Genomic DNA, 220,105 nt, shown 5'->3' with positions numbered 1-220,105 from the left:
TTTCTGAGTAGTTTATTGAAGATTAGAGTCTCACAGACTTGCCAATGCTGGGGCAGGTCTTCGAACTATGCTCCTCAGATCTCAGTTTCCTGAGTAGCTAGGATTACAGGCCACTGTAATCCCCACTGGGGGGCCACTAGCACCCCACTTGGCTGACTAATTAAATCCTGACAGGGGGACACTTTACCATTGTATGCCTCTTTGATAGCCACTGATTGCTTATATGTACCAAATCCTAAGAAACAACCTGAGCTCAGGGTGTACAGGCATTAAAAATGTTAACAATACTCCTTTGTTCACTCCTTTCCCAAGCTCTATTATGTTTGGCTAGGGCTTGTTGACTGAGGAGGGCACCTATTTAGAAGTCAGGTTGGAATTGGCAATGGCACATTGTCAAACAGGAATGTTACTAATGACTCTCAAATGATCACTGCAGAAGTAGCTGTTTCCCCATGTTTCTGAGAAATGAGCTTCTACTATAAAATAACTTCTTCAGTGAGGCTTTTAGTTTTTTTTTTTTAACCCAAGATCTTCCTGGCAGTGTTCATGATTTCAAGTCTTGAAAGTCTTGAAGCTATCAAAGGTGTTATTCTTTTAGAAAGTTTTTGTTTTTTTGGCCAGGCCCAGTGGCCTACAACTGTAATGCCTGTGACTTGGGAGTCAGATATGAGGATTAAAGGCCAGCCTGGTCAAAGCACAAGTTAGGCATTGTGGTTTGTGTTTGTAATCCCAACTACGAGGGAGCTATTGGTAGGAAGATTGAAGTCAAAGACTTACCTGGACAACAAACCGGCAAGAGCTACGAGTGGAGCCTAGTGGTAGAGTGCTCACCTAGCATGCACGAAGCCCTGGTTTGATTCCTTGGCACCACATACACAGAAAAAGCCAGAAATGGCACTGTGGCTCAAGTGGTAGAGTGCTAGTCTTGAGCAAAATGTGTCCGAGGACAGTGCCCAGGACTGGCAAAGAAAAAAAAAAAAGCCCAACAAGTCCTTACCTGAAAAATAACTGAAACAAAAAGTACTGGGAGCATGGCTCAAATGGTAGAGCCAGGCTCTGAGCCCTGAGTTCAAACTGTGTTATTGCCAACAAGATTGGATGGGACTTGTAAATACCCATAGGGATAATTTTTTTTTTTGCCAGTCCTGGGCTTGAGCTCAGGGCTGGAGCACTGTCCTTGGGCTTTCTCAAGGCTAGAGCTCTACCACTTGAGCCTCAGCACCATTTCCGGCTTTTTTTTTTTCCTATGTACATGGTACCGAGGAATTGAACCTGGGTCTTTGTGAATGCTAGGCAAGCACTCTACTACTAGGCTAAACTCCCAGCCCAGAGGTTTTTTTTTTTTTAATGACATGCCTTCTGGCTTAAAGTAATATTTTTAATTTCTATTTTCCAAGCATCCTTGAAATGACCCAGGGCCTATTACATGCTAGGCAAAAATAAGATTTTTTTTTGTTTTTTAAATATGACATCTTTGACATCCTTAAGGTCTGTACTGCTTTATGTTTTTCTGAGGAAAGTCATATCTTCCTGATCCACAACAATTAAATAAATACTGCAGAAGGGTAATGTATGAACTAAGGCTGAACTAATCATTAGTTATAAGCAAAGATCTGTCTGCATTTCAGAACTTTTTTTTTTTTTTTTTTTGTGCTGGTCCTGAGGCTTGAACTGTCACTGAGCTTTTTTGCTCAAGGGAATGTCAAGGGATAGCATGAGACACACCCCTACTAATGGCTTTTTTTTCTTTTTAATTGGAGATAAGAGGCACATTTTCCTGCCCAGGCTGGCTTTGAACCCTAATATTCAGAGCTCAGCCTTCTGTGTAGTTAGGAATATGCATGTGAGTCACTGGCACTTGGCTGTTTCAGAACTTTAAAAACATAACAAAACAAACATTTGTTGCTGTTTCGTTATTATTGGGTCTTGAACTCAGGTCCTCTAGCTCTTGTTTATGGCTGGTGTACTACTTGAGTGAAACCTACAGTCTTATCTTTTTGCTGGTTAGAGATGGAGTCTCAATGACTTTCCTGCCAGGCTGGCTTCTCACCATGATCCTCAGATCTCAGCCTCCTCAGTAGCTGAGATTACAGGTATGAGGTGCTGGATCCTGGCTTTTTAAAAATTTTTATACAAAAAATTGTCCTCTTTACTAGTATAAAGATAGAGATATTACGGATGATATAGATGAAAACTGATACAAAAATGATAGAAAAACTGATACAAAATGATAGAATATTCCAGGGAGTTATTTTGTCTAAATCAGTGATTATATGAGTCATTTTTATCTTGTTTTAATAGGTAAATTACTTTGAAGAAGGCTCTGGGTTAAACTTGCCCACAAAGTCCATGTGTTTACTTCACACTTAACTTTGTTTTTTTGTTTTTTTTTTCCTAAAATTGATCACCAAGGATAGAAACCCAATTTGGAAAACCAGTTTTAACTCCAGGCGCTGGAGGGCCATGGCTCAAGTGGTACAGAGCCTTCCTAGACCTAAGCCCAAACTCTCATAGGACCAAAACAAACACTAGATAGCTCTTTTTATTCCCAGTGACTTGGGAATGCAGAAGATTAACTGTATGTTTTCAGTTGCTTTGCCAAGGTGACAACTTTTACTATCATGCTTTTTAGGGAGAGTATATTCTTTCTTCTTGTTCCCTAAAATTATATCTTAATTTTATGCTAATTGATAAATATATATATATATATTTTTTTTTTTTGCCAGTCCTGGGCTTGAGCTCAGGGCCTGAGCACTGTCCTTGGACTTTCTCAAGGCTAGAGCTCTACCACTTGAGCCTCAGCACCACTTCCGGCTTTTTTCTATGTATGTGGTACCGAGGAATCGAACCCGGGTCTTCATGCATGCTAGGCACGCACTTTAACCACTAGGCCAAACTCCCGGCCCAAATATTTGATATTTTTGAAGCAGGAATATATTTTTCTTTCCCAGAGTATGGGGTTCCTCATTGTTATCTATTCTAGTTTTATAGTTACTTGTAAGAAATATTTTTTATCTGCCTAGAACATGGGCCCCACAAACTAATACATACTGTGTGTTTGTATGTGGTATTGGTCCTGGGGCTTGAACGCATGCCTGAATGCTATCCTTGAGCTTTTGTGCTCGAGGCTAATAGTGTTCTTACTACTTGAACCACAGCTCCATTTCTGGCTTTTTGGTGGTTAACTGAAGATAACGGGGGTCGTGGATTTTCTTGCCTGGGCTGGTTCTGAACAGCAATTTGCAGATTTCAGCCTCTTAGCTAAGTAAGGAGACTGGGTCAACAATGCTTCCCCTAGCTAATTAGCCTTGCATCTCCTGATTGTTTCACTAGATGGTTTGCTTTTCTATTAGGTTTAAGTGTCTTCAACTGGTTTGCTTTGCTCATGTATAACACTTTTCTTGGGTTTGATTCCACACACCTTACATGTTTTTGGCTTACATAAACTTTGTGCTAGCTGTATTCAGGGTTGCTGGTCGTTGAGACAAGAGACCACCAGCAATTCTCAGGCTCTCCAATAAAAACTCCTAATTTAGCCTTTTAAGTGGTGGCTTCTCTGTTTCTTGCAACTCAGTTTCCTGACAACGTTAGTAGCTAATATTATAGGTAAGAGGTACTAGTGTCTGGCTAAGTGATTTTTCCATATGATAACTTTACCAAGAGGGACAGCTCAACTCACATGTTTGATACTGTTGGCTTTGGAACATAAATGGTGTGAAAAACCGACTGTGTTGCATATACTGCCTCTGGGATACAATAATGGTATAAGATGTTTATTCCTAGGGTATTTCCCATGTTTAGCTTTCAATTAGAAACAAGCACCAAAAAATCCAGTTTCATTCTGTCTACTGAAAATACTCATACAGCAAATGCTCCAGGTTGGCAAGATTTATTCTGAAATTGAAGTTCAAAAATGGTGTGTATTAAAATCCACGGCCATTTCTATGTCTGCTGAAGGTTTTCATCGATTGGGCTCCTGATCTCTTCTGCATGAAGACGCCAGGTGACACAAGGCCCATGGATTAAAATACTTATTATGTTCCTCCCATTGGGTCCGCCTCCTGTTGGGTCCACTTCTCCACAGGACTAAAGATTTAGTGTTGTTCAGACACAAAGAGCATGGAAACCCATCTGTCGCCTATGAGTTAGCGCTATATTTTATATTGTGTACATGAGGAAAGTATGTGGAGTCCCCCAACATAGTTTGCTTGTCATTTCTCGTCTGCAAGGGAGGCTCTGGGTTGAATATCTGAGGTCCGAAGAATTTTTCTTCACCAAACCCATTCTCTCCAGAGAAGGCTGGCAATCTTCAGGTCTGACTGACATCAGAGTCAAGAGCACTCCACAGCCCCTCACTCGCCCCCCTCACCACAAGAGCAGCGATTCTCAGTAAATAGTGCACCAATTGCTGCCATCACTCGGCATGAGCCCTCCAGTGATGAGCAAAATCAGATCCACAAACCACCAGATCCCAAGTCCTCCAAGTGTGAGCAGTTTGCCGACTGCTGTGCCAGTGTGTCCCAAACAGAAACGATCCACTCCGAAACATCCCAGGAAGAAGGAGTAGAGTAAAGTGGTAATGAAGTAGTGGCCAGTGTACCTGAACAAAAACGGAGGAACAAGAAGTTGTTTTGCTACATACATGATTCACTTCAAGATTAATGAATTTGACACAAGGCCTCTTGTCCTCTGTTCCTACTCAGTTTGTTAGGGTTTGTCAAGTGGGGCTGCTAGGGGAGACAAAAAAAAAAAAAAGAGATTCATGAAAAAATGCATTTATTATCATCATGAGTCTTAGAAAAAGGAGGCATGATCTACTCTGAAGTGACACATGAGAGGGAAACCAGAATGGTCAGAAGAGAGGAGCAAGGGAAAGGTTTGGACCATTCCTTTTACTGGAGTCTCTCCAGAAACAAAGGGCAGGGCAGGGGAACGGTGTAGGATGGGGAAATCTGAATAAGTTCAGCAAGTTCTCGGCAGCAGGGGAGGTGCCAGTGGCCTGGCCCTGGAATGATTAAGGAACAGAATATAGACCAGAGAAAGGGAGTGTAGCTCTAGATTGGATTATGTATCTGCCCAGGACTTGCTTTTGGCTAAGCCTTTGTTCTTTGACCAGTCTTGGGAAGTAGAAATTGTCCTCCATGGGAAGACAAGTAGAGTTTTTGTTTTTGTGCAGCTTCTGGGGGTTGGAACTCATGGCTTAGGTGCTATCCCTGACCTATTGTGCTCAAGGCTGCTGCTCTACCACTTGAGCCACAGCTTGATCTCTGGCTTTTTGCTAGTTAATTAGACATAAGAATCTTACAGATTTTCTTGCTAGGGCTAGCTTCAAACTATAGCCCTCAGATCTTAGCCTCCTGAGTAGCTAGAATTACAGATGTGAGTTGTTGGTTGTAGGACTTGAACTCTGGGCCTGGGCATTGTCTCTGAACTCTTAAGCTCAAGGCTACCACCCTACCCCTTGAGCCACTTTGGGTTTTCTGGTGGTTAATTGGAGATAAGAGTCTCTTAGACTTTAGTGCTGGCTTTGAACTGAGATCCTCAGATCTCAACCTCCTGAGTAGCTAAGATTACAGGTGTGAGGATGACCGTGAGGAGTCTGCACTTTTCATAGGAAAATCTTTATTACTGCAATACTAAGACAAGTTGCCCTGGATTTATGCCTATCTGGAATCTTGAGGCTAGTTTCTGATACAACTCCTTTCAGAATCGGGGTCAGACACAGTGCTCGGAGGCACTTAGCTGTTTAGGAGTGGGGGTGGGGGAGGGGATGATATTAAGGAGCCTGGTCTGAATTCACACCCTGCATTGCAAACATCTCTATCAATGGATTTGCAAGTCATTGTCACCTTCTTATGCATTTTTTTTTTTTTTTTTTTTGCTGGTCCTAGGCTTTGAAGTTTGGGCCTGGGCATTGCCCCTAGCTCCTTTTGCTCAAGTCTAGCACTCACCAAACTTGAGCTACAACATCATTTCTGGCCTCTTCTGTGATCAATTGGCGAGAGGAGTCACATGGATTTTCCTGTCTAGGCTGGCTTCGAACTGTGATCCTCAGATCTCAACCTCCTGAGTAGCTAGGATTACTGGCCTAAGGCACCAGTACCTGGCTTGTTGTTGTTGTTTGTTTTGAGTCAGGTTCTTGCTATCTAACCTAGGCTGGCATAAAACTTGCAGTTTTTCTGTAAACTGGCTTACAAACACTAGCTCATCACATTCCCACATTCCTCTTTAACATCTGAAAAGAAAAAAAACAAACAGTAGAAAATGACAAGAAACTAGATTTGTCTCTATTCAAGTACCAGCTTTCCCTTCCAAAGTGGCACTAACTTTGGGCCAGGAGTGTAGCTCAGAGGGAGAGCACAGGCTTAGCATGTTTGAGATGTTAGGTTTGGTTCAACACCGTTGCCACCACCAATAGCTAGAAAGGTAACACTTACTTTATACAGGGCTTATTTTCCCGGAGGAATGTCCTAGGACTGGCACACTCAATTCCATCTAGAGCCCGGCACTGCACGGAGGTGTGTTCCACATCGTTGTAGGCCTGACCTCCGAACTGTGGGATATAATCACCAAAACCAAAACAAGCTCACCGAAGCACACAGCACAAAGGTCTATCTTCCTCACTATTCTAATTATTCTAAGGAATAACTGCGGTTAAGCTATGTTCAAAAACATGAGACTGCCAGGTACTGGTGGCTCACCTGTAATCCTAGCTACTCAAGTGGCTGAGATCTGAGGATCCCAATTCAAAGTCAGCCTGGCCAGGAGAGTTCATGAGACTTTTATAATTAACCACCAAAAAGCTGAAAGGGCAGCTGTGGCTGGTACAGCACCAGTCTTGAGTGAAAAAGCTAAGGGACAGTGCCCAGGTCCTTTCCCACAACCAAAAAAAAGAATAGGATTCGGTGACATACTTTAAATGACTTTAGATCAGTTCATTCTAAATGTATGTTTTTAAATAAAAATTTTCTCCATGACTGGTTTCCATTTAGAAGAGACAGATACAATGCTGTAACTTACTCTCTCTCTCTCTCTCTCTCTCTCTCTCTCTCTCTCTCTCTCTCTCTCTCTCTCTCTCTTCTCTTTCTTTCTTTCTTTCACCAGTCTTGGGCTTGAGCTCAGGGCCTGAGCACTATCCTTGGACTTTCTCAAGGCTAGAGCTCTACCACTTGAGCCTCAGCACCAGTTCTGGATTTTTTTTTTCTATGTATGTGACATCGAGGAATTGAACCCGGGTCTTTGTGCATGCTAGGCAAGCACTCTACCTCTAGGCCAAACTCCCAGCTCCAATGCTGTAACTTTCTTATTTGGAAAGAAAAAAGAACATGAAGAGCATTTGAGAATGGATATGTATGTAGAAAGCCAATGTGTATCTGAGGTCTGCTTTATATCTATTAATGTTAGCATATTAGAAAAATAACTGAGAATGTCATCTGAATTAGGGTTTTTTAGGTCACAAATGTACGATTATTAGATACCCTAGTGTTTTAAATTCCAGCCAAATTATTCAGATCTGGGGCTCTCATCCTTAGCGGAACTGCATGCTAACAGAAACTTCAGCTGTATATTTCTTTTTTTTTTTCTTTACATACAATCACTGGCATTTAGATTTTAGAACATAATCAAATTAGACTGAGGGTATATATGTCATAGATACATATTAATCTATGTAATAAAACATTATGTCTATAGAGTCATAAGTTTTTATGTCTATGTAGTTGTGTTTATATTTCCAGTACCATGTCCATAGCATTGGGTATACAACTATTGAGTCCTCGCTCTTGTACTGTTTGGATCTAGTAGCCATGTATATTTTGTTTTGTTTTTTCTTTTTTTATTGGTGGTAGCAGGGCTTACTCAGGGTTTGCTCCATTTGTGTTCTATCACTAGAGCCAAGCTTCCAGCCTTGGTTTAATTAATAAATTAATTATTTTTTGGGGCCAGTCCCGGGCTTGAGCTCAGGGCCTGAGCACTGTCCTTGGACTTTCTCAAGGCTAGAGCTCTACCACTTGGGTCTCAGCACCACTTCTGGCTTTTTTCTGTATATGTGGTACAGAGGAATCGAACCCAGTCTTTGTGCATGCTAGGCAAGCACTCTACCACTAGGCCAAACTCCCCGCCAATTAATTAATTTTTAAATAGTTATACAAGGGGTTTCAATTCTACATGTCAGGTTATAAGAATAGTGCATGATCAGTGCTCTCCTCCATCCCATCCCTATGCTCAAGTTATTTAGTTCCATTTTCACAACAATATGTACAGCTTTATGAATGTACAGTGAATATAATGATGGTATTTCCTCATCCTTCCTCCCTCTTTATGTGCCTCTTTTTCTTGACAACTTCCCCTCTCCCATAAAAACTGTTTTGAAAATTATTTACTTTTTGGCTAATAATTTTGAAGATGGAGCCTCACAACTTTTTTTTTTGGTGCTAGTCCTGGGACTTGAGCTTTTTTGCTTAAGGCTGGCACTCGATCACTTGAACCACAGCTTTCTGACTTTTATTAGATAAGAGTCTCATGGACTTTGCTGCCCAGGATAGCTTCGAATCATAGTCCTCAGTCTGCCTCCTTAGCGCAGTAGGCATCATGTCAGTCTCACAATCCTTAGATGTCAGCTTTCTGAGCTAGCTAGATTACAAGCATGAGCCCCTGGCACCTGGAAGAGTTCTATTTATGAACTGGATATAAAGCCCAATCCTCTGGATCTCATCCTCTTGAGTAGCCTTGGCATGAGCCAGTGTCCTTCTCACAACTAGACAGGTCCTACTGATACTTTGTGTCTTACTACTATTTTTGTGTTCTCCATGGCAAATAATGACGTTACTTTCTCATACCTCCTGAGAACTGTTCTACTTAAGGAGTTATGTGCAAGGGAGAGTTTGAGAACCTCAACAGGGAAACTTAAGCTTTTAATTAAATAGGCAAAAGTAAGTTATCCCTACCATATTTATCAAGTTTGTTTTTTACAAATAATTATGAATAAAATTTCAATGGGTTAAATATTTCTTTATATATGATTCCATTCACGTAGGATGGCTCTTTTTTGTCCCAGTTGGCCTTGGACACAGTCCTTTTACTTATGTAGCTGAGAACACAGAGGCATGTCGTCATGACTGCTTATTGATTGAGATGTGGGATCTTGTTAACTTTTTGCATGGGTTGGCTTTGAACCTTAGCCCTCTCAATCCTTCCCTGAGTTGTTGTGACTATACACACAGACACTGTGCCAGGCTAAGAGTTGCCTTTTTGTCCTTGCTACTGTCATGTTTATTTCTGTATCTGATTTAGTACAAAAAAATGTTTCTCTGTAGTTCTCTTGACATCTAGAAAATTTGTGTTATCATTTAGTGAGAGAAGATAAATAAAATTTGTGGTTTTAAAAGTTTAGTGGGACATGTACACATAGCTTTAAGGAAAATTAGTAGGTCTGAAGGACTTTTTTCTCATTTCAAGAGGCCACTGGAACATGTTTAACAAGTGAAAAATAAAAGGTCCCCAGCAAGAGAATCTTTGTCCCAAATGTTATGAAACTTCCCATTTCATCATTAGTGTTTGAAAGCATATATCTCTTTTGTTCTTTCAGGCAAGGGCATGGCTCAAAGAATAGGTGACATTTTAACTTCAAATCTGTCAATCTCAATGGAACTAAAGATGGATTGATCTTTGAACCTGGATGGTTTTGATACAGAAATTGCTCCTTCATGAGAAAACCAAATTTGTTGTACAGCCTAACCATGATGGAGATTTCTATAACAGTTATTTAGATGGATTTCTACTATAATGTACACTCTCACCGTTTTTTTTTTTTTTTGTTTTTTGAAACAACATCCAGACAGTACTACTTCTCTAGGGAAAAGTTTGTGCAAGAAAACACTCACCTTGAGACAACCATGACCAAGTTCCGTGGATGCAGTTATATTTCCAACATGGTCCACTGGGTCATCGCATTTTATAAATTCATCAGGTCTGTAAATCACAGTAAGATTGCAATCACCAGCATCCTTGTACATAATCAAAATAGGAAAGGGACATTTCCTCTTTTTCTTTCTTTCTTTTTTTTTTTTTTTGCCAGTCCCAGGGCTTGAGCTCGGGGCCTGAGCACTGTCCAAGGAATCGAACTGGGGTCTTTGTGCATGCCAGGCAAGCACTCTACCACTAGGCCAAATTACGTGCCACAAGGGACAATTCTTTGCTAAGTCTTCAGGGGATGGATTCCACCCTGTAGGCCCCATTCCAAACCGAAGGTGGTGGTAAAACACAGGGTCTCCCTGGTGACTCTTTTGTTGGAGGTGTTTTAGTCCTGTTTCTACATAATCTGCTTCAAGGCTTCCTCTCCCTGCTAGGCAAACAACAGTCTGTGGGGAGACATTTAAGTCAAAATCGACTCAGTTCTTCTTCTTCTTTTTTTTTTAATTTCTCAAATACCTTTTCTCATTGGTCCAAAAAGAACTGTTAAAAATGGCTTTGTTCTGCAACAGTGAGGATATTGATTTTTTTAAAAAAGCGACTGGGGACAGAGACAAGTCATTTCTCCATTTGTTTCTTGGTACCGGTGGATTATTATTTGGTTAAAGGATGCAGAAGAAGCAATGTACAACCTGGCATGCTGCTTCTTTCAGAGTCCTTCCTAAGTACTCGTCTTTCGGGACCCCAACGATCTGCCACCCACACACGAGGCTATCCCTGGATGAGGGTGAGGGTCCTGTCATAATCAGGTGTTCAGGTGGCTTTGGTCTACGAAAAGGGAGCCTGTCCCCTCCCCCGCCTTCCCACACCAGCCACACACCCCTGGTCCAGTCTCCCCCCTGGGCCCGCCTCGACGCCCGGATAGCTTACAGGTAGGAGCAGAGGATGACTGGAGAGTGGGGGTCGCCATATTCCCAGCTGGGCGTCCCAGCGGAACCCTCCGGGTGGGCAGCGGATGTGAGCTCCAGCTCGGCCGTAGCATTGTACGAGTGGCTCCGGGAGACACAATGCAGCAGCAGCAGATTCCCCAGCAACAAAGCCGCCTGGCCACACAGAAGCAAGTAACTCAGCGGGCAGCCACCCAGCACCATCCTCCCGGACGAACGCAGGCCGGCACCGCCGACCCAAGCCCAGACAGGTCAGGCCTTTCCGCGTAGTTTAGTGCCCTGTCGCCAAACACCCAATGAGGCGCACAGTGAGACGCTCCGCCCACCCGTTGTAACCAATCAAAAGACCCCTAGCAGGAGGAGGGGGCGGGACTGCGCAACGATTTTGCTTTTCAATGCCTTTTCTGGGTCTTATACTCCGCCTTTTGCTCCGAGAGTTTTGTCCAATCGCGTCCCTCTACCCCGCGAGTAGGCGTGCCCAGAGAGCCGAGGGGGCGGGGCCCACGGGGGTGGGCGGGGCCTCGCGATGCGGATTTCAGCGGCGGGCTCGGAGCTCCCATTCTCCCGCCGAGGACTGGAATTTTTTTCCCTACGTCAGCAAAGGGAAGGCGATGTTGGAAGCTAAGGCCGGGTTGCGTCAGTGTCGTGCGCGTGCTCCGTCCTGCCCTGGGGCCCCGGAGGGGTTGCAAAATGATGGGAGAGGCGGAGGCTGAGGCGACGGATCGCTAAGTGGACCGCGCGGGCTGTTTCGCGATGGGGTCGGGCGCGGGCTCGCCCCCTGGGAGCCGCCTTCTCCGCGGGCTGCTGTTGTGGGGCCTGGTGGGCCCGGTGCTCGCTGGGGAGCGCCCAGGTGCGTGTCCGCCTTCCCGGTCCTTCGGGATGGCTGGTTCCCAGGGTCGGGGCGCTCGGAGGGGGACCACGGCGGGGGGCTGGTCCCGGGGAGGCGCAGCCACCGTCCGCGTGTGCCCGCCGTGGCGGGCCCGGCGCCTGGAGCGCCCCCAGCCCCTTCGGGAACGCCCGTGGTCTGGGTCCGCTCCCTTCCTCTCCTGCTTGCGGAGCCTTGGGCGCCGCACCCCATCCCGGTCTGGAGCGGAGCGGGGAGCCCGCGCTCTCCGCGCCTCTGGGGGGGACCTGCCCCGGGGCTGCGGGCGAAGGGGGCGTCACTGGGTAAGAAAGCCGGACGTGGAACTTTTGCTTCGGGGTATAAATTGGGATTTTTTTTCTTTTTTTGACGTTGGTTGTGTTAGGAAGAGTCACTGGTCACACAGCTAAATCAAGTAAGGGAAAGCGGGCGCGTTTTTCCTAGGCCATTTTTGTCGGAAATGAAGTGTTACATTTCTAGAGCTGCCGTAATATAGCCACGGGTCCCGCCGGGCGCTTGTCGTCTTTACATCCAGGCAACTAATCCCTACTCTGGATTATGCCTTAGAATTAAATTATGTGTGGGAAATCAACCGGTTTCTTTTTGAACCATCCTATGAATATGTATGATATTTATATTAGTGTTGCCCAGGTATAATGGAGGCAAATTATCACCATTCTTTTTTTTTTTTCCTTCTGGAAATAAGTTATTTATTGTGAATTTTCTGTTGAGCTATTCAGAATATGGCTACGTTGTGTATCAGAGATGTGAACCGAGAGACCCTCACGATATTATTTTCCTTTATTTCTTACTTTTGGCTTCTAAAAATTAAATCACCAGTTTGACCTGGTGTTGAAAAATTGGAGTTTTAAAATATTTAAAATTTGAATAGCTTTCTCTTTTAAAATGTTTTTTGGTTAAGAGTATTTTTTCTGTGGTGGTGTTCTAGTTATCAATATTTAAAGTAGCTTGTATACAGTCTATGAGTTTTAGTAATGCATGAGTCTGAGTGTAAACAAACATCAGACTGTATTTTTAGTTCATGAATATTTTATCATATTACTGCTGTGTAGAGAAACGGAATGTCTTTATGATCTTCAGTGGTGGCTTCACCTGCTTTTGGCGAGTCCTGCTCTTAAGGGGTGATCTGCTCCTTCACAATGTGGCTAGCATTTAGGGATCTCCCATAAACCCAACCGTTTAGTGCTGTGAAAGGGTGAGAAGGTGATCAAACGTGTACAGTGTATCTCAGGGATGTAGGACAGATTTTTATAGAGACAGTGATATTTGAACCCAGCTAATGGGGTGAAAATTTCAACTGAAAGGTTAGTAAAGCATTGTAGGCCAAAAAAAAAAGTTTTTACAAGAATGGGTGTATGGGGGAAGTGAAAGAAATGACGTGTTACAAATGATGAGAATGCCAGTGGGGCTTTAGATATGGAAGGCAAAGGCAAAACTAAGGTACCAGGTGGGGAGAACTTCCAGTGTCAAGATAAGGGGTTCAGATTTTATCCTATAGGAAGTTCTTTGGTCTAGGAGGGTGGCCGTCAGATTTTCAGTGAGAATACTTAATAGACAAAGAGCATAGACTCTAGGAGGGAGAGATTAGAATGGGGGAGGAGAGGACTGGAGGCTGAAACCAGCTAGGAGGTGTTGCCTGTCAGTGTGCAGTGGTGTGCTGTTTTTGGGGAATGCTCTTCTAGAATCAGCTAAGTTCTTGGAATACAGGATGTTTAAAAACATGTACTGAGACTTCTTCCAATAATGAAAGAGGAACTGGAGGACTCAGAAAGGCCACACATGAATTAGTCACACTGGGAACTCAGTAGGTTTTGGTGGGATTTTTTTTTCCCCAGATAATTCCCAGTTTTAATCCTCATAGTTTGTTTCACATATGCAGATTGGAGAAGCAGATTGGTAATTTTTTTTGTTTTGTGTATTTAAAAAATTTTTAATTTTTAATTGTTATTATAAAGATGATGTACAGAGGGCTTATACTTACGTAAGTCAAGTCATGAGTATATTTCTTTTTGGCCAGTACTTTCTAGTCCCTCCCTGTCTCCCAGTTTTTTCTTTCCATCCCCACCTACAAGTTGTAGAGTTCATTTTCAACATAGTAGACGCTATGAGTACCACTGCTGCATTTGTTCAGCCTTTGTCCTTCCCAAAGACAAAAAAGAACAAACAAGACAAAAGGAAAAGAAAGCAAGAGCAACAAAGCACCAACTTCATGTTTTCATTTTCTGGAGTTCATTTTGATAAATGTTATTTTTATGATTAGAGGCACATAGGCATTGGGCAATTGTGTTCCTCCCCTCAGAGTATTTGCCTTTGGTCTCACTATGTGTGAATGCCTAGAGTTCTGTATAGTTTATCATGGCTGAATATATTTTAAATCAAGCTTCTGTATATGAGAGAAAACAATCTGTCTCTCTGATCTTGGCTTACCTCACTTAACATCTATCGAGGTCCATCAATTTCTCTGAAAATGACATAACATTTTTCTTTCTTTGTATAAAATTCCATGTAGTATAGGTACCACATTTTTTGAAACCACTCTGTTGTAGGGCATCTGGGCTGTTTCTGTAACTTGGTTATTGTGAATAGTGCAGCAGTGAACATGGATGTGCAAATGTTTTTATGCTATACTAGCTTGTGATATTCCAGAGAGATGCCCAGGCGTGGTGTGGATTGGTTGTTGGGAAGGTCTGTATTTAGTTTTTTGAGGAACCTCCAGATTGCTGTCCAGAGTGGCTGTACTAGTTTATATTCCCACCAATAAGGCAGTTCCTTTCCCCCCATATCTCCACCAGCATTTGTTTTTCAAATTTATGTTGTTGGCTGATCTGGAGTGAAATGGAATCACAGAGTTGTTTTGATTTGTATTTCTGTTATGGCCAGCAGGTGAGCATTTCCTCATATTTTTTTTTTTTGCCATTCTTATTTCTTCTGAGAAATCTCTCCCTTAGCTCCTTTTTTGGGGGACAGGATTTTTACACCCATTTGTAACACTGTGTCATGAAGAAATGCTTGTGTCCAATTTCTGAACAGTTGTCTTAAGTAGTTAATAAAACAACAAATGAGCCAGCAAAGATAACTTGTATTTTTGTGAAAAACTATAAGAGGCTTAGATATGAAATCTGTTGCTTTTTTTTCTCCCTTAAGTCAATAAGTAGGATGCAACAGATTTAGAAATTTTCTTTTAGAAACTTTAGCATTCTAGAGAAAATGAGTTTGAAAGTTAATTCATGGTGAATAATTGTAAAATGAAGTATGATGTAAGAACTAGGTCCACACTAATCTCATTATTAGATGCTTGTGTACATACACACACATTCATATATATCTATATATCAGTCTCTTTGTCTTTCCTGCCAAGGCTAGATTTGACCTGCTGTCCTCAGACCTTCTGGAGTAGCTAGTAGCTAGTTTGAGGCACTTTTTTTTTTGTGGTTCATGGGGCTTGAACTCTGGGCCTGTCCCTGAGCTCTTCAGTTGAAGAGTATTGCCCTACTCCTGGGCCTGGGTGTTGTCCCTGAGCTCTTTAGCTCAAGGTTACCACTGAGGCACATCTTTTCAGAGTGACTGAGAGAGCCTGAGACATGTACTTAATTCAGTTTTCAAGTAGGCAGTTATGTTTGAATTTCTTTTATAATAATTGGGATACTACTGACACCAGTAATAATAAGTCCAAAAATGGGATCCTGGACAACCATGTTATATTGTAGGCCAAACCTGAGGAATACCTTTTTCCCTTTGTCACAGTTTTCTTATGAGATTCCCACACCTCATCCTGGCTTAGCTCACTCCTTTAGTAGCTTGTGGGAGGTCCCCAGGCAAGTAGATTTCCACAGAACCTGCACCTGCTTAGTCTCCTAGCCCATAAGATCCTGCTGGGAACACACATGGCAACTTCCAGACATGCTTGGAGAAGAGGGCTAAGTATGGCTGTTTAGCCCAAAGTATGTGTGGGATCTGTGCTATGGTGGAAAATTGAGGCAATGTTGCTCGTAAAAAGCAAAGCTCACTTTAGGTTGTCAATGATAGTAACCACCAACAGAACTACGGGTGAATAACTGTTTAGATGAGAAGAGAATGATTGTATCCTGAATGTATTTTTTTTTTAATTGAATGTTTACTGTACCTGTTCAGGAAACACATGCTGACTAAGATATTTGCCTTGGCCTCAGCAAGTGAAACTTGCTAGTGAAACTTCAATCCTTAAGAACTTTTTTGTTGTTGTTCCAGTCCCAAGGTTTGAATTCAGTCCTTGGTTACTGTCGCTGAGCTTTTGTGCTTAAGGCTAGTACTCTCCCACTTGAGCCACGGCTCCACTCTTAGCTTTTTGGCTGTTAGTTGGAGCTAAGAGCCATATAGACTTTTCTGCTTGGGCTGCCTTTGAACCATAATCTTCAGATATCTATCTCCTGAGTAGCTAGAATTACATGTATGAACCACCAGTGCCCAGCAGAATATGAAATCTTTGTGTGTGTTTATGTACGTGTGTTGGTCCTAGGGCTTGAGCTTAGGGCCTCAGTGCTGTCCCTCTTCTTTTTTGTTGAAGGCTAGTGCCCTACCACTTGAGCTATAGCTCCACTTCTGGCTATTTGGTGGTTAATTGGAGATAAGAGTTTGAGAATTTCCTACCAAGGTTGGCTTTAACCCACAGTCCTCTTATCTCACCTTCCTAAGTAACTAGGATTACAGAAAGGGAGCCACTGGTGTCTGGCAACACAGTATTGTCTCAATGTGACACTTCAAAACAGCAACAGATGCATTTGCCATTTAAATGTAAAGACCTGCGTATTAAAAAGGTTAGCCCTCAAAACATGGAATGTTGTAGAACATAGCAATAAAAATGACAATTATAAGTGTGTTTGAAGGAGGTTATTGATATGTGATATGTAATTATTTTGGATTGGCCCTGTGAAAAGAGTAAAAATATGTGGTCCTAAATAATAGCTCTTTATGGACGTAGTTACAATAATTTCTCTATATGCAGTACTTTGGACCTCAGAATGACCTCATTCAGCCAGAATGTACAGCCCAGGTTTGTCTTCCCCAGTAAGGTGCTATTTATTTAGATAATAAGCAGGAAGGAAAGGAGTAATGCTGGCGGTTTGGCAGTCACATTTGTTTGCTTTGCAATTAGGTAGAATTCCTTTAATTTATAAACTTTTACTGTAGTTACTGTTATTAAAAAATGCATAGACTTCTTCCAAAGCACAGTCCATTAAAAGAACTAAGGCCTTAGAAGAAAAAAAAGGGGTCAAACTAGCACCTTTTCCTTTCCCTGTTTCATGTTTCAACTTTTATTTTTATCTTTACTCCATGTTTTCTGGTGATCTTTCAGATCACTAGGTCACAACTTTGGTAGTATGTTTATTCTTTCAAATTCTAATAGAGTAGTTTGTATTCTCCATAGAGCTGATTGTTGCTTTAATTATGAATTGTCTTTCACCTATGTTTTTAAGCTGGGGCAATTTGCCCACAGAAAGTGTGTGGAAGATACTTTTAGTTGTTGTCCCTGGTGAGTGGAGGCTTGGGTTGTACAGGATACCCCCAAATACTTTCCAGCTCTAAGTGTCAACAGCATGACGGTGAAAGCTTTATGTAAATGATGTTTATGTACTTGTAGCATAGGAAAAATGTTTGGTTCTAGTGGGAGAGTGAAATTAAATAAAAAGGACAAGGGGAATGTGGGAAAATGTGTACCGGATGTGAACAGGAGAACAGAAAAAATGAATCTAAACCTAGAGATAAGAAAGGAATTTTGGGGAAAAAAAGTAGGAAGGAGATTTCTCATACCATTAGTGTATATTATTTTTAACTGGCATTCCCCCAATTTGCACATATTAGGATGTTTGAGAACTTTTTCAGGCATGGTTTTAATTCAGAATGTAAATCCTCTGATGTTTTGAAAGAAGTCAGAGTGAGAGTAACACCTTACATAAAGAAGTTAATTTTAGTGTAGCTGTAGTTTTGAAAGTTTTTTTTGAGAGTAAGTGACTAATTTGTAGCATATTTGTTTTCAAATAGGAATTGCTTTTTAGGCTGTTAAAGAAGGAAAGAGACTTGTATCTTATATTCTTGCATCTGGCTTTTATTCTTCTAACACTGGATTAAAAAACATCTGATAGAGACCTGAAACTTGGCTGGAATGTAGGTGTGTGACCTTATAAAGTCACTTAACCTATTTCAGAATGAGAGCTATTTTAAATATGCCTGCCCCAGAGAACTAGAGCTGTTGCTTTGTTTTCCTTAGGCATTTATTTTTTCCTGGGGTGATTTTTGAGTTGTAATGAAAATGTTTCCGTTTAGCTGCCTATAGAGTATCGAGTATCCTCTAGTGAAACAGTTGTCTGTGTCTATTCCCATATATATGCTTCTGCTTCTTTTATACATCCTTTTAATTTAATGAACTGTCAAGATAGGAAGTTGCAAAAAAGTTTACAGGTTATGCAAAGGTCTGTACAGTAAGTTTATTTTTATCACATGGAGTTTGTGATCTGTTAATCACATTGTCAGCTGCACCTTCCAGACTGCGTGTCCTAGTAGTTGAATAGGTTTCTGTGATCCAAAAGGAAATTCTTGAAGATAATATTTAAACCTGTGTCTTTAGGAATTTGAGGAAACTGAAGGACACTGAAAGGTTTATTTTGAGTGAGGATATAGTCCTAAACTTCAGTTAGTTTAGGATTAGTATTTCTGACAAGTGACTGGTATTTATTGAGATTTCTTTTGAAATGGTTCCCATTGAAGAATGTCTGGATAATATCTGATTGTGATATACCATAAATTTGCCTTGAATCAGCTCTGAGATTGGTGTGTGTGTGTGTGTGTGTGTGTGTGTGAGAGAGAGAGAGAGAGAGAAAGAGAGAGAGAGAGAGAGAGAGAGAGAGAGAGAGAGAGAGAGAGAGAGAGAGAGAGACCATTCCTAATTTTTAAATTAATTAATTTTTTTTTGGTACTGAGACTTAGATTTAGGACCTTAAGTTTGCTAGTTTTGCTTACTCATGCTGGCACCCTATGACTTGGGCCCTATCTCCATTCTGGCTCACAATCTGCTCAGGCTGGCTTTGAACTTTGATCCTTCCTCTAGATCTCAGCCTCCTGACTAGCTAGGATTGCTGGTGTGAGGTATGGGTGTTTGACTTAATTTCTAATGTTTTTAATGTGTTAATATGAAACTACAGTATGATCTGCATATGTGGTTGAAGGATAGAGTTGAAAGTTGTTAAGATAATTTTTACTAGATCTGATATAATGTGTATTTTCCTGTTTGGAGTGTGTGTGTGTGGTGGGGGAGGGGTCCTGGGGCTTCAACTCAGGGTTTGGGTGCTGTCCCTGAGTTTTTTTGCTCAAGGCTAATTCTGTACCACTTGAGCCACAGCTCCACTTATGTTTTTTGGCGATTAACTGAAGATAAGAGTCTTATAGACTTTCTTACTTGGACTGGCTTTGAACTGTGATCCTCAGATCCTAGATACTTCTGAGTACCTAGGATTTAGGTGTGAGCCACTGGAGTCCAGCCTGTTTGTGTCTTTAAAATTACAAACTAGATACGATTGTACACATTTTAATACACATAGTTATCTTGGGAAAAGTTTCATGTAAATATCTCATCTTAATCTGTGTTGAAAAAAATATTAAGAGACATAGGCAATTATTGAGTGAATATATATACAGATTAGACCAAAGGAGGAAAGAAAACAGGTGAAAAGTATCCTAGTAGTCCAGATGTGAGGTTGGTGAGTAATTCAGTACCAGAGGGCCTTCTGGTACAGGTTCCTGAATACAAAAAGGTGACACAGAAAGGACTTTTTAGAAGAGACAAGAAACAGTCTTTTAAAAAAAAGATTGTGCTATTTTTTTTTTTATTGAGACAACACTTTCATCACTCTTAATTTCAAAAGTAATTCAAATGGCAAATGACCACTCATTATATTGAACAAGAAGTGTAGCAACTGTATGTCTTTCTTCATTCCTTCCTGGTTTTGCTCCATTCTAGTAACTACTCTTAACAATTTAGTGAATTTATTTGTGCTACCTACTTTTTTATTTGGTACATTTTGTAGTCACATTCCATGTTATATAAGTATAGTATCTCATAACTGATGTGGAACGACATAAAGTAAAAAGTAAGTTTTTCCCTCACCCCATTAGAAATAATTATTATAGAAGTTGTCAAACATATAAAAAAGAGTAGTGAACTTTTATTTACTTGTTTCAATTTTTACTTATTTTACATATATTATTAAGCATTTCTAGATTATTATTTATTATTTATTTATTTTGTCTGTGATGGGACTTGAACTCTGGGCCTGGGTGCTGTCCTTGAGCTCTTCAGCTCAAGGTTACTGCCCTACCCCTTGAGCCATAGCACCACTTCTGGTTTTCTGGTAAATAATTGGAGATAAGAGTCTTAGTGGCTTTAGTTGCTGGGCTGGCTTTGAACTGTGATCCTCAGATCTTAGCCTCCTGAGTAGCTAGAATTACAGGTGTGAGCCACTATATCTGGCTACTTTATATTATTTTGTCACTGAATATTCAGAATGAATCTTCTAGATTAGACAGACAACCTTACCACAATGGACTTTTTGTACTTAAAAATTGATAATAATTATTCAGAATCATTAAATAGCTACTCAATGTCAAAATTTCCTTGATTATCCCAGGATTTTTTGTTTTGTTTTGTTTTGTTTTTTCCTTAGTTGAGGCATTTTAATGGTTCTAAATAGATTCATAGCTTTCCTTATCTTATAAAGTGTCTTGATTTATTAGAGTTTTAAATAACTAGTATTGCTTTGCTAGAGAAATTGAGTGTTTCTGTTCACTCAGTCTTTCAGTTTGTGCTTGTCTTTTTTTAATTTAGCATAATTTATTTAGGAAAATAGGACAGAATAGTGAGAATTCAAAAAGGGAAAGAGAGGAGGCATGGTTCACGTAGTAGAACACCAACCAGTGAGCTAAAGTGAGTGTCAGATACCAAATTCAAGCCTCAGTCTGGGATAAAAAAATAAAGTAATAAAAAGGGAAAGAGGAATAAATCCTGACAGGTAGAGGGTGAGAGTTTAAGAGCGTCCTTGCCATTCATAATCTTCCTCAGACTGAATGTGGCTTGGTGGTCTTTAGAAGGTGACCATCTATTTCAATGAAATAATTGTTTGAGTGGCTGCATTCCTATAATCCCAGTACCTGGGAGGTGGAAGATGGAGGATTGTGAGTTGGGGTTGTATAGTCAGATCTTGTCTAAGCAAAACAAACCAAAAAGGATTGTTATGTCATTGGTTCAGATGTTGGAAGAGCGGGAGATTGTCACACGTCCAGACTGAATCTATTCTGGACTCCAATTTGTTTATCTTCTTGGGGATTTGTTTAGGGTAGTGACTTTGGAATCCAAATCCTGCTTGATATGAAACAGGGTTGGAACTGGGAGCAAGACTTCTTTGAATGCTTAGTTGCTGATAAATTTGTATGAAGCTTTTGTTTTATAAGTTTATGTAAGAAATTTCATTTGAGGCATTTGTGGCATTGAGCCCATCAAATGTGAAAAGCAGCTTTCGCATCCACTCATTTAGTATATGAGAGTGCCATTTCAGCAGAGGTCATTAGTACTGCATATGGTGGGAAATAAGAAATGAGTCTTAAACTCTATCATGCTTCCCAGATAGCTCACCAAGTAGTCCCCTCATCTGCCATTTTCCTTCTTTCTTCCTTTCTTTCCCTCCCCCCTTCACCTCTTTATTCTCTTTGTCCTCCTCCTTCGTCTTCCCCTTTCCTCATCTTTCCTGTCTTCCTCCTTTATTATTCTGTTTTTTATATCTTAAGGTTTCTTTCTTTAAAAAAATAATAAATTATAATTTGGTGCTTTTCTCCTGAGACTGCCCTCTTTTGGTCACTGTGTATGGGTATCTTGAGTTTTGTTTGCTTTGTCATGTCTCCTTACATTTTAAATCTAACACTTGCTGACCATGTGTCAGCACCTCTGTATATGTCCATTAAAATAACATACAAAGTGAAAATAACCCAGAGAAAAGGCAACAAAGGACCTCTTCTTAATTTATCCTGTTGTTTTTTTAGATAACTCTTTTTTTTTTTTTTTTTTGGTGGGTATTGGAGCTTGAACTTGGCTTAAGTGTTGTCCCTCAGCTCTTCAGCTCAAGGCTACCTCCCTACCCTTGAGCCAAGCCTCACTTCCCCTTTTCTTGAGGTTAATTGGAGATAAGAGTCTCAGGTCCTTTTGTGCCTGGGCTGGCTTTGAACCTTAATCCTCAGATCTCAGTCACCTGAATAGCTAGGATTATAGGTGTGAGTCACTGAGCCCGGCTGACTCTGTAAGCTTTACCTCATATGTGGTACAAACATGTGCACTTATGAAGGAAGGTGGGAGGAGGGCACAGAATCAGTGCAAAACAGGTGAAAAAGTATAACAGTGGGTCCAGCCGCTGCACTAGACACCAGTGAAAGCAACTCAAGAGCAGTGACGGGAGGGAGGGAATGGGAGAGAAAGAGGGAACAACTGATACTAACCAACAGGAAAGAAATAGACATATCACTGATCAGGAAGAAATAATTCATCATTAATGTTTGAAGAGTTAATCTTTTTGCTTATGTAAAATTTGAGGTCTTTGTAGTTTTCATTATTCATAAGCTTTGTAGATCAGAATGACGATTCTTATCTGTGCGAGTGTTAAAATTATTATGTGATGATATATTGGTATATAACTATGCCACAGAACTATGAAATATATGTAATCACTCAATCTCAATAAATAAATAAAAAAGACAAAATTAATTAATTTGTCTCAATCTTGTAGCTGGAACTCAGTGCCTGGGCACTGTCTCTGAGCTTTTTTGCTCAAGACTGATGCTTTACCACTTGAGTCAGAGCTCCCCCTTCTGTTTTTCTGGTGTTTAGAGATAAGGGTCTCATGGACTTTTTTTATCTGGGCTGCCTTCAAACCAGGATCTTTAGATCTCAGCCTCTTAAGCCAGTTGTGCAAAGAAATTTCAATTCAATATGTCACTTTAGGAATGCAATCATCTTGATTAGTGTCAGCCCTCCATTATTCCCTCTCACCCCCACCTATCCCAACCCTACTCATCCCTTCAAGTTACCTATGTTATTTTCTTATACATAGAGTATTGACTGTATTTACCCAGCTTTCTTCTCTACTAGTCCTTCCCTTAAACCATGCTGCTCTCCAGTCAAGATATGTTTCAGCTTCTTGGTATTCATTTATTATACCGTTCAACATTCAGAGTTTACCCTGTGGAAATCTATCCCTGTATATACTATACTTTAGTCACCCTGAACATGTATATATTTATGGGCCTTGTATATGTTAATGTTTTAGATCTCACTTTCATATATAGAGAAAACATTCACTCATTGTCTCTGAGTCTGACTTCACTCAGCATAATTTTTTTCCACATCCATCTATTTTCCTGCAAATGGCAATATTATTTTCTCTGTTAAATAAACAAAATATCTATCTATCTATCTATCTATCTATCTATCTATCTATCTGTCACTCTTTTTTTTTTTTTTTTTTTTTGCCAGTCCTGAGGCTTGAACTCAGGGCCTGAGCACTTTCCTTGGTCTTTCCTCAAGGCTAGAGTTCTACCACTTGAGCCACAGCACTATTTCTGGCTTTTTTTTTTTCCCCCTACCTGGGTCTTCTTCCTGAGCACTGTCCTTGGGCTTTCTCAAAGCTAGAGCTCTACCACTTGAGCCACAGCACCATTTTTGGCTTTTTTTTTTTTTTCTATGTATGTGGTACCAAGGAATTGAACCTGGGTCTTGTGCATGCTGGGCAAGCACTCTACCACTAAGCCACACTCCCGGCCCCCATCAATCACATTTTCTTGATCCATTTGTTTGTTGCAGGGCATCTGGGCTATGGTGAATAATGTGGCAAAGAACCTGGGTGTTAAAGAAAGTGATTTATTGTATTCTTACTTGTAATCTTTGTATACATGTTCAAGAATATGATCACTGAATCTTAGTTTTCTGAGGAGTCTCCAAACTGCCTCTCATAGTAGCTATTAATTTACATTTATGCCAGTAGTGTATTTTGGGTCTCTTCTTTCCTACACCCTCACCAGCATTTGTTGTTTTTTCTTTTTTTTGCTGGTCCTGGGGTTTGAACTCCGCCTGGGCTCTATCTCTGAGCTTGTTTTTCAAGACAAACACTCTACTGCTTGAGTCACAGTGCCACTTCTGGCTTTTTTGAGTTGTTTATTGGAGATAAGAGTCTCACAAACCCTACTGCCTGGGTTGGCTTTGAACTGTGTTCCTTAGATCTTAGCTTCTTGAGTAGCTAGGATCATAAGCATGAACTTATTGACATAAGCAGGAGCTTCCTGAGTAGAATTCCAGGAGCTCAGAAAATAGATAAGAAAGTTGACAAATGAGATTGCTTTAACCTAAAAAGCTTTTGCACAAAGGATGCAAAAGTAAAAAGACAGTTTACAGAATAGGAAAAGATCTTTGCTGGCTTTATGTCTGACAAGGGTCTAATAACTAGTTTATATAAGGAGCTCAAAAAACGAGACCCCCAGAGATTCAGTCACCCTACTAATAAATAGGGAAGAGAGCTGAATAGGTATTTCTCAGGACAAAAAGTACAAGTACAATAAACATAAATAGTAATAAATACATGAAGAAATGCTCAACATCCCCAGTTGTAAAGGAATTATAAATCAGAATAACATAGATTTCATTTTACTTAAGTCTTTTTTTTTTCTTTTTTAAATTTAGGAAAAGGGCTAGGGCATGTAGCCACAAAATGTTTGAAAATAATTGCTAAGCACATACAGTTTAGATATAGACTTTTTTTTAAAAAAGGAAATATTTCTCTGCATACTTACCGAGGACATTGCTATTTTAATGCGGAACTATTTGTGTTGCATATATATTTTAATATGGGAATGTCAAATGATTTTGTTTTTCAGTGATTTCAACATTCAGGTTCTGATTTCCATTATATTTTGGTACCATGTGGTTTTTCAGGGTCACTTTGTTTATCATATTTGTTATTCCCTCTGCTGTAGGCTTTCAACAGACCTCACATCTTTCTTCTTATGAAATTATAACTCCTTGGAGATTAACTAGAGAAAGAAGAGAAGCCCCAAGGCCCTATTCAAAACAGGTATGTTCTCTCTTGAGAACTATCTATGTATTAAAATTTTCCTTTGTGTCTTTTCTTAACCAAAGTGATATTTTTAGCTGTGATTGGTTCACCAAATAATTGGTAATTAGTACATGTCCATATGGTACTGACATGCATTGGACATTAGTCTAGTAAAAGTGACACATTAAGCCTTAGTATTTTTTTTAATATTAAAGTATGTTTATTTTTATGACATATTTTTACACCAAGCACTTGAATCAAAAGTTCATCTCTAGATTTAATATACTTCCTGTATGTAATTGTATCTAATCATTATCTGAAAACTCATGCCAAACTAAGTCAGCTAGGGAATAAATAAGTAACTGTAAATTATAAACCGCAGGAGCAGGGTCATGTATGATCAGTTATGTTGCCACCTTGTTTTAGTCTTGATTCACATTTGTCCCCATCACATAGACATCCATTTTGAGTTAGTGTAGATAGTAGAGGCTAACAACATAAAGCTTTGTTGTCTTAAAGGAAATTCAGTTTAATACAAAGACCTTCAAGAAGAAAAGTCAGGACTCTTGTGTTTCTTTGGTGAAGCAAAGGTCTGGAAAATAAAGAGGATGTGTTTCTGTTGTCCATGGAAGACATGATCAATAATGACATTACCAGTAAAAGACTTCTTATGTTAGCTACTAAATATCAGGACAAAGTTTTAGCCAGCATTTCAAAAAAGAAAACATTAAGAGTAATAGCTGTCCAGGAAATGAAAACAAGAGGGTTTTATTGTTTGTTTGTCTTTGGGTTTTTTTTTTTGTTGTTGTTGTGGTTTGTTTAAAAAAAAAAAAAGGGATTAGGAGAGTGGCCTACTGGTACAGTGCTTGCCTAGCACACATGAAGACCTGGGTTTGATTCCTTGCTACCACATACACAGAAAAAGCCAGAAGTAGTGCTGTAGAGTGCTAGCCTTGAGAAAGCTCAAGAATAATGCCGAGGCCCTGAGTTCAAGCCCCAGGACTGGCAAAAACCAAAAAGAAGTTCTATAAATACAAGCATGATCGGGCTTTCCCTTTCATAAATAATCTTTGAAGTGCTAAAAGGGCTAAGATTCTTTTCTGTAGTGAAGTTTTAGGTGTGCCCAGATCATCTACTGATGGACCTTCTTGAAGTATTCTTTGGAAGCTGCTTGACCTGGCTTGATTGTAGGAGAATCTGGTGTCCATTTTACTGGGAAGATTTCTCCATACATTTCCACAAACTGGAATCTTTCACCAAGCGGAGGGTCTCTTTCCACACTCTGGCCCACTGGCAGGTCATTGACACTCAGATGCTTGATGACTCCATTGGGGTCAATTCTGAAGAGACCTCTGACTGCAAGACCGGGACCTTCCAACAGCACACCCTGGAACTCTTATTTAGTTAAATCTGACAGGAGTGCGAGGTTGATGTGGCCCAAGCCTCCATTCTTCCTTGCTGTATTGAGCCAGGCATGATGGCTAAAGTGGGAAACTGCCATGACCTCACAGATCCCCTCATGAACCTCATTGGCTTTGTCACTAAAAGGAACAATTTCTGCAGCACACACAAAGATAAAATCTAAAGGATAGAAGGAAAACACCAAGTATTTCCCCTTGAAGTCATATGTAGCAAAAGAGGAACTAGTGCTAAAGGTGAATTATGCCTGAGTAGAGCCAGACCAGAGCAGAGCCAGTGTGTTTGGCAACATGTTCTAGATGGTGCTGGCATGTCAGGCATCTGAGGCCCAAGACAAAGTCCCAATAGCAGCTACCATCATCAGATGCAGGGGGGTCGTCAGTACCACATCACCCCCTTTTTTTAAAAAGACAAAATGATAAACTCAAAACATAATAGGATGAAATAAATAGAATAGATTTTGAATTTTTAGCTGACTGACAGTGGTCACAGTGATTTTACTACAGTAAGGATAGGAATTTGAGGCCTACCTGGACTATGTATTGATTGAAACCTCATCTCGCGAGACTACTCCCATTTAAAAAGTGTGAACTTCACTCCATTTACAATAGAATAGTTTATATTCCATCTTCATGGATTTTGGAGAACAGTGAAATGTTAATGCCTGTGTTTCCTATCTGGGACTGTATAACTAAAATGAAGCTTGATTTCCACATTAGAAGCTTCTTGTATTGTTGATAGGAATATATAATTAACCAATACATGTTAACCAATACATAAAATTGCTTTTTTGGCTATCTTCTTTCTCTCTCTGTCTCTTTTTTTGATAGTTCTAATGATTTGACTCATAGTCTTTCTCTGCTAGGCAAGTTCTCTACCACCTGAGCCATGGTCTCTCGTCCTGTTTTCTTTTATTGTTTATTTCAAAATAATATACTTAGTTCAGTTTCCAGGACCTGTAACTGTTTAGGAGTATAATTTAATGTCATTATTAAATTTTACACTAACAGATGGAAGATAACATTTAGCATATTACCTGTGCATCTACCACTTTTGAGGCAAAATTATATTTTGCCTCAAAATATAATTAAGCCCTATTTGCTTCAGTTTTCTTCTTTCCCCCATAAAATGGTAGACTTTTTAGCACTAGGCCTAGGTTTTCTACTTTCTTGTGTCTCTGATTGTATTTTTATCAATATGGTACACATAGAGTCTTGTGATAATAACAAGCCATTTAGGTTTTGGTAAGTATTTGAAGAAATGGTATATTGAGTTATATTTTGTTCACTCAGCATACAAGTATAATTTATTTGTTCAAAAATTATTTTGGAGGGTGTGCCATATGTACGGTAGGTATATTCTCTCTATTAATAAACAAATAAATAACTATATTTAGGCATTGAGTTATGGCAGTGAACCAAACAGACACATATCCTTGCCTTTATGGAACTTTCAGTCTAGTGATGGGAGAGACAGTAGACAAATGATACATATTACTTATGATAGCAATAATTACCATGGAGAAAACTAAAGGGGGAAGTGGTAAAAAGGGTGAGGATCGCATTGTTTTGTAGAATGGGTAATGCCTCCCTGAGAAGATGACCCTAGAGTGAAGACCAGAGGGAGTGTTGTAATTTAAATCGTGAATGCTTGCTCAAGCCTTTGTGGTAAAGGCTTGGTTTTTTTTTTTTTTTTTTGCCAGTCCTGGGCTTGAGCTCAGGGCCTGAGCCCTATCCTTGGACTTTCTCAAGGCTAGAGCTCTACCACTTGAGCCTCAGCACCACATCCGGCTTTTTGCTATGTATGTGGTACCGAGGAATCGAACCCGGGTCTTCATGCATGCTAGGCAAGCACTTTAACCACTAGGCCAGACTCCCGGCCCAAGGCTTGGTTTTGATGGCAGTGATGTTAGTGAAAGGCAGTTAGGTCTTTGTGGGTTTGCCCTTGAGGGGATATTGGAGCATGATATTCTTTCTTTCCATAGACTCCACAACGAGACAGTCTAGTGACCTCTGAAATCTTGAGCCACATTTCCTCCTTCAAGTAGATTCTCTTAGGAATTTTGTGGAAAGCTAGTTTCAGAGGAAGAGAGTCAGGCATCCATGCAGGAATTTGGAGGCTGAATATAGTACCACAAAAGAATTCTCATTCTCTCATATTTCTCAGGGGAGATGGCCTTGGACCAATGACTGGCTGAGATAAGGAGGGTTTAGGGAAGGTAGATGTGGTATCATGGAAGGAGCTTGGGTTTTGGGTGAGTCAGTGAAGCCTGAGGTAGATAACAGAGTCCTCATTCTCTGACAGGGTGTGGAGATAAAGTACTAAGATTTTTAGGAGAATTCTTTGAGTGCACTAGGAGAGGCAGCTCCAACATTTTTAACTTAGAGTCTAGATATCTTAGGGACAATGAAATAGATGTTTCTGAGAGTGTTATTTATTATCTCTTTGCCTTTCTTTTTCTATTAAAGAGGAGAGGCAAAGTTGACTCCTGGTTCTAGAGATCACAGTATGCACTTCCTACTGATGAGGTGGTGAGTTGCTGGGTGGTCATCAGCATTTCACTGTGATAAAATGCCTGGGATAATTAAGTTATAAAGAGAAAGGATTATTTTAGTTTACAGATAGAGATTCTAGCACATCATTAATTGGCCCTGTGGTTTGGAGCAAGGGCAGCACATGATGGTAGCAATATGATAGAGTTAAATTCCTCACCTGGAGGAAAGGGCAGAGTCCTACAGTCCCCTCCAGGTGCTTAGCCCCCAGATTCGGGGTTCAAAGTTCATAACACCTCACAGTAGTATTCTCCTTGTGGCGAAGACTTTACACATGGACATTTGCAGAATACCCAGGGTCCAAACTGCAGTACTGGGGAAGTGATTTTAGACGTGTCTGAGAGAAGAAGGTCCTGTGAACCTGAAGATGTGAAGTATAGGTCACCTTAAAAAATTATTTATTTAAGAAGATACACCAGGCCTCCTTGGCACAGGTCGAAACTTTCTTAATAAGGACCAACAATCACAACAAATCAGAGAAAGGCTGGATAAGTGGGACTGCATTAAACTGCAGAGCTTTTGTATGGCAAAGGACGTAGCTAGCAAATTAATTAGGAAGCCTACAGAGTAGGAGAAGATCTTCACCAACCAAACAACGGACAAAGGCCTCATATCTAAAATATATCAACAGCTCAAAAAATTGAATCACTCCAAAACTAATCTCCAAAGTAACAACCATCCCATTAAAAGATGGGCCAAAGACTTAATTAAAGAGAGTCTTCTCTGAAGAAGAAACAAAAATGGCCTATAGACACATGAAGAAATGCTCAATATCTCTGGTCATAAAAGAAATGCAAATCACAACATCTGATTCCACCTCACTCCAGTTAGAATGGCCAGGATCAAGAAAACTAATAACAACAGATGCTGGAAAGGATGTGGCCAGGAGGGATCACTACTACACTGTTGGTGGGAGTGCAACCTTGTTCAACCACTGTGGAAAACAATATGACAGTTCCTCAAAAGACTAAACATAGAGCTCCCCTATAACCCAGCAATTCCACTACTAGGCATTTACCCAATTGTCCAGAAACAAGGACATACTAAATCTACTAGCACAACGATGTTCATTACAGCACTATTTACTATAGCAAAGATATGGAACCAACCCAGATGCCCCTTAGTTGATGAGTGGATCAACAAGATGTGGTATTTATACACAATGAAATTCTTTGCGGCTGTCAGAAAGAATGACATCGCCCTATTTGTTAGGAAATGGAAAGACTTAAAATCATATTAAGTGAAGTAAGCTAGACTCAAAGGAACTTAGGCTCAATGGTTTCCCTCATTTGTCATAATCAGTAGAAACCTAGGGCTCTCCTAGCAGAGACTTGCAATAGAGCAAAACCTAGATACATAAGGCCATATAGTATGACGCTAAATGAAAGGACCTCTAGGATATAGAAACAAAAGCCATATAATGAGTGATGTCCTTAATGTACTATGTTATCTCTCATGTCTTTTGCTGTCCCTTGGTTATCTCATATTGTTACAGTATCTCACTTTTTTATCTGATATATTGGATATATTTGTATTTGGTTATTTGAAATTGGATAGGGAAGGGGGAAAACAAGATGAAGAGTGGGGGTGAGGAGGAGGGAAATGGGGACTAAGACATGAGAAAAGGTATCAATGTATGTGAATTCATGCACCTTCTATCTGGCAAATAGAATGTAACCCTTCTATTAATTACAATAAAAATATATGAAAAATACTTATTTTTGCTGGTACCTGGCTTGAACTCAGGGCCTTATGTTCTTGCTTGTTTTCTTTCTTTTTTTTTTCTACTGAAGCTGGGGGTCTAACAGTTGAGCCATGCCTCTAGCCAGCTTTTTGCTGGTTAATTTGGAGATGGAGGATTATAGACTTTTCTAGACTTTTTTAAGGCCTGGTCTGGCCTTGAACCACGATCTTCTAATCTCAGCATCCCAAGTAGGTAGGGTTATAGGTATGAGCTGTTGATGCCAGACAGGTTCTTTTATTTTTCTTGTCTCTGAAATGTCTTTATATATATTTGTATATTATCATATTTATTTATTTTTATTGAGTAGTTGTTCAAAAGAGCTTCAATTCTAGAAGTTAGGTTATGAGTAAAATCAGTGTCTTCAGTTTTTGGGGGTGCTGTTACTAAGGGCTTGAACTTTGGGCCTGTATACTGTCCCTGAACTTTTCTGCTCAAGGTTAGTACTCCAACACCTGAGTGATAGCTCCGCTTCTGGGGCTAACCGGAGATAAGAGCCTCATGGACTTTCCCTGCCTGAGCTGGCTTTGAACCTTTCCTTAGATCTCAGCCTCTTTAATAGCTAGGATTTCAGACATGAGCCACTAGCGATGCCTTCAATTTTAAGACACTTTATGGACTATTAGTAAAGAAACAAAAGTGCTATCAGTAGCTTGTTTTGACTTTGTATCAAGTGCATTCATTCCAGAGATGCTAGTATGACGGTACAGGTATAGTTTAGAATTGAGGAAATTAGGTAAGCCATGAAGAGATATAAAGCCACAAAACCACATGAATGTCTTCTCTACTTACAACTTGGAGTAATCTCTTGAAACCAAGGTTATTTTTTTTTTTAATAAAAGGAAGAACTACTTTGTAGTGTAGCTAATACATGGATGAGCTTAAAAATCATTCAAGATGAACTCGGCACGGTGGCTCACTCCTGTAATCCTAGCTACTCAGGAGGCTGAGATTTGAGGATTGCAGTTCAAAGCCAGCCTAGACACGAAAGTTTCTGAGACTCTTATTTCCAATTAACCACCAACAAACTGGAAGCGGGGCTCTGGCTCAGAACAACACCCAGGCCTAGAACCCACAAAAAAAAAAAGGAAAAATCAAAAAGTAAAAATAAAAAGTATATTCCTGGCATGGTAGCTTACATTTGTAATCAGGAGGCAGCTGAACCTGGGAGGACCTCACAGTTTGTGAGATCTCTTGTCAATCAATAGCTGGGCAGAGTGACACACACCTGTCACCCTAGCATGGGAGGCTGAGATCAGGAGGATTATAGTTCCAGGCCTAGCTGAGCAGAAAAATCAGTGACCAGCACCTCAGTGGAAGATGCTGGGCGCGGTGGTGCATGAATATGATTCCAGTGATGATGGGAAATCAGATAGGCAGATAATGTTCTCGGGCCTGGGCCTGGGCACAAACAAGAGTGTATGTCAAAAATAACCAGTACAGTAGAGCTTCTGCATAGCAAGCTAAGGACTCTGAGTTCAAACCCCAGTACTAAAAAGAAAAAGATAAAACGTTATATAAATAATTTCAGTCAACACTAAGTTATTCAAGGTTATTCCTGTGTCTTATAAAATCACATGTTGTTGAAAAGCAATTTATAAGGTGGTATTTTATTGTTGTTCTTTTTCCTTCTCTGTGTATTTAGGTATCTTATGTCATTCAGGCTGGAGGAAAAGAGCACATTATTCACTTGGAAAGGAACATGTAAGGAATTTCATTTTCTTTGGCTTTTCAATACCATTGTTTTTCATTGATTTCATCTACTACGTAGAAATAGTACATTGTGACCTCAGCCAGAGGCCACCATTCATGTCACTGCAGTGACTTGTAAGAAGAATCAGAGTAGAAGGAAAGCAAAGCATCTCCTGGTTATTCTGTTCATATTCACCACTTAGATGCAGCAGTGATGTGTGTGTGTGTGTGTGCATGCGTGTGCACGTGCGCGTGGGGGGGAGGGAGACACTGTAGTACTGGACATGGTCAACTTATTGAAAGGGCACAAGACAAAGAATATGGTACTTGGGGCAAAAAGCTAAGGAAGTCACCGAAGAGTTGGAAAATTGCCATGCGCAACTTGTGCATCCTTTCCTAGTTTCATGCACTGCTTTGCTTTCAGACCACCGACTTTTGTGTGTGTGTCAGCAATGGGGCTTGAACTCATGATATTGTGTTCTCGCTTGGCATTTTTACTCAAGGCTGGTGCTCTACCAGTTGAATCCCATCTCCACTTCTGGCTTTTTGTTGGTTACTTGGAGATAAAAGTCTCACAGACCTTTATGCCTGGGCCGGCTTCCAGCCTCTATTCTGATTCCAGCTTCCTGGCTAGCTAGGATTACATAGGTGAGCCACTAGTGCCTGGTTCCACCGATCTTTGATATGTGTGAGCAGCCCAGTTTTACTGGTATCATTTATGCCCTGCTGCTCATATAGCTAAATCTGGGCTGTGTAATCTATGCAACTGGATGAAAACCATCAGTGTACTCATCTTTAAACCGTGTAGACAAATTGGCCCTAGGTTGTTTCTTTGGGACTTCTGCACTCTCAGTAGCACATTATAAACCACTGAGCACTTTGTATTCTTGATTTGGCTACAGGTCTGAAAGTAAGCTTGGAGGCGCTCAGTCTTTTTTTTTTTCCTAGTCCTGGGGCTTGAACTCAGGTCCTAGGTGCCCTGAGCCTCTTTGTTCTACATCCAGCTTTTTCTGAGTAGTTTATTGAAGGTAAAAGTCTCATGGACTTTTCTGCCCACGTTAATTATGGACCATGATCTTCAGTTTTCAGCCTCTTGAGTAGTTAGGATTAAAGGAGTGAGCCTCCTGTGCTCAGCTAAGTAGCCCAGTCTTGTTGGGATTGAAGCCCCTGTGTGCTATGCACTACTGGGCCCCTGCACAAGGAACCTAGAATCATTGTTTCCATCAAAAGTTGACCAAAGCATCTTCTTAATACTCAGGAGGCAAATGTTTCTTGTTTATATTGCTCTTTTCTAAGAGGGTATAGGTCTATATTTTTCTTCTATTAATATGCTGTATTGTCAATAGCCTGTAAGTTGTATCAGAAAAAGAAAATCAACTAAGCAACCAGCATTTTCTGCCTTTACAACAAATCATAGCTTAACATTAGTCATGAGTAAGTAATGCAGACTACTTTAACTTCTGAAGCCTCTTCAGATTCTTTTAATAAAAATTGACTTCTCCTTCCCGCTCCCTCACCCCAACATACACATAGAGTTGAGGACCCAACTCAGGGTCTTTCACTTGTCAGGCAAGTGCTCTTCCATTGCGTGAAATCTCCACTCCATAGAAATTGATTTTTAAGGGAGTTGCTGGTGATTTACATATGTAATCCAAACTAGTCAGGAGGCTGTGATCTGAGGTTTGAGGTGCAAAGCCAGCACCTGCTGGAAAGTCTGGGAAACACTTACCTCCAATTACTAGCAGAAGTAGAGTTGTGGCTTAAGTCTTGAGTAGAGAAAGCCAAGTGAAAGCACAAGGTCTGAGGAACAAAAGGTTTTTTTTTGTTGTTGTTGTTTTTAAATTTAATTTATGTATTGTAAAGGTGATGTACAGAGGGGTTACAGTTATATAAGTAAGAAGTGTACATTTGTTGTTGAACATTTGTTATCCCCTCCAAAACAAGGTTTTTATTCTTTAAATATAAGTTTATTTATTTCTGCTTCTGTCTTCTGGGAAGTATGTCTTATGAATTATGTCCTTGGCTGCTGATACTTAAAATGAATTTAAAGGACCTGTTTTATTCCCCTTCCAGAGATCTTTTACCTAAAGATTTTGTAGTTTATACCTACAATGAGGAAGGCACTCTCATCTCTGACCATCCCAATATTCAGGTAATATATTTTCCCCTTGATCTCTCAGCAAAATTTTTGAAAACAATTGCAATTTTAAGGTGAATTCTAGTCAAGCACCGAAGCCATTATATTACATAAGAATTTATACAGACTAAAACTACAGTGCCAGAGAGTTCTCCAACTGCTATTTGTGAGGAACTGTTTTTATCAGGCCAGGAAAATAACCTTCTTTCTAATGATACTCTCTGCTGGTTTGATATGTTTGAAAATAGAAATTTTTAATTTTTTGATTGAAAGTTAATATTCCTGAAAGTACTTCGTACTTCTTTGTTAAGCAGTTACTTTGTCCTTGTGGTAAGGCACACGCTTGTTTGCTGTTATGTAGACTAATGTTCTAATGTTTTGCTGTAGTAATTCTTTCCTAAAGAGGTGTGGTCCTTGTTTTCTTTGCATCAGGTGACAGTACTCTCAGGGACAGAACTGGCCTGGATACTAAAAAAACAAAAACAATTGGCAGATGCTGACTTGGTTTTGTGTTAACAACCTGGAGCCTAAACATTTGTTGAGGAAGAGGGTTTTATACAGTCTTTTTGGACAGTTGGGTATTATACATTTATTTTCTTTTGCAATAGAAATAGAAAAAGATGACATTGAATGTATGCTTTTTTTTCCCCTTCTGACTTCGTAAGTACTTTTGCTAGGTTGAGTGGTTTATATTAGCTATGCATGTTTGTAGTTTTCTTTTTTTTTAATATTTTTTATTGTAATTAATAAAAGGGTTACATGATATTTGCCAGATAGAAGGTGCATTAATTCACATACATTGATACCCTTTCACATGTCTTGGTACCCATTACCCTCCCTCCCACCCCTCCACCCGTCTTGGTTTCCCTCCTTCCCTATCAAATTTCAAAAAACCAAATACAAATATTGTAGTTTTCTTTAAGTAAATAGGAGTTAAAAATCTTAATTTTGAATCGTCAGATCTAAAAATGTGGAAAAGTTGACCTTGCCTTCTTATTTTCTGGTTAGTATCAGATTCCTGTATCTTAGTGCACTGTTTATCTGTTGTTTAGTAGGAAATTTGTAGAGGAGATTAAATTTACATTGTAACATACACCAGATAAAAGCAATCCATCCATCTTTTCATGTACCGAAGATTCCCATGGCTGAAAGCCAAGGACAACATTATTTATGTCCCTGAAGTAAAGCTCTTGAACAATATTTTTTTTCCCCTTTGCAGAGATTTCTTGGCATGCCTTTTGGTACATACCCTATTTGAGCTTAAAGTCTGGCTTAGTGTTTATTTGCTGATGAAGTTATATTAAAAATGAGAGTAGAAATTACTTTTTTGTGGAGTTATTGAAAAGTTTAAATAAATAAGCTAATACTTGCAGGATACTTGGAAGTGTCAGCCTGACAGTTTTCAATTAAAATATAATTATTTGTTGTTATGTAGTTAAAATTGTTCTAATAGATTTCAAGTATGTAGAAACTTACTTAACAAAGTTTTATAGAATTGTTATGGTTTTCTGATTACTTTAAAAATAACAACCAAGACTCAGGAAGTCCTTCAGTTATTTAACATTGTCTGGGTATGTACAAGTGGGGTTGCAGATCTGAACTACAGAGTAAAGCTTTGATCCTAGCATTTCTTTGCATGACATGACCAAGACTGGATTGCCAGATGTTTCAATGATATGAACTTTTGCCCATGTGAAGCAATTGATTTATACAGAACATTTCAGTGGTTTCCCTTAGGATCTAGTTTCTTGAAGTTAAAGTCTTTATAAACTTGCCTTTTAAACTTCCATCAGAAGTGGCTTTTACAAGACCACTTTTTATAAGACATAGTTTTAGAAAAATCACTTAGTGATTAAAACTCTAGATTGACTATGTTTTAGGATTTTGGGATATCTGGCAAATTTCTTTTTTTTTTTTTTTTGCCAGTCCTGGGCTTGAGCTCAGGGCCTGAGCACTGTCCTTGGACTTTCACAAGGTTAGAGCTCTACCACTTGAGCCTCAGCACCACTTCCGGCTTTTTTTCTATGTATGTGGTACCGAGGAATCGAACCCGGGTCTTCATGCATGCTAGGCAAGCACTTTAACCACTAGGCCAAACTCCCGGCCCCCTGGCAGATTTCTTAACTGTATCCTCCAGTAAATTGATGCTTTTCATTTCCTCTGAGGCTGTATTGGTTGTCCACGCTCCCTAGAGACCTGTGGTGTCTAGGCTGATGTGTAAAAGTTTTACATTCTTTGTCTCGCACTAGCCAAAGGTTTTCACTTACAGTGTGTGGTTCAAAATTGTGTGTGCTAGGTGGATCTTTATTGTCATCTTGCAATTTAATTTAATTTAATTTTATAAACTTACACAATAGGGTTTAGAACTAGGCATACAAATGAAAGGAAAATTTGAAGATTTGTTAGGCTAAACTGACATAATAGGAGAAAAGGCATACAGATTTACTAATGTGCAAAGATAAAAGTCACAGCATGGAGGAAAGTACAGACATTGATTACACTAGCCCAACACTATTTAAAATGGAAGGTATCCCTTTTAATAGAGAAGAAAGGGAGATGTCGGGGAACAGGAAATTATTTCTGAGGAAAGGAACATAGGATGACATGAGACAAAGTCTGTTAGGCCCGCAGAACAGATGGTGGTTTGTAAATGTTTGTCTCTGGATTGAAAGTAGGATGCAGTGGTGTGTGACACAAGTCTGCTCAGTATGTTGACAGACTTCAATCTGTCTTCCTCCTGTAGTGAGTTCAGTCTTTTCTGGTTAATGAAATTTCAGAAATACTAAATGCAATTGTGTGTGTGTGTGTGTGTGTGTTGGCAGATTTGGTCAGCCAGGTAAGATAACTGAAACGGAAATAAACCGAACGCTGGAAATAATTAATAAAATCAAGGTATTAAAAAGTACCATCAAGTTGTCGGATTAAAGGATCACCCATTGTTGTTCTCAGTGTGACTCATGCATGCTGTGTCCATTCCTGAGACCTGTTGCTAGTTGACAGGGTCAACACTAGTCTTTGTTTGGTTGTAGAGGTGGTTTTGGGTTTCTCTTCTGTTAAGTTGCTAGGTTTTTTTGTTGTTGTAGTTTTGTTTTTTTGCCAGTCCTGGGCCTTCTACTCAGGGCCTGAGCACTGTCCTTGGGCTTTTTCCTTAAAGCTAGCACTTTGCCACTTGAGCCACTGCACCTCTTCTGGCTTTTTCTATGTATCTGGTACTGAGGAATTGAACCCCGGTCTTTGTGCATGCTAGGCAAGCACTCTACCACTAGGCCAAACTCCAGGCCCCTGCTTTTTTTTTTGTTATCATTTTATCTTTTCAATCAATCAGATACCTTGAGACTACAACTGTGCTAATATCCTTCAAACTTTTTTTTTTTTTTTTTTGCCAGGCCTGGGCTTGAGCTCAGGGCCTGAGCACTGTCCTTGGACTTTCTCAAGGCTAGAGCTCTACCACTTGAGCCTCAGCACTACTTCTGGCTTTTTTCTATGTATGTGGTACTGAGGAATGGAACCTCGGTCTTCATGCATGCTAGGCAAGCACTTTAACCACTAGGCCAAACTCCCGGCCCCATATCCTTCAAACTTTTAACCCCTAGTGGTTGCACTTAACATGTACCTAAAACAATTGTTCTTGTCAATTGTTTGTCAAATGATGGCTTTCTGATTTTATTGCTGTTTCAATATTCACTGGTGTTGTCCTCAAAGAATGACTTTGTATTGGTGTAGATTCAGGGATTCTTGGTTCTGAGTGAGACTGAAAAATCTTTTCATGAATATAAGAGCATTTACAGATCTTCATTTTCTAATTTTCTACAGGGATTGTAATCTTTCCTTCCAATATTTCTGAGTTCTTCATGTTTAGGGATATTAACCCTTTACCATGTAAGTTGCTAATGTTTTCTTCTAGTCTCTCAATTGTCTTGACTTTTCTTAGGTGTTATTTTTTTCTATGTAGAGTCTTAAAAATGCTTTTATATAGCAAAAATTATCCATCTTTTAGTTTTTCTCTGTTGTTGTATGTATGCATATGTGTGTTTGTGTGTATATGTATATGGATGTGTGTGTGTATTTGCTATAGGGTTTTGCAGTACAGCTCAGACTCAAGACCTTTTGGTTTCAGCCTCCTGAATGATGGGATTCCCCATGGTGCCTAGATTTTTGAGTGATAGGCAAAAAGTCTTTCTCTATATCCATATTAAAAAGGAATTCCCCGTATTTTTTCTAGATCTTGTGCTTTCATTTTTGTGTTTAGATATTTGATCTACTTGGAATTTGTTTCTATGTGAATTATTGATCCAATTTTTACTATTTACATGCATCTAGGCAGCATTCATTAAAAAGTATGTCTTTGTTCCAATAATTTGAAATGCCACCCTACCAACATAAAGTTCAATATGCAGTTTGGTCTGCTCTAAGATTTCACTTCTGTCCAGTGTTGAGTTTCTCTCTAACTACACCAATACCATTCTGTTTTGTGAATCAAGGCTTGATATATGCCTAGATGACTAATGTTCTTACTTCTTGACTTTTCAATTTTTAATTAATTAGTTAAGTTCTAGTACTGGGTCTTGAATACTGAGCCTAGTAGCTGTCCCTTAGCTTTTTTTGCTCAAGGCTGGCACTTGAATGACACCTCTACTTTTGGCTGTTTTGGGCTGGTTAATCAGACTCTTGCTCAAACTGGCTTTGAACCTTAGATCTCAGCCTTCTGAAAGCTAGGCTTACAGTTGTGTGCCACTGGCATTGAGCTGACTTTTTTCTATTTTGGTGTTTTGCAGTTGTTTTAAAGATGAGAGAATCTTATTAGGTATTAAAGAGTTTGGTGCTATTATGTAATTTCTATGCTGTACTTCTACTTGCTTAGAATTCAGGGTGAAGACTCAAGTATTTGAAAATGGCTGGATTTGTAATTAATAGAAGTTTAATCAATACAGCCATAGGAAGAAAAAAAAAACATCTGATTAAACTTTTCCCATCATGCTGAATCTTCTCCTTTCTGGGCCTTATTAGCTTCTCCAAGGTCTTTTCTTGGATCATCTGTCTATGGCTTTAGTGCCCTCTTGCATTGATTGATAGTGTTTTAAAATGTCAATCATGACCTAGTACAGTCCTGTTCTGTCTCTGGGCTGAAAGGTCAGTGGGGTAGAACTGTTTTTATGTAGTATCTTTTGGAATCCTGAGTATTTATGGACTTATTGGGTGATGGTGCACAGATAGTCTGAGGAGTGTTAGGTGGTATCATGGGGTAACAATACTCTCAGCAAAAGTTGTTTTTCTTTTTTTTTTCCAGTCCTGAGTTTGAGCTCAGGGCCTGAGCACTGTCCTTGGAGTTTCTCAAGGCCAGAGCTCTACCACTTGAGCCTCAGCACCAGTTCCGGATTTTTTTTTTCTATGTATGTGGTACCAAGGAATTGAACCCAGGCCTTCGTGGATGCTAGGCAAGCACTCAACCACTAGGCCAAACTCCCAGCCCAGCCAAAGTTTTTTGTATATATATTTCTTGTTTTGTTTTTGTTGGTAGTGGGACTTGAACTCTGGGCCTGGGTGTTGTCCCTGAGCTCTTCAGCCCTACCTCTTAAGCCACAGTGCTACTTCCTGTATATATAGTTCTTATTAGATTTGCAGTGGTTTTCAACAATGCCCCAGTATTAGAACATAATATACTGTTTTTCATTCAGAATCATTGTCATTATCGGGGCTACGTGGAGGGCGTTTACAACTCATCTGTTGCTCTTAGTGACTGTTTTGGACTCAGGTAAGGAATTTTCTGTATCTCTTGTTTGTTTTCTTTCTTTTTTTTAATTGTCGGGATAATGTATAGAAGGGTTACAGTTACATTCGTTGAAGTGCATTACTTTTTGCATATTGATACCCCTTCTCATGTTCCTGTTTCCTCCCCTGCCTCCTCCCAATCATCTTGTCTTCCTCCCTTCCCTTCCCTATTTCAAATAAACAAATAAATGTATATAGAATATACCAGATAACAAAGTCAGATGTAGTAACAACGTTAGATTAATCATAAGAGCAAAAAAAGAGAAGAGAAATAACAGTACATTTAGAACAACAATCACACAAGCTAAACCTCTTGTTTCCATATCCTTGTTTGCTTTCTTTCCATTTCTTAACCCTTTTTCGAAAGTTTCAGTCTCCAAATCTAATCACTCTGTAGATTTAACAACATTCTAGTTTGATGTTACAAGCGATGCTTCAGAAATTGGTATGTTTGTCTGGGAAAATCTGATAGTAAATTTCAGTAGGTAAAGGGGAAATTCTCTTTTGAGATCATGAAATAGTTTTGCTATTTAAAGTAACTTTACAAGTTCATTAGCACTTTGTTTATGAATTTTTATCTTTATGGTTTCACTTAAGTCTTGCAATCACTGAAACAAATCATATTATCATGTATATGATAATATAACATTTATTTTATCAAATAAATGTTTTAGTTTTGTTCGAGTTGCTTAACTGAAGACCTAACAATCTAGCACTGTGCCTGTTAGCTGATTGCATACTTGATTAAAGAAACAAGTATTACTCTAATTCTCAAATAAGCTATGTAAAATGGGTCTAATATACATAAATAACTATGTACACTAGGTGCTGGTGGCTCACACCTGTAATCCTAGCTACTCAGGAGGCTGAGATCTGAGGATCTCGGTTCAAAGCCAGCCCTGTCACAAAAGTCCATGAGACTCTTACCTCCAACTAACCACCAGAAAGCCGGAAATGGAGCAGTGGCTTAAGTGGTAGAGCATTAGCCTTGAGCCGAAGAGCTCAGGGACAGAGCCCAGACCCTCCCCCCCCAAAAAAATTTATATATAAGATGACTGAATAGCCACTGTGTACCATACAATGTGCTAAGTACTTTATGTATATTGAATAAGTTATTTGTCAAAATGGTGTTCACAGAATGTATACTAAGGCAAGGGTTAAAAGGCTTTTGGGGAGCCAGGTGCTGGTAATTTGCATTTGTAATTCTAGCTGCTCAGGAGTTGAGATCTCAGGATCACAGTTCAAAGCCAGAGTGGACAAAAAGTCTATGAGAATCTTATCTCCACTGCCAGCCTTGCAGAAAAAGAAAAGCAAGAATGGAAGGCCTTGAATGCAAGCTCTAGTACTGGTACTAATTACTAACCCTCTCTCCCCTCACCCCCCCCCCCCCAAAAAAAAGAAAAAGACTTTCTAAGAGTTCCTCAACTAGTGGAAAACACAGCTAGCTCAGGCCTGGCTCAAGGTAGTGCCTTCTACTGGATAGCAATAGCTCAGAGAGATTTAGTAACTTTCAGGCACTGGGGCTGGTTAGCCACAGTTTCAGGCTTTAAATCCAGGTACAACTGGCTCTAATACTTCCTTTGTCATTCTTCATCTGTTATTTTTACTTATATGTGTACAACATGAGGACTTGAATTCAAGTGTTCTGATTCCTTCTCTATTCCTTTCTTCCCCTTAAAAATGGCATATTCACCTTCAGAGGATTGCTGCATTTAGGGAATTCAAGTTATGGCATTGAACCCCTGCACAACAGCTCACACTTTGAACACTTGGTTTACCGAATGGATGACGTCCAGCAAGAGCCTTTGAAGTGTGGTGTTCCTCACCAGGAGACTCAGGAGACCAGGGAGCATGAGGAGGAAGAGCAGCCCAGCTTGACTCAACTACTTCGGGTAAGGGAACAATGTCATCCTTCCTGGCTGTGACTAAGGCTCCTAACTTATTCATTAAACCAGTCCTTAATTGATTGTTTAAATTTTTTTTAGACTATGTGTCAGGCAGTGTGATAGGAACCAAACCTGAGGACTGTTTTAATTCTGTAAATTTTGGAAATTGGGGTAAAAATCTTTAAATATTAAATAGATATTGCATTTAGCATTGCCACGTAATATTCCATTAGGTTTTATTTAGATAGCTATTTCATAAAGGAAAGTGCTGATTCATGGAGCTATAGATAAGAAGACAGAGGCGGGGGGAGGGGAGAGAAATGGCTGATTTTCTTGGGTTTAGGATATTACTTGTCCCACATGTCTTCTAAAGCCACACATATGTCTCTGTTTTTGACTCTTGTTGAGGACTCCCTGAGTTCTTTTTTTTTTTTTTTTGCCAGTCCTGGGGACTGAACTCTCAGGGCCTGAGCACTGTCCTTTGGCTTTCTCAAGACTAGAGCTCTACCACTTGAGCCACAACACCACTTCCAGTTTTTTCTACATATGTGGTACTGAGGAATTGAACCCAGGTGTTCATGCATGCTAGGCAAGCACTCTACCACTAGGCCAAACTCCAGGCCCATCCTTGAGTTATCTTAATGTGAGTCTTTTAGGCTGAAATAGTTCCAGGACTAGATTCATGTTAGCTGTGAGGAACATTCTTTTTTAAAAACAAAATTAAATTTTTATTATCTTTAATTGTACATAGGGGTTACCATTTAACAAGTCATTTTATAAGTAAAATTTTGATTGATGTCATCCCATTCATCCTCTCCCTTCCCTCCCACCCAAGCCCTTTGTAGTTTTATTGGCTATGCATTGAATTAGGACTGCATTTTTTCTTCCCTCTTCCTCTCTTCATTGACCCCCTCCCTTGGACAACCCCTCCTCCCCCACTTCGGAAGTGCTACTTTTCTGGTATTAATTTGTTGACCTGTGAGTTGATTTTTCTAAGGAATTGCACCTTTTGGACTCTCCCCTGCATATTTCATACATTAGTTAAAACACTTGGGAGTTGGACTGGTAGTTTTGGCTAGTGGTAGAGTGCTTGCCTAGCATGCATGAAGACCTGGGTTTGATTCCCTCAGTACCACATACATAGAAAAAGCCAGAAGTGGTGCTGTGGTTCAAGTGGTAGAGCTCTAGCCTTGAGAAAACCTCAAGCCCCAGGACTGGTAAAAAACAAAACTTGTGTACAGTTGGGTACAACTCTGTATGTGTTTACTTAATACATTTATAAATTAGTTCTAGCTTCCATATATTAGAGAGAACATGTACCTTTGTCTCTCTGGGTCTGGCTGACTTCACTTAATATGTTTTTTACCCAGGTTTGCCCATTTCTTTGTAAAGATATAATGTCATTTTTTTCTACTGGATGAATAAAATTCTATTACATATATATGTGTATATATATAATGGCCATATGTAATATATATGTATTATATAATGGCATATGTATGGCAATTTCTTGACCCATTTCTCCATTGAAAGGCATGTGGGCTGTTTCCATATCTTGGCTATGGTGAATAGTGCAGCAGTGAACATGGTGGTGCAAGTAGCTTTACTGTACCCTAGTTTGTAATCTTTTGGATAAATGCCCAATGGTGGTATTGCTGGATCATGGGGTAGTTTTATATCTAGTTTTTTTGTTGTTGTTGGGTTTTTTGTTTTTTGTTTTTGAATCTCCAAACTGCTTCCCAGAGAAGTTGAAATTTACATTCTCACCAACAATGTGTTAGGGTTTCTTTTCCTCTACATCTGTGCTAGGATCTGTTTGAATTCCTGATGATGGCCATTCTAAATGGGGTGAGGTGGCATCTCATTGTGCTGGTACTGGGGCTTGCTTGGACTCATGGCCTCATTAACTAACATCATTTTTGCTCATGGCTGGTACTCTACCACTTGAGTCACAGCTTCCCTTCCAGCTTTTTATTTGGAGGTAAGAATCACATGGAGTTTTGTCGGGGTCTTTCGTCCCTGGTCCTCCTCTACTAGTAGGGGGACGGGGAAAACACACCCCGACCAGGCCAAGCCGCGAGAGGAAGGGGCCCAGTGTCCTCCCGCACCCAGCCTTCTTACCCCAGAGCACGAACAGAGACGCCATGCAGCTTCATCAAGGCAGGATGATCTGTCTCTCTTTATTCCCTAAATCCCTCCTCCTTATATTGGGTGAGGGAGCTATCAGGATACAAGATGGACAGGACAAAGAGATCCACGTGTTTTATCCCTACTACAAGCCTCAGCAGAAAGTTATTAGACATGGCGTTACTCGGCCCCCAACAGATTTTTGTGTTGGAATTGGCTTAAAAGCTTGATTCTAGGTCTCAGCCTCCTGAGATTTAGGATTATAGTCAAGAGCCCCCAGTGCCCTTTTGACTTTGATTTTATTTATGTAAAATAAAATAGTTTAATCTTATTTTGGGGAGACATGATTGAAGGTTTGATCATTATATATGCAATTGCATATTGACTTACATTGTGTGTGTTTTGACAGAGAAGAAGAGCTGTCCTGCCACAGACCCGATATGTGGAGCTGTTCATTGTCGTAGACAAGGAAAGGGTAGGAAATGTGACTGTTCTTGTTCATGAAAAGTGAGCGCTCTATAAAGGAACTTGAAGTATGATAAATGTGAATTGATTTTTAAGTGAAATTTTAAAAAGGCTCCTTCCTTCCTTCCTTCCTCCCTCCCTCCCTCCCTTCCTCCCTTCCCACCTTCCTCTCTTTCTCTCCTTTGTCTCCTTCTCTCTCCTCTTTCTCTTTGTCTTCCTCTTTCTTTCACTAGAGATTGAGCTGAGAACCTCATGTTTCTTTTACTGCTTGAGCCAGCCACGCTCTAGTCCTTTTGCTTTTTGTTTTTCAGATAAGATTTCATACTTTTTCTTGGTCAGCTTTGAACTATAATCTTCTTTCCTATATCTCTCAAGTGGTTGGGATTACAAGTGTGTTCTATTGTGTGTGGCTTCTTTTTGAGATAAGGTTTTGAGACAACTTTTTTCTTTTTTGGGGGGGTGAAGGGGTGCCTTGAATGTAGGGCCTTGGTGCTGTCCCTGAGCTGCTTTGCTCAAGGCTTGTACTCTTATCACCTGAGCCACAGATCCAATTCTGATAGTTAATTGGAGATGAGTCTTATGGATTCTCCTGCTTGGGCTGACTTTGAACTGGGATCCTCAGAGCTCAGCCTTCTGCGTAGCTAGGATGACAGGAGTTAGCAATTGGTGCCTGGCTCAGGTCTTGGTAACTTTTGCCTGGACCATTATCCTTTCAAATTTTTTTTTTTTGCCAGTCCTGAGCCTTGAACTCAGGGCCTGGGCACTGTCTTTGGGCTTTTCTCAAGGCTAGAGCTCTACTACTTGAGCCACAGCACCATTTCTGGCTTTTTTTCTATGTATGTATTACCAAGGAATCGAACCTGGGTCTTCGAGCATGCTAGGCAAGCATGCTACCATTAGGCCAAACTCCTGGCCCCGTCCTTTCAGTTTTTAACCTCTCAGGTAACTGGGATTGTAGCTGTTTGCCACCATGCTCACTTCTCCCTATTCTCTGAAGTGATTAGTTTATGCAGAATTTTTCAAGAAGCTGCGCTACTTGTGGGTTAGTGTCTTGAGAACTTTTCATGCTACTTGAATGGGTTGTGATTATAAACCAAGAAAACCAAATGTTGTCTTTTTGCCTAATGCAATTGTTTGGGTTAATGGAATTTCAGCTAAACTGTGTTTTGCTTTAAGATGTAAGAAAACATTTGGGGTCTGGCATACTTTAGTTAACAGTGATATTAACATCAAGACATAGGATAAAACAATGATAGATTTTCCTTTTTACTTAAGAAATTGAGAAATTGCTTTCCTTAACTGAGAGAAATAATGTCTCTTTAGTCAGATACAAGATTTATATATGCTATATATGTTTTAAAAATGTTTTGGTTGGTTTTTACTTCAAAATTTGTTATTTATAAAACTTAGGATTGACATCTCTTCTTTTAAGAGCTTCAGATAATTAAAAAAAATATCATCTGGGAAATGACAAGGCCCAGCAAGAGACAGAATTGCACTCAAGTTTGTTCATTATAGATTCATTATCTTCAAGCAGTACAAGGCAAAACACAGGAGGTGATATGGGAAGTTTGAACTCTGTCCCAATTAGTGGCTGAAAACTTTCTGTAAAATGTTTTGGACAAGTGACAAAGAGGAAGATTTTAACTGTTTTTCTCTATTGTTCTCTTAAGTAGATTTGTTATAGGATGTAGGAAATGGTTCATAGTTAGAAAGGGTTTCATTTCTATTTTTTGTCTTAGGAGAATAATGCCTACCTGATAAATCATACAGGGCAATATCATAGAAGAGATATCATAGAATAGAATGACAAATTCTATTCTTTCAAATGAAGTTAACCAGATCTCAGAAAAAAGAACTGGTCTATCTATCTTATAAATCTATCTATTTATTTATTTATCTGTCCATAATACACACACACACACAACACACACACACACACACACACACACACACACACACACACACACACACAGGCGCGTGCGCTTTGGTTCTGGGGCTTGAATTCAGGTCCTGGGTGCTGTCCCTGTACTTTTTGTTTTTTTTGCTTAAAGCTAGCACCCTACCACTTGACCTATAGCTCTCTACTTTTGACTTTCTGGTGGTTAATTTGAGATAATGGCTCTAGAACTTTCTTGCCCAGACTTGCTCTGAACCTCAACCTTCAGATCTCAACCTCTTGAGTAGCTAGGATTATAGGCATGAGGCACTGGCACCCAGCTGATATGATCAACCTTTTATGTATCTATGTTTCCAGTCACATAAAATTTTTTATTTAGTGATTTTTGATTAATTTGTCATTATTACTTTAGCCCAGGGATTAGAAATGGTTTATTGGTAATGTCAGTCTAAAAAAGTGAAAGGATTAAGAAATACATTAAATTCTTTTGTTTTATAATTTAATAATCTTAATAATCTGTAATTTTATAAAATGCTTGAAAACATTTTGCATTAAAAGAAATAAAAAAAGAACATTAGGATGGAAGCACATTTAAATTATACTCATTAGAAGAAAATTGCCTGTTAATCTTTTATTGATTGATTTATTTATTTGTGGGTCATGGGGCTTGAACTTGGTCTAGGTGCTGTCCCTGAGCTCTTCACCACAACCCTACCCTAGGCCTGGGTGTTGTCCTTGGGCCCTTCAGCTCAAGGCTACCACCCTACCCTTGAGCCAAGCCCTACATCCCATTTCATAGAGGTTAATTGAGATAAGAGTCTCAGGCCTTTTGTGCCCGGGCTGGCTTTGAACCTTGGTCCTCAGATCTCAGCCTCTTTAGTAGCTAGGATTACAGGCCTGAGCCTCTGCACCTGGCTCTTTCATTCTTATTTATCACTAACATGTGTCTTTTTACATTTATTGATTTGAAATATTGTTAATTGTCTAAACACCTCAATTTTCAGTTCAGAGTTAGTGTTTTTGATCTCATTGTCAAGGATTAGATGTTTATTGTTTCATCCTTTGCTTTCCTTTTCCAGTACGACATGATGGGAAGAAATCAGACTGCTGTGAGGGAGGAGATGATTCGCTTAGCAAACTACCTGGATAGTGTAAGCTTTTTTTCTTCTACTTTCCTCTCAATCTCAGAGCAGAATTTAAAAATTGACTTTTATGGAGACGAAGTCACTACTGAGATCTCTAGCTTGTTTGTTAACTATTTTTTATGTTTGAAAGTACAAGTATAGCTTTGGAAAAGAACAGGAAATTTCATATTAGTATATGAGTTACCTTGGAGTATATAGGCTAAGGTACTTCATTGTCTATGCAAAGGTTTTAGAGTTTTGGTTGAGAAAATCTTACTAGGAGTAAGGCTATCTCCTATTCTGAAACTATGAGACAGAGTTAATTTTGTATGTGTGTATATTTGTGTGTGAGAGTGGGGGTGGGAGGGAGAGAAAGAGATATTTTTATCTATGTGAAATGGATATGTTCTACCATCCTTTATCTGAAAACTTGGAGGTACCTGTGATTAGAAATATAGATGAGAATTTATGGTTCACTATGTATTACATAACACCTCCAACAGGATAATGAAGTAGCACTTTGTAATCAAACTCAAGGGCTTATTCTTTAGTAAAATGTGGGAATTTTTCCATTAAGTATGCGTGTTGCTCAGCTTCCGGCACTAAGCAGTATTTAGCTAATGAAATGATAAAGAGAAGCACTTTGTTTTGGTTCACAGTTTGGGAGGTTTTAATTCTTGATTCATTGGCCCTATTGTTTGGGGCGTGGAAGGAGTACATGGTGAAACAAATCCATTAACCTCATGGTCAGGAAGTAAAAGAGAGGAAGAAGGAGTGGGGGTCCCTCAGTTTCCTTCAAGGGCATGCAGTGTGATGACCTGAGGACCTCTACTAAGTGTCAGCGCTGAAAGCTTCCACCATACCCTAATAGTGGTACTTTGGGGCCAAACCCAAGGGAGTTGTTGGGAGCGCATTCTAGATGCAAACTATGAACTGGGGTTCTGACTGTTTACTTGCATTTCTTAGGGCAAGTGGGATGAAATTTACCTCCAAACCTTTAGTTTCTAGAGACTGTCATATTCCAGAGTGGGAGATTTTTAAAAAAAGGAATCATTTCATGGGTAAGGATACTGTTGAGAAGTTAAAAATCTCACTGCACTAAAGGAAAGACTTTTAAATAGAATAAATCTTAGGGTGTGTGTGTGTGTGCGCGTGCATGCATGTATGTATGTGTGTATGCTAGTACTAGGGCTTATTTAGGGTCTGGATACTGTCCTTAGTTTTTTGCTCAAGGTTGGCACTCTGCCACTTGTGTCCTAGTTCTACAACCTTAACTATTTGGTGCTTAGTTGGAGATTAAAGGCTCAGACTTTCCCACCCAATCTGGCTTTGAACCATGATCCTAAGATCTCAGCCTCTTGAGTAGTTAGGAGCCACTAATGCTTGGCTGTGAATTGTTTCTAATTTTAGTAGTTATGTTATTTGATTCATTTACAATGTTTTTTTTTCATGTTCTTTAATGTGTTCTATTTCTCTTCTTAGATGTATATTATGTTAAATATTCGAATTGTGCTAGTTGGACTGGAGATTTGGACAAATAGAAACCTGATCAGTGTTACTGGAGGTGCTGGTGACGTGTTGGGGAACTTTGTGCAGTGGAGGGAGAAGTTTCTCATTACACGCCGGAGACATGACAGTGCCCAATTAGTGCTGTAAGTACTATGAATGAAATGGCCAGGAAAAGGACTTTTCACCAGTTTACTTGTATCGGAATGAAAAACTCTTAAGGTCTGGGGGCTTTTGTTTATGTGAGGAAATTGTAGCTTGTGCTTAGGGTGGAATGTGACTTTGAGATAATGAACCCTTTCTTCTGGGTTGAATTTCTCCTTACTTTTGGCCTCTATCCTTCCTCTTTCTTGAGGGTGCTCCTCATTTTGGTGTAATGCATTTTTTTTTTTTTTTTGCCAGTCCTGGGCTTGAGCTCAGGGCCTGAGCACTGTCCTTGGACTTTCTCAAGGTTAGAGCTCTACCACTTGAGCCTCAGCACCACCCGGCTTTTTTCTATGTATGTGGTACCAAGGAATCGAACTTGGGTCTTCGTGCATGCTAGGCAAGCACTTTAACCGCTAGGCCAAACTCCTGGCCCGGTGTAATGCATTTTTGAGTTGCTTTTTTCAAAAGTTCTAAAAGTGACCTCTTGCGTGTCTGAAAATTTGTTTTTGTTATCTTAGAACAGGATTTAAAGATCATCTTAATTTGTGCTCTGATTATCTGCCATCTCAGAGGTGTGCATTCTAGTTTGTTTCTGTATCTTTATTATTTGGCTAAGTATAGAACTCTAGGTATGCCCCCTCATTTCTTCATATTCTGAATGCACTGAAAAGCATCTCTGATTTCCTGGTTTTTTGCATGTAGCCTCTCTACTTTTCATCATTCGTCACCCGTGGAAATTTGGTTCTTAGATTGTTTTGGGGGTGGGGGTTTTGTTGATTCTGCAGCTTGAAGTCAGAGCCTGGGAGTTGTCTCTTTGCTTTTTGATTTAAGTCTGGCAGTGTATCATTTGAACCACAGCTATACTTTTACCTTTCTCTTGGTTAATTGGAGATAAGAGTCCATATCATGGTGTTTCTTGCCTTAGCAGGCTTAAATCATGATCCTCAGATTTCAACCTTTTGAGTAGCTAGAATTACAGATGCGAGCTACTTGCACCCCAAATTTCTATCCCTTTAGGTTTAACATCACTTATTGACTATTCTCAGTGGGTAATTTCATTATAGGAACCAATGTCCTTCAGTTTTAGGGATTTTTCTTGTGTATAGCTGATTTTATTTCAGCTGTTGGATTTTTTGTATTGCTCCTTGGAATTTATTCCTATTAATTTGATTTCTTTTGCTATTTTTCTTTTGTGAATATGGATTGATTTAAAGCAAAGCATTGAAAAATGCCTAAATAGGCGTTCCTATCAGCATAACTACAGAGGCTTGGTTCTAATATGGTTGAATAATTTTCAGTGAAGTTGTACATGTGAGTATTGCAAAAAGAAGTCCTTGGTTCATAGAAGACAAAGAGGGGCAGGCATTTATTATGCCTTTTTCAATGACCCCCTGCCAGTCTGTCTTTCCTTTCCCCTTTTGTCTCTGTCAGTCTCACTATAGACAGGTCTCAGATGTTTGGATGATCCTGTCATTTGTAAAAGCTTTATGCACACGTTGGCTCTTGAGCACTATAGGGTTTGCTCTAGGATGTTCTGATTACGATGTTTCTTTGGCAGTTCCTTTACATCCAAGCTAGTCAGATGCTCTGGAGGAGGATTTGTCTGTTCTCTTTATTGGTATTTATTTATCCCTAGGTATTGGGAGTTAGCAATGATCATAATACTGAATATGGAGTTCATAGTCTTTGGAAGAGATTGGCCATGAACAGTACTCATAAGTGTTGGTAGTTTCTTAAATGGTGATAAATGGTGAGGGAAAAATAAAACAGTTGTGTGTAAATATAAAAGTATTGGAGGATTGAGGTTGAAGTTTGATGTAACCTGGCAGGGCACATCTCACTGAAATGACTTTTGTATAAAGATCTGAAGGAGGCCAGTGGATAGTCTTGTGGAAGAGAGTTCCAGGCAAAGGGATGAGGTTCCAGATAGTTGTGGCTTGGGCATGTGTGGGAACCATGGTCATTTCTGTTATGACAGAGCCTTGTAGCTTCCTTATGAACGTGTCATTGTATTTACTCTCTCCTCACTGAATTTGTTGAGTAAGTAGTTGGACTTCATTTTCAAAAAGGTTTTTTTTCCACAAGGTAATCCTTCAAACAAACCAACAAACCAACGAAAACAAACAAAAAACCGAAGTCTTGACTTTGTGTCTAAGGGTTATGATTTGGCTTGGGATTTTTTTTTTTGCACAGTCCAGGGCTTGAGTGATGTCCTTGGGTTTTCTCAAGGCTAGAACCCTACCACTTGAGCCACAGCACCCTTCCAACTTTTTCTATGTATGTGGTACCGAGGAATTGAACTCAGGTCTTCATACATGCTAGGCAAGTACTCTACCACTAGGCCAAACTCCCGGCCCCCCATTTTTTTTTTTAAATGGAGTCATAATGTTAATCCTACTTTCTGGGATCCTAAAAAGGAGAAAAGGCAGAACTGTGCTATGCTTTTAAAGTTCTATCCTCTTTGCTCTTTTTCTTCTAATTTTTGTTGGTTTTTTTTCAGTGCAAGTGTTCTCACAGAAACAGGACTAAGTGTTTTTGTTCTTTTTTTCCCCCCAAGTGCACTGCATAACTTTTGTCTTTTCATTTAGAAAGAAAGGCTTTGGTGGGACTGCAGGAATGGCGTTTGTGGGGACTGTGTGTTCAAGGAGCCACGCAGGCGGGATTAATGTGGTAGGTATTCTTTACACTTAGCTTTGGATGTATGCATTAGGACAGTCTCAGCATTCATTGACTCTACTTCTGACCCATGTTTCAAACAATATTTTGAATATATGAGGGACACAGTAGAAATGGGAGATATATTCCTATACTCTGGATCAGGTTTTCTAATATTTATTATGTGTTTATTAGTCTCTTTTTGTGTATGAGGAAATTGGGCCCATTGCAGATAATTAAAATGAAATCAGTTGTTTTTTTTCCCCATAAACCACAAAGACTAATCTGTTGGTGTTAAAGTGGCTCATCTGTTGCTTAAAGAATCTATCTAGAGTGGGACTCCAGAAACTGAGATCTGAGGACCGAGGTTTAAAGCCAGCCCAGGCACTGAAGTCTGTGAGACTCTTATCTCCAACTAACCACTGGAAAACTGGAAGTGGCACTGTGGCTCAGGTGGTAGAGCAGTAGCCTTGAGCTGAAGAGCTCAGGGATAACACCCATGTCCAAGTTCAAGCCCCATGACTGACCAGCCCCCCCCCCAAACAACAAACAAAAACAACCCCCCCAAAGAAATCCATCCTCAAGTGGGGCACCAGTGGCTCACACCTGTAATTCTGGCTGTTCAGGAGGCTGAGATATGAGGATCAAGGTTCAAAGCTAGCCTTGGCAGCAAAGTCTGCGAGACTCATTTCCAATTAACCACCAGAAAACTGAAAGTGGCACTGTGGCTCAAGTAGTAGAGTGCTAGCCTTGAGCTGCAGAGCTCAGGGCCAGCACCCAGGCCCAGAGTTCAAGCCCCACGACTGACCCCCCCCAAAAAAATATATGTTTTCATTATCAGTATATGAATCGTATCCATTGTATTAGACTGGAATGCTCAAAGCCCATTGCTGGATGCCTGGTTTATCATAGAGGCTATCAACTTCACTGTGGATGCATTTGTTTTTGTGAAAAAAGTAAAGAAACATCCCCTCTTCATTCCTGAATTTATCAATACCTTCCTTTATTTGGACAGTTTGGACAAATCACTGTGGAAACATTTGCATCCATAGTTGCTCATGAATTGGGCCATAACCTGGGGATGAATCATGATGATGGGAGAGATTGCTTCTGTGGAGCAAAGAGCTGTATCATGAATTCTGGAGCATCGTGAGTAACTGAGTTTTTTCTTCCTCTTCTTCTTCCTCTTCCTCCTCTTCCTCCTCCTCCTCCTCCTCCTCCTCCTGTTCTTCTTCCTCCTCTCCCCCTCCTCTTCCCCTCCCCCTCTCCCCCTCCCCCTCTCCTCCCCTCCTCCTCTCCCCCTCCTCCTCTCTCCCTTCCTCTCCTCTCCCTCTCCCTCTCCCTCTTCCTTTCCCTCTCTCACCCTCTTCCTCTCCCTCCCCGTCCTCTTTCCACTCCTCCTCTCCCCTCCTCCTCTCCCCCTTCTACTTCCACTTCTCCCTCCTTTGTGTGTGTGTGTGTGTGTGTGTGTGTGTGTGTGTGTGTGTGTGTGTGTGTGTGTGTGTGCGCGCATGTGTATGTGTGTGTGTATGGGTGGGTGTGTATGTGTGTGCGCACGCGCATGCCTGTGTGCATGCGTGCATGTTCGTATTAGTACTGGGGCCTGATCTCAGGGCCTGGGCTGTGCGTTGACCCTTGGTGGTATCTCACAAAGCTGCTCCCCTACAACTAGAGCCACAGGTTCACTTTTAGCTTTTTGGTGGCTAATTGGAGATAAGACTCTCATAAATTTCCTTGTCAGAGCTGGCTTCAAACCTTGATCCTCAGATCTTAGCCTCCTGGATAGCTAGGATTACAAGTGTGAACCACCAGCACCCAAACAGTTCTTTATTCTTAATGTTGTCTTGCATAACAGTGTTTCTGAGGGATACTCATGTTTTCTAGATTCTGTGAAAGATACCAATGAGGAATTTGTTTTGTAGTTTAATAATCTCAAAAAGCTCTAAGAAAGATTTATATAGACATATATATGTAGGTATACTCTTCTGAAAACCAGTTGAAAGGATAACAGAATATAGGAACATGGCAAACTTAACTGCTTGTGTCAGTGTAGACTGGGCTAGATTGACAACTGAACAAAGGATTTCCTTACAAACAAATCTGGGAACATATTGCATTACCACCTTCAGCAAAGAGAAGACCTGACATTTTCCTTTTAACTCTTATCAACATAAATGCAGAAAATAGTACAGAGAAGAGGAAAGGAGTAGTGGACATTTATGAAGCCATTTTTATGACGACACTATTGGGGGCATTTAAGTGGCATCAACTCATTCATTGCACAATCTAAGGAGTTGTAAGGACTTTGTCCATTATGGTTAAGAAAATACTTCCAAATTCCTGACTAAATTTGCACTGAGGAAGTCTGGGACCAGAGCCTATAAGCTGATGCCAAGTTCTTCTAAAGATGATTACAATAGAGGGTATAAGGATGGTTGGGCTCTTTTCTGACTTAGCTTCATTGTGATATAGTGTTCTTTCATAATTTAGTAGCCTAAGCACTGGGTTTGTGGAGTAAACTTGGTTAAAATCAGATGCCTTCTGTGGGAATATCAGTGGCCCCAAAGTTTACTCCTTTCCTTCCCCCTACCCTCTTGAAGCCTAGGGTAATGGACATTCAGCTACTCAGTCCTTTAGGTAAGTGTCCAGAGGAATTTCTGGCAAATACTTTAACAGGCTTTACACTGTTTTCCATCAATTACTAAGCTCCAAAATAGACAGGAAGGAATTCGAATGGTGCTTATGAAAAAGAACCTTTCATATATAAGAAAAGTCCTATGTTTGTAAAAGAGTTCCTGTTGGGAGGGGAAATAAATTTAGTATTTTTCTTGGTGGGCAGTGAAGTTGAGGAAGGCAAGAATTCAGAAGGAGAAATTGTAATGAGCCACAGAAAGATTAAAGTGGAAAGAAGAGCGCTAGAGTTGAGGAGACTCTGTGGAATAAAATAAAGTGGAATGTGAAAGTTTGAGAGGTTTAGGGGTGGTGGTATCCTTCCTGAAACCTTGAGCTGACTCTGTGGGGAGAGAGACTCAAGAAAGAAAGTGACCAGGGATAGTGGAGTTTGTCAGGCCAGTGTGCAGGGATCTCCTTCAATTCCAGGCTATTGCTATCGGAATAGTAATAGTGAAAATATGTTTTCAGATTACCCCCAGAGTAATCTGAATGAGTAATAATGAGTAATCACATAATGAGTAATAACGTAAACAATGAGTTCTAAGCGACAATTGGTATATTTTTTAAAAATCCTATCCTGGTAGGTAAGTTTTCCCTCATTGTCTTATCTGTTTTTGGTATAGTTTTAGGAACCTACCCATAAGGGAAAAAAGGGAAGAAATATTCTGAATCATAAACATTGAAGTCTAGATAAGTAGAGGGTAGAAATATTTCTGAAGTTAGTCAAGCCAAGTATGGAGAAAGATCATTTTTTCTTCTTTCTTTCTGGGCCAGCCAGGACTGCCCATTGTTGCCTCAAACTCTGCTGCAGGCCAAATTAGGGTGTGTTCGGTAATTTCCATCTGCTCTGATTTTGATAGGATTCTCAGAACTCTGGTTAACTTTATGGTGACTAAAACAGACCCTTTTTTTTTTGGTTTTTGGATATATGTCTCTAGGCTCAACCCTTCTACATTGTTTATGAGAAAATGTGTTCCAACTACTATTGAATCTTATTTCAAAAGTAACCTTTAGGAGTAAGAGACTTGTGGGCTGTGATTAAGGACTTAAGTATAGAGTAACACAACTCTTATAGCTATTGTTTAGTTACTGTTCTTAGTTTAAACATTGTCTGGGCAGGCACTGTACGAATCACAACCAACAACAGGAAATAAATAATTACAAACCTTTGTTTAAGTGGATGTTTCCTTTGTTGATCAAAGAATGACTCTATACTAGGAGCTCAATGTTTTTACTTGAGGTCTAATAGTCTGACAGTATTCTTATCTTTCCTAAACCCTCATCTCACTCAGTCTTCCCTGTAGTATCTTTAGGGCTTCTTCCTTCTGCCATCTCAGCACCATAGCCTTGGAGATAGCTTTGATTTCTAGGCTTCCTTCCTGCTTACTCATTGTGATTCATTTCCCTGTGACTAGGTTTCAGGAAGAGCTCCCTTGCTTTCTTCTTGCGAACTTGGCCTCCAAAGGGAACTTGTTAGCAGAAGTTTAGTCATTTTTCTTATAAGCAATTTCGATTCTCCTCAGTGCCCATTCCAAGGCCCCCATTTCCCCAGTAGCCACATTTTTATTGTAACCTAGTCCAAACTTTGTTCACTGCATTTCCCCTCCCTCCCTCTCTCCCTTACTTCCCTTTAACATTTTCTCTAAGTGTGCTGCAGATGCTTCTTCTGCTTCAGGGCAGACCTATAATCTGATTTAATATGATTGGAAGGTCAGCATGTGTGAAGTGCCTGCTTCACTCTTTGATATCCTTTTAAAAGTGTAGTCACTCGATTCCTCAGTCCCACATATATAGAAAAAAAAAGCTGGAAGTGGTGCTGAGGCTCAAGTGGTAGAGCTCTAACCTTGAGAAAGTCCAAGGACAGTGCTCAGGCCCTGAGCTCAAGCCCAGGACTGGTCAAAAATAAAAAAAAGTGTACTCACCACACCATCACTCAGCCATTATCCTCACTCCCTCACTTTTCCCCTCCAGCACTGACCTCCTCTAATACTTCAGCTAATCTACTTATTTACCTTCCTAATTGACTCCATTCATTGGAACACACTGACCTCTGGGCAGGAACTCTCTGTCCACTGTGCCCAGGGCTTTACCCTGTGCACCAGGGAGAGTGTCTTATACAAACTGATGATGGATGACAGATTGCATAAAATTGCTTTTTCTGCAATGTCCTTTAGAATAGCAAGAAAAAGCCAGGCATAGTGGCTCATGCCTGTAATCTCAAGTACAGGCTTTAGAGGATTGTTCCAGGCCAGCCTAGTTAGGAAACTAGCAAAACCCCATCTCTACCAATAGACATAGTGGTTTGTACCTGTTTTTCTTTTTTTAAATATATTTTTATTGTAATTAATAGAAGGGTTACATTATATTCGCCAGATAGAAGGTGCATTACTTCACAGACATTGATACCCTTTCTCATGTCTTGGTCCCCATTTCCCTCCCCACCACCCCCATCCCTCATCTTGATTTCTTCCCTTCCCTATCCTACTTCAAATAACCAAATACGCATATATCCAATATATCACATAACCAGGTGAAATACTGTAACAATATGAGATAACCAAGGGACAGCAAAAGACATGAGAGATAACATAGTACATTAAGGACAACAATCACTCATTATATGGCTTTTGTTTCTATATCCTGGAGGTCCTTTCATTTAGCGTCATACTATATGGCCTTACGTATCTAGGTTTTGCTCTATTGCAAGTCTCTGCTAGGAGAGCCCTAGGTTTCTACTGATTATGACAAATGAGAGAAACCATTGAGCCTATGTTCCTTTGAGTCTGGCTTACTTCACTTTATATAATTTTTTTCTAAGTGTTTCCATTTCCTTACACATGGGATGATGTCATTCTTTCTGACAGCAGCATAGAATTTCATTGTGTATAAATACCACATCTTGTTGATCCACTCATCTACTGAGGGGCATCTGGGTTGGTTCCATATCTTTGCTATGGTAAATAGTGCTGCAATGAACATCGTTGTTGTACCTGGTTTTTCTACTAATAGGGGAAGCTATAGGTTGGAGCAACCTAGCTGTAAGTTGGCTAAACCAACAGACATTGAGGGTGGGGCTCAAATGGTATAGCACTTGCCTCCCAAGGACAAGGGCTTCAGTTCAAATCCTAGTACTGCCAGAAAAAAGAAAAAAAGAAAAAGTATTAAGAATACTAACTCAACTGTATTATTGTCACAAAACTTATGGTAGATCTTTTCTTCCCGTAAGTCAGAATTTTGTCTTTTTGTGTTCTTTTGTCATAACAGTTGATTGCTCATATTGTTTCTTCTTTAATTCTCTGCTAGTCATTCCATTAAAAACATCCATTATCTCATATCCAACTGTTGTCAAAAGTAGTAAACAGGGCTGGGAGTTTGGCCTAGTGGTAGAGTGCTTGCTTAGCATGCATGAAGACCTGGGTTCTATTCCTTGGTACCACAGACATAGAAAAAGTCAGAAGTGGTGCCATGGCTCAAGTGGTACAGCTCTAGCCTTGAGAAAGCCCAAGGACAGTACTCAGGTCCTGAGTTCAAGCCCCAGGACTGGCCAAAAAAAAAAATAGTACCAATACCAAATATTCTAGGTATATTGCTCTCTTATTCCACTTGTCTAGAGCTAGGACTGTTACTTTCCTGGAGGCTTGTCAGCAAACAAGAGTGCCATGTGTTGACTCAGGTCAAGAGTCTCACCAAGAGGACCTGTTTCATAGTTGTTGGGATCTTTAGAACACCCAATTGTAGATAGAGCCCCTTCTCAAGAACTTTTAAGTGACATGCAGTTCCCTCCTAGCTCTCCTACCACCATGACTCAAACTGATAGGAATAAGATTCTTGCAGGGCACCAAATTCCCCAGGGGTGAGGGAAGAGGGGATAGTGTGTGATTTGTAGGTGTGTGTATATCAATTAAATTGTCATTATTATTTATACTTCTGATGTACAATATGAAAATCCTTTTGTTTCCACCTCCCAGGTGGATTATAAGCATATACCACTATGCCTGACATAACATGATGGTTTTATATATGATAAAAGGGTTACTGTTGTCTGTTAGATGAGCATATACATCACCCTGCATATTTGCCCTTTTTTTCTTTTGTGCAAGAGAATCTAAAATGTACTCTTTTACATTTTCTTTTCCTTTTGCCAGTCCTGGGTTTGGACTCAGGACCTGAACACTGTCCTTGGGCATTCTTCAAGGCTAGTACTCTACCACTTGAGCCACAGTACCACTTCTGGCTTTTTCTGTGTATGTGGTACCTAGAAACCGAATCCTGGTCTTTATGCATGCTAGACAAGCACTCTACCACTAGGCCACATTCCTGACCCTCTAAAATGTACTCTTTTAGCAAGAAAATTCAGTATAATAGTAACCCTAGTCCTCATATTGTACATTAGATCCTGAGATTTGTTTATTTTATTTAGGTGTATACAGTATATCTTCAACCTGTATTTTCTCATTTCCTCCACTCTTAACCATAATTGCTGCCTCATATTCGTCGTGTCACTTTTTAAAAGGTTTTATCTTTAAGATGATGAAATGTTTTTCTTTTTGTGTTTTATTTCACTTACTAAAACATCCTCCAAGTCCATTCCTGTGGCAATGGTTGGGGCTCCTTTTAGAAGACTGAATAAAATTCCATTATATATGTGTGTGTATGTACATATGTGTGTATATCTAATATAATGGAAACCACAACACACCCACATACACACATACACACATACACACACACCATCTTCCCATTGGTGGACACTGAGATCCTTTCCATGTCTTGATAATTGTGATTAATGCTGAACAGGAGAACACAGAAGCCTTTGTGTGTGAGGTGTTGATTCATTTCTGTTGGGTCTGTGTCAGAGGAGAGATTGCTAAGTCATACATAGTTCTGTTGTTAATTTCTTTAGAAGTTTCAGTCTCACTGTTTGCCACACTGGCTGTGCTAGTCTGCATTCCCAACAGAATATAGTATTCTCTATCTTCATACCCTTGCTCAGTCTTATCCTTTTCTTGATAAGATAGAACTGAACAAGTGTGGGTTTGTTTTGTATTTCCCTGTTGATTATGGTATTGGGTAAAGAGATGACTTAAAATTTTTTTTTCAAAATGAGTCAGGTATCAGTGGCTCATGCCTGTAATCCTAGCTCTTCAAGATCATGGTTCAAAACCAGGCCAGATAGAAAAGTCCATGAGATATAGTCTCTAGTATAACCAGCAAAAAGCCAGACTGGAGACATGACTCAAGTTGGAGCTCCACTGAGCAAGTAAGCTGAGTTATGAGGCCTTGAGTTTAAATGTCAGTGTATTTAGTATCTCTGTCTCTTTTTCTCTCACACACATACACTATTCAAAATTTGCAATCTCCATAACAAAATCTTTTTGAAAATATTTATTGTAGTGGTTCCAGGAACTTTAGCAGTTGCAGTGCTGATGACTTTGAGAAGTTAACTTTAAATAAAGGAGGAAACTGCCTTCTTAATATACCAAAGCCGGATGAAGCCTATAGTGCCCCATCCTGTGGCAACAAATTGGTGGACCCTGGTGAAGAATGTGACTGTGGCTCACCAAAGGTGAGTTGTAGTTTTTATTTTTGCTTTAGGAAATTATCATGGGATTTGCAAAAATAAAATGGTTGGTTTGGGACAATTCTGGCATAGCAGCTCATGGAAGCTTGAGCCGCAAGGAGGGGATTATTGTTTTGTCTGAGTGGATGTGCTCCTGGAATTTTTCAGCTTCTCAGAATATAGCTGTAATGGTGCCATCTGTTTGGAGACCCAAAGAAAAATGTAGCATCCTATTCTATTTATTTTATGTATCTGACAAATGTGGAGTAGTTTATGTCTTTTGTAACTAGTTTATGTCAGCACATTGTACTTAAGGACACTGTATTGTATTATATGCAAATGATAAAAATCTTTTAAAAGGCCAAACAGTATTCTGTGGTGTGGGTGTGTATTTCCTATTCTTTATTCATTCATCTCTCATTGAGCATTGTAGGTAGTTTGTGAATAACACTGCAATTAAGCAAGAAAACAGATGTCTGTTTGAGATTCTAATTTTGTTATAGATAAATAGCAGATATGGGATTTCTGCATCATATGGTAGTTAGGTTTTAATTTTTTTGAGGAGCCTCGCTACTGTTCCTCAAGTGGCATTTTGCATTCTCACCCAGAGTGTTCAAAGGTTCCCATTTCTCCACATCCTTGCCAGCACATATGTCTTGGCTTTATGACTTTGCTTTTTACTGTTGTTTAGAGCAGTATTAACAGATGTGAAAAAGCAAGATCAGTTGTGCTTTAGATTGATATTTTAGTTGATATTTCCGTGATCACTGCTAATACTGAACATTTTTTCATACACCTGGTAGTTATTTGTGTGACTTCCACGGATAAATGTCTGCTAGCATATTTTAAAATGGAGTTACTAGTGCATTTATTTTCTGATAGGATTAAAAAAAAAAATACCTTAACTGGGAGTTTGGCCTAGTGAAACACAAAGCCCTGGAGTTAATTCCTTGGTACCACATACAGAGAAAAAGCCAGAAGTAGTGCTGTGGCTCAAATGGTAGAGTGGTAGCCTTGAGGTAGCTCAAGGACAGTGCCCAGGCCCTGTGTTCAAGACCCAGGACAGATCAAAACAAAACAAAAATAAAATTTTAACAGTCAACCCTTTTTAGGTATATGGTCTGAAAATATTTTCTCCTTTTGCTGTACAGAAACTTTATGTTGTTACAGTTTCACTGGCCTATTTTTGCTTATGCTTGTGATCTTCATTTTAACTTTCAGAACTATTGCAAAGACTAGTAAGTATCATGGAGTCTTCACTCTATGTCTTTCTTTTCCCTAGATGTTTTACTGTTTTAGGTCTACATTTCATTGTTGGTGTGTGTGTGTGTGTGTGTGTGTGTGTGTGTGTGTGTGTGTGTGTGAGGGGGGGGGGAGGAGAGCAAACTTATACACGTGTATACCCTCGCACCTTCCCCAGAATTAAATGTAGGTTCTGGGGTTTGAACTTAGAGCCTGGGTGCTGCTCCTGATCATTTTTTTTCTTTTTTTTTCCTGAAGATAGCAATCTATCACTTGAGCCACAGCTCTGCTTCCAGCTTTTTGGTAGTTTATTGGAAATGAGAATCTCATTGACTTTCCTGAGTGGGCTGTTTTCAAACCATGCCCCTCAGATGTCATCCCCCTGAATAGCTAGGATTACAATCATGAGCCACTGGAGCTGGGCTCAAATTCTTCAATCCATTTTCACCTTATTTTTGTGTGTCATTTTTGTATGTATGGTAAAAAAAAAATAAGGTTTCATTTCCATTCTGTTCTGTTTCTTCTTTATTTTATTATTTATTTTTTTGTGGGTCATGGGGCTTGAACTTGGCCTGGACACTGTCCCTGAGCTCTTCAGCTCAAAGCTAATGTGGTACCCTTGAGCCAAGCCTCACTTCCGATTTTGCAGCTGGTTAACTGGAGATAAGAGTCTCAGGTCCTTTTGTGCCCAGGCTGGCTGTGAACCTTGATCCTCAGATCTTAGCCTCCTGAGTAGCTAGGATTGCAGGTGTGAGCCACCAGGCCCGGCTAGTTGGATGGTTTTTATCCCACCACTTAATGAATTTAATTTATGCACTATTGGCAGTTGTGAAATGATTTAAAATGGTCTTTTAATCCTAAATGAACTTTCTATACACATTTTCTTTCTCAGTTCTCTATTCTTTTACAAAACTGTGTCTGTCTTGCTGAGCATTTTTGAACAACAAAATTACTATCTTTATCAAAGTATAATTAAATATGCCAATAAAAACTCAATGTTTACTTAGAGAAAACCTTAATTTCTAAGAATATTAGAAGGAGGAGAGATCCTCTAACCTCAGTTTCAAGCATCTCCAAATCAAGCAGAGAAGGGAAAGCAAAGATAAACAGATTTAGCAGAAGCTGGAGAAGGAGGTGGGTTAAAGGATGGAGGCACTGATGGAAAAGTGGCAGCTGTGGCTGCCTGATTTTTCAGGAAGAAGCCAGTTTTCTGTTCCTGTGTAAGATTCCTGAGAGAAGTTACCATAAAAGAGGGAAAGTTTATTTTGGCTCAGGATTTAGAGGTTTCATTCCAAACTTATTTGGCTGTATTGCCTTTGGCATGAGATGAGGATGAATATCCAGAAGCCTGTTGCAGAGGAGGCTAGTAATCTTTTTTATACATATATTTTTTATTGTAATTAATAGAAGGGTTACATTCTATTCACCAGATAGAGGGTTCATTACTTCACATACATCGATACCCTTTCTCATGTCTTGGTCCCCATTTCCTTCACCCCATCCCGCCCCTCATCTTGTTTTCCCCCCTTCCTTAACCGATTTCAAATGACCAAATACACATATATCCAATATATCAGATAACCAGCTGAAATACTGTAACAATATGAGATAACCAAGGGACAGCAAAAGACATGAGAGATAACATAGTACATTAAGGACAACAATCACTCATTATATGGCTTTTGTTTCTATATCCTGGAGGTCCTTTCATTTAGCGTCATACTATATGGCCTTATGTATCTAGGTTTTGCTCTATTGTAAATCTCTGCTAGGAGAGCCCAAGGTTTCTACTGATTATGACAAATGAGGCAAACCATTGAGCCTATGTTCCTTTGAGTCTGGCTTACTTCACTTTATATGATTTTTTCTAAGTGTTTCCATTTCCTTATAAATGGGCCAATGTCGTTCTTTCTGACAGCAGCATAGAATTCCATTTGTATAAATACCACATCTTGTTGATCCACTCATCAACTGAGGGGCATCTGGGTTGGTTCCATATCTTTGCTATGGTAAATAGTGCTGCAATGAACATTGTTGTGCTAGTGGCTTTAGTGTGTCCTTGTTTCTGGACTAGTGGGTAAATGCCAAGTAGTGGAATTGCTGGGTCATAGGGGAGCTCTTTTGAGGAACTGCCATATTGCTTTCCATACTGGTTGAATGAGTTTTCACTCCCACCAACAGTGTAGTAGTGATCCCTCCTGGCCACATCCCAGCTAGTATCTGTTGTTATTGGATGTCTTGATCATGGCCATTCTAACTGGAGTGAGGTGGAATCTTAAGAGTTGTTTTGATTTGCATTTCTTTTCTGGCCAGAGATGTCGAGCATTTCTTCATGTGTCTATAGGCCATTCTTATTTCTTCTTCAGAGAAGACTCTCTTTAATTAAGTCTTTGGCCCATCTTTTAATGGGATGGTTGTTTCTTTGGATATTAGTTTGGGAGTGATTCAGTTTTTTAGCTGTTGATATAGTTTAGATATGAGGCCTTTGTCTGTTGTATGGTTAGTTAAGATCTTCTCCCACTCTGTAGGCTTTCTAGTTAATTTGCTAGCTATGTCCTTTGCCATACAGAATCTCTGTAGTTTAATGCAGTCCTACTTACCCAGACTTTCTCTGATTTGTTTCTGGGTCCTTATTAAGAAGTTTTGACCTGTGCCAAGGAGACCTACTGTATTTCCTCTTCCTTCTTATAAAGTTTTCAGTGTATGGGCTTTTATCTCAAGGTCTTTGATTCATTTGGAGTTAATCCTGGTGCAGGGTGACAAAGAAGGTTCCAACTTCAGTTGTCTGCAGGTGCTTAACCAGTTCTGCCAGCACCACTTGTTGAAGAGGCTGTCTTTCTTCCATTTTATTTTATTTTTTGCTCCCTTATCAAAGATTAGGTGGCCACAGGTCTGTGAGTTAATATCTGGGTCCTCAGTTCTATTCCATTGGTCTTCAGGCCTGTTCTTGTGCCAGTACCAAGCTGTTTTGGTCACTATATCTCTGTAATAGACTCTGAAGTTTGGTATTGAAATTCCTCCTTCTCTGTTCTTTCTGCTAAGAATTGTTTTTGCTATATGGGTTTTTTTTTTAAATTATTACATATGAAATTGTGGATTGAGGTTAGTAATCTTATGATGGCCAGGAAGCAGAAGGAGGGAGGGATAGGAGGTAGAAAGGGAAAGACAAGTGTGTCTGGGAATAAAATTTACCCTTTAAAATCATTCTTCTAAGCCAGGTACCTAACTACTCAAGAGGCTGAGATCTGAGGATCAAGGTTCAAAGCTAGCCTAGGCAGGAAAGTCCTTGAGACTCATCTCCAATTAACTACCAGAAAACTGTAAGTGGTACTGTGGCTCAAGTAGTAGACACTAGCCTTGAGCTGAAGAGCTTAGGGACAGCACCCAGGCCCAGAGTTCAAGCCCCATGATGGACCAAAAAGAAAAAAAAAAAAATCCACCAAATATCATTCCCCTAGTAATCTGTTTTTGTCAGCGAGGCCCCTCCTCTGAATAGCCTATTAATCAACTCTCAATCAGTAAAGCCCATTGATGAGGTCAGAGAACACATGATCAGTGAATATTGCTGCCTTAGTGGCCTAAGACATGGGCCTCCAGGGAGCATTCCAGACACAGGCCATCAGAGGTCCTGAAAGACCCCAAGTCAGAATCATAGGACTGCCATTCTAAGTTTTAGCTCATGCTTATAACCAGGTGTTTTGCTAACTAAGGAATTGGAGCCTGCGGGCCATAAAACTACTCCTTGACAATTGAATGAGAACTTCCCGTCAGTTCCCCCAGCTTGGGAAGCTCCCTAATCCTTATCTTATCTCATTCAACCACCTGATGGGTGTAAACCTGAGATTTAGCCTATTCCCGTATTTTGATTGTTACTTAGCTTACTTTTGTATTCTTTGGCTATTACCAAGTTCCAGGTAAGATCATGCTTGGAAACTATTTCTATGTTGACCAGGAGGTCATAGAATAGTTTGTAAGCATGTCTTGCTAATGCCCGTGCCTTTCATAACTGGGCAAAAACTTGTGTAAAGCCTAAACCTACCCTTTTCCCTTAGTAGTAAAAATGGATTGCAGCAAGAGCCCCTCACCCTCCAAAGCAAGAGCTCACATCTTGCTGAATACCAAGGATTGTTTCCTCATACCAAGGATTGTTTCCTCATACCAGGGGCCAGAGATGTGCAACTTAGCACAAACACTATCTAAATGGTGATTGGTCAAATTGTATGGTTTGTTCTAAAATTATTGGCTGCCTGCGTGCAGACTTTGTTGTAATGCTTTAAACTTATTGGCTAAAGAAGCGCGGGCTCTGCTGTAATGGAGTGTGTGGACCTATAAAAAACCAGCCCCAGGACAGTTCGGGGCTCTCAGCCACTGACCCGAACCTTGCGGATCTCGAGGTCACGTGTACCTGGGAGCCCGAGCATGCCCGAATAAAACCCTCTTGCTCATTGCATCCAGTGGTCCGTGTGTGCGTCCTTGGGTGCGGGTCTCCGAGGCTCTTTCAGTCCATGCATGTTACCTTTTCATGATTGTGAGGACAAGCAAAGTATCAAGTCTTATAGACAAGAGTGAAATGACTTTTTAGAGTACTAGCCTTGAGTGAAATAGTTCAGGGACAGTACCAGGCCTGAGTTCAAGCCTCTGGACCGATAAAAAAACAACCCACAAAAAGTTCCTGTATGACCGTTTGATTGTTACATATTCTTCCTCCCCCAGCTTTTGGCCAGTTCTGGGAGGCCAAAACTTTCAACTACTTGAGCCACAGTTCCAGCTTTCTGGTGATTAATTAGACATAAGACTCTTAGGGACTTTATTGCCCAGGCTGGCTTTTTTTTTTTTTTTTTTGGTGAGTCATGGAGCTTGAACTCGACCTGGGCGTTGTCCCTGAGCTCTTCACCCTACCCTTGAGCCACAGCCCCACTTCCCAGTTTCTAGAAGTCAATTGGAGATAAGAGTCTCAGTCCTTTTGTGCCTGGGCTGTCTTTGAACCTTGATCCTCAGATCTCAGCCTACACAGTAGCTAGGATTACAGGTGTGAGCCACCACACCCTGCCCAGGCTGGCTTTTTAAACCACAACCCTCAGATCTTAGCTTCCTGAGAAACTAGTGGCATGAGCCACTGGTTTATATTTTTTGGCTTTATTTCACTGTATATATAGTAACACCATTTCACAGGATTGTAAGAATATGGAATGGATTTTTGTATCTTGGTTCTTTCACTCAGCATCGTTTTTAGCACTGGATTATGTGTAGTTTGGCCAACAGTTCCTTCCCACTCCCCATCCCCATCCCATCCCCTCATTTCAAACCCCTCAAATCCATCTTTGTGATCCATTTGTGGATGACTATTTGATTGGTTTCCAGTGTGTGTGTGTGTGTGTGTGTGTGTGTGTGTGTGTGTGTGTGTTACAAGTAAAGCTCTGTGGATAGTCACCTCATAGCTTTTATGTGGCCTTAGAGTTTTATCTCTGGTGGGCAACCAACCAGGAGTGGGATGCCGTGGTTCATAGGGAGCTGAGTGTTTACGAGTGTCCCATTCTCACTGTGGAGCTGGCACTCCAGCGCAGCCAGCTCCTTACTGGGACCTCATGCCTGCATTCTGCAGCATCAGCGATCTTGCAGGTAAAGCCTCATTGTGGTTGCTCTTCCCTAGTTTTCATGCTGGTTGTGTGTTTTCATGTCTGTATTTGACATCTGTGTATCTTGTGCTGTGTCTGGTAACTTGTTTACCTCATTGTAGTAGTTTGGTTAACTGTTACTAGTTTTGAGAATATCTTCAATATTCTGACTTGAGCACATTCTGTCTACATTGTACTTTATCCTTAATTACATTATTTTTAATTTTCTATTGTTATAAACATGATATACAGTGGATACAGTTAATGTAAGTTTCTTTTTATTTTTTTTCCCTAGTCCGCAGTCTTGAACTCAAGACCTGGACACTGTCTCTGGGTTTAGCGCTACCACTTGAGCCTTAGCACTACTTCTGGTTTTTTATATTTATGTGGTACTGAGAACTCGAACCCAGGCCTTCATGAATGCTAGGCAAGCTCTCTATCACTCAGCCATGAGTACATTTCTTTTTGGACAATGTCACCCCTTTTTTTCATTCTCTCCCAGTTTTTCCCTCCCATCCCCACCACACAAGTTGTATAGTTCATTTTATCCTTTAAAAATCAGAATTTGTACATTTTTTATTAACTCTACTTGTGCTTGTATGGATTATATGTTTTATTTTTAAGCTAAAAGCTCTTTGTCTACTCTTACTGAAGTTTTATGATTTTACTTACTTTTTTATGTTACTAGGATTTGAACTCAGGGCTTTGTGCTTGCTAGGCAGGTGTTCTATGATTTAAGCCATGTTTCCAGCTTTTTTTTTTTCCCATTAGTTGTTTTTTAGGTAAGGTATTGAATTTTTGCCCACTTCTAGTCATGACCTTCCTACTTGTGCCTTCTGTGTAGCTGGGATTACAGTGTGAACAATAATGCCTGGATTGTGAGTTGAGGATTCGTCTTGCTAGCATTTTTCCTTGGCTGTCCAAAAACCCTAGTCCTTTTGAACTCTGCCTCCTGAATTTCTGGGATTATAGGTGTGTGCCACTATACCCAGCTCCAAAGTTTAGATTTTTTCATTTATGTCCACTTTTTATTTTGACTTATTTTTAGTATGTTGCAAGTTCTTATTTTACAATTTTTATTGTGAGATAGAAAAGTTCATCACTTCAGTTTGATTAATGTACATTGAATACTTGTGTTGAAATACCATACTGGCCCATAAATATGTACAATTGTGTACATACAAATATGTACAGTGATAATTAAAAAGAGAAATGAAGTTTAATACTTTTAATTAGGAAATGTTTGTAAGCAGACAGAAAGTTGGAAAAAAAATAGTCAACACTCGTGTATATATATATATATATTTTTTTTTGCCAGTCCTGGGCTGGAGCTCAGGGCCTGAGCACTGTCCTTGGACTTTCTCAAGGCTAGAGCTCTACCACTTGAGCCTCAGCACCACTTCGGCTTTTTTTTTTTCTATGTATGTGGTACCGAGGAATCGAACCCGGGTCTTCGTGCATGCTAGGCAAGCACTTTAACCACTAGGCCAAACTCCCGGCCCAACACTCGTATATTTTTTTAAGTCATTTTCTCCCAGTGATGGCATCTGAAAAGGCTGTATGTAGCACATGGTAAGAATCAGACTACTGATTCTGCGATAATAACACAGGAGAGAAGAGATTGGTTGATTAAGCCTCCAGTCTGTAGTACTCTGATAGCACTCTGATCAGACTAAGGCATGTAGGCTGACTGTTGAGACCAACATACTAGTAGCTACAGAGGCTCATCAATCTAAAAGTTTAGTTTAGGGGTTGTTTATGGAGAAGCTTCACTGATTTTAAGAAAAGAAAAAAGGACTTATTAATGAGCTCGAATAACTCATTTCTTTACTCACAGCTCTTCTCTGTTCTCAGGAGTGTGAGCTGGATCCATGCTGTGAAGCAGGCACTTGTAAGCTGAAATCATTTGCTGAATGTGCCTATGGTGACTGTTGTAGAGACTGCCGGGTAAGGAATTTCTTCCTCTTAGGAAAAAAAAGAATAGGAAAAGAAATCTCCATGAATTTTGTCCTCTTTCATTGGGATTTATGCTTCTGAGGCCAGGATTTGTGGAGATTTCAATCTCTCTGTCTCTATCTGTCTCTGCCTCTGTCTCTGCCTCTGTCTCTGCCTCTCTGTCTCTCTCTGCTTCTCTCTCTCTGTTTCTCTCTCTGTGTTTCCCTTCCTCCCTCCCTCCCCTCTCTCTCCCTTCCCTCACCCCCTCTCTTTCTCTCTCTGTGTCAGTTGTGAGGCTTGGACTCTGGGTCTGGGTGCTGTCCCTGAGCTCTTCAGCTCAAGGCTAGCACTCTACCACTTGAACCATAGTACCACTTCCAATTTTCTGGTGGTTAGTTGAAGATAGAGTCTCACGGACTTTCATGTCCGGGCTAGCTTTGAATCGTGATCCTTAGATGTCAGTCTCCTGAGTAGCTAGGATTGCTGGCATGAACCAGTGGTACCTGGCTGGTTTCTCTCTCTTGTATATTCATTCTGACTTGCTGATTTCTTCCAGCTCCATTAAAATGGAGTGATGACCTGACCAGGTGGTAGTGTATGGATTGGAAAGGTGGGTCTGTGCTTTCAATATTTAAGACATTGTGTGTGTGGGGACTACTCTCCATTCATTCTGAGGAAGCTTAGTTCCTAGGTTATTGCAGGTAGTAAGCCATCAGCATTTGTTAAGTTCTAATGACAACCAGTTATCAATACTGCTGTGATCTTTTTAGCTGAATGTAGGATCCAACGTGGATCTTAGTGATCTAGGAAGACATTCTTTTTTTTTTTTTTTTGCCAGTCCTGGGCTTGAGCTCAGGGCCTGAGCACTGTCCTTGGACTTTCTCAAGGCTAGAGCTCTACCACTTGAGCCTCAGCACCACTTCCGGCTTTTTTCTATGTATGTGGTACCAAGGAATCGAACCCAGGTCTTCATGCATGCTAGGCAAGCACTTTAACCACTAGGTCAAACTCCCGGCCTAGGAAGACATACTTTTACCAAGTGGTAGCAGAAAGAAGATAGGGAAGATAGAGCCACTGGAATAATGTTGGTTTTGGGTTATATGTAGTGGAAAGAATGGGAGCTAAGCTTTATGAAGGAAGTTCATAGGAAGGTGGAGAGTAAGGTGAATAGAAAAAAAATTAGTTAATATTGAATAAATTATGGAGCTGGGGAGGTAAAGTCAGGAGAGATGAGTAGATATGTGGACATACGTACATGCATAACAAAATCAATGGTCATGGAGAAGAAAAAAAATTAACATAGAAACAAATGTTGAAAGCAAAAAATGAAAAAAAAAACAACAAGACATAATGTTCAGCTAATGTATTAGCAGGTAACTGAGAAAGATTTAGTGAAGGAAAAGCAGAACCAGGAGAGAGTATAAGAGGAGAGTTCTCTTTGTTGATATAAGGAACTGTAGATGGAGAGTATTCGGGATGGAGGTGAAATTATGATCCAGAGAGAATACCAAAAGACAAACAATGGGCTTCAGATTGGATGCTTTTACAGAAAAGGAAGAAGAGAAACAAAGTACAAAGATTAAGTGTTAGAATATAGGAAATATAAAGGAAATGGTGTTTATCTGATTTACAGAAGAGAAAAACCATAGAGTTAGATAAATACACCAGTCAAAACACTTGAATCAATATAAGGACTAAGGCAAACAGGCTTTTATATAGCATGAATTTTTGCATTTTTCTTGTTTGTCTATATTTATATGTATTTCTAAATGTATATTTATGTTTATACATGTACATAAATACACGAGTACAAATATTTATGGGTTAATAAATAGATAAATTTTTTCTTATATATATAAATATATTAGATATATAAACTTATCATAGATTGCAAAAGACTGTTTTATATCTAGGGATGAGGGTTTTGCTTCCTGCAGAAGCAAGGCCTTTTATGTGAGAAGGGCCTTCAGAATTCAAGCTGATGGCCCATGTCTCTAATACTGACTTAGTAGTGAGTTCTCCAGGAAGTGGCACACTCCCTTTATGCATTTGTGAGTTGTGCTGCACTTGTTTGAACTGCCATAGGTTGGTGGCATATCTTTGTCTCCCTATGCAGTGGTGCGCTGTGCTCCTGTAACCTTTGGCATCCTGGCCGTCTAGCTTCTTGAATCCTAAACTTTTGCTGTTCCCTGCCAACTTTTCTGCCCTCCTTTCTCACACCTCTAAAAGTGACCTGTGGGTGTTAAGCTGTGACTGCATTTTCTCCTCCCCCCCCTCCCTCCCTCCTTTCTTTCCTTTCTTTCTTTCTTTCTTTCCTTTCTTTCCTTCCTTCCTTCCTTCCTTCCTTCCTTCCTTCCTTCCTTCCTTCCTTCCTTCCTTCCTTCCTTCCTTTCTTTCTTTCTTTCTTTCTTTCTTTCTTTCTTTCTTTCCCTGGGGCTTAAAGTCAGGGCCTGGGCAGTGTCCTTGAGCTTCCTCAAAGCTAGCAAGTACCACTTCTGGCATTATCTGTATATATGATACCAAGGAATTGAACGCAGGGCCTTCGTGCATTCTAGCCGAGCACTCTACCACTAGGCCACTTTCGACTCCATTTGACTACTTAATCCTGGGTTCCCAGAGAAACTTTTTCAAGATGGCAATTCTGTTATTCTCTAGTGGACATTCAAATGTCTTCCAGTTATTTCATGTAAGAGGAATTATTGGGCTAGAATATGCATCTTAAAAGTTTTGATCTGTGTTTTATGTCTTCAAGTATGCTAATCTATGCTTCTGACAACAGTGTTAGCAACCATCTCTAAGATATAGCATTGGTTAAGGAATAGCATTGGTTACTAGCAATTACTATAATCTGAGTTGGTATAGGAAGGTACAGTGTTCATTTTTTTTATTTACTCTGCATTTTTAGCTTATTTTTTATGTTCATTTGTCATGTTTATGAATTGTCCATTATTGACCCTTGTTCATTTTTTCCTGAGTTATTGAGTCTTATTGTTAGAATCTTTTGAAGATGTAAAAATGCTGCAGTTTAAAAATTTTAAGTAGTTGGTGGAGATGGTTCTCATCAGGAATTTTAATTTGAGTCTTTTTACCCTAGTTCCTTCCGGGAGGCTCTTTATGCCGGGGAAAATCCAGTGAGTGTGATCTTCCAGAGTACTGCAATGGTTCTTCTCAGTTCTGCCAGCCAGATGTCTTTATTCAGAATGGATATCCATGCCAGAATAACAAAGCCTACTGTTATGATGGCATGTGCCAGAACTACGATGCACAGTGCCAAGTCATTTTCGGTTCAAGTAAGATATTTACAATCGATCACTTTGATTTTATCTATTTTTCTTCCTAGTTTAAAAAAAGAAAAAGAAAGACAAATGTTATTGATGGTGTCTTTTCCCTCTCTTGCTATATCTGCCTTCTTTCTTTTCAAACAGTGATAGTCATGGTTATGTATTTTCGTGTCTAAATTTGGTTGATCTTTTTTCACTCTCATAAAATATGTACATATATTCACATAGGTATTATCGTTTTCTTGACTTTTTTGTGTGTATAATGTTGGAAATCAAATGCAGATCTTCATATATGTTATGCAAATACTCTGCTTCCCCTAGCCCTTGATATTCTTGCTTTAATCATGTGGGGTTATTTACCTGGTCTTTCATCCTTCACTCAGAATATTTTTGAAATCTATCAATATTAGCATGTATGTCAGTAGTACATTATAGTTATTGATTAGTTAAATGGACCATGATTTTGGTGTATATTTTCTTAGTGATATATGTATATATATACATATATATATAATATACAGTTAGTTTTCCCACATTTTTCTTTTTAAAGTTTAAAAAACCAGCTTATTATATAGTGTTTATTTTGAAAATTAAATCTTATTTCTACCCAGCTCCCTCATCCTTTGAGGCCACAAGTTTAATTATTATTCTTAACCTAACTTTTTTTGTTGTTATTTGCTCTATGTCTTTACATAATCTTTTGGTAATGCTGATGCTTTGATTTTTTTTTTGTCAGTGGTGAGATTTGAACTCTGGGCCTGGACACAGTCCCTGAGCTCTTCAGCTCAAGGCTACTACCCTACCTCTGGAGCCACAGCACCACTTCCGGTTTCCTAGTGGTTAATTGGAGATAAGAATCTCACAGACTTTAGTGCCCAGGCTGGCTTTGAACCTTGATCCTCAGACCTTCAGAGTAGCTAGGATTACAGGCGTGAGCCACTGCACCTGGCAGATGTTTTGATTTTTATGAGGGATGAAAATTAGTTTTCCGTCCTTTTCTGTTTTCAGCCCTCAACTCTCATCCATATCCATGTTCATTTTCATTCTGTGTCTTCCCAGCATGAATTCATTGTAGTTTTAGAGCAGTGTTGACTATCTTTGTCATTTGGTTAGTTTTGTATGTATTTACCACCCAATGTTCTGCTAATTTCAATCTGTTTGAAGGAGTTTGAATAGAGGACACCTCTCCCTTCCCCTATTGCTTTTCAGTGTTGTCTATCCTCTGAATTGATCAGAGTTCTTCAGAGAACTGAACCGATAAAATACGAATGTATGTACACATACACACGTACAGGTATAAACACACACAGATACCTCATACTCTGAACTGACTCACAAAGTTAAAGAGACTGGTAAGTACCTGAGTATCTCATTCTAGGCTGAGTTTTACTTAAAACTGAGTTTTACTTTACAACTCTTAGGTCTGGGGAAGTGGTCCCAGTTCATGAGCCAGGAAGAGCTGGTGTCTTAGCTCAGTTCCAAAGACAGAAAAGAAGCTGATGTCTCAGTTTGAATGAGACACACTCAGGAGGACAATCTGCTTTACTAACACCACTGAATTAAAGGTTAAAACATTAAAAGTTCACCTCAGCGCAAATTGCCCTACAGTCAGTCAATATGTGTTATTTTATATAATAAATAGATGAGAGGGAAGAAAATAAGGACATTTAAAACTTTTTATTGTAATGTATAGAGGGGTTACAGTTATATTTTCCAGATAGTAGGTACATCACTTCTCACATATTGATATCCCTTCTTATATTTTGATCCCCATTTCCCTTAACCTCACCTCCTCCCAATCATCTTGTTTTCCCCCCTTCCCTTTCCTATTTCAAAATAAACAAATAAATGTATATTACAATATGCCAGGTAGCAAAGTTAGACACAGTAACAATATGAGATTAACCAAAGGACACAAAAAGAGAAGAGAAATAACATAGTACATTAAGAACAACAATCATACAAGATAAACCTCTTGTTTCCATATCCTGGAGGTCCTTTCATTTAGCCTCATCCTATATGACCTTATGTATCCAGGTTTTGTGCTATTGTAATCCTCTGCTAGGAGAGTCCTAGATGTGTACTAATTATTACAAATGAGAGAAACCATTGAGCCTATGTTCCTTGGATCTGGCTTACTTCACTTAATATGACTTTTTCCAAGTCTTTCTGTTTCCTTCCAAATGGGGCGATGTCATTCTGTCTGATGGCAGCATAGAATTCCATTGTGTGAAAATAAGGACATTTTATCATCATTATATTTGTACCAAAATAAAGAGAAAATTTCATGACAATTACAGTTCTCATCCTGTAATGGTTCATGTGGCCACCTAACTATTCCATATCCCCTTTGCCTACCTTAAGTACCTCAACTCATTGTGATTTTTAACTTGGTGGAGTGACTCACCCTTCATTCATTAAAGGGTCTGGATACTTAGGGATTTTGATTTGATTGTTGTAGTTTTCCATTGATTTTTATGAAGTGGGAAAAGAAATAGTAAAAAATGTTGTAAGGGTTCTCTAGTGTTGCAGACATACTCTTTACCACATTGTAGGAAGTCAAGTTTTCCCTTAGTCTGGTAGTCAGGATCAGCTGTCCAGTCAGAGTAGTGAACTCCTTCTTTGCCTGAAATATGAGGAGCTCAACATGGTTAGATGTTTTACTTTACTTCCCAGTTTGTTGCAACTCTTACGGTAACTTCTGGTAGAAGAATAGTTCCCTTTGAAATGAAGACCTCTAAGCCAGCAGAGCATAAAGTCATGCAATAAGGAACATAGTTTTGCTGGTGGGTTACCAGGGGTGGCATGAGTTTTGCCAGTTTGGTTTTTACCCCTGGATTCCTATATGTGGATCTGTTTTGGGGAAATCAGCATAAGTATTCAGGGCATATACATTCTTCTGAAGCCCTTCAAAGTACTGCCGGTGTTCAATGGCATTTCTACCATTTTGTAAGGCAGCTACTTTGAGATCACAGGAGCAGGCTGCTAACACAGTGAATTCCATTAGCATAGCTTCATTGCCTCCCATCATTTGTTCTGAAGTGAGTTCCTTAAACTTGAACGAATCTGTTCGGAATGTCATGGTGGATAAGGAATTTAATAGATGTACAAATGCTAGTTTTGTAGGAGCTTGCATGTAGGGACTTTCAGCAAATCCATATCCAGAGTATCTATTTCAGTAAGAATGAACACTGTCTGTTCCTTGGTGGAAAGTGGAGAACAAAGCCTCCAGGTTCTTTGGGCTGATCCCTTTAGGAAATGTTACCATTTAGGTTCTCTGCTGCCATGGACTTGGCACTTAACAGTGACTGTAGCCAAGTCAGCTGTTGCTTCTGAGCTCATGAATAACCACTAACTTTCCCACTATGGGTACTTTGTTTTTGAGCCCTTTGGGCAATGAAAGGGGCGGCTAGAGAAAGAGGCTGCCTACAGTCTACAGAATGGATCATCCGATCTTGATTATTAAAACCATTGGCCACAGTCTGTCCATGGGTATATAATTACTTATCTGTCTACCTGCTCTTCCAGGCAAAGTAAAGAATCAGGTACACTTTATGGATGTCCTAGAAAATAGCTACAGTGCCATAGTGCTTGCATATTTGGAGAACTTTTGTAATTTCATCATCATTTTCTTTTTCTCCTCTGTCAACTCATGGTAGAGAATTCCCCTTGCAGTAATAGACGCTGGCTAGAAGGGAAAGAGCTGAGCAGTAGGAGTGAGGACTGTGGGCAGTTGGGCTCCTTCATATAATTGATCTGTGCCTTTGAGGCCAGCTTGTTTCTAGTCATTTCCATTTGCGTATGATACCATTTCATGTTGCATATGCCAGCTTCTTCACTTAGTAGGTCAAATGACACCCCAGTTTATGATGGGTAGCTCATGTTCAGTAGTAACTTGGGGGCCCATAACTGAATGTTTCTACTAACTGCCAAGGAGAGTAGTTATCCACAGAGGATCACAGAGCTTTGCTCTAACATCCTGAAGGTCTGTCCTGTGATTTAACTGTCAAAAACTGCTCAAGGCGCCATATAGCATTTTTACCACACTTCAAGTACTATTTGAATCAAGTAGCCTAAGTGGCAGAGCCCAAGTGGCATTCTGGACCTGTTGCAGAGCCTTGCTGTGTGCTGGGCCCCACTCCAAACTGGCAGTTGTTTTAGATCACTGGGTAAATGGTCCAGAGTAACACAGCCAAGTTGGTTAATGATGGAATATAGTCTGAGAAACGTATTTTTAAGGAGTACATCATGTACAAGTATTATAGGTGCATTACCACAAACTAAGATGACGGTGACATCACTAAGTGATATAGTATTTTTTTACTATCATTACATATGAGATCTGTTGTTGAAATATAGTTATGTGGCATGAGTGTGTATTGCCTTTAAACTCTAATGAGGCCATTAGGTGTTGGGTACTTTTCTGATTGTGGTATAGCCAGAAATAACACTTTACTATTCATCATAGAATGAATGTCTTAATATAGCTCACACTATAGAAATACCATTGAGATAAAGATTCCTAAGTGTTTCTTGAATTTATTTATTACCCTTTGCCATGCAGATGTCTTCCTGTGTTTACAATACGTACTCCTTTAATGGACTGGTATATATTTTGGGGAAGTAATCAGCAATGAGGAGTCCTAAAATTAAATTACAACCTTGGGTTGGAGTTGACATAGTCAAGAGGTAAAGCAAGGAAGGTATATAGCTGACTTTGACTGACAAAAGCACTTGCTTCTTGTCGGCCATGTAGGCAAGTGCGAGGAGATAGCCATGTATCAGAGATGTATGGATTCACTCAAGTAGTGAACCACATGTGGCACAGCATCTGCACTTTTAATCATCACCTTGGTTAAGCTTGTGATAATCCACTTTTATTTTCAAGAACCTCTCATCTTCAGCAGATAAGCAAATTGAATGGAAATGTGGTCGGAGCCACTGCCTCTGAATCTTTCCTGCCCTGATACACTCGTCTCTGCCATCCCTCCAGAAATGTGCTTTGGGGATACTATTGTACAAAATAGAAACACTGTAGTGGCTGCCTCCACTTGACTTTCCCACATAATCATCTTTACAGATCAGGGAACCAAAGCAGGGTTCTAGTAGTAGCTCCACAAGTATATTATAGTTCCACATTTGGGAGCTATGACAAAAAGCACATGTGCAAGATAGATAGGCCTGGGAAGTCATCGGGGCTACTTTGCAACAGAACCTAAAAAGAGAACTTAACTAACACTTTATTTATTATCAGCTGGGCCTCAGTGTCATTCTGGATTTGCCGTAAATCTCCCATGTTATCAAAAGGGCTGATGTTTTTTTAAAATTTATTTTTATCATTAAGAAGTTGTATAAGTTGCCATTCAACAAAATGGTATCAATAAATACAATAATACAGGTCAGTGTACTCATTCTTTTCATCATTATCCCAACCCTCATCTTTTTTTTTTTTTTTTAACCCAATGGCTAGCATCTTGATCTGATTGACCCTGTCCAAATCTTAATCTGTTTGGTGTTTCTTCAGCAATGTTCCATACCTAGGTTATTTATAAGGGACAGGAATTAATTGGTTAACAGATCTGGAGGCTGGAACACCCAAGATCAAGGTGTTAAGATTTGGTTAGGTCTCCATGCTGTATCACATGATGGAAGGCAGAAGGACATAAAATAAACAGGAGAAAAAATGTACCCTTTTTTAATGATATTAATTCTAAGAGAGTTAATGGGAAGAACCCTCAGGGCCTAATCAACTTTTAAACACCACCCCTTTTAATTCTGTTACAGTGACAATTATATTTTAACCTGACATTGGGATGGAATGAACATTCAAATTGTAGCAAGTGCTGTAACAAGGTAACAGAGTGGGCAGTGACAACAGACATTTATCTCAGTTGGGAAGCCCACTATCAAGGTTTTAGATCCATTGGTTCCTGGTGAGGACTCTTTGCCTCACTTCACTACTGTGTCCTCATAGGGTAGTAGAACAAAGAAAGAGAAATCTATTTTCTTTCTCCTCCTCCTCCTCCTCCTCCTCCTCCTCCTCCTCCTCCTCCTCCTCCTCCTCCTCCTCCTCCTCCTCCTCCTCTTCTTCTTTCCTCCTCCTCCTCCTCCTCTTCCTCCTCCTCCCCCCCTCCTCCTCCTCCCCCTCCTCCTCCCTCTTCTTCTTAATTGTTGGGGTAATGTATAAGAGGGATTACAGTTACATTTGTCAAGTAGTGGGTATAAGGTCTGCCTAGAGGAAACTCCATGCAGTTCAGGAAAGGGGGATTATTGTGTGAGGAAAGAGCAGACTCCTGCTGCCCAAGATGGAGTCAGGGGAGCAAGAAAGTTTATGGCGGGAAGTGAGAGATTATATAGGGGGAAGGGTATAGCCACATTGGAAGCGAATGTGATCTCAGAGGATGGGGAAATACCTCAGACTGGGGGGGGGGACCTCCCACTGCCCCCAGGCATGCCAGTTGTCAGGGTTACAGGTGGGAGAGAGCCAAGTCATTTCTTCTTGCGCATTGATACCCGATATCCCTTCTCATGTTTTTGTTCCCCTTTCCCTTCCCCTCCCCTTCCCAATTGTCCTGTTCCCCCCATTGTTTCCTTCCTCATTTCAAATAAATAAATAAATGTACATACAATACACCAGGTAACAAAGTCAGATACAGTAACCACATGAGATTAACCATAAGGGGAATAACAATCACAAAGATAAACCTCTTGTTTCCATATCCTAGAATTCATTTCATTTAGTCTCATCCTATATGACCATATATATGTACGTAGCTTTTGAGCTATTGTGCTCCACTGCTAGGAGTGTCCTAGGTGTGTACTAATTATTACAAATGAGAGAAACCATGGAGTCTGTGTTTCTTTGGGTCTGGCTTTCTTCACTTAATATGATTTTTTTCCCCCAAACATTTCCATTTCTTTATGAATGGGGTGATTCTTCTTTTTAACCCACTAATCTTATGATCTCATCTAACTCTTAAAAGGCTCATTTCAAAATTGCACCCCATTGGTGCTGTTGGCTCTCACTCCTGTAATCCTAGCTACTTCCGAGGCTGAGATCTCAGGATCAAGGCTCAAAGCCAGCCCTGGCACAAAAGGATCTGAGATTCTTATCTCCAGTTAACCTCTAGAAAATGGGAAGTGGGTCTGTGGCTCTTGTTAGGGTGGTAGCCTTGAGCTAAAGAACTCAGGGACCACACCCAGGCCCAGAGGTGGTAGCCTTGAGCTGAAGAGCTCAGGGACAGTACCCAGGCCGAATTCAAGCCCCATGACCCACGTAAATAAAAAAAAAATAAAATAAAAAAGGTATATGATACAAAAAAGAAAAAAAGATAAGGCTGATATTCTATTTCTTGAAGTTTGACAAATATTAATTAGCACAAGGTTATCAAGGTCCTTGAAGGTCACCTAACCAGATCTTTGTAAGGAATAGGTATGTAACAGAGTTCTAAATTCATTTTACTATCTTTTGGGCATACAAGTATCAGAATGCACATTTAGCCAAATGATATTCTTACCCCTGGTTATATATTGGTATGTATTAGTTATGCTATCCTAAGCCATCAGGGGATCCATAGATTATGCAAAATAAATTATGTGCAATACAGTTATTTTTCTCTTTGGCACTAAAATTAGCCAATCTAAAATACCTGCCAACAGTGGACTAAGTGATAGGATGATTCCCCAACGATAGAAAAGGGATGATTCCATACCAAATATTTTCCAGCAAACCTTGTGTAATGCAAAGGACAGATATGAATGACTAATCACTTTACACACAAGATTTTTATATCTTTCAACAGCAAGCAAAGAGGGAATCTGGGGCTGTGCATGATTTTCAAAAGGTAGCAGGTTGAAGAGCATGATTCCAAAAGGAAAGTGTAGAAAGCTTCCTCACATCTTTTGCAGCTGCTGTGTAATACACGTTGGAGAAACCATCATTCTTACAGTTCTGCTGTATGCATGGCTAGAGGTTTTGCTCTAATTAATGAATAAACAGAAAACACACAAAAAATTGCACCCCATTGGGGTTCCAGGCTTCAACCTAGAATTTTGGACTATTCAATCATACATAATTCCTCTGGTAACGGCCACTGACCTTTTAGGTAACTAATTGGATGTATTTTGGGGACTGCACTGGGTATTTCCTAAACAGATTGAGATTTTCCCTTCATTTAAACAATGCTGTTTCTATCTCAAATCAGGCCATGATTATTGCCTCCTTTTTGCTCTATCTCTTGTGCTTTGTTCCAGTCGCCCAACCAGACAAAGTGGTAGAGCCTTTCTAACTCCCCAAAGGGCAGCAAGTAGTAAATGCAAAAATCTCTGCTCAGTGAGCCTTGGCCAACAAACTTAGCCTAATCCACCATTATTTTTTCCACCATTTTTCCTACCCTCTTAAGATCCGTTTTCATATCTGTGCCTTGGATTTCTGTCTATGTGAATCAGAAACTCAAGTAGTTCTTTTGGAGAGTAAGGAATCATTTTTTGGAGTATGGTTCATTTCTCTCAGAGGGAGGAGGAAAGCCCCTTGCATGGAAGCTGAAAGGGTTGCAAAGAAAAATCCTGGATTTCCGATTTTTTTTCCCCCGGCCCTGGATAATAAGAAACCATAGATTTTTGAGTATGGAAATTCCATGATGATATTGCATTTCCCCAGTTCTGTGTGTAGAAGAGTTTTGAGCAGCAGGGAAAGGATGTGGATAGTTGCTTTGTAGTCATTGTGGTGAGAAGTCGTGGAGAGTTGACATGGAGGCAGGGCAGTACCTGAGTGAACTTTGGTTTAATTACACCTGGATACCTTGGGTCTCTGGTGATGGCCTGCATAGAACATATCCTTGTGTTTCCTTTGCTGGCTGCAGGTAATTGGCTGCCACTTGGGGAAAGGTTGCTTTTCAAAAAGCTAAGAGTAGATGGACACTTTGTCCCCGGTCATAGGTATTTTCATCAGTCCAGTGATTTAGTAGGGATATCTAAACCAAGCATCTACACAATGAATGAAAAGCAAGAGAGCTGAAGATTCGCTTCTCCAGCCTGATGTAGCCAGTTGTGTACCAGGGCAGACTTGACAGCCGTGAGGGGCAGATACTGATAGCAGCGCTACACCACATTGCCAGTTCTGCTGTAGTTCTTATTGAAATGTGTTTAGGACCCCAGTGCCTGGAGTCCAGGCTTTTTATGCAATCTAAACTTTCCTTTCCCTTTCCCTTTCCCTTTCCTCCCCCTTTTCCTTTCTTCCCCCTTTCCCTTTCCTCCCTTCTCTCATTCTTTTTCTTTTGAACTATTTTATGGATCAGGACAGAGACATTTTCAGAGGAGTGGAAGTCGTTCACCCAGGTGTGTGGAATGTCATAAGAACTACCTTTTATTTACAAATTATAACTTCATTTTTTCTCTTTTAAATGTTTAATGTTACAGAAGCCAAGGCTGCCCCAAGAGATTGCTTCATCGATGTGAATTCTAAAGGTGACAGATTTGGCAATTGTGGTTTCTCTGACAATGAATACAAGAAGTGTGCCACTGGGTAAGTAGAGCTGAGGCCCTGGAGGGCTGTGAGGGATGGTGATGCCAGTCACCTCCTGTTTCTTTAGACCTGCTGGCTCACTCTTCATCCAGATACCTAACTTCATACCAAACATTTTTCTACACAAGACAGGAACAAAACTAGTAAGATAATTCATCCCTTTATCTTTTGGCGCTCACAAATCTTAGTTTTAGAATCCTACTTTGTTTATCCTTGATTTATAATAAGACTGCCAACTAAATAACTTGTCATTTTCCTTTCAATAAAAGATTCAGTTAAGGACTGGGAATGGGGCTTAGTGCTTGCCTTGTTGTGGAGTACTTGTCTAGCATGAAGCACTGGGTTTGATTTCTCAGTACCACATATACAGAAAAGCCAGAAGTCATGCTGCGGCTCAAGTGTTAAATGTGTTAGCCTTGAGCAAAAATTTGGCTCCGGGACAGTGCCCAGGCCCTGAGTTCAAGCCCCAGGACTGAGGTTAAAAAAAAAAGATTCCATTAACTAAGCTTTAGGATAAAGGGTATAATAGAATTAATTCAGAATGCAATTATTCTAGCTTTATGAAATGACTTCTTTTATTTTTATAAGTAACATCTCTTCATGTAAAAAGTTTAACAATTGGGAAATTAGAAAGATGAACAGTCACCCCTTACTTGAATGCATGTGTGTTTAACCACTTTTAGTGTCTTTTCTCTCTCTTGGTGTCTGCACTGCAGATATTGCCTTTTGCATAGTGGAAATGATTCTGGAATACTGCACATGGCTTCTTCCTACTCTTCCTCCTCAGTCATCAGGCAAATTAAGCCTCCGCAGCAAGGAGAGATAGCAATGATGTCTTAAGCACGAGATACACAAGGGCATTTGTAGGTCTTCATGCTGCTTAACCTTATACAATAGTCAATGATGGTGACTATTTCTTTTTTGTTTTTTGGGGTTTTTTTGAAGAAACTTCTTTCCTTGGCTTTGTGTAGGAAGTCCTTTATCATCTCCCTGCCACACCCACACAGAGATGGTTTTTATTTACTTCTGTGGTTTCACTTGCCATTTAGGTATCATCTGTATGCCGTATCTGCCTACATAGTTTTCTGGCTTCTACCACAGGGTCTCTGCACATGAGATTCCTTCTTGGTTTGTTAGTTCTGCTCATGTCCAAATAAATCTCTGGTCAAGTAGGATTTCCCTAAGGAAGATTTCTTGCCTGACCCATGAGCTATTAAATGTAGATTGCTTACCTTCCAAATAGTTCCTAATATTCTGGCTATTTGATATTAGGTTGTAGTTTAATTCTATTCAGGAGATGCTCTGCATGGTTTTTGACTTGGGGAGTATTCTGAGATGTGCACTGTTGTCCAGGGTCAGTATTCCATGTGCACTGGAAGCACAAAGTGTATTTTTCCATGTTGGATGTACAGTTCTAGAAATGCCAACTTGATTGATTGTGTTATTCAGGTTCCCATATCTTTTGGGGAGGGCACTGTTACTAGTTAGTTCTTTCAGTTTTTAGAGAGGTGGATTAAGCTCCAGTGATCTTTGTGAATTTTCTTTTAAGTTCTGAAACTTTTGACTGCACGTGTTTTGATTTTGTTATTGATGTCGCCACATTTAAGTCTTCTTGGTGAATTGGACCTTTTATAATTGCCAAAAGTTCATCATTACCTCTTGAATAGTCTTCTGTAGTATTTGCCCCAGTGTCATTTCTTTATGCGACTACTTATCACTTTCACATCCTAAATTGTGGGACTCGAGGTGCTTAGGATAATGCCTGGGACATAATGCCTATTAAATGTTGGTTGCACGGATGAATGAATGAAGGTACAGCTAGTCTGAATTAAAAAGAGTGGGTGGAAAATTAGTACACTTGATAGAAGGAACTGAGTGGAAACTTGAGGATAAGTAGATTCAGACCAATTTGAAGGTAGCTAGATACATAGACTATATCCTTTTTTCTGTTTATTTGTCTGTTTTTGAGACATGTTCTCACTGTTCAAGCTGCTCTCAGACTTGAGAACCTGTAACCTCAGCCCCTTGAGTGCTAGGATTACAGATATGTACCACCATACCTGGCTCGTTTCTTTTATTTCTACTTTCATAGTTTTATGACTCTCTCTCTATATAAATAAATGTTTATTATATATGTTTTATATATATATTTATTTATTTTTTTGGTCATGAGGCCTGAATTCTATGTCTGGGCACTGTCCCTGAACTCTTCAGCTGAAGGATATCCACTTGATCCACAGTGCCACTTTTGGTATCTGGTGGTTAATTGGAGATAAGAGTCTCATGGAGTTTTGTTCCCGGGCTGGCTTTGAACCTCAGTCCTCAGATCTCAGCCTCCTGAGTAGCTAGGATTACAGGTGTGGGCCACTAGCACCGGCTATAATGGTATAGTTTTGTAATTACAAAAATATAGAAATTTCACTTGTATAAAGTAAGTTACTAGTGTCTCTTTTCTTGTGTCTGCTGGTACTGGGCTTAACTTTATTGCTCAAGGCTGATGCTCTTCGACTTGGGCCACACCTCTTGGAGATAAAACTCTTGTATGTGCCTGCCTGGACCAGCTTTGAATAGGGGTCTTCATTTCTCAGCCTTGTGAGTAGCAAAAATTACAAGCATGAGACACTGACACCTGTCCTGGCTCCTTTGTAACTCATTTGAGAAACATTTTATAATAGTAATATAAGGTTCATGTTCTTATATGAAAATACACTCTTTAAATTTGACTGCTTGGGTTTGAATCCTGATTTACCTACTTAACCTCCCAGAGACTTTGGATACATTATTTTGCCTACATGTTTTTTTCTTCTTTAAAAGATGGAGTGAGGGCAAGAAGTGTGGCCTAATGGTAGAGTTCTTGCCTAGAATGCAGAAAGCCCTGGGTTCAATTCCTTGGTATCACATACACACAAAAAGTCAGAAGTGGCAAGTGACAGAGCGCTTGCCTAGAACAAAAAGTATCCAAGGACAGTGCCCAGGCCCTGAGTTCATGCCCCAGGAATGGAAGGAAAAAAAAAAAAAAAAAAAAGAGATGGAGTAAGCCAGGTGCGATGGCTCATGCCTGTAATCCTAACTACTCAGGAGGCTAAGATCTGAGGATCAAGGTTCAAAGGCAGCCTGGGTACTAAAGCCCGTGAGACTATTATCTGCACTTAACCACTAGGAAACAGGAAGTGGCACTGTGGCTCAAGGGTAGGGTGGTAGCTTTGAGCTGAAGAGCTCAGGGACAGTGCCCGGGCCCAGAGTTCAAATCCTATGACTGACCAAAAAAAAAAAAAGATGGAGTGAGTTGATGGCTGTTGGTACTGAGAGAAGCACCTGCTTAGTCCTTTGATGTTTGCCATTGACAACATCATTACCATCACAGGAAATTTAAAAATCTAAAAAAATCTAAAGGAAGTAATGGCCCAGAGGTACAAATGTTTTATTTTCTTTTGTGAATCTCCTAACCATAAGCCACTTGTTCATGTTCTGCCTGTTTCTTTGTCTGAAATAGAAGACAGGATCGTTCTGTTAGCTTTTTATTAATTTGTTTATTTTTAATATATACTACATATACACAAATATATACACACACACAGATATATGTGCTGGAGGCATAACCCAAGTCCTTGTTCGTGGTAAGCACATATTTACATACTTACCACAGAGCTAAACTCACTGCCCCTTAAATTTGTTAAGTGTAGAATTTCAACATACAGAAAAGTAGGAAAAACAGCATAATGAATACGAAAATATCCCAGATATAATTTTTTTTCATGTTTTATCATTTTTGTCTTGCTTAGACAAGCCATGGCCCTGTACCTCTGATGTTTTTACTCTTCAGCTCCAGCAGCTAAGGGCATGTATTGTACCTTGTCACTCCTAGTAGAATTATCAGGTCTCAGTCTCACCAGCACCTAATCTGTTCATAGTTCCCTATCTGACTTCAATTTAACTTTCACAGCTAGCCTCTGTCCACATCAGCGATCAATCAAGGATCACACATCACATTTGATTGTCATGTCACATAGTCATTTGAAATCTAAAATATCTTCCTTTACTTTGTTTTTCTTTTTCAAGGACATTGATTGATCAGTGGGCCCTTATTTTTGTTTCCTTTGAAAATTTCCTCTCCGTGTGGCTTGACTTGGCCACTGGATTTTCTTTAGATCAGAAACTAAATCTGAAATCTTGATTTGATTTATGTCAAGTACTTTTACAAGGATGATTCAGTGCTGAATTGCATGAAGGGGCACACGGTCAGTACTGTTATTTTCTTGTTGGTGATACTTGTTGGTGTTGGTGATATAGTGAAAGGATTTTACTATTGGAAGTTTATAATATGTACTTCCGTACATGGGTTAGTTAGGTTGTACTATATATGAACGAATGCCCAGTTCTCACCAGTGCTTCAGCTCATGGATGATTCTTAACTGAAGCACTTGCTTAAATTGTATTATATTTATTATCTTTATTAATATAACAATGAGGCCTATTTTTGGCTGTTTGCATTTTAATTGTAGGAACTGCTTATTTGCAAGTAAAAGCTTTTTATATATTAAGAGATGTTACTATATAATACCAATATTTAACACCACACACTATTAATATATAATATCAGGTATTCTGAATATTAGTACTTAAATCTTTTAATATTTTAAACAATAATAAAAAAATCAAATACATTATATATTCATATATTAATATTTTCCTTCTACACTTTAAGGTGTGAACAAGACTTCATATGGAATGCTAAGTATATCATAATAATATGAATTTTGGTGTATCCAAAAGATGTTAACTGAAGTCCGTTCTGAGTGTTTCATATCTAATTTTGGCCACACATGTGATGTGGCCATTTCCTTTGTTTCTGATGAAGAAGCTGAAGCACACAAAGGCCATCTAGCAAATAAATAGCTGCACACACAAAAACTCCACAAAATTGGAACCAATGGTTAACTATTACGATAGGGTAAAGGAAAAGTAGATTTTTAATTGTAACATATTGAAGAATTAAACAGGAGTTTTAGTGATAAAAGCAAGAGCCTCAGGACTGTAAAGTAGTTTTATAAAAGCTGCTGTATATAACATTGACTTAATAGAAGTATAGCATTTAGAATTAAGGGTAAGAGAACTTCATTATTTTGCTTATCAAGCTATGCATGGTGTTCTGAGTATTATGCCTCAAGCGGCAATAAGCTGAGAAATATTAAAGGAACCTCCTTGCCACCTGGAAAATGACTGTAGGCTGTTTCCCTTGTGTAGGAAACATTTAGGAAGCATAATCATCGTCCTAAAATAGCTACCATGCAAAAGAAGGGAAAGGCTTTATTGGTGTGGTCTCATGGGACCTGTTTTGCAAAGTTACGGAGAGGTGGATTTTAACTCATTGGATAAAGTTATGATAGTCAGGATAAGAAGTTTGAGTAGGGGGGTGAGTTAGAGATATTGAGGGAAAAGTACTTGTGATGTGGTACTGGTTCATAGAGGAGAGTCAAGTGTAAGGTAGATGTTTAGATCTAATAATAGTCATTTAAATACGATATTTCCATGGGATTTTAGAAATACTTAGGGTACTTAGGAATGAGGTATATCTGTCACAACCTTAGACCTTACACAATTGTAGATAGGAAGTTGAATTGGTACACTAATGAAGTTAATGCTTTGTATCATTATATCATTAAACAAACTGTCAGCCAGGCACAGTGGAGTGCAGTCCTTCGTTTGTTATTTTATTTTGCAAAAATTGTCACCTGAGTGTGGTTTGAAGCCATGATTCGATTTGGTATTGCTTCAAGAGTCTGTGGGGGCACATTGCTTGCAAAAGAAACCATGTCTTCATGCAAGTGAGTAAATACTACCGTTAAGCTCCCTCTTTCAGCCTCTGGAGAATATTTAGGAGGAAACTTCCTTTTGCATGAAAGATGATTGTGTTTTGTATTACTATAGTATTTATTGTGTAGTCACATTTATAGAATCACCTAGTAGTAGTCCACTTTACTAGTTAGAGTCTTTTGAGCCCTAGATTGACAGTGAAAAGACATGAAGTGGGAAAAGGAGCATTCATGCCACTTGGTTCTCTACCTAATAATTTGCATCTTAATGTTCACCTCCCCATCTCCTTTCCCATCTCCTCCCCTCCCCTCCCCTCTCTTTCATGTTTAAACAGAGCTGCTATTGCTCTCAAACACTTTCACTTTGAGATTCCTTCCTTCCAGCCAAATAATGGCAATGCTGTTTACATACAAATACTTATTTATACACATTGTTTATTATATGCAATGTTATATACATTGGTGCATTCATGTTCTTTTGCTTATAGGAATGCGTTGTGTGGAAAGCTTCAGTGTGAGAATGTACATGACATGCCTGTGTTTGGAATTGTACCTTCTATTATTAAGACACCGAGTCGAGGCACCTATTGTTGGGGTGTGGATTTCCACCTGGGCTCAGATGTGCCAGATCCAGGGATGGTGAATGAAGGTACAAAATGTGATGCTGGAAAGGTAATCAAAGTATTTTATTATTTACAAAGTAAAGTGAAAATAATTTTAAAAATCATTACACAGACTAAATACCTGTTCTTTTCTGTTATAAAATACATTTTAGATTTATTTTAGAAATTGTAGACACTAAAAAGAACTCAAGAAGAAGCTTAAGAACTATAACTCTACCATGTATATTTCTTCACTATGGTCATCTAGCGTATGTTTTCTACATTGCATTTTCCTTGCTGGATATATTTCCTTCTATAATATAGTGTAAATTATTAGCCAGTTTGCTGTTGATGGGGCATTTAGCTGACTTCCAGGATTTGGCATGTTGCTGTGTGCTGTTCTACCAGAAGGGTTGCAGAGCCCTGCCCATGCTTCTTGACCATAGCTGTCTGGATCACATGTAGCCTATGTCTTGCTACCTGTGGTTCTTTCTGTATGAGGAGATGATTATTAAGAGAGTAATGAAGAATTCTTTGGACAGTGCGGTGAAGTAGGAGCTGGGCTGTGAGAGTGGTGGTAGCATTCAGTTGTGAATGAGTTATGACAGAGCAAATTGAGTTGAAGAAACAAACTCATATAGATCAGGAAGGCAGAAGGGAATGAGGGAAGGATGAAGAGAGGAAGAGAGAGAGAGAGGCAGGCTGGCAGGCAGCCCATAACATGTGTGATCTGAACAGAGGGTTTTGTGAGCTCCCTGGCTTCCTCCATCTGTTTCTTTCCTCATCGCCTCCCTGCCCTCCCTTTTCTCCTTTTCTCTTTCTTCCTTTCCTTTCTTGGTATCTGGAATTTGAACTTAGGATTAGAGTTTGTTAGGCAAGTAATTTACCTGAGCCATGCCCCCAGATCTTTTAGCTTTAGTTTGCTTTTAGATTGCATGTCATACATTTGTCAAGACTGACTTTGGACTGTTAGCTTCCTATCTATGGCCTCCTCAGAGCTGGGATTGCAGGCGTGCATGTTTCCAAAAACACAGTGCATGCTTTTGTGCTTTTGTTTGCAACTAGGTTTGACTCTTGCATTATAAATAATGCTGAGATCAATGGCATTGTACCAAAAATGAGGGATAATACCTGATAATTTTCGAGGGTTGGACTTCAATAACAGTATGTAGGCTTAAAAGGTTTTAGGTATAGTTTTTACCAAATTTCTCTTTGGAAAAGTTTTAGTTTACCTTCCTGTATATGTATTTTAAATTATCCTTACTATAGTCAATATTGCCATTTATAATTTTAAAGCTTTCATTGGTAACTTCCTCCTTACTTTCTTCCTCTTTCCCTCTGTTTCCTTTGCCTTCTTTTCTGCTTGTTGTTGGCCTCCCTGCTTGCTTGCTTTCTCTCTCTCTTTCTCTCTTTCTCTCTCTCCCCCCCCTCTCTCTTTCTCTCTTTCTCTCTCTCCCCCCCCTCTCCCTCTCTCCCCCCCTCTCTCCCTCTCCACCCCCCTTAGAATTCTCCTTCCTGTTAGTAAAGGTAGTAAATAATCAGCCTCTCTCTGCCCTTTATCTTGAGATAGCACTCCTTTGAGGCAGCCATAACCACATAAGGCAGCAAAATCTACTTAGAGTAACCTTCAAATCTGGGCAGCTGCGAAACCCCTTCTCTATAACTTAGACAGCAGCCATAAATTGTAGCCTGCCAGGATGAAGCCCCCTGGTCACATGTCCACACCAGGCTCTCTACCTCTTAAAGCTCATAGGTTATATAAGTCACCTCAGACAATAGCTGGCACTTTTCTCTTGTGAAAAGGGGGTCTTTGCTGTAAGAAGTCCCTTTGCTGGCAATAAACCTTTTCTTTGTTCTTTGTACCTGGATGTCTTTGTGGTTTTCTACTCTTCACCTTCTTTATACCTCTCATCTTCCTTTGTTCTTCTTCCTCCATCTTCCTCCCCATTTTGAGACTGAAACCCAGCACTTTGTACATCATCGACTAATGCTGTACCCCTGAGCTACCTTCCTAGCCCTCATTATACTTTTTCTTTATTAGTAGTAATACTGAAATATATATATAAATATATATATATATAATTTTTTTTCTATGTAGTATGGCTGATCTTGAGCCCATAGAGAGCAAACTGGCCCTGGATTTCTCCAAAATTTTTTTCATATATTTTTTATTGTAATTAATAATAAGGTTTCATTATATTCTCCAGATAGAAGATGTGTTACTTCACAGACATTGATACCCTTTCTTATGTCTTGGTCCCCATTTCCCTCCCCCTACTCTGGCCCCTCATCTTGTCTTCCCCCCTTCCTTATCCGATTTCAAATAACCAAATAAACATATATACAGTATATCAGATAACAAGGTAAAATGCTGTAACAATATGAGATAATCAAGGGACAGCAAAAGAGATGATAGATAACATAGTACATTAAGGACAACAATCACTCATTAAATGGCTTTTGTTTCTATATCCTGAAGGTCCTTTCATTTAGCATCATACTATATGGCCTTATGTATCTAGGTTTTGTTTTATTGTAAATCTCTGCTAGGAGGGCCCAAGGTTTCTACTGATTATGACAAATGAGGGAAACCATTGAGCCTATGTTCCTTTGAATCTGGGAAAGTTTGGATAAGTGGGACTGCATTTAACTGCAGAGCTTCTGTATGGCAAAGGATATAGCTAGCAAATTAACTAGAAAGCCTACAGAGTGGGAGAAGATCTTCACTAACCATCCAACAGACAAAGGCCTCATATCTAAAATATATCAACAGCTCAAAAAATTGACTCACTCCAAAACTAATCTCCAAAGAAACAACTATCCCATTAAAAGATGGGCCAAAGACTTAGAGAGTCTTCTTTGAAGAAGAAATAAAAATGGCCTGTAGACACATGAAGAAATGCTCGACATCTCTGGCCATGAAAGAAATGCAAATCAAAACAACTCTAATGTAATTTTTCTTGCTAAGAAAACTAGTTTGTTTATATTTTGATTGGCTATTATAGGTATCCCTCTATTCCATCCATAGCGCAATTATTTATTGAGTGCGTGGACACTGTACACACATCTCAGATATTGAGATACCTTAGTAGATTTATTGGTTATTCATACTTTCTTAGGTAATTGTAATATCCTAGGAAATGTAGAATTTAAGCAGAAAGACAAATTTTTAATAAAAGAAACAGAAGAATATCAACAGAAACGCTAAATAACAGTTGACTCTATAGGGCCAGAAGAATGATCAGTTTCTAACTGGAGCAAAAGGACCTGTAGAGAGGTTTCTAGAGAAGGAAGAAATGACATGGGGACTTGTTGGAGATATAAATGCTGATATAGTGATAAAGGTCAATTTTGCAAGTAAGGCAAGTTTTACTGGAAGGGAAAAAAAAAGGTATAGATGAGAAAGGACATAGAGATCCTAGTTAAAATCAACAGGGCTTCTGTCTTAAATGTTGGGAGGGGATACTTTCTCTCCACTATCCATGTTTTCTGTAGAACTTCTCATTATTAAAGCCACACCCATGATCTTGGTCTGCTTCTCCATATCTATGTGGGATTTTGGCCTTGATCTTGGAGTCTTCCTGCCTCAGCCTTTTGATTACTATGGTGTTTACAGACATGTACCATCATGCCTGGTCATTATTTGATTTGACCATGTGCATTTATTATTTTGGCATAAAAAAGTTCATTGAATGACTGAAAGGCAACTGGTACCCGATTCTTAGACATGTTATTTGAAGTATTGAAAATAGCATTAAGAATCATAACTAACAAAATGTATTTCTTTGCTCAGCATGTTAGTTTACTAGAAGACATGTGTTTTATGAAAATGAGTTCTTTGAGTTGGAAATTGTTTTCATGACTTTTAAGTTATCAGGTATTCCCTTTGGGTGTAGAATGAAACAGTCATGATGGATGTCAAGTACATAGTAAGGCAGATCAGTCTCTGATCTGCTACACATGGCTTTGACCAACCTTAGTGAACAAATAAATCACAAAAATCAAAGGGAATTTCCAAAGCAGTACGATTCCCCATGTACTCCTCAGGTAGCATACTTCGATAAACAGAAGCTGTCATTCAGTCCCTAGGTATCATCAGGTGTGCTTACATTCTGTAAGCTGCTGAGCATTCCCTGCCCTTAATTTAGCAAAAGTCTGCCTCTTAAAATGCTGATTGAGCCTAGATATCAGAGTAAAAGAGAAGATGCTTAATTTAAGTGATGAAGAGAGCATTTTAGGTTTGTTGACAAGTGGGATGTCTTTGGTCTAAGTTGGGTTGTGCTCAGTTAAGTACTGTACTAACTCTCTGCATCCTAAGCATGTGTGCATTTTCCTCAGCTATAGTCTTCTTGGAACCAGGTACCCTTGGATACCAAGAGTCTAATGTATGTATGTTCAATTTTTTAATGAAGACAGTGCATTTGAAAAGAATATGTATGTGTATATGTGTGTATATATATTCTTACTTATAACATGAAGTATTTAATATTTACGTGTCTACATCAATTACATTCTTATTTATTGTTCTTAATGTGTTGAAAGATTTCGAGAAAGTAATGTTAGTCTCCTTAGAGCTTCCTGTTTTTATTTATATTGAAGTTACAAAAGTTTTTGCTCTAGATATATGGATGATATATTGTGAATATTTCTTCAGTAGTTTAATTGTGGAGTATCTACTTTATTAGTTTAAGATTTCTCTTTGCTCTATTTTGAATTTACGTAAATTTTCCCTCTCTTCTCCTCTCTTCTCTTTTTTCTTTTTGTTGTTGGTACTGGGACTTGAACTCTGGACCTGGGCACTGTCCCCTGAGCTCTTTAACTCAAGGCTAGCACTCTACCACTTTGAGCCACAGCACTTCCAGTTTTCTGGTGGTTAATTGGAGATAAGAGTCTCATGGACTTTCGTGCCTGGGTTGGCTTTAAACTGTGATCCTCAGATTTCAGCCTCCTGAGTACCAAGGACTACAGATGTGAGCCACAAGTGCTCAACCTACATTTTTATTTTCTTTGTGATAATGTTTTGCCATATTTTGCCATGTTTTGTCATGGTTTTGGTGCCAGTATCAGATGTTAAGCTTAGAACCTTGTATAATGTATGGTCCTGCTTCCTCTACCACTTGAGCCATCTATCCAGTTCATACATTTTACTTTGACCTTGTTATGTTACTGGAAATTTGGTGCCCTGAACTCAGGGCCTATTCACAAATATTCACTCTTTAAAATTATATAGCTGCAGAGGCACAATGCTTGAATGCCTCTCCATATTTATATGAAATAATATATATCGAAACCAACTCCAAGATAAGGAAAGAAGAGATCTATGTTCTGATGGTTCTTGGGAGTGAAGTGGAGGAGTGGACACAGAGCTCGAGGGAAACGGATGCAGCAGTGGAGTTCACTGTACACTGATGAAAGTGAACCACATAGCTCATGGGCAGAGACAGCAGGGAGGGACTGGGAGAGAATGAGGGAACAAAAGACACAGTACAGGGCCGGAGTCTGGCCTAGTGGTAGAGTGCTTGCCTAGCATGCATGAATACCTGGGTTCGATTCGTTGGTACCACAAGCATAGAAAAAGTGGTGCTGTGGATCAAGTGGTAGAGGTGTAGCCTTGAGAAAGCCTAACGACTGTGCTCAGGCTTCCAGTTCAAGCCCCAGGACTGGCAAATAAATGAATGAATAAATGAATGAATGACAGTACAAAAAGAAATGTACTCATTACCTGACTCATGCAATTGTAATCCCTCTGTACACAGCCTTTATAGTAACAATAAAGTAAATTAAAAAAGAGAAAAGGATAAAAATCCAATAAATAATTTTTATCAATCCCCCCAAAAACAAAACCAAATGTAACTGAAGGTATCTCGGTTAGTATTGATCAGAAACTATAGTTGTGAACTTATTTGGTTACCTTTTTCTTTTATATTAACATACTTTATGCCTAAGTTGCCTTATAGATTTAAAAAAAATTTTTGGTCCAGCACTTTTCAATTTTTTTTTTCTGTTGTATGTATGGCTTGGACACTGTCCCATGAGTTTGCTCAGCCACTTGAGCCACAGCTCCATTGATAGCTTTTTAGTGGTTACTTGGAGACAAGAGTCTCACATTCTTTCTTGCCCAGGCTAGCTTTGAACTGAGATCCTCAGATCTCAGTCTCCTGAGTAGCTAGGATTGCAGGCATGAGCCACCAGTACCTAGCTTTTATAAGTTGTTAATATTATTAAACAAGCAGCAAATGGAAAGCTAATAAAACTTGAAACACCCCAGTTTGTTTTATTCTTTCAAAAATAAAAATTAAAAAATATTTTATTTGTTAAAACAAAGCCTATCTCCCAGTATGTGATTAAGGATGAATAGAGATATCTCCATGAAAAGCATAATGGGAAACAAGCCATTATCGTCTCACAAATTTCTAGAAATTCTAGTTTATGCAATGAAATGAGCCATGAAATATATATTCCTAAATATGAAAGTTGAAATTTAAAAGTATATAAGAAAAATGAGATAAATACCTACTGTTGTTTTGTACTAAGATAGTAAGGGAGGGCGGGGAGGGGGAAGACCAAACTTTCTGTTGTACATTGAGAAACACACACACACACACACACCACACACACACACACACACACACACACACACACTCTAGTTTGAGTCATATTAGAGTAGTTATCACTGAGACTCCTTGTAGTCTTGGGATTAACCATGTGGTTATTTTGGGTTCCCTATATTTCTTCTGTTTGTATTCATAGGGAATAATAGACGGTAGTTTTGTTTTGCCTTGTTTTCTCCCATCATTAGTTCTATGTCAATTCATTGATGTTTCTGCATTTTCAAAAACATAATGTTGCAACTAACCATCCCTAGAATTATTGAAAAGCATGATCCTAGGACATAATCTGTACCTTGTTCTTTTTTTCTCTTTGAATACTTCTTATTACTAAGTTCAGTTTTTATTTGCTTCACTTAGTTCTTTTCTTTTACAGATCTGTAGAAACTTTCAGTGTGTAAATGTGTCTGTACTGAATTATGACTGTGATATTCAGGAAAAGTGCCACGGACATGGGGTAGGTGGTACGTTCTTTTTCATGACAAGTGATGTTAAAGAGTGATTATTTCCAGTGAGACTTAGCTGAGAATTCCCAAGATTTCTAGATTTTTTTTTCAGATGTTGGAGTAGTTGTTGTTTGTGAATTTTTTTAATCTTAAAGATAATATGTTTGTGTTTATAAGCATTTATTCCTTTCTCTTGGCTTCCATTCTGGAGTCGATACAGAGCAGCATTCACAATTAACACAAGTGGTCTTCTGATTATTTTAAAGGTGTGTAATAGCAACAAGAACTGTCACTGTGATAACAACTGGGCGCCCCCAAATTGTGAGACAAAAGGATATGGAGGAAGTGTGGACAGTGGACCTACCTATAACGGCAAGTAACACACAGAAAATCCATGTGACTGCATAGAGGCCCATGCCGTGAGTTGGGCATCATTGTACCTTTCCCGCCCCATCAGGTAGATATTTAATGTGTTGATTCTCCCTGGAGTTTTTGTGAATGTTGCCACCATCACCTCCTACCTCCTCCACACCATTTTTCCCCCTCCAATTTCTTAACTGGACTTATGTAATAACTTCTTACCTAGGTTCCCATTTTCATATTCTTATGACCTATGTTTCACATTACATTATAGGATATTCGTGTTTTCTTTTGAGAATTCAGCTTTGATTTTGTCAGTGCCCTACTTTTAATTCAGTACTGCTCCATTGACATTAGAGTTAAATCCACAAGTCTATAACACAATGTAACTGCACTATGTGATAGTTGAACTTTCTGGTCTAACCACTGTGCCTAAGACAGACCATAGCTCCTTTGATTTCCTTTACTAGGCTACTCTTACTTCTGAACCTTAATACCTTGTTATGGTCATTCTTGGAACTAGGCTAATCGCTATTTAGACTTTAGTTTGTGCCTTGTTTCCTAATGGAAGTTTTCCTAATTGTCCAAATCTGACTGAATCTGGTCCTCATCTTTAAAGACTTTCACATGTGTAGTACAAATTTTTCTTCCCTCATAAATCATGAGCTCCTGTTTGCAGTTGCTTTCTGGTGAGAACATGTACGAGATGAAATACAAGGTGTTTGTTTAGCTTTCTCAGAATCTGCCAAGCTGTTTCCCAGAGTGGTTACAGCTATCCTACTACCTTGACTGCAGTTTCATCTTCAGCCATTTATGTTACTTGCGATTATAAATCTGAAAAATCACCATGGTCCTGGGATCTGGGGTCACCTGTAGTGTCATTGACAAATGATAAAATGAACATATTTCTACCTTTTATCCCAGGTAAAGGTTAATGCCTGTCCAAAATATAAAAAGGTCTAAGTAAATGAGAAAAAAATCTCAAAGTCCATTAGAAAATAGGTTGCATAATGATCACAATGAACAAATAATGGTTTCTTCTTTAATGTCAACAAGTTTCAACTTAATAGAATAAAAACTAACTTAGTTGGGTACCAAGAGCTCATGAAACCCTAACTATTCAGGAGTTGGAGGTCTGGAGGGTCACAGTTTGAGGCCATCTGTAGCAGAAAACCAAGATTCTTACCTCTAAAATAGCCAGCAAAAAGCTATTTTGGAGGCATGACTCAAGTGGACAGTTGGGAGCAAGCAAGCTGGATAGGAGCACAAGGCCCAGAGTTCAAGCCATAGTTTTGGCACAAAAATAAATAAATGTGAATGTAAATAAAGTTTTTTGTTTTTTTGGTGGGTCATGGGGCTTGAACTTGGCCTGGGCGCCGCCCCTGAGCCCTTCAGCTCAAGGCTACCGCCCTACCCCTGAGCCTGGGCACTGTCCCTGAGCTCTTCAGCGCAAGGCTGCTACCCTACTCTTGAGCCTAGCCCCACTTCCCGTTTTCTAGAAGTTAATTGGAGATAAGAGTCTCAGGTCCTTTAGTGCCTGGGCTGGCTTTGAACCTTGATCCTCAGATCTCAACTGCCCCCGGCTGAATGTAAATAAAGTTTAACAACAAAAGAAGAGAATGTGAAAAAAAAAGTGTTCCAAATTGTGTTTATTATATGCTATCTTTCATGTATTGAAGGGTCTACATTTACTTTGTGCTTATATTTGTGTGACGAAAAACTGTAAAATTAGATAAGAGAAATTATTGTACATCACCTAATACATCACCAGTCACCTAGTATGTGATGGGTAGGCTGAAGTAACATCTGACTGAATGACCATTAGTGTCAACTTCATCTCTCTAGAAAAGAGCACTGCCCTGAGGGATGGACTGCTCCTGTTCTTCTTCCTGATTGTGCCCCTCATTGTCTTTGCTGCTTTTCTCTTCATCAAGAGGAACGAACTCCGGAGACGCTTCTGCAGAAAGAAGAGATCCCAGACTTATGAGTACTTAGACATTTTCATATTTAATCTGTGTAAATAATTTTCATCATGACAGTAGTCCTTACCGGGAAGGTTGTGAGCCAAGTGCAGTGGCACATGCCTTAAATCCTAGCACTGGGGAGATAGAGGCCAGAGTGTGATTTTAAATCCAGCCTAGAATGCATAGAGAGATCTTATCTGGGAGAAAGGAAAAAAGGGAAGAACCAGGATATTGGTGGCTAAGTCATCTCTTACAGCAACAATGGCTAGAATTAGGGTGACTAGCTTGTACCCTTAGGGTCAGGTGAGTTTAATATTGATTTCTAATAAGAGCAAGTAGAGATTTTGGTTATGCCATTGGATAGGTTCTCTAATTTCAAAGCTTAACAAATGCTGTAACCATAAACCATGTTCTATTTCTTCTATGAATTTTTTTTGTGGATCATGGGCTTGCACTTGGCCTGAGTGCTGTCCCTGAGCTCTTCAGCTCAAGGCTACCACCCTACCTCTGAGCCAGGTCCCACTTCTAGAAGTTTTCTAGAGGTTAATTGGATAAAAGAGTCTCAGGTCCTTTGTGCCTGGACTGGCTTTGAACCTTGATCCTCAGATCTCAGCCTCCTGAGTAGCTGGGATTACAGGCGTGAGCCAAGGTGTCTGGCCCTTCTTCTATGACTTTTATTTCATATATCAGTTCTTATAAAAAAAATGGAAGCACTGGAAGTGGCACTGTGGCTCAGAGTTCAAGTAACATTTTCAGCTTTCAGTTTAACAGACACATTTTAAGAAATGAGGTGTGATAGAGGAAAGCGACAGTTCCAGTCTGTATCTACAATAGTGTGAGTAGACTGGGCCTCTTTATCATGCCTCAATTCAAATTCCATGCAGTCATTTGTTAGAAAATTATAAACTGAGGGCCGGGAGTTTGGCCTACTGATAAGAGTGCCTGCCTAGCATGCATGAAAACCCGGGTTTGATTCTTCGGTACCACATACATAGAAAAAGCCAGAAGTGGTGCAGTGGCTCAGGGTAGAACACTAGCCTTGAGGAAAGCCCAAGGACAGTGCTCAGACCCTAAGCTCAAGCCCAGGACTGGCACAAAAAAAAAAAAAGAAAAAGAAAATTACAAACTGAAACCACAAATAAAACCTTTGGAGCCTTGGTTTGCTTCCTAAAAAGAATAATAATATTACCTGTTTGCTGTTTTTTGGGGGGTAGAGAGGGAAGGGTTACTTTAAAAGTAAAATGAGGAAATGTTAACAAGTAAAGCTTGTTGCACATTGCTGCATATTCTCCTTACTTAATAATTAGCTGTTATAATAATGATTTCTAGCTATCTCTACCTGTCTAGCCTTGATTACTCATTTTTGCCTCAGTGCCCTCTTTCTCAAGTAGGACATAATTTTCTCAGAGTGTACTGATCTTACCTTCAACCTTTGAAGGATTCTAAAACAGATTTATCTTCCTGTCTTTTCTCATCCTGTCATTCTTCTGTCTGGCCACTCCCTGCAGAGAATCAGCCAGTTGGCATTCAAGTTTTAATTCCACACCTCTGTTGTCTCCCATGCCTCCTTGTTGTTTATCAACTGTCACTCTGCCTGTCTCACTGTAGCCAACCTATTTGCTAACTCTGGACTTTTCTAATTTTTAGTGACTGCTTCAAGTATTTCCTATTCAGTCTAAGAATTTGCTTTTACTTATCCTTGGTTTTAGGGAAATTTGAGGAGAAAAGTTTGTGAATATGGTCCTTATTGACTAAAAAATGTGTGAAAGCTGTTAAAAATGCCCTGTCTCCTGGTTATCACCATCACCACCATTATTATTTCGTAGTAAGGAAACCAAAGCTATTCTGTGATGTGTTCTGTAGAAAGGGCTTCATCTTAACCTCAAAGTCATTGTGTCTTTCAGGTCAGATGGTAAAAACCCAGCCAGTGTTTCTAGACAGCCAGCAGGTGCTCCTCGCCATGTTTCTCCAGTGGCTTCTTCCAGACAAGCTGTAAGTTTAAAATAAAATTTTTTTCTTCACTGGATATTATATATATATGTGTATATATATATAATTGTAACATATGTAGTACATATTAATATATCTACATATAATCTATATATCTACATCTATATCACTGGTCAAGTGCTTGCCTAGCTTGCATGAGGCTCAGGGTTCCATTCTAGTATCATTAAAAAAAGAAAAAAGATTAAAGACTGGTTGTGTAGGTGTAAATAAAACCTTCACAGGAATTTGAGAGTCTTCTGGGGAGAGGGACAAGTTAAAGGAGCAAGAGCAAAGGCCGTGGCTGGGAATGTGAGAGGAGGTTCACAATATCTCCCTTGACACAAAGATTAAGAAATGAACTGTCTTGTTCTATCACTAGCTGTTTCCACTACTGCCTCCTGTTTTCATTGCTTGGCTTTCCTGAGGCATGTTCCCAAAGCCTCCCCCCCACCCCTCCAACTGCTGAGTAACTAGAGAGTCCTAATTGTCCCTGTAATGGGATGGCAATCACCATTGCTGCAAATGTATTCCAGTTCCTGGGGTAAGGGTTTCTTCGTATTGATAAGCTTATATCAATATGCTTGAGCAATTGATACTATTTTATATGCTTTAAAACTTATTAGAGTGCTTTATTTGAGTTTTGGCACACGCGTCTGCTTTACCATTACTTTGTGATCTACCCCTTTTACATATACCTATGTGCCAACCTTTTCACTACATATCCCATAAGTGCCCCCACCGTTTCTATGCTCAGATTCCAGGGCTGCAGTACAATGAACTAGACAGGGAAGGACATTCTGCAAGTGTCTTCTCGTTCATGTTGTATGTTCTGTGACGGTTCTGGGTAGTTAGTATCCACTTGTTGTATGGTAGATCCAGTCTCAAGAACAGAGAAGCCATCCACTTAAAAGATCAAATTTGGCATCTTTATTGGCACACTAGTGGGCACAGAGGGACTGCAGTTTCAAATCCCTATTGCCCTGAATACACAATACATATTACATATTAAATTATACAACATTAAGAAATCACAGTAAGTTACAGCTGTCTGTGAGAGGTCAATGAACACAGAGACATTTTCCATCATTGTATCCAATGCTATTGGAGAGTACTGATTCAGGGCATATAGGAATTAAATCTCTGAATATTTAAATCTTTTTGAGAAATTCCAAATTGTTTTTAAAGAGTTTGTACCATAAGATGATTGTATGAGCATCACATATGATTTCTATCTATGCCAATAGTTGGTATTATCAGTCTTTTTCCTGGTTACATAGAACTGAAATGGTTAGATGTCCTTCTTCATGTTTTCATATTTATATAAGTATATATACAAAAATCCCGATACTGGAGGCTCAGGCCTGTAATCCTAGCTACTCATGAGGCCAAGAGCCGAGGATGGCAGTTCAAAACCAGCCTAGGTAAGAAAGTTTGTGAAACTCTTGTTTCCAACTAACCACCAAACAACTGGAAGTAGAAAGAGGTATGGCTCAGATGATAGAGCACCCAGGCCCGAGTGAAAAGTGAGGCCAAGTGAGAATGTAAGGCCTTAAATTTGAGAGTCCCCATCTCAACTGGAAAAGCTGGATATGTAGCTATCATCCCAGTTACCATGGGAAGAGTAAATAGCAAGTTATAGCCTGAGGTCAAACCCAGACCTGCCAAAAGAAAACAAAGCAAAACCCCAAAACTTAGAAACCCAATCTCTCTCTCTCTCTCTCTCTCTCTCTCTCTCTCTCTCTCTCTCTCTCTCTCTCTCTCTCTCTCTCTCACACACACACACACACACACACACACACACACACACACACACACACAATTTTATAATCAATGGTAAGGATTTTTTTTAAAGTAAGCAAAGCAAGCATTATTTATTTTTTGATATTAGATAGAGAATAAAACTCATGAATGCTAGGTGAGTACTGTTATTGAGCTGTATCCTGACCTCACTTAAGCTGTAATATCCCAGCCATTTTGTGGTCCTCGAGTCCCCCAGCAATAAACAGAGTCACCAGCTCTCAGTGAATGGAACTAGGAGTCAGTTTAATAGCAGTGCAGCGGCTACTCTCCACCTTCAGGCTGATCGAGAGCCCCCCTGCACCCCTGACCTTCTGTGGGGCTGAGCTTTTAAAGGAAAGCGCCACACACAGGTGGACCTGCTCACCAGGAAAACACCACATGCAGGTGGTCAAGCAGTTTAAGTATTTTTACAAATAAACAAAAACAGAATTAGACAGATAATCCTGACAGGTTACTACAAAGCAAAAGATTTTTAAATATGACCCCTACAGGTAGTCTGTCAATATAAGCATATTACTTACTGTTGTATAGAAATAACAAATAGGGGCTGGGAGTTTGACCTAGTGGTTAAAATGCTTGCCTAGCATGCATGAAGACCTGGGTTCGATTCCTCGGTACCACATACATAGAAAAAAGCCGGAAGTGGTGCTGAGGCTCAAGTGGTAGAGCTCTAGCCTTGAGAAAGTCCAAGGACAGTGCTCAGGCCCTGAGCTCAAGCCCAGGACTGGCAAAAAAAAAAAAAAAGGAATAACAAATAGGAAATCATACACAAAAATATTTGTGTCTGTGTTGTGATAGGAACTTTGATTGTTTTTTTGTTGCTTTTCTCTTTTTAGCCTGTACAGGCAAACAGATTTCCAGTACCAACCTATGCAGCCAGGCAGCCGCAGTCATTTCCATCAAGGTCAGAAATGCTATAGTTTATAGCTATAGAGTGTGTGTGTGTGTGTGTATATGTGTGTGTGTGTGTGTGTGTGTATTTATTTATTTCATCGTTGTGGGGCTTGAACTCTGGGCTTAGGTGTTGTCTCATGGACTTTAGTGCCTGGGCTGGCTTTGAACTGAGATCCTCAGATCTCTGCCTCCTGAGTAGCTAGGCTTACAGGCGTGAGCCATTGCACCCTGCTGATTTTTTTGCCAGTCCTGGTCTTGAACTCGGGGCCTAAGCACTGTCCTTGGGGTTTCTCAAGGCTGGAGCTCTACTACTTGAGCCACAGCACCACTTCTGGCTTTTTCTATATATGCGGTACTGAGGTATTGAACCTGGATCTTCGTGCATGCTAAGCAAGCACGCTACCACTGGGCTGAACTCCCAGCCCTATTGATTTTTAAATCATTCCCATTTTAAAAAAGTCAGGCTGAGCACTGGAGGCTCACACCTGTAATTCTAGCTACTTAGGAGGCTGAAATATAAGTATCATGGTTCAAAGCCAGTCTGGGCAGGAAGGTCCATGAGACTCTTATCTCCAATAAATACCCCCCCCCCAAAAAAAAAGAAAAAAACCCCAAACTGGAAGTAATGCTGTCGGCTCAAGTGGTAGAGTGCTAGCTTTGAGCCAAAGCAGCTCAGGGACAGCTCCTAGGCCTGGAGCTCAAGCCTCTGGACTGCATTTCCCCTGCCCCCCCCCCAAAAAAAATCCAGGCATAGAAAGAAAAAAAAATGAAACAAATATGTAAGACTCAGGATATCTATTTCACAGTCATCAAACATATCAAGCAATGCATTTTTTCCATATATTTTATTATAATTAATAGAAGGATTATGTTATATTCAGAAAGAAGGTGCATTACTTCACATACATTGATTGTCTTGGTCCCCATTTCCCTCCCCCCACCAAACAATGCATTTTAAAACAAGTGTGATAGTTGGTGGCTTACACCTGTAATCCTAACTACTCAGGTAGCTGAGATCCAAGGATTGCAGTTTGAAGCTAGCCTGGGCAGAAAAATCCATGAGGCTCTTATTTTCAGTTAATCACCAAAAAGACAGAAGTGGAGCTGTGAAAAAGCTGAAGGATAGCTCACAGGCACTGAGCTCAAGACCCAGTTCTGGAACCAAAAATAAATAAACAAGTATGATGATTATGTTATGTGATTAAAAGTTGATAGACAATGCCATTACAGACCTAGAAACTTAGACAAAGAATAAATGCAGGTTTTACAACTTTGAAATCCAAGAAGTATTCTAGTGTGTTATTAGAGTGGAGAATCACTCTAATAACACTGGCAAGGAAAGGTGTCCAGGAGCTAAAGTGTGAGGATTGAGAAAGACAGCTGGAGATAGAACTGCATGTTGAGTTGTCTGAGAGAATGCTTCTGAAGGGAGCTGAAAGGTCAGCTAGTTTTTTCTTTTAGTATCATTTTATTGTTATGATTAAGGTACTGTACAGAGGGGTTACCATTTCATAAGTCAGGTGAAGAGTACATTTCTTTTGGGAATATACTTCTCTTGCTCTTTCCCATTTTTTTCCGCCCGTGCCCACCCACAAGTTTGTTTTCAACACAGTGTCAACTGGGTAACACTACAGCTTTTGTTTACACTTTGTCCCTCCATTTCCGTGTCCCTTCTTTCCCTTCCAAAGAAGGAACAAGATGGAAAGAAAAGAGAAACAACAGCAAAGAAAAGAACCTCTTGCTTCCATTTGCTGTAGGCATTCTGCATATGGCTTGTTTCACACTCAGTAGAAATTTGCTGTCTGTAAGTTCTATCAGCACAGCAAAACTACTCCATCCACTTAGTATCTTTTGTCTTACAATTTGATTTTACAATCACTTGCAATAACCTTCCTACAGTATCAATTATGGAATAATGGTAATATAAGGTTGCAATTCCATTAGATTCCAAGTGGACCCATTAATCAATGAATATCTAAAATAATATAAAAATCTATGGTGCTTGTCTGCTATCAGAGAGGTTAAGAAAGGTATTAAGTAGGCTTGTACCATATTTTCTTCAGTCCATATACTGGTAACTTTTTTTTCTTTTTTCTTCTCACAGGCCACCTCCACCACATCCAAAAATATCTCAGGGAAACTTAGTTCCTGCCCGTCCGGCCCCAGCCCCTCCTTTGTATAGCTCCCTCACTTGATGGGGGGGCCCTTGTCTTTGCAGATGTCTTCAGGGAACTGAACTTTTTTTTTTTTCCTGATATTTTCTTGAAAAGCTTTTCTTCCTCTTGCAACTATGAATGAAAACAAAACACTACAAAACAACCTAGCCAAGAAAAGCAGAAACCAATCATGGAGTGGTGAAACAGAAGGAAATGCAGTGGAAACACAGGAATTCACTGGGCACTACTTTCATTTCCATCCCTCAGTGTCTTAGTCCATCTTCCATGACGTTGAAATATATATATATCATATATATCATATACATATGATATATATTTTTTTACCATGGATTAAGCAATTTGAAGGTGGTGGTGTAATGGTTCTCAAACTAAGTGTTCTATTAGTGTAAGATTTATCATCATGTGCTTAAATGTAATCCTGTATTTTTGACCATAATTATTCATGTAATTTCTGGTTGAACATGCGATAATCTGATACTTATGAAAACTGACTACTTAACTTCCAATAATAGCTAATATTTTTCATCTTGCACGGATTATTAACCATTGTACACTAAAAGCTTATCCCTTGTTTGCTACACAAATAAGTGAATATTCATTCTGTCTCCAGAACAACGCACAAGAATCACAATTAGGATGCCATCTATATTATTTTGAAAGTGATCCACTGAGAGTGTGGATTCACATATGGTTGTTGGCTTCCATGTTAATGATCTTGCAACTATAAATGACTGTTAGGAAATTTAATTTAATACTAGAATTTCTCTTATGCATCATGTTTAGGCATGGTATTGTTTTACCATAGCATTATTTTAATTAAAGTATAAGCCTTCAGGTACGAAGTATTTAATAGATCTAATCAAGATGGCTGTTGAATCACAGCTGTAATACATCAGGAGCAATGATAATACCTTCAATCAGTTGAGCTATTGTAAAACCACTTGAGAATTTCCATGAGCACTTTACGTCTAAAATCTGAATCTTCGAAGCTTGATATTAAATCATTTAGAATGTTTACATTTACTAAGGTGTGCTGGATCATGACTCTTGACTATAATATTTTCATAGAAATTAGACTGGTAAAATGAAGAGGTTTCTTAAGTACAATTTTAGTGTGGTATCTGAGTTATCTCAGCTGTGTTAAAAATGAATTTTTACTATGGAAGAAATGTTATGAGCAATGAAATTTTAAACTCTTAAAAGATTTTTCATAACCTTTCATAATAAAGTTTAATAGGTATATTAACTGAATTCATTAGTTTTTTTAAATAATATTTTGGTTTGTGTATGTATATAAATACAAATAAAACATTTACAATAAACATTTATTTGAAATTCTTATTCGTGTAAATATTCATAATCTAATAACCTTAAAACTTAACCATTTTGGGGGAAGAGATCCTAGTCAAACTTTTGCCAAATTGTGCATAGTAGCTTTATGATGAGGGAAAACAGATTAGCTTTGAAGAAAAAGGAAATTAAGTTTTCTGAAGAGAGAACATTATTTTAACAGACAAATAATATTAAAAGAATAAGCTATTCTAAAAGATGGGTTTTCATTTTGGTTTAAGTAGCTGAGTGGATTCATATATGTCTAAAACATTTCTGTCTTTCACATGTGTGGCTTTAACATTTGTAGTTGCAGTGTATGTCATTTGACAATTTGCAGTTAGTGATGTAGCAACTGTGGAACATAACACTGCCCTTGGAATTAGATGTGTCATGGGATCTTTGACTAACTAGAAAGGTTTTTTCTGAAAGTCTTTGATCTGAAGTGATTTTGCTTTAAGATACTTTCTTCATATTTTCACTTAGGTTTCTTCTTGAACTGTTCTGGGTTTTGATTTATCAGATATCAAAGTCACTTAAGATTTTCATACTTAGTGGCATACATAGCAAGAAGTTTAGCAATTTTCAAATAATCAAGGATATCATCGACCTTATTCAGAGGATTATATTTTGCCTTTCTTGGTAGTCTGGTTCTCTAAATATGAAGTTAAGTACAGTTTAGATTCTTTTTGTTTTTAAAAGCAGAAGTCAGTTTTTATCTACTATCTGGCAGGTACTATTAGGTACTGAGATATGTATAAGTCCCATATGGGACATGCTTTTTTGCCATTTGGAAGAATAATGAACCACAGTCTTGTTCATGATTCTTCTACCTCAGCCTCGTAAATGCTGGGCGTACAGTGTTCATTAGCTACAGTACCTCATATAGACTGTTCCATTAAAGAAAGAGCAAAGAAAGATAAACGAGAAATTCACTGAGAATACTTAACTGGCAAGTTGACTCATTTCTTCTAGTTACTGTGAAGCAAAGTGAAGCCAGCTTGGCTCAGCTGATATTGGGGCTGGCACTAGCTGACTAGGAGCTACAAGGTAGACGTGGTTTTTATTGCTTTGATTTTGCTCAGGCTATTCTTTTTCAGTCTGGTGTGCCCGGTTGAAATTGCAGGTATCCATAAAGTCACATCTTATTGTCACTTGGAATGTGAACCTCCCCACTAAGCATTTCCAAGATACCACAGGGCCTTTGGCTGTGTGACTGCCTCAGAGTGTGAGAAATTCATTCTTTGACATTCGAAAGGAATTTAATTATAATTAGTGCACATTGACGAAAACTAGGATGAGGCTAGGAGCAAGGAGGCTTTGAAGCCCAATAACACAAACCAATAGGAAAGACAGAAGTCAGAGGGCAGAAATACTGAACATGTGAGTACGTAGCAGATTAAGTTTAGAACACTTTAGATATAGTTCCAAGGCAGATACTTGGCTAGATTTCCTCCTGGAACAAAGGTGCTGTAATTAAATACGAATCTTCTCTCACTGCATGAATGCGTGGATATTTGTTCCACCGAGGAGTCTTTAAGATACAATGAAGAGCATGTCTTCAATCTGAAGAGAATATTGCATGAATTTTAGTCAAAGGCTGGTGAAGAACCAAATTCAAGAGAAAAATGACAGTTCATATCATATTGTGAGGGTGCAAAAAAAGCATAGCAGGCTCTCTGAAAAACTTGGAAAATTACCTCTACTTTGGTTTGTTTTTTGTCAGTCGTGGGGCTTGAACTCTGGGCCTGGGTGCTAGTGCTCTACCACTTTGAGCCACAGCAGCACTTTGGATTTTCTGGTGACTTGGAAATAATAGGACTTTCGTGCCTGGGGCTGGCTTTGAACCACAATCCTTAGATCTTAGCCTCCGGAGTAGCTAGGATTATAGGCGTGAGCCACAGCGCTTGGCATGGTCACCACCACCAGAGCTCGGTTTTAGCAACGTGTTAGATTTCCCCTTTTATCTGTGACCGTGGCAACAGAATCCAGGACCTCTGACTACCAGACTCCCCTCCCCTGAGCATATCACACTTGCTCTCTAAAAGCACCAAGAACTTGTCTGATACCGGAAAACACAGGATAAACGTGTTAGCAAAAGGAAGCCAAAGAGGACTGACTGCCTGGCCCTGTTTGTGACTGGGTTCTGGGACATTCAGAGTGGCAGTAGGCCTGTAGGCTGGGAGAGGTTTAGGTCCAGGGAAGAGCCCTGCTGGCTGCCAGGACTTGTTGCTGACACCCCCGGCTCCTCCGCGCCTCTAGAGGGCGCCGCCCGGGAGGGCTAGCGCCAACTCGGCAGTGCCGGCCAGCCTGCGCAGGCGCATCCCCACGCAGCATCATCCCTATGGCAACGGCAGCGGCTAGCAACCAGGTCAGCTCAACGGTAGCCTGGACTAGTGCCCGGCTGGGAGCAGAGGAGCCAACCACCATGTTCCTCCTGGTGTTGCAGCTGGCCTGGCTTAGCAGCGGCCTGCTAGTACCAAGTCCCGGTAAGCCGGTGGGGACGCTCCATTCCCGACGAGGGCGGAGGATGCTGTCTGCTTGTCCCCACGTCTCGGGCTGTGGCCCGACTGGGTGGCCTCTGCCTCCTGACCCCGGAGAGGCCGCCCACACAAGCCACTCCTCCCGTGCCATGCGAGTCAGGAAAGGCAAAACGTACTCCAGAAAGCACCTCCACTGAGTGGCCCGAACGCCAGCCGCTGGCTTGGCTCGACAGCCGCGCGTCGAGCTAGCCTAATGGGCGCCGGGTCTAGCCAGGGATATTGTGATGCGCACACTGGAACGTGTGCATACACCAGATTTTCTTGATCCGATCAGTGGTAAGGCATCTTAAGCCACTTCGTTTCTCTCTTCCTTTTTTGGGGGGGACCCATTGCGGGGTCTTGAACTCTGGATCTGGACGCTGTCCCTGAGCGCTTCAGCTCAAGGCTAGCGCCCTATCACTTGGGGCCACAGCACCACGTCCTGTTTTCCAGTGGTTAATTGGGGATAAGCGTCTCATAGCTCATAGACTTTCGTGCCCAGGCTGGCTCTGAACTGCGATCCTCAGATCTCAGCCTCCTGAGTAGCTAGGATTACAGGCCCCAGCCACAGCGCCGAGCTTACACTACCCACTACTGCCTATCATGAATCGTACTGCGGTAAAGACAGGCGTCTCGGTTGCATCCCGACTTCCAAGCGTGGTATTGCTTGATCATATGGCAGCTCGACTTTTTTTTTTTCTTTTTATGAGATACTCCCATACTGTTTTTCCATAGTATTTGTACTGGTTCATAGTCACACTAACAGTGTGCAGTATAAAGTTTCTTTCTCACCCGGTTTCCACCGGTGGTTTATTAGCAAAGATTTTTTTTTTTCCCCAGTCTGAAGGTCTCTTTAGTGGCGATTTCCTTTTCAGTTTAGCACAATCACAGGGTGTGTGGTGAGGGGTTTCTAGGGCTTTTTTTTGTGCTCAAGGCTAGTACTATACCACTTGAGCCATATCTCCACTGTTGGCTTTTTTTTTTCTTTTGTGGTTAAATGGGAGATAAGAGTCTCATGGACTTTCCTGCCTGTTCTGAATCACAATCCACACATCTCAGCCTCGTGAGTAGCTAGGATTGCAGGCATGAGCTATTGGTGCTGGGCTCTTGCTCATATTTATTGAGATACTTGAATGTTACTGTTGGTACCCATATATTCCTGTGTTTTCCCTATGTTTTCTGAGGTAATCTCAAAATTTGGGGTTTTACATTAAAGTATGTGGTTCACATTGTATTGATTTCAGTATAGGGTGAAAGATAGGGCTCTAGTTTCAGTATTCTACATGTGGATATCCAGTTTTCCCACAACCATTTTTTAAAGGGGCTGTTTTTCCCCCTGTTTTGACTCCATGGTCAAAAATCAACTGGCTGCAACTGGCATGCGCTAGTTTCTGAGTCTTCTTTTCCACTGACCTGTATGTCTCATTTCTTTTCTTTTTTTTTCTTTTTTGCTAGTTGTGGGGCTTGAACACAGGGCCTGAGCACTGTCCTTGGACTTTTCTCAAGGCTAGGGCTCTACCACTTGAGCCACAGCACCACTTCTAGCTTTTTTCTATGTATATGGTACCGAGGAATTGAACCTGGGTCTTCGTGCATGCTGGGCAAGCACTCTTCCACTAGGCCAAACTCCTGCCCCCTCCCTCCCCCCTTTTTAAAAAAATCCATTGCTTTATTGTTCCATTGATCTATATATCTTGAAGTTTTGCTGTGATGATTCTGCAGTACAGTTTGAAGTCAGACACTATATCTACAGCATTGATGCTTTAGCTCAGAATTGCTTATTAGAAGTCTTTTATATTCCCATTTGAATGTTCAGATTTATTTTTCTCCCGTCTCTGGAATTTTGATAGTAATTGCACTGAATATGTTGACTGATTTTGGACGTACTATATAAGTATGCTCACAATATTGATTCTGCCAATCCAGGATCATGGGCATTTTCCCAGGTTTTGGTGTTTTCCTTGACTTTATTACTCAGTGATTCACAGTTTTCCTTGTAGAGGTCTTTCACTTCTGTACTTAAATTCCCAGGTATTTTATTTTTTGAGGATATTGTAATAAGAATGTTTTCATGTTTTCTAGTCTGCTTGTGTTGGTGTTTAGAAAGGCTGCTGATAGGCACGACAAATGAGGGAGAATATGCAACCTACATTTCTTTGGGTCTGGCTTACTTCACTTACTATAATTTTTCCAAGTCTTTCCATTTCCTTATGAATGAAGCAGTATCATTCTTTCTGATGGAAGCATAGAATTTCATTGGTGTATGTATGCCACATTTTCTTGATCCCTTTGTCCACTGAGGGGCTACAAATAAAGTAATGGATAGTCATTACAATTGGGCATGATAAACAGGACTCTAGACATTCACACAGTCAGACAAAAGGAAGATATTCTTAGGAGAGGATCACAAAGGCTCAATAGCTATGTGCATATGATTCTATAAAGTGATCCTTATCAAAATGAAGTCCAAGAAGTAGAAATAAGATTTTTATTTTACTTTTGCCCTTTTTTCTATTTTTCTCCTTTTGTTGCTTCTTTATTTCTGTACCTTTTGTCTTTTATGTAAGTGTATCTGATTTGGGGAGGACACGGGGAAGTATAGAAATTGTGGGACAAAGGATAAACTAATTCAGCAGTGATACTCACTACACATTATGCTGAAAATGAACTATACAACTTGTGGGGGAAAGGGTCTTGAGAGGAAAAATCTGGGAGAAAATGAGGGAAGATGTGACACTGCTCAAAAGAAATGTACTCATCACCAGAATTACATAACTAGTTCCTCTGTACATCACCTTTACAATAAAAATAAAAATTTTGCTGGGAGATAGCTCAGTGGCAAAGCACTTTTCTAGCAAATACAACATCCTGGGTAGAATCCCCAGTACCAAAAAAGAAAAGACGAAAGAGTACAGTAAAAATTAAAATTAAAAAAGAAAAGGTGCTGATATTTGTATATTAATTTTACATCCTGCTATGTTGCGAAAAGTATCAGACCTAGGAGCTCTTTGTTGGAGCATTCTGAGTTTATAAAATATAGTTTTATAAAATATTTACAAAGGGGAACAATTTAACTTCTTCCTTTCCTATTTGAATCATTTTTATTTTATTTTGTTAGCCTTATTGCTCTATCCAGGCATCTAGCACTATATTGAATAAGAGTAGAGAGCATATACACCCTTGTTTTGTTCCTGATAGAGAAAAGATTTTCAGTTTTCCTCATGGTATAACGCTTTCTTTTTTGCTAATTTAGAAAGCAGCATAAACTTTGGGTTTATGTTAAACCCTAAGTTATGAGTTGGACATTTTGAATATGCTATCATATAGTCCTGTAGGTCATTAAATTAAAAAAAAAATAGGTTCTGGGGCCGGGAGTTTAGCCTAGTGGTAGAGTGCTTGCCTAGCATGCACGAAGACCCAGGTTCGATTCCTCGGTACCAAATACATAGAAAAAAGCTGGAAGTTGTGCTGAGGCTCAAGTGGTAGAGCTCTAGCCTTGAGAAAGTCCAAGGACAGTGCTCAGGCCCTGAGCTCAAGCCCAGGACTGGCAAAAAAAAAAAAAAATAGGTTCCACTGAGCTCAAACTAATGGGCTCTAATAGAGTTTGTTTTCCAGCATTTCCCAGCTAGTAATGATCTCCACCCCTTGAATTGTGGTTCCTTCTTTTATCTTCAAAGCCATGAATATTGGGCTTAGTCCTTTTTACATGGTTGTCTTTAGCTCCCTTATTTGCTTTCCTCTAACTCATGAGAAACTTTGTGACTAAGTGAAGTCCAAAAGACATTCCTATTTTAAGAAGAGCTGATTAGTAACTGGGCTTGCTAGGTTCTGGAGAACTAGGACTTGAATATCTTTTAGGGGTAGTGCAATGCTGAGATCGTCAGGGAACCAGGGAGAAACAAAACCCAGAGATATGATACGAAGCTGAGGCAAGATGGTGAAGGTATACTTCCACCACTGTCAATCAAAACTACAGACTTCCCAAATGCTGGTGGTGAACACCTGTAACCATAGTTACTGAAGAGACTGATATCTGGACTGATATCTGCTTCAAAGCCAGCTAGACAGGACCGACATAGTGAGACTCTTATTTCCAATTAACCAGCAAAAAGCTGGAAGTGGAGTTGTGATTCAAGTGGTAAAGTGCTTGCTAGCCTTAGCTAAAAAGGTAAAAGAGAGTGCTCAGGCCTTGAATTAGCAAGCCCCACCACACACACACACACACACACACACACACACACACACACACACACACACACACACACACACTACAAACTTGTTTCTGGTATACTTGTCTTATTGGGAAAGGAAAAGCAGTATCTCTTCCTGTCTGGGGGTGCCTATGTGCCAAAGCTAGTACTGATTCCCTCAGTAAAGACATTATATTTGGAACAATGGCTGTTATTTCAGTCATCAATTAATTGAAGACTATCCTTTGTCATTCCCTATGACTTGTTTTCCACTTCTACAGGTCAAACAAATCAAATGGGTTTATAATGGACTCATCATACTTGTGTTTTTAGTTCTGCCATCCTGAGACTCATGTGTGAATTCTGAAGGACTGTGGCTTAATTGAATGTGTTGGTGGAGGTAGAGATATTTAGGGACTTCCATATGACTTTCCCTGTTTCACAACCCTAAGTATAGTACCCAGGGAGCCAATGTGTGAATCTCACAAGCTATTGATTTTCACATCTGTTTACACCTGGGTGAATATCACAGCATCTATTTGTACATCCATGGGGGTACATTCATGTATTTGAATCGGAAGTCCTATTGACTGTGACTGGTAAGCATTCATTCTTCAAGTGTAAATGGGCATTTTAAGTGCTTGACTATCAGGTTAGAGCTAGTGCTGAATATCATACAGAAGGTCTGAGTAAATAGGGTTCTGATTTTGTAAATTCAGTCTGAATATTTTTCAGTCTTCCTTCAGTTCCTTGACATGTAGAGATGTTTGCACTATTTTAGTATTTTCTGGTTATGGTATGCATTTCTGTTATGCACTCATGGAACAATACTATGGACCGTGAATCTTTGTTTTGTTATCCTGTTAACTTGGATAGCATCTGTTTTACATAATATATGCAAGCCTTTACTTAGGTTGTCACAAGTGATTTTTTTTTTTCACAATGAGTAATGGGAAAATCTAATGTCCTGCTGTGGCTTACAACCTACTCTCCCTTTTTAAATGAATGATTATAATTATTTTAATTTTAGGAGTTTTTATTGTTTTTAATTTTATTTTATTGTAAAGGTAATACATAGAGGGGTTACAGTTACATAAGTAAGGTAATGAGTACATTTCTTTTTGAACAGTGTTATCCATTCCCTCATTTTCTCCTGCTTTCCCTCCCTAACTCCCCACCACACAAGTTGTAAAGTTCATTTCCAACCTAGTGTCCTGTGAGTATCGCTGTTGCTCACCGTTGGTCCCACTGTTTCTATGATTTCCCTTCTCTCCCCCAAGTCAGATAAATGTATATACAAGTCAAAGAGTATCGAAATCAGAAATAGCCACCATGGGAAATAAATAAGGGGAGAAAATAAAAAAAGGACAAAAGAAATAACTGCAAATATCATACACACACACACACACACACACACACACACACACACACACACAAACACACAGCACAAACAAACCCTCTTGTTTCTGCATCATGGAGATCATTTCAATTAGCATCACTTATGTGGTCATATGTACGTAGTTATTGGGCAATTGTGAACGTCTACTAGGACTATCCTAGGCATGTACTAATTATTACAAACGAGGAAATATAAGCCTAGGGTACTTTTAAGGAAATTGGTATGCCTATGCTTTTTCCTCTCTAGCTACCTTTGCCAATATTAATGTATTTGCTTGCATATCTCTAGCATCAGATTTTCATGTAGTATATAACTACAGCTCCAACAGTCGCTGCAATTTTAATTCTTGTTTAAGTTCATTTAATGCTCCATGTTTCCATGTCCTAGAGTTCATTTCATAGAGTCTCATTCTATATGACCTCTAGGATTTGAGCTATTTTAATCTTATGCTAGGAGAGTTCTAGATATATACACACATTTCATAACATGATTTTAGAAATTGTTATTCAGTATTATAACATTGAATATTCAAGGCAGACTTTTTATTACTTAATGTTCAATATGATTTTCTTTTTTGTCACATTTCCATAGGGATCTTTATTTTAGTGACTCAATAATTTCAGTAGAATATGTCTCAGATTTGCCTCATTGCTGTCTGTCATTCCTGAAATGCACTGTACTTTCTAATCCATAGCTTCAAATCATTTATTTCAGGAAGTTTCATCCCTCCCTCCCTCCCTCCCTCCCTCCCTCTCTTGTTTCCTTTTTTCCTTCCTTTTTTCCATTTCTTTCTTTCCTTCTGGTAGTTCAGGGACTTGAACTTAAGGCCTTGTGCTTGTATTGCCGGTATTCTACCATTTGAACTATACAACCAGACCTCAGAAAGGTTTTCTTGGAGAATATTGTTGATCTCTTTATTTTTTCATTGTTTTGCTTAGGAAAAGAAAATTTAGTGAAAATAGAATACCTCTTCTCTCACTGTCTTTTAAAACTGTTTTCAAAATTAAATGCTTTGTTTTCTTTTGAATAGGGAGCACCTGATGGATTTAAATGTCATCCCTACACAGGAAACCACACAAATCTTTTTTTCCTTTTCTTTTTTTAATTGTAATTAATAGAAGGGTTACAGTTATATTTACCAGATAGAATGTGCATTACTTCACACACATTGATACCCTTCTCATGTTTTTGTCCCCATTTCCCTTCCCCATCCCCTCATCTTGTTTTCCCTCTTCTCTTTCCTAGTTCAAATAAATAATCATATATACAGTATATCAGATAACAAGGTAAGATACTGTAACAATATGAGAATAACTAATGGACAACAAAAGAGATGAGAAATAACATAGTACATTAAGAACAACAATCACACATTATATGGCTCTTGCTTCCATATCCTGGAAGTCCTTTCATTTAGCCTCATCCTACATGGCCTTATGTATCTAGATTTTGAGCTATTGTAATCCTCTGCTAGGATAGTCCAAGGTTTGTACTAATTATTACAAATGAGGGAAACCATTGAGCCTCTAGGAACCACACAAATCTTTGATGGATTCTAGTTAGGTTTCAAAGAGCCAATGATACTTGCTTAAGTAAATCTTATGAATGAAATCGAATAGAATTTAAAGTAAATTCAGGATTACTAACTTTTATTTAAATTTCTTCAGATTCTCAAAATTCATTTATAGAAATCATCTTACCAGAGAAAATCGAAGGAAGTACACAAACAGAAGGAAATGTAAGAAATATTTTTCACAATTTAAATTATTATATGAAATTTCTTACTTTTATTATGCAGCTGTAAAAATACAGTAACCCCATTGTAGTATAAATATAAGTATCTAATATTGCTATTGATAAGGAATTTGGGATTTTGATAGTAAAAGCAATGTCTTAATTAAAATAGTGTGCTTTACTATTTATTATTTATACATAGTAAGTTATTTTTAGAAGTTCAAATACAAAAAATAATGGTGGAGATTTAAGTTTCTTATCTCAGTCCTATGAAGGAGATATCTAGGACATTCAAAAATAGAGAATAATATTCACCGGAATGACTAAGAATATTCTTTTTTTTTTGTCAGTGATGGGGCTTGAACTCTGGGTCTGGGTGCTGTCCCTGAACTTTTCAGCTCAAGGCTACTGCCCTACCCCTTGAGCCACAGCACCACTTCCGGTTTTCTGGTGGGTAATTGGAGGCAAGAGTCTTTTGGACAGGGCTGGCTTTTGTGACCCTCAGATCTCAGCTCTCCCTGAGTTGCTAGGATTTCAGGTATGAGCCACCAGTGCCCTGCTCTAAGAATATTGTTTAACCCAAACATCCTTTTTCACTGCTCATTCTCCCCCTCTTTTTTATTGTAATTAATAGAAGGGTTACAGTTACATTTCCCAGATAGAAGGTATATTACTTCACACCATTGATACCCCTTCTCATGTTTTTGTCCCCATTTCCCTACTCCCACACCTCCCCTCATCTTGTTATCTCTTCCCTATCCTATTTCAAATAAACAAATAAATGTATATACAGTATACCAGATAATGAGGTAAGATACTGTAACAATATGAGAATAACTAAGGGACAATAAAAGAGATGAGAAATAACATAGCACATTAAGGACAACAACCACTCATTATATAGCTCTTGTTTACATATCCTGGAGGTCCTTTCATTTAGTCTTATCCTATATGGCCTTAACTATCTAGGTTTTGAGCTATTGTAATCCTCTGCTAGGAGAGTCCAAGGTTTGTACTAATTATTACAAATGAGGGAAATGAGGGAAACCATTGAGCCTATGTTCCTTTGGGTCTGGCTTATTTCACTTAATATGAGTTTTTCCAAGTCTTTCCATTTCCTTACAAATGGGGCGATGTCGTTCTTTCTGATGACAGCATAGAATTCCATTGTGTATAAATACCACATCTTGTTGATCTAGTCAGCTACTGAGGGGCATCTGGGTTGGTTCCTTATCTTTGCTATGGTAAATAGTGTTGTAGTGAACATCATTGTGCTAGTGGATTTAGTATGTCCTTGTTTCTGGACCACTGGGTAAATAAATGCCAAGGAGTGGAATTGCTGGGTCATGGGGAGCTCTATGTTTAGTCTTTTGAGGAACCACCATACTGCTTTCCATAGTTATTGAACATTCACTGCTCATTGTTGCACCTACCAACTCTAAGACAAGAAACATTTTGTTCTATTTCTATTAGTAACAGAAGTGCCTCTTTTTCTTGATGATAGTTATTGGGGTATGATGCAATTTTAATATAGTTTTACTTTGCATTTCCCTGATGGCTAAAGATGCTGAACATTTTACTGTGACTCCCTCATCTTCAGGTGGGGATAGTTTGTCTTCCATTTGCTCTACTTTGCTAGTTTGAGTTATAATTTTTTTTTTTTGCTAATACCAGTGCTTGAACTCAGGGCCTGAGCACTGTTCTTGGGCTTTGTCAAGGCTAGTGCTTAACCACTTGAGCCACAGTACCACTTCTGGTCTTTTCTATGTGTGTGGTGCCAAGGAATCAAACTCAGGTCTTTGTGCATGTTAGGCAAGCACTCTACAACTAGGCCAAACTCACAGTCCTGAGTTGTATTTTTTTATTTCACTTGTAAAGTTTTTAATTTGGTAGACCTCTCCAGAAACAAACCAAGTAGAGTAGAAATGAGAAGGAAAAAAAAGACGGAGAGACCAGTTTTTAGGCTGGATGATGTTCGAATGAAAATGTTTTGGCACTCTCAGGACAAGGAAGGGTTTTTTCCTTGTTTTTTTAGCGATTTAGAATCTGTTCTTTTTTAAGCCTGCACGGTGGGTGGCTCATGCCTATAATCCTAGCTACTCAGGAGGCTGAGATCTGAGGATCAAGGTTCAAAGCCAGCCTGGGCACTAAAGTCCCTGAGATTCTTATCTGCAATTAACCACCAGAAAACTGGAAGTGGTGCTGTGGCTCAAGGGGTAGGGCGGTAGTCTTGAGGTCAGGGACAACACTCAGGGCCAGAGTTAAGTCTCACAACCAACAAAAGGAGAAAAAAAAAGAATCTGTTCTTTTTATTCTTCTGACTACTTTCTTCTTGCTTCTGTCCTAGGCTAGCTTACTAATTTACCCATTTCCTATTAGAGCCAATGTAGGTGAGATTTTGCTTTTGGGTCCTGGAGACACAGGGACGGCCAGCAAAGTGGCTCTGTTCATGTCTCTGTTTCTTGATGATATGATAACTACTCTGATTGGGGTGAGATGGGATCTTTTTATTTTTTATATATTTTTTACTGTAATTAATAGAAGGGTTACATTATATTCACCAGTCTTTATTTTTTTATTAAAGAATTTATTAACACTGATTTTTACATCATATTTCAAATGACATGTTTAACAAGTGTTCAAGAAGGGAATCTCTATATACAATCACTGGCACTTAGTTTTTAGAACATAATAAAATTAGGCTAAGGGTTTGTATATCATAGATACATATTAGTTTATGAAATAAAACATTATGTCTATAGAGTCAGGTTTTTATGTCTATACAGTTATGTTTATATTTCCAATACCATGTCCATAGTGGATCTTTCTTTTTAATTTGCATTTTCATTCTTTTAAAACATATTTCACTTGCACTTCTTGATGGTTAAAATGTCTATTCAGTTCATTTGGCCAGGTAATTTTGGTGTTGTTTTTTTTTTTTTTAAATTCTGTAGATCTTGATATTAGTCTTATAAAGAGAATAGCTGGCAAATACTTTTCTCCTATTCTGTAGTTGTCTCTTTACTCTGGTAATTGTTTCTTTTGTTGTACAGAAGCTTCTCTCTGTCTGTCTGTCTGTCTGTCTGTCTCTGTCTCTGTCTCTCTGTCTCTGTCTCTGTCTGTCTGTCTGTCTGTCTCTCTCTCTTTCTTTCGATCTCTCTCTCTGTGTCTCTCTTACAGTCCCAGGGCTTGAACTCAGAGCCTGAGCACTGTCCTGGGGCTTTCTCAAGGCTAGAAATCTACTACTGGAGCCACAGTACCACTTCTGGGTTTTTCTGTGTAAGTGCTATCAAGGAATTGAACGTGGGTCTTCATGCATGCTAGGTAAAGACTCTTACCAACAGGCCAAACTCCCAGCCCAGAAGCTTTTCTTTCTGTGATAAGTGCTCACACTCTATTAACTCCTGTTCTATTATTAATTTATTGTTATTATAGAGCGGATCACAGAGGCTTTGCAATTGCATGAATTAGGTAATGAGTACATTTCCTTCTATTTTTTATTCTCTCTCAGTCCCTCCCTCTTATCTCCATTCATGCATTGTGTAGTTCACTTTCCTGAGTGTCCAGGGGGCTGCCCTGTGCTGATGCCTGTGAGTTCTAACATATTCCTGGAGCTAGTTTCAGTTCTTACATAGATCTGAAGCTATTCAGATTGAGTTTTGAACAGAAGATAGGTTCAGTTTATAGCATGTCTATATGCAGCTTTCTCTGTACTAGCTGCTAATGGCTGTCTTTTCTCTAACTTGTGTTTTGGCATTTGTGTTGAGAACCACATAGCTGTGGATGTGTGGTTCATCCATTGGTAACCTATACTGTTCTTCTGGGTTACATGCCTCTGTGCCAGTACTGTTATTTTTGTTGCCATAGCTTTGTCGTGTAATTTGAAAGACATTGTGATAGCTCCAGAATTGCTCTTTACTCAGGATTACTTGGTCTATTTGGAGTATTTTATGCCTCTAAATGAATTTTTGGTTTTCTCATCTGGTCATCTTTTCATTGATGTAAATCTTTTTATTACTGATTCAATCTCATTAATCATTATTGTTATATATATATATTTTTTTGTGGGTCATGGGGCTTGAACCTGGCCTGGGCACTGTCTCTGAGCTCTTCAGCTCAAGGCTACTGCCCTACCCTCAAGCCAAGCTCTACTTTTCATTTTCTAGAGGTTAATTGGAGATAGGAGTCTCAGGTCCTTTGGTGCCGGGGCTGGCTTTGAATCTTGATCCTCAGATCTCAGCCTCCTGAGTAGCTAGGATTACAGGTGTGAGCCACCCCACCCAGCTGTTTTTTATTTCTTTGTAAGTCAGTCTTTGTACATAATTTGGACTTTGTCTTTGGACTTTGTCCCTTTATCCTACACTTTCCAGTATTCTGACATACAGATATAGTTTCTAATGATTATATTTCTGTGGTGTTGGAGGCAATGTCTCCTTTTTATTTCTGTTTTTATTTACTTATGTCTACTCTTTCTATTTAATATAACTGATGGTTTTTCAGTTTTGTCTATCTTTTCAAAAGTCTGAACTCGTTTAATCGACATTTTATATTGTTTTGCAGGGTTATTTCATTTCTACTCTGATTGTTACCATTTCTTTTTTTTCTTTTCTTTTTTTTTTTTTTTTTTTTGCCAGTCCTGGGCTTCAGCTCAGGGCCTGAGCACTGTCCTTGGACTTTCTCAAGGCTAGAGCTCTACCACTTGAGCCTCAGCACCACTTCCGGCTTTTTTCTATGTATGTGGTACACGAGGAATCGAACCCGGGTCTTCATGCATGCTAGGCAAGCACTTTAACCACTAGGCCAAACTCCCGGCCCAGATTGTTACCATTTCTTTTCTTTTATTAGTTTGGAGGTTTTTTGTTTTTGTTTCTTTTAATCTTGTAGTTCCTTGATGTACAATGGTGGATGTTTTATTTGAGGTCTTTTGTTTTTCCTAGGTAGATACTGATTGCTATAAACTTCTTTCCTTGTACTGCTTTGGCTGTAACCCAAGGGCTATAGGCTATCTGTATTCTACTGGTGTCTGTTTTTACTTTCTTATCATTCTTCCCTCCCCACTCCCCAGTAGGTATTCATTGAACCCAGGGGTTTCACTATGGTATTTCATATATATTATATTTTGCTTAGAATAACCCTCTCTATCGCTTTCTCTTCCCTTGCTCTCTCAACCACCTACTGATCAACAGCTTTTACTGAAGGGAACAAAAGCTGCTGCCTTCTGTTATCCCAAACAGAACAGGTCATATCCATCTGCTCAGATTGGCCTAGCTCAGGTTCCCTGCTTGGGTAGTTTGAAAAGGGTAATACAATTACATAAAGCGACCATTAAAAGACTTTGAGATAAGATTATTTGTCTTAATTACTCACACCCTCTGTTACTTTCTTTACTTGCTGATATTTTCTTAGCAGAATAGAATTATCCACAAGAGCTAAGCCACCAGGCTGACACTGGAATTTGTTTTTAATTGTTGCCAGTTGTTGTGCTTGAACTCTGGGGCCTGGGCACCGTCCTTGAGCTTTCTCCATTCTAGCACTCTGTCCTTGAACCACATTACCACTTCCTGCTTTTTCTGTGAATGCTAGGTAAGCATTCTACCACTAAGCCACACTTCCAACCCTTAAGCAGGAATTTATGAGAAAAATAATTCTCAAGAGGTTGACAGCAAGGTAGCAACTCTGATAGAAAAGATGGCTTTTCTCACAATTCCTACTTTGTATTTTGAAGCTATACATCTTTCATTTTTTTCCCTCTTCCCTTCTCTTACAGAGGTCTAATAGTCATGTTCTATCTCTGTGTGTGTAGTTATATGTATGTATGCACTTAACCGTAAATATAAATGCCTTTTAGGCCCACCTTCCACATATGAGTAAAAGAATGTATTTGTTTGACTCACCTTGACTTTGCTTGATTTTCTCACTTGTCTCAAAACATATTGACCTAAGAACCATTTAAAGTCCCCTTTAAAACAAGATAAGGATGCTCTAGCATCTATGTTCAATTGTTACATTTAGATTCACTTAAGAAAGTATTTTCCTATCATTTTGAATTTTAACTCATACACAATTCTTTTTGGTAGCTCCACCTTATATTTTTCCTTCATTTATTTTGCTTTTAAAAATAAACAAAAAACTTTGGAAAACATTCAGATTTACAAACTATTTAAAAAATACTACAGAATGTTCCCGTATGCAGTTTCCTGGTTCTCCCTTATGCTAAAAGGTATATTACTCAGTTGCTGCATTATTCATTAGAACTAAGAAAGTAACATGAGTCTAGTACAATTATTTGAACTGCTTTATTTAGAGTCCACGAGTTTCTCATTGATTGTACAGGGTAGTACTTTCCATGTCTCTTTGCATCTCAGTCTTTCCTTGTTTTTCATAATCTTGACAGTTTTGAAGAATATTATTGGACAGGTATTTTGTAGGATGCCACTCAATTCATCTTTGATGTTTTGGCATGGTTAGACTGAGATAATTCGGAAGATTGCCATAGAGTTGAAGGGCTGCTCTTACCACATCACACTCAGGTATGTGATACAGCTTCCTTCCAAAGACGTTCAGCTTCAGGTCTCATTTCAACCCTGTGTACGTCAGGAGCTCCCTGCTCTGTACAGACCCTTACAGTGTCCAAGTTGCCTCTTCTCTCCACAGTTTCTGGGGCTGCTCCTCTCTTTATGCATCCTTTTTGTTTTTATGTGCTTTATTTTGCCTTTGCTCAGAAGGTCTAAATTTTGCTTTCACAATGTCTTTTTTTCCCAGATTAAATCTTGTTACTCTTGTTTTCTGACTTGTAAATATTCCAGCCTTTTGTGGTTAATGTTCTAATTTGAAAATAGAAAATTTTTCTGGAGTATTGCTCATTGAAAAATATAGGAAATATAGAGGGAAGCACAGAAATGGAGGGACAAAGCGTGAACCAATGCAGCAGTGGTCCTTACTAGACACTATGTGGAAAATGTGGGTGTGGATGGGAGGGAAAAACTGGGAGAGAGTGAAGGAAGGAGTGATATGTTCAAAAAGAAATACACTCGATATCTTTCTTATGTAACGGTAACCCCTCTGTATCTCACATTTACAATAACAATAAGATATTTAAAAAAACCCACAAAAACAGGAGTAGATAATGTCATTAACATGAGTTTAGAGAAAATGGTTAAGTAATTTTTATGCCAGGTAGAGTAAGCTTCACTGGCACATCTTAGTCTAATGATTCCACCTTAGTAGAGATTATAGCAGAGAACCTGCTTTCTTCTTTCAGAAGAGTTTAAAATTTAGTTGTGTATAGACTTCTCATCCAGTATAAATTCTCAGATTGGTATAAATTCTTGATTTTCACATGTGGTCTGAGAATTTCCATGAAAATAGTGCTTTGATTTGGAGCTGTTGCCTTACTTCTTGTATTAATCTTATCTTCATTTTCTGTTTTTCTGGACCCTCTAGGAAAAGGTATCCTATATTATTCCAATACATGAGAAACCATATGTTGTACACCTGAAGAAAAGGTAAGTTTTTAATTCTTTGGCTTGGGATTAAATTTAACTATTGAAATGGTTTTCTTATTTTAGTTATCTTAGATGAAGAGATATTATCTTTTTTTCTTTTTTTGTGGGTCATGGGGCTTGAACTCATCTAGGGCACTGTCCCTGGGCTCTTCAGCTCAAGGCTACCGCCCTACCCTTGAGCCAAGGCCCACTTCCCATTTCCTAGAAGTTAATTGGAGATAAGAGTCTCAGGTCCTTTTGTGCCTGAGCTGGCTTTGAACCTTGACCCTCAGATCTCAGCCCCCCGAGTAGTTAGGATTACAGGAGTGAGTCACAGCCTGAAGAGATATTATCTCATAAATTGTATTTTTGGTCCGAATGCCTCAAGTAGTTTTCATGAATAGGGGGGGTTAGGAACTTAAAAAATAGAGCTTACTTCCTGAAGCTGTTCATTATGAAGTTAGTAGGAAGTAGCTGGAAGATGCATACATGATAGAATGTGGTTATATTTGGAAAGCACTTCATAAAAGCAGACAGATTTGTAGACTTGCTTTTGTAGGTTTCAAAAAGAATAACCTTTTGATTATCTCTCTTGTACTCAGATATTTTTTGTCTGATCGTTTTATGGTTTATTTATATAAACAAGGATCTGTAACTTCTCATTCTTCAGATATTCCGGTAAGCTTTAAAGTCTCATTCTTTTGTTTTTAAAAACTTTCTCCCCCCACATAGAATAAATGCTTTCCTAATACACAGCGATCTCAGGATCTACAGGAAACATATTTAAGGCACTTAGTGAGGTACTTTTCTGAGGTTTTGGCAGACTAGAATGATGAAGAACCTTTTACACTGCCTAGATTATGAACATTATTCTTCATTAGTGTAAATTAATTGTACAAAATGGCTTTGTTGAGGTATCTTAGCTCCATTCTTTTTTCTCCATTTCTTTTTAACAAGTTTTGGTGGTTTCATTATGCTATTTCTCTCTCTCTCTCTCTCTCTCTCTCTCTCTCTCTCTCTCTCTCTCTCTCTCTCTCTCTTTCTCTCTCTTTCCAACCCCCTCACCACTATATGTTTTTTATAATATTTAGGTCTTTTCACCCCTTCTTTCTTCTCCCTGTTCTCATTGATTTCCACCCATTCCCCCAACTAGTCTCACTTGCACAATCATGTCCAATTATGCCCTATTATTTTTGGTCCACATTCTACATATGAGTGAAAACATGTGATATTGTTTTTCTAAACCTGTTTTATCTCACCTAACATAATCTCCAGTTCCATCCATCTTCATGCAAACAACATACATTTTATCTTTTCTTTATGACTGAAGGATGTGTGTATCACATTTCCTTCATTGATTGTTGGGAACCCAGGCTTGTTAATTGTGAACAGTGTTATAAGCATGAGTGTGTAGATTTCTCTCTTGTATTTTGATTGGCATTCTTTTGGAGATATGCCCAAGTGTGATATATAAGGATAATATTTTTATTTTTAGTTCCTTGAGGAAACTCCCTATTGATTTTCATGGTGGCTGAGCAAATTTACATTCCCTATAACACATCTTCCCCACATCCTTGCCAGCATTTGTTGTTTGTTTTCTTGGTGATGGGCCAGCTGCTGGCTCTCATAGCCAGCTTGGCATCTCCTGAAGCCCCAGCGGGTGAGCCAAGGACTCACTGTTTAGTTGCTGAACTGATCCTCAGGGAAATTAAACACCTGTCACCTCAGAGGACAGGAGGGAAAGGCCACTACTGTGTCACTTCCCACGTCCCATTAACTGCTGACATCACTCAAGTCAGGCTCGCCGTTTCCACAGGACCTCACCACCTCTGTCTTAGCTCCTGTGTTGCTAGCTGATGACACCCTCCTCTGTGATTATTCCTTCTTTTCAAGACCTCTGAGTACCTCAAAACAGGAGGCCTATACTCAGATTAGTCACTGGCATTGGCCCTTTTGGACATGGGGATTGAAAGCTTACCTTCTTTGTTGCTGAGGAGGTTACTGCCCTGTCAAATCCCCACCTAAGGGTGCACAGCCCCTTGTGAGATGTGAATTGTTCTGCAGTTAGGTCAGGTAGTGTACAGACTGTCACAGAAGCTGCCTAGCTCACTTCCTGGTGGAGACTTCAGCATCCAGTTCTGCCCAGGAGACCCAGAGCTGGAGTGGCAAACCATTTCCCAATTTTTTCTTGTCCTGGGACTCCCAGATGTCCTGACTCTCCTTAATGGTTCCCCATTGTCTTCTGCTTTTACATTTCAGAATGTAGTCTGTTTTTGTTATCCAGACAATTCTCACTCTCAGAGAGAAGGCTTCTACTCTGCTACTTTGTAACTTCCTGAATACTAAGTATTTACTTCTTTATTCATGCATATTTTGTCAAGTAAGTAATATAAATTAAAGATACACAGGCACAAACGTCATTGAACCAAAGTCACAGTTGCATAACCCTTTTTTTATTGCCAGTAGGCAATAAGTTCTATTGTCTCCATCGCTCCATACTCAGAGTTTTCCTTTTTCCATTCGCTCCATCCAGAGATGTCCCAACATCATCTTTAGTTTGGATTATTGCCATAGTCTTCTTGGCCAGTCTCCCAGCTTCTGCACCATGACCTTCCTCTCATGGCATCCAGACTGATTCTGTCACTGTCTGCTCAGAACTCTCCATGAGGTTGGCCTCTTCTTGTTCACAAAGCAATCCCCTAGTCATTTTCAGTGTTTGGCATGCTTCACACTGCCTGGTTAGTTCTCTTTATCCCCCAGATGTTGTTTCTTCTAGTCTTACACCTCTATTACACTTTTTTCCAGTGCCATAGTAGTCTTGTTCTTCAGACATAAAAGCTTTAAAAACATGGGGCTAGGAGTTTGGCCTAGTGGTAGAGTGCTTGCCTAGCATTCATGAAGACTCGTTTTCAGTTCCCCAGTACCACATACATAGAAAAAGCTGGAAGTGGTGCTGTGGCACAAGTGATAGGTCACTAGCCTTGAGAAAGCCCAAAGACAGTGCTCAGGCCTCGACTTCAAGCCCCAGGTCTCGCAAAAAAAAACTTAATGCTTTTGGGATGAATTTTTTTTTAAAAGATACACACGTGCTTTCCACATTTTCTTCAAGTCTTCATGCAGAATTTCCCAATCTGTTCTTGACTAATCCACATTTTAAATTCCACTCATATCCCTGGCACTTTGTTTCCTTTATCTGTTTTGGCTTTATCCAATATGATATGCCATGTGTTTAAAACATTGACTTTGTTTCTCTTTCTAAACTGTAATGTAATCTTCATCTGAGTAGGTCTTTTGTCTTATTATTTACTGCATAAAAAGTATTTGGTACAAAGTGAGCATGCAATGAAAATTTGTTGAAACTGGTGCCAGCAGCTCATATCTGTAACCCCAGCTACTCAAGAGGCTGAAATCTGAGGATCTCAGTTTGAAGCCTACCTGAGCCAGAAAGGCTATGAGACTCCCATCTCTAATTAACCACCAGAAAAGTAGAAATGGCACTGTGGCTCAGAGGGCTATTGCACTATCCATGAATGAAAAAGGTCAGGGACACTACTTAGGCCCTGAGTTCAAGTCCCATGACTGACCCCTCCCAAAAGCTGAGATATTGTATTCAACATCTACTTTGCTTGTAATAAACAGGGCCATCATTTCCCTTTATTTTTTTCTTCTAATCCTTAGTAGTTTCCTAAAGCAGTATGTTAAGAAATCTCACATAGCACCACTGAATCCTGGAAATTGTATGATGTTTTCCCTCCCCCTCCCACAGCAACGCCTACCCCTTTACCTGCAGCTTGAGTGTCCCAAGATTAGAGACAGTTCTGGCCCTTCAAAGTTTGTTGAGTCCTGCTTTATTTCCAAGAGTATAGTTTTATTTGTGCAAACCTTCATTGTGTGTTTAGAAAGCAGAATTTAGGTATTGTTTTTATGTATAATTATTCCTTTGCTAACATTGCTGTCCAAACCGGCCCATTTTGGAAGCTTGATCTATTGGTTACTGAGAAAAATTAGGTTTTAAAATAGTTTAATATGGTTATGAATTTCTTTTTGCTTTCCTTCAATTTGGGCTTTCCATTTTTTAAAAGTTACGTTATTTAGCTTATACAGATGTGGAGATATTTGTATCCTGCTGGTAATGGCAATTCCTACATCCTCAGATGTCCCCAGTTACCTGTAGGAATGCATCTTGCCTTGCTGTCTACTCATTTAGTTAACAAAGCTTCAGTTATTCGTTGGTTTGTGTTTAGTTTTCCTAGATGAGTATATTGCTTAAATGTCTCCTTTTATCCTATTTTAAAGGAAATCTGATCCACAATTTTTATAGTTTAATTAATGACATTGATTCATATACTGGACAATAATTTTACCCAAAGGGACATGCATATTGGAAACAGGGAAAAGAATAGTAATCCCATAATAAGCCATAATCCAAAGAGAGGAAGTAAGTGAAAGTGGCAAATATAGAGAGACATTTTTCTCCTGAATTTTACTTTACTCTTCCTTGTATACATCATGTAGCCTATCATCAACCTGAAAAGGTTCTATTAAGTTTACAAGTGGGAAATCGTTTAAATCTTATGTGTCTTTTGTGGTGATTTTCTTTTTTGCCACTTTTGGAGTGTGAACTCAGGGCCTTAGCACTGTCCTTGGGCTTTCTCAAGGCTAGAGCTCTAACACTTGATCTGCAGCACTATTTCTGGCTTTTTCTGTGTATGTGGTACTGAAAAATCAAACCTAGGTCTTTGTGCATGCTAGACAAGCACTCTACTACTATCCCAAACTCTCAGCACTCAAGTCCTAAGTAACCAGTTACTTTTTCTTCTCTTTCCTAGGCTCAATGCTACTATCATGGCTACATCGAAGGATATCCAGGCTCTGTTGTCACACTCAGCACCTGCTCTGGACTGAGGTTCTTCTGTTTTTGTTACGTAACTGGCTGTGGTGTGCTCACTGTGGTTACATCATGTGCAGTTAGAGGAAGAGTCTCATGGAGAGAGCTTGCTCAATGATGCTCTCTTCTGAACACCTCTTTCCTCACTAACAAGACATTTTTATCTTCCTGGAAGGTTCATACTCCATCACATCCTTATTATTTCTTCACTGTAGAAATGACAACTGAAAGTGCTGGAGCTAGAGGAACCAATTTTAAGATGGCTTAAAGCATTTGCAAGTCCTCCATTGCATGTGTCTTTGTGTTTGGTGAAGTAAAGATAAAGAAATTTTGCTGTTTGTAAAAAAATAATCTTTACAATGAACATGAACAATTAATTTGATGCTCATATTATGTTATAATACTGCTTTTCTCCACTCTACTTAGAAAAACTATCATTTTGCCAGGAAATTCACCAGTTTTGTTTTGTGTATGATCCATTTTTTCACAAGCAAATGTTTTCATTTTTATATGGAACACTGAAATTAGCAGTGACTCCAGCAGTTACTAGTATGCAAGGAAGAGTAGTTAAATTACTAATTTTGAGTCTCACTTTTGATTTCTTATTCAAATCATGTGCCTAAACAAGATAAACAAATATCATTTCAGGGCCAGGAGTTTGGCCTAGTGGTAGAGTGCTTGCCTAGCATGCACAAAGACCTGGGTTCAATTCCTTGGTACCACATACTTAGAAAAAGCTAGAAGTGGTGCTGAGGCTCAAGTGGTAGAGTTCTATCCTTGAGAGAAAAAAATCCAAGGACAGTGCTCAGGCCCTGAGCTTACGCCCAGGACTGGCAAAAAAAAAAAAAAAAAAAAAAAAACAAAAAAACCCAAAACCCCAAAAAACCCAAATATCATTTCATGATTACATTTTTTTGTGTTATTAAAGCTATGTATCATTTTTTAAAGGCGTTATTAATCACAGAGAAATTCATCAGGATTCTTCTTCCCACCTCTACCCAAGGCTAGTACTCTGCCACTTGAGCCATAGCTTCATTTCTGGCTTTTTGGTGGTTAATTGAAGATGAGTCTCATGGACTTTTCTTTTTGAAGGATGGCTTCAAACCATGATCCTCACAGCTCAGTCTCCTGAGTAGTTAATATTAAAGGTATAAGTCACTGGTGCCTGGTAGGATTCCACTTTATTATTACTCTATTTAGTCATTGACTTGGAGAACAGGATTGCTCAATTACTCCTAGCAATTGATTAGATGATTTTTGCTGGTGTGTGTGTGTGTGTGTGTGTGTGTGTGTGTGTGTGTGTGTGTGTGTGTATGTGTATATGAGAGAGAGAGGAGAGAGAGAGAGAGAGAGAGAGAGAGAGAGAGAGAGAGAGACAGAGAGAGAGAGACAGAGAGAGAGAGAGACAGAGACAGAGAGAGACAGAGACAGAGAGAGACAGAGACAGAGAGAGACAGAGACAGAGACAGAGAGAGACAGAGAGAGAGAGAGAGAGAGAGAGAGAGAGAGAGAGAGAGAGAGAGAGAGAGAGAGAGAGAGAGAGAGAGAGAGAAGGGTTTACACTCAGGACTTTGTGCATCATAGGCAGGCACTTTCCCCTATCCCTGGTGGTCTGATTTGCGGGAGGAGCTCTGATTATTTTTAAGATAGAATCTGGTTTACTGCCTAACTTGGCCTTCAAATCTCCTGTTTGTTTCCCACTGTAGCTGAATTGAAGAATGTACCACTATACCCAGCTTTTGCTGTTGCAATGGGGATCTCATGACTATTTTAGCCCTGGCTAGCTTTGTGTCACTCTCCTTCCATCTTACCCTCTGTCAATCGGTGACGGGTTTGTGCCATTGCACCCCAATGTTGCCCAAGCTGGCCTCAAACTCACAATCTTCTTGATATCAGCTTTTCAAGTATTATAGCTAGGATTAAAGCAATAGCCACTGATACTGAGCCAAAAGGTCTTATAAATAAATGGATTAGGGAAATCATTTGTCTTTTCTGAGTTATTTATCTCTCTAAAGAGAGTTTTGAACAAGACACTAGACTCAAAATATACCGTATCGTTATTTCTTTTGGATTTTTGCCTGTTTTATGGTGTTGATTTTATTATTAAAAGTACTTAAAATTTTTATCCTCAATTTTACAGAGGAATGTTGCAATTTGAAAATGTGTCTTATGGAATTGAACCTCTGGAATCTGCAGTTGAATTTCAGCATATTCTTTATAAATTGGGGAATGAAAACAAAGAATTTGACAATTTTAATGAAAGCGACAGAAACCTGGAAGAAAATCCAGTGGACTATAGCATTTTTATAAGTAAAAGAGTAAGTGATATATTTTTATTACTGCTTTCAAAGCAAAATGCTTTAGCTGATTGTACAGTTGTAGCAAATGCCTTTTCTTTCTACTAATGTACAATTTCTTGAAAATGTGCATCGCTTTTCTTTCTTGCAATAATCTGTCACTTCTTATAACCTTCTTAATTCTTAGTTCTAATTCTGTTCTGTTATACTCTTAACCTTTTCTAAAGTGGTTCCTAGAGTGTGTGCAATATAAACTAAAAAAGTCCCCCAATACTCTTTACTTACATTTATCATTATATTCCTGGTTGTTAGTGGAGCCACCATTTACATATGTCTTCATATATGGAGACAGAAGTAACTAGCAGAATCGTCACAGGTGGCTGTAGAAACCATTGAGTATGTAAGTGCATGTGTTGGTTTATGAGTAGCTTCTGGAAAAGTGGCAGTGCTAGCTACTCCCAGAACATGATCTCCCTGTTTGCTGACAGTTTAACAAAACTTCAGCATATAGCTGAACTTTAAGAAGAACATTTTTAAAAGACGCCCTCTGTATCAAGGTAGCCAAAACCTGTGGATCACCATGTGTGGTGGAACCCAATCAGGTCCCCTCTGGATTGAGTTGTGAAGAGAAGAGTTTTCTTCCTCTTCATCTTTGTTGTTTCTTGATGGCTAGAGTATGAGCACAGAACTTATGATGCTACTCTAGGGGAAAGAGAACAGCAGAACAAGACTGGTACTGGAAGCATTTGCTGGAGGAAGCTGTGTACATTTGCATGAATTTGTAAATGAGATAGGGAGTCAGGTTATCACTATGTTATCTACTATGTTCTGGAATGACGCAGGGCCCAAATGTACTGCAGTATCTATTGGTGTCCCTGATTCATAGTGAGCTGCTTCTGTCTTGCTACTTTCATGGCTCTTATTGGTGCTGGCATTTTTTGAAATTTATTATACTGTCAGGATAATGTATAGAGGGGTACAGTTACATTTGTCACATAGTAGATGCATTACTTCTCCCACATTGATACCCCTTCTCATGTTTTTGCTCCGTTTCCCATGCCCACCCCCTCTCAATCATCTTGTTTTACCCCCTTCTCTTCCCTATTTCAAATAAACAAATAAATGGATATACAAGATGCCAGTTAACAAAGTTGGATTTAGTAACAGCATGAGATTAATGATAAGGGCAAAAAAGAGAAGAGAAATAACATCAAGAAAATAATCCCACAAGGTAAACCTCATGTTTCCATATCCTGTAGTTCCATTCATTTGGTCTCATTCTTTATGACCATATGTACACAGGGTTTGAGCTATTGTAATCCTTTGCTAGGAGAATCCTAGAAGTGTACTAATTATTACAAATGAGGGAAACCATGGAGCCCATGTTTCTTTGGGTCTGGCTTATTCCTCCTCCTTTCTGATAAGGATTGTTTTTGCTGTATGGTGTTTTTTATTATTTCCATATGAATTTTTGGATAGCTTCCTCTATTTCCTTAAAGAATGACATTGGGATATTGATGGGTCTTGAATTGAATTTGTAGATAGCCCTTGGCAGAATTGCCATTTTCACGACATTAATTCTTCCAATCCAGGAGCATGGGAGGTTTTTCACTTTCTCAGTTATGCTATAATTTTCTTTTTCAGGTTTTTAAAGTTTTCATCATTGCAAAAGGAGTTGCTTTCCTGATTGCTGCCTCACTCCTCTCGTTGTTGGCATACAGGAAAGCAGTTGATTTTTGAGGGTTAATTTTATACCCTGCTACCTGCCAAAGTTTCAAATCAGCTCAAGCAACTTGGGAGTGAGTCTGTAGGGTTCTTTAGATACAGAATCATGTCATTTGCGAAGAGGGAAAGTTTCACTTTCTCTTTCCCAATTTGGATCCCCTGTATGCTTGCTTCTTGCCTTATTGCTCTGGGTTGGAATTCTAGTACTATATTGAAGAGGAGTAGAGAGAGTGGGCATCCTTGTCTCATTCCTGATTTTTGAAGAAATGGCTTTAGCTTTTTGCCATTAAGTATAATACTAGTTGTGGGTTTATCATACACAGCCTTTATTTTTATTTTTATTTTTAATTTTTTAATTTTTTTTTGCCAGTCATGGGCTTGAGATCAGAGCCTGAGCACTGTCCTTGGATTTTCTCAAGGTTAGAGCTCTACCACTTGAGCCTCAGCACCATTTCTGGCTTTTTTCTATGGATGTGGTTCCGAGGAATCGAACCTGGGTCTTCGTGCGTGCTAGGCAAGCACTCTAGGCCAAACTCCCGGCCCCACACAGCCTTTATTATACTGAGGAATGTTCCATGGATTCCTAGTTTCTCCAGAGCTTTTAGTATAAAGGTGTGGTGGATCTTGTCAAATGCTTTTTCTGCATCTATTGTGATAATCATGTGATTCTTATCTTTGCTCCTGTTGATGTGATGAATTATAATAATGGACTTGTGTATATTGAACCAGCTTTGCTGTGATGAATCCTGGCTGATCATAGTGTATAATTTTTTTTGATGAGTTGTTGAAGATGATTGGCCAGTATTTTGAAAAGTTTTGCATCAATGTTCATCAAAGAAATGGGTCTATAGTTCAATTTCTTTGATGAGTCCTTCTCTCGTTTTGGGATGAGGGTTATGGTGGCTTCACTTTCAATTTCATTGAAGAGCTTGAGGAGTATTGGTGTGAACTCTGCTTTGAAGGCCTTATAGAATTTAGCTGTAAATCCATCAGGCCCTGGGCATTTCTTGGATGGGAGGTCTCATTTTTTATTTATTTTATTTTTTATTGTAATTAATAGAAGGGTTACATTATATTCACCAGATAGATGGTGCCTTACTTCACATAGATACCCTTTCTCATGACATGGTCTCCATTTCCCACCCCTGCCCCCCATTCATCTTGATTTCCCCCCTTTGAATGGGAGGTCTCTTATTGCCATTTCTATTTCAATACTTGAAATACATCTGTTTAGTTGGATTAGGTCTTCCTGATTTAGTGTGTGTATGTTAATATTTGCTAGAAGTTCATCCATTTCTTCTAGATTCTCAAATTTGTTGGCATAAAAGTTTGAATAGAATTCCCTTATGATGCTCTGGATCTTGGTAATTTCTGTCATGATATTTCCATTCTCATCTGTGTTTTTGTTTATTTGGATGTGCTCCTTTTTTTTGGTAAGATTTGCTAAGGGTCTGTCAATTTTGTTAATTTTTTCAAAGAATCAACTCCTTGTTTTGTTGATTCTTTCTATGGGTTTTTTTAACTCTTAATTCATTTAATTCTGCCTTAATTTTAATAATTTGTTTCCTTCTACTGGAATTGGGATTGGTTTGTTTCTCTTTTTTCCAAGAGCTTAAGATGCACCCTTAAATTGTTGGCTTGTGATTTTTCCAATTTGTTAATGTAGGCACTCAGAGCTATAAATTTTTCTCTGAGTATTGCCTCTGCTGTGTCTCAAAGGAGCTGGTATTTTATGTGTTCCTTTTTGTTAAAGACTATAAACTGTTGAATTTCTGTTCTGATCTCCTCAATGATCCACCGATGATTCAACAATGTGTTGTTCAATCTCCATGAGTTACAGGGTTTTCGTTTGTAGAGACTGTGTTCAGTTCCAGTTTGATGCCCTTGTGGTCTGAGAGAATGCAGGGCACAATTTCAGTGTTTCTGAATTTGCACAGGTTTGCTTTACGCCCTAAAATGTGGTCTATTTTAGAAAATGTTCCATGTGCTGGTGAAAAAATGCATATTTTGGTATTGCTGGATAGAATAATCTGCAGATGTCTGTTAGGTGTAGTTGGTCTCTGCAGTTGTTCAATTTTGAGTTTTTGCCTAGTTGATCTATGCAGAGGTGACAGTGGTGTGTTAAAGTCACCAACAATCACTGTGTTTAGATATATGTGTGGTTTTGGTGTAAGTGAAGTTTGAAGAAGTTGGGTGTTCCAGCATTGGGTGTGTAGACTTTTAAGATGGTTATATCCTCCTGAAGAAGAGATCCCTTTAGTAGTATGTAGTAACTTTCTTTGTCTCTTCTAACTAATTTTAGTTTGAAGTCAATTTTATCTGATATGAGGATGGCAACTCCAGCTTGTTTATAGGGGCCGTTAGCTTGATAGATTTTTATTCCAGGCTCTCATTCTCACAATATTTTTTTTTTGGCAAGATGTATCTCTTGCAGACAGCAGAAAGATGCATCTTGCTTTTTGATCCAACTAGACAGTCTATGCTGTTTAATTGGAGAGTTAAGTCCATTGATATTGAGGGTTAGGATTGAAAAATATTTACTAGTTCTTGCCATTTTTTTCAATTTCCTTAGGGTCTGTAACTTGTCAATTCTTGCTGTAATTAGCAGTATGCATTTCTCTGTCAATAACATGTTTGTGTTGATTTTCAATGTGTACAACATCTTTGACAATTTTCTGTAATGCTGATTTGGTTGATACATACTGTTTCAATTTTTCCCTTCTACGGAAGGTTTTTATTGTTCCCTCAGTTATGAATGAGAGCTTAGCTGAGTACAGTATTCTTGGTTGGTAGTTATTTGTCTTTAGGGCATGGCATATATCATTCCAAGGTCTTCTTGTTTGTAATCCTGTGCGGATTATAATGTGGCGGTGGGATGTCCTTTTCTGATCAGGTCTGTTTGGGGTTCTAAAAGCTTCTTGTATTTGGATGGGCATGTCCTTCTAGATATTTTGGAAGTTCTCTGAGTTGATGCCCTGAAATATAGTTCCAATTCTATTAACCTCCTTCTCGAGGCCCTCCTCAATACTGATTAGCCTTACATTAGGCTTCCTAATTGTACCTTGGAGCTCCTGAAGAGATCTGTCAAATTTCTTAGACTTTGTTTGAATCATTTTCTGGTGTTTCTCTATAATATCTAGATTATCTTCAACCCTGCAGATTCTCTCTTCTGCATTGTCTAACCTGCTGGCAATAATTTCTACTTTGTCCTTCATCTCCCTTCCTTCTAGTTGGTCATTTTTGATATCTTGCATCTCTTGTGTTTGATCTTGTATGGACTTCTTTACCTCTTTGATTTGATTTGAGTGCTCTATTTGAAGTCATTTAGCTCAGAAGTTTACTCTCATTGGATTTTTGTTGGAACTCATTCAACTTTCTGTTTGTGAATTCTATGAATTCCTCCATTATTTTTTGATTGGTCTCATCACATTCACATATATCCTTCATGCTTTCAAACTTTCATTGTTCATGTTTGCCAATAGCATTTGTAAAGCATTTAGAGGACTCTCCTGTAGGTTTGCCATTGACGGCTCTGTTGCCTGTTTATTTTGAGTGGGAGATGCCATACCTGGTTTGCCATTTTTCTTGAGTTCCTTGTTCTTCCCATTTGGAAATGGGAACAAGATTAATACCACACAAGATTACCATTTTAAGATAATAATCAAACTAGTGCTCTATTGCTTCCCAGACTATAGAGGTTCACAATCTTAGACTGGTATTCCCCCCCCTCTCCTTTTGTACCTGTACAAAAAAATCCAACTCCACCACTGAACACAGTTTTATGACAAAAATGAAACAAAACAAAATACAATCCAATCCCTATGAGATTTAAATCACTTTATACCTACAGTTTAATTCAACAAATATATAGTCTAGGTCAACAACAATCAACTGTAGATCAATGAACTATGGAAACTGAAGAAGGAGCAAAGACCAGAGATAGAAAGGTCTTATGAAAGACAGGAGGGGGAAATAAGAGAAGAGTAACATAGGAATGTAAGAGTAATGAAGGAAAGGGATAGAGTGAAGATAACTGACCTAAAGTAATAGAAAGGGAAAAATAAATGCATAAAAATTGAACTTAAAGACAGAAAAAATATATAAAATAGATCAATGATAAAAAAACACCACAATTATGAGCTCTTAAAGAAGAAATACTAAGATTAAAGTGGAAAGATTAAAAAACAGGGGGACTGAGTCAATAAAAATATAATCTGAAACAAGTTTGTACACAGTGAAGGAAGGATGTGTACTAATTGCTGTTGCTATATTCCTAGGAGTGAACATATCCACAACAGAAAAAAATGGGAAAAATGGATGGACAAAAAAGTGGCAAAAAAAGGAACAAGCAAAAATGAAAATAAAAATTACTAGAATTTTTTAAGTATATTTTTTATTGTATTTAATAGAAGGGTTACATGATATTTGCCAGATAGATGGTGCCTTAATTCCCACATAATGATATCCTTTCACATGTCATGGTCCCCATTTCCCTTCCCCCCTCTCCCACCGCTCATCTTGTTCCCCCCCCGTTCCCTATCCAATTTCAGATAACCAAATATAAATATATCCGATATATCAGATAACAAAGTGAGATAGTGTAACAATATGAGATAACCTAGGGACAGTAGAAGTGATGAGAGATAACATAGTACCTTAAGAACTACAATCATTCATTATATGGCTTATGTTTATATCCTATTTTAAATTACAAGTTTAACAAACAATTGTTCAAGGAGAGAATCTCTAATTACATTCTCTGGGACTTAGTCTTTAGAACTTAATCAAAATTAGGCTAACAGTTTGTATGTCATAGAAACATACCAGTTTATGAAATAAAACATTATGATTATAGATTCATAGGTTTTTTTGTCTATATAGTTATGTTTGTATTTCCATTACCATGTCCATTGCTTTGGGTATGCAGTTATTGAGTCCTCACTCTTGTACACTTTGGATTTAATAATCGCATATTAAGGATACCATGCACCTTTTGTTCCTTAGGTCTTGACTTGTCTCACTCAACATGATTCGCTCTAGATTCATCCACTTCCCTGCGAATGCCATTATTTTATTTTGTCTGTTGGCTATGTAGAATTCCATTGTGTATATATACCACATTTTCTGTATCCATTCATCTGCAGTAGGGCATCTGGATTGTTTCCATCGCCTGGCTATTGTGAATAGTGCAGAGATGAACATAGCTGAGCAGGTGTCTTTATAATATCCTGGGTCATGCTGTTCAGGATAGATGCCCAGAAGTGGTATGGTGGAATCATAGGGAAGGTCTATTTTCAGTTCTTTAAGGAACCTCCACACTGCTTTCCAGAGTGGCTGAACTAGTCTACATTCCCACCAGCAGTGCAGTAGGGTTCCTTTTTCTCCACAACCCCGCCAGCAACTGTCATTGTCTGAGTTCAAAATCTTGGCCATTCTAATTGGGGTAAGGTGGTATCTTAGGGTTGTTTTTATTTGCATTTCCTTTATGACCATAGATGATGAACATTTTCTCATATGTTTTTCTGCCATTTTAATCTCTTCTTCTGATAGGTCTCTCTTTAGTTCCTTTGCCCATTTAGTGAATGGTTTATTGGATTTTCGGGGGATTAGTTTCTTGAGTTCCTTGTAGATACTGGATATTAAGCATTTGTCAGATGTATTGTTGGTGAATATCTTTTCCCAGTTGGTCGGCTGTCTCTCTACTTTTGCAACTATGTTTTTATCTGTACAGAAACTTTTTATTTTTAGGTAGTCCCATTTATCGAGTCTCTCTGCAATCTGTTGTGACCCTGGGATTCTGTTCAGGAATCTGTTGCCTGTGCCTATGAGTTCCAGTGTCTCCCCTACATTATCATGTAGCAATTTCACGGTTTCTGGTCTGACGTTGAGGTCTTTGATCCACTTTGAGTTAATGCTTATGCATGGCGAAAGGCTAGGGTCAATTTTTAGTTTTCTGCATGTGGCTGCCCAGTTTTGCCAGCACCAATAATTGAATAGACTGTGTTTGTTCCACTGTATATCTTTGGCTCCTTTGTCAAATACAAGTTGCCTATAGGTATGTGGTTCTATTTCTGGGTCTTCTATTCTGTTCCACTGATCTTCTGGTCTGTTTTTGTGCCAGTACCAAGCAGTTTTAAAACTACTAGAATTTTAGAAATTATAATTAGGAAAAAATATTCTTCAGTCTTTGGGGGGAATCTTGTGTCTCCACTGAATGTGGGATCCAGTCTCTTTATGAAGTCTCTTATCTCTTGTGATTTGTTTTCCTCTGACTTATTTGGTTTTTCCAATCAGTTTGCTCTGCCTTATAGACTTGGGGGTCTTTGTAACTGCCCACCCAGGTTAATTTACTGGCAGGTGGATGAACTTTATGTATCCTGCAGGAGAAAGCTGTCTGTTTTAGGTAGCTTGAATGTGAATGGAGTTGTATTCTGTCTGGAGTCCCTGGTGAGCTTCAGAACTCACTCTGATCCAGCCTGGAGCCACTATTGTTCTTACCATTTCAACAGATAGTAGCCCAGGGAGGAATTGCTCCCTCCAGGGCAGGGAACCCAACACCTAGCTAAGCTGACACTGGTCAGATCCCTTTCCCCTTTTGAGAAATGGCGCTGCCAACACCACTTCTCAGGCTCCAGTTATCTGGTAGCTGGGCTCGCAGGATCTTTGCCAGTAGCCAAGATGACTCTGCTCTGGGCTGGCGGGGCTGCCTGCCCAATGCCGCTCTGTATGGAGTGAGAATGTCTTTAATGAGGTACTCACACTGCCCCTTGGTTGTCAGTTCCCTGCATCTCTCTGTAGCAGGATGAAGATTCTGCTCATAGTCACTGGTCTGTGTTGCAGGGTGGTGAGGCGCTGAGCTCTCAGGCTCCGGTGCCTTTGTCTTGGAGCAGCTGCTCTGGGGATCGGCAGCCACTGCCATCACCACCACCACCACCACCACCGCCACTGGTGTGGGCTCAAACTTTCTTTTTGAGCAGGCTGCCTGACTTTTTCCTCTCTGACTGAGATCTCTTAGCTCCTACTCGTTGTTCTTTAGCTATAAACGTTCTGCTACAGTGCTAAAACTGGTATCTTGGTGAGAGCTCAGACTCATCCTGAACCTCTGCCATCTTCCCAGAATCCTCTGGTGCTGGTATTTTGATTATAGTGTGTTGTGGATTCATTGTGTTTATTCTATTTGGAGTCTATTGAAATTCAGCTTCTTATCATTCAACAGATTTGGGACGCTTTTGCCTATTTTTCAAATATTCTTTCTTCCCTTCTCTTTGCCTCTTTGTATGGGTTATCCCATTATGCATATATTGTTATGCTTGATAGTGTTCCACAGATCTTCTGGATTCTGTGTGTGCCTCATAAGAGAAATAAATTATAGTGTTCTAGAGTACATACAGCAGGTTTGAAACTACACACACACACACACACACACACACACACACACACACACACACATTTATGCATACATACATATTTGCCAGTCCTGGGGCTTGAACTCAGGGCCTGACCACTGTCTCTTGATCAAGGTTAGCACTCTACCCACTTGAGCTACAGTGACACTTGCCACTTGTGGTCTTTTCTGTCTATGCTAGGCAAACACTCTATCACTAAGCCACATTCTCAGCCCTCTCATATATTTTTATAAAGAAGTAAAAGACAATTTCATGAATTCCAAAGGAAAAACAATATTGCACATGAAGAGAATACTCATTCTTCACTATGACTACAACATATTTATACACCAATGATAACAGTAGACCTCAGAAAATACTAGTGCATGTGGATCAAAAATAAATTCTAAAATGTTTTAATTAGCATGCTTTGATTGTTTCTTCTTTTTGATAAAGTCTGCTATTAAACCTCTAATAACATATTTGTTATTAAGGTTTTTAGCTCCACAATTTTGTTTTTATAGTTTTTGTATTTTTGATGAAAATGGTTTGGTAAGGTGGGCACCAGTCGCCCATGTTTATAATGCTCACTGCTGATGAGGCTGAGATCTGAGAATCATGTGGTAGCTCCAGGCTGTGCAGAAAAGTCCATGAGAATTTTATCTCCAGTCAACTACCAAGTACTTTGAAGTGGAGCTGTAATTCAAGTGGGAGAACACTAAGTGCCCTGAGTACATAGAGTGCCCAGGAAAACTGCCCAGGCCCCGAGTTCAAGTCCCAAACCAGCACAAAAACACCACCACCACCACCACCACCACCAACAACAACAACAAAGAACAAAACCCCAAACCTTAACACAAACAACAATAAAAAAAAACTATTTGGTAAATCATCATTTGTCTGCTTTCCTTTTCAGTTCTGTGCTTGCAATCTTCCTAAGGCCTTTGAGCATATTTTAAAGTGTGTATTATCTCTGTCCTGTATATCCAATATCTGAACTTCTTTTGGGACAGTTTCTATTTTTTCCCCAAGAGGAAAAAAATATAACTTTTTTTTTTGCTTGTTGCTGTTGAAAAAAAGGAGATTTTAGTTGGTGCATGCCAGTATTGGGGTTTGAACTCACACTCTAGCTTGGCTTTTTTTCTCAAGGTTGACACTACTTCCTCCTCTTCCTTCTTCTCCTTCTCTTCTTTCTCTTCCTCTTCCCCTTTCTCCCCCTCTCCTCCCTTCCTTCTTTCTTCTTCCATAACATACCTCTTTCCTCACTTACGGCCACTGAGGTAAACCTTTTCTTTATTATATAGTAACCTATCCTGATGGATACAAGCAGATGTTCCAAGAGCAGGAGTGATATGAAAGGTGACTCACAGTGTGATTTGGCATAACAGCAATTCTTCTGTATTTATTGATTCTAAGGACCAACCCTTATTAAAATTGAGGAGAGCCACATGTGGTGGCTCACGCCTATAATCCTAGCTACTCAGGAGGCTGAGATCTGAGGATCAAGGTTCAAAGTTAGCCCCGACTCTTACCTCTGATTAACCTCTAGAAAACCAGAAGTGGGACTGTGGCTCAAAGGGTAGGGCTGTAGCCTTGAACAGAAAAACTCAGGGACAACCCCCATATCCAGGGGTAGGGTGTGCCTTGACCTTAACAGCTCCAGAGACAATGCCCAGGCCCAGAGTTCAAGCCCCATAACTGACAATAATAATAGTAATAATGATAATAATAACAATAGCAATAATAATAATAAGTCAGGAGAAATAAACTTGCTTCCTGACAAAACCACAAAGTTACATTGTGTTTGTAAAAGCCATGTGTGTATGAAACATAATGCAAAGGATGTGAACAGTTTTTAGTCTTCTGTTAACTTTCACCCATTTCTGTTACTAAGGTGAAACATGTCTAAAAATGCTAAGTGCTTTCTTAGTTGGAAAGTTAGAAGCTATAAATCTGTAAGTGACATCCTATGATCTCATAACCAGTGTTCTTATCATTAGACTCCATGACGTAAAACTTTAAAAATATTTCTGTTGCTATTATAATGGTGATATACAGAGGGTTTACAGTTATCTTAAATCAGGTAAGTATGACAACATAAAATTCCACAGTACTACACATGAATATTTCTAATTGGAAGATTTATTAATATGTCATATAAATGCTATAATAAAAGCTTAAAGAGAGAATATGGAATAAATGCATGAAGAACAATCTTAAGCTTTATATGTTGCTTTTCTTTTTTTCTTCTAGGTCGATCCTCTGCCTCCAAACTTGGTCCCTCGGTATCTAGAGATGATTGTTGTGGTGGAAAAAGGTTTGGTATGTGTTCTGTTTTTAGATTTTTTTTTTGCATTGTAAATATATGATTATTCTCAGAGGGTACTAAAAGATTTTTGAGTTTTACCTGCCTGTTAAGTCTCATTGTACCACTACTGCCATTGTAAAAATGTGAAAACTGAAACACAAAATTGAAGTTAAGTTAGAGTACTATAAGTCATATCAGAAATGTTCTGTATGAATATTTTATTCATATGCAAATGTTTTATATGAAATAAATACTAAGATGATAATCCTACAGAAAAAAAAGATTTCTTTGCTGTCATGTTTTTAGGCCTTTTCTCACTATTATTTAAATGGTAACAATTGGTCAGTGAGATTCTTTAAGCCTGTAAGGCTTATTTTGGAGAAGTCTTAAGAAAAAAACGATATAGAGTCTAGAGAACATTTCACCCTATAAAACAGGTACTGAAAGAAAGTATTGATGGCATAGCCATATGTTGACCTACTTACATTGCTGTATGGTAAATTATACCTTAAATCAGATGTAAATCCAGTCATGAGAAAATAGAGAAGCCCACATTTTGAGAGGTTGAATTTTGGAGTCTTTCCTGTAGCACTGGGAGTCTGCAGGCTGTTAGAAAGGCTTACAGTCCCGAACAGAGCTTGCACCAAGCTTTTAAGAACAAAGGCCACATGTTGGGTGGAGACCAAGCTTCAGCAAAGCATTACACATAAACACAGCTCCTGTGGGGCTAAACAACACAATGTATCTGCATCTCAGAGCGGGGCACTCCTGGCCCTTCCCATTGAGCCACACATCCACAATTCCAAGGATGGCTTGCCTCATCTCTAGCCCTGGGAACTGGGTGGACAGACCCCACCTCTTGGCTAGGTGCCAGGATGTCTGTGAAACCAACGGCCCCTAGCACCTGTCCAGGTACGAGGATGGCTGTGATTCAGTTTCTACTTCAGCATGAGTTAGTTGTAAGAGGAAGATGTCATTGTTACATCTCCATACATATTTCTAATATATTCCATTTAATCTCAGCCACTTGTTTCTCTCCCTCTCCCTTAAAGTTTTTGATGGTGCACCTGTTTCACTCCATAGCTTACCCTGATGGAAAAAATACCTCTAGATTCTTCATGGCCATAAAAAATTTGAGGGCATCTTAAGCATCAGGATCTCAAAGAGGATAACTTTACAATTAATCACAGATGACATATTTACTTCTGACAATTAAACCAAGAAAATAACTTTCAATATGGTAATAAGTATTTGATGATCACATTTGATGGGAAATCACACAGATCTTGATCAGGGTTCATTGCCAATTCCATTCTTTGGGCTGCAGACTTTAATTCAGAGAAGGAGACATTTGGAGAAGCATAGTCCAATACTGAATTTATTAGAAGTTCTGGAAAATGAACACAAAACATTCAAAATTGAAATATGGCACTATTTGAATAAATTCCCAGAACATATTTTGAATTGTGAAAATATTTTCTTTCAAGATTACAAAGTTTTCAGAGTTGTTTTAAAAATGTAGTGTTTAGCTTGGCCCCGGTGGCTGATGGCTGTAATCCTAGCTACTCAGAAGGATGAGACCTGAGGATCACAGTTCAAAGCCAGCCTGGGCACAAAAGTCTGTGAGACTCATCTCTAATTAACCACCAGAAAAAAAAAAACCTGGAAGTGGCACTTGGCTCAAAAGGTAGAGTACCAGCCTTGAGCCGAAGAGCTCAGGGACAGTGGCCAGCTCTGAGTTCAGGCCCCACAAGAGCCAAAAAAAGTTTCTTTTTTATTGTCATCTGCACAGACACCAATTCTTCAATAAAACATTGAATTGGCTATGAAACCTAGAGACTTTTATATGCATATTACTAGATACACAGAAATGTCTGTCTCAGAATGCCAGGCAGCTTTTTGCAAGGGAGCCTATTGCTTGAGACCGAGTCTATGGGGATCTGGAGATGAGGAACCATGCTGGCTCAAGGGCCCAGGGATACCACGTCACAGTGTCTGGGTGAGAGATGGCAATGAACGATGGTGGAAGTTCTGATGTGGAGCTGCGGTGGAGAGTGCGGGTTGTGGTTCCACACTGGGGTGTACAAGTGCACTCTTGCTCTAGAAGCTCATTTTGGAAGTAGCTTTGCTCCCATGGAATGCTGAGGATTCTCTTCAGCCTGGCCATGTGTGGTGTTGCTAGACCAGACCAAGTCCAGTGGGTCATGTGGTTCCCTGACATTTTTCCCACACAGAATAGGCAGAGTGCTGTAACTCAACAACTCCAATACATTTGAAGGACTCCCCAAGGTTGACATGCTTGTTACCTCTATGGGCACTAATTGGGGGTCCTGTAGAAAGTGAAAATGTGTCTCGATCACAGACTTATGAAGTGCTTTACATCCAGGCGCAGCTCTAAGTATGCAAAGAAGGGGCTATTCTAAAGTAAATGCTGCTCTAATCCTGCAACTCCCCTTGCCCAGTTCTACACAGCAGCTACTTGTATACTGAGCGCTACAAGAGTCACCGGCTAGTTTTATTCTTTCTGAGAGGGGCTGGAGATGGAGCCCAGTGCCCTGAGTTGTGTGTAGGTCAGGTGGTGAGAAACTGCACATAAGTCCTGCCCAGCCCTGCATGAGTATTGAGAATACTTTAAGCTGTTTCATTTTGATTTTTTACTTTTCATTTTTGAATGAATATACATTTGTATTATGAAGAGACCTCACTCTGATATTTCTTTACAGAGAGTGTACTTTGAACAGATTCACATCTATACTATATTACTTTTCCTTTCTCTTTTTCCCTTTATCACACAGCTTTTGGTGGGCTTTATTATGCTGTCGCTAAGCAATGACTTAGCCACAGATGCACAAATTCCAATGTAGAAACAGAAGATGAAAAAATACATGTCAGTGTGACACCTCCCAAAGTCAACAGTCCCACAGTAATGGACTTTAAATAGCGAGACAGGTGATATCTCCAGGAATTCAACAGGAATGATCAGTGAATTTGTTATTGTCTTATTTTGAACTGTTAAATCATTTATGAGCCACAAACTTCTTATAGTTGATTCAGAGTAAATCTCTCAGGTATTATCTACCCAAATGTATCTAATTATAACATTCTGTCTTTCAGTATGATTACTTGGGCTCTGATAGACTGCTTGTAACAAATAAAGTCATCGAATTGATCAGTCTTGTAAATTCGGTAAGTATTTTCTTTTTCATGTTAAGTTTCTCTTTGTTTTAAAGATTATCATTTACATTAAGATAATGAGATGGTTTTGAATAATTAACTCAACTTCACAAATTTCATATGGGTTTGCGAAAATACCAAAATATTTTCTAGAACATTATGAAATCGCATGATGAATTTTACTTATATTTCTTCTGTTTTTAGATGTTCTCACAATTTAACGTTACTGTTGTGCTATCATCAATGGAGCTCTGGTCAGACAAAAATAAGATTTCTACAAGTGGTGAGGCAGATGAACTACTGAAAAGATTTTTAGAATGGCGAAAGTCTTATCTTTCCCTAAGACCTCATGATGTTGCATATCTATTAATGTAAGAGTAATATTTCAGTATTGCTACATAGAAAACAAAAAAATGGCTAGCATGGTGGCTCACACCTGTAATCCTAGCTACTCAGGAGGCTGACATCTGAGGATCAGGGTTCAAAGCCAGTCCGGGCACTTGAGACTCTTATCTCCAACTAACCTCTAGAGAACAGGAAGTGGGGCTTAGACCAAGGGTAGAGTGGTAGCCTTGAGCTGAAGGGCTCAAGGACAACACCCAGGACCAGGGATAAGGTGGTAGCCTTGAGCTGAAGAGCTCAGAGACAGTGCCCAGGCCAAGTTCAAGCCCCATGACCCACAAGAGAGAAGGGGATGGGGGAAGAAAACAACAACAAAATGTGATAATGATGGAATTAACTTGGGGAACTGTTATTCATTTCTGGTATCATGTGCTTTACTCAGGCCTTGGAACAGTGATCCTCTCAATCTAAGCTTTGATGCAGTTGAAATGACAGGCATGTGCCATCATATTTAGTTATTACTATAAAGTTGTCTCATGAACTTTCTGGCCAAGCTGATCTTAAATGAATGTTTACCCAATCTTATCCTCTTGAGCATGATGCTACTTCACCCATTTTCTTTAGCATTTTTTGCAGGCCCAGTGGAGATAAATTCCCTTTGCTTTTGTTTATCTGGGCATGTCTTTATATCTTTTCTCATCTCTGAAGGAAGTTTTTTGGGCATAGTATTTTTGGTGGGTAGGTTTTTCCAACTTAAACACAGTGATATCTTATGCCCTTCTCGTTATGCCCTTCTCTTAGTTCCTCCAAGTTTTCTGCTTGAAAAGTATGCAGAAAAGCAAGCTGAATACCCATACACATTGTTTCTTCTTCCTGCTTTAAGAACCACTTCTTTGATAGCACAATTTACTATGTGTTGGATTGAGTTTGTTCAATTGAATCTCGCTGATAACCTTTGACCCTTCTTATACTTGGACATTTGTGTCCTCTAAGTTTGGAATGTTTTTCTGTTATTACCTCTTTAACATTTTTGAGACCCTTTTGGATCCCATTATTGATAATATTTGTTCTTTTAATGCTATTTCAAAATGTCCACAAATATTCTGTAATCTTTTCCTTAATTGATGTGTACTTAAAAATAGACTACTTTTGAGCTTATTGGTTGCTTTTTTTGATTGCTCTATAATCAGGAACATTCTATCATGGTTTTGATTTGACTTATTGTAATTAAAGCTTGAAGATTTTTTTTCATATATTTTTTATTGTAATTAATAGAAGGGTTACATGATATTTGCTAGATAGATGGTGCATTAATTCCCATACATTGATACCCTTTCTCATGTCTTCATCTCCATTTCCCTCCCCCCCATCCCCACCCCTCATCTTGTTTTCTCCCCCTTCCCTATCCAATTTCAAATAACTAAATACAAATATATCCGATATATCAGGTAACAAAGTGAGATACTGTAACAATATGAGATAACCAAGGGACAGCAAAAGAGATGAGAGATAACATAGTACCTTAAGAACAACAATCATTCATTATATGGCTTATGTTTCTATATCCTAGAGATCCTTTCATTTAGCGTCCTACTATATGGCCTTTTGCATCAAGGTTTTGCTCTATTGCGAATCTCTTCTAGGAGAGCCCAAGGTTTCTACTGATTATGACAAATGAGGGAAACCATTGAGCCCAAGTTCCTTTGAGTCTGGCTTGCTTCACTTAATATGATTTTTTCTAAGTCTTTCCATTTCCTAACAAATGGGGCGATGTCATTCTTTCTGACAGCAGCATAGAATTCCATTGTGTACAAATACCACATCTTGTTGATCCACTCATCAACTGAGGGACATCTAGGTTGGTTCCATATCTTTGCTATGGTAAATAGTGCTGCAATGAACATTGTTGTGCTGGTGGATTTAGTATGTCTTTGTATCTGGATGATTGGGTAAATGCCAAGTAGTGGAATTGCTGGGTCATAGGGGAGCTCAATGTTTAGTCTTTTGAGGAACTGCCATACTGCTTTCCATAGTGGTTGAATGAGTTTGCACTCCCACCAACAGTGTAGTAGTGATCCCTCCTGGCCACATCCCCTCCAGCATCTGTTCTTAGATTTCTTGATCTTGGCCATTCTAACTGGAGTGAGGTGGAATCTTCGAGTTGTTTTGATTTGCATTTCTTTTCTGGCCAGAGATGTTGAGCATTTCTTCATGTGTCTATAGGCCATTTTTGTTTCTTCTTCAGAGAAGACTCTCTTTAAGTCTTTGGCCCATCTTTTAATGGGATGGTTGTTACTTTGGAGATTAGTTTTGGAGTGATTCAATTTTTTGAGCTGTTGGTATATTTTAGATATGAGGCCTTTGTCTGTTGTATGGTTGGTGAAGATCTTCTCCCACTCTGTAGGCTTCCTAAATAATTTACTAGCTATGTCCTTTGCCATACAAAAGCTCTGCAGTTTAATGCAGTCCCACTTATCCAGCCTTTCTCTGATTTGTTGTGATTCTTGGTCCTTATTAAGAAAGTTTGAACCTGTGCCAAGGAGGCCTAGTGTATCTCCTATTCCTTCTTGTAAAGTTTTCAGTGTCGGCTTTTACCTCCAGGTCTTTGATCCATTTGCAGTTAATTCTAGTACAGGATGACAAAGAAGGATCCAACTTTAGTTTTCTGCAGGTGCTTAACCAGTTCTGCCAGCACCAATTGTTTTTTTTTTCTTTTTTTTTAAATTGTAATTAGTAAAAGGGTTACATGATATTTGCCAGATAGAAGGTGCATTTATTCACATACATTGATACCCTTTCACATGTCTTGGTACCCGTTTCCCTCCCCCCCACCCCCCCCACCCGTCTTGGTTTTCCCCCCTTCCCTATCAAGTTTCAAATATCCAAATACAAATAAGTTCAATATATCAGATAACAAAGTGAGATACTATATCAATATGAGATAACCAAGGGACAGCAAAGGAGATGAGAGACAACATAGTACATTAAGGACAACAATCATTCATTATATAGCTTTTGTTTCACTATCCTGGAGGTCCTTTCAATTAGCTTCACATTATATGTCCTTATGTATCAAGAGTTTGCTCTATTGCAAATCTCTGCTAGTAGAGCCCAAGGTTTCTACTGATTATGACGAATGAGGGAAACCATTGAGCCTAAGTTCCTTTGAGTCTGGCTTACTTCACTTAATATGATTTTTTCTAAGTCTTTCCATTTCCTAACAAATGGGGCGATGTCATTCTTTCTGACAGCAGCATAGAATTCCATTGTGTACAAATACCACAACTTGTTGATCCACTCATCAACTGAGGGACATCTAGGTTGGTTCCATATCTTTGCTATGGTGAATAGTGCTGCAATGAACATTGTTGTGCTAGTGGGTTTAGTATGTCCTTGTTTCTGGGTGGTTGGGTAAATGCCAAGTAGTGGAATTGCTGGGTCATAGGGGAGTTCTATGTTTAGCCTTTTGAGGCACTGCCACACTGCTTTCCATAGTGGTTGAATGAGTTTGCACTCCCACCAACAGTGTAGTAGTGATCCCTCCTGGCCACATCCCCTCCAGCATCTGTTGTCATTCGTTTTCCTGATCTTGGCCATTCTAGCTGGAGTGAGGTGGAATCTTAGAGTTGTTTTGATTTGCATTTCTTTTATGACCAGAGATGTTGAGCATTTCGTCATGTGTCTATAGGCCATTTTTGTTTCTTCTTCAGAGAAGACTCTCTTTAAGTCTTTGGCCCATTTTTTAATGGGATGGTTGTTACTTTGGAGGTTAGTTTTGGAGTGGTTCAATTTTTTGAGTTGTTGATATATTTTAGATATGAGGCCTTTGTCCGTTGTTTGGTTGGTGAAGATCTTCTCCCACTCTGTAGGCTTCCTGGTTAGTTTACTAGCTATGTCCTTTGCCATACAAAAGCTCTGCAGTTTAATGCAGTCCCACTTATCCAGCCTTTCTCTGATTTGTTGTGATTCTTGGTCTTTATTAAGAAAGTTTCGACCTGTGCCAAGGAGGCCTAGTGTATCTCCTATTCCTTCCTGTAGAGTTTTCAGTGTGTCAGCTTTTACCTCCAGGTCTTTGATCCATTTGGAGTTAATTCTAGTGCAAGGTGACAAAGAAGGATCCAGCTTTAGTTTTCTGCAGGTGCTTAACCAGTTCTGCCAGCACAACTTGTTGAAGAGGTTGTCTTTCTTCCATTCTATTTTTTTGGCTCCCTTGTCAAAGATTAGGTGGCCATAGGTCTGTGGTTTAATATCTGGGTCCTCAGTTCTATTCCATTGGTCTTCAGGCCTGTTCCTGTGCCAGTACCAAGCTGTTTTGAGAATTATAGCTCTGTAATAGAGTCTAAAGTTTGGAATTGAAATTCCTCCAGCGCTGTTCTTTCTGCTAAGAAGTGTTTTTGCTATACGGGGTCTTTTATTATTCCATATGAAATTTTGGATTCCTCTTCTATTTCTTTAAAGAATGACATTGGGATATTGATGGGTATTGCGTTGAATTTGTACATAGCCCTTGGCAAGATTGTCATTTTCACGATATTGATTCTTCCAATCCAGGAGCATGGGAGGTTTTTCCATTTCCTCAGTTCTGCTTTAATTTCCTTTTTCAAGGTTTTAAAGTTTTCATCAAAAAGGTCCTTTACATTCTTAGTTAAGGTAATTCCTAGGTACTTTATTTTCTTTGAGGATATTGCGAAAGGAGTTGCTTTCCTAAATGTTGCCTCATTCTTCGCACTGTTGGTTTAGAGGAAGGCAGTTGATTTTTGAGGGTTAATTTTATACCCTGCTACCCTTCCGAAGTTTTGAATCAGCTCAAGGAGCTTGGGAGTAGAGTCTATAGGATTCTTTAAATACAAGATCATGTCATCTCCAAAGAGGGAAAGTTTTACTTCCTCGTTCCCTATATGGATCCCCTCTATGCTTGCTTCTTGCCTTATTGCACTGGTTGGGAATTTAATACTATGTTAAAGAGGAGTGGAGAGAGTGTGCATCCTTGTCTCGTTCCTGATTTTAGAGGGAATGGCTTTAGCTTTTTGCCATTAAGTATAATACTAGCTGTGGGTTTCTCATACACAGCCTTTATTATATTGAGGAATGTTCCATGGATTCCTAGTTTCTCCAGAGCTTTTAACATAAAGGGGGGTTGGATCTTGTCAAATGCCTTTTCCGCATCTATTGAGACAATCATGTGATTTTTGTCCCTGCTCCTGTTGATGTATTGAATTATATTAATTGATTTGCATATGTTGAACCAGCTTTGCCTCTCTGTGATGAATCCTGTTTGATCATAATGTATAATTTTTTTGATGAGTTGTTGTAGACGGTTGGCCAGTATTTTGTTGAGAAGTTTTGCATCGATTTTCATCATCATCAAAGAAATAGGTCGATAGTTCTCTTTCTTTGATGAATCTCTGTCTGGTTTAGAGATGAGGATTATACTGGCTTCATAGAATGAGTTTGGTAAAGAACCTTCATTTTCAATTTCGTTGAAGAGCTTGAGGAGTATTGGTGTGAGCTCTGCTTTGAAGACCTTATAGAATTCAGCTGTGAATCCATCTGGCCCTGGGCTTTTCTTAGGTGGAAGGTTTCTTATTGCCATTTCTATTTCGGTGCTTGAAATAGGCCTGTTTAGTTGGGTTAGTTCTTCTTGGTTCAGTGTGGGTATGTTAATATTGGCTAGGAATTCGTCCATTTCTTCTAGATTCTCAAATTTGTTGGCATAAAGGTTTGAGAAGTATTCGCTCATGAAACTCTGGATCTTGGTAATTTCTGTCGTGATATTACCATTTTCGTCTATGATTTTGTTTATTTCTATATGCTCCCTTCTTTTTTTGGTTAGATTTGCTAAGGGTTTGTCAATTTTGTTAATTCTTTCAAAGAACCAACTCCTGTTTTGTTGATTCTTTCTATACGCTTTTTTGGATTCCAATTCATTTAATTCTGGTTTGATTTTAATAATTTGCTTCCTTCTAGTGGGATTAGGGTTGGTTTGTTGGTGTTTTTCCAGGGGCTTAACGTGACACATTAAATTGTTGGTTTGCGATTTTTCCAATTTGTTATTGTAGGCACTCAACGCTACAAATTTTCCTCTGAGTACTGCCTTTGCGGTGTCCCAAAAGAGATGGTATTTTGTGTGCTCCTTTTTGTTAAATTTCATAAACTGTTGGATTTCTGTTCTGATGTCTTCGATGACCCATTGGTGATTCAACAACGTGTTGTTCAATCTCCATGAGTTACACGGTTTTCGTTGGTGGAGTTGTGTGTTCAGTTCCAATTTGATGCCCTTGTGGTCTGAGAGAGTGCAGGGAATAATTTCAGTGTTTCTGAATCTGTCCAGGTTTGTTTTATGGCCTAAAATGTGGTCTATTTTGGAAAATGTTCCATGTGCTGCTGAGAAAAATGTATATTGTGTTGTTGCTGGGTGGAATAATCTGTAGATGTCTGTTAGATCTAGTTCATCTATATAGTTGTTCAATTCTAAGGTTTCTCTTTTGAGTTTTTGCCTTGTTGATCTGTCCAAAGGTGAGAGTGGTGTGTTAAAGTCACCAACAATCAGTTTATTTCGATCTAATATTGCGTAGGGAATGAGCATGCTGAGATATGAGAGGGGACCACCAGGCCTGCATCAACATCAGCCACATTTTGAAGGTTTGAATCTTGGAGTCTTTATTAGAAGGCCAGTGACTCATCTCAAATAACAGCAACCGGCAAATACACAATGCAGGAAACAGGCCAGAGAGGACAGAAACAACAACAAAAAGCTCTGATGGAAAACTGAATCGGGACACCATGATGACTGGATGACATCCAGGAAACATGACACAGGATGGGATCAGGGAGACACGTGGCATGGCATAATGGTGCTTAAGCTGGTCCAGGCCTAAATAGGGTCAGGGCAGGGGGCAGGGTCACAGGAAGCTCTCAGTCCCAGGCCCCACTCTTCAGGGATTCAGGTACACCTCCTATTACCTGGGGGGCAGGGCTTCACCTTCCCCCCTGCCTTCATTCTCCACATGCAAAGCTTGTCATCTGCATTTCTGTGAACCAGAGCCCTCATCTGCATTCAGTGGATAGCTTATCTCACCGCTAAGCTTTTCAGCAGTGCGTAGAGAATTCCCCCCACCCAGCAAGTACACAAGGATGGCTGTAAGAAGTGATTTATGCTCAGCCTCCTCACTTCAATATTCAATATTCAATGCTTTTAATGTTTGTTTCTGGTACCTTGAGTTGTCCATTAGCTGAAATCACATTTATCTGAAAGTTAGCATATAAATAACAATGTGCATTTAAGATCATCTGTTAATTGCAGTCTTCATAATCTGGATTAGTTTACTCCTGTAAACCAGGCTGCTTTTCTGAGTTTGCAGTCACAGCTGCTATTTCATCACTAGATGGTGCTCCAAGTCTAGATTTGTTACCAGCCTGCAGTTGGTTGTATGATTTTCCATATTTCCTCTGTAGAAAATTGTTGGTGGACAAGAGGGTTTTCTTTGTGGTTGTTGTTTTCAATGTACTGTGTGAAGCTATTTCTTTTTTCTTCTTTCATTTTCCTCCTATAGTTTATCACCTGTTGTCACTGTATTTGATCTGTATTTGATTATGATAGCCTGGATATTATATATACACACACACACACGTGTGTGTGTGTGTGTGTGTGTGTGTGTGTGTGTGTGTATCTGAAGGAAGGGAAGGGGAGCAACAAAATGGTGAGAAAAAGAATAAACCAATGCAACAGCAATGCTCACAAGACAATATGTTGGAAATGAACTTTACAAATTGGGGAAGTGTTGGAAGGGAGAGAAAGTGGGAGAAAATTATGGAGAGGGTAACAATGTCCTACAAGGAAAGTACCCACTACTTTACATTTGTAACTATAACTCCCTGTACTTCACCCTGACAATAAAATTAAATTTAAAAAAAAGTGGGGGGGCAGGAGTTTGGCCAAGTGGTGGAGCGCTTGCCTAGCATGCACAAAGACCTGGATTCAATTCCTTGGTATTACATACATAGAAAAAAGTCGGAAGTGGTGCTGTGACTCAAGTGGTGAGTTCTAGCCTTGAGGAAAGCCCAAGGACAATGCGCAGGCCCTGAGCTCAATGCCCAGGACTGGCAAAAAGAAAAGAAGAGAAAACTATGGTGGGGGTGGGACTTCCTGTTCTCCTCTCGTCCTCCATGGACTTCCTTCTACCTTAGGGTGATAGGATGTATGGCCTCATCTATTTCCAAGTGAAATGGCCTTGCTACTGCTCAGTAATCCTGACACTCTATTGGGCTTCTTGTGCCTGTAGTGTGAGTGATGCCTTAGTACCTTCTACCCAGAAGAGCTGGAAACCCAGATCTTCAGGTAGTCTAAAAGGACTGGAAAAGGAATATCTCAAGGAGGCAAGGAAGTCTTCTCAGAATATCTTAGTAGAGGATAGAAATCTTAGAGAAGATTAACCTGGAATTTACTGGCATATTGAGGAGCATATGTATCTCTCTCTCTCTCTCTCTCTCTCTCTCTCTCTCTCTCTCTCTCTCTCTCTCTCTCTCTCTCTCTCTGTGTGTGTGTGGGGGGGGGGTCATAGGTTCTTGTTTGGTATTTTTCTTTGGTAGGGGAATGATGATCTGATTTCCTTTTTGTCTTTTGCTGCCATTTTTCTGACTCTCTGGATAAAGAGTGTGCATTTTATTAGGACTGTGCGCCCCTACATGATGTTTCCAGGTTTCCAGTTTCATCAGTTTCAAATGTTGGATATGTGGGGCAAAACAAAAAGCCTCTACAAATTTTCTTTACTAGAGGTTCACCTTCCAACCCCTTAGGAAACTTGAGGAAAGGATATTCAAAAAGACTCAGCAGAAGAATGTCTGTTGTTCACACAGGATCAGGATAATTTGTTATTACTCATTAAAAAGAAAAAAACATGGACAGAGTACTTGAAGAAAGGTTGCCACACTGATGAGGAAACTGATTTTTAAACCAAGGATGTTTTAAGCTTGTGTAACAACACTTAACAGAAGTTAAGATCTCAAAATACGTTTACTGGGTTCTAGAACAAGACCAAAGGTATTTCAGCCAACAAAAGAATTTATAGTGCCTCCTCATAGAATTCACAATTTCTTTTATTTTTAGTTATATTTGAATAGCTTCAATTTACATTAGAAGGACTTGCCATTTAATAAAGCAGTTTATGAATATAGTATATCTTGATTAATATCACTCCTTACAACCTCTTATCTACTGAAATTGTACTAGGCATATAAACAAGAAAAAAGTTTTACCTGTAATGAGGAGAAAAATCAAAATATACATTAACCTAGATAGCTAGAATTGGACAGCAACATCAATACAGTATTATAATCATATTCTACATGATCAAGAAGGTAGAAAAATATACGTGTAGAGATATATAAATCCAAAACGGGCCAGGAGTGTGGCCTAGTAGTAGAGTGCTTACTTAGTATGCATGAAACTCTGGGTTTGATTCCTCTGTAGAAAAAGCCAGAAGTGGTGCTGTGGCTCAAGTGGTAGATCACTAGGCTTGAAAAGCCCAAGGAAAGTGCTCAGACCCTGAGTTCAAGAACCAGGATGGGCAAAAAAAAAGCATATTTTTTAACAGTAAATTCATTGAAAACATGCTAGGTAGTATTAATAGCATTTTAGGCAAAGAATAATATTATGGATTATAAAGACATAGTAAAAATAAGCAGCAGAGGAAAAAGGAAAAAGAACTCTACCAGTATACTGCAGAACAATGTCTTGGGAATTTATGTTTCTAAAGTTGAAGGGCTTAAAGGCAGGGGAGAGCCATGATGACTGGACAGATGCTTTTAAAGCATTGCTCCAGAATTTCCAAATGGAATACAAGTTTCAGGAAACTTTACAAGTCCCCAGCTCAAGAGACACAAGAGAAAAATACTAAGGCCAATCATGATCAGATTGCTTAAAACATTTGATAATGAGAATAAGTTAAAATCAGCTGCAGATGGAGAAAGACAGTACATACAATAGAATAGGGCTAATGACCACAGAATTTTCACCTGCAACAAGGTAAGCCAGAGTACAAATGATTATCTTATTACAGTAATCTATATACAATTCTATATTCATTGAAACCAAGTTTTCCAGAAAATCATGGAAATATAGACTATTTTATAAAAGATACAAAAAATTCCACCATCTGACTTGAAATAAGTCAATTACTACAGAGGTCCCTTAGGCAGAACTAAATGATCCAAGAAGGAATGAAGAATACCAGAAATGGTAAATATGTGGAGAGCTATGCAGCAGATTTTGTTATTTAATATTTTCAAAACCAATTTATTTCATAAGGCAAAAATTAACAACTATGTAGGCTATATTAAAAACAAATAGAACAGATGACACTACGAGTATAAATGCTGAGAGGGAAAATGGAAATGTGCTGTTGAAAGGTTTACATTTGAAGATTTTATGTAAAGGGTGAATTGTGAAAACCCAAAATTTGCCATAACAAAGAAGGTACAGATGAAACGGAGTGTTGGTGGCTCCCACCTAAAATCCTAGCTACTCAGGAGGCTGAGACCTGAGGATTGTACTTAGAAGTTATCTTGGGCAGGAAAATCCCCATGAAAGTCTTATCTCTAATTAATTACTCAAAAGCCAGAAATGACGCTGTGGCTCAAAGTGGTAGAGCACTAGCCTTGAGCCAAAGGGCTCAAGGACTCCTAGCTACTCAGGAGGCTGAGATCTGAGGACTGAAGTTCAAAGCCAGCCTGGACACAAAAGGACCTAAGACTCCAAGTAACCTCTAGAAAAAATGGGAAGTGGGGTTTGGCTCAAGGGTAGGGCAGTAGCCTTGAGCTGAAGCGCTCAGGGACAGCACCCAGGCCAATTCAAGCACCATGACCCGCCCCCCTAAAAAAAAAAAAAAGAGTTTAGGGACAATGCCCGGTCCTTGAGTTCAAGTCCCACAACCAAAAAAGATGATGAGGAAGAAGGAGAAGAGGAGGAGAAGGGGAAGGAGGAGGCAGTAGTGGTGGCGGTGGATGCGGCTCGATGGTAGATCGCTTGCCTAACATGCATGAAGCCTTCGGTTCAAGTCCTTGGTACAACATCCACAGAAAAAGCTAGAAATGGCATTGTGGCTCAAGTGGCAGAGTGCTAGCCTTGAGTAAAAATAGTATCCGAGGACAGAGCGCAAGCCCTGAGTTCAAGCCCCAGGACTGGCTTAAAAAAAGTTGTAGAATCATGAAAATGACAATCTTGCCAAGGGCTATCTACAAATTCAACGCAATACCCATCAATATTCCAATGTCATTCTTTAAAGAAATAGAAGAGGAATCCAAAATTTCATATGGAATAATAAAAGACCCTGTATAGCAAAAACACTTCTTAGCAGAAAGAACAGTGCAGGAGGAATTTCAATGCCAAACTTTAGACTCTATTACAGAGCTATAATTATCAAAACAGCTTGGTACTGGCACAAGAACAGGCCTGAAGACCAATGGAAGAGAACTGAGCACCCAGATATTAAACCACAGACCTATGGCTACCTAATCTTTGACAAGGGAGCCAAAAAAATAGAATGGAAGAAAGATAGCCCCTTCAACAATTGGTGCTGGCAGAACTGGTTAAGCACCTGCAGAAAACTAAAGTTGGATCCTTCTTTGTCACCCTGTACTAGAATTAACTCCAAATGGATCAAAGACCTGAAGGTAAAAGCCGACACTGAAAACTTTACAAGAAGGAATAGGAGATACACCAGGCCTCCTTGGCACAGGTCGAAACTTTCTTAATAAGGACCAAGAATCACAACAAATCAGAGAAAGGCTGGATAAGTGGGACTGCATTAAACTGCAGAGCTTTTGTATGGCAAAGGACATAGCTAGTAAATTATTTAGGAAGCCTACAGAGTGGGAGAAGATGTTCACCAACCATACAACAGACAAAGGCCTCATATCTAAAATATACCAACAGCTCAAAAAATTGAATCACTCCAAAACTAATCTCCAAAGTAACAACCATCCCATTAAAAGATGGGCCAAAGACTTAAAGAGAGTCTTCTCTGAAGAAGAAACAAAAATGGCCTATAGACACATGAAGAAATGCTCAAAATCTCTGGTTATAAAAGAAATGCATATTAAAACAACTCGAAGATTCCACCTCACTCCAGTTAGAATGGCCAGGATCAAGAAATCTAATAACAACAGATGCTGGAGGGGATATGGCCAGGAGGGATCACTACTACACTGTTGGTGGAAGTACAAACTCGTTCATCCACTATGGAAAGCAGTATGGCAGTTCCTCAAAAGACTAAACATTGAGCTCCCCTATGACCCAGCAATTCCACTACTTGGCATTTACCCAATCATCCAGATACAAAGACATACTAAATCCACCAGCACAACAATGTTCATTGCAGCACTATTTACCATAGCAAAGATATCGAACCAACCTAGATGTCCCTCAGTTGATGAGTGGATCAATAAGATGTGGTATTTGTACACAATGGAATTCTATGCTGCTGTCAGAAAAAATGACATTGCTCCATTTGTTAGGAAATGGAAAGACTTAGAAAAAATCATATTAAGTGAAGTAAGCCAGACTCAAAGGAACATAGGCTCAATGGTTTCCCTCATTTGTCGTAATCAGTAGAAACCTTGGGCTCTCCTAGCAGAGATTTGCAATAAAGCAAAACCTTGATGCAAAAGGCCATATAGTAGGACGCTAAATGAAAGGATCTCTAGGATATAGAAACATAAGCCATATAATGAATGATTGTTGTTCTTAAGGTACTATGTTATGTCTCATCTCTTTTGCTGTCCCTTGGTTATCTCATATTGTTACAGTATCTCACTTTGTTACCTGATATATCGGATATATTTGTATTTAGTTATTTGAAATTGGATAGGGAAGGGGGGAAGACAAGATGAGGGATGGGGATGGGGGGAGGGAAATGGGGATCAAGACATGTGAAAAGGTATCAATGTATGTGAATTAATGCACCTTCTATCTGGCAAATATCATGTAACCCTTCTATTAATTACAATAAAATATATGAAAAAAAAGTTGTAGAAGAAGTTAGAGGAGATAAGATATAATTCTGATAATATATTCAATCCAAAAGAATGTAAGAAATGAGAGTCAGCAGATGCAATGCATAGCTAAAAGTTTGCAAGATGCTTGATTGAATCCCAGTATGTTAACAGTCACGTTGTATTTATGGTTAAAACAGAAGAATTTGATTGGAGAAATTGTAATATCAAATGAAAAAAAAAACCACAACAGTTTCTATATTGTTTCTGTGTAAAATCTAGATTGAAAGACAGTAAAATAATAAAAATATGTCATGTTATTAATAAGAGGGAAATCAGAGTAGTTTTATTATTATTACTTAGGAATATATTTTGTATTTATTAAGAAGCTGATTATAAGCTTTATATGAAAAGGCTAACATTTATAATAGCAGTTTTCAAGAACCATTTGTGTGGTGCACATTATCAATCAAGGCAGTGTGATATTGGGAAAAGGACTGACCAGAACTAGATTCACACTTGTAAGACCTATGGAGAAAATATATTCTTTTCAGTATTTCGTACTGAATAACTGATTATTTATCTGAAAAAACCATGAACCCCCATTAATATGGTATTGGGAAGTAGTAATAGAGTAACTAATACAAACGATGACACATCTAAGGAAATCAATGAAAAGAAATATTTGGCTGTAGACAATGAACTTTTTGTAAGTACAGCATAGAAAAATATTCACAAAATTGGAGAAATCATTAAGTTTGACTTAATCAAGCTTGTAGCCTTTTTTTTGTCAGCTGTTGAGCTTGAACTCAGCTTCCTGCTTAACTAGGATCACAAGCAGGAGTCTCCAGCACCAGGCTGAAATTTTAATTCTTTTCTCTTCTCTTTTCACATCTCTGCTGAAGTTCTGTGCCGTAGGTTTACATGATGTCAGCTACCATCTTTTCATATCTACTGTAGGAGTCTCATGAACATTTCTTATCTGGTGGTGTCAATTGCTTTAATTCTGGTTTGTTTTGGAAAGTCTTGAGCTGTCTTTCTTGTTGGTTGGCAATTTATTTCATTTTTTGATTATTTTGTGCTAGTACTGGTCATTGAACTTAGGGTGTCCATCTCTCACTTGGCTCTTGCTCATGGCTGCCCTTCTACCACTGTAGCCTTCTCCAGTTCTTTGAATAATTGTCTCATTCTCCTTTCCCTGATTAGTTTTTGCTGGGAAATCTGGTGATGGTGTAATGGAAATACCTTTACATATTAATTGATACTTATGTTGGTTGTTTTAAGATTTTCTTTTATCTTTTTTCTTTTTCCCTTATCTTTACATTCCTTTCCCTATCCATTTTTTTAAAAAAAATTATTTAATTACCTGCTGGTACCAGGGTGGACTTGAACTAAGTCCCAATCTGTTTGCTTGCCTGCTTACCGGTGGAACTCTCTCACTTGAGCTGTGCTTATTTTGGTTATTATAGAATCTCACAGACTTTTTTTTCCTTGTCTTTTCCTTTTCTTTCCCTTTGGTTGAGGGGCTTGAACTCTGGGCCTGGCCCCGTCCCTAAGCTAGCATTCTACCACTTGAGCTACAGAGGCACTTCCATTTTTCTGGTGGTTATTTGGAGATAAGAGTCTCATGGACTTTTGTGCCTGAGCTGGCTTTGGACCATGATCTTCCGATCTCAGCCTCCTGAGATTACAGCTGGGATTACAGGTGTGAGCTTCTGGTGCCTGCTAGAATCTCACAGAGTTTTCTGCCTGAATTTGAACCTCAGTCCTCTATATCTCAGCGTCTTAAGTAACTATGAATATAAGCATGAACCATCAACACTGATTCATTATCTTGATTTCATTTCCAAACACTTTATCAATGTCTCTTCCCTTGGAGTTTATTTCTGGAGAATTATTGTGTCTTCTTGGAGGCATTAGATTACCTTGCCTTGAAAATGCTATGCCTACAGCCTATATTCCTGCATTTCTATTTGCACCTCTGTCAGATCGGTTGCTGCCACCAGTTCTGTATAGTGGCTTTCACAGCGAGATTTTGTTCTGGCTGAGTGTCCTGTTGGTTGGGTCACTACAGTTGGCTTTAAAGTGTTCTCAAGATTGCCATGTTTATCTTCTTTAGTTGCAGTCAACATTGGCTATGAGTGCAAATGCTTCAGTGGTCTCACCAACAGGGGTTATGTAATTCCTCTGCCAGTTGGGGTGCAGGTTTGTTATGCAGTGACAGGATGCCCACCAAATTCTAGTGGGGGTGGTCACCTGCAGTGAGGTCACTCTGGGAGGCATTTACAAGCCTAGGTGTTGGTGACCGATGGGTCTCTGATGGCTGGGCAGAGTCTGGAGCCTTCTAAAATACGGGACAGTAGGCTTTGTAGCAGAGGTGTGGGACTTGCCAGTGCCCAAGGCCTAGAGGGATGCACATGCCATGAGTTTGCAAGGAGTTCAGGATGGGGCATGCCCAGAGCTGGCTGCCTAGCTTCCTGGGGCCTTAGGAAGAGGGGTATGTTTCCCAGGTGGCCTCCCTCGACCTTGGCAGGCTGAGTTTCTCAGGGCAGGCTGCTTTTCTAGGCAGGATGAGAATGCACATGTGCACTGTGCTTCTCCTTGAGAGCTGTGGAAGCAGGGCAGGCTGCTTCATGGGGCTCACTGTGTCCCCAAGGAGCTCGTAAGCCAGGCCATCTGCACTATCTTGGAGCTCACCCTCCCCTGACCGCCTTCACACTGCCCCAGGTGGGTTGGAGCTTCCAGATGCCATCAGTGGTGAAGGGTACAGTGTAGGTGGGCTTTTCCTCAGAGGCAGTGCTGCTGTACAAATCCCCTGCCAGCTTTTCAAAGGCCATCTTGACCCAGGATTGATCTTAACTGGACAGAGGGTTCAAGAGAGGCCGGTTACATTGCTTCTTTTCTGCAAGGTTGGTGTGTGTCTGTGCTCTGCAGTATCTTTGCCATCCTTGTCCTACTCCAGCATACTATCCAAATATTCTTCCAGAGTAGCTATGGGCTTTTTCTTTGTTTCGGATCTCCCCTTTTTTTGTGGAAACAAAGTGTACTAGGCACCTATAGTGAACCATCTCCCTGACATCAGTACATGCATTACCATTTAAGATTCATTTGAAGACACCAATTTAAGGTGGCTTATATTGAAAATCAAACCATCAGTGTCTTTATTGTGTGATTATTTATGTGGTGCCTTCACAAAGCTATGAAGTCATCCCTATGAGAAACTGTTACACATCTCTCTATAAGAGCACATCTCTCTGTAAGAGTAACTACTTAGTTATTGTGGGGGGGATACTAGAGGTTGCACTTCAGGGACTTGTGCTTACTAGGTAGCACTGTACCACTAGAGCTGTATCACCAGCCCACTTGGGGACTGGTTATTTTTGAGGTTCAGTCTTGCTTTATGCCCAAACTGGCCTGGACTATGATTCTTCCTACTTTGCTTCTCTGGGTGACTGGGAGGACAGATGTGTTTCTCCAGGAGCTGGGAGGATGGAGTCTGTCATCCAGGAGAATGCTGGCTACTGCCCCAGACACTGGTTGAAATGGAATCTCTTCAACTGTTCTGTTCTGTTTTGTTTTTGGTCTGGGATGATCTTGGAATTCAATTCCTTGAACTCTACCTCCCAGGTATCTAGATTTACAGGCTTAGGTCACTATTCCCACCAGAGAGGTCACTTCTTTATTCATCCAATCAATGACTTCTTGTCATTGTCATATCAAGAGAATGATGTCAATCAAATTGTTCAAAGAAAGGGTCTATAGCCAAATATGAGAAGAGCAAAGCTACCAGAAGTGGCTAGATATGCTTAAAAGAATTATGTTTAAGAATTTAGTTAAGAATACCTTCTGCTTGGTTAAGGTCATTTAGGAACACGATACCTGATTTTGCTTTGGGCTAGTATTTTATGAAATAGAGATATATCAGTAGGAAGTTTCATGTTTAAACTTTTGGGTAAAATTAATTGCAATTGTATGTATTTATTTTTATTTGTTTAGTTACAAGGATCATCCAAGCTATGTGGGGGCAACATTTCCTGGAAAAATATGTGTTTCTCAGTATTCTGTAGGGATTGCACTGGTAAGTAATAATTTACTCTGTAAAAATTAACATATTTAAAATGATGCAACTTGATACCATGTATTTTCTACTTGACTATATATTTTCTACAGTTTGCATTTAAAAATTTCAATTTGGTTTTTCATTGCTACTAAAATTTTGAAGTGTGTAGAAAGAAGATTATTTTAGAACAAGTACCTTATAATTAGCTGTATTTGGAAATTAAATTAGGAATAATAATTTCACAAATACAATGATGCATTCCTAAGGAAATTTCCATATTCCACGTAGATTTTTGCTCATAGAAATAAAAGTGGAGAAATCTTATTATGTTTAAAATATCTTCAAAACACAAAGGAACAAAAATTGTATTGCAAATTGCTTAAAAATTTCAGATTTCAGCTGGGAATGTGGCTTAGTGGTAGATTGCTTGCCTAGCATGCATGAAGCCCTGGGTTTGGTTCTCGGAACCATGTAAACAGAAAAAATTGAAAGTGGCGCTGTGACTCATTGTAGTAGAGCCCTAGCTTTGAGCACAGAGAGGCTCAGGGACAGAGCCCAGGCCCTGAGTTCAACCTCCAGGACTGGCAAAAAAATAAAGAAAGAAAAAAATTTCAGATTTCTCAGAAAGTTTAAAGAAAGAAAGTTTTTATGTGTACGACAATCATTTGCCATATTTACAGGTATGTTATGTATAAAAATCTATGGTATAATTAAATACATTATTGAAGATCATGTACCTCTTTGAGCCAGTTTCCTATCCTAGTAACATACTTTAAAAATAAGTTTAAGTAATGTATTTTTTAGAAAACTACGGGGCTGGGAGTTTGGCCTAGTAGCTGGGAGTGTCTGCCTCGCATGCATGAAGACCCTAGGTTTGATTCCTCGGTACCACATATCTAGAAAAGCCAGAAATGTTGCTGTGGCTCCAATGGTAGAGTGCTAGCCTTGAGGAAGGACAGTGCTCAGACCCTGAGTGCAAACCTCAGGACTGGCCAAAAAAAAACCCCTACGCAGTAATTTCTATTAATCATATAACCTGAGTAGAGATAACCACTAGCATTTTGAATAATAAACATTTTCTTTTTTTCTCCCCCTTTCTGTTGCTGTTTCTCTCTCTCTCTCTTTCACACACATATACAAACATACATACACACTATTTTCATTTAGTATTTTTTGTTGTTATTTCAAAGGTGATGTACAAAGAGGTTACAATTTCAAAATTCAGGTAATGAGTACATTTCTTCTTGGATAATGTCACCACTTCCTTTACTCTCCCAGTTTTCCCCTTTTGTCCCCACCTACAAGTTGTATAGTTCATTTTCAACATCGTGTCAACTGAGTACCACTACAGCCTTTGTTCATCCTTTCTCCCTCCATTTCCATGTCTTCCCCATTTTATCCTCTCAAAGGCAGATAAATGAACAAACAATACAAAAATGAAAGAAAACAAAAACAACAAAGAAAAATCCCTTTGTTTGCATTTTATGGAGTTCAGTTAGTAAACATTATCTTATCCAATCAGAGGCACATAAACATTCCTCCCCTAAGAATGCCCTCTTTTAGTTTCATTGTGCATGAATCCCTATAGTCCTATATAATTCAACATATCCTATTTTAGATCTAGTTTCCACATATGGGAGAAAACATGCGTCATTTGTGTCTCTGAGCTTGGCTTACCTTACTTAACAAGATTTGTTGTAGGTCCATCTATTTCCCTGAAAATAACATCATATTATCATCATTTCTAATGGCTGTGTAAAATTGTGTATATGTATCACATTTTTTTGATCCACTCATCTATTGTAGGGCATCTGGGCTGTTTCCACAACTTGACTATTGTGACTAGTGCAGTAATAAACATGGATGGACACATACTTTGCATGCTGTACTGTGGATTAAACACAAGACCTTGAGTATGAGACTACCTATTCTTTGAACCATGCCCCCCAATCTACTTGTATTTTGAGATCTCATCTTATCTCAGTAATTGGTCAACATCAATAATTCAAGCAACAAGTGCAGGCAAGGGATGTGGGGGGAAGAGACCTCTATTATACTTTGGTGGGATGTAAACCAGTACAACTATTCTGGATGGTGGTATGGAGATTTCTCAAAAAACAAACATACAACTTCCCTATGATCCAGCCATACCACTCTTGGGACTTATAACCAGAAGGTTATAAATCATGATATAGTAAATGAACATCCATGTTCATTGCGGTACTATTCACAAGAGCCAAGTTTAAAAAAAAAAAGAGCCAAGTTATGGAAACAGCCCAGTTGCTCTACAATGGAAGAGTGGATCAAGAAAATAGACATTACTCATCCATTAGAAAGACAATTATGTCATTTACAGGGAAATGGATGAACCTAGACCAAATCATGCTAAATGAAGCAAGCCAGGCCCAGAGAGACAAATGGCACATGTTTTTTCTCATTCATATATGGAACTCATCTGAACAACTAAATTACTGTTTATTAAAACATACAATAAAGTAGAAATACTTTTTTGGGGGGGAAGCATAAAGGGGACACAAATTGAGGAAAGAAGGGTAAGCAAAATCAGATCAATGGGCTGGGAGTTTGGCCTAGTGGTAGTGGGCTTGCCTAGCATGCATGAAGACCTGTGTTCAATTCCTTGGTGTAACACATACATAGAAAAGCCAGAAGTGGTTCTGTGGCTCAAGTGGTAGAGTTCTAGCTTTGAGAAAGTCCAAGGACAGTGCTCAAGCCCTGAGCTCAAGCCCTAGGAGTGGCAAAAAAAGCAGATCAATGTATACTTTGTAAAAAATGAACTGTGTAATTTGTGTGTAGGAAGGAATGGATAGAGGTAAATGGGAGAGAACAATGCAAAGGGTGAAAGTGATTAAGATGCACTATACTCATAACCTGACATGAAATGGTAACCCCTTTGTGCAAGAACATTATGACAATCTTTTTCTTCATGAAAAATAGATGATTTGTATAGTTATGATAGCTACCTGAAATCTTTATAGGTTCTCAATTGACAATGAGTGAGATTAATTTAAAATGCTCTGTCTCAATAACATTTCATAACGGTATCAGCTTTTAACCTGTCCAAAGAACCATATTTCACTTTCCTTAATATTTGATATGTAAGCAAACCATTGCACAGGACCACACAGAGGCAGACCAGAAGGAGAATTATAAGGAAGTTTATTAGAGGGGGCCATCTTGCCCATGGGAGAGGGGGAGAGAGGGAGGGAGAAGCCACATTTTGAGAAACCAACTCAGCTCTAGTGGAGAGTTCAATTGGGATGCCAGGGTGATCAGAGAAGGGCCAGACAGGACATGAATGTTGAAGACATGTGGCACTGAAGCTGCTCCAACCCTCAAGAGTTGAAATGCAGGGCAGGGCTTCCCAGAACTGTCCCCCAGTTAAAGAATTTACTGGGAGCTCGAGTTTCCAAATCCCTGCCCCTGCCTCTAGGAGTTCAGACACACCCTTTACCTGAGGGGTGAGTGGGACTTCACCTCAAAGTTTTTGGAAATTTTCCATGATGCCAAGATGGCACATGTTGAACCCTATTCTCTATTATCCACCACATGGTCAATGCTAGAGAAAACTCAAGATGTAGCCAACAACAAGCAGAATTTCCATCACAAGATAGAAATTTCCTTTTGTCCTTTCCTAGGTGGGTATTAAACAGGCCTGGCTGTCTTACAAGCAGGCAGCCATGCAAACAGGCAGAGTTTAGAGGCAGAGAGAGAAAGAGGGAGAGAATCCCACCTGTCTGAGCGCTCACAGTTCTATCAGCTATCCAGTGTCTTACGAAGGAGCCACGTCAAAGTCCAAATTTGGGGTCAAAGTTGATTGCATGAAGATTAAGATTGGGCTCAAAACGGAGTGTTTTTTTCTTAAGAATCTTGCTGCTTCCTCCCCTTGATGAGTGACCAGTGCAGCTGAAGCTAGAGTGTTGAGTGTCTTCAATGGCTTTCTGTTCAGTGAAACACAGAGGGAGCTGGCAGGAAAAACAGGCTGTGGCCTGTGATTCCTGAGTCCCTTGACCTTTAACCCTGGGTTGGTGGCTTTTGAGGTCCCCTGATAGAGTCTGGATCTTGGCGCCAAGATTTTTCTCTGTGTGGCCCTGATGCCTTCCACTGCTGAGGCCTCAGCTAACTGCAATGGTCATTCACCAAAGTTGGAGGTGCAATTCGGCCATTGTGGTAGATGGACATAAAGTGCTAAATCAGGAGAAAATTAGATTGGTGGTTCTGTGGGTGGCCCTAGAAGTGGCACAAAGTCTGGAGAGAGCTTGAAGTTCCCAGAGAGAACAGCCAAACGTCATCGAAGAAGCCTTGATCAGAGTTCAGCACCAATGTAAGAAGTTTATTGGGGGAGTGGGGAAGGGCAGGTTGCCCACAGGAGGGGGAAAGAGAGGGAAAGAGATGGCATCTGTGCTCATCCAGGTAGGTCGAGCTAGTGATGGCAGGCCACATGGGCAGAGAGACCAGGTGGGAGCTTCAAGGCAGGGTGGAGTTAAGAGCTGCCCTGGAAAGTGCAGTGGGGGGAATACTAACTAACATGACATGAATGAAAACATGATTTAGAATGAAAACATTACTTTTAGTCACTACTTAATGAAATAGCTTTCCTTTGCAATTTCTTTGTTGTTATAGTATTCCAGGGAAATGACTTTAGAGACGTTTTCAGTTACTGTCACCCAGATGCTGGGGATCAATCTGGGAATATCATACGATGACCCACAGAAATGTCACTGCTCAGAAGCTGTATGTGTGATGAGTCCAAAGGCTATGTAAGTTTAAAGACATGGTTTATTTACTGGTCATATTTTTTTCTGCTTTAAATGTAGTAAAGTTAAGATCAGTAAAGAGCTTTAACAATGTTAGCAAGTCCTAACAAATAGGTTTCTTTAGGTAGGACTGTTAGATTTTAGATTAGTTTGATTTCCGGTACACAATTTAAAATATCTAATCACAATATTTGCATGATGAATATTTACATTATTCAACATTAAATATTTTTTCATTTCTCGTATTTAAATGGGAATACTTTGCTTCAAAAGACTATGTAAAAGTAAAATGAGAAATTAAGAACATTTTATTTCAAACTCTGTATGTATGTGATAGGTTGGTGCTTGTCAATATTCACTGATGGTCCCAAAAGTGTACCAGACACATGGCAGGTAGGATTCACTCATTACTGAAGAACTATTAAAAGATTAAATTGGGCACCAGTGGCTCAGGACTATAATCCTAGCTATTCAGGAGATCTGAGGATTGTGATTCAAAGCCAGCCTAAGCAGGAAAGTCTGTGAGATTCATCTTCTTTAATCACAGACAAAGCCAGAAGTGGCTCTGTGTCTCAATTGGTAGAGTGTTTGCCTTGAGCAAAAGGACCCTAGGGACAGTGCCTTGGCCCAGAGTTTCAGTCCCAGGGCAGGCAAAAAATAAAAAATAAAAATAAATTAAAAAAAGTAAAGAATGGAGCTAAGGAGTTAAGTTTTGAAAAAATATTATTTCAAAGTTACTTTCAAGCATCACCCAAACATTAAAAACTCTTAGGTAATAAAAAATAGGATAGGGCTGTCGTGTGTCCTAGTGGCAAAGTGCTTGCCTGACACATATAAAGGCTGAGGTTCGATTCTTTGGTACCACATACACAGTAAAAGCAGGAAGTGGTACTGTAGCTCAAGTGGTAGAGTGCTAGCCTTAAGAAAGGTCAAAGACAGTGCCCAGACCCTGAATTGAAGCTCCAGGACTGGCAAAAAAAATAGAACAACCTAAAATCTATACACACAAATGTACATATATCTATATTGAAATTATAAGGATGCATATTCTATAAGCACATATACACATACATTGTATATATGTTATAAATGTGTATTATATATGTACCATACGTATTATTCAATTTGATAGGCAAATATATTAGTATATTAGTATATACATATGTTATATATAAATATTATATGTGTACATATGCATATTATCCATGTAGATAGGTAAATATATTCACATACTTATATATTTTATTTCTTTCCTATATTTCATATATGTATGCTTTTTTTTTTTTTTGCCAGTGCTGGGCTTGAGCTCAGGGCCTGAGCACTGTCCTTGGATTTTCTCAAGGCTAGAGCTCTATCACTTGAGCCTCAGCACCAATTTCAACTTTTTCCTATTTATGTGGTACCGAGGAATTGAACCCCGGTCTTCATGCTTGCTAGGCACTAGGCCAAACTCCTGGCCCCAGCATTTTTTATTTATGACATATTGACATATATCTTAGAAACATCAGAGTTATTGCTTATTGTGCATTTGGCCACTTGTTTGTTTGTTTTTTTTTTTGTCAATCATGGAACTCTCCACTTGCATGTTATCCCTGAGCTCTTCAGTTTAAGGCTAGCACTCTACCACTTTGAGTCACAGTACCACTTCCTGTTGTCTAGTGGTTAATTGGAGATAATAGTCTCACAATCTTTCATGCCTGGGCTGGCTTTGAACCTTGATCCTCAGATCTCAGCCTCCTGAGTAGCTAGGATTACAGGCATGAGCTACTGTTCCCCAGCTCTACTCATTCTTAGTATGTTTTGACAAGATGTTTTGTGTAAGTCACCTAGAGTTTAATATTAAAAGACTCTTAAGTATTTAATTGTCCTCATGTTCTAGAAGACATTAGGTTACATTCTGCTATTTGTGTGTTCTGAATTTTGCTTTAATAAAGTCATATATTCCAGTGAATTAAATTACATGGACCACTCAAAAATTTTTATGAGCACTTACAGGGAGCATTCATTGTTATGAATTAAGCTCAACATTTTGAAATTATTATTCAATTTACAGCCATGTTTCTAGAAGTACCACCCGTAACCTTATATGGATTTGTTTTTAGGCAGTCCAGTGTTCTGAAAACTTTCAGCAACTGCAGTCTGAGTGACTTTCAAACTTTCATTTCGAATATGGGTTCCAAATGTCTTCAGAACAAGCCAAAAATGCAAGTGGCTGCCCAGAGGAAATGTGGTAATGGCATAGTGGAGGCGGGAGAAAAGTGTGACTGTGGAACTGTACAGGTAAGTCTGATCATTAGGACATATTTAAGACAGATTGCTTGATTTCTTTCCTCTCTTTTGCATGAATGTTAGAGATGTAAAATAGAACCGGAGGTAACTCACCAAAATCAGGCTGAAGTGCACACAAGACAAAATCCTGTCTAGGTTTTCTAGTTTGGACTTTGAACAAGTTTAAGATGTCTAGCAAAATTTTCTCAGAGTGTGCAAAAGAGCATCTAGAATCAGCTTTTGAATTCAGGCTAAATACATGCTATTTCTAAATTTTAGCTTAACTTGGCTATATTATATATACCTTTTGAAGGTTAATCTGTTAGTTGCACAATGAAATGAACTGCAAGAAAAGGAAGCAAACAATGGTTTCCCTCATTTGTCATAATCAGTAGAAACCTTGAGCTCTCCTAGCAGAGATTTACGATAGAGCAAAGCCTAGATTATACATAGGCCATATAGTATGATGCTAAATGAAAGGACCTCCAGGATATAGAAACAAAAGCTATATAATGTGTGATTGTTGTCTTTAATGTACTATGTTATCTCTCATCTCTTTTGCTGTCCCTTGGTTATCTCATATTGTTACAGTATCTCATTTTGTTACCAGATATATTGGATATATTTGTATTTAGTTATTTGAAATTGGATAGGGAAGGGGGGAAAACAAGATGAGGGGCGGGAGTGGGGTGAGGGAAATGGGGACCCAAGACATGAGAAAGGATATCAGTTTGTGAAGTAATGCACCTTCTATCTGGTAAATATAATGTAACCCTTCTATTAATTATAATTAAAAATATATGATATATTTCATATATGCTTAATTGGTTATTTGAAATTGGTTAGGGAAGGGGGTAAATCAAGATGAGCGGGCCGGGGGGGAGAGGGGTGGGTAATGGGGACCATGACATGAGGAAAGGGTATCAATGTTTGTGAAGTAATGCACCTTCTATCTAGTGAATGCAATGTAACACTTCTATTAATTACAATAAAAATATATGGAGAAAAAATATATGCAAAAAAGAAAAGGAAGCAAAATGCATCATGTTTAAGTGTAGTATTGATGAGTTTTGACATGTATTGGTAACTATTGGTCTGATGAAGATAAGGTTTTTCATCATCCCCAAAGTTTACCTCTCTCTAGTCTTTCTCATTTCTACTCCTCTATCTGAAACTTTGGATTCTGTCAGTTTTCTATGACCCATAAAATCATTTAAATAGGGTAATACAACATACTTTCTTTTTCTCATATTGCTCCTTTTTTCCCATATATTTTTTATTGTATTTAATAGAAGGGTTACATGATATTTGCCAGATAGATGGTGCATTAATTCCCATACATTGATACCCTTTCACATGTCTTGGTCCCCATTTCCCTCCCCCCTCCACCCCTCATCTTGTTTTCCCCCGTTCCCTATCCAGTTTCAGATAACCAAATACAAATATATCCGATATATCAGGTAACAAAGTGAGATAATGTAACAATATGAGATAACCAAGGGACAGCAAAAGTGATGAGAGATAACATAGTACCTTAAGAACTACAATCATTCATTATATGGCTTATGTTTATATCATATTTTAAATTACAAGTTTAACAAACAAGTGTTCAATGAGGGAATCTCTAATTACAATCTCTGGGACATAGTATTTAGAACTTAATAAAAATTAGGCTAATGGTTTGTATGTCATAGAAACATATCAATTTATGAAATAAAACATTATGTCTATACATTCATAGATTTTTATGTCTATATAGTTATGTTTGTATTTCCATTACCATGTCCATAGCTTTGGGTATGCAGTTATTGAGTCCTCGCTCTTATACTCTTTGGATTTAATAGCCGCATATTAAGGATTACCATGCACCTTTTGTTCCTTAGGTCTTGACTTGTCTCACTCAACATGATTCGCTCTAGATTCATCCACTTCCCTGCAAATGCCATTATTTTATCTTGTCTGTTGGCTATGTAGAATTCCTTGGGTATATATACCACATTTTCTGTATCCATTCATCTGCAGTAGGGCATCTGGCTTGTTTCCATCGCCTGGCTATTGTGAATAGTGCAGAGATGAACATAGCTGAGCAGGTGTCTTTATAATATCCTGGGTCATGCTGTTCAGGATAGATGCCCAGAAGTGGTATGGTGGGATCATAGGGAAGGTCTATTTTCAGTTCTTTAAGGAACCTCCACACTGCTTTCCAGAGTGGCTGAACTAGTCTACATTCCCACCAGCAGTGTAGTAGGGTTCCTTTTTCTCCACAACCCCGCCAGCAACTGTCATTGTTTGAGTTCAAAATCTTGGCCATTCTTGTTGGGGTACGGTGGTATCTTAGGGTTGTTTTTATTTGCATTTCCTTTATGACCATAGATGATGAACATTTTCTCATATGTTTTTCTGCCATTTTAATCTCTTCTTCTGATAGGTCTCTCTTTAGTTCCCTTGCCCATTTAGTGAATGGTTTATTGGATTTTCGGGGGATTAGTTTCTTGAGTTCCTTGTAGATACTGGATATTAAGCATTTGTCAGATGTATTGTTGGTGAATATCTTTTCCCAGTTGGTCGGCTGTCTCTCTACTTTTGCAACTATGTTTTTATCTGTATCGAGTCTCTCTCCAATCTGTTGTGACCCTGGGATTCTGTTCAGGAATCTGTTGCCTGTGCCTATGAGTTCCAGTGTCTCTCCTACTTTATCATGTAGCAATTTCACGGTTTCTGGTCTGACGTTGAGGTCTTTGATCCACTTTGAGTTAATGCTTGTGCATGGCGAAAGGCTAGGGTCAATTTTTAGCTTTCTGCATGTGGCTGCCCATTTTTGCCAGCACCAATAATTGAAGAGACTGTGTTTGTTCCACTGTATATCTTTGGCTCCTTTGTCAAATACAAGTTGCCTATAGGTATGTGGTTCTATTTCTGGGTCTTCTATTCTGTTCCACTGATCTTCTGGTCTGTTATTGCGCCAGTACGAAGCAGTTTTTGTTATTCTGGCTCTGTAGTAGAGTTTGAAGTCTGGTATTGTAATACCACCAGTATTGCTCTTTTTGCCTAGAATTGTTTTGGCTGTTCTAGGTCTTTTCTTGTTCCATATGAAACTTTGGATTATATCTTCAATTTCCCTAAAGAATGTGTTTGGGATTTTGATGGGGATTGCATTGAATTTGTATATCAATTTTGGCAGTATAGCCATTTTCACTATGTTGATTCTCCCTAGTCATGAACATGGGATGTCTTTCCATTTCCCAGTGTCCTCTTTAATTTCTTTCATTAGGCTTTTATAGTTTTCATTGAATAATTCCTTTACATCTTTGGTTAAGTATATTCCTAAGTATTTTATTCTTTTGGGGGCTATTGCGAATGAGATCATTTTCTTGATTTGGCCTTCTGTTTGTGTATTGTTGGTGTACAAGAAGGCTACTGACTACTGAAGATTGATTTTGTATCCTGCCACTTTGCTAAAGTGGTTTATTAATTCTAGAAGTTTGGGAGTGGAGTTTGTTGGGTCACTCAAGTAGAGGATCATGTCATCCGCGAATAAGGATAGTTTAATTTCTTCTTTCCCTATGTGGATCCCTTTGATGTCCTTTTCTTGCCTTATTGCTCTGGCTAAGGGTTCCAGCACTATATTGAAAAGAAGTGGAGAGAGTGGGCATCCCTGTCTAGTTCCTGATTTTAAGGTGAATGGTTCCAGTTTTTCACCATTTAGTATAATACTGGCTGTAGGTTTTTCTTATATGGCTTTCACTATTTTGAGGAATGTACCTCTTATTCCTATTTTTTCTAGTGCTTTCAACATGAATGGATGTTCTATTTTGTCAAATGCCTTCTCCGCATCCAGAGAAATTATCATATGATTCTTATCCTTAACTCTATTGATATGATGTATTACATTGATTGATTTGCGAATGTTAAACCAGCCTTGCATTTGTGGGATGAAGCCTACTTGATCATTGCCGGGGCCTACCGGCAGCACATTGGGGTTCCTGAAATAGGGGGCAGGGACTGGAAAAAATAGAAGAGAGACAAACACATCGGGTCTGGGAGGTCTGCAGCCCAGGCAAAAACTGCCCCTCGTTTATTGTCAACTCCAGGCTTATATCCCTTCTTGAAACCAGGGAACTTCCAGCTGTTACATTCATATGGTAAATCTCAGGTCATTTAAACAGAATAAGGCCATAAAACAATAAGACAATAAAGCCATTGTCTGATGCAAATCAAGGTACAATTTGATTCCACTCTGGCTCCCAACATATCCCCCGTTTTTATTTTAAAAGAAACACAAGTGCAATATTTACTCTTTCCTATACCTCTAATTTATCCTGTCACATTTTCCAAAAATGACTTTGGTCCCTTCATCTAACGGGGATTGATGGGCGGAGATTCAGCTTCTGTGACTTCTTCAAGCTCACTCAGGGGCGTTGTCTCTGTGCTTGACCAGGGACCTTAAGAAGCCTAGCCTGTTTTATCAAGAGGTTGCAAGGATTAGATATCAGGAACAATAATTTACTCCAAACTAGAGATCATATTTAACATTTAACAACTGCACAAACCATCTTTGGCTACAATAGTGTAACTTACTTAGCACCCATTTGCAAAGGCTTTTTCTTGATTGTCTGGGGAACTAAATTTCTGCAACCTTAACAATGCTTCAGTTGTCAGATCTAAACAGATTAATAGAGACACAAGCCCCAGATCCACAAACTTTCCTGAATTTGTGGCTGGTGTCAAATAAAAAGTTCGCTCAATTAGGACTTTAAACTACCCACTATCACAGAAGATTAACAAGTTCCTGCCCAGTTATGAAAGGCACGGGCATTAATAAGGCATGCTTACAAACTATTCTATGACCTCCCGGCTCTGATTAATTTGAGTGGCCAAGCACAAGTGACTCTAAGATCTGACACCATCTCTGCCATCCAAGCAGAAGCTTTCGTGTCCCAGTAGTGTCTGTCCACACAGGGATAAACATGCCATTGGCATTTCACTTTGTTGGTTGCTGTACTTGAACTCGGGGCCTGGGCACTGTCCCTCAGCTCTCCAGCTCAATGCTAGCACCCTGCCACTGTGAGTCCCGAGCTTGGTGCTTGAGTGCTTCCCCCCAGCTTTTCAGCTCAGAGCTAGCACTCTACCACTTCGAGCTCCAAAGCAACTCTGTCCCAGCATCCTGCTGGCAGATTAGACACCACAGTCTCACAGGGACTTTGCTTTGCCCAGGCAGGCTCAAAGCTGCGGCTTTCAGATCAATGAGTCCTACAAAAGGCCACGTTACTCCAATTAAAGCAACAAGGTGGTCAACACAAATAGTCTCTAAGCATGAGCTTACCTAGAACTTGGTGAGGGCCAAACTTACATCTGAATGAGGATCTGCTGTCCTTCTCCATGGGCCTGCTGGAGATTGCTATAAAGTAACTTACAAGAGTAAGCTGAAATAGCAATAAAGCAACCATTTTGGTAGTCCTAATTTTCCTTGTTTCTTTTTTAGAAACAAAACTTTAGGACAACTTTACTTTTAAATTTTGTTCAGAAACCATTTCTACTTTTCTTTAAAACTTTTACACCTTTTAACTTAAACTCTTAACACTTTGGTCTTTATTTGCATTTGAAAAACCTTTAAGGCTAAAGGAATTCCCTTTGCCTCCAGGCCCCCTAGGGCCCAGGTCACTCCCTTTGCCTTTGAAGAGGCTTTTTGTTTTATTCTGCAGTTTAGATTATTACTGCCTAGAACTCCAACAACAGTTTAAAACTCAAATAACAGTTTTTCCCTAATGCAAGAATTACAAACATCAGTGCACCAAAAGTTATCATCAGACTTCCAGTGTCAGTCTGTAAGAAAAGACAGATAGGCAAAGTTTTTGACATTAATGAACAATTTTACATTTAGATCTCTAATACATGTCTCCAAACTTTAACTAAAGATAATAAATCCCAAATACCCTAATACCTCTGGGCTAAACAGGATACAATGTTTACAATGTAAACAGCTGTATGCCTAGCATACAGATTTCAGGATCTAGAAAAATATTTACCAGTTTTTCTTTAAGACAACATAATAATCCTTTGAGACATTGTAAAACATTCAAACCTAATATTTTTCTTGAAGTTTTAAGCTTAGATTTACCCAATTGCCTTTGTGTTTAAGTATGAATTTATCCATAATTTTATACAGCATGCTGGTAATTTAACCTTGAACATGTTCACTCACTCATTCACACACATTCATACTCAAAGATCATAAAGCGCGCAAAATTAATATCGGCCGTTCATTTTCCAGAAGTTTGTGTCAAGAGAGTTTTGCCAATTTTACTCTTACAGGTGAGAACCAGGTTCAAAACAAAACTTTTTGCAAGGCAACTTAGCTGGAATTTATTTTTCCAGGGCTTGTTACAACTGCAGACATGGGGGAGCGGCCATGCTAGGCCCAGAAATGTTCAAATAAATAACAAGGATGTGTGCTTGAGTACGCACAAAAAAACCATAAGGATCCATACTTAGAAATGGTACCAATTTTAAAGACAAAACTGGACAAGGAAAGATATGTAACACGAACAAGACAGAGAAGCGGAGACTTTTAAATAATCAGACATTGACATATAACAAGAAAATTGGACTCAATCAGATACACTTAACACAAAAAACATGAGCTCAGATGAATGTTTTCACCAAACAGCTATTTTTAGATTTAGACATGTCTTGCTGGTGGGACTCTCAGGTATGCCTTGTTATTGACAAGAAACCCAGAAGGGGAAGGGGGGTCAAGGCGTCCCTTGACCCAGATTACAGGCATGAGAGTGCCTAGTGTGGCACATTTTCTTTATTTATTAGTTGTGTTATTTATTCTTCTGATGTTTCATTTTCTGAACTCTGTGAATTTGGATTTTAATTGATGGTCAGAAGAATAGCTTGAAAACATTTTCTCCTACTCTCTGAACTGTCTTATCTTTCTGATAATGGCTTCTTGGATGTACAGAAATCCATGTTTTTGGCCAGTCCTGGGGCTTGAAGTCAGGGCCTGAACACTGTCTTTGGGCTTTCTCAAGGCTAGTGCTCTACCACTAGAGCCACAGCACTACTTTGATCTTTTATCTATGTATGTGGTACTGAGGAATTGAACCCAGGTCTTCATGCATTCTAGGTAAGCACTCTACCACTAGGCCAAACTCCCAGCCCTTTAATCCATTTTGAAGTGGTTTTTGTACGGAGTCAGGTACGGGGTAAGAGACAAGTGTCTAATTTCGGTTTTGTCTATGTGGCTGTCCAGTTTTCCCAGCACCATGTATTAAAGAGATTGTACTTTTTTCAGTGTCTGTGTTTGGCTCCTTGGTCAAAAATCAGATGGCTGTAATTTTGTGGGCTTACTTCTGAATCTTGGATTCCATTGCATTGGTCTCTATGTCTTGCTTTTGTGCCAGTCCTATATCCTCTTTTTCACTATGGTTTTGTTATATGGTTTGAGTCCAGGTATTGTGATACCTCAAGCACTGCTCTTCTTTCCCCTTCCGTATTAGCTTTCATGCTTTTTGTTGTTGTTAGAGGTGGATAGATAATACTAGTGTTTGAACTCAGAGTCCCATGCTTTCTAGCCAAATATTCACCATTTGGATTCTATCTCTATCCCTTTTAGCTTTAGATACTTTTCAGATAGTGTCACACTCATTTTTCCCAGACTAATCTTGGATCACATCTCTTTTATCTTCATCTCCCACATAGATGAGATTACAGAAGTGACCCACCACTCCCAGCTTGTTTGTTGAGAAAATGGGGGTCTCACTGTTTTGCTCTGTGCTTGACTCTAATTGTGGTCCCCCTGTTCTCCCTTCCAAGAAGCTGGGTTTACAGGCTTGAGCCACTAGACCTGGTTGAGTGTGATTCTTTTAAATTGTATTATTATTATTTTTGGCCTTCTCTTTTTTTGGTTCTGAGGATCGAACCCAGGATGTTGCACTTGCTGGGCAAGCACTTTGCCACTGAGCTATACATCCCAGTCCAAGTCTTTTTCTTTTGATTAGAGTACTAATTAAGTCATTAAGGGCTGGGAGTTTGGCCTAGTGGTAGAGTGCTTGCCTAGCATGCATGAAGACCCGGGTTTAATTCCTTGGTACCACATACATAGAAAAAAGCCTGAAGTGGTGCTAGCCTTGAGAAAGCCCAAGGACAGTGCTCCGGCCTGGAGTCAAGGCCCAGGGCTTGCAAAAAAAAAAAGATTCATTAAAAAGTCATGGAAAATTCATATAATTTTGTTGTTTTTGTAGTGTTTTATTCTTTCCTCGTTTTCTTATTTTCTTGCCTGGTGAGATTTATTTTTCTAATACTTCTCTAGTTGTGTTTATCTTTCTGTGCTTGTAGGATTCCTGTAGTATTCTTCTGCAGTGATGTTTTATTTACATGACTTCCTTTAGGTTTTGTTTATCATGGAAGAGTTCATTTGTGAAATACAGCTTTGGTAGAACGAGTAATCTAGATTGACTTTTTTTTTCTTTTAGGATTTAATATACTCTATTCTACCCACTCCTTGCTTTTATAGTTTCTGTTGAGAAGTCTACTCTTGGTCTGTGTGTTTTCCTTTATATATACTTGATGCTAATCTCTTTCAGCGTTCAATATTCTTTTTGTAATCAGTATATGTCATCTATTAACTATAGTATCACATGGAAATATTCCTTTCTGGTCTTTTGTTTGGTGGTCTGTAGCTTCCTATACCTGGATGACTGTCTCTTTCTCAGTACTTGGGAAACTTACTTTCTTCTTTTTTTTATTGTTGTCCGTGTTCTGTGGGTTTAGCTTGTAACTGTTAATGCTTATGATTTCTAGGTTTACTTTAATAGTATTGAAGAGGTCTAGAAGGTATTCCTATTGTTTTTAATCTTCTCTCTTTCATTTTTATCTGAATATTCAAATTAATTTTCCTTTTCTTTGAACTCTCTGGACTGCTTTTGGCAGTTTTTTTGGTTTCTTTTTTTTTTTTTTTGTCTGTGGTTCATGGGGCTTGAACTCTGGGCCTGGGTGCTGTCCCTGAGCTCTTCATCTCAAGGCTACTGCCCTTCCCTTGAGCCTAGGAATTGTCCCTGAGCTCTTCAGTTTAAGACTACTGTCCTACCTCTGAGCCACAGAGCCACTTCTTATTTTCTAGTGATTAATTGGAGTTAAGAGTCTCATTTTCTTTAGTGCCCAGGCTGGCTTTGAACCATGATCCTCAGATCTCAGTCTCCTGAGTAGCTAGGATTACATGTATGAGCCACCACATCTGGCAGTTTTTAAAAAAAATTAGGCTTTTACTGAACTTTCCATTTTCAACACTTTGATTGAATTATATATATATATATGTATATATATGTATGTTAGCTACTTCTCTATCTTACTGAATTCCTCTTTTATATTCTGTATTTATGCTTCAGGTACAATAAGCACCCAAGTCTAAAGGTGTTTCCCCATTGCATCGAAGAATGTAGTGTGTGAGAGAATAGAGTGCTGAGTTCTGTCCTGGTAGCTGGAGGGGAAGTATTTATGTATTGTGCTGCCTGACCTCAGTCAACAGTTTATCATTCTGTGAAGGAGAAAGGTGGAAAGATCACATGGTTCTTGTTACTGCCCCACAGCAAATATACATATAGTTGAAATGCAGCAGCTGGAGGCCAGTCACAACATTTTCAGAGGCCATCAAGCATTTTTAAACTAGAGAAATCAAGTGATTCATTGGTCCCAGTCTTCCTTAGAGGCCTTGAGGCTTATATTAGTGCAGCAAACACACATTGTCAGGCACAGCTCCCAAAGGCTATGCACTCTGCCAGCCATGGGCTTGGCTGTGTTTCCACAATGATCCTTAGGCAATTAAATTTTCTTCTCATCAGTGAGAGTGAAGTCACCAACAATAGTACCATTCACTGCATGAGACTGCTGATGTTTTAACTTCTCTGCAGTTCCTCAACAAGAACTTGTTTGTCTCTACTTCTTATGGCTGGAGTGTCAGGAGACCTTGAGCCATGATTGTTTCTTGTCTTCAATTCTGTAGATTTCTCAAGATGCACCTTGCCATAGCTCTCTGAGATAAAGGATTGCTCCTTCACGGCAGGCTATCTTCAGAAATAGCCTGTCTTCAGGCTATCTTCAGTCACTGCCAAACTAAACTTAAATATGGGTTTAAAGGGCTTTTAGGAAGTGAAGTGTAGGCTTATTCTTTGGCTTGAATTACTGATTTGTCACCAGAACCATCTTGCTTACCTTGACTTTGTGTTTTTGGCTTTCCCTTGCTTCAAGAAGTGAAGTTTAAGAATGATAAATTCTACCCCTACCCCACTACACTTCTCTAAGACCTTTATGGTTCTCTGCTGTCTTTCCACTCTTTTGTGATTTCTGATGCTCCTTTTCTCTTGCTGTGTCTTCAGAATGCTATCTCCTTTATTATCCCAAGTTTTCTCATCTATAGAGTTAAATGGAGGATGTCTGTAGCCTGCCACTTTACCCTGCCTCACCTCTCTGTAGTTTCTTTGGTTATAATTCATTAGTTAGAGCCTAGATAATTCCATAATAGGATTGGAGATATTCAGTATCTCTGTAAGATTTACAGTGGTGGGGGAGACTCTGGTACTTGAGGCAGATAGGCAGTAGATTGTATGGTGACCTTCTGCCTTACCAACACTACATAATCTTACCAGATGTGGCTGACATGGATGTAGAGGACTGCATAGCTATTCATTTGTCCCAAATCAGAGAGACCTCAGTTCTCTCTGTTTTCCCATAATTCCTGCCCCAACTTTGGTATGTTATGTATGTGCATATTTATGCTGGTCCTGGGGCTTAAATTATTGCCTGGGTATTGTCCTTAAGCTTGTTGTGCTCAAGGCTAGCACGTTACCACTTAAGCCACTTCGTTTTATTTTTCTTTTGTAGTTAATTGGAGGTAGGAGTCTCATAGACTTTCTTGCCAAGGCTAGCTTTGGAAGGTGATCCTCAGATCTCAGCCTCCTAAGTATCTAGCATTGCAGGTGTGAGCCACAGGCACAAAGCTTTATGTTCTCTTTTTTAATTTAATACAGTGTTTACCAACATTCGAAGAGAACTGAGTTGTGGCGGCACTTGTGTTTAATTCTTTTTAGTTGAGTTAGGAATGTATTTCAGATCTGGATTACCTGCCCTGTGTGTGTCAGACTTAGGTTGATCCCTAGCCTTATCAGTTAGGTTTTCCTTTGTGGGTATATTCCTGTAGGTTCAGGTTCCTTAGTATGTGTTCTCAGATATTATATCGCTATTGGCATTTTGTTTCATTGTGTTTAAGAAAATTGTTCAGTATTTTATTTTTGCCTATTTACTGGCATAAAGTTACTGATGCTAGATTTTTCTTTCCCACTAAATAGCTGTACAACCTGTGGTGATTCTTGCATTGGTTCCCATGTGTTCCTGATAATGGTACTTGAAGGTCTTCTTTCTTTCTCATTATCTCTTTCTAGACTTAGTTTCTTTGATTATCTCTCTTTTAGGCTTATTTTATTTTATTTTTGTCAGACCCGGGCTTGAACTCAAGGCCTGAGCATTGTCCTTTGACTTCTTCAAAAGTAGAGCTCTGCCACTTGAACCACAGAACCATTTCCAGCTTTTCTATGTATGTGGTACCAAGGAATCAAACCCAGGTCTTCCTGCATGTTAGGCAAGCTCTCTACCATGAGACCAAACGCCACCAACAGTGTAGTAGTGATCCCTCCTGGCACATCCCCACCATCCTCTGTTGCTATCAGATTTCTTGATAATGGCCATTCTAACTGGAGTCAGGTGGAATCTCAAAAGTGATATTGATTTTCATTTCTTTTATGGCCAGGGATGTCGAGCATTTTTTCATGTGTCTATAGGCCATTATTATTTACTCTTCAGAGAAATCTCTCTTTAAGTCTTTAGCCCACCTTTTAATGGGATGGTTGTTTCTTTGAGGATTTGTTTTTGAGAGACACAATTTTTTGAGCTGTAGGTATATTTTAGATATGAGGCCCTTGTCTGTTGTATGGCTAGTGAAGATCTTCTCCCAGTTTGTGGGCTGTTTAACTTGCTAGCTATGTCCTTTGCCATACAGAAGCTCTGCAGTTTAATGCAATCCCATTTGTCTAAACTTTTTTTTAAAATTTGGGTCTTTATTAAGAAAGTTTTGACCTGTGCCAAGGAGACACTTCTTTACTTCTTGTAAAGTTTTCAGGATATCTACTTTTACCTCAAGGTCTTTGATTGATTTGGAATTAATTCTGGTACAGTGACATAGAAAGATTCAACTTTAATTTTGTTTAACCAGTTCTGCCAGTACCATTTGTTGAAGAGGCTGTCTTTCTTCCATTCTGGTTTTTTTGGCTCCCTTATCAAAGATTATGTTGCCATAGGTCTGTGGGTTGATTTCTGGGTCTTCAGTTCTATTCCATTGGTCCTCAGGCCTGTTCATGTGCCAGTTCCAAGCTGTTTTGGTTACTGTAGCTCTGTAATAGAGTCTAAAATTTGCTATTGATATTCCTCCAGTGCTCTTCTTTCTGCTAAGGATTGTTTTTGCTATATGTTTTTGGTATTATTCCATATGAATTTTTGGATTGCTTCCTCTATTTCCTTAAAGAATGACATGGAAGTATTGATGGGTATTGCATTGCATTTGTAGATAGCCCTTGGCAGGATTGCCATTTTCACAACGTTAATGCTTCCAGTCGAGGAGCATGGGAGGTTTTCCACTTCATCATTTCTTCTATAATTTTATTTTTCAGGTTTTTAAAGTTTTCTTCATAAAGGTCCTCTACATTCTTAGTTAATTCCTAAGTATTTTATTTTCTTGGAGGATATTGCAAAAGGAGTTGCTTTCCTGATTTTTGCCTCATTGTTGGCATATAGGAAAGCAGTTTATTCTTTTCATTTAAAGAATTTATTAACATTGATTTTTACATCATATTTCAAATGACGTGTTTAAGAAACAAGTATTCAAGAAGGGAATCTCTATATACAATTATTGGCACTTAGATTTTAGAGCATATTTAAAATTAAGCTGAGAGTTTGTATGTCACAGATATATATTAATCTTTGTAATAAAAGATTATGTCTATAGAGTCATAACTTTTTATGTCTATGTAGTTGTGCTTATATTTCCAATACCATGTCCATAGCATTGGGTGTGCAAATTTTGAGTCATTGCTCTTGTTCTGTTTGGATCTAATAGCCACATATTAGGGATTCCATGTGCCTTTTGTTCCATTGGCCTTGACTTGTCTTACTCAACATGATTCACTCTAGATTCAACCACTTCCCTTTGAAAACCATTATTATTATTTTTTATTAAAGAATTTATTAATATTGATTTTTACCTCATATTTCAAATGACATGTTTAACAAACAAGTGTTCAAAAAGGGAATCTCTATATATAGTCACTGGCACTTAGTTTTTAGAACATAATCAAAATTAGGCTAAAGGTTTGTATATTATAGATACATATTAATTTATGGAATAAAACATTATAGAGTCATAGGTTTTTATGTCTATGTAGTTATGTTTATATTTCCAATACCATGTCCATAGCATTGGGTATGCAAATATTGAGTCCTCTTTCTTGTACTGTTTGGATCTAATAGCCACATATTAAGGATACCGTGTGCCTTTTGTTCCTTAGGTCTTGACTTGTCTCACTCAACATGATTTGCTCTAGATTGATCCACTTCCCTGCAATTGCCATTATTTTATCTTGTCTGTTGACTGCCGCTTTGGCAGAGTCTGTCTGTGACTCTGTGGGGGGCCCTTGGTGCTGTCTTGCTAGAGACTCCCAAGAGGAGGTTTGGGTTAGTCGGATGCTGCCTCCCAGACTCTCCCATACCCCCACCTGCTGTTAGAAGGCAGGGTCTCAGAACCCCTCAATCTCCAGTTTTAGTGGCTTGGGAGAGGAGGCTGTTGGTCAGGTGGGAGCAAGGATATTTCTACCCCCTTTGCTGTGGTGCTGGGTCATAGCGCCCACCCGCCTGTCAGTCTCTAGTCAATGTCCTGGAGGAGGGGGCTGTTGGGGGAAGGGACAAGATTCTGAGTTCCTTGCCCCCCTGCACTTGCCAGTCTTTTTTGGGTTGGGTGGAGGGGTCTGGGTTAAGTTCTGTGGCTTGCCACCAGCTCTGCTTTCCTGATGGGTTTGGGGGAACCCACTGGGCTACTTACTGATGGGGTTAGATGTGAGTTCCTCTGTGTTGTTGGTGGGTCGTTCGCTTCCCCTCTGGTCTTGGCTGCTGTCTGTGCTGTCAGCGCCCTGGTCTGTGTGGGTTCCTGTGTCTGGATTCTGCTGCTTGCTGGCGTTGCTAGAGTTCGGGGCTTCCAAGGCCAGCACCCTCCGTGTGGCTTTCACAGCTTGGAGCCGGCTGCAAGGTGTGGGGGAGGGGTCCTCTAGATTCGGGTTCTTTGAGAACGTTGGATATAACCTTTATCTGGATTTCTTTTCCAGTTTGTGTACTTCTCTGTTGCTTCTTGAATTTGTTGTGGATTTCTTAAGGTGGTTGACTCGTGGGATTCCCTGATTCTCTCTTTTTGTGAGAGAGAGCTAGGCTGGGTCCCTATTGTCTGGGCACCATCTTTCCACCCCAATGCCATTATTTTATCTTATCTGTTGGCTATGTAGAATTCCATTGTATATATATATACCACATTTTTTGTATCCATTCATCTGCAGTAGGGCATCTGGATTGTTTCCATTGTTTGGCTATTGTGAATAGTGCAGAGATGAAAATAGCTGAGCAGGTGTCCTTATAATATCTTGGGTTATGATGTTCAGGATAGATGCCCAGGAGTGGTATGGTGGGATTGTAGGGAAGGTCTATTTTCAGTTCTTTAAGAAACTCCCACATTGCTCTCCAGAGTGGCTGAACTTATTTACAATCCCACTAGCAGTGTAGTAGGGTTCCTTTTTCTCCACTACCCCGCCAGCAACTGTCATTGTCTGAGTTCAAAATCTTGGCCATTCTTATTGGGGTAAGGTGATATCTTAGGGTTGTTTTTATTTGCTTTTCCTTTATGACCATGGATGATGAGCATTTTCTCCTATGCTTTTCTGCCATTTTAATCTCTTCTTTTGATAAGTGTCTCTTTAGTTCCCATGCCCAGTTAGTGATTGGTTTGTTGGGTTTGGGGTGATTAGTTTCTTGAGTTCCCTGTAGGTACTGGATATTAAGCATCTGTCTGATGTATTATTGGTAAATATCTTTTCCCAGCTTGTTGGCTGTCTTTCTTGTTTAGTGGCTATGCTTTTATCTGTGTAGAAACTTTTTATTTTTAGGTAGTCCCATTTATCGAGTCTCTCTCCAATCTGTTGTGACCCTGGAATTCTGTTCAGGAAGTTTTTGCCTGTGCCTATGAGTTCCAGTGTCTCTCCAACTCTATCGTGTAACAGTTTCACGGTTTCTGGTCTGATATTGAGGTCTTTGTTCCATTTTGAGTTAATGTTTGTGCATGGTAAAAGGCTAGGATCAAGTTTTAGTTTTTTGCATGTGGCTGCCCAGTTTTGCCAGCAATAATTGAATAGGCTGTGTTTGTTCCACTGTATATTTTTTGGCTCCTTTGTCAGGTACAAGTTGACTATAGGTATATGGTTTTATTTCTGGATCTTCTATTCTGTTCCATTGATCTGATCTATATTTGTAGCAGTTGATTTTTGAGGGTTGATTTTATACTCTGCTACCTTGCCAAAGTTTCAAATTATCTCAAACAACTTGGGAGTGGAGTCTATGGGGTCATCTGCAAAGAGGGAAAGTTTCACTTCCTCCTTCCCTGTTTGGATACTTTATGTTTGCTTCTTGCCTTATTGCCCTGGCTAGGAATTCTAATACTGTATTAAAGAGGAGTGGAGAGAGTGGGCATCCTTTTCTCATTCCTGATTTCAGAGGTATGACTTTAGCTTTTGGCTCTTAAGTATAATGCTAGCTGTAAGTTTGTCATACACAGCCTTTATTATACTGAGGGATGTTGCATGGATTTCTAGTTTCTCCAGAGCTTTTAGCATAGAGTTATGTGTTGGATGTTGTCAAATGCTTTTTCTGCATCTATTGAGATAATCATGTGACTTGTCTTAGCTCCTGTTGAAGAGTACATTTCTTTTTGAACTATGGAACTTTACCGTCTCCCAGTTTTTCCCCTCCCCTCACAAGTTGTATAGTTCCTTTTTCACAGTGTCTAATAGGTAACATTGCTGTATATGTTCACCCTTTCTCCCAACCTTTCTGTGTCTCCCTTAACCTTCCAAAGGTAAATAAAACAACAAATATGACAAGAGGAAGAATCACAACAATATGAATAGCAGCAGCAGCAAAACAACAACAACAAAACTCGTTTTTTATTTCTTTGGTTCATTGTGATAAGTAGTATTTTATATAATCATATGCACATACCTGTGGAACCTTTGTGATTCTTTCCTAAGAATATCCTCCTTTAGTCTCACTGTGTGAATGCCTGGAGACCTGTATAACTTATCATGTCCCAGTGTATCCTTTTCTTTCTCCCTTCCTCCATTTGTACAGCCTGCCTTACCTCCATCCCTCTCTCCCTCCCTTCCTTCATTCCCCTTCTCTCTTTTTTCTTTCTAGTAAAACATAGTTCAGCAGGAGAGATGGAAGATAATGATGAAAGGGATCACATGGGTCAAGGGTCATTGTACTCACAATCTTAACATTTTTCATTGAACCCCCTTTGTACAACTACTTAATGATGATTTAAAAAATACTAAAGACTAGCCAGTGATGACAACACAATCATAGTTCAGCTTTATGATTCAAGTTCTGAGGAAAGAAATTTCACAAAACCAGTTTTGTAGTTGGATAACAAACAAGTGGAATATCAGTTCCTCTGTTTACCTTTATCAAAAATCTCAAGTTAGCATTTGAAAATTTTAGGGATTCTTGCATTTTTCCTGAACAGTTACCTGACCAGGTTCACAGACTTTCTCAGAAGTGAACATTTTCCTCAAATGTTTGCTATTGCCTAAAATGTTTTCTCTTGTCTTTCATTGATTGACAGCAATGCGAAGAAACTGAAAACTGCTGTACCCCTGGAAAATGTACCCTGAAGCCAGATGCAGTTTGTGACAGCAGAAATCCTAGAAATACCTGCTGTCGAAATTGTCTCGTAAGATTTCAGCTGCATTAAGGGTGGGACACATGAGAGCGCTTCTCACAATAACTCTGTCATAGCACATAACCTTTTTGTTTTTTACTTTTTGATTGAACTGAGAGCCTCGCACATTCTAGGCAAGTGCTTAGTACTTGAAGCCATGCCCTTAGCTCTTTAGTTTTTTAATTTCACTTTGATTTGAGGTAGTCTCTTCATCTTTTTGTCTTGACTACCCTTGACTTTTTCATTCTCTTGTCTCTGCCCCCTGAGTATATAGATCCCAGGCCTACCCAACTACAAATGATTTTTGGTTTTTTTTTTGTTTGTTTGTTTTTTTGTGGTGGGGAGGGAGAATTGTACATAGGTACTGGGGTTTGAACTCAAGACCTTGTGCTTGTTTGACAGGCACTCTACCACTAAAGTCACATATCTATTCCTTTTTGCTCAGATTATTTTTGAAACAGAGTCTCACTTTTTTGCCTGGACAGACCTGGAGTTTGGTTCTCTTATTTTATACTACCTACTATACCTGAGATAGCCGGTATATGTTACTATGGCCAGCTGGTTATTGGTTGAGAGGTGGTCTCTAGAACTTTTTGCCTAAGCTAGCCTTACACCTAGATCCTTGCACCTCTCATGTTTTCCAGTAACTAGGATTATATGAAACAGTGTGCCAAGCATAAAAATGAATTGAAATAAAAAATAATCAGATTTCTCAGTTTGTAAACTTCCATTAGTTGTTGGGGCCTGTTAAATGCCAGGGTTATCATGTAGGCTGGTCTTGAATTTTAGATCCTCCTGCTCCAGCCTCCTAAATGCTGGAATTATAGGTATGTGCCACTTTGCTACAATCTTTAAGCCTTGGTTGAGAGCCTATTATAGAGTTCCTTAATGTAGAATGTCTTTCTTTCACTGTATACAATAGTTATATTTTCATAAACAAAATTATTGCTATTTGCTGTGTTAAATAACTATATATAAGCAGTTTAAAGGCATGAATAAAGAATGAAATTCACTAAAAATAACATTTTTGAAATAATACAAGAAGCAAAAAATTAAACTGTAGACTTATTTTTCAAAGGTTTTTTTTTTTTACTGCTAGATCACGTTTTCACTTCTATGATGAAGAGGTTGAATCTAGTTCCTTCTTTCCAGTTTCTGTTCTTCCAGTATGTGTGTAAAGAGATTTTTTTCCTGGATGAGAAGCCCTTTGTTGAGCTGCCTACCATTGATCCCAATTGATATAATTTTGCATTTACTTTTTTTAGAATATTACCTCTGTAATATTTTAATGTCAATTAGAAACAATCAATTGAGAGTTATGATGTGGATGATCATTTAAGAATGTTGCATATGCTTGGCATCAGTGGATCAACTACTAGCTACTCAGGAAGCTCAGGTCAGAGGATTGTGATTCAGAACCATCCCAGTCAGGAAAGTCCATGAGACTCGTAACTACTAAAAAGCCAGAAGTGGAGCTGCAGTTTCATTGGTAGAATGCTAGCTGAGGCGGGGGGGGGGGGGGGGGGGGGGAGGGGGAAGCTGAGAGACAGCAGCCAAGCCTTAAATTCAGGCCCCAGAACTGACACACAGACAACCAAAGTTTGCTGCATAGGAAAAAACTCATAATTAGCTATAAAACAATCCAGGAAACCAAAGTTGGGCCCCTTCTTAAAGCTACCCTATAGTTACACTGCTTCTGTAGTTTTGGCTCTTCTCCTTATCCCCATCCTGAAAGTTATATATGCTGCATATCTTCACAGAACTGGGAGGTATCTCATACTTAGAAAGGATAGTTTGAGTTTGGAGAATTGACTAAGATATTTTCTCCCTAAAGGAATATTTTTCCAAAGCCAAGATGGATCTTCCCTCCTGTGTGCTTAAAATACAGAACTTTGGTTTCTATAACATCTGAGTTTTGTTATACTTTTTCTTGTTCATATGTCTTGTCTACATTTTTTTCTTTTTTGTGTGTGAGGGAAGTAACTGGGATTTGAATGTAAGGCTTTATACTTCTTAGGGAGGCAGTCTGTGACAACTGAAGCAGTCTTGTTTTGCTTTAGTTGTTTTTTAAATACAGTCTCAAGTTTTCTCCAGGCTTGCTTCAGACCATGGTCTGTGGGCTCCAACATGTAGAGATGGGACCACAGCTGATTGGTTAGATAAGGCCTTGATAACTATTTGCCTAGGATATCTGAACTGTGATCTTTTTGCTATCTACCTTCAGAATAGCTGGGATTACAGGTATAAGCCACTATACCCAACCTTCTTTCTTTTTATTTTTTTTGTGTGAAACACTCAATTTATTTTCAATGATTAGAATACTAGTTGATACAATATATTAATAGCTATTAATGAATCAAAAATATAAATAACACAAATGTGAAATAAACACCGATAAACACAACCATGTTAAATGTGATGTTCTATTTTTCTGTATTTCAATTCCCATTAGTATGAAAATGCAGGTGTTGAGTGTAGACCTGCCAAGAGTGATGAGTGTGACATACCTGAGTTTTGCAATGGATCTTCAGAGGCCTGTCCAGAAAACAGCTATATCATAAATGGACATATGTGCAAGAATAATCAGTTTTTTTGTTATGATGGAATTTGCCATGATCTTGATGAACGATGTGAGTCGTATTTTGGACCAGGTAAATTAAATTTTTTTCTGCTATATAAATAGTTGAGCATTTATGAATAAAAACAAATGTTATATGATTATGTATATTGTTTTATTTAATAACTTCATTATTTTTCCCTCTTTAGTAAAGTGATATTTATAGAAATTGTATGCTTTTACATGTAGGGCTTGATGTTTTGATATATTATGATACATTTATCACAAACCAATATACACATCATTTTTTTCTCGTAAAGTGTGTGTGTGTGTGTGTGTGTGTGTGTGTGTGTGTGCTTTATTTGCTCAAGAATGTGCTCTATCCCTTGAGCAAGAGCTCTACTGCCAGTTTCTCCTTTGTTGTTGTTATTGGCTAATTGGAGATAAGAGTCTCACAAACTTTTCTGCTGAGGCAGGATTTTATCCTCAGATCTCAGCCTCCTAAGTAGTTAAGACAACAGGTATGAGCCTTTGGTACCTGGCTTTAAAAAAAAAGTCTTAAGATCTTCTATGTATTGTTGACTACTTAGTCTCACTATTGTAGTTCTTATCTCCTAAATGTGCTCATTTTGGAAAACTGAAGTCCAAACTTATTGACCAATATTTTCCATTTCCCTCAGCTTTCTTCCCCAGTCTCTAAAAATCTCTATTCTACTTTTTAAATGTTAAGATTCTTCTACATACAGGTTTTAAGTCTCCACACCTGGATTTTCTTCTTAAGTAAGGCTGAATTCTATTTCACTGTATGCATTTCTGTGATATATGTATGCATCAAACCATCCATCTACATCCATCTACCCACTCACCCATCCATCCATCCATCCATCCATCCATCCATCCATCCATCCATCCATCCAACTATAAGTAAGCTTTATTACATTATAAATTTGGACATATAGATTATTTCCAAATTTTGGCTGCTGTGATCATATAATCAAGAATATTAAATATACATACCTCTCTGGTTAAAGATTTCATTTCTTGGGTTGGGAGTTTGGTCTAGTGGTAGAGTGCTTGCTTAGCATGCATGAAGACCCTGGTTCGATTCTTCGGTACCACATACATAGAAAAAACTGGAAGCGGTCCTGAGGCTCAAGTGGTAGAGTTCTAGCCTTGAGAAAGCCCAAGGATAGTGCTCAATCCCTGAGCTCAAGCCCAGGACTGGCAAAAAAAAAAAGATTTCATTTCCTTTTATACTTAGAAATAGGATTTTGAATTTTGAAGCTGTCCTGTTTTCAATTTGTTTTTGCAGAAGCTCCATACAGGCACAGTTGTCTTTCCTTACTACTGCCATATCTATAAGTTCCATAGAATCTACATATTTTATATTTCACCAGCAATGCATAAGAATAAGGTGTTTTTGCATCCTTATACATATTGGGTAGCTTGTCATTTTGATAACTCATTTCAGCAGATTTGAAGGATTAGCTCACTATGATGGTTCTTTTCATTTCTCTCATAATGATGTTGAATGTCTGTAAAATACCTTTGATGACTTTCAATTCTTTTTTTTTTTTTTGGTCATGGGGCTTGAACTCTGGCCTGGGTGCTGACCCTGAGCTCTTCAGGGCAAGGACACCACCCTACCCTTGAGCCATAGTCCCACTTCCCATTTTCTAGTGATTAATTGGAGATAAGGGTCTCTTGGCTTTGAATTGCCCAGGCTGGCTTTGAACAGAGCTCCTCCTGAGTAGCTAGGGTTACAGGCTTGCACTATGACGTCTAGTGACTTTCAATTCTTTAAGGTAATTTCTATTCAGTTTCTATTTTAAATCAGATTATTGTTATTATTATTATGGCCACTGGTTTGTATAAGTTCCCTATGCACTTAAAGTTAACCCTTTAGAGCGCACATAGTCTCACTTTTCTAGTAGGTTAGCTTTACATGGCTGATAGTTTCTTTTGCTAAGATGTTAGCTTTTAAGGAATTACCAGCCTTCATATGCAATATGGAATCCTTCTTCTTGTGCTTCCCTGTGTCAGTGGGAATGAGGGGAATGCCCACTGTGCCCAGCCACTGTACTTCCTTAGCAGCTGGAATAGCAGATCTTTATCACCACATCTATCCACTGGGTGAGATGGAGTTTATCATGAACTTTTATGCTCACTCTGGTCTCCAACCATGATCCCCTCATCTCTGCCTCCCAAACAGCTAGGATTACAGGCTGGAGCTATTTATTCTTCCCAGCTCCAAAAATTCTTTCACATTGCCTCCCCAAACCAATGAGTCATCTTCTGATTTTCTCCAGATAATCTTTTGGTATTTAGGCCCTGCATTGGCATTCCTAATCTGGGATTTCAGATTCACTTTTAATCTAAATAATGCTATCAAATCATGTATCAACCAGTGGGTGAATTCACTAGCAAGACCAAGGCCCTCATGGTTAAATCTCCCTTAGTTTTTTCATTCAACAACCGAGCACCAAACTTTCAATATATGAGCAGATATGTGATATCTATACTACATCCCCTCTTGATTGTATTCTTTTTATAAAACTCTCCAACACTGTACACTTCTATAACTTTAAATTTCTAAAATGAATGTATTGCATTTGTGCAATTGAAATGAATGATAAAAATGTAAGAAATGGTTGGACATGGTGGCTCACACCTGTAATCCTAGCTACTCAAGAAGCTGAGATCTGAGGATTGAGTTTCAAAGCCAGCTCTGGCACTAAAGACTGTGAGACTCTTATCTCCAGTTAATCACTAGAAAATGGGAAGTGGCTCTTCTGGAGCAGAAGAGCTCAGGAATAGCGTCCAGACCCACAGTTCAAGCCCCACAACTCACCAAAAAAAAAGAAAGAAAGAAAGAAAGAAAGAAAAAAGTAAGAAATAGAGAAATAACCCCAAACATTGCCTTTACTTCTTTTTCTCTCCTTATATTACTAGAAAAAAAAGTGAATTTGACAGGATCTGAGAAAAAGGCAAAGAAGACATGATGGGTGAGAGTGTGGAGCTGGTGTGAAAAGACACATCCTTAATCTGAACGTGTTTCTCACCCTGTCAGGTTCAAAAAATGCTCCATTTTCTTGCTATGAAGAAATACAAAGTCAAATAGATAGGTTTGGCCACTGTGGTTTGGCTGCTGGGAAATACAAAGGCTGTGGATGGAGGTATGCTATAGAAATACATCAATCCTTTCTTTCTTTTTTTAAAAAATTTATTGTTGGGATAGTGTATAGAGGGGTTACAGTTACATTCATCAGGTAGTAGGTGCATTACTTCTTGCACATTGATACTCCTTCTCATGCTTTTGTCCCCAGTTTCCCTTCCCTGCCCCTCCCAATCGTCTTGTTTTATACCCTTCCCTTCCCTAAATAAACAAATAAATGTATATACAATATACCAGCTAATAAAGTCAGATACAGTAACAACATGAGATTAACTGGAAGGACAAAAAAAAGAGAGAGAAGAAATAACATAGTATATTAAGAACAACTATCACACAAGATAAACCTCTTGTTTCCCTACAGTGCATTTCAATTAGTCTCATCCTATAAGATCTTAAGTACATCAGTTTTGAGCTATTGTGATCCTCTGCTAGGAGATACTTAGATGTGTACTAATTATTACAAATGAGGGAAACCATAGAGCCTGTGTTCCTTCGGTCTGGCTTACTTCACTTAATAGGATTTTATCCAAGTCATTCCATTTCCTTACGAATTGGGTGATGCCATTCTTTCTGATGACAGCATAGAATTCCATTGTGTATAAATACCACATCTTCTTGATCCATTCATCTACTGAGTGGCATCTGGGTTGGTTCCATATCTTTTCTATGGTAAATAATGCTGCAGTGAACATTGTTGTGCTAGTGGCTTTAGTATGTCCTTGTTTCTAGAAATTTGGGTAAATGCCAAGGAGTGGGATTGCTGGGTCATAGGGGAGCTCTATGTTTAGTCTTTTGAGGAATCACCATACTACTTTTAGAGTGGTTGAACCAGTTTACACTCCCACCAACAGTGTAGTAGTGATCCCTCCTGGCCACATCTCCACCAGCATCTGTTGTTATTAGATTTCTTGATAATGGCCCTTCTAACCAGAGTAAGTTGGAATCACATAATTTTGATTTTGACTCCTTTTTTATGTTCTAAAAGTTTTCTCTAACATCTCTTCATTATTATTATTATTATTATTATTATTATTTTTGGTCAGTCATGGGGCTTGAACTCTGGGCCTGGGTGCTATCCCTTAGTTCTTCAGGTCAAGACTACCACCCTACCCCTTGAGCCCACAGTGCCACTCTGGATTTCTGGTGGTTAATTAACTTTAATACCTTGGCTGGCTTTGAACCTCTATCCTCAGATCTCAGCCTCCTGAATAGTTAGGAGTACAGGAGTGAGCCACTGCCCCTGGCCTCTTAATTATTTTCTATTCATTACAATGGTTTCAAATATCATATTTACATATGAGGGAATCTCAACCCCAAATCTCTTGTCCTGACATCTTTCTTATGTTACAAGCTCAAATTTGATCCAGTGTTTTTCTGTGTGCTGTTCCTGGGAGTTGAACTCACTGCCTAAGTACTGTCTGAGAGTTTTGTGTGTTTGTTTTTTTGTTTGCTTAGGTCTAGCACTCTGCCCCTTGAGCCATAGCCCACTTACTTCCAGTTGGGTTCTTTTTCCCACTCCCCCATCTCCCTTCCTCTCCCCTCCTAAATCCCTCTCCTTCCCTCCCTCCCTCTCTCCCTTCCTTCTGTGGTTAATTGGAGATAAATCTCACCAGTCTGTTTTGTCTGAGCTTGCTTTAAACTGTAATTCTCAATCAGCCTCCTGAATAGGTAGGATTATAGGAGTGCTCAAATCAAATGCAAGCATTTGATTTCTTTATATGTGGATGATCAATTAACTACAATCTAAAATTATAATACCCTCTTAACTTTGTCTTCAAATGTAATCATTCTTGCATATAGGAATGGTATCCCCTTCCATTTTGTTGTCTAAGTTTGTTTTTTTTTCTGCATCTAAAAGGCTCTCTGATATTTTGGTTATACTTTTTTCTTTTTCATTTTTATCTTTAAGTAGTTATACAAAGGAGTTGCCATTCAACAAAGTAATACATGAATACAGTGAATCTTAATCCATGTCACTCCTTTCACTGTTTTTGTCACAATTTTGTTTAAACAAATATTTACCAATTATCTACTATGTGTCAGATATTAGACTAAATATGAGTTAAGGAAGTTGACTCATTTGTTCCTGGGATTTGCAGATTGATTAACACAGTTTTAGGTTGCCTACATTTGCTTATGCTGTACATTCTATTTAGAAATAACTCCGTCTTCCTGTTGAAAACTTTATTACTTGTAACATTTGACTCACATATAGTATATTCCCTTATGGAAATTTTCATATATTAGAACATATCCTTACCTTATCTTTCTGCAAGGATTTACTGTATAGCATTTAAAAAGGGATGTGTATCATATTTAATATCAGACTATGAGATGCTTGAAGGTACAGGTAACAAACTCATTCTGTCTTTTGGGGGAGACATATAGTGTTGGGGCAAACTGCTTATTTGACAATAAACATACAACTCACAAAGTGAATAAAAGTGTCTTTGTACTATTGAAAGACAGTTTAGATCTGTGGATTACACAATTTACAGTTTACCTTGAATGTTAACATGAACATATTGCTTTCCCTGAGTATATTACCAAAAACATTCATCAGTTGACTTTTTGTCAATGAAAGCATATTCAAAGCATTCCTAATAATGCCTATCTATCACCTGGTGTTATTCTGCTCCCAGGAATCTTGCATGTGGAAGATTAATTTGCAGTTATCCCAGTCGAAACCCCTTCATCCCTAAAGACAACACCTCGTCTGTGGTGTATGCTTATGTGCGAAATGAAATCTGTATAACTGCAACCACTGATGAAAATCGTTTACTTGAGATGGATCCTCTCCTTTCGAAAAATGGCCCTTCTTGTGATGAAGGAAGGGTAAGTGATTTGAAATGAGTTTCTTAAATCTAGTGTTCCTTTCATCAATAATTTTCACTTTAAGGTCAAAATTTAATTTGGTGGTTTTTCTGTGTAGCCTCAAGAATCTTGAAGAAATGACTGCTTGATAGCCATAGGGCAATGGTAATAAGGTACTCCTTCAGTGTTCTAGATAAAGACTCCACATATTTAAGGAGTGGAGTGAGAAGAGAGCTTTTGATTGACTTCTAGAAAACTTTCCTTCTCAGTAGTGTAATTTCTGCAGTGAGAGCCTCATTGAAATCAGGATACTTAGACTAATCTTCCAGCTTTTATTGTTTGGCCTTTTTGCAAGTTGTCTCAAGTGTCTAGATACTTAATAATGTGTGTATAAATTGGGGATAATAGAAGCATTTACAGTTGTGAAGATTGTTAGGTCACAACACATTGCACATAGTAAGAGATAACTGTAATGTGACTTAAGTTTTGAGATGTGAACTCAGGGCCCTTAGCAATCACTCTGTTACCTGAGCCACACTCCCATCTCTTTTTGCTTTATTATTTTAAGTTTTAAAATTTTTGGCCAGTCCTGGGCTTGAGCTCAGGGCCTGAGCACTGTCCTTGGGCTTTCTCAAGGCTAGAGCTCTACCACTTGAGCCTCAGCACCACTTCCGGCTTTTCTTTCTATGTGGTACTGAGGAATTGAACCCATGTCTTCATGTGTCCAATCATCCGGAGCAGGAGCACTTGGTATAGGGCTTAGAGGTCCGACCTCAGGATCAAAGGGGGCCAAAAATCCCTCCTCCTCCTGACTGGCGGGAGGGCCAACTTGCCACGACCTTGAGCACTCCTCAGTAAAGGTTTCCCCGGCTGGGTGCCCTTGGAGGCTGCCCTGGGGGCATCTCCACTGTCCCTAGGTGTCTCCTTAACTGAGCCAGGATAGAAGCAGGCCTTGAGGCCAGACAAAATCGGGTAGACCCAGAGGGGAGGATCCTCTCCCAAGTCAGTCTTCCTCCTTCTCACCAAGCGTTCCACGCGGTCCCAGGTGGTCCAGTTGTAAAGATTGGCTGCCATTAACCAGGGAGCAGCATGTGTTAAGGCCTCCCAGACCTGCTCAGCCTGGGGATCTGAGATCTCCAAACCGTGGCTTCTAAGAATAAATTTAAACGTTTTAAGCACCGGGTCCTCATTCTTGGCGTAGTATTGCCCCATCTTTTCAGGGAGACCCTTACCTCTGTAACCCGCTTGGCTCGACTCACCGACAGTTCCGCCTCTGATGAGCATTCCTTTTGTGTCCCACTTTCTGGTGCCAGAATGTTGGGGTTTTTAGCGCTTCTTGCCTCCTGATCCTCAGGAGGGGCAAGGAGAACCCGCCCGACTAAGACGAGGCTGAGAAAGGTTAGGGCCCACTGGCCGCCTTCACCCAGCCCTCCCTCTCCAGAGGGAAGACACAGACGCGCCAGGGAGAATGTCACAGCAAGACTTGTTTATTGGGAAAGTACAAAGGGCTCAAGTAAGATGCAGGAGTCTATCAGCATACAAGTGGGCAGGGCCAGGGGAGGTAGGTGCGGTCAGGGAGGGCGGCGGGGCCAACCCATGGGATCGAGGTAGCCTTATTTTACATCACAAACCACAGCCAAACCTCCCAATGAGGCCACAGGCAGGTTGGATTTCCAAAACCAGGAAGTGAGCACTGGACCACGAGGTAGGCCCTTCACCCTTGATGTGACGTGCCCCACATTCGTGCATGCTAGGCAAGCACTCTACCACTAGGGCAAACTCCCGGCCTTTATTTAATTTTTAAACTAAGGTCATGCATTTTTGTCTGGCTCAGCCTTGGATGAAGATCCTTCTGTCTGGGATTACTGGGTAGTTGGGATCGCAAGTGGGGACTCCTGTGTTGAGACGGGGGTGTGGGGATCGCTAACCTTTTGCCCAGGCTAGCTTCAAACTATGATCTTTCCAATCTCTGCCTTCTGAGTAGGGAGGATTACATGAATCACTCTTCCTGCTTAATTTAGTTCTTATTATTAGTTCTACCATTATAATTTGTTATCTGAAACAAGCCAAAACTAGGGAGTGCTAGCCTTGAGCAAAAAGTATCCAAGTACAGTGCCCAGACCCTGAGTTCAAGCCCCAAGACTGGCAATGAATAACAACAACAGCAACAACAAACAACTAATGAAACATTCATGGTGTTATGTTCTTGCCAGTTCTGATTCTGTAAGCTTATATACTTTGTTCTGGGATGTTTCTTCAATATTAGCAGAATCAGGTAAAAACAGACACTAGATTCCAGAAGGATTTCCTAGATGCACTATAATGGCTCAGGACCAAAGACAAGGTTTCACATTTGAGAAGTTGAGTAAATTTCTTTGGAAAGAGTTGTGCTATGATTAAATGTTTAAATAAAAAATTTACATTAATACCTAGTTTTTAACCTGTAATTTTTACATTTGTTATCTAGTTTTTAATCTAAAAACAAACTTAAATGTAATTTTGTCTTCTTTTTAAATAAAAATATGATTATACTCATGTAAGAAAACTAGAGCTTACAAAAATTGAGATTTCTTTCTATAGGTAATAGGGTTGAGAAGAAATCCTTAATCTTCTGATTATTATACTTTGAAATGGAAGGAATTATTTCTGGGTTTTGTTAGATCTCATAATCAAATAATATACATTCTTATTACATTTCAGTAAAATACTTTTTATGTTATTAGCCTTAGATAATGATTAGCAGTTCATATTTTATAAAAAACTGAATACAAACCATAATTATAAGAAATTTATTTTCTTTCTATGAAAAATATTTATATGTCCAATAAGTAAAGAGCATTGTTTTCACTGTGTGAATAAGTTTGTTACATTTCATGGTATTTTAATAAAACTAAGTAGTTCTTTAATTATGAATTATTTTCATTATTAGCAAACATTTCATTATAATCCCATTCCTGTTCTGAATCACTTTCATATTATTTAGTTTGCTTAATAGACTTCATATTTTAGTGAACGCAATGGATGTGTAGTGTTCCCCCATTCTTTTTGACTCACCTCTACCACATATAGTTCATACAAGAGTAGTACTTGGTACAGTTGATGAATTTTTAATTGTCCACATTACCACCTGCAGTCCATCATCCACAACTTAGCAATTAATCTCCATATTTCTAAGTATCACACTGATGAATGAAGAATTTTCATGAGAAATTTAAAAATATGTTAAATATAAATAAAAACAACTCTCATCAAAATTCAGAAAATACCACACAAGTAATACTTAGAGTGAAACTGATAGCATTGAGTTGTGATATTATGATGTGTAATTGCTAATTGCAATGACATGATTACCAACCCCCCACCCCAGATTATAAACTTGTTTGCATGTGTCTTTCTTTAGGTATGTGTAAATCATTTATGTGTAGAATCGAGACCACTTAAGGCCATAGCAGATGAATGTACAAATCGTTGTTCTGGAAATGGAGTAAGTAAGAACATGATTTCTTCAGGCACAAGTTTCTTGGATAGGCTTTTTATTTTTGATGAAACTCATTTATTTACCAGTGTTCATTAGCTTCTTTTAATGCACTGGACATATTGAAGCTGAATTGAGTAAATAAACTCAACAACTAAAAATTAATGTTAAACCACACTTTGGGTTAAATTTGAACTGATGATGACTAATGATTTGTTATTTCTTTTACTGGGCACTTTTCCAAAGTGTTAAATACCTAACCACATAAACCTGTTAACAGAAGAAAGATTCTGGTATTCATGAGTATACACAAATCATGAAGAACTTGATTTTTTCTCTCTTTTTAGATTTTTTTTTTAAAAAGCTTTAGATTCACAGCAAAATTGAGTAGAAAATTCAAGGATGTTACATAGGTCTCTTCTATTAATTTATACACAACCTCTCACAATGTTAATATTACACACAATAAGTGTCATTTTTAAAAAAAATTGATGTTAGACATTCACACATTGGTATGTTCCCAGTTCACTTGGTGTTGGACAATCTATGGCTTTTGATGTACTTAATGACATATATCCGCAATTCTCATATTTACCAAGTATTTTCATTGGTCTAAAATATCTTAATTAGACATTTATGGTCATTTTAACTTAGGGTTATTATTGATAGTGATAGTCTGATACTTGTCCTTTGGTTGGTTCCAGTAGTATTTGTTCTTCTCTTTCCCATTATGCATCTCAGGAAGTTGCTGGATAACTGAATTGAACATGTTTAATTCTCTCCTGATTTTCATTTGTTCATGTATTTTTCCCCAAGCTTTCATGACTGTGCTAATCTTGCATCCCAATCTGTGTGTAGGCTTCCCCTACACACAGTGCTATTTTAATAGTTCTGACCTTCTATAGCTTGTGGTTATATTAAAGGTTTTTTTTTAAAATGTCTATCATACTTTTTAAAGGATAACACTTTTAGTTATAGAAATCTTGATTGGTAGCCATTTACTTTCAGGACTTGAAACATGTCATTCCATGATGTCTTAAATTTTAGGATTTCTGTTTGTCTTTATAAGTAAGATGGTGTGCCCTATTGCAGCATTTCATATTTTTTTTTTGCCAGTCCTGGGCTTGAGCTCAGGGCCTGAGCACTGTCCTTGGACTTTCTCAAGGCTAGAGCTCTACCACTTGAGCCTCAGCACCACTTCTGGCTTTTTTCTATGTATGTGGTACCAAGGAATCGAACCCGGGTCTTCATGCATGCTAGGCAAGCACTTTAACCACTAGGCCAAACTCCCATCCCCATATTTTTCTTTTTTTCGCTGTTGTCTTTACATCTAACTATAATATAACATGAAGGAGTTAGTGATTGGCAGTGTCTATGTAGGGTTGTAAATGCTTCTTGTGCATCCATTTCTTCCTAAGGAAAGAAATGGAGAAATTGCTGCTGCAGTTTTACTTCATAGGTTTTTTTTTGGCTTTTTTTAAAAAAGAATTTATTAATGTTGATTTTTATATCATATTTACTTCATAGGTTTTTGATGACTTTGGTTGTATTTCAACTCCTTTTGTCCCATGGATTCTTAGATTTGTTCTGAAATTCTTGAAAGTTATGTTTTTTCTTTGTTGATCAATGGAAAAACAAGTGGATTGCCAATCCCTGATGGCCTGTCTTCAGCTCAATCAAGTGATAATGCTTTCCGCAGAGTTAATTTCTTTTCACTGAATAAATGTTGGTTTATTAGCAGTATAGAGTTTGCACAGAGCATGAATTTAATGCATGACTCTGGCCACTCCCTTCCCCCACTTTCAATCTGCAGTTACTGTTGTCTCAGCTTGAGTTTCTTTCTCTATGCTGCCCCTCCAAAGGTCTTTATGGAAGAACAGTGGTATTCTGGGAGGATGGGGGACCCCTTCAGAGTGTAGAAGAACCTGAAGCCCTGAGACAGAAATGGGCCTATCCACAAGCACACAGGCTATGGGATGGAGCTAAAAGTAGGCCACAGCTTTCCATCTTCTCAGCAGCCAAGCGAGTTAATTTTTTTTTTATTTCCAAGATTTTCATTTGTATTTTTCCAACAGGTATCTTTTTTGTTTTGGCCAGTCCTGGAGCTTGAACTGTTCTTGGGCTTTTCCTCAAGGGTATTGCTCTACCACTTGGGCCATAGCACCACTTCTGGCTTTTCTATGTATGTGGTACCATGGAACGGAACCTGGGTCTTCATGCATGCTAGGCAAGCACTCTACCACTAGACCAAACTCTCAGCCCCTGATCATTTGTATTTTTTTCAGTGTCAACTTTGTTTCTAAAGTTCTGAATTTATCTTCATTTTTTCATGTTATTCTTACAATGATATTTAGGTCCAGTGAGAAAACAGGCATTGATATGCTTTCTCATTGTCGTTAATACTGGGATTTGATCTCAGGTCCTTACACTTGCTTGAAGAGCGCTTTGTTGCTAAGCTGTGCTTCTAGACCCTTTTAGCATTGATTATTTTTGTAATAAGATTTCTTTTTTTGCCTGTGCCTAGATCACAATCTGCCTATTTTATTCCTGATGAAGATTGAGAGGCAGACATGTGGCTTCACATCCAGCTTCTTCTACTGAAATGGAGTATTGCAGACTGTTCTTCAATAGGGTGACCTTGTGTGACAGGTCACACACTATCAAGCCCAACTGTTGATTAGGAAGGGTTCTTGTCCATATGTCTGGGCTGGCCTCTATAATGTTCTGGCAATTAAGGGGGATGTGAACTCCAACAATAGAGTCACCAGCACTCAGTGAATCAAGCGAGGAGTCATTTTAACAGCACAGCTGCACTTTTGGGCTGAGAGCAGCCTTGAGCTTCAGTGAGGCTTAGTCTTTAAAGGTAGACATCCCACACAGGTGATCCTAACGACACACAGGTGGTCGTCATGTACCACACGACGTCACCTTATGAGGTCCACAGTCAATAACCACAAGGATGGGATGACACGCACGTGATCCTAACCACATGCAGGTGGTCCAGCAGGTTAAGCCTTTTTACAAAAACGAAAACAGAATTTGGCCATAATCTTCCAGATGTCTGTCTTTAAAGCAACAAAGATGGAAAGTGTGAGCTATAATTGCCAGACCCGTTTTCTATTATTTTGAAGAGTGGCAAAGTGTAGAAGTCAAGAGTATGCCCTCTAATATCAGACTTGCCTGGGTTTAAATTTTGGCTCAATTACTTACTAGTAATGCTAAATACAAATACCTCTGGTTTTTCATTTCTAGGTCCATGTATATAGCACATGATTGCCATGTGGATTTATTGAGTAATCCACATGTCTTGTAATAGATATTCACTGAGAGTAAACACAATAAAGGTGTTTGCAATTATTACTACTTAATTGTATTAGTTATAGAAGCCATGATTTTTACATGCTGTAACAAAGCTAAGTTTCTGATGCCCCTTGCATTACAACCAGCTTCTGATTAAAAAAAAAGCCAGGAGCAGTGGCTCACACTTGTAATCCTAGCTGCTCAGGAGGCTGAGATCTGAGGATTGCAATTCAAAGCCATACCTGGCACTAAAAAGTCCGTGAGACTCTTATCTCCATTTAACCACCAGAAAACTGGAAGTGGTGGTATGGTTTAAGGAGTAGGGCAGTAGCCTTGAGCTGAGTTGCTCAGAGACAGAGCCCAGGCCCAGAGTTTCAAGTCCCACAATCGAGAAAAAAACAAAGTCAAACTGAGTTATTAGCATAGCAGTGCTAGGCTAATAAATGTTTTGACAGCCAGTCAGAGGAAGGGAAAAGTGGACAAGTCATTGAACATGCAGATGGGAGGAGATGTACACAACTTCACTCTGGGAAGTGGCATTAGAAGATTTAGAATCTAAGTAGTTTGCATTATATTAAATTGTACACAAAATTTTCTCCTAAACATTTGCAGGTGTTATCTGTTCTTGAACCCCCTCCCTTCTTTCTTCTTTTCCTTCTTGCTCTTTGCTCTTCCCCCTACCTGTATCTCATTCTTTTCCCTTTCTCTGTGTGTTTTAGTCTAAAATAACAAGTGTTCACTTTGTGAGATGATCTTCCTAAATAAATCACATAAATAAAATCATTCTCGTTAATATATAAACTAAAGGGCTAGCAGTGGGGGCCTAGTGGTAGAGTGCTTGCCTAGCAGGCACGAAGCCCTAAGTTCAATTCCTTGGTACCATATACACAGAAAAAAACCTAAAAGTGGTGTTGTGGCTCAAGTGGTAGAGTGCTAGCTTGAGACAGCCCAAGCATAGTGTTCAGGCCCTTAAGTTTAAGCCCCAGGACTGGTGAAAAAAGGATAGAAAGTAAATAAGCTAGGATGTAATCCTAGCTACTCAGGAGCCTGAGATCTGAGGACTGTGGTTCAAAGCCAGCTCAGGCACTAAAGTCCCTGAGACTTACCTCCAATTAACCATCAGAAAACCAGAAGTAGCACTATGGCTCAAGTGGTAGAATACTAGCCTTGAGCTGGAGGGCTCAGGGACAGTGCCCAGGCCCAGAATTCAAGCCCCATGACTATATATATATAAACATAATTCTTTCTCATTATTTCATTTTCAAAATAAAATTATTTTAAAAATCAATCCTAGGTATGTACTAACGCAAATGAGTGCAGATGTAAGAAAGGCTTCTTACCACCAGACTGCCAAAATACAGAAAGAGCATTTCCTGTTTTTACTGGGAAAGATGGCAAGTACCTATTTATTTAAATAGCTGTTCTGTGAAATTATGAAATTGCTTATTTTTGGTAAAGTGAAGTCAGTTTTTGACACTTGACCAAAAGGCTACTAATATGATTTTAAAGAGAACTAAACTAGAATTCTCTCAAATTATGTTAACCACATATTCCCTTGAAATCTTGCTCCTTTTATTCTATAAATTTTCTATTAAAAATGTCATGTTTCGATTAGCTGGATGCCGGTGGCTCATGCCTGTAATCCTAGCTATTCAGGAAGATGAGATCTGAGGATAGTGATTCAAAGCCAGCCAGGGATGGAAAGTCTGTAAAACTCTATCTCCAGTTAACCACCAGAAAACCGGAAGTGGTATTGCGGCTTATAGTAGTAGGGTGTGAATCCTGAGCAAAAGAGCTCAGAGACAGCACCCTAGATCCAAGTTCAAGCTCCATGGCTGAAAAGAAAAAGAAAGCATGATTAAAGCTGATATTCTCCATCAGAATATTTCAACCTGCTACTTGACCTTTATGATAGATTCTGAAATGATCAGCTTCAAACAAACATTTATTCTGTGTCAGTAGTTAGTATGCTTCTATTATGTAATATATCAAATAGAAGATAATAATATACTTGTGAAGGAATTTGTAGTTCCAATGAAAGCAATTTGTAAATACTGCTTAGAAGGTAGCATTCTGTTTATTCATTATGGCTTTAGATATGTTTACTGAGTTTGCAAATATTTATTATAACTCTTAGTAGATGATGCATTCTAACTAGACACTGCGATTGGAAGTACATCAAATAGTTATCATGGAACTCAGGGACTGAGCTTAAGTTTGTATAACCTGTAGTCACAAGTGAAAGTTAGGAATCTAATCTCCAAATGTTTATTCTCATGCCCGTCTTAGTAGCATGCTCTATATAGTCATGTATACATGCATGTATTCACACACAAACATATAAATACACATAAACTCAAGGGTAAAAAGCCAATATTCTAACTAGAAATTGGACACATCATTTTACAATGAAGTTGATTTGATAATCCAATTCTTGAAACAAAGCAAAGGTGAATAGCCTTCTGACTACATTTTCCCACTTTTCATATTATTGAGGTCTTTGGGCCCATTTAAAGTATTTTAATGAGATTCAGTGGTAGTTACTATCATAGAATGTGTTACAGCTTTCGGAGCTTGGTTGCCTAAGTTCCTAGAAAGAAAACTTTTAGGTACAGTTTCAAGTATCATAGCTTTATAGTAATTTTCTAATATCTCTTGACTTTCAAAAATGTGTTGTAGTTTGAAAGTGAAATCAGCTTAATTTTTAATGTACTTTTTATTTTTAGCCACAGTGGTGAAAGGAACTTCTCCAAAAGCTGAAAAGAAGTGGCTCCTAGGGCTATACATCGGTTTACCTGCTTTCCTTTTGGCGGTCATGGTAGTTGCAGCATGGAATAACCGGAAAAAGTGGTTTTCCAAAAAAGAACAATCGCGAAGTAGCAAGTAAATTGCATTTGTGCTCCAGAGTTAAAATTGAGTAACATGTGAACCTAATAACATAAAGCAATGTCATGAGCAGTAATGACACTTTCATTTTATCAGGATGCTTACTTACGTGAATATCCTCATTAGTGAGTAAATTTGCCAAAATATAATGATTGAGGAGTGCAATATATGTAATATACCAGGGCCATTGCTGCAGAGGGGAAGAACACAAGGAAATTCGGAAGTCACAGGATTTTGGAGTGTCCCAAAGCTTCTTAAAGTGTGGACTGTGTTGTCCTTTGATATCACAATATCTCAATGGACCTCGCTGCCTCATACAGAAAAAAAATTACAAATATTCTCTAGGTGAAATTTTTAGAAGGTAAATTTCTAGTTTTTCCTCTCACATACTTTTTTTTAAAAGAGAAATAATTCTAACACAAAGGTAACACACATCTGTTTGCTCTCGGGAAATAAGTTTTTTTCCTTTTGCTTATTGGGGTCAGGAAATCAATTCTTTCCTCACCCTTTGTGCACCTCTCCTTGTGTGACCCCCTCCTGCACAGGGAGACCTGTAGCATCCATGTGCCCCCTGCAAATGCATCCCCCTTTTTCATCTAGTTTATGTGCTTTTCAGGGATGACTTTATTTTATTAGCAATTTGGAAAATAGTTACACTTTGTAATTGGTTTGAATGTGATCCCTACATATGCTTTTATTTTAGATCAATTTTTTTTGCCAGTCCTGGGGATTGAACTCAGGGCCTGGACACTGCCCTTGGACACATTTTGCTCAAGGATAGCACACTGCCACTTGAACCACAGTGCCACTTCTGGCTTTTTCTGTGTGTGTGTACCCAGGGCTTCATGCATGCTAGGTGAGCACTCTGGGCTTGGGAATGGTCCCTGAGCTTTTTAGCCTGAGGCTATTTCTCTACCAATAGAGCCACCACGCCACTTCTCAATCTTTACCTCTGTCATCACTCTTACTTACTCTCTTCCTAAAACAATTTCAAACTGTTTCTATTTTTCTGTTCTGATACATGCATATAAGGTACTTCAACCATCTTGTTTTTTGCTCTCATCTGCACTCATCCACAACAGAATCTGTTGCCATTCATTTTTTTTTTTGCCAGGGCCTGAGATCAAGGCCTGAACTCTGTCCTTGAACTTTCTCAAGGCTAGAGCTCTACCACTTGAGCCTCAGCACCACTTCTGGCTTTTTCTATGTACGTGGTACTGAGAAATCAAACCTGGGTCTTCGTGCATGCTAGGCAAGCACTCTACCAGTAGGTCAAACTCCTGGCTCCTATTCATTTTCTGTAGTGTATATCAATGAACACAAGGTTTCACTATGATATTTCACACCTGCATATATCTTACGTCACTCAGATTGGCATCATCTGTAGGTTTTAGGTTAAAAGGCATAATCAATTTTGAATACAAGTTGGGGCATGACAGAGTCAAATATTCAAGTTCAAATGTCTCACATTCAGTGTTTAGAAGTGACAAGACACAGGATGGTAATATATCTCAGTGTCAAAGCTCTTGCTGAATTTCAGACCCTGTATGTAAAAACCAGGTACTGAAAAAGAAGAAAAAGGCAAAAAGCATATCAGAGATTTCCTGATGCTTTTCTCATTGGAAAGTCTGAAACATACTCTTTGAGGATGAGTATGTGAGAAAATAAAACTAGTATTTTGTCTTTGTTCAGTGACATTGGGACATTATTTGTTAGTAAATAGTTTTATAAAAAGTAAGACTTTTTTTTTATTCATGAAATAGGTAAGTTGTTAAGTTGTTCTTTTCATTTTTTTTTATAGATCCAGATCAGAAGAGAGTACTCACACTTACACCAGCAGGTATGTGAATCAGATGTTTAATGATACATATTGAGAACTGAGAATAAATTGTTACTTCACAATTCATAAGCCCATCCTGGCTTGAGCTCAGGGCCTGAGCATTGTCCTTGGGCTTTCTCAAGGCTACAGCTCTATCACTTGAGTCACAGCACCACTTCTAGCTTTTTTCTACGTATGTAGTACGGAGGAATTGGACCCAGGGCTCCGTGCATACTAGGCAAGCACTCTACCACTAGGCCAAACTCCCAATCCTATTCACTAAATTTTTATTAGATGGCTACTTTGAAAAAGTACAAGGAATAAAATTGTTCATGTCTAATAGGATATATATGCAGTGAGAAAAGAAAAATACCTTAATGCCTGAGACTCATACCTTAATGCCAGTTACTTAGGAGACTCAGGTCAGAGAATCATGGTTCAAAGACAGCCGGAGAAAACTCTATGCCTCTAGTAAACCAGAAGTAATGTTGGATTGGCAGTAACCTTGAAGTGGTAGCACACCAGTCAATAAATAAACAAGGTGAATGAGAGCACAATTTGCTGAGTTCTAGCTCCAGTACATACACACACACCATAGAAATAAAAGACAATATACTTTGCTGAAACATTATCAAGTTTGGGCGATGTTTTAGTACAAAGTACACTGCTTGGGAAAATAAACCAATGTCTAAAATTTGATAAATTGAGATATAATTCATAAATCTAGGTGTATAAATTTTTATGCAATTTTTGGTTGAGAAGAATTAATTATATTGACTTTTTGTAAACATAATAATAAGATGTTATTTTTATGTTCAGTAAATAGCATTTTGTTCCTATTAATGCTTCTGAACTATAAATTGGGTAGCCATTCTCTTTCAAGGTAAAATATCCAAGCATTTGTTCAGTAAGAATGACTACTTTCCTATGCTTAACCTCTCTATTATGATGATGCACTTTGGAAACAAACATTAGACATATTGAACTGAAATGGTTGATTTTTTATTATGGCTGTTCTGTTATGAGTAAATTATAATGTATTGAAACATAGTAGATTTAGTTAGCTTTTCTTCACCTTGGGACATATGTCTTACATTCTTTCATCTCAGAGAATAGAGGCTAAGTCTATCTTGCTCAGAATTGTGTAACCAATATGGAGTAGAATGCTTGGCATATCTTAAGTGACCAGCACAACAAAACTGAAACACAAGTGACACAGGCAACCCTCTGTGTGTGGACAGTACACACACACACACACACACACACACACACACACACATTCATCTGTCTGTAATACTGTAACTTTCTCCATTGTTTCCTCTTTTATCCTGAAATGTTAACATAGTCACTCCTTGACTCACCTGACTAGACAGAGATGACAGCATTATCTGTGGGAAAACATACATTCTGACTCCTATAGTATAGTATAATCTGGGACATTTGGCACCATAGCCTTTGGTTTTAGTGTGCACTAGGGAAACCTTTTTAGAATGATTACTCATTTAAATTTCAACAACTCACTGGATACTATAGTTTTCACGTCATTTATTTTAGATATTATCTTTGCCTGGTACAAAGTTCATGGGAGAGTATATTGAAGCCAAATAAACCAGAGTGGCAGGATGAGTTAGTACTATTTTATTTGGATTATTATTATTATTATTATTATTATTATTATTATTATTCAAGCCCTGTGGCTTGAATTCAGGGCATAGGCATTGTCACTAGGCTTTTTAGTTCAAGAATAGTGATGTATCAGCCGAATGTGCCTGTAATCCTAGCTACTCAGGAGGCTGAGATCTGAGGATAATGGTTCAAAGCCAGCCCAGGCACTAAAGTCTGTGAGGCTCTTATCTCCAATTAACCACCAGAAAATTGGAAGTGGCACTGTGGCTCAAGGGTACAGCGGTAGCCTTGAGGTGAAGGGCTCAGGGACAGTGCCCAGGCCCAGAGTTCAAGTCCCATGACTGTCAAAAAAAAAAAAAAGAGTAGTGCTATACCCCTTGAGCTACAGCTCTTCTTCTGGCTTTTTGGTGATTGATTAGAGATAATAGTTGTATGAACTTCCCTGCCCAGGCTGGCTTTGAACTGTGATCCTCAGATCTCAGCCTCCTGCGTAGCTAGGATTACCCTGGCCATTGGCACTTAGCAGAAGTGATTTTTAAATGTGTGTGCTCTGTCAATATTTCTCTGAAAATCAGAAGGATCTTAGACCATTTAACAGAAAATGGTAATCATTGATTTTTCCGTATTATTATTATTTAGCTTTCAACTTTTTCCAAGTGTTGCAACTTCCATTAGTCACTGCTATTATAATTTTAAATTAAATAAGTAGTTAATACTTTAAAATATATGCATCACTTGTTTTGCCCATTATTCATTCTTGAATCCATTTATTTTTATTTAAATTGAATTTCCATTTTCTGCTGAAGTACAGCCCTTTTAGCTTTAGACGGTGTCTCTGTGTTACAGACATTTTGTGTTAAAGGTCTGGACATGATTTTTCTCCCATTCATTTCTGAATGATAGCTAGATGGTCACAGATCATCTGGGAGGTTGAGAGTCTCTTTACTGAAAATCTTACAACACGCTGTTGGATGTACTTAGTTTTACTGATTGTCAGTCTGTTTATTTTGTATGCCCCCTACTTAAATCATGAAATCATTAATTAAAATAATTGATTTTTCTAGGTGATTTCTAAGCTATACTATTTACTTTTAAATGTCTTACTTTAATGTTGTATGATTTCATCAAATTTATTTTTATGCAGTTTTGAATTCAGTATAGTATAAATATTACTCAATATTAGATTCTGGAAAAATATCATCCATAATTGCTTCAGCTATTATTTCTTCCCATTCTGTCTTCTTTCCATCTGTGTGACTATTTTAAGGAGGATTTTCTTCTTGTTGGCCTACAGAACAATTCATAGTTATATTTTTACATATGGATCTGTTCTTGCTTGGTTTTTCCATCAGTTTGTTAATCAGTCTTTTTTTTTTTTTGCCAGTCCTGGGCTTCAGCTCAGGGTCTGAGCACTGTCCTTGGACTTTCTCAAAGCTAGAGCTCTACCACTTGAGCCATAGCACCACTTCCAGCTTTTTTTCTATGTATGTGGTACTGAGGACTCGAACCTGGGTCTTCTTGCATGCTAGGCAAGCACTCTACCACTAGGCCAAACTCCCAGCCCAATCAGTCAGTCTTTTAACAATTATTTCCTTACCTAATTCCTGCCTTGACCTTTGTGGAAATGCAAATATTTCTATCTTCCTGAAGTTCTCACTCATCTTTTTCATTCACATTTTTCATGTAATTTGCCTGTTATGATATGAACCAGTGGTTATAGCTTTTATCTGTCTCCAAAAGCCCTCAATTCCTCCCAAACTAGATTTGTTAAAAGCATTATCTCAGGGGATATAGCTTTTTGAGCTTTAGCTCCTGTTTTCTGATGAGCTCTAATTTTTTTTACTTTTTACTGCTAGACAGGCCATTTCTGATGGACATACTCAGATTTTTTGGGGGGGGGGGTTTGGGGCTTGAACTCTAGGCCTGGGCATTGTCCCTGAGCTCTTCAGTTCAAGACTACCCTTCTACCCCTTGAGCCACAGAGCCACTTCCGGTTTTCTGTTGGTTAATTGGAGATAAAGAGTTCCATGGACTTTCATAAATGGGCTGGCTTTGAACCTCAGTTCTCAGATCTCAGCCTCCTAGGCTAGGATTACAGGTGTGAGCCACCAGTGTCCAGCAATGCTAGCCTTTTGTGCTAGTGTTTCCCTAGCTCTTTGGTCTATGTGCAATACAAAGGGAGAGTATTCCTGCCAGTCCTGTCTGCCTAGTACTTGAGCTGAAGTAAGTGTGACTTTCAAGTTACAAAACGTAGCAATTTATATATCGACAAATAAAAGCTAACGTACAGCCCAAAGGCTAGATTTAGGCTTTGAGAGCCAAGTTTTTTATTTCCTGTGTTTAGAAGTCACAAGGATATAACTTTTTGAGGAGTGCAACACTAGGGTTTGAACTCAGGGACTTGTGATTACTGTGTAAATGCTCTATCATCTGAGATATGCTCCACTTGGAATTCCTAAGAAAGAAAAGATCTCTCTTCTTTTGATTCTTTTTTTCCCTACTGGAGAATTTAAATTTGGTGCTCTAGGTTGGATTTAGAGTTTGGGTAAACAAGAACACTACTTGCTTCCATGCCTAAGGGTTTGAAGGGTTAGTTTGGACATGAAATGGTCCATTCTTCAGTCTCAAATGAATACTAGCTTAGTTAGCTTAGTCCTAACTATTCAATATTATTTTTATTTAGGTCGATGTCAGAAGCTAGTACCGCAGCAAATGCTACCAGGTAAACAATCTAGGATGTGCTTTTAAATAACTATTTTAAATTTATTAAAATATGATTCAACATCTTATTATCAGCTACAGTAGAAAAAGGTCTATGCAAAAACTAACAGTAACATTTTCTATTCTAAGGACAATAAATTTATCTTCAGATGACCAGAATTATTAATTGACTGCTGTTGATATATTGTTAAAATTGTAGTGAAATCTAATCTGAGAGAGGGTATTAATGTTTAGTCAGAATTTGAATACTTTTACATGCTTTATCTGATGGAAATATCCCTTCTTTGTTGAGATTGTATTTATATCTAAGAATTAAGTTAAAAAGAGCTTTAGTAGATGATATCAAAGATACATTCAAATCTATGGTCTCCACAATTGTTTTGACTTCTTGAATTTCTTAAATATTTTTAGTTTCTCAATTATGTCTGTAATTTGATGTTATCTGATGCTTCTTGTCTTTGTAGAGTTTTTCTTTTCTTGTGTTGTCTACTCTTTCTTCCTTTAAGTGGCCTCTTTTAGTTATATTGAGTTCACTGTTCTTCCAGAATAGTCTATATCCATAGATTATGTTTCTTAGGCTTATCCAAAAAATTAGGCAGTTTTGTTCCTGAGGGAAGTTAGCTGCTAGGAAAGCCACTGAGATTCTCTGTCCTTTACTCCCTAAATGATTGCTGGATATCTCCTAATGTAGCCATCCTTGCAGACATTAGTGACTTACTCCCACCAAACTAGAACCAAAGAGATTGTTTTCAGTTCTTTGTGTTTGCTCAACTGTGCTGTTCCTAAGGGCGAGAGACAGAGTGCCTGAACTGCAGGTCTCTGGACTTTGACATTCTCTGCACCTTTACCTCCAGTTGTCTACTGATACTGTGTGTGGGTGAAGGCCATGTTTGTTTTGCTCATCACCATGTATAGGCATCATGGAGAGTGAATGTTCAGTAAGAACTTAAAATTGTATTATTATTATTTCTTTTTTTTTCTCCTGGAGGAGATGTGGAAGCCAGGGTGAGTGGGAAGGGCCGGCTCGTGTGGCAGGTGTCCCCATCTACCCCAGGCACAGGCCAGCTCTGGTGGGCTCAGGAGAAGGCCTGCCCCTCAGTAGAGCACACCCAGATACTCAGGGGTCACCGGCCAATGCTGGCCTCGCCTGAGCTTTAACAGTGTATGGTTCAATAAGTACTTTTTAAGTGACTGATTACTCTTTGAAAATGTTAAACATTCTTATTTTCATTATTGTCAATGAAAAATGTAATAGTAAGTTATGATCAGAATCAACTCTTTTATGATCATTTTTCTCCCAACCCTTCCTCCTTCTCACATCCATCCCATCAAGTTGCCTTGTTCCATTTTCACATATGCGCATTGATGATATTTGGCCACTTTCCTTCTTTCTGTCCATGATATAACCTTTAGGATTACACTCGAGCTTCACCTATGCACACATGGTTAGAACTAGAGCTGCTCCTACCACCCTCTCATGTTACTGCAATCACGTAATCAGCCCTTTTCAGGAGGGCAGTTCAACTGCGTTGATTCAAAGGGCAGGACAACATCCTGGGCTAAGACTGCTGCATTTGAAGTGTGGGTTGGAACATGGAATGTATAGTTCATCCTTGTGTCTAGCATTTGTCAGAAAATTCTTTGATTTTTGAAACTTTAAATGTAATAAGATCATCAGCTATAGTTTCTGTGCTTAACTGTTAGAATCATTATTGTATTTTCTTATAACAGAAGTTCATTTTACCTGTATGTTTTGGTGTTTAATTTTTGGAAAGTTAGAGAGATTGGACTCCTTGGGTGAATATATTTCTGGCTAATCAAGAATGAATTTCTTTCACAAAGTAAAAATGTTTTGGGTTTAAATAATAGAAATCTCATGTATTTTTGTATCTGTCTCCTCTCTCTCTCTCTCTCTCTCTCTCTCTCTCTCTCTCTCTCTCTCTCTCTCTCCCTCCCTCCCTCCCTCCCTCCCTCTCTCTCTCTCTCTCTCTCTCTCTCTCCCTCCCTCCCTCCCTCCCTCCCTCCCTCTCTCTCTCTCTCTCTCTCTCTCTCTCTCTCTCTCTCTCTCTCTCTTTCTCTCTCTCTCAATATGAGTCAGAGTAGGAGGAAAAGTCAACTGTATGTTTTGAAGATTAAAAAAGTGGGGGCTGGGAATTTGACCTAGTGGTTAAAGTGCTTGCCTAGCATGCACGAAGGCCTGGGTTCTATTCCTCAGTACCACATACGTAGAAAAAAGCTAGAAGTGGTGCTGAGGCTCAAGTGGTAGAGCTCTAGCCTTGACAAAGCCCAAGGACAGTGCTCAGGCCCTGAGCTCAAGCCCAGAACTGGAAAAAAAAAGTGAAATAAAAGAGAGTCTGTCACTAATATCAGTGATAGATTTCAATGGAAACATTGATGTAATTAATTTCAATTTGTCTTCAATCCATTCTTTTTTGTTCCCATTATTTCATTTGGTAGTTTAGAAGTAAAGGATTTGTGTCTATAAAATGGACAAGAGGTCCAAGAATTTTCAATTTTGGTAACAACAATTAGCAAAATATTAGACATTTGGTAGCTATTTTTAAACTTTGAAGAGAAAGAGGAAGAAATTGTCATAAAAATATAACTTTGATAGATTGCCTTCTGCCAACCTAAACATTTTGTTTTCCTTCTCATTTAGATCGAAATCACGGGAAAGCACCCCAACACCTGTCAATGGGTATGCACTCCAGGAGATAGTCCCCCAAATAATATAGATTTTAAGTAAAATGAAATTACTTATCTACATTTAATTTTTTGTGTATGGGGTCATGGGGCCTGAACTCAGCCTGGGCACTGTCCCTGAGCTCTTCAGCTCCAGGCTACCACCATACCCTTGAGCCAAGCCCTACTTCCCGTTTTCTAGAGGTTAATTGGAGATATAAGAATCTCAGGTCCTTTTGTGCCTGGGCTGGCTTTGTGCCTTGATCCTCAGATCTCAGCCTTCCAAGTAGCTAGGATTACAGGTGTGAGCCACTACATCCAGCTTTCTACATTTAATTTTTAAGTATTGATTAGGTAGATGAATTGTTAACTTCTGAAATAATAACCTATCAACCTATAAACCTGTACTAACCTTGCTGCTATGAGTACTCACTTCCACATAACCTTCTCTTAAGCTAACTAAAAATTTGTTCTAATTGTTAGAGTAAGATTAAGGAGTTGAATCTAGTGAGATGCACAATCGGAGCACTATAGGTCCAGTACTCATGGTTTATGAGCATTGAAGTGATAAAAAAATCAGTTCACATGCCCATAAGCAATCCATTACTTTTTCTGGCATCTCATCAGCCTTTGTTCTTTGTACTTTTGGTGGTTGCCATTCTGAATGAGCCCTAATACATGCTGATGGGAAAATAACTACTATGGTAGCTATTATGGTGATTCCTCAAAAAACTAAAAGTGGAAGTACTCTCTGATCCAGTGATACCACAGTTGAGAAACTGTGCAAAAGACTGCAAATTAGGATACAAGAAAGGCACCACCACACTCATGTTCATTGCTGCCTTATTCACAATATCCAAGTCATGGAAACAGCCCAAATGCTCTACAACCAATGAATGGATCAATGACTATCAGAAACACACATGCATGTGCAGGTGTGCGTGTGTGTGCAGACACACACACATATACACACACATTGGGATTGTAATCATCCATCAAGAAGAATAAGATAATGTCATTTACAGGGAAGTGGATGGGCCTGAAAAAAATAATACTTAATAAAATAAGCCAGGTTCAGAGGGCCAAATGGTGCAGGGGAAATTATATTTAAACTATACACACCTATGAAAACATACACTGGGACAAATGCATATATGTATGATCAAACTGTTCAAAGTATGTTAGATGTAGGAGATCCACAGTATAAGGCCTTCGAACAATTTTTTTTACATGGCAAGGAAAATAGAGAATTTATTTTAGGGCAATTTATTGGGGGGAAAACAAACACTCTTTCCCTCTGCATTTGAATGAAGCTGCTGCTCCCCAACCCCCGTACTCTCTCAAAGGAAATCTGCAATAGGAAAGTTTCCCGCTTATAAACAATTAACAGCAAGCTCAACCCCATTAATATAATGAAGCTGAAACAGGTCTTGACTGAGGAAAATGGGGACTAGATAAGAGGTGGAAAAATGAACAGGAGTGATGAGTCAATATAGCCATACCCTTTCTGCATATGTGAAAACTGAACTAGGAAATTTGAGGAGATAGAGGTTAGGATAGAAGGGGAGGGAATGATGATAGGGGTGATTTTGATCAAGATTCATTGCACATGTAAATTGACATCTTAATTTGCAACCCTTTTGTCAAACCATTTGAAGAAAATATACATAATGTAATATATCATAAATATATTCTATTATATGGCATAATAAATATAGTTTTGTAGAAAATGAATATATATATTATATAACATAAAAAGCATTCACATTATGGAAACCAAAGAAATAATTTGGAAAAAGTAGCTACTAAGTACTTAACTTTCATATAAAGTAAATATACTAATATTATAGTTGTAAATACTTGTCTAGGAAAAGTTGGAAATTTCTAATTTGTGAGCATTTCTGATTTCCTCAGAAATCAGAAAATGATACATATGTTATGACCAGTTTTTAGAATTTGAACTCGGACCCTCCTACTAGGCAGACCCTTTCACATTCTTTTTGCTCTAGGTGTTTTTTCTTGGCTTGGGTCTGATGTTCAGGCTTAGAGCCAGCCTTGAACCATAATCCCTCCTATCCGTGCCTTTCATGTAGCTAAGATGACCTGTGTGCAACCTCACTGTGATGTCAGGGTTTTCCCTGTTTCTTAGCTCGATATGAACTGTGATCCTCCTGCTACCTACCTCCTAAGTGGCAGGGACTACCACTCAGCCACCTTTTCAGCCTGACAATAAAAAATAATTGACAAATCAACCTTATAAGCATTCTTGGAAGAATTATTTTCCTGTCACACTCACACTTTTCACCTGGTAGTCCCTTGTTTGTAGCTGTGGCAAAAGGAATGGAGTTTGCTATTACTGTTTTGAATGTGTGTTTTTCTTTTCTGCAGTAACTAATCATCTTCTCAGAAGGCAGTGGAAAACATCGATGGTCTCACTGAGAAAAGAAATTGACATCTTTTCACCTGGGCACAGGTGATAAAACCAATAAACTGAATGTGGACCAATTTGTGTGCCAGTTTGTGTGCTTCTCTTTCCCCTTCTTTTACCTCAATTTTCAGCCCACAGGGTCACAATTTTGCCACTTTTGGCCCTGAAGTGAAGACCAAAGATATAGCTCAGATACAAATATTTGTTGCATATTTTATTTTATTTTTTTATTGTAATTAGTAAAAGGGTTACATGATATTTGCCAGATAGAAGGTGCATTAATTCACATACATTGATACCCTTTCACATGTCTTGGTACCCGTTTCCCTCCCCACCCACACCCCCCACCCGTCTTGGTTTTCCCCCCTTCCCTATCAAATTTCAAATATCCAAATACAAATAAGTTCAATATATCAGATAACAAAGTGAGATACTATACCAATATGAAATAACCAAGGGACAGCAAAGGAGATGAGAGACAACATAGTACATTAAGGACAACAATCATTCATTATATGGCTTTTGTTTCACTATCCTGGAGGTCCTTTCAATTAGCTTCACATTATATGTCCTTATGTATCAAGAGTTTGCTCTATTGCAAATCTCTGCTAGTAGAGCCCAAGGTTTCTACTGATTATGACGAATGAGGGAAACCATTGAGCCTAAGTTCCTTTGAGTCTGGCTTACTTCACTTAATATGATTTTTTCTAAGTCTTTCCATTTCCTAACAAATGGGGCGATGTCATTCTTTCTGACAGCAGCATAGAATTCCATTGTGTACAAATACCACAACTTGTTGATCCACTCATCAACTGAGGGACATCTAGGTTGGTTCCATATCTTTGCTATGGTGAATAGTGCTGCAATGAACATTGTTGTGCTAGTGGGTTTAGTATGTCCTTGTTTCTGGGTGGTTGGGTAAATGCCAAGTAGTGGAATTGCTGGGTCATAGGGGAGTTCTATGTTTAGCCTTTTGAGGCACTGCCACACTGCTTTCCATAGTGGTTGAACGAGTTTGCACTCCCACCAACAGTGTAGTAGTGATCCCTCCTGGCCACATCCCCTCCATCTGTTGTCATTCGTTTTCCTGATCTTGGCCATTCTAGTTGGAGTGAGGTGGAATCTTAGAGTTGTTTTGATTTGCATTTCTTTTATGACCAGAGATGTTGAGCATTTCTTCATGTGTCTATAGGCCATTTTTGTTTCTTCTTCAGAGAAGACTCTCTTTAAGTCTTTGGCCCATTTTTTAATGGGATGGTTGTTACTTTGGAGGTTAGTTTTGGAGTGATTCAATTTTTTGAGTGGTTGATATATTTTAGATATGAGGCCTTTGTCCGTTGTTTGGTTGGTGAAGATCTTCTCCCACTCTGTAGGCTTCCTGATTAGTTTACTAGCTATGTCCTTTGCCATACAAAAGCTCTGCAGTTTAATGCAGTCCCACTTATCCAGCCTTTCTCTGATTTGTTGTGATTCTTGGTCCTTATTAAGAAAGTTTCGACCTGTGCCAAGGAGGCCTAGTGTATCTCCTATTCCTTCCTGTAGAGTTTTCAGTGTGTCAGCTTTTACCTCCAGGTCTTTGATCCATTTGGAGTTAATTCTAGTGCAAGGGGACAAAGAAGGATCCAGCTTTAGTTTTCTGCAGGTGCTTAACCAGTTCTGCCAGCACAACTTGTTGAAGAGGCTGTCTTTCTTCCATTCTATTTTTTTGGCTCCCTTGTCAAAGATTAGGTGGCCATAGGTCTGTGGTTTAATATCTGGGTCCTCAGTTCTATTCCATTGGTCTTCAGGCCTGTTCCTGTGCTAGTACCAAGCTGTTTTGAAAATTATAGCTCTGTAATAGAGTCTAAAGTTTGGAATTGAAATTCCTCCAGCGCTGTTCTTTCTGCTAAGAAGTGTTTTTGCTATACGGGGTCTTTTATTATTCCATATGAAATTTTGGATTGCCTCTTCTATTTCTTTAAAGAATGACATTGGGATGTTGATGGGTATTGCATTGAATTTGTAGATAGCTCTTGGCAAGATTGTCATTTTCACAATGTTGATTCTTCCAATCCAGGAGCATGGGAGGTTTTTCCATTTCCTTAGTTCTGCTTTAATTTACTTTTTTAGGGTTTTAAAGTTTTCATCAAAAAGGTCCTTTACATTCTTAGTTAAGCTAATTCCTAGGTACTTTATTTTCTTTGAGGCTATTGTGAAAGGAGTTTCTTTCCTGATTATTGCCTCGTTCCTCTCACTGTTGTCATAAAGGAAGGCAGTTGATTTTTGAGGGTTGATTTTATAGCCTGCTACTCTTCCAAAGCTTTGAATCAGCTCAAGGAGCTTGGGAGTAGAGTCTATAGGATTCTTTAAATACAGAATCATGTCATCTGCAAAGAGGGATAGTTTTGTTTCCTCTTTCCCTACTTGGATCCCCTTTATGCTTGCTTCTTGCCTTATTGCACTGGCTAGGAATTCTAGTACTATGTTAAAGAGTAGTGGAGAGAGTGGGCATCCTTGTCTCATTCCTGATTTTAGAGGGAATGGCTTTAGATTTTCACCATTAAGTGTAATACTAGCAGTAGGTTTCTCATACACAGCCTTTATTACATTGAGGAATGTTCCATGGATACCTAGTTTCTCCAGAGCTTTTAACATAAAGGGGTGTTGGATCTTGTCAAATGCCTTTTCCGCGTCTATTGAGACAATCGTGATTTTTGTCCTTGCTCCTGTTGATGTGTTGAATTATATTGATTTGCGTATGTTGAACCAGCTTTGCCTCCCTGTGATGAATCCAGTTTGTTCATAGTGTATAATTTTTTTGATGAGTTGTTGTAGACGGTTGGCCAGTATTTTGTTGAGAAGTTTTGCATCGATGTTCATCAAAGATATAGGTCTATAGTTCTCTTTCTTTGATGAATCTCTGTCTGGTTTGGGGATCAGGGTTATACTGGCTTCATAGAATGAGTTTGGTAAGGAACCTTCATTTTCAATTTCGTTGAAGAGCTTGAGGAGTATTGGTGTGAGCTCTGCTTTGAAGACCTTATAGAATTCAGCTGTGAATCCATCTGGCCCTGGGCTTTTCTTAGGTGGAAGTTCTCTAATTGCCATTTCTATTTCAGAGCTTGAAATAGGCCTGTTTAGTTGGCTTAGTTCTTCTTGGTTCAGTGTGGCTATGTTAATATTGGCTAGGAATTCATCCATTTCATCTAGATTCTCAAATTTGTTGGCATAAAGGTTTGAGAAGTATTCCTTCATGGTATTCTGGATCTTGGTAATTTCTGTCGTGATATTACCATTTTCATCTGCGATTTTGTTCATTTCGATATGCTCTCTTCTTTTTTTGGTAAGATTTGCTAAGGGCTTGTCAATTTTGTTAATTCTTTCAAAGAACCAACTCCTTGTTTTGTTGATTCTTTCTATAGTTTTTTTGGATTCCAAATCATTTAATTCTGCTTTGATTTTAATTATTTGCTTTCTTCTACTGGGATTAGGGTTGGTTTGTTGCTCTTTTTCCAGGAGCTTAAGGTGAGACATTAACTTGTTGGTTTGCAATTTTTCCAACTTGTTGTAGGCACTCAGCGCTATAATTTTCCTCTGAGTACTGCCTTTGCTGTGTCCCAAAGGAGTTGGTAGTTTGTGTGCTCCTTACTGTTAAATTTCATAAACTGTTGGATTTCTGTTCTGATCTCTTCGATGACCCATTGGTGATTCAACAATGTGTTGTTCAGTCTCCATGAGATACAGGGTTTTCGTTGGTGGAGATGTGTGTTCAGTTCCAGTTTGATGCCTTTGTGGTCTGAGAGTGTGCATGGAATAATTTCTGTGTTTCTGAATCTGTCCAGGTTTGTTTTATGGCCTAAGATGTGATCTATTTTGGAAAATGTTCCATGTGCTGCTGAGAAAAACGTATATTGTGTCGTTGCTGGGTGGAATATTCTGCAGATGTCTGTTAGATCTAGTTGGTCTATATAGTTGTTCAGTTCTAAGGTTTCTCTGTTGAGTTTTTGCCTTGTTGATCTGTCCATAGGTGAAAGTGGTGTGTTAAAGTCACCGACAATCACTGTATTTCGATCTATGTATGGTTTCAGTGTAAGTAAAGTTTGATGAAGTTTGGAGCTCCGGGATTGGGTGTGTAAATATTTAGGATCGTTATGTCTTCCTGGAGGAAAGATCCCTTTAGTAGTATGTAGTAACCTTCTTTGCCTTTTCTTACTAATTTTGGTTTGAAGTC

General features: G+C 39.1%; 3 protein-coding genes and 1 pseudogene across 3 annotated transcripts; 2 read left to right on the top strand and 2 right to left on the bottom strand.

Moving 5' to 3' along the window:
• Window positions 1-3,873: 3,873 nt before the first annotated feature.
• Window positions 3,874-11,140, bottom strand: Tm2d2 (TM2 domain containing 2). The gene is made up of 4 exons (XM_090353890.1): window positions 10,840-11,140; window positions 9,882-9,969; window positions 6,438-6,553; window positions 3,874-4,600 (listed from the first exon to the last, which is right to left on the bottom strand). Exons 1-4 carry the CDS (start codon window positions 11,058-11,060, stop codon window positions 4,387-4,389), a joined length of 639 nt encoding a protein of 212 aa, XP_090210016.1. The 5' UTR covers window positions 11,061-11,140; the 3' UTR covers window positions 3,874-4,386.
• Window positions 11,141-11,444: 304 nt separating this feature from the next.
• Window positions 11,445-104,671, top strand: Adam9 (ADAM metallopeptidase domain 9). The gene is made up of 22 exons (XM_090353889.1): window positions 11,445-11,706; window positions 24,778-24,875; window positions 32,215-32,273; window positions 34,335-34,413; window positions 40,074-40,150; window positions 41,867-42,059; window positions 44,590-44,655; window positions 47,625-47,696; window positions 49,152-49,321; window positions 51,911-51,992; window positions 52,993-53,126; window positions 60,045-60,216; window positions 68,922-69,014; window positions 72,097-72,292; window positions 81,701-81,806; window positions 88,108-88,291; window positions 95,206-95,286; window positions 95,542-95,647; window positions 97,481-97,622; window positions 99,504-99,591; window positions 102,225-102,292; window positions 104,387-104,671. The coding sequence occupies exons 1-22, from the start codon at window positions 11,610-11,612 to the stop codon at window positions 104,475-104,477; spliced, it is 2,454 nt and encodes an 817-aa protein (XP_090210015.1). The 5' UTR covers window positions 11,445-11,609; the 3' UTR covers window positions 104,478-104,671.
• LOC150049090 (thioredoxin-dependent peroxide reductase, mitochondrial pseudogene) lies at window positions 25,990-27,320 on the bottom strand (annotated as a pseudogene).
• A 3,470-nt stretch (window positions 104,672-108,141) lies between the features above and the next one.
• Window positions 108,142-215,972, top strand: Adam32 (ADAM metallopeptidase domain 32). The gene is made up of 23 exons (XM_090353888.1): window positions 108,142-108,277; window positions 115,567-115,637; window positions 123,077-123,138; window positions 123,720-123,795; window positions 127,947-128,023; window positions 130,146-130,323; window positions 141,666-141,734; window positions 144,835-144,906; window positions 145,099-145,265; window positions 162,223-162,304; window positions 166,928-167,064; window positions 169,164-169,341; window positions 186,317-186,424; window positions 188,865-189,063; window positions 192,040-192,145; window positions 194,787-194,979; window positions 198,359-198,442; window positions 203,028-203,127; window positions 204,460-204,616; window positions 206,421-206,459; window positions 210,748-210,786; window positions 213,445-213,483; window positions 215,856-215,972. The coding sequence occupies exons 1-23, from the start codon at window positions 108,217-108,219 to the stop codon at window positions 215,860-215,862; spliced, it is 2,301 nt and encodes a 766-aa protein (XP_090210014.1). The 5' UTR covers window positions 108,142-108,216; the 3' UTR covers window positions 215,863-215,972.
• The last annotated feature ends 4,133 nt before the right edge of the window (window positions 215,973-220,105 follow it).

The sequence above is a fragment of the Megascapheus bottae genome, chromosome 20 (genome assembly GCF_031878675.1).
Source record: "Megascapheus bottae isolate mThoBot1 chromosome 20, mThoBot2.hap1, whole genome shotgun sequence".
In the NCBI taxonomy this organism is placed as follows: Eukaryota; Metazoa; Chordata; class Mammalia; order Rodentia; family Geomyidae; genus Megascapheus; species Megascapheus bottae.
This window is presented reverse-complemented; position numbering and strand designations above follow the sequence as displayed.

Excerpts from the sequence above, each read along its gene's own strand:
- Adam9 (XM_090353889.1), top strand. The coding sequence starts at position 11,610 with ATGGGGTCGGGCGCGGGCTCGCCCCCTGGGAGCCGCCTTCTCCGCGGG. Across the intron at positions 69,015-72,096 it reads ACTGTTGTAGAGACTGCCGG|TTCCTTCCGGGAGGCTCTTT; the intron begins GTAAGGAATTTC and ends TTTTTACCCTAG. Across the intron at positions 81,807-88,107 it reads TACAAGAAGTGTGCCACTGG|GAATGCGTTGTGTGGAAAGC; the intron begins GTAAGTAGAGCT and ends TTTTGCTTATAG.
- Adam32 (XM_090353888.1), top strand. The coding sequence starts at position 108,217 with ATGTTCCTCCTGGTGTTGCAGCTGGCCTGGCTTAGCAGCGGCCTGCTA. Across the intron at positions 198,443-203,027 it reads ATCGTTGTTCTGGAAATGGA|GTATGTACTAACGCAAATGA; the intron begins GTAAGTAAGAAC and ends AATCAATCCTAG. Across the intron at positions 203,128-204,459 it reads TGTTTTTACTGGGAAAGATG|CCACAGTGGTGAAAGGAACT; the intron begins GCAAGTACCTAT and ends TTTTATTTTTAG.
- Tm2d2 (XM_090353890.1), bottom strand. The coding sequence starts at position 11,060 with ATGGTGCTGGGTGGCTGCCCGCTGAGTTACTTGCTTCTGTGTGGCCAG. Across the intron at positions 6,554-9,881 it reads TTGGTCATGGTTGTCTCAAG|TTCGGAGGTCAGGCCTACAA; the intron begins GTGAGTGTTTTC and ends TATATCCCACAG. Across the intron at positions 4,601-6,437 it reads GAAAATAAGCCCTGTATAAA|GTACACTGGCCACTACTTCA; the intron begins GTAAGTGTTACC and ends GTTTTTGTTCAG.